A 288,358-nucleotide genomic window follows, 5' to 3' on the forward strand; every position below is an offset into this window, starting at 1 on the left:
TTGTGGTGAGACCTTTTTCCTTAAACAAAACCCTCTATCTCACTGAGAATTCTGATAAACAGCAGTCTATAAAGGTGCCAGTTTTGGGACACGGAATATTTGCATTGCTTAATATTTGGGTCTAGAATTGCAGGGCCATTGTTTTTGATGAGGTGTCAGATGACTGATTAAAACACCCAACTTTTAAAATGTTTTATCCACATATAATTCATTCCCTATATATTGCACCAGAATCTTTTGCAAATGTTAATAGAACTCCCAATTTGTTAGATCCAGTTACAGAAAAAGCTGTTAACTCTACAGAAAAGACGACATTTGTGAAGAAAGAAACTGATGAAAAGTCATTGAGCTCAAATGTTAACTCTTCTCTCTCCAGTGATGTACAGTGTTTCTTAACTTCCAACATCTGCAATATTTTCTTAGAGCTAATTTCTTGGTTACTAGGACCTTTCCGAAAGTTAGAAGCAAGTCCTGGTCTGGAATGCAATGAACAGCAGTTTTTTGGTAAATATATAATTTGTTTTATTCTGTCACTGGGTGTGGATTTGCTAACAAAGATTTGAATGTTTAAAGCCCATTCCCTGATGGTGATTGTTCAGGTGATGGTAAACTGTAGCCTTGAATCCCTGTACTCTGAATCCCTGTACTCTGAATCCCTGTACTCTGAATCCCTGTACTCTGAATCCCTGTACTCTGAATCCCTGTACTCTGAATCCCTGTACTCTGAATCCCTGTACTCTGAATCCCTGTACTCTGAATCCCTGTACTCTGAATCCCTGTACTCTGAATCCCTGTACTCTGAATCCCTGTACTCTGAATCCCTGTACTCTGAATCCCTGTACTCTGAATCCCTGTACTCCTTTTGGCTCCTCGGAATCCACTCATTGTGATTCATAGATTCACGGTACAGAAACGGGCACTGCAGCCCAACTCATCCGTCCCAACCAAGATGTCTAACTACACTAATCCCACTTGCCTGCACTTGGCCCATATCCTTCTAAATACTTGCTATCCTTGTACCTGTCCAAATGCCTTTTAAAAGTTGTAATTATACCTGTCTCTACCACCTCTGGCAGCTTGTTACCTATACCCATCACCTGTGTGTGTGTGTGTGTGTGTGTGTGTGTGTGTGTGAGGGCTTGCTCCTCAAGTCCTCTTCTTCCCCCCACCCCCTCCCCCCAACCACCTAATTTTAGCCTCCCCTACCCTGGGAAAAAGACTATCTACCTTATCTATGCCCCTCATAATTTTATAAACCTCTGCCCCCTCAGCCTCCTTCGCTCCAGGGAAAACAATCCCAGCCCATCTAATCTATAAGATATCTTTATTAGTCACACGTACATCGAAACACACAGTGAAATGCATCTTTTGCGTAGTGTGTTCTGGGGACAGCCCGCAAGTGTCGCCACGCTTCTGGCGCCAACATAGCGTGCCCACAACTTCCTAACCTGTACGTCTTTGGAATGTGGGAGGAAACTGGAGCATCCAGAGGAAACCCACGCAGACACGGGGAGAACGTACAAACTCCTCACAGCAGCCGGAATTGAACCTGGGTCTCCGGCGCTGTAATAGCATTACGCTAACCGCTACACTACTGTGCCTGCCCTCTCATAATTCTTTCATGTAACTTGAGCCCTCCAGTCCAGGCAACATTCCTGTGAAACTTTTCCACCCCTCTTTAGCTTAAAACTCAGTTTGATTCTTTATTATTTGCTCAGTCTACGCCAAACCTAATACTTCTGCCACCAAGAAGGACAAGGTCAAGGGCAAGAGACTTTATCCCATTTCTCAGCTTGTGGTCTGTAGTTTGAATGCTCATCCAGGTACTTTTTTTAAAATGAGATAGAGGATTTCTGTCTCCATCATGCTTTCAGTGAGCGAGTGCCAGAGACTGACGTGATCTGCAAAACAAAAAATTCTTCCGTATCCCCCAAATCCCTGGATTAATAGAGAGGAATAAAAGAATATTAGGTAAGGATTGGTGGAGTCTTGGATGGAGTGTCTGGGGTAGCATGGACTAGATGGCTAGAATGACCTGTTTCTGTGCTTAAACTCTGTGTGGCTCTTGAATCTCAATTACACTTCTGTGGCTAAATAGAGGGCAACATTCAAGAGTCGTGGAAGAAACAAGTTGTAGTTAAACTTGAGCAAAACACCAACTCCAAATACTTTGAACAGGAAGGGGAGGTAAGAGGAATTGATGGGAGTTAATGGGCTTCTTGGGGGTATCTGTTTTACCAGTGAAGCTTGGATATAAGAGATGTGTGATACAACAAGATTTTTCAGGCTTCATTTTGGAATCTGATCTGGGTTGAATTTTCCAATATGCAAGCCTGTTCATCCTAGTGCGTTTCAAACACCGTCCAACCCGGCACCCCCTCCCCTTCCCACCCCACTGCAGTGTTTGGAGCTGGTCTGGAAAGTTCAGGAATCCTTCAAGAGCCTCCGTTGCAGCTGTCCTCGATTATCCACCAAGTACCAATTTCCCTATTTCAACAGCTTGTATAAGTGTTTCATTCATATTTAACACCTTTAAATACCTTAAGGTATCCAACAGAATTTAGAGCCAGTACTTTTGTAAGGTGGATACTATTATTCCATAGAAAACACAGCAGGACTTACTAATTTTCTACCTGAGCTACTATAAACTTTCAGGAGAAGCTACTCTGCAGGTGGTGAGGAGAACTTCACTACCAGAGGTAGTCATTCAGGGGAATTGCACACAAGCGACATAATCCTGTATGGATATAATTATATAAAATATAATTGAAATCAGAAAATGACAGAGTCACAGACCTGCAACATTTATTTCAGATTTCTTATGTTCTTATTTCCAGCATTTGCAGCTTATCCCCAGAGTTAAGGCCTCAATTATGCTCAATTGGGCAGACCATGTCATTTGCATATCTTACAACAGACTTTTTAGATTTTTGTTCAGATATCTTTATTAGTCACCCATACATCGAAACACAGTGAAATGCGTCTTTTTGCATTGCTGAGAATGTGCTGGGGGCAGCCCACAAGTGTTGCCACTCTTCCAGCACCAACATAGCATGCCCACAGCTCCTAGCCTGTATCTCTCTTGGGAGGAAACTGGAGCACCCGGAGGAAACCCACACAGACACATGGGGAGAACATACAAACTCCTTACAGACAGCGGTGGGAATTGAACCTGGGTCATTGGCGCTATAATAGCGTAACGCTAACCGCTACATCACCGTGCCAGCCTCTCAACAGATACTCCTCTGAGCTCTGTCCTGGCAAGAGATTAGCTGACTGGTAGAGGAAAATATTCAATAATGTTTCAAAACCTTAGGGGGAAAAACTTCAGCACTCCTGGGAATCCCTGGCCCACGATGAAGTGGAGAAGGAGCCTTAAGCATAGCATTGAGATCCTTGTCCATGCAATGGGTGCTCACAGAAGCTCAGGGTGACTGGCAGAAGGAGTACACTATCTCGCAAACTAACTGCCCTTCCTGCCCCCATCTGTGGCAGAGTCTGCTGGCCCCATGTTGGCCTCATCAGTCACCTTCCAACCTACCGGACTGGAATGGAAGCAAGTCATCACAATCCTGAGTGACCGCCTATTAGGAAACACGATGGCCACTTTGCACACTGCTGCTCCTTGAGACAAAGCCATGGAAAATATGCCACCCAAGAGAGCAACTGAAGCTTGTAACTCTTGTGCAGGAGCCCTCCACTGCTGTCCTGGAGTATCAGGCTGAAGTTCACACTTCAGAAATTTCATGACCTTGGTACTTACTTCTAACATATCCCTGTTGTTGACTCTACACCGCCGAATGAGCCAGGTTTGGCTTCCAGTTGAAGTAGACCAAAGCAACGACGTGGAACCTGACATCATCCTGGTTGTGCTGCTGAGGACCAAACACAATCTCAGTTGTGTACCAGTTGTGGGTGTTGGTATCCAGGCTGGAAATGCCCTGACCCTCAACTGTAGAGGCACTGGAGAAGGTTGGTCAGACTGATGCAGGGTTTCGACCTGGAATGTCGACAGTTCCTTTCCTCCCACTGATGCTGCTCAAGTGGCTGACTTCCTCTGGCAGATTGTTTGTTGGACAGACTGAGGACTGACTTAACAAGTCTTCTACTTAGGCTACCAGGAAGTTAAGACTCTCTAATACATGCAGTGGTGAACTCAGGAGAAGCTACTTTATCCTGTGTGTGGTGAGGGGGATCTCATTACCAGAGGTGAATTGTACACAAGCAAGATAATCCCATGAGAGAGAAAATATTATAATTAGAACCTAGAACAGTATAGCACAGGAACAGGCCCTTCGGCCCATAATGTCTGTGCCAAACTAAATCTCTTCTGCCTGCACGTGATCCATCTCTCTCCATTCCCCGCATGTTCATGTGTCTAAAAGCCTTTTAATACCACTCTTGTATCTGCTTCCACCACCAGCCCGGCATCCCATTCCAGGCACCCAGCACTCTGTGTTAAAAAAACTTGCCCTGCACATCTTCCTTAAACTTTCACCCTCTCACCTTAAGTGCATGTCCTCTAGTATTTGACATTTCTACCCTGGAAGAAGATTCTATCCATCTATTTCTCCCCTCACCTCCGATGCTCCAGATAAAACAACCCAAGTTTGTCCAACCTCTCCTTATAGCACAAGCCCTCTAATCTGGGCTGTATCCCGATGAACCTCTTCTGTACCCTCTCCAAAGCCTCCACATCCTTCCTGTAATGGGGTGACCAGAACTGCACACAATATTCTAACTTTATGCTGCAACTTTACTCTTGTACTCAGTGCCTTGACTGATGAAGGCTAGCATGCCATATGCCTTCTTTACAACCCTATCTACTTGTGTGGCCACTTCCATGGAGCTATGAACTTGGACCCCAAGACCCCTCTGTACATCAATGCTGTTAAGGCTCCTGCCATTAACTGTATACTTTGTCCTTACATTTGACCTCCCAAAATGTAACATCTCACACTTTCTGGGATTAAACTCCATCTGCCATTTCTCTGCTCATATCTGTAACTGATCTATATTCTGCTGTATCCTTTGAAAACCCTCTACACTGTCCATAACTCCACCGATTTTTGTGTCCACCAATTGAAATCAGAAAATGTTTAAGGTCAGGGTTGGGGAGGCAAGTATAAAGGCAATGTGAGGGGCAAGTGCTTTGCGCAGAGAGTGGGAGGTGCATGTAATGGGTTACCAGGGGTAGCAGTGGAAGCAGGCAGTTTGGTGGAGTTTAAGAGGCTTTTAGATCGACACATGAATATGAAGGGAATGGAGGGATATTGGATGATACACAGGAGGACATTTAGTATAGATTGGTATCAAGATCGGTACAACATCGTGGGCCGAACGGCCTGTCCTGTGCTGCTCTGTTCTATGTTTAAAAATGACAGGGTCATAGACCTGAACCGTTTATTTCATGTGCCTTATATTAGTTCCAGTATTTGCCGTTTATTTTCCCTTCAGAAGGAGTTGCTGATGGGGTTGGAGGTCGGGGAGGCTCGGATGAAGCTCAGAACATTTCAGTTGTAAAACTTTGATCTTCAACCGGAGTCGTGGATCCTTCTCTGCAGACACGACTCAACCAACGCTGGCCTTGGGTGATGGGTGAGTTCATTGCCAAGGCACCGGGCGCAGACGCGAGCTGGTCATTAAACTGCCCAGGCAGCCGGACAGCAGATGAGGGGGAGAGAGAGCCGAACTCGACCCACAGCGCAGGAGGAACTCGGATCCTGTTTGCGGAGCCGTGAATCCGCCCCTCGACTCTCCCATTGGAAGAGGTTGAAGGGATACGTGTACAAAACGGAACCTGCGGGAGGCACCCCTGATGTCAGTCCATTCACACACACCGGATACCTTCCATCTCCATCCTTACCCCGGGTAAGAAAAAAACAATTCTTCTGCTAAAAGTGTTTAAAACTCTGATGCTGGTAATTATTAAGCTGCTTCTACACTTGCCTTATGGCATATTTTGGACCTTTTAAACTCTGTTTAAAACTGTCGCTGTTTTAAATGAAAAGTTACGGGGTTAGTGGAATTGTTCTTCAACTAGTTCAGGCACACTTAATGCAGAGAGGAGCATGCATCTGGAGTAAATACCTTAATGTTAGCGAATGTGGGAGTTAATAAAGGGATACGAGTTAAAATATGACTTTAATAATCAGCGTGTTGGAGATGGTGAGACTGCAACCTGAATCTTCCGCAGGTTATTCCTGTATTTTATCCATATATTTAAAGGTGCTGAACTGGCGGCGATGAATGCACCGTCCGGGAGACTTTGCATGGGTGCAACACTGTGCAGTTTTTATTTTTTTTTTGCAGCCGGTCCCCACGCTTCGGGTAAGATTGAGGAGCGGCGCACGGGCGATGCATCACCGGCGGAGCAGCGGCGCACGGGAGCGAGCACCGAGGGGATGAAGTCGCGGCCGCCCACCTCCCCGGGCTGCTCGCCCACCTCCCCGGGCACGGAGGACGGAGACCGGGACCGCGACGGTCCGGTGGCGGAGCCGCACCTGACGCCCGACTCCACCTGCGGCTGCCGCAGGCGGAGCCGGGGGGCGCGTCCCCGCGGCGGGGGTGGGGCCGGGGCCGGGGGCGCGCGCCGCCGACGCCCCGCCCCCCCTCCCCGCCGGCACGCGCCCAGCGCCCGCGAGCGCAACCGGCGCCGCATCGAGAGCAACGAGCGCGAGCGCCAGCGCATGCACAACCTGAACCGCGCCTTCCAGGCGCTGCGCGAGGCCGTGCCGCACGTGGAGGCGGACCGCAAGCTCTCCAAGATCGAGACCCTCACCCTGGCCAAGAACTACATCGAGTCGCTCACCTCCACCATCCTGGGCATGAGCAAGGAGCAGCCGCCGCCGCCGCCGCCGCCGCCGCCGCCGCGCCTTCCCGCCCGCCTGGCGCAGCCCCCACCCGCTCCGCCGCGCCCTCCCGCCCGCCAGGGGGAGCCCCGACCCGCCCTATCGCGCCCTCCCGCCCGCCAGGGGGAGCCCCGACCCGCTCCGGCGCCGCCTTCCCGCCAAGGACGAGTGCACCGCGGCGTCAAGGATGAGGAGGAGGAGGAGGAGGAGGACGACCCGTCCCGACGCCTCACCTTGCTCCATTGAATCCCCCCCCCCCCATAACTTTCTTGCCAGATCCCCTTTCGGCAAGGGGGGGGGGGGGTCAAGGCATGGCCGAGGATGACGATTCTTCCCCCCACCCCCCGGCCCTGCCTCAGCAGAGGGCCCGGGATCCAGGGGGCAGAGACCGGGGGGGGGGGGTGGGGGGCGGCCGGCTGGGCCTCGCTGCGGAATCTCTCGCCGCGTTGACGCGGGACCTGGACGTGTCCTTGCGGCCGTGGACGTGGTGAGCTCAGTGGCCGCCGCCTCCCTGCATCTGCCATGGAGTCCCTGCTGCCGAACAGCTGGACGGGTCTTTGTGTGAAGCTGCAGAGGAGACCTCCTGCCTTCCTGCTCTGCAGCAGGTGCCTTGGTGACATTACTTGTACAGAGGAGATTGCATGCTTGTGGCTTGGACCCTTCAAAGACCCAGGACTAGAACTGAGCACCTTTGCGTCAGCCTGTGGAGAGGGACATGAAGGGTTTTGTTTATCCAGAATTGAAGCCACAGAGGTACCTGTGCCGACACACACGTGGAAAAACGGGCCACCGAAGTACATGTCTTTTTTCAAAAGGTGTTTTCATATGTATTTTTACCAGAGTTTCGTGTGAATATTTGGGGATATGGTTCGAGTTTGCCAACTTAAATGTGATGCAGTGCCATTTGAGTGTCTCAGATGTTTGGTAAATAGCTTCTCTTGCTTTTGAAGATGGTTAGGGATTTAAAACAACAAATCCCCATAATATATCCCTATAATATATACCCCCTTTCACCCTTGTATGTTTATGGGTTGCCTTGGATCAGGAAGGACATTGGGAGCCTCCACTGGTCAATGAGTCAGACACACACACACACACACACACACACTCTCTATGCTGGAGGAACTCAGCAGGTCAGGCAGCACCTCCATTGATGCTGCCTGACCTGCCGAGTTCCTCCAGCATTTTCTGTGTGCGTTGCTCCAGATTCCAGCATCTACAGAATCTCTTGTGAGGCCAAAAGAAGCTGCCCTTTCTGGTGAAGTCATTCTTGAGGAAGTATCCTGCCTCAATGTTTGGAGGTGGTCTTGTCCTTGGGCTGCTTATTGTATAAGAAGTGCAGGAGGTGAGACCCTAAATCTATTGCCCTGAAACCAAATCAGGGCCTTTGAGATGACTGTGTAAAAAGAAAAGTAATGATTATGAATGTTTTAAGGTCACCTGCTCTTAATTCAGTGGCCTGGAGCATAATATTTCTCAGTTTGGCATGTGAGAGGTTGCCACATGAAGGGGCTGTTCCTGCATTTCTGGTAGCTCTCTTTGGCACAGGGGGCAGATAAGATCTGCTTCAGCCAGTTAGGAAGAAAAGCAGTACATGCTCCCTTACTACAGTGTTACAAATCTCTGTGTGGTGCTGGAGAGGGACCACTTGGTTATTGCCAGTAAGCTTGAGATCATCCTGCAGGACTGGGTGTGGCAGTATCTTTGGATGCAGAATAGGCATTTCACTTAATTTTTGTAAATGTATTAATTGCAAGAGATTATGCAATAATTATTGATGAAAATTTGAAGTGGAAATTTTGTCAGCATCAGGAAGGATGTGGCAGCTTTAGAGAGGGTGCAGAGGAGATTTACCAGGATGTTGCCTGGATTGGAGAGCATGTCTTATGAGGATAGGTTGAGCTAGCTAGGGCTTTTCTTTTTGGAGCGAAGGAGGATGAGAGGTGTACAAGATGATAAGAGGCGCAGATCGAGTGGACAGTCAGAGACTTTTTCCTAGGGCGAAAATGGCTAACACGAGGGGGCATCATTTTAAGGTGATTGGAGGAAGGTATAGGAGGGGATGTCAGAGGTAAGGTTTTTACACAGAGGTGGTGGAGGCAGATACATCGGGGACATTTAAGAGACTCTTAGGTAGCCCTCCATTTTTCTATCATTCATGTGACTGTGGGAGGGAAGGGTTAGCTAGATCTTAGAGCAGGATAAAATGTTGGCACAACATTGTGGGCTGAAGGGCCTGTACTGTGCTGTAATGTTCTATATTAGAATTGTTCTGGCACTCTGCAGAGCTAAATGCCTGATCAGACCTTAGGGTAGAATTAATTGATGGTTCTGAATGTTTGGGTCTTGTCCTATTCTATAAATCCTCTCGGTGCCTCAGTTCTCTGCTAATCAGCAATAGATTACCGATCAGCATTAATGACAGTTGTTAATCCTTTAACTGCTTGGTGTAGTCTGGGCGTTAACACCTATTACAGAGGTATGAAACTGGCAGTTTATACTAGTTTAGATCACTTAAAGTTCCATTGTTTAAGATGATGTCAGGGTCTCCTCCCTCTTGATTGGCCAGTAATTGCAAGTTGCCATGCCACTTGTAATTTGCTTTTGTTAGGAATTGGTTGGTCTAAAACAAGCTATAGGATAATCGCAGTTCCCAGGTACTGTGCAATACAGTTGCTGATCTATCCTTTAACTAGGGATTAGTGAGCAAGTCATTTTGAAGTTAGTTGCACTGCATTTGTTAGACTATTACAACAAACAGAAACCAAAAGGAAAATTGCCACCTTGTTTGACGTAGTATTGGAAAATGACTATGATTCTTTGCTCTGTTTCTGATACCCCAAAGACCGTTGTAATAAATGAATCCTGTACATTTCCATAAAATGCAGCAAGATCAGATTCTCTTAAGTATAGAGTGGTACGCCACCTTAGTTTGTTATATGTGTGCAACGGGTAAAGTGACATTTTTTTAAAAAAAGTGACCTGTTTTAAGGTACAGATACAATATATTTTTAATTAACTCTTTATAAACCAGTCTTTCCCCCCTAAAGAAAAATTATTTAATGGATTTTTGTATCTTGAAACTGAATACATTTTGTTTGCTATTGAAGTAACATTCTTATTTTGGAATGCAATGTAATAATTGTGTCAAACCTGACAGTTTTTAAAGGCTGGATAGTAACATGCTGAAAACCAGCAGCAGGAGCAAGGCAGCTTATTTTCACAAATGTGGGTTTAGCTTTGGGATTTGGTCCTTTGCTTACACTCTATCCAACCTGGAACATTGACCAGTTTGAGACCACCCCCACAGTAATTGGAGAGAAGGAAGTGAATTTTATTTAAAAGCAAAAGAGTTGTTTCTGAATATTATTTTGAGACAGGATGTCACAGATTTCCACACTGTGTCTATAAATTCACTGTGAAGATGGAAATGCTGTGGATTTGCTCCTTCCAGATGAACATTTTTCCACTTGCTGTAACTGGTGTCAGGAGCTCACTGCTCTGCGGAATTTTATCTGCCATTTTCCTGTAAGTGATACCTCACCACAACATTACCAGAGATTGTGGTTCTCATTAGGGTTAAGGGAAAGCTCCCAGTACTCTTTATCTTCCTGCCACAAATTTACTCCCAGCCTCCCATCAGGCTGTACACAGTGTGGTGTTACCTAGTCAAGGTTTTTCTTTGGTCTGGACCTAATTTCTCTATTCATTTGACATGATCCAAAACCCACTGCCCATTTCCTGCTCTGTACCAGTCCATCTCACTCACCAAAGTTCCATCTTCTGAGCATGGAATTTAAGATGCTTATCCTCGCCGTCAAACGCATCTGTGACATTTACTTCATCCAAATAATTCCAATGCTTAAGGCATCAGAATGTGAGGACTGATTCCATTGAGTTAAGTGGATCATTTAATCAAAATATTTAAATGATGAAGAAGTCTGGCAGTGTAGATGGGGAGAAATCTTCCCTTGAACCTTAACATTGAGCCAGAACCTTAACTTTGAACATAGAATCACTTCTTCACACAAAAGAGGTGGAAATCTGGAACTATCTGCTCTTAAAAATTAAGGAAAGCATTAATAGATACAGTATGTGGAAAGGTTGAGTGGATTAAAGAGCCAGCATGGATTTACAGAGGCATTTGATGAAGTCCCACACAGAAGGCTGGTTAGGAAAACTGAGGTAACAGGAGCAACATGGAAAGGAGATTAGCTTAAAGGCAGAATGGAGTGGGTACTGGTATAAGACAGTGACCAGTTTAGGTAAGGTGAATAGAGGGAATCCTTTCCCAATAGCAGATGGTTCAAGGATGAGAGGACACAATTAAAATTGTGGGCAGAAAATACAAAGGGGGTGTGAGGAAAAACACATTGAATGTCTGTAAGAGTGGTGGAAATAGAATCCATGCCTTTGATAGGCACTTGAGAGAGAATAATTTGCACAGCTATGGGGAAAGAGCGGGGCCAATGGGATTATTCTACATGGGGCCAGCACAGGCTTGTTGGGCTGAATGGTCTGATTCTGCACAATTATTCTACATGGACTAAAGCAGGGAATCAATGGGAGCTTTTAATGAAAGGTATTTTTTTGGGTATAAATGGATATGGAGCAAAGATTGGTAAAGGAAGTTGAGCAGATTCAATTGTGTAAATGAATGTTGGCCAATATAAGACGTTTGAGTAAAGGACTTCAGTTATTTAGGTGGGGTGATGTATACAGTGTTATCTTAAAAAAAAATGGATGTACAGTAGTTGTTTTCAGCGATGTACATAGAGTGTAGCAAAGATTCACTGGACTAGTTCCAGAAATGGCGGGTTTGTTTCATGAAAACACTTAGCAGATCAGACTTATGATCTCTAGAGTTTAGACAAATGATGTGATCTAACTGAAAGTTACAAAATTCTTTTGGGGTCCGACACACTAGGTGCAGGGAGTATGTTCCCCAGTCTGAGGAGTCTAGAACCAGAGGTCAGTCTCAGAAGAACGGGTAGGCCATTTAGGACTGATACGAGAGGAAACTTCTTCACACAGAATGGTGAATCTTTGAAATTCTGTACCCTGGAGGCTCAGTCACTTCATTTGTTCAAAACAGAGTGATAGATTTCTTGATAGTAAGTGAATCAAGGGGTATGGGGATAGAGACGAATGATAGAGGAGGCACGAGGGACCAAATGGCTGACCCCTGCTCTTATTTCTTGCAATCCTATGAATGGAGGAACAGTTTAAGGGGCTGAATAGCCTTCTATTAGTACTTGCCTAATTTGTGATGTCTTCTATATTTAAAGTATGCTATGAATGTGTGCTGTTGTTCAAGTACGGTCTGTTAGCAGATCATTCACGTTGGTGATCAGACCTCCCAGGGGAATAGTTGTACCAGATGATGGGAGTAGAGGGAAAAGTGTTAAAATGGTGGCAAAGAAAGTAAAGAACTGGCATTTCTTTAGTGACTTTCATGACCATGGGATGTTGGATAATGCTTTATAGTCAGAGGTATTGTTGAAATGCAGTTCACATTGTTGGATCAGCTAAATTATTATTTTACTTAGCAGCATTATTGAGGAGTACTTGAGAGTTGGCAAGAGTTGAGAATGGCAGCTGATGTCATCTGATGAATTCTGTCTCTCATGGGGATGCATGAGGATTGACAGATTTAAGGAGCACTTCCTTTGCACATCTGATGTTTTAGTTTGATTTGATGAGAAGGTCCTCATTCCAACACCGATTTCCAGTAAGGGAAGGGTTTAGTTGAGGGGAGAGCAGGAACCATGAAGGATGCACAGTCATCTCTTGGGAAGGAGAATAGCTGTCTTTGTTGTTCAAATTAATTTTAAAAAGAAGCTGATGCAAGGGGAGGATTTTCCACCTAGTGTTGCATGCCAAGTTGGAAATATCCAGTTACTGCTTTCATTGACATAGAAGTGCTGAACTAACGCAACTCTTAGAACAGCATGCAAAATATCACTTTAAAGTGTCTATAATAATCAGCTCTGACTGTATGCCCTTGTGCTTAAAAATAGTGAGCACAACAACAAGCGAGGGAAAATTATGTAAGTTGATAGAGACTCCTGGGTGTCAAGTGGCACTGGTGCTAGAGGTTGCATATTTAATCAGTGTTTCTTGGGGGGAAAAAAAAACAACTGTATGTTAGGGTTAATGTGGTGACCATCGGTTAAGGTTGTAGAAACGCGCCCAGTCTGACCTTACCGAAAGGCAGGTTAAAAAAAAATTGTGGCAAAGAATGTGCATTTTTCTAGCACTCTTCGCAATGCAAGAATATCCTTCACAACCAACGAAGTACTTTTGAAGTGTTGTGGTGTAGGAGATGTGGCAACCATTTTGGTAAGTTGCCACACACAGCAGTGTGATCATGGTCAGCTAATCTGTTTTAGTGGTGGTGATTCAGCGATAAGTATTGGGTAGATGAACTTACAGAAATAGCGCTGTAGAATTTTTTCTGTCTACCCTGAGCGCACGGGCCTTTGCTTACTGCCTGACCTGCAGGCTGGAACTGTTGACAGTGCGCCAGTCTCAGTGATCGGAGTGCGTCAATCTGATTTCATTATCAAAATCCCTGGAGTGAGACGTGAATCTAACCTGTTATCTTCGAAGGAAGAGGCAAGAGATGAGCCCACTTACCTACAGCTGACACCTCGTGTCTCTAGGCCAGAGGGAGGAAAACTCCAGGGTGTGGGATGCTGGTGGGAAGACGAGCACAGCCGATGGTGGGAATGGTGCTGATAATCTTCTGAGGTAAGGGCTTGAGCTCGTGGCTTGGGAGATTTGTCCCACAACTTTTATCTTCCTGTTGGTAAGGTCAGTCTAGTCCTGCAACCACTGTGGTCAGGTGCTGCAGCAGTGCTCACCATATCAATCCCAACATGTGCCAGTTATTTGTCTTAGAGAAGCAGTGTTTGACCAGACAGGTTCCAACTTTAGCGCAAAGAGTAAATTGAAGATAGATTGAGCTCTGTGGAAATAGACAACCCTCATACCTACACTGTGCTGCCCGGAGCACTCACTAGTACTCTTTTTTACAGCAGTACATTAGAGTGCAGTGATTTGCTACCTCAAAGTGTAACATTACTATTCAAAACCTGCTTCAAAAGGTCGGGGCCCATGGGAACCAGGGAGAGTTGGTAAACTGGATCCAAAATTGGCTTGGCAATAGGAGACAGACAGTGGTGGGAGAGGGTTGTTTTGGTGATTGGATGCCTGTGACAAGTGTTCTGTAAAGATTGATGCTGGGATCCTTACTGTTTGGGATGTATGTGAATAACTTGGATGTGGGAGACAGGATTGATAAGTTTGTGACTGAGTTGTTGATAGTGTGGAAGATAGTCTTGGGCTACAGAGAGATATCGATGTGTTAGTGAAATGGGCTGAAAAATGGCAGATGGAGTTTAATCCAGACAAATGTGAAGTGATGCATTTTGGGACTAATCATGAGGCTAGGATATACAGCATGAATGGTACGGTCTTGGAGTATTGAGGAACGGGGGGACCTTGGAGTATGTCCATAGATCCTTGAAGGTGGCAACACGGGTAGATAATGTGGTTAGGAAGGCGTATGGGATACTGGCCTTCATTAGTCATGGCATTAAATACGGAAGTAGCAAGGTTACGCTCTGACTTTACAAAACCTTGGTCAGACCTCAGCTGGAGCACTGTGTGCAGTTCTGGTAACCATGCTATAGGAAGGATGTGATAGTGCTGGAGAGGGTGCAGAGGAGATTCACCAGGATGTTGCCTGGATGGAGCAGTTCAGCTATGAACTCTCCGTTCTCCCTTGAAATAGAGATTAAGAAGGGACATGATTGAGGTATGTAAAATTGAGGGGCATAGATAGGGTAGACCGTAGAAAATCTTTCCCCATATCAGAGGTAAATAAAACAAGATTTAGGATAAGGAGGAAGGCATTTAGAAGGGACCTGAGAGGGACCACCTTCACCCAGAGAGTGGCGAGTACCTGGAATGTGCTGCCTGAGAGAGTGGTTGAAGCTGAGTTGCTGACAGCATTTAAGAAGTGTCTAGATGACCACTTGAATTGTACAGGCATAGAAGGCTATGGACCAAGTGCTGGGTTTGGGATTAATATGAAAGTGGTGCCCAGTGGTCGGCATAGACAAGTTGGTCTGAAATGTCTGTTTCCATGCTGTACATTCTATGACTGAAAACTCTTTGAATTTAATGAATAGATACCCAGTTATTTCAAACTGCTGGTAGTTCATTCAAATTCTTGTTCTAATTCAAATCAAATAGTTACAAATGCCTGTTGTTTTGCATAAGTGATAATAATTTTGAGATAAACTACCAAAGTCAGGATGTAAAGGTGATGGAATTTTTGTAACAGAATTTTGCATATTAACTATTTAATAGCTTGTCAGAAATAATCTGACTGGTACTGAGGGCTGGGGTGGAGAGTTGGTTGTTACTGTGTTCTTATGCCTTTCCTAAGGTCAGACATGGAAACGACAGGTTAAGAAGCAGTTGCACTGCAAATTGTGCACAAGTGGTGCAGCTCTCAATCAAAACTGCAGTTCACTGCGGTAGAATTTTTTGCATTTTTCTGCTGGGTCCATAATAGCCAACAGAGTTTGCAGCATAGCTCCAGTTTACTGAAGCCCAGCACTGTCTGACCAACCCTTGATTCATTTCTCCTAGATGAGCCCAGTAACACCCACTGTGTTCTTTTCAATCAGGCTGGCATGGTGGTGCATCACTTCCAGATTCCCAGGTTCAGCCCTGATCTCAGGCGCTATCGGTGTTGATTTCTTCTGGGTGCTCCAGTTTCCTCCCACATTCCAAGGATGTGCTGGTACTGGCTATTGTAACTTACCCCCTAGTGTAGGTCAGTGGCAAAAAGAATCAAAGGGGAGTTGGTGGGCAGGTGAGAAGGGAACTAAGTGGGGAATGGGATTGATGGGGTTGCTCCTCATCAGCCAGCAGTGAGTGGCAGCTCCTGTGAAAAGACACAGGTGAGATATTTTGTGATGTGTGATGTGCAATGTGGCCACCAGGACCAATGTTTCTATTGCTTCAGGATGACTTGAGGCTGTAAAAGCCATTGTATAATTAAACCTGCAACCATAACTTGTATTTATAAACAGCCTTAATAAAGTTTTAAAAAATTCTTTAATATGGGAGTATTATCAAACAAAACCTGATACTAAGTCACATTAGCAGATATTAGAACAGGTGTCGATATTCATGGTGTGAAAGGTAGGTTTAGAGCAGGAAAGATGCAGATTAGTAGGGATGAAATAGGAGCTTTAGTTGGAGGCATGGCTGACATTAGTGGAGTGACGGAAATCAGGGATGTGTTAGAATTGGGGGAGCCACAGCTCTTGGAGGGTGGTAAGCTGGAGAAGGATATGCAGATTTGGAGAGTAGGAGTGTGGAAAGATCCAAAAACAAGGGCAACAAATGTAAAAGTTTAACAGAGCTGGCTGGCTTTTAGCTGGTCAAGCCAACTGCTGTAAGATTAATTGGAGCAAACAAAAACTGCAGATGCCAGAAATCAGAAACAAGAACAACAGTGGAAGAGCTCAGCAGGCAAGGCAGCATCTGTCTTGTCTTCTGAGACAAACAGTTATGTTTTGGGTCAAAGATCCTTCATTAGCACTGAAAAGTGACAAAGCAAGTGTGTTCACCAACATTCCCTCTGTTCTCCCCACCCCACAACTTAATACACTTGTTTTCTCACTTTTGAGTTCTGATGAAGGGTCCTCATCTAATTGTTCTATCAGCTGAATGCTTCAGGCATTTTGTGCTTTTGCTTTAAGATTAAACCCCAGGATCAGCAGTACCATTTGCATCCTTGTTCATGTTGCTACAAGTAAGCCAGCAAAGGGCCCAGTTTTCCATTTGCTGCTGTGACTTTTTTCTCCAGTTTTAGTTCCAAGAAAATCCCATTTGCTGCAGCTTCTATATATTGCATTTGCTTTTGAATAAAGTGTACGTTAGAAAACTGACATAAGAACAGAAATCAGTCAGGAAGCAGCTGTGGTGAGAGAAACGAGTTGGTGTTTTGTGCCAGTGAGCTTTCATCAAAGCTGTTTTTTCTCCACAAATTCTCATTTATTTTTTTAGCATATGTTGAAAGTTCCTATCCAAATTATTATATTTGGGAGGGTAAATTAGTTTTGTGCAAGAGATCTTGTGGCTCCATTAAACAGAGGTTTCCCCATCTTCAGAGAAATAATGTTTGTAAATACAGTAGGGTTAGGTTGCATTTTTAAGATTTCTATAGCTTGATAGGATGACACCTAGCACAATAAACTTTCTTTTACACCATATTATAAACCAAAGCTGAGATTTATAAGTACTTTGCATCTTCAGCAGTCAATTGTGATGTAAAATAACACTTCTCAGACAAGTTTTTTTCCTGTGTTCTTAAAGCTGATTTCTTGAATGTTTAAAAATAAAAGGATTTATCTGTCCGACTGAGTGATTATTTCTGAAACTCAGTTTTTGAGATCCTTACTTCTATGTAGAAAATACCCCATCATTTGAAGGTGCACTTTAAAATTGAAGGGTTATTCAATCTCTCTGCTTTATAGAAAGACCTTCAGACCTATTTCACCCTCCCACATCCTACTGTTTTCTTTTCCCTTCAAGTATTTATTCCTTGGTTTTTTTTGGAAGTTTAACATTGAATGCAATTCCACAGCACTCCACATCATAATTAGTTGCTGCAATACAAGCTCACTGCTTGTTTCTTTTGTCAACCTATGCCTGTGTGTTTTGTGAAACTTACGTTTGTTTTTACGATACCTGCTTATTTGTAGCCTCAATGATCAACAGCAAGAGAAGAGAAATTTGATAATTCATGTTTTGCCAAAACTTGATAAGATATCTTTAGTCACATGTACATCATAACACACAGTGAAATGCATCTTTTGCGTAGTGTTCTGGGGGCAGCCTGCAAGTGTCGCCACGCTTCCGGCACCAATGTAGCATGCCCTCAACTTCCTAACCTGTACGTCTTTGGAATGTGGGAGGAAACCAGAGCACCCGGAGGAAACCCACACAGACACAGCGAGAACATACAAACTCCTTACAGTGGCTGGAATTGAACCCGGGTCACTGGCATCATAATGGCATTTTGCTGAACTTAGCCCTATTGTATTGGTATGTAGTGCAGTGAGACAACTGTGACTAATGGTACTGGAATAGAAAGCAAACTGTTTAATTAAACTCTTAATATCCACTTGTGTTGCAGTGTCATGTCAATATAGTGTATCATGCACCAGCTGAATGCAGGTTTGCCACATGTTCCTCATCTTGGTAAGGGCCAAGTCTTGGTCTTTCCATTAGCAGAAATTAAGGGAGAAGGCATTTCTCTATAGGTATAAAAATAACCAAACTCAACAAAGCAAAAGATCAGTCTTAAAGGAAGCACCTTGTTTTTCTCCATCACAGAATGCATGTGGACAGGGGAGAAATCATTTTCAAATGGGATGAGGGGAGAGGGAAAAGTTGTGCACCACTACCTGTGATGAGCTGAAGCAGAAATTGCACCTGTTCCACCCAATCTCTCCCATGTGAATTGGAGTTAGGATACAATAACTTGCTCCTGGGATCATGAATCTTTTGAATTCTCCACTCCTTGAGATCTGTGGAGGTGGAGTCATTGAATTAATTCATAATATAATAATACAACTCAGTAAATAGGAGCAGGAGTAGGCTGTTCAAGTGTGCCCAGATCAACATCATGGATGATTATATTATTTTCCTGCACTGTACCCACATCCTTTGTTTCCTTTAATACTTGGAAATCCACTGATCTCTGCTGTGAATGAATTTCATGCAAGCATCTACAGCCCTCTAGGACTGAGAACTCCCAAGATTTACCACCCTTGTGTTTTGAAAGAATTCTCCATCCCTCATTCCCAAGTAGCCTCTGAGATTGAGAGATCTGGTTCTACAACATCCTCCCAGCATCCAGCTTGTCCAGCCCTTTTAAGAATTTTGTAAGTTTCAATGAGATCTCATTCTTCTAAACTCAAGAGAGTATCTGTAATCTTGCTTCAGATGGCAAACATGCCATCCCTGGAAACAGTCTAGTGAATCTTTGCTGCACTCCCTCTATGGTGTATAACTTTCTTTCATAGATAAGATGACCAAAACTGTACACATTGCTCCCTTTGCAGTAAGACATCTTTGCCTGTATCATTTAATACAGGGTTAAAGCCATCATTTGCCTTGCTAATCACTTGCAGCAGCTGCATGTTGGGTTTCAGTGACTTGGGTATCAGACACCCAGATCCTTTTGAACATCATCATTTTCCGATGTTATTGCTATTTAAAAAAATACTCAGTTTTTCTCTTCCATGACATTTTCCACTTTATATTCTACCTGCCATGTTCTTGCCCACTCACTCAACTCAACTCATCTATACCCCGATGAAGCCACCTTACAACCTCCCCCTCATTTACAATCACATCAACTGTATCATCAGAACACTTACCCCATTCCATGTGCTCTGCCCTTGTTGGCCAATCTCCTGAGTGGGACCTTTGTCAAAGTCTTCTGGAAATCCAAACACACCACAGCCAATATTTCCCCTTTATCTATACGACTAGTCACATCCTCAAAGAACTCCAGTACATTAATCGAATGTTATCTTTTGCAAATCCATGCTGACTCTGCACAATCCTGTTATTATTTCCAAGGTCTGTAATTACATTATTATAGATTCCAGCACTTCCCCTACCTGTAACACCAATTGAAAAGGGCAGTGGTTCCCTGTTCATTCAATCCCTCCTTTCTTACACAAAATCACAGTCTACAGGAAAAATGTGGAGACTGACAGATATTTGAACAATAAAAGAGTCAAGAAGGAAAAGGAGCATTTGAAGCCAAGATTGGATCTGCATGATCTTATTTGCCCAGCTCTGGACTGTTCATAAAAAGCAGAACAAATCCAATATAACTAATTACCACCCAATCAATCCATTCTCCATCATCAGCAAAGTGAAAGAAGGTATCATCGATAGTGGCATTTCCCACTGAAGCTACTCAGCTTCAGACCTCAACACAGCCTTGGCCCAAACATGGACCACAGAGCCATATTCCAGAGGTGAGGTTGAATTTACTGTCTTTGATGTCAAGGCAGCATTTGATCAAGTGTAGTATCAAGGAGCCCAGGTACAACAAAAGTGAACAAGCACCAAGGGGAATACATTCCAATACTTTGAGTTAGAGCATGCACAAAAAAAGATGGTTTGTGGTTGTTTGAAGTCAGCCATCCCAGAGCATCACTACAAGGAGGTCCTCAGGGCAGTGTCTTAGACCCAGATATCTTCAGCCACTTCATCAACAACTTTCCAACATAAAGCCAGAAGTCGGAATGTTCTCTATGCAATCATCAATGTCAATTCTACTTACAACTCCTCAGAAAATGTTGCAGCCTATGCCTGAATGTAGCAAGACCTACACAACATTCAGGAAAAGATGTGACAGCACTGGAGAGGGTGCAGAGGAGATTCACCAGGATGTTGCCTGGGATGGAGTGTTGTTATGAGGGGAGACTAGGTCTGTTTGCCCTGGAGCAGCAGAGGTTAAGAGGGGACATGATTGAATATATAAAATTATGAGAGAGTAGACTACAGGAAAGTGTGTCCTGTTTCAGAGGTGAATAAAACTAGACACAGATTTAGGGTAAGGGATAAGAGATTTGAGGGGATCCGAGGACCTTTTTCACCCAGAGAGTGGCGAGTACCTGGAATACACTGCTGAAGAAAGTGGTGGAAGCAGAGTTGCTGACAGTGTTTAAGAAGTGTCGAGATGAGTACTTGAATCACCTAGAAAGTCAAGGGTCAAGTGCTGGAAGATGGAATTACACATGTTGGGCTGAATGGCCTGTGCCTTTGATTCCCAGCTGGTAAGAAGCAAGCAGCATCCACACTACAAAAGTACCAGGCAATGACAGAGCTTAACCCTCCCACCCCACCCTTGATAATCAATGGCATTACAATTGCTGAGCCCTAGAACCATCAACTTCCTGGGGGTTAACACTGATCAGAAACTCAACTGAACCAACATGTAAATACTGTGACTGTGTAACCCATGGCAAGTGACTCATCTCATGCCACAGTAAACCCTTTCTACCATCTTCTGGGCACAAGTCAGGAGCACAATGAAATATTTTCTACTTGCATGGCTTCAACAGTACTCAAGAAGCATGACAGCATCCAGTACAAAACAGCCGCTTAATTGCCACTCCATTCACCAACTTAAATATTCATTTCATTCACCACTGTCATCACTGGAGCTGTAGGGTGTACCACCTACAAAATGCACTGCAATTACTCCCCAAGGCTACACTGACAGCATCTCCCAAACCTGGGACCTCTATCACCAAGAAAGAAAAGGGTATCAGGTAAATGGGAATGCCACCACCAGCAGGTTCTTCATAGCTACCGACAGCCCTGCCCTGAAAATACATTGCCTTCCCCTCATAGTTAGTCAGATTGGACTTGTTCTGAATTTTGTTAACAGGACATGTGTTGCCTCTGGCCAATATTCCACTTTGTTGGGTAGACATTAGTGCTGTAACTGTACTAGGACAGTTTGGCTGGAGAACAATAATTGTCCAAAGATCTATTGCTCTCAGTCTTGAATGTACTCAAGCGTCCACAGACTTCTAGGGTAGAAATTTATTCAAACACTTTAATTATTAATCATAAAATATAATTTAAATCAAAATCACACTGTGGACTTCTTAAACCATTGGCAGCAAGTTTTACAATCATCAAAAGACATTCAGAAATAGTAACAACTGGTAGACAGAGATTTCTTTAAGTGATACAGCACAGGAGTTTGGGTAAGTGACCTATTATGTTAAAGTTAATTATTATCAATGCTAAAGTTAGCCAGGACTGCGAGAGGACAAAAAGTCTTCCAAATATTTAGGAGCAGTAGATGAGATTGTGATTACTGTTGTGTAAAGAACCTTTCAGCCCATTAACCCTTTCTTGCCATTCATGAGAAGTTGCCAGTTATGAGAAGTCTGGTGATTTTGAGGCAGATGCCCAAATAACATGGTTCTTCTTTAAATTAGACTAAAAATGTCCATCTTTACTATCAACATAGGGATTGGAGTGGTGTGTTGTTGATGTAACTGTACCAGAATGTGAAACCAACACACAACCTCAATTGTTTTGCACCTTTAAACTAGTAAAAGGTCTGAAGCCGCTTCAGAGCAGCATCGTCAAACAAAAACTGAGACACACATGATCAAAGCTCATTCAGAGATAGGTTCCAGATCTTTGGGCCTTGCCAGCTGAAGGGATTTCTGGTAAAGGTGGAAAGCAAACACCAGAGGTGAAGGAGGAGTGCAAATTTCTTGGATGGCCTTGATTACAGAAGCATTGAGCAAAGAGGCTGTGGAGGGACTTGAAAGGAAAGGAGACTTAAATTAGGGGTTTCAATGAACCAGGAGGCAATATTGGTCAGCAAACTCAGGGTGATGGGTAAAAGCACGAGGTGTGTTAGGCACGTTTAGCGGTGGGAAGAGGAAATTTGCATGGGAAAAGAGGCACTAAAATACATTTTGATATTTAACAGTCCTACCCCCAACACAATTTTCTTAACATGCTTATATTGTGCAAATTATAGGGGGTCCTTAATTTGGCCAATCTGGGGAAGACCTGATGGAGCTGGAGAGCTTGTTCTATAAATGTCTCTCATCTTTAAACAGGAAAGGCTATCGAATTGAGACAAACATTTCAAATCTGCACAGATCCCTACCTTTGATTTCGTGCAAGTTGTTAAATTCTTTAAAATGAGGCAAGGACAGTGTACAAACTCCCAGTGATTTCTAATATGTCTTTCAGTGATATCTTTCATTTCTAGATTTAAATGTACATATACATCAAGGACAACAACTTGTGTTTAAATAGCCTGCTTAATAATGCAAAATGTCTTAAGACATCTCATAGTTAAAATTGACTTTCATAATGTTCCCAACTCAAATGAGATACTAGGGCAAGTAATCAAAAGCCTGGTCACAAGGCAGGAATAATGTTAGGCAGTTGCAGGTATGGCTAGCAGTGGTGGGATGATTAAATTTGGGGACAATCCATGGGCCAGAATGGGAGGAGTTCAGGAGGGTTGTTGGCTGGGAAGAGGTTATGAGGATAGGGAAAGGGGAGGCTATGGAGGGATTTCAAAACAAGGAAAGAATTCCTAAAATAGATACATTTTTAGAATCCTTTAAGGGTCAACAAGTATTGGAGATAGGTGAACCCAGGGGTTGGGTTGGGTTAGGACATAGGCATGAGAGTTTTGCATGAGGATGGAAATAGAGAGCTGATCAGGACAGCTTTGGAATAGTCCTTTCATACGGGCAGTACAAGATCTTTCAGTCCATCAAATCTGCCCCACAGAGACTGGGCTGGATATTGTGACCACACATTTATTTTCCTCCCAATACTCAATGTTTCAACTGTCATCTTCCCTCCCCCCAAAACATTTGTTTGAGAGTTCACTTGAAGGTTTTGGACTCACACCGGTATAGTCATGTAATTACAACCATCTGGGGCAGACTTCTATACTATAACAACCCTCAGGTAACCCATCTATACTATAACAACCCTCAGGTAACCCATCTATACTATAACAACCCTCAGGTAACCCATTAAGTACCTCCTCTGATATACAAGCTAACCATCTTTGAAAGTAACAGATCCTTAGAAACATGTATTTCACAATTTTAAGATGTTCCATAGCCAATTAAGTACTTTTCTGAAGTGTCACCATTGTTGTTTTATAGGGAAAGAGGGTATTGTGATAATGGCTAGATAATTTTTTTTAAATAATGAAAGTTGAGAGGAACTATTGGTCAAAATATCAGGGGACAACCTCTGATTTTCTTCAATAGTGTCAAGAGATCTTTTATGCTCACTTTAGAGGTGGGAATAACTTGCTCTTAAAATGACAAGTAAACTAGAATATATATTTTAATAGGTGAGATTTTATAGAATGAAACAAAGACTATTGTTAGCCTTGACTGTAAATGTAAAATTAAACTTTTGCACATCATGTTGCAATTCCAATATAGTAGCACTCCCACAGTAATACAGCTCTCCCCAGGAATGACAGCACAGAGCTAAATTTTGGTGTATGTGGGAGGGGCTGGAGATGGAAGAGAGAGAGTGGATGTGGCTGCAATTCCTCAGCCCTCCAAGATTGTCCCTGTCAGCGACCAGTGTCTGCAGAATGGAAATTGGCCCACTATATTCTGACTTGAAGGCAAGGCTGCTACCACTGAGTCACTGCACAGGCACCTGCAGGCAAAACAAATGAGTCGAGAACCAAACATGTATTCTACTAACTCTGCCCTTTGGTTGTGCAGCAAGAATCCACCATTTAGCAATTGTCTGATACAAAATTTGCCTACATGCAGGCATCTTACCTGGTTCCAACAAAGTTGGCAAATGCTTTAAGGTTGGCACAGCAAGTATAGTAACAACATGTGCTGTTTTTTTAAACCCACAGTTTTCATGGCTGATTCACCCCCAGCATTATAACCTTTACCACTGTCTGCCGTCAAGAATATTTTAATAAAAGTAGAAAAATAAAATTACATTTTGTCCACAAACAACTGAATTGAACAACTTAGTGCACAGTTGTGACCACCAGATTACGGATCAATCAATTATTCTGGCGGATAAAGCCAGTGTAAGATACACAACCTCCTTGCATTTGCCACCACTATTCAACACATGCCAGACTTAAAGTAGAGGCCTGCAAGTACCTTGGAACACCAGCTTACTAGCTTATAATGTGTGGAACTACAGCAGTGCAGCTTTGGGTTAAATAACATATTCAGGGCTTTGATGGATTCATAGAAAGGCTGAGCTTTCAGAATGACTTAAGAATTCAGAATCTGGGAAAGGCGACTGCTGGACTGTGCCCGATTGAAGGAAAATAGTCACATGAACTTCTGGATTGTGTCACAGCACCAGCCTGCTTTTCTTCTATGTATAACAGTGTTCTATCCTGCATTTTCCTGTTATCAAATGTGAAATGAATAATTTTAATTGAAGATTTAAGTAGTCTGTGAACTTTGGTGTGAAGTGTTTTCCATTTGCCATACTTCACAAGTATGTGACCAAAATTCACATTCCAATGAAGGCTTCAATTACCCTGTGTTAACACATCCATCCAAATTATTAAATGTCCCATAAATCATTAAATAAATTAGTTTCAACCAGATATTTCAGTAGGATTGTGTGCAGGCAGTATTAGGAAAGTCTGAATTTGCTAATAACTTTGATGTGACCAAATTAATCTGTCAGTCAATAAAATCTTCACTAAACTGACCATGCATTTTTCATATGCTATAGCACATTATCCCAAGTAGGTACCTGGGACTTGTAACATGGGTCTTCATCAAGCCGGGATCCCTCAGCAAGAACCCCATTTCCAAATGATGTGTAGGCTCAGTTACAAGGTGCTGGGTTGCTGTTGTCTACAGTACTCAGACAAATTAGCTGCTCAGTGCAGTTTTGTGTGCCATCACAGATGCACTGCAGGACTGATAGAAATGCATTATACATTTACCAGTGAAATTAAGCACTTCTTGGTAATGTATGTGATTGGTCAGCTTTTGTTGTGAGCATGAGTTAAAATATAATCCACGATTAATTACATGTACCATACCATGTCATAGTAAAACAATGTACACTGCATTAACTCTAGTTTGGTGAATAGTGCCTTTGTACAAAGGCTTCTCCAGAAAAAGAGACACTTAAATCAAAAAGGAAATTGAACAAAATCACTTTAAAAAGATGACAAATATAAATTCCACATAAAATTCACAGAACTTTTCAATGTTTCAATCACACCATTTAATACAAATAGTTTGTTAATGTCATGTAAATTCTAGAGAGCCACTGATTTCTGCAACCTTTTGTCTTAGCATTCTTACCTTTTGTAAAGCTCAGGAAAATGAATCTAGTTTTGAAAATCAAAATCCAATAGAATTATGGCTAAGGCCCTACTTAAATTGCTGGATGGACTTCAAAAATACTGCAGCTGAGTTGCAATGAAAACAGACAAAAACTTGAGAAAAGTTGTAATTACTTTAGTGGCAATTAGCAAAGTTCAATAAATATGAACGATAGAGGTCACAGGAACAATCAGGATGGAAGCCACATTGTGTAGGAGTGCTTGGTGACTTTGAGAGGTGGGGTTGAGGGTGGGACAAATCAGGCTCACTGCATTAGAGGCCTGACTTTGTGAGATTCACAATTTCAGCAATATTACAATTTAAGTAGGGCACCAGCTATGGCTGATTTATCTCCATTGAAATCAATCCCATGGGTGAATGGATTCAACAGTCAGAGCACCATTTCTGCTTTGGGGATTTGAGTGTTCATTGTTTATCAGGGATGATTGGTTCACAAATGCTTCCAATTGCTGGCTTCATGTACGTTCCAAATACAGTAACATGACTTCTTAACAAAAACACAGACGATAAAGAAAGCAGCAGCAACAGTCAGCAATACTGGCCCTTCTGTTTCACATTATTTTTAAGAAGACTACCCATCTTTTCCAAAGTGTGGTTAAGATAAAATATTTGTACATCACAAATGAAGTAAGTGATCTAAAAGAGGTGATTTTCAGAGAATGCCTGTACAATAGCTATTAAATGGAGGGTTTTTTCAACCAAACATCTCAGACATCGAAAATAAATCTCCTAACATGATTTTTAAACATCTGGTCCCAAATAATTTATTCCTCCAGTTCTCTAAATTCCCTAAAGTTTGCCTCACACAGAGGTCACAGCACAAAAACATACCATTTTACCCAAAAGGTTTATGACAGTGCTAATATCCCACACCATCACCCTCCCATCCTACAGTGTAGCAATCCTACAGTGCAGTGTTCAGGATAGCAATCAATGGATACCTTCTGAGCAAAAAATCAAAATATAACCATATACAACACATTTGGGTCCAAAGCACAGATGTAGAATATACCTACTATATGATTAGAAGCTAATTTAACTGGTGCAGCTAATTAACTGAGTCCTTCCTTCAAACGCTCCCTATACCATTGAAATCATCAAAGGTCAAGCTCCCCAGGGAAGATTCAACAATTAATGAAGATCGTACTAAGGATAGTGCTTTCAATCTCTTTAGGACTGAAGTCCAACCCGCAAGTGTGTGGCAAGATCCTCTGGCTAGCCCTATGCAGTGGCATCGGAGAAAAGATCATTCAATACCCCACTTGTTCCGGCACCAAAGCAGAGCATTAGGTCTTGCTGTTTGCTTACATTGGCTCCACAACCAGACCACTTGGCTGAATTCTCAGATGTTGGATATCACTTATATCCGTTCCAGTGTGATAGCACTTCTCCCCGGTAATAGGAGTGTGAAGTAACTGACAGAAGAGAGCTATCGAAGAACATCCACAGGAATGAAGGATAACAGCAAGATTAAAAAGTTGATCCAGATCAGCTCTGTGACAGAATGATCTTGCTCACAGACAGGACACTCACATTTGCCAAATGAGTATTTCAGGGGCAAATGTATTCAGGACTGATGCAATACCATCACCAAGTCCACTTGGAACCAAGAGCAAACTTTATCATAGTCAGAAGATCTCTGTAAAAATGACACATAGATCATAGAAAGTACAGCACAATACAGGCCCTTTGGCCCACAATGCCATGGCGACCCTTAAACCTCACCTAAGACTATCTAACCCCTTCCTCCCACATATCCTTCTATTTTAAATTCCTCCAGATGCTGATCTAGCAATCTCTTGAATTTGACCAATGTACCTGCCTCCACCACCACCCCAGGCAGCGTATTCCATGCCCCAACCACTCTCTGGGTAAAAAACCTTCCTCTGATATCTCCCTTGAACTGCCCACCCATTACTTTAAAGCCATGCCCTCTTGTATTGAGCACTGGTGCCCTGGGAAAGAGGCGCTGGCTGTCCACTATCTATTCCTCTTAGCATGCTTTGGATTACTGCTGAAATTAGGATTGAAGAGGAGATTCGATCAATTGTGTAAGAAAGAATAGGTGCAGAGGCGACAAAACCTGTAGAAAATCCTGAGAAAGGTACAGCAAAAGTTCTGGAGCCAAGTGGTTCAATAGGAAGTATTTAACACTGTCTCTTGGAGATGGAGAATTGAGTCATGAACAAGTGATTAAGAATGCGACAAAAAGAGTAGCTTGTTTAAAACCACAGCTTATATGGTTTTTGGGGCATGCTGTCTACTTAGAAGCACTGATCTTCAGACACAGCATCTGTTATAACAGACCCCCTAGTTAACTCTAGGCCTTCAACCAGGGAGAGCAGGACTGTGAAGAAGCCAATGCAGGGTGAAGGGGTAGAGCGAAGTGTGACAATTGTTTAGTTTCTAGCTCCCTACAATTGACTGTAATTTCCACAGCAGTGATTTATTTTGGTAGATAATGTCTTTAAGAGTTTAAAACTAAAACAGGAATATACTTAGTTTCTCTCAAAGCAGTTCAGATTTCCATAAGACCCAACATGAAAATAGAACCAACATTTTTGTAGCATCTTTCATGACCTTGTCACATCCTTCACAATGGAAAAGCATTGCTATTATGATGCAGACAGTCTGTACTCAGCAAACTCCCACAAACAGCAACATGATTATTTATGACCAGGTTTAGCGTTTTTTTGGTTCAGGGATAAATATTGGTCCCAGGAGAACTCCCCAGCTCTCTGTATCGTTAGTGCCCACCCGGGAAAGCAAACAAGGCCTCAGTTTGATCGTTTGTCCAAGCCACTCACGCATCTCATTGTTACCCTGGACTTTTGCCAGAGGTGTGGGATGGATGCAGATTAAGAATCGTAATCTGGTCACGTGTCAAAGCATGGCGAACTGTGAGGCAAACCATTTATCAAAAGACTTGTCATCAGGCCATGGACCTGGCTGGTAAAACCATGACAGACACTCAAATAACAAAGTCACGACTAGAGGCTAGACTTCGGCTTTGAGTTTAACAGTGAGGAGATGTCTTTTCACAAGCAAGGTTTATGAAATAATCTTCAGCACTTAAATCATCGACTCCAGCAACATGTGTGTCAGTTACCAATGCAGCCACTTCCAACTGCTACTACCATACCATTCAAGACATTCAACCTGATGAGGCATAAAAGGTTCAAATATGCTATAGAACAGAATAATGTTTAACACCGGGACAACCTCAAACACTGTTGGGGGGAGGGTACGACCACTAACTGCAAAACTGTTCCCTTTAAAACACACTGAAGCAGTAAAGAGTATTCATTTCTGCGTGAGCTGAAAAGCTCAAAGAAAATATCTTCAAAGCTTCCCAATGAGATTTGAATGGGTGAGTGGTTCAAGAGGACAGTTTGTTCCTACCACATTGCTCTCATCCTCTAACTTGATGTGCTTGGGTATCACAATGCCACAAGGCAATACATGCAAAACAAAAAGACTCAACCATTAATAAAACACAGCCCAAACAGACCTATATCGAATTTAGCTCCCCAGGCTAGTTAACTGGCAATTCACTTCTCCAGTTGTTGCACAGTCTCCTTCTGGGTCATGCTGGAAACACCCTGCCCCAGGAGTTATCCAATTCCCAACTCATGGGCAAAATTCCTGCATAATTCCAAAAAGTGTGGGGGAATCTTAGCACATCGTAGAGTATCAGGAAAAGAAAATCTGTGCAGGTCTGGGTGCCGAGTGAGGGGAGAGGGAGGAGTGTAATCACGGCTGCATTGTAAGTAAACATTAAGCCTCAGCCATGAGAGAAATCTTCAAGGATGGCAACCGACAGAACAAACTGAAGATTTATCTCACCACCAGGGATTGAATTCCCTAGTAATTAGCAACTGGCTACATAGTGGGGAGACCAAAGGCAGGGCCATAAATAAAAAGCAGCCATCAATAAATTCAGGTGGAAGTTTTCTGATCAGATCACAGTGAGTATGTGTAAGTCACTCCCACAAGAATAATAGAGGTTAACGTGGGGGGACGGGGAGAAGGGGAAAATTGGAATAATAAACAGACGGATGTGGAGACGGAGTGAGAGAGAAGTTTCTCTGGAGCATAACCATTGGATAGATCAGTTGGAGCAAGTATTTCTGTGCCAGACATTCGACATGAACACTAAGATAACACTGGTGCAAATATCAATGTAATCTCACAATACAACATTCAGTAGTTAATGCACTGGTCAAGCCTCTTCACTTTTAAAGCTGGCCGGAAGCATGGGCTAGGATTTTGTATCATAACATCCACAACACTGGATGTCCTGGTCTTAAACTGACGCTCTGTCAGAATCCCCAGGAAGCGTTTGCTCCATGGGACACCCTGGGTGCCAATTCTTTGGGGTATAAAACAATGGCCGTGGTGAGAAGGATGCAACTTTAGCCAACCCATCATGGCCAATTAGCTCTCCTTTATTTACAAGATAGTCTGCATATTGAAAGAGAAAATAGTGTTAATGTTTCGGGTCCAACATCTCCATCGGCTTTGATGAAAGGTCATGGACCTGAAACGTTGGCTGTTTCTCTCTCCAGTAATACAGCCTGACCTGCAGAGTTTCCTTTGTCTTTCAGATTTCCAGCATCTTTTGCTTTTACAGACTCAGTACTCAATGGGATCCTATTGTAATTGGCATTTCACTTCTCCAGTTGTTGCACAGTTTCCTTCTGGGTCGTGCTGGAAACACCCTGCCCCAGGAGTTATCCAATTCCCAACTCATGGGCAAAATTCCTGCATAATTCCAAAAAGTTTATACAGGAACATTTGGTCTACATTGACATGCGGAGAGTTTGTACCTGGTTTAACTTCCATTTTGGCCAACATTAACTTTCAAGAGAACAACAAACCATAGAATCTGCTGGATCGTTGTTGCTACATAGATTGTATATCACAGAAACAGGCCGTTTGGCTGTAATGGTTAATTTTAGTTAAGTTCCACCAGATGAAACACACAGCAACATTAAAGCTGGCGCTTCTCTGCACCGAGAACCACCTCAGGGACCCAAGCTGTCCATGTAATACTGCAATCAAAACTACTGACCTTGCACTAAATATATTGCACATGCATTTGGAGTGAATACTTCTGTGACCCAAAGCGGACTGGCCCGTTTTAAAATGCTTCCAGTGCTAGCTATTGTTTCAGCAGAGACATGCATCACTAGAGTGGAACCGGTTCCTCTGTGTCACTCTGCGAAGTGGCTTTGATGGGCTTTAAAAGGTTTAGGCCATACTTGTGAGTTGTCCCATCCTCATTCAGACATGGTAACAGGCACCACCGCAAAATACATTGTGGTTTATTCTGTCTTGCAAGTTGCTGGGATTGATAATATTATTAGGCCTTCAATGCTGAAAACAGACTGAATTACTGATGTATTGCTGTTTGGTTAACATTGCACTGGAATGGAAACCAACACTGTGCTGTCTTAGATATTTCAGTGCCATACAGTCTAACCCAACTGTGCTACATTCTTGTTACTGGAGTTCAGAGTGACAGGCATTTTGGAGCCCAAAGTGCAAAATGACGCTAAACATAGCTAACACAAAAACTCACAGCACTTTTCTACTTACTTAATGCAGTGACTCGTCTCAGAGTTGTTCTGGGAAAGATCAGTCATTGCTTCGACCAATAACAACACCAAACAGAACATGCAACGTTGTGGTACAAACCGTCAGCATCTGGCAGCACTTTGATCAAGTTCATGTTGTTCGATTATTAGACTGTTTTTAGATTTGGTGCCTGCAGTTCCATTCTGAGTAGTCAGCTTCACTGGCTCATTATCAGGTCCTTTGGGAGCACGACTGTGTGAAGGGTCCAAAGAGTTGGCTCTGACAGTGATGTAATCCCAGCCACCCTATAACATAACAATTCCACAATAAAAGTTACCTTGCCAGAAGAGACTCCATAGAATCCTGTTCAATTGAAGTTACAAGCAGCTAAGGATCATTAAAGTTCTTTTAATGGCAATTTAAAGCCCTGGGATTTTCTAAGGTTCTGTGCACTGCACTGGAGGTGGCCAGTCAGTCTATCGTACTGATGTCAGCACTTTGCAAGAACTGTTCATTTACAGAACCACTGAATAGTTACAGCACAGGAGGCCATTCAGCCCATCGAGTCTACACAAGAGCAATCCAGCTAGTTTTATTACCTCAGCCTCTTCCCATAATCCAACAAATTCTTTAACAGCACCCCTTTGAATGATAAAACAGAATTTATCTCCAACGCTATGCCTGGGCAGTACATTCCAAATCCTAATTCATTTGCTGTGTAAATAAAATTTTTCATCATGTCATTTTGCTTCCTTTGACGACCACCTCAATTCTATGTCCCCTGGTTCTCTCCATCTACTCTGCCTGTGCTCTTCATGGTTTTAAATACTTTATCAAATTCCCTCACAGACTCCCTTTTTGTTTTAAAAAAGAACAACCCCAGCTGCTCATTCCTCACCCTTGAAGTTATTGTAATGAAGGTTCTTCTGCATCCTGTCTGAAGCTTTATATCTTTCTCAAAGTGTGGCACCTACAACTGAACACAACTCCCTGGTGGAAGGCCAAACAAGTCTTTATAAAGTTTCATCATGACTTCCTCACTATTATGAGAGCCCCGAATCCTGTATGCTGCGTTATCCATTTTCTCAACTTGCTCTTCTACTTTCAATGAACTATGCAGGATACTCCACTATCTCTCGGCTCTTATAGCCTTTATAGAACCATGCGTTCTATATTGCCTTTGTTCATTCTACCTATCAAAATACAATGCTTTACAGTTCTCAGCGTTAAATTCCATTTGCCACCTATCTGCCCATTGCACCAGCCTGCTCATCTTTCCTTGATGTATATTACTCTCTTCCTCACAGTTCACTTTGTGTCAGCAGCATAAATTAGTCCCATTCTCCTCTCTTTGCTCATTTATCCAATTCACTTTCCAAAGTTACCATTGAAAATATTTCCCTTTCAAACTTTGTTTTGGAAGATTAATTTCTGATGATTTACTGCTGGAGGTCAGGTGTTGGTGAATTTGGGATGAGAACACCAAAGCAAAGGAAAAAAAAATTGGGTGGGGAATAGGTTTAGAAGGAAAATACTGTTTACTAGAAACAATGCTAAGTTTCTGCAAAGCAACAAGGAACAGCCACAATTTTTTTTTTGAGGCTTAATTGAAGTCTGGAAGTTCTGCCAAATTCCTGCTGCACTTACAGGAGCAAGTAAAAAAAATCACAAAAACAATCAGGTGAAGGTGCCTGTTTACAGCACAGGCAGTAGAAGCCATGAACTTTAAAATGTTGCCCACTTTACACCAGAATGAAATAAGGCTGATTGGTTGTATTGCTGTTCTACACTTCGAATTTAAATCAATCCCTTCCACTTAAAATTACTACAAATCACCTTTTTGTTGCGTAGAAGTATTTGGCTAGGACTTGAGCAGTAGCTGCATCTGTGGCATCCATGGGTTATGGGAGTAACGTGCCTGTGCTAGTCCCAATTTTTGTTAGGAAATTTAAGGAGATGGTTGTCTCAATTTATCACCAATTTGCCATTTAGTGAAAAGCAGGCAATTATGGTCACAAAAGGCAAAGAAATAACTTTAATGATCCTCATATATAGTTTAAAGATGCGACATTTTAATTGGGTACTTTCCTAGACCACCAGAAAAAATTAAAACCAATTACATGCTCAAACTCTTGACATTTCCAATATTATTCAGGATTGGACAACAGAAACTTCTGCATTTAATCGCTACAATTCAAAGGAAATGTCCTGGGTAAATGCATAATGTACGACCAGAAGATTATGAATGAGGAGCAGGACTTGGCCATTTGGTCCCGTAGTCCTGCTCCACCATTCCTCAAGGTCAGGGCTGATCCTCTGACGCAACACCATTTTCCTGGACGCTCTCCATATCCCTTTATTCCTTTAATATCCAGAAGTCTATTGATCTCGGTTTTGAATGAACTCGATGACTGAGCTTCCACACCCCTGCAGGGTACAGAATTTCAAAGATTTACCACAGTCTGCGTGAAGAAACTTCTCCGCACCTCAGTCCCAAACAGCCTTACCCTTTATATAATTGTTACTACTCCCGCAGCAACTGCACTTTGCTAACTTACTCCAATGCCATAATCCCAAGAGCTACCAATGGCTTCTTGTGGCCGAACACCCAGCCGATGACACACTGTCCCACAGCTCAAGCTGTGGCTGCCTTGAACCTTATCAGCGACTATCCAAACCTGTATCAAAGGCAAATTTACATTTATTATTAGCTAGAACCATCGGCCTTGTTATCTCATCAGTAGCTTTACAACAACTTGCATTTATAAAACACTTATTTTACAGTATTTGGGCATGCCAAGGTGCCTCACGAGTACATTATCAAACAAAATTTAGCACCAGTTTAAACAAGGGCATATTAAAGCATATGACCAAAACTTGTTCAAGAATGTGGGTTTTAAGAAGTGCCTTAAAGCAGGAATGGGAGAAAGAAAGACAGAGGGGATTTAGGGAGGGAATTCCGGTGCTTAAGGTTTTGACATCTGAAGGCATGGATTTCAAATGGCAGAACGATTACAGATCAGGTTTAAGAAGACAGAATTGGTGGAGCACAGATAGCCCAAAGGACTGCAAAGCCAAGGAAGGTTACAGGAATTGGGAGAGGAGTTAGGTATCAAGACTGTTGGAGGAATTTGGGAACAATGAGAATTTTAAAAATGAGGTGTTGTCAGACCAGAAGCCAGTGTATTGGGTTAATTATGTTCAGAAGAACTCTGTTTACCCATTTTTATAATTATATGTTTGGAGCTGGATTTTAGGTGAGGTTCCATTCATTGATGGCGCAAATAATATTAACATTGAGTTTTAATTTTATAAAACAATACTAACAAATTCAGAAAGATCCAACTGCATGGGATAATAACAAAAACCCTCACAGTTTTCATTTCAAGGAATCAAACATTATTTGCATCATAAATATAATCTTTAAACTAGCAATTAAAATTGCCCATATTTGGGAATGCCATTTATCTTGCAAAACCACTTTTCTTTTTAAATTGTGTGATCCTGATACCCCTTCAATATGTTTTTTCCCTGTAATGCTTTTGCTTACTTTACACAATACCCTGACTAAGGGTGAATGTGGGACTGAGACACAGGACAATGTCAGCCTTGCTCTACAATTACAAGTGTATTCATGGTGCAGGTCAGCATGACCTCTGATTCAAGATCCCTTCCATTCCCTGCCTCCCTAAAAGGTCAGATGCAGTTATTTATTCTGCAACTTAATTCCATGCAAAAGAGGAGGGGGAAGATTTGAAAATGTTCTTTGTAATTTGCATAAATGTGCAGCATTAAAATGAGCATATTAATCAGTTAGAATTTTAACATTAGAATTATGGAACATACTCTCAGGAAGCTACAGTAGATTTGGTTAAAAATAAATAAAATTATGTAGAAAAGGTGGTAGGTTAATGGCTCTCGAATCACAACAAGGCAACAATGGGACATTTGGAAAATCTGGGTGGATAACCCAATGGAATTAATGCTAAAATGTTGATTACAATTAGAACCCATTCAGTAGCATTCCACGATGAAATGTACCTTCTTCAAAGTAACAGACTTGGCTACTCGATCACCCTGAGCCAGCAGTACATTTTTTTTAAATGTCAGTCAACACATACATGAACATGAAATATAGTAAATTAGAACAACTTGCTACTGCACTGGGAGCATCAGCTGGGCACACATATATGAGGGTAGGACTTCTACAGTGAACAGTAGGGTCCTGGGGAGTGTTGTAGAACAGAGGGATCTAGGAGTACAAGTATATGGCTCCCTGAAAGTGGCATCGCAAGTCGACAGGGTGCTGAAAAGGCTTTTAGCACGCTGGCCTTCATCAGTCAGGGCATCGAGTATAGAAGTTGGGATGCTACGTTGCAGCTGTACGAGACATTGGTGAGGCCGCATTTGGAATAGTTGGAATGAGTTCAGTTTTGGTCACCCTGCTATAGGAAAGATGCCATTAAGCTGGAAAGGGTGCAGAGGAGATTTACAAGGAAGTTGCCGGGACTCGAGGGACTGAGTTATGGAGAGAGGTTGAGCAGGTACAAGAGAGGTTGAGGACTGGAGGATAGCCAATGCTGTCCTGTTGTTCAAGAAAAGCTCCAAGAATAAGCCGGGAAATTATAGGCCGGTGAGCCTGACGCCAGTCCTGGGTAAATTATTAGAAGGCATTCCAAGGGACAGAATATATAAAGTATTTGGATAGACTGGGCCTGATTAGGGACAGTCAACATGGCTTTGTGCATGGTAGGTCCTGGCTAACTAATCTTAGAGTTTTTCCAGGAGGTTACCAAAAAGGCCAATGAGGGAAAAGTGGTGGACGTTGCCTACATGGACTTTAGCAAGGCCTTTGACAAAGTCCTGCATGGGAGGCTGACCTAGAAGGTTAAGTTGCTTGGCATTCAGGATGAAGTAGGCAATTGGATTCATCATTGGCTTAGCGGGAGAAGACAGGGTGGTAGTAGATGGTTGTCTCTCTGACTGGAGGCCTGTGTCTAGTGGTATGCCACAGGGATCGGCATTGGGTCCGTTGTTATTTACCATCTATATTAATGATTTAGATGATAATGTGGTAAATTGCATCAGCAAATTAATGAACAGCGAGGAAGTGCGGCTTAATGAACGGCGACGAAGGCTATCAAAGCTTGCAGTGTGATCTTGACCAGCTAGGAAAATAGGCTGAAAAATGGCTAATGGAATTTAATGCAGACAAGTGTGAGGTGTTGCAATTTGGGAGGACAAACCAGGGTAGGACTTGCACAGTGGATGGCAGGGCTCTGAGGTGTGCAGCAGAACAGAGGGACCTGGGAATACAGGTCCATAGTTCCTTGAAAGTGGCATCACAGGTAGATGGGGTTGTAAAGAGAGCTTTAGGCACTTTGGCCTTCATAAACCAAGGCACTGAATACAGGAGTTGGGATGTTATGTTGAAGTTGTACAAGACATTGGTGAGGCCAAATTTAGAGTGTTGTGTGCAGTTCTGGTAACCTACCTACAGGAAAGATATCAACAAGCTTGAAAAAGTGCAGAGAAAATTTACAAGGATGTTGCCAGGACTTGAGGACCTGAGTTATAGGGAAAGATTGAATAGGTTAGGACTTTATTCCCTGGAGCACAGGAGAATGAGGGGAGGTCTTATAGAGGTATACAAAATTATGAGGGATATAGATAGGGTGAATGCATGCAGGCTTCCCACCCCCCCCCCCCCCCCCCAAGGTTGGGTGAGACGTGAAATAAGGAAATCTGAGGAAGAACTTCTTCATTAGAGGGTGGTGCGAATGTGGAACGAGCTGTCAGCGGAAGTGGTGGATGCGAGTTCAATTGTAACATTGACGAGAAGTTTGGATAGGTACATGGATGGGAGGGGATCGGAGGGATATGGTCCAGGTACAGGTAGATGGGACTAGGCAGAAGATCAGGTCGGCATAGACTAGATGGGCCGAAGGGCCTGTTTCTGTGCTGTATGACTCTAGGTTGGGACTTTTTTTTCGTTGGAGAGTAGGAGAATGAAGGGTGATCTTATAGAGGTGTATAAAATTATGAGGGCATACATAGGGTGAATGTGCACAGTCTTTACCCCCAGGGTTGGGGAATCAAGAACTAGAGGGCATGGGGGAAGAGGTTTAATAGGAATCTGAGGGGCAACTTTTTCCACCCAGAGAGTGGTCAGTATATGGAATAAGCTGCTAGAGGAAGTGGTTAAAGGCAGGTACATCAACAACATACAAAAGACACTTGGACAGGTACATGGATAGGAAAGGTTTAGAGGGATATGGGCCAAACACAGGCAAATGGGACTGGCTTAGATGGGAATCTTGGTCGGCATGGACCAGTTGGGCCAAAGGCCGTGTCCATTCTGTATGACTATGACATGCTCTAGCTTCAAGGGTGGGACTTGAACCCAGAACTTAGTGACTCACTGAGTGATAGTTGAATCTCTTAAATCCCTGGGTGCAGGAAACTAGCCATTCCTACCCAGGTCTGGGCTGTATGTGTCTCCAGTCCCATAGTGGTGTGGTTGGCTCTTAACAGCACTCATCATCTTAAAATGAAACACGCAGCACCACCTTCTCTCTGGGACTAGACATGGGTGATAAATGCCAACAACACCTATGGTCTCAAGAATTAATTGAAGAGAACCATTTCTTAAGCAACACTGACAGTGGAAAATAGGTTGTTTCTTTCTTGACCAGGTAAAACTTGCTGAGCCAATCTAATTCAGGAGATGCACTCTAAACTTCCAAACATAAAAGATTCAATAAATTAATTATACATTTCATCAGAGGAGGGACAACTGCTGCAGAAAACAAGACACTGAAAATAGAGAGAGTCACTGCAAGGCTATTCCTTCTGAAATCCATTTGCCACAAACCCAGCAACCAGCTTTCATTTACATGGCATCTTTAATAGAGTAAAAATGTCCCATGAGGCTTCAAAGATGGCCCATAAGGAGATATTGGACAAGTCACCAAAAGCTTGGACAAAGAGATAGGTCATGGTTGGGTAAGAAAAGAGGGAAAGGAGGTTTAAACTAGTAAATCATTTACCAGCCCTGCTTGCATTGTGTTCTGTTGTAGTGAGAAAGCACCGGTGACAAGTTGTAGAGGGCACACACAATGCCAAATCCATCCTCAACAGCTGGTTTAAACTTTGTGCCTATAAAAAACAGGTGCTTATGATTCTGGGAAAACTCAGTCCAACAATCTTCCCACTCTTATTTATGTTCTGCTGTGTAGCTGTGTGTCTTGCAGAGCATTATTGAGCTGGGAAACCCCTCATCATCTGAACACATAAGAGGACAAGCCACAAACATCTACTTCAGTGACATGCCAATGGGACCAGGATAGGTTTATTTTATGGCAGATGTAGAATTCACATCGAATGCACAGGATCGCAAGAGGCTGCAAAGGGTTGTACACTCAGCCAGCTCCATCACAAGCACTCAATGATTCAGAAACAGCTTCTTCCCCTCCGCCATCAGATTTCTGAATGGTCCATGAACCCATGAATACTGCCTTGTCATTCCTTTCTTTTTTGCACCATTTGCTTTTGTAATTTATAGTAATTTTTAATGTCTTTGCACTATACTGCTGCCGTAAAACAACAAACTTCTCGTCATACAAGTCAGTCATAATAAATCTGATTCTGAATTCGAGAGGTACAGAGCAATGATAAAAGTTATCAGGAATTCCAAAATGTGGGTCAAGTTGACCCATTAACCACTAAATTAGGGCAGCACAGTGGCACAGAAGGTAGAGCCACTGCCTCACAGCACCAGTGGCCCAGGTTTAATCCTGACCTCCGGTGCTGTCTGTGTGGAGTTTGCACATTCTCCCTGTTAGAATATGGAGGATGGATTAGGCATTGTGTGTGCCCTCTATAACTTGTCACCGGTGCTTTCTCACCAAACAGAACTCAATTCAAGCAGGGCTGGTAAATGATTTACTGGTTTAAACCTCCTTTCCCTCTTTCCTTACCCAACTACAAGACCTCTCTCTTTGTCCAAGCTTTTGGTGACTTGCTTTTAGAATATGGAATGCAACTTGAATGAACTAACCTAACTGGCATTTACACACCAGGAGGCACTGACCTGATCAAGAGGACCAACAGAAACCTTACGAACGTTTGTAGAAACGTGTTGCCAGACTGATCCTTGAGGATAACTTGGAGAAATACCCTGACGAAACCATAAATTACCTGGGGAAAATAAAAGCATCAATAATCAAAGAAATCTAACATGTTTACTTTGCAGAATCTTACCACTCAAACTCTTTTCTTGTGCGCACTTTAAATTGAAAGAATTCATATTAATTACTTTCCAATTCTCTCTCATTTAAAAATATATTCAGTTCACTGCCTGAAAGGATGGTGGAAGCAGATTCAGTAACATCTCACAAAACTGAATTGGATACACACTTGAAACGGAGAAATTAGTGGAGAAGGGGAACAAGATTAACTATAAAATCAAGAGCTGGCACAACCCAATGGACTGAATGGCCTCCTACTATACTGTATCATTCTATGATGCTACCATTTTATTGAAGGTTGATCTATTCAGTATGAATTCACATCCAAGAGAACCATAGAATTGGAGCACATTGTGTGGCAGCTCATAAGTGAATTATGGTTAAAGTAACAGAGTTGTCCATTTGTTTTAGTTACCAATACATTGCCAAGAAATATAGGTTTTGGGATAACTCCAGTGAACTGTGAGACAGCAGTATGGGATGTACAAAGGAAGTTTTAGCCCCTTTGCCATGCAAGATTTGAGACAATGGTGCTAATGATGAGCAGTTCCTGATAGCTATTGGCACAAAATCAGTGCAAGTTTGGGCTTTGCAGTAAATCAGAAGATGCTGGAAATATTCAGCAAGGCCAGATGACATCTTTGGAGAGAGAAATATAGTTAATGTTTCAAGTTGATGACTTTCATTAACACTTCAAGTATTGACCATTTCCCTGTTGTACAAATACTGCCTAGCATGCTGGATATTTTAAGCATTTTCTGTTATATTTCTAGGGTATGGAACATTTTGCTTTTGGATTAAGGCTATTTTGCTTATACTGTATGGCACACAGAGTCAGTTTTAACATCTTTTTTTAAAAATAACAGAATAATACACCACAGAGGCCATTTCGGCCCATCATACCTCAGAGTTCTTTCAGAGAGAACCTTTTTTTTTCCAGTTATTAATCCAATTTCCTTTTGAAAATTACAATCAAATCTGCTTCTGCCACTCTCTTAGGCAGTTTATTAGTGCAGAGGTATGCAAACACACTTTACAACAGTACAGGAGTTTTTACAGTCATTTTCTAAAGCCCGTTTAATACCGTAATATATCAGCTCAAAGTGAGCTTGAGGAACAGCACTTCATCAGGCAAATGACAATCTTCCAGACTCAATGCCTTGCGTTTAACAATTTCATATCCACTATTTTTCAGGATAATACGAGTTATGTTTCTGCCTCCATTATTAACATTTTAGATACACGTTTTTTGTTTTGCACCATTATCACTGTCATTTAAATTATTCCTATCTTCTCCTCAACGCAGACCTCTTTATGGTTTTTCTTTCTGCTCTGCACCAATTAACTGTTAAAGCTGCAACTTGAAAGCCATGAAATATTGTTAACATTGTTCCCCTCTCCACTGATGCTTTCTGAACAGCCAGATACTGGTTTATATTTCAGATTTCCAACATCCACAGCATTCTGGATGGATAGATAGATAGATATCTTTATTAGTCACATGCACATCGAAACACACAGTAAAATACATCTTTTTGCGTGGAGTGTTCTGAGGGCAGCCGAACAATTCTGGCATAGAGTACATGTCGGAAACTTTAATTCAATTCTTCTCCACATAGATGTTATTTCTAAATCAAACCATGAGGAGGTACTGAGTTACTCTCAAGATTTTTTTTTGTTTGACAACACTAAGTGGCCGTTTTAAGAGGGAGAAGCGTTAATTTTTGCAATAAAGAAATTGTATTATTAAATAACATCAAATAATTACTTTCAGTCCTTGCAGTGTCCTGAGCAGCTGAGCATTTCCCAGCATCTTCTGCTTTAATATTATCATTTTTTTTTGCGAGACCTGAACTCTTGACCTCGAGGTTATTGTGCTGTGATACAACCACTGAGCTATTATGTCCAACACACAAGAGTGTGTTAAGAGTGGACTATCAGACCGTCCAGATAGTTTGCAGATACTATTTTACAAGTTATGTAATTATACAGCAGCTTCACTGTTGGTCTTTCAGTGCTGAATAAATGAAAGCACCAAGTCAGCAACTCACCACTTTCATCCACTGTACACACCGATGTCCTTCCTACGGACACCTGTATCAGCTTTTGTTTGGGAGGTGGAGGAATGTGGTACCAACAGTCACCTATAGTACAAGTGGGGAGAAAATGTAAAGACACGAGCTACATAAGCACTTATACAAGGTCCTTCACAACCACAGTAATAATAGTTCCATAATCCCCAAAAAGTTAACTTTTGAAATATAGTCACAACACAGGAAGCAGGGCAGTCAATCTGTGCAGAGTAGGCTCACAAACTGTAATGTGATTATGTTCTTGTGACAAGGGATAAATTATGTACCAAGACACAGTGAAAAGCTTTTCTTTTGCGTGCCATCCAGGCATACATAATTACATTAAGGTAGTAAAAACAAAACAGAATATAGTGTTACAGTTACAGAAAATGTGCAGTGCAGGTAGACAAATAAAGTGCCGGGGCCACGACAAGGTACATTGGGAGATCAAGAGTTCATCTTTTTGAATACGAGAGGTCCGTTCAATAATGGCCAAGTCATCAGGCTAACTCCTGCTCTTCTTCAAAAAAAACTGTAACGTGAGCTCTTTCACCCCCAAGTTTATTGTCTCATCAGAAAAGTGGCATTCCCTCAGAGGTACAGTGGAAAGTCAGCGTGGACTTTTGTGATTATATCTCTGAAGTCAAACTTAAAGAAACCTAATAGTCAACACAAACGTAAAACAAGGTGGCATACACCATTTCCAACAAGATACAAGCTGTCCCAGGGTTACAAGCGCCCAACTTTTGCACATCCCTACATACAAACAAGCTCCCACAAACAGTATCAAATTCAAATTACAATGTACGTACATAAATTTGTTTAAACGGCGGAACTAGTTTCCTCTCTCTACTTTGAGTAATTGTTCTTTCTCATCAGCCTTATGTGCTTTTGATGCCATTCATTACAGTATTGTGGAGGTATGATTACCATATTGAGTGGTTTTTGTGCACCTTCTGACTTATGGACTAAATTGACTCAAGGACATCTGTAAAAACAGAACCTGTTCATTACCCAGGGATAGCCTGCACATGAGAATTCTGAAGCATCATTTAAGCTACATTCTAAATGCACATTTGGAGAGGCGCAAATTTAAAACAAAATCAGGATACCATTTACGTAACTCTAACTGAATTGGAAGCATGCTATACTTAAAGCTATTAGCTCACATAAAAAACAGTATTGTGTTAGTTACTTAAATATGTCTTTACCTGTAGGGTTTTGTAGGGAAACCGAACCCCGGTAGAAAGCTGATCCATCCCTGGCAATGGCCCAGACCTGGTAATAGCCCCCAATAGAAATCGACACAAATGGCTGATCTGTACCGATGTGCAGCCATGAAACACCCTGCAAGGAAAGTTTGGATGCTATGACATTTTGTTAAGTATTAAAAGCAAAGTCATCTTCATACACATGGTGCTAATTCACTTCAACAACTGCACATCTGGGAGTCTCTTAGGTTCAAGTCGCACCCCAAAAAGAACACAGAAACTAAGTTCAGGGAACAAGGGAGTGCTGTGCTTTTGGGGATTCTCACATCTCAGATGCGATATTATAACAAGGCCCCCACCTCCCCTTTCCCTCTCCCAGGCACATGTAACACATGACACTGATTTGACAAAGCACAAGGTAGCACCTTGAGGGGTCCTAGCCAATATTTATTCCTCAATCAATGCTTTTAAAAAAAATGATTACTTGGTAATTATCACATTACTGTGGATGGGAGCTTGCTAGCCAAAAAATGACTGCAGCATTTCCCATGTTATAAAACATTTCAGAGTGTATTTAATTTTCTGCGAGCTCTTTGGAACCTCCTGACATCATGAAAGTTACTGTACAAATACAAGCTGTTGCTTAATTTGCATAAAATGATCCAAATGGCAGCAAAGTAAAGCCACTGTGGTTTTACAATAGTTGATCTCTGCAACTGTATCTTGGCTGTGAATGCACTCCTTTATATGGCTTTAATAATACCAGCTACAAATGACTTTCATTTCACATGGGCATTTTAATGAGCTGAGTCTCTCTCTCTGCACCAGAGTCTACCGAGAGTGCTGTCCTGGATGGATGGTTAGGTAATGGTACTATGTGCGGAAATCAGACCCGTTTATTAAGAAATTATGGTTAGCTGTAACTGAGACTTGATGCATGTTCTGGGACAATACATGGTTGAAAATGGTTTAAATATATTCTTAAAAATTCAAATAATTTGAAATGACCATACGATGGTGACAAATTAGCCTCATGCTGGTTAGTTAGCTCATCCTTAGTAGTTTCCACTTCTGAAGCCGAACTGCAGGTCCTCCCCAGCTTACAAACGCCCCATACCTAGGGCAAGTACTGGAGAGACTTGGGGGGGGGGGGGGGGGGGTGGGAGGTGGGGTGGATTTGCTGGGTGCTGCGGGGCTGCAGGCATCTTCTGCTGTGGGGGAACTCACTTCGCGTCCACAATTCCGACTTATGAACTGCCCAGGTTACGAACAGTTCACAGGAACGGAACCCTGCTGTAACCTGGAAAGGACCTGTATTTTAAATCCCTAGTGACCACACTCCTCCTGGATGAATACAGTTGTTTAAATAATCTAAAGGCCAAGGCAAAATTTAATAAAAGATGCAAAGGCTGATCACTATATTGATCGGCAAGAACCTGGACTATTCAGAGTGGTGAATTCACCAGGATCCTTGGCACATTAGAGTGTGGAAGGAGGCCATTCAGCCCATTGTGTCTGGACTGGTCGAAAATGGAGATATTTAGATTACTCTTCCCCATTTCAGATTTAGCCCAACAGGTTGCTTCAAGTACTCATCCAGGTACCTTTTAAGTGCGATGAGGTTTGCTGCCTCCACTAGCCTTTCAGGCCATGAGCTCCAGGTCCCCACCAGTCATGAGGTGAAATAGTTTGTCCTTAACCTCCCTCTAATCCTTCTACCACTTAACTTCTGTCTGTTCCTGCCAAGAGAAGAGGCCCATCCTGTTTCCCTTGTCCAGCCCGCTCATCATTTAATGCTTGATACCATGCTTCAGCTTCTGTATGACTGCAACCTTTCCCATTTCCACCAAAAAGATAACCGTTTGGGATTGGAATTGGTTTATTCGTGTCACTTGTACTGAAGTACAGTGAAAAACTTGTCGTGCATACCATTCATACAGATCAATTCATTACACAGTGCATCGAGGTAGTACAAGGTAAAACAATATAGAATGCAGAGTAAAGTGTCACAGCTACAGAGAAAGTGCAGTGTAGGTAGACAATAAGGTGCAAGGTCATAATGAGGTAGATTGCGAGGTCAAGAGTCCATCATTTCATGCTAGAGAACCGTTCAATAGTCTTATAACAGTGGGATAGGAGCTGTCCTTGAACCTAGTGGCATGTGCTTTCAGGGTTTTGTATCTTCTGCCTGAGGGGAGGGGCGAGAAGAGAGAATGTCCAGTGTGGGTGGGGTCTTTGATTATGCTGGCTGCTTTACCAAGGCAGCGGGAAGTATAGACAGAGTCCATGGAGGGGAGGCTGGTTTCCATGATGTGCTGAGCTGCATCCACAACTCTCTGCAGTTTCTTGCAGTCCCAGGCAGAGCAGTTGCCGTACCAAGCTGTGATGCATCCTGATAGGATGCTTTCTGTGGTGCATCAATAAAAGTTGGTGAGTGTCAAAGGGGACATGCCAAATTTCTTTAGCCTCCTGAGGAAGTAGAGGCACTGGTGAGCTTCCTCGGCCGTGGCATCTACGTGGTTGGACCAGGACAGGCAATTGGTAATATTCACTCCTAGGAACTTGAAGCTCTTAACCTTCTCTACCTCAGCACCGTTGACATAGACAGGTGCATGTGCACCGCCCCCCCTTCCTGAAGTCAATGACCAGCTCTTTTGACGAATAGGGATGTGGGTAACATTAGAGATTCCAAAATGTAACTTGTTATCTTTTTGTGAAGGAGATCAGAGACCAGCTTTCCAAACCTTTACTCCTGGAGCTGAACCAGCTTTGTGTAGGCTTTACAGTAACAGGCATGATGGCCTACACACTCTGTATTGCTGCTTCTTTTGAATATACTCAACATAAAGTCTCTATGGAGTTTACACATTCTCCCTGAGACCACGTGGGTTTTCCTGGGTGCTCTGGTTTCCTCCCACATCCAAAGAAACGTACTGGTAGGTGAAATGACTGCTGTAAATTACACTTTATTGTTGGTGGATGGCAGAAGAATCAGGGAGAATTGATGGGCATGTGAGGGAATAGGTTGCAGTGGGAATAGGGAATAGGTGGGGGCAATGGGACTCTTGGGTGTGCTCTCTCAGCTGGCATAGACTTGATAGGCCAAATGGCCTCTTTCTGTGGTAAGGAAATCAAAAAATGTGAAATCAGTTAATTACTCCTCCGTCCTTTAAGTATTCCAATGCGGTTTATTGTTGGGACTGTCACATATACAGATCTGCTTGAAACATGAATCAAAATGTGCCTCCTTACCATTGGATTTTGCTTGGTTACTCCCATCCTGCACAAGACATCCCCTTTGCTGCTAATGGCCCACAAGGCTACTTGGTCATCTGCACCCTGACTCACAGATGGGATCAGTGAGAGGTCCCGCAGAGCTATCGGTGCGACCTCAAACCACGGACCTGTTGTAACAGTTTTACACTTCCTACAGAATTAAAAGAACAAAATTACAATTAATCATCTCAAGTAAAAAAAAATCTGAAATCTATTAAAAAATAGAAAGGAAGCTACTAATTTCTCCTCTTCCTACACCCGTGTTTGATTTCAAACAGTATGTTAATCAAAAGATTGTGACAATAGGTCATCAACCTGAAATATTAACTGTTTCTCTCTCCATAGATGCTCTCAGACCTGTTGAGTATTTCCAGCATTGTCTTTATTAACATAAGCAACACTTTCAGTTTCAGCCTTTACCTAGCCCAGCGCCTCCGCCGCACAAAATCTTTCATCGTCTTGTATCCATGGTAGGACCTGAAACATCAATAACTGTTGTCATAACATGTGTATATATATATTAGCATACTTACATTGAGAGTGCAAAATGGGTTTGAAGCCATCTTCAAAATTGAAATGCATGTTGTCAAAAGAAAATTAGAGGATACATTTGGACATACATTTTAGAAAATATTTGATAATATTTTAACACGGTGAAGATCAAAAAGATCAGCAGCTCGTATTGATCTACATAGTAACCCTGAAGTGCCCTACAGGATGAATTACTAACATCTGGTACTGTCACTTAAGGAGATAACAGAACAATTAATCAAAAAACTTGCTCGAAGTAGTGAAGAGGATCCTAAATTCAAAAGGAGGCCGAGGGGTTTAGGAAGAGAATCCCAAAGCTTGGCACCTGAAGAACTAAGAGGATGAACTTGAGGCGTGCCAAGAATCAAACAGCTGAAGGACCGGTGGAAGTTACAAAGTTAGAGAGGGGCAAGCGTGAGGAGGGATTTGAAAACAACGATGAGAGTTGCTCCTTAACAAATAGCCAACGTCTGTCGGCAAGCACCGGAGTGTTGGAAAAACCCCCCCCATAACCCACTGGAAATTATCCAAACAGTTCAACCAAGTCCGATAAATTACAGATGGTCTGATTAAACAAAATTTCCAATAGTTACATACAGAGAATGAGAAAGGAGTCTCTTTACTGTACTACAACAGGTGGTATTTTGCAAGTTAAGAAATCAACAGTAAATAAAAGGTGTGGTTTAATTCCAATAATTATAACTTTCAGTACTTACGCAGGGAAGTCAGCTGCAAACTGCCACCCATTACGGTCAGTCCCGCCAGGTGCATTAAAATCAATATACCAGTCGGACACCTGGCAAAGAAGTAGCAGAGCATTTCTCCATGGCTTCAGAGAAATATTAACACAAAGCCCTGGGAACAACACTCCTGTAACTTGAAATACTTCTAGAATGCACCAAACACTGTACAATCATTGCATTAGTTGGTTATTCAGTACATTTGTGCGCTTTGGGCTACTCGAGAGATGGCACTTAACCTTTCAGCAGCACGTCTGAACAGGATTAGCTCAAAGTTAGACCCATACAACACAGTTGCACCTTACTGCTGTTTTGATTTCCTGTTCTCTGCTGCCACCATCTGTCAGGAATAATAGAGGAATTATACATTTACAGGGCACAGTACAGATGGGGGCGGGGTGGGGTTGGGCGTTACTGTTCAGTTCCAACACAGGCCACCCATCGGTCACTCAGGCAGCAGAATTCGGAGGCTGGAGACACAAGAGACTGCAGATGCTGGAACCTGGAGCAACAAACAATCTGCTGGAGGAACTCAGTGGGTCAGGCAACATCTGTGGGAGGAAAGGAATTGTTGACATTTCGGGTTGAAACCCTACACCAAGACTGCTGTGACAGGAATTACGAGACTACCAGCTCACCAGAAGGATACGGAGTAGGCAGATTATGACATCAATAGAGTACAAACCAGATAGAAACCTGACTTGCCATTCTCATTGAACTACGTGTGGCTGAGCAGCAGGCTGGATACTCCACCAGTGTGGTTTAAAGGGATCGTTAAAAAATACATCAAACAGTTGTTGATTGATTTCTGTGCAAAATATAAAAGGATAAATGTTTGGCACATTCTGGAGTTGTTTCAAGTTGCACAAGTCTATAGGGTGTCATGTGCTTATCCTGACATTAAGGCTCCAATATATACCAGCTGCTCCCAGACATGGGACACTGTTAGGCATTCCCTTTGCAATACAGCATGAGCTGGATAATGAGTGGGAAGAACACAGAGCGTTTTAAGTTATTGGAAGAGAAAGGATGGGAGGTGGAGGGAGGCGAGGATGCCATATCCATCTAGAGTTTTCAGGGAACAATCCTGCTCCCTGAAATCAGGATGTGTGAGAGAAGCTTGTCTTTCGTAAAGGCAGCTTCACCAAAACCTGCCACCTTCTCACCACAGTAGGTAAATTTGTCATTTTGGGTCTCCAACTCAAGCTTGTAGACATTAACAGTGTAATCAGCACTGACTGTACTTAACAGGCTGAACAAGGCAACAGACACGGGTTAATCCTGCACAGTCACAACTTCCCAGGTCCAGAGTTAGTTCCTGTCCATAGCAACAAAAGCTTGCATTTATATAGCTCTTATAACATGATGTAATGTCCCAAGGCTCATCACAGGAGCTTTATTAATCAAATTTTACATTTAACTACAAATCGGGTATTTAGGACAGGTGATCAATGGTTTAGTCAAAAAGCTGTTTTAATGGGCATTTTTAAAAAGACTAAAGGAGGGAATTCAGAGTTTAGGGCTCAAAACACAGCCAGTGGTGGAATGATAAAAATTAAGGCAGGAGCGGGTCACAGAGATTAAGTTATTTTATGCAATTTTTTTTTTAAAGAACAGAACAACTCTCATCATATTATAGGCAAAGGACGTTAAAAATCCAGCACAGAATGCATTCGTTTTGCCAATCAATGCTTCATGCTACCTGATATTATGTAAATTATCACAGACATAATCAATAAGATTTAAAAACCTGTGCCTCATTTATATTCCATGAAAAATGGTTTATAAATATTGAGGCAGTTACTGACTGCTGCCCTCTCTCAGAGCTCAGATCAGAGCTATACCTTGATTTAAGGGATTCGCAAATTGGTGAACGAGGGTGTGGAAGAAAAATTCTAATTCCTCAAAGCAGTGGGAAGGTGAAGGAAGTCAGACAGTGAGAAAGGATTCTCTACTGCATGTAATATGATTGTTCATAACTACTACAGTATTCTGTAAAAGGGTTCCCACACTGGTTTTCATAAATGTAAACACTCATTACATTTAATTCTGTAAAAATATTATCTGTACAGTTGGCCAGTCAGATTTTGTCCTTAGTTAACCAATGACAGTGTGGATCTACAGGCTTTTCAGCACATAGACTCCATTCAGCTTCATTTTCTCTCCTTTCCTCCCAACGCCACACCAACTTCCTCTGTTTTACTAAAATGTTTGCTTACCTTTCCAAGGAAGAGTTGTATGCTGAAATACATGCACGTTCCCATTTGGGCTTGGCTACACTCTCTACAAATCAGGTTATGTTCTTAGCACTCAGAATCCCTACAGTGCAGTACTGAGAGAGCACTGCATTGTCAGAGCAGCTGCCTTTCATGTGAAATATTAATTCTGAAGTCCTGGATGAAGAAGAACAAGGGAATTCTGCCAGCCAATATTTATTTCTCAACCATTACTAAAACCAGATCATTTGTCATTTACCACATTGTTGTTTCTGGGAGCTAGCTACACAGGCCATCCCTGGGTTATAAATGCCTGACTTATGAACACCCTACATACGAACGAGCTTCCAAAATATCATTAAATACAAAAGTCCGACATACGTACATATGTATATTCCTTCCTACGAACAGCAGAACCAGTGAACTCTCTCTCTTCACTTATAGTAATTGTTCTTTCTTATCAGTCCTATCTGCTTTTGATGCCATTCATTCCAACACTGTGGAGGTACGGTTACCAGAGTGATTTTTGTGTATTTTCCGACTTACGGACAAAATCGACTTATGGGCATCTGTAAACTCAGAACCTGTCATTACCCAGGGATGGCCTATATGCAAATTAATTGCCAACTTTCTTGCAGTAACAAAAGGGGATTTAACTTTAAAAACATAACACTGGCTTTCAGATATCCCAAAGTAAAAGAAGCCAATTAATGCACACCTTTCATTTTATTTCATGGTTCTCATAGATTAACTAGCAGAACTAGTGTCCTCTCTCTCGCCACTTATAGTAACTGTTTTCTCTTATCAGTCTTGTGTGCCGATAGCGGATTCCTAAAGTAGATTTAGGGCTGGAGCAATGACTTTAACAGGGTACTGAGGCAATCTTACCCATGTCCATTGTGAAGGAGGCTTTGTGTGCGCCTTGGTGCACTCCTGAAGACCCGAGGCATCGCTCCACATGTACCTATCAGTCGGCAGCCCCCTGAAAAAGAAGAGCACTTTTACCATGGCAGCTGCTGTAGATTGCCCTAACATTACAGCACCTTATTTGCAACCGGCTTCTCAGGGTTGCTTTCTAAAGTCATGTATCATAGGGAACTGACAGCACAGCGTGGAAATAGACCCTTCAACTCAACTGGCTATAGCATTCCTGCCATTTATGCTCCAAATAAGCCTCCTCCAGGGGTGGCATGGTAGTGTAGCGCTTCGCGTAACGCTATTACAGCGCCCGGATTAGATTCTGCCTCTGTCTGTAAGGAGTTTGTACGTTCTTTCTGTGTCTCCTCCAGGTGCTCTGGTCTCCTCCCACATTCCAAAGACGTACGGATTAGGAGCTGTGGGCATGCTATGTTGGTGCCGGAAGAGTGGCGACACTTGCAGGCTGCCCCCAGCACATTCTCAGTAACGCAAAAAGACGCACTTCACTGTGTGTTTCAATGTACATGTGACTAATAAATAAATATCTCATCTCCCCTTCATCTGACTCGATCAGTGCCCGTCTACTCCTTTCTCACGTACATGCTTATACAACATTCCCTTGAAGGAATCTTTGCCATTCATCTCTAGCACTCTGCAGAAGCAAGTTTTAGGTTCTCGCCACTCTCTGAATAAAGAGGTTTGCCCTGACTTCTACATCTTGTATTTGTGCCTTCCTAGTCTTGGTTACTCTGGCAATAAAGTCAGAGTTTATGAATAAATTGCTGTAACAGCTTTATTCTTCGTGGAGTGCTGATGGGCACAGGATTTAGCTCCTGTTCCTAAATGATCTATGAACTGGATGGTTCATTTTGGAGGGCAGATAAGAGTCAATCACATTGGTGTTGAACAGGTAAGGAAAGCAGATTCCTTTCTACAAAGAGAAGTGAACCACAAGAGGTTTTTTTTTAAAAAAGATAAATCAGGTTGATCCACGGTCACCATTAATGAAACTAGTTTATAAATTACTATTTTTAACCAACATATCATAGTATATTATAATAATCACAAGTTTTATGCAGAATTTAAATAGCATACATTTGCAGAATATAAACTCACTGCTGTGGCAGGATTTGAACTCAAGTCTGGATCTTTAGACCAGATCCTCTGGATTACAAGCTAGTCACGTAACCATTATTCTACTATTCCCATAATAATAATTTCCATGCGGGATTCAGAACAACGATTTGCTGCCCATCAACACACACAAAATGCTGGAGGAACTCAGCAGGTCAGGCAACATCTATGGAGGGAAATGAACAGTTGACGTTTCGGGTCGAGACCCTTCATCAGGACTGGAAAGGAAGAGGGCAGAAGCCAGAATAAGGTCGGGGGAGGGGGGAGGAACACGGGCTGACAGGTGAGTCCAGGTGATAGGGGGAAGGTAGGTGGGTTGGGGGGCAGGGGAATGAAAGGGAGTGGAGTGATGTAAGGTGAGAGGTGATAGGTGGAAGAGGTAAAGGGCCGTAGAAGAAAAATTTACTGCCCATATAGAAACATAGAAACCTACAGCACAATTCAGGCCCTTCGGCCCACAAAGCTGTGCCAAACACGTCCCTACCTTAGAGACCCACAGCCCTCTATTTTACTCAGCTCCATGTACCTATCCAAAAGTCTCTTAAAAGACCCTATCGTATCCGCCTCCACCACCGTTGCCGGCAGCCCATTCCACGCACTCGCCACTCTCTGAGTAAAAAACTTACCTCTGACATCTCCTCTGTACCTACTCCCCAGCACCTTAAACCTGTGTCCTCTTGTGGCAACCATTTCAGCTCTGGGAAAAAGCCTCTGACTATCTACCCAATCAATGCCTCTCATCATCTTATATACCTCTATCAGGTCCCCCCTCATCCTCCGTCGCTCCAAGGAGAAAAGGCCGAGTTCCCTCCACCTGCTTTCATAAGGCATGCTCCCCAATCCAGGCAGCATCCTTGTAAGTCTCCTCTGCACCCTTTCTATGGCTTCCACATCCTTCCTGTAGTGAGGTGACCAGAACTGAGCACAGTATTCCAAGTGGGGTCTCACCAGGGTCCTATATAGCTGCAGCATTACCTCTCGGCTCCTATGTGTTAAGATTGTTTCGCACCTACTACTGTATCCAGTGAGAGGGTTCCAACGCTGGTTTTCATAAATGTAAACGCACATTACATCAGATTGAGTATAAATGTTATCTATACTGCCAGTCAGTCCTGAAAAAAAACAAAATACAAGTTATAAAACAAATCAGCTAAATAAAACAAAACCCTTCAGTTTTTATACTTGATATAAGTGAATTCTGAAGAAATGAGACAGCAGTGATCATCTCTCGGAGTATTGCAAGGTGTAACAAGCTTCTGATGTTTCCACAATTAAATAAAGATCAAGTTAAATGCAAGAACTTTTTTTAAACAGGTAGATGAATTTTCATTCAACAAGAACCTGCATTTTAAAAGCTGCTTTACTGTAACGAAGGGCTGCAAAGTGCTTTACAAAAGCACTGCAGACAAGAAGTGACACCAAAGTAGAGGAGGGGGTATTAAAGTCATCATTTCTAAAATTCTTGTTTTAAGCAGCATTTTGCAGAAGAGTTTTGGTGATAATCTCCTCCAATCCTACATCTCTGAGAACTCCAAGCTCTTCTAACTCCAGTGCTACAATGTCAGAGGTGTCATCTTTTGGATGAGACATTAAACCCAAGCATTGTCCACTCTCTCAGGTGGAGGTAAAGGATGCCAGTACACCACTCTGAAGAACAGCATAGAGTTATCTCTGTATCCTGGTCAACATTAACCCCTTTACCAAAATCTCTTATAAAAGTAGATTATCTGGTCTTCATTGCATCAGTACTTTTGGAATCTTGCTATACACAAATTAACAGCCATGTTTCCTGAACAAAAACAGTAAATGCAGTTTAAAACAGTATTATTGGCTGTAAAAGCTACTGAGTAGATGCAGTTGATATGGAGTATGTGGACTTTAATTCTAGGGATAGACTGAAGAAGCTGGGATTGTTCTTCTTGGTAGAGAGGAGGTTAAAAGGGGATCTGATAGAGTTCCGTAAGATTATGAAAAATCAGATGGAGTAGAAAGAGCGAAAATATTCTTACTGGCAGGGTATGATAGCGTACCGGTTAAGTTACTGGGTGACCAGCGGAATAATGGACCATTTATTCAGGAGTTTAAAATCCAACGTGCAGATGGAAGTTTACATTCAAGTAATTAAATGAATCAAGAGTTTTAAAAAATGCCAGTCTTCACAATTGTAACCATGAAACTACTGGAGCGTTTACGAAGCCTCTTCCAGTTCACTAATGCCCTTCAAGGGAAGGCAACTACCATCATTACCCAGTCTGGCCTGCAAGTGATTCCAGATCCACCAATGGAGTTCATATTGGATTGTCCTCTCCATTCAGGGCCATAAAGGATGGACAACATATACTGGTGTTGTCAGCAGCATCCACATCTTGCGAATGAATAAAAGGGTCAAGAGCCAAAGGGGTGAAGGTAACTGCAAAGCCACCTCAGCCTCCTCATGAAGAAAAACACTTCCTTTAAAAAAAATGCAGGAAATATTTAGAATGCACTGCAAAGGCAAACTGGAGAGGCTGATTCAATTGCAATTTTCAAAGAGGTAGTAAGTAGGAGTAAGTAGTTGAAAGGAAAACATTTTCAGACCATGGTGAGAGGTTGTCGTTGAATTGCTCTTGTCTTATAAGATCCATGTTAGCTGTAAGCTTCTTCTATGCTGTAAAGTGCTTTGGAACATCACAAGGTTGCTAAAAATATTACAATGCAAGAATATTATTCAACACCAGTCTTTCCTATGTTCAGAATCAGATTTATTATCACTGTCATATGACATGAAATTTGTTGTTTTGTGGCAGCAGTACAGTGCAAAGACATAAAAATCTATAATATACAAAAATAAATGAATAGTGCAAAAAAAAAAGGAATAATGAGGCAGTGTTCATGGATCGTTCAGAAATCTGATGGCAGAGGGGAAGAAGTTGTACCTGAAGCGTTAAGTTTGGGTCTTCAGGCTCCTGTACCTCCTCCCTGATGGTAGTAACAAGAAGAGGACATGTCCCAGATGGTGAGGGTCCTTAATGATAGATACTGCCTTCTTGAGGCACTGCCTCTTGAAGATGTCCTCGATGGTGGGGAGGGTTGTGCCCGTGATGGAGCTGGCTGAGCCTATAATCCTCTGCAGCCTCTTGCCTTCCTGTGCTTTGGAGGCTCCATACCAGGCTGTGATGCAACTGGTCAGGATGCTCTCCACTGTACATCTATAGAAATTTGCAAGAGTCTTTGGTGACATGCCAAATCTCCTCAAACTCCTCACAAAGTAGAGCCACTGGTATGCCTTCTTCATGATGGCATCATTATGTTGGGCCCAGGATAGATCCGCTGAGATGTTGACACCCAGGAACTTGAAGCTGCTCACCCTTTCCACCACTGACCCCCAACGAGGACTGGTATGTGTTCTCCCGACTTCCCCGTCCTGAAGTCCACAATCAGTTCCTTGGTCTTGCTGATGTTGAGTGCGAGGTTGTTGTTGTGACACCACTCAACTAGCTGATCTATCTCACTCCTGTACACCTCCTTGTTGCCATCTGAGATTCTGCCAACAAGAGTGGTGTTACCAGCGAATTTTAGATGGCATTTGAGCTGTGCTTAGCCACACAGTCAAGAGTGTAGAGAAAGTCGAGCAGTGGGCTAAGAACACATCCCTGAGGTGCGTCTTTGTTGATCGTCACTGAGGAGATGTTATTGCCGATCCACACCGACTACAGTCTCCCGATTAAGAAGTCCTCACTTCCTTCTCCTCCTCACTGTGTCTTCAGCCATCTACTGGTTGTTAAATTCTGGGATAAGCTACTTGTTAACCTGCACCACAGAACACGGAGCTCACATACAATCTAATGAGTCTTGGTTCCACAGTAAAATTTCTACTTACTCCTTCCTGATATGAACTGTAATAATATGGGGGCTGTGAGGCAGAGACTGTTTGCAGCTGAGTTACATATAGGTACAGAGAATGGGTAGGTACCCTGTGAACACATTGATGGGCCACCTCTACACAGAGGTTCCAAGTTCAGCTGAAAGGGTGTTGCATTTACAAATGAAATAAAATGACAAAGAAAAAACCAAAGAATCACCTTGAAAGAAGCCACCTCCATAGCCACCAGTATAAACCCAGGCGGTGTGATCATATCCAATGCCCCATACAATTCCTTGACTGTTGCACTCAACCAAGCGGAGATGTCCTCCAATTTGGCGCCAATATCTACAGGAAACAATTATATAATCATGGAATTGTGCTGCACAGGAGGTCACAGCTTATTTTGTAATGCTCATTCTTTGAAAGAACTACACTCCCCTCCCCCCACCTTGCTCCATCTGTTTTCTTTCCCTTTTTCCTCTCACTTACTCTGCATCCATCTATCATTCACCTGCCACGGTCTTCCAACTCCGCCCCCGCTCACCTCCCCTACCTGGCACTACCTGCCTGTCATTTTACACACCTCCTCAGTCCACCAATCGCCTTAGACTCCTTTCTCACCACTTCCCTTCTCCTCTCTGTACTGGCCATCTCCCCTCTCAATCCTGAAGCAGGGTTTCAACCCAAAATGTCGACAATTCCTTTCCTCCCACAGATGCTGCTCGACCCGCTGAGTTCCTCCAGCAGATTGTTTGTTGCTCCAGATTCCAGCATCTGTAGTCTTGTGTACCCAATTCGTTTACTCCCTATACTCCCTTCCAATAGCTCTGTAAAATTTTTTTTATTGTCCTTCACAGTCAGGAGACAGAACAGGAACCTAAAGTTTGATTAGCCAAGCATACAATTCAGCAGAGTTGACATTTAGCAGATTTATGAAAGAGAAATCATACTTGATAATTTTATTTAATTTCTTGGAGGATATATCACCAAGGTGGATAAAGGAGAACAGAAAGATGCAGTTTATTTGGATTTCCAAATAGTGCCATACAGAACATCACTGTACAACATAAGACCTAATGGAGAAGGGTGTAACATATGGAAATAGGATTAACCAACTAAAAGAGAATTGGGCCATAATGAAGTCTGTAATCTGTAGCTAGTGGGTGCAACGGGTTAGTGCCTCAACTAGAGAAATAAAGGACTGCAGATGCCGGAATCTAGATGAAAAAAACAACAAAGATGCTGGAGGAACTCAGCAGGCCAGGCAGCGTCTGTGGAGAAAAACAGAGAGTCAATGTTTCGGGTCAGGACCCTTCTTCAGGACTGAAGATAGGAAAAGGGGGAAGCCCAATATATAGGGGGAAAACAGAGCAGTGATAGATGGACAAAACAGGGGAGGCAGGGTGGGCACAAGGTGGTGGTAGGTAGATGCAGGTAAGAGATAGTGATAGGCAGGTGCGGGTTGGGGCGGGGGGAGGAGACCAGATCCACCAGGGGATGGGTCAAAGGTATGGAGGCAGGCGGCATGGGGGGAGGAGAGGAGAGGGAAAAAAGTAGGCGAGGGGAAAAAAAAATGGTGGGGAGGTTGGTGGTGGTTTTGGTTTACTTAAAATGGGAGAATTTGATGTTCATGCTATTAGGCTGCGAGGTCCCAAGATGGAAATGAGGTGGTTGTTCCTCCAGTTTGTGTTTGGACTTCTCCTGGAAATGGAGGAGGTGGGGGAGTTGAAGTGACTGGCAATGGAGAGATGCAGATCATGTTACAGGACAGAGCGCAGGTGTTCTACAAAATGGTCACCTAATCTGTGTTTGGTCTCACCAGTGTAGAGGAGGCCACACTTGGAGCACCGAATGCAGTAGATGATAGCAGAGGAGGTGCAGGTAAATCTCTGCCTCACCTGTAAAGGACTGTTTGGGTCCTTGGATGGAGGTGGTGTAGGGACAGGGGTTACACCTATGGCGGGGGCAGTGGAAAGTCCCCGGGGTGGGAGCGGGATGGGTGGGGAGGGAGGAGTGAACTAGGGAGTCACAGACAGAACGGTCCCTGCGAAAGGCAGAAAGGGGTGGGGAGGGGAAGATATTCTTGGTGGTGGAGTCCCACTGGAGATGGCGGAAGTGGCGGAGAATGATGCATTGGATACGTAGGCTGGTGAGATGAAATGTGAGGACAAGGGGGACCCTATCCCTGTTGGATCTGGGAGGGGTGGGGGTTGAGAGCAGAGGTGTGGGAAATAGCAGAGATGCAGGTGCGAGCTCTCTCGACCACAGTAGGGGGGAAGCCCCGGTTAGTAAAGAAGTTAGACATCTCGGATGCCCTGGAGTGGAAAGCCTCATTGTGGGAGCAGATGCAGCGGAATTGAGAGAAAGGCATAGTGTCCTTGCAAGAGACAGGGTGAGAAGAGCTGTAATCAAGGTCGCTGTGGTTGTTAGTGGGTTTGCAGAAGATGTCGGTGGATAAAGTATCTCCCGAGATGGAGAGATCGAGAAAGGTATCAGAGACAGTCCAAGTGAATTGGAGAGCCAGGTGAATATTAGTGGCAAAATTTATGAAACTGTTGAGTTCCACACAGGTGTAGGAGGTTGTACAAAGCAGTCGTCAATATAGTGGAGTAACAGTTGAGGGATGGGGTCAGAGTAGGCTTGGAACAGACACTGTTCAACATAGCCAACGAAAAGACAGGCATAGCTGAGGCCCATGTGAATACCCAAGGCTACACCCTTGGTCTGTAGAAAGCGAGAGGAATCGAAAGTGAAGTTGTTTAGAGTGAGGACAAGTTCAGCCAGGCGGAGGAGAGTGTTCGTGGAAGGGGACTGGTTGTGTCTCTGGTCAAGAAGGAAGCAGAGGGCGGTGAGGCCGTCATGATGGGGAATGGAGATGTATCGGGACTGGATGTCCATGGTGAAGATAAGGTAGTGCGTGCTAGACAACTTAAGTTATGGAGGAGTTGGAGAGTGTGAGTGTTCAGGTGATAGTGCCTCAGCTATCCACATTAATTATTTAGATGAAGGAACTGAATATATTGTAACCAAATTTATTGATGTCACAAAGATAGTTGGGTTGGCAAGTTGTGCAAGTCTGCAAAGGTTATGTAAAAAAAAGCAAATGGGGTATTATGAGAAAAGCAGAATATTGTTTAACTGGACAGAGATGACAGCTGTACAGATTGTGTGATCTCAGACAGACATGAAACACTGAAACTTAGCTTCCTTTTACTGTCTTGAATGCAAGTATATCCCTTCTTCAATAAGGAGACCAAAACTGTACACAGTATTCCAGGTATGATCGCGACAAAGACCTGCAGAGTTTCAGCAGGATTTTGGGAAGATACAGCAAGGAATTAGAAAGGCAAGTAGAATGGTGGGCTTTGTTACAAGAGCAATGAAATACAAAAATAAGGAGGTCTTTCTCCAACTGTACAAGATGTTGGTCAGATGATAGCTGGAGTACTGCACACAGATTTGCTCTCCTGGAACATTTGTTGTTAAGTAAACTTTTGTAGCTGCTTTGAAATGTTTTGTAGTGCAAAATGGCAAATATTTCATGGCATACTTCACATTTGAATTTGCAATGTCCAGAATTTAACAAAAAGGAAATTCATGCAAAACAACCAGTCTCGTGGGTGCAGAACAGGAGTCATAATCAGAGCCAGAGCAAGGCAGGGATGACATGCTTCCTTCTCTGAAGGACATTAGTGAACTAGTTTTTAATGACAATCTGATAACTTAACATTCTCTATTTTCACCTCAAGCTAGGCTGCATCATTGAAACAGACAGTCTCTGTATTGCTCTTCATATCTGGAAACTCTGAAGAGAGGAGCTGTAGCATAAATAAAGACTTACAATTGGTCACTTGGCATAGGATGTGGTGTTGCTTCCAGATTTGGGCTTGGCTCACTGACAAAGACATCACCTTTGCACGTGACAGACCAAAGGGCCTGATGAGACGGGGGTCCCTGGATTCCCCTACTGTCACAGCATGCTAGACTCAAGACAGCAAGCTGTAACACAATGCATAGTACCAGGTAACAGTACAGAACAAAACAAATATAAAACAAGTAATAGCTGCAAAAGGAATTAAACTTTGCCTGCTGATTTCCTGTAGTTCACATCAACAGTAACTACAAATTGTTCTTACAGAAATTCTTTCAACACAGTAAAAATGCACCAAGGAATTTCATGAGAATTTTATCAGACAAGAAATTGGATACTAGGCAATAAAAGGAGATAATAGGACAGGCAACAAAAAACTTGGCCAATGACATGGGCTTTAAGCAGCATCTTAAAAGGACGGGAGGTTAGTAGGTTTGGAGAAGACTTCCATTGGATCAAGGGTGACGTGCTTCCATCCCACTTCTTTGCTTCTGAGGAGGCTAATATGGGATCTGCAGACTCTGCCACAGGTGGGACAGGGAATGTTTGATGAGGCAGGCAGGTGGATGGTTGATTGGGAGGTGGTATATTCTTTTTTCTATCTATATAGGGCTTCTGTGAGCTCTGGACACATGGATGCAAGGTTCTCAATATCATCCTTCTTCATTTAGAGCAGTCATGATGCAGGGATTCCTACAAGTCGATGGAGATATTACAGGAGGCTTTGAGAATTTCCTTCAATTTATTACCTCTGTCCACATGGTAATATTTTCTTACGACAGATCTGATGTCAGACTTGCAAATGAATTGGTTCATATTTGAGAGCAAGCCCAGTCTAATTATGGCCTCAATGGTGGTGATGTTGGTATGAAAGAGGGCACCGATGCTGGTTCACTTATCCTTTCAATGAACTTGGATGATATAGCTGAGATAGCATTAGTATTATCTCCTCATTGCTTTGAGGTGCCTGCTGTAGATAGACAATGTCTCGGAAGCAGCCATTTCTGCCCGACAAATCATGGGCTTTGTGCTGGGTTTGAGGTTCAACGTTCATACACTTTCCCTCACATGGATAGAGGTTATGCTGGTGCACTGAAGGCGATGATGAATTTCATTACTGATGTCAGCTCAAGAACAGCTTCTATCCCGCTGCTGTCAGACTTTAGAATGGACCTCGTGTACACTAAAAGACGAACTCTTGATCTCCCAATTTATCTCGTTGTGACCCTTGCACTTTATTTGTCTATCTTGCATTCTGTTTTCAATTTTACTACCCCAATGTACTTATGTATGGAATGATCTATCTGGAAAACAAAAGCTTTTCACTGTATTCAGGTACATGTGACAATAATAAACCAATTCCAATTCACTACACTATAACAGCAGCTGCACTAGAATAGCATTTCAGTGGCTTTAAAGTGCTTTGGGACATCCAGCGGTTGAGCAATACAAGCCCTTTTATTCCCCCAATCTATATTAAATCGGAAAGTAAATTACATTATCTACAAATTTTCCTGATCTGTTGATTCATTCCGAGGGTTCACGTTGTACTTTGTTGAGAAGCATCAGCTCTCAGGCTCACAGCCCAGACAACGAGGTTGATACATGGGGTGAGAAAGCTGTTACATTGTCAGGCAGTGGTAATGTGAATTACGTGGTAATCCTCACAGATGACCCAGCTTGATTTATTGAACACGACCACTACACAATGACTTGCTTCTTGTTTACATTAGTTCTACTCCACCGGAGAATTTGCAAAATTTAAAGTTAATAATCAGCTGCACCATGGACCATTTCCTTGGCTCACATCTAAAAACTGCAGCAAGGACTCTCACATCAGATCAAGATCCACGAGTTGAGCTGAGTAGGAATCTCCAAGCTTCAATCTCTGATCCCTTAGCAGCAGATTTCCACAATTAGACAATGGGGATCACAGAACTCACCACTCCCAGGGCAAGGAAGAGAAAATAAGAACAGAAGGTCTAAGCCATTCACCTCCTTATTTCTGCTTCCCTATTCAATATAATCCTGGCTGATCTTTTACCATTAGCACCTCCTTCATGGACCGACCCCATATTCTTCAAATCTCTTGACATCTAGAAATCTATCAAGCCCCATCTTCAATAAGCTCAGAGACTGAGCCTCCACTGCACTCTTGGGCAGTGATTTCTAAAGATCCACCACCTTCTGGGTGAAAAATTCCTTCTCATCTCTGCCCTTATTTTGAGATTGCAACCCCTGGTTCTAGACATCCCAACTAGGGAAAATATCAACTCTGCACGTACCCGGTTAAGCCCCTTAAAAATTTTATTTGTTGTTTCAACTGGATCACCACTTATTCCTCTAAATAAGTGTACATGCCTAGTCTGCTTAAATCTCTCCTCATCTAACAAACCTGCCATTCCAGGAATCAATCTGGTGAGTTTTTCCTGCACTCTCTCTACTGATGGATAGGAGAGGTTTAAAAGTCTATGGACCAAACACAGGCAGATGGAACTAACTCGCTGGGCAACACAGTCGGCATGGACGAGTTGGGCGGAAGGGCCTGTTTCTATGCTGTATGACTCTATAACTAATTAGAATTTTTATTCAGACCAGTTTACTACAAACTCTTACTACAGTTTGTATTTTCATGGACTGGATCCGACATTACAGATACACACAAAGTCTAACCTGATGCTCCTAGCGCAGTACTGAGGGAGTGCAATATCGTCAGTGGGACAACATTGCAGGAAAACTGGAGACGTCTGTCTTTTGGATAAAATGTTAAACCATAACCCCTCCCGTCTCCATTTTCCATAGGATGTAAGTATCAAACTGTGCCAAGGAAATGGGGGGGGGGGGGGGGGGGGAGGGGGCAATTTTGCCCCAGTACCCTGCCCAACATTTATACCTCAAGTAACATTCCTAAAACACTAACAGGTTACTTATCATGCTCTGAAATCTTACATAGAACACTACAGCACAGTACTGGCCCTCCGGCCCCCGATGTTGTGCCGACATTTTATCCTGCTCTAATAATGCTTTGTGCAAATTTTCTGGTGCGTTTCTCTTCACAACAAATTCAAATTTACTCTCCTTGGTTGTGAGGGGCTTTGGGATATCCTGAGATTGTGATGCTATATAAATGCAAGTTCTTTCCTTACAATCAGCACAGATATTTTTATTCAATCTTTGTATTGCTCCCTTTACACATAACCCCAAGACTTAGCACAGTGTCCCGTTTCGTTGATCTCTCATTCACTTACCCAGTCGTACATTTCTTGCTCAGTAACTGTTGCCAACCTGATCGGCCACCTCTGTTTTGTCCTTTCTGGAGTGTAAATTGCAAAGGAGTGTTTTGTTTCATTTGCAATCGGGACTAAAATTGTAACTTCATTTAAGAAGAGGTGAAGATACTGTAAAAAAATTAAGGAAAGGTAAGATAAGATAAAATAAGACTTCTTTATTAGTCACATGTACATGGAAACACACAATGAAATGCATCTTTTGCGTAGAGTGTTCTGGGGGCAGCCCGCAAGTGTCACCATGCTTCTGGCACCGATATAGCATGCCCACAACGTCCTAACCCATACGTCTCTGGAGTGTGGGAGGAGCACCCTGGAGGAAACCCACGCAGACACATGGGGAGAACGTACAAACTCCTTACAGACAGCGGCCGGGATTGAACCAACATACGGATATAATTAAACAAATTTATCTAGGTTATGGTTCAAAGACCAATTACTGCAGCACAAAAGCAATGTCTAGGAATGGAAATGGTGTGCAGTTGCACACTAGTTAGGTAACTGGACTAGCAACCAGAGTTCTGCACTGTTGCTGCAGAGGCGAGAATTCTACAATGGCAGCTGGGGAACTAAACTCATAATAATTAACCAAATATGGATTTCTTTAAAAAAACAAGCTAGTATCAGTTGCGGTAACCAGGATGCTACCAAATTGTCATAAAACCCATCTTGTACACCAGTCCTTCAGGGAAGGAAACCTGCCATCCTTAACTGGTCTGGCCTATGTATGACTTCAGACCTACCAATGTAGTTGAATCATAAATGCCTCCTCTGTTCAGGAGCAATTACAAGTGGATATAAATGCTGGTATGGCCAGCAACATCCACATCTTATGAATGAACATTTTAAAAAAAAACTTATTATGCTTTATTACTTCCAGTTTTCATAAACAGCAGTTTGTTAAATAATTCAGGGATTAGCATCTCTCCTTCTCCCCCACTTCTGCACTTGGGTTTAGTCAGTGCAATGAATAATAAAACATTGTGCCTTTAACTGTGCTGGCAAAACACAAAACTGCAGCCTAGATACTCAGAAAATAGCAAGATGGATCTTTTAAATTACTTCTGGAGCTTTTCTTGATAGGTTACACATTTTTTTTCTTTTCATTGCAGTGATCCTGGCAACCAGAGGATAAGCCCTTGCACCCTTGCTGTGCCAAGTCAGGTGAGGAACAATGTGCGATTGTGCCTTGTATAGATAACTGGCATCTAATTCCAACACTGGATACCCAAGACTGACAACTCAGCATCTTGTGTTGGATTTGGGAATTGTCCTACAATCACCTATTTTTACTTGTCACTTGCTGAAACGTAGTAACGGCAGGGGATTATTCGGCCCCTCAAAGCTGTTCCACCACTCAATTAGATCAGGGCCGACCCGAATCATCACTCCATCTACCCATCTTGCTTTCATAGCCTTAACACCCATTGAGTGAAAATCTGTCAATAATAATGCAAGAAGTGCCAGAAAGTACAGCAGCATCTGTGGAGGGAGAAAACACAAAATCAACCTTTCAAGTTGATAAATTCAACAGCAGGACTGAAAAAGTCACTGACCTGGAACTTGAGTTTATTTCTCTCTGCAGATCCTGCTGACCTCTTTCTGTTTTATCTCAGATTTTTAGCATCTATAGTTTTTTTGCTTCTGGAAAACTACCAACTTAAATTTTGAAATTTTCAACTGAACCCAGTCTGAACAGCAACAAACAAATAAACAAACAATCTGCTGGAGGAACTCAGCAGGTCAAGCAGCATTCGTGGGAGGAAAGGAATTGTCGACGTTTTGGGTCGAAACCCTTGTTGTTGCTCCAGGTCCCAGCATCTGCAGTCTCTTGTGTCTCCAGTCTCAATAGCCTTCTTTAAGAGGAGAGTGCTCATATTTCAATTATCCTTTGTGTGAGAAAGGGATTCTAGATTTCACGCATGAATAGCACAGCTTTAACTTTAAGGTTTCAAAATTAAGATTATAATTTTAAGGTTTTCCAAATTTTATTGGTACAAAAAACTATGTACCAAGAATGCACCATTCTCTCAAGGTCCTATTTGTTATAGATAGATTTTTGGAATATAGGGGAGTCATGGGTTATGAGGACCAAACAGGAACATAACATTGAGGTCATGATCAAATCAGAAATAATCTTATTGAACTGAGGAGCAGGTTTGAGGGCTGTAGGACCCAATCCCACTCTTATTATATATGTACACATATACAAACAACAAATTGAGAGCTGGAACAAGCCTCCTAGACCCTTGAAACTGCTCCTTCATGGAATAAGATCATGCTTCCCACAGTTTTTCCACCATCTGCAAGGCACAAGTCAGCTGCCTGACAGAACACCATCCACATGCCCGGAAGGGCATAGCTGCAATTACACTCTAGAAGCCTGACACCATCCAGGACAAAGCAGCCCACTTGAATGGAACGCCATCTAAAGACTTACAACCTTCGCCACAGGGGCACCATGTTGCAATGGGAATCATCTACAAAATAAACAACAGTTACTCAGCTAGGCTATATTCTGATGCCCCCTTCCAAACTCTCCAGCTCTACCAACAAGGAGGACAGGGGTGGCAACCCCATCACCCGAAGGCTCCACTCCAAGCCACTCACCATCCTGACTTCAAAATTTATTACCATTCCTTCGTCGTCATAGGGTTGAAGTCCTGGAACCCACTGTTCACCAACACTGCAGGAGTACCTTTCCAAAAGGAGTGCAGCTGTTCAAGAAAATTGCTCACCACCAACTTCTCAAGGGCATTTATGGATGGCTATTAACTGCCAGCGATACCCACATCCCATAAATTAAATAAAAACTGTTTTGATCGTTTTTCCATTTCTCAATTGCTTTCAATTTTCTATTGATCATTTTTCCTTTCATCTCTGTCTACTTGCTAACTCATCTTTAATTTCAAATCCCGCTCTAATAATTCCACCAATCGCAGTTTCCCTTAGCTACCAAGACCCTATGAATTTCCTCCATAACTCTCTCCACCTATCTTCATTTCCTATTTTATTTGCAGGTGCAGTAGCACAGTATTACTCGACAATGTGTGGACCATCAATCTGGAAACCTTAAATTCTCCAGCTGCCTTGAAATAATTCAACTTAAATGGTGAATTATATCTGGAATAAAAAAAAACTAGTATCATTGATGTTGATCACAAAACCACTGGAATTTCCCCCCAAAAAAACCACAATTCAGGCTGCCATCCCTGCCTGATTTGTCCCATTTGTGACTGTAGACTGTTAACTATCCTCTAAAATGGCCTAGCAATCTACTCACTTCCAACACAATTAGGGGTTGACAATAAATGTCAATTCTGCTGGCATGCCCACAACTGAGGAAGAATTAAGAAATAAATGTTTCTTGAAAGGTACCTTTTTGATCAAGCCTTTGTTCACCTGCCTTGTCAAATAAAGTTTATCAGTGTCAACTTTTATTTGGTAACTCAGGTGAACTGCCTTGGGACAGTTTCCACATTAAGTGTGCTGCTATGCTAACAGAAGTTGCTACTTTGCCTGATTTTTCCCACCAGTCACCTGGTGAGGGTGGTAGAAGGTACACTTACTCAGTCAAGCTCCTTTGGAAAAGCAGTGAAGTGCAGTTAAAAAGAAAAAAAATGGAAAAAGTGTACAGATGACAACTGACAACTGACTGTGATTGCAAATGGGCACGGTTCCAACAGTAACAAAAACAGTCGGAGTTTCTACAATTAGGTCTTTCCCTCTTTTTCAATAATTGAAAAATACCAGAAAACCAAACTGCAGCAATTATGCTAACACTAATAATCATATTTGAAAATAATATTACACATCTATGAATCTATAGGTTTGGAGGCATACAGGCCAAACACAGGCAAATGGGATTAGGTTAGATAGGTATCTTGGTTAGCATGGATGAGTTGGGCTGAAGGGCTTAGTTCCGTGCTGTATAACTCTATGAATTTACATAAGTACTACAGTCTGATTTAACTAACAGTTAACGACATATAAAAATGGAGTTCCACATCCTAGTATTTTTTTTAAATGAAGGAAATGCAAACCACTAAAGGTCAATGGGATCCAGATTAAGATACAATACAGATCAACCATGAATTACAGAACAGATTCAAGGCACTGGATGGTCACCTCCTGTTCCTATACTTGACCTTCCAAAATCCTAGGCTGAGGCTTTCTACACAACTTCTCTTAATGTCTCAGATACTAATGGGTAGCCATACCAAGACACCAACTGAAGTGGCAACCACAAATTAACGCTTTTGGGCTTCTGTAGATAGACTTTTATTTTACCATGCCAGACAAGTAATTGGCAGACCACTCAGCTGAGAAGTTGAACAAATATTGCATGGGCTTCACAAACGGCCAAAACTGTGAATAAAACATGTTGGAGCTTTGGCTCATGAGGAACTTTCTTGATGATTCAGCAATTAAAAGTTAACAAGGTCTGCCAACAGGCAGATAAGGCAAATTTGTGCATGTTAACATCAGGACGGTAATTCCTGTAGTAATCTACAAATACATCCAGTGCATCCTCTCACCGACCCTGACCTCGTCACCCAGTCTTCATCTCTCACTGGAGCAGCAGATATTTCCAGACACAATTTTTTTTTTACAAAAAACACAATTAAAAAACACAATTAGAACAAAAAAAAAGTCCACAATGTGCAAAGTGATCATACTGTTGCTAAACTGAGGCAGTGATTACGGTTGTGCAGGTTGGTTTAAGAACTGAATGGTTGAAGGGAAGTAGCTGTTCTTGAACCTGGTGGTGTGGGACTACAGGCTTCTGTACCTCCTGCCCGATGGTAGTTGCTTGAAGATGGCATGGCCTGGATGGTAGGGATCTTTGATGATGGATGTTTAATTTATGTTTTTCTTGTGAATGCTGCTTATATGATGCTATGTGCCTGTGATGCTGCTGCAAGTAAGTTTTTCATTACACCTGTGCCTACGACAATAAACTCAACTTTGACAATATAAAGAATCCGTCCTCAAATAAAAGGCAACTTTTGGCTGACCACGATGTTTCACCACTGAGCACCTACAGGGGAGCCCTGCACAAATGCTGCACTGCCTGGTGTGAAGTTACAATGCAGAGCAAGTATTCTCTTTCTATTATAGGAAGCCAATTATTTACATTATGGAAACAGATATCAATGAAAATACTCAATGGGTTAAGAGCGAGAGCGAGAGCGAGCGAGCGAGCGAGAAAAGGAGTTAACATTTCAAGTTGATGACACCCCCCTTCATCAGCAAAGTATTTGCAGCACTTTGTTTATATTTCAGATTTTCAGCATCTGCAGTTTTTACTTTTCACTTTACATTACATTATTCTAGCTATGAATGTGGAAAAAAAAGTTATTTACGATTTTGTTCTTTTCTATCTGAAACATCAGGGAAGGGCTGTTTCAAATGTATTGTGCTCTGCAAGTCAGAATCTGTGGCCTGGAGCTGGTCTCGGACTCTGATCTCCCTCAGTGCAAGAGGGCACGACTTCAGGATTGAAGGGCGCCCATTCAGAACAGAGATGAGAAGAAATTTCTTTAGTCAGAGAGTGGTGAATCTGCGGAATTTGTTGCCACGGGCGGCTGTGGAGGCAAAGTCATTGGATGTATTTAAGGCAGAGATTGCTAGGTATCTGAGTAGCCAGGGCATCAAAGGTTATGGTGAGAAGGCGGGGGAGTGGGGCTAAATGGGAGAATGGATCAGCTCATGATAGAAGGGCGGAGCAGACTCGATTGGCCGAATGGCTGACTTCTGCTCCTTTGTCTTATGGTCTAATATGCTTCACTGGAGTAGGTAGACACCACTGCACCCAAGCAGAAGAATTATGGATGAGCAACAGTCTTCATCATGACACTGTTGATCAAGATAAATCTACTTTATTTTAAAACAAAGCCTTTGTATATATTGATGGTTTTATGTCATCGGGAGGTTTGAGTTTGGGAAATAAACATCTCCCTATATTTTGAATCATCTGCAGCTACACTAGATCACACTGTGAATACAACACTTCTGAATCTTGAGGCTATAAATATTTAAACATTATTTATTCTAACCAAAGCAGATTTCAAATTTGATTTGAGACTAATATGAATAGCCCTCAAAAGATTTTATTTTAAAAAGCCACAAAAATGTATGTGTAAGCAAGGACAATGCCTGCAAAGAAAAAAAATTTATTTCATAACCAAATCATTCACCAGGGATAAAAATTGCCACCGCACAGATAATTGAACGAATGAAAAGCCTGCACTTGCTGTAAATTTTTAAAAAATAACTAGGCTGAGCAGGATTCGATTTTAATCAGTTATTGTCAATTTCACCTCACACAAGTTTACCTTGTTAATAACCAGGAATTTATTAATATTCACACTTCAGTAATTAACAAAAGACCAGGAATTTTTCAGTATTTTTTCTAATTTTCTTTTTGCAAAGGTGACGCTACAACCAAATTAATATAATCATTTAAAAAATGCTGTAATGATTTACAATTATTTTGTTTTATATTGTCACAGAAGATAGTATAAAATATTTAATGGTATGCTGTCTTACATGTTATCACCCTCCCCCTCCCCCCACTAATTTCATTCAATCCTGAAAATACAACTTAATAAAAATCAAAATAAATATCGATTTTACTTGTCACCATTAACAAAAAGAAATCTGGTAACTCTATCAATAATTAATGCTTAGCAAGTCAGGCAACAGGTGTGATGAGAGGAACTTAATTTGACTGACCCAAAACATTAGAGTCAGAGTAATACAGCATGGAAACAGGCCCTTCGGCCCAACTTGTCTGTGCTGACCGAGATGCTTTGCTCTCTACAGATGCTGCCTGACCAGCATATCCTAGTTGAACTGAAATAAACAATTGTTTTTCCAACAACGACTTGCAAAATACTTTCAGTATCGCAAAATGTTCCATCGTACTTCACAGGCATGGAGTCAGACAAAATTAAAACGTCATCACAGGAAATTATATCAGGGCAGATGACCAAAAACTTGGACCGAACATTTGGGTTTTAAGACACATCTTAGATGAGAGGTGGAGAAGTTTAAGGATGGAATTCAAAATTGCCACCAATGGCATAGCTGCCAATGGCAAGAATCAATAATGGAGGAACATTGATTTATTGCAGGGTTGTTAGGCTAGAGGAGATTGTAGAGATATAGAAAGGCAAAACTATGGAGGGAACTAAAAACAAGGATGAGAATTTTAACTAGAAGACAGTATTGCTCAACAAGCACAGATGTAATGGATGAGTGGGATTTAAGACAAGTTAGGGCATGAGCAGTGGAATTTTGGATGACCTGAAGGTCATGGAAAGTAGAACAACAAGGTCACTGAAATCGTCAGGTGTGGAAGTAACATGGACATGAAAGGGATTCAGCAGCCAATGGAAGTGGAAGTATTCTGACAGTGTACATAAGCACACAAGAAAAAGGAGGGATAGGCCATTCAGCCCCTCAAGCCTGCTCTGCCATTCAACAAGATCATTTTCCTGCCCTATCCCTTGATATCCAGAAATCTATCAATCTCCATTTTGAATGCAATTAACCATTGAGCTTCCACAGTGCTCCAGGATACAGAACTCCAAAGATTCAGAAAGCTCTACCTGAAGAAATTTCTCCTCATTTCAGTTCTAAATGGTTTATTTTTCAAGACTGTGACTCCTTACTCCTGGAATTCTCAGCGAGGGGAAACCCTGTCAAGTCCATTAATATTTAACGATTTATCAATAACAATACATCAAATGTAGGAGGCCTTTACTACAACTATATAGAACTTTGGTAGTGGTGCATCTGGAATACTACATATAGTTTTGGTTGTCCTGTTTTAGGAAGGGCACATTTGCCTTGGAAACAGTACCAAGAAAGTTCATTAGATAGATAAATTATGTCATCCCATGAATCAATGAGGAAAGATTGAGTGCAATGGGCCTATACTCTCTAAAGTTTAGAAGATGAATGGCAATTTTAACATATACAAGATTCGAAGAGGCTTGGTAGGGGATATTCAGAGAGGGTGGTTCCTCTTATGGGGAAATCTAGAACTAGGAGCTAAGGTCTCAGGTTAATTGAAGAATATTTTTCCTCTCTCAGAAGGGTTGAGAATCTTTGGAATTCTCTGAAGGCTGAGATTAATATGTGTTAAACCAAGGAGTATGGGGATCAGGCAGGAAATTTCTGTGGCCTGGATCAGATCAGATATTGAATGGCACATCTGGCGTGAATATCCATATGTCTTCCTCTTACTCCTCTTTCTTACGATCTGATATCTTAGTGATCGCATAGATATTCTGCCCATAGCTCACATAATCTTTTGAATCACCTTCTTATTTAATTACAACAATTAAAACTTCCCGTAATACCTTTAGTTCCATTCCTCAACACAGATCTACATAGAGGAATATGTGAATTAATGGTGAGTCAATCAGGTACAATTAACAAGGAACACAGTCTTGTTTACCCCATAGCATACAACCCAGATTCCAGAGCTGCAGGGAGAAATCAGACAGAACTCACCTTTTTCTCATCGTTGTATGTGTAGTATATGAAAAATATTCCATCCCGCTTCCCATCGTTGCCTGTGAACTGTTCCAGTGCTACTTTGACATCTGCCCATTTGTGTGGCTTCCCATCTCTCCACCACTTCATTGTTCCCTTCTTTATCCACACAGACTGGTATGACAGAGATGTAGCAAGAAAACAAAGAATCAGAATCATGCAGTATGGAAAAAGGCCCTTCAGCCCATCATGTCTGTGCTGGCCATCATGTCAAATATCTATACTAATTCCATTACAAATTGATCCAGTTAAAGTTTAACCTTCTAAAAAACATTGGCAACTGCATTTTTGAAAAATAGGGATCTATCTCACAAGGAACAGTCACTCAGGAACTGGACTGAAATATTCAGCTCTTCAGGTTGAAGTAATGAGATGGCCATTAACTCATTACTGGAAACATAACCATGGGAATCCAACTTTAAGAATTTCCTGCTTCTCAGAATAGCACTGTTTGACTTTATTGTCTGATTAAGACCCTTGCATCCAAATGACAAAAAAACACAGAACATTATGAGATATCAGTGGATTCTTGGCCTCTTGTGTAAAAATACAGGAAAACCCCCGACTTCCTTAAAAACACACAACATTCCCACCAGTTCTACAAATAAGAGATGCAGATCATGTAACGTCACATGTGAATCTGATTGAAATATTCAGCTCCTCAGATAATAGTTTAATGCAATAGCATTTATACCACAACAAAAATCCCCTGGGAAAACAATTTTTTTTAAAAACTAACCATGTAACAAGCACACTAATCTAAAAGCAGCAATAAAGTAAATGCTCGATATGTTTCAGTGGCTCTCCGAGTCAGAAAGTTGTGAGTTGAAGTCCCACTTTAGATATATAAAAAAAAGAAAATGCTGGAGGAATTCATCGGGTCAGGCAGCATCCATGGAGGGAAAATGGACAGTCAATAGAATGGTCTCGACCAGAAATGTCGACCATTCATTTCCCTCCACAGATGCTGCCTGATCCATTGAGTTCCTCCAGCAGTTTCTTTTTTTGCTCCAGATTCCAGTATCTGCAGCCTCATGTCCCCACTTTAGATAATTGAGCTCAGGAGTCCAAGTCCATACTCGCTATGCTAGTATTGAAGCAGAAGGGCACTCATGGAGGTACATTTCAGAAGAGAGGTTAAACTGAAACCCAAATGTTTCTCTTTTTCAGATGTGAAGTATCACATGGCCACTATCTTGAAGACGAGGGGGGATTCTATCTCGTGCCTTGGGCTAAGGTTTATCCCCAAAAACCATCAATAAAACCAGATTATCTGAGTCATTGATGCTGCTTGACCTGCCGAGTTCCTCCAGTATTTTGTGTACTTTATTCCAGATTCCAGCATCTACAGAATCTCTTGTCTCAGATTATCTGATCATTGTTGTCTGTGAGATGTCACTATACTCAGATTTGTGCCCTACATTGCATTAGTGATTACACTTCAAAGCACGTACTTAATTGGCTGCAAAGAGCTCCGTGACGTCAAGGGGGCTGAGCAAGTTCACAGAGTCACAGAGGACAGAAGCAGGCCCTTTGGTCCACAATGTCCATGGTGGTTGTCATATAACTATCTATACTAATTCCATTTTCCTGCATTTGGCTGATAGTCTTTTAGACCTTGGTGATTCAAGTTCTCATCTAGAACCTTCTCAAAGGTTATGAAACTACTTACCTCCATCATCCCCTCAGGCAGCAGAGTCTAGATTCTAACCACCTTCTGGGTGGAAAAAAAAATTCTTCATAAGATGCCCTCTAAACCTTCTACCCCATATCTTAAACCAATGGCTTCTAGTTTTATACAGCTCTGCTACAGGAAAATGTTTCTTACGGCTTACCCTATCTTTGCCCCTCATAATTATATACAATCATATTCAAGTTCCCCTTTGGCCTTCTCCACTGCAAAGAAAACAACACAGGCTATCCAGTCTCTTCGTATAATGAAGATGTTCCATCCCAGGCAGTAACCTGTATATCTTCTCAGCACCCTCTCCAGTGCAATTACATCCTTTCTATAGTGTGACGACTAGAAGCGTACACAGTACTCCAGCTGTGGCCGAACCATTGTTTTATATAGTTGCTCCACAATGTTTCTGCTCTCATATTCCTGGCCTGGCTGATGAAGGCATGTATTCTGTAAGCATTCTTAACTGTGTTCAGTGATTGTTGAACTTGTACATCAAAGTCCCCTTGTTCCTCAATACTCCCAAGTTGGTATCTCCTAGTGTTATTAGTCCTCCCAAAATGCATCACCTCACACTTATCAGAATTAAATTCCATCTGCCATTGCTCTGACCATCACACCAACTCATCAATACTGTCCTGTAGCCCAAGACTACTTGCCTCATTATTAACAACACTTTTCGTGTCATCTGCAAACTTATTACAGTAAAACTCCATTAACCTGAGCCTTTGGCAATGCTGAACTAACAGTCTTGCTGGACTATTAGGTGTTCTTTTCTTAGCATTGCAATACAACTTTAATGCATTTTAAGATATTATACAGTAACATTTCTGTGAACCTAGTAAGTCTAAAAGGAGTGCAGGAACCAGGGCTCAGGTGAGTGGACAGGGAGCAGGGGAACCAGGGCCCAGGCAAGCCAGATGCCAAACCAATGGCAATTTCCAAACAGTCATATAGTGGAATATCGGACTTCAACTGCAATCATACCTCCTATATTCACATCCAAACCATTGATGTATATAAACAGCGAGGGTACCAGCACCAATCCCAGTGGTACATCACTGATCACAAGCTTCCAATTACAAAAACAACCCTCCACCATTCCCCTCCACTTCCTATTACCAGGTCAAATTTGGATCCAATTTGGCAATGCCCTAGATTCCATGGTTTCTGACATTCTAAATCAGTCTTTCCTACTCTTTTCAGGTTACTCTCAACGTACATAAAATGCTTCAGGATTTTCCTTAATTTTTTTTCCTCCAGTGTTATTTTGTGCCTCTGCTTTGACCTCCTAATTTCTTCTTTAAGTACCTCCTTACAATTTCTGTACTCTCATTGGGCCTCCCCCATTGTCAGTTCTCTATGTACCTCTCATTTTGTTATTAAAAGATTTGATAATCAGCCTACCTGCTCCACAGCCTGCTCGTAATGTTTAAAATCATCCACTTCTCGTTTGGACCGCTCAATTAACTGCTGAACAATCTGCTTCCGCCAAACCGTCTGCTGTGGACAACTACTGGGCATAGAGAACGATTGTATGGAGAATGGCTGCACTGCAAAATCACAAAAATATAAGGTAGGGTATTTTGTCTTTTTAAGTACTTAAGCAGCACAGACATATACATTCTGCTACTATTCTATCTGAACCCAGATGTACAGAATATAACAAAAGAAATGTTTTTGAAGAGGGATTGTGAAAAGTACTTTCAGCATTAGAGCAGAAGCAGAGAAATAGAGTTCATGCAACACCCGCTCTGGAACCAAAGCTGAGCTTTGAACTACCAGTTTTGCGGTGCAGATAATTTGTCCTGACATTTTGGATGAGAGTGACGGCAGGTGGATTATTAGGTGTGGGAATTAAGTTAAAGAAAAGCTGCACTCCTTTTTAGTTCATATCTTTCAGAAAACTATGAACTAAAAATTCTGTTAGAAAGCGCATGTTTTTAAATATGCTATGTTACAATTATAAGTTTAAATGCTTCAACATTTCTGTCACAAAGGGGAAATTCCAAGTGGCCCCATTGTGCTTGTGTTGCATTTAAGCAGAGATGTCTGTACGATGTTAACTGCAGTGTAGCACCCTTGATGCTAGTGCTTCAACATTTAAGCATGCATACGCACTTCAGATTGTGGGCTTCAACTGAATGAGCAGGTCTTAATGGAAGGAAAAAGGCCTGCTCAAATGCAAGTTAAAAGAGTCATCCTCACCCAAGCCATCATTGGAGAGTCACCACTGAAGATGCCCATGGAATCATCTGCGATGAGCCAGATGTCTCCTGTGCTTGTGATAAGCTCTTCTACTTTCTTTTGGGACCCCAACTCACAACGTCTCATCGTGCGTCAGATACACGCGGTGCCCTCTCCCACCTCCACCTGCCAATCAAGCAAACACTAGCCCAAATCTGAACCAGTATCTGAAACAGTGGCTCCCATTGTGGACTAACACTGGAGATGCTTCTGCCATGGCAGATCATCATTCTTTGATGTTCACACCTCTCATTCAATTTTGGGAACAATGCAGAGTTTTCCCATGTAACCAGTCCTGCAGAGAACTATCACAGATCCCCTGTGCAGTTCCATTTTAAAGCTCATTTCTATGCAAGTTAGAATTTCTAGGCCAGTAACCCACATTGTGGTACCTAACCATTTCTTAAATGACTCTATTACTACACCAGTTACCTGCTTGCTTTTCCCCCCCAAAAGGAGTCACCATCTCCATTTTCCTTCCTTAGGTTTGAAATCCTTTTTTTTTAGAATTTTTGCAGACCAGGAGCTAGTATTGGACAGTAAGCATCAGGGCAATGGGTGAACAGGACTTGGGGCAAGTAATGATAGGGGGCTGTAGAGTTCTCAAGCTTAATTTTAAAGGGAATCCAAGACAGGAGGTTATCCTGGAATACCATGATCAGGTTTAGAGGTAACAAAGCACACAAAAAGGTTTTCAGCAGAAAATAAGCCTAGGCAAATTTGGAGATCTACTGTACTACTCATTCAATGAATAAAACACATGTTATTGTCAAGTTGGAGAAAGATGTAATTAACATTATTGCATTACACCTAAATTGATTATCATTACTGGTTATTACTGGTCAGAAGCAGTATAAACAATGATAAACAAGCACAAGATAAGGAAGTTGACTACCTGACTGGACATTGAACCAGTTCAGCTGGGTGTGAGCCTCTACGTCACATCCTCCTCCACTGAGCCAGGCCCAGAGTGGGCGCTCATCAGACACATAATGCTCCTCAATTCCGAAAGGATAGATTGCCGCTGATGAAACGCTGGATGTTTCAGCCAAGTCCAAGCTCACTGGGCTTGAATCAGAGTGAGCAATATCCAATTCAGCATCATCCTGCAGAGACTGCCTTTGGTCTGCCAACCAGGACTGGGCAGCAGTTGGTTCAAAACCAGGCTCAGTGCACTTTTCTGAAGATTCTTCATTTAATGAGATGTTCTCAAATACACTCGCCACAGCATCACATTTTGACTCGATGGGAGGACAGGAAGAAGCAACATCACAGTCTCCATCTGGATTGTTGTGGGAACACCTCACTCTCTCAACTGTTTCAAGAATGTTTTCAGTTCCTTTTGCTACACCCTCCATTTCCAAGGAAAAATCAACATCGTTGGTGATGGAGGATTGGGATGGTAAACCTAACTTCATCACCAAAGAAGCACCCAGCACTGAAATGAAACCAAAAGGGAACACAAAAAAAAAGTTCAAAGTAGTTAAGATTTTCAGCAAACAAGTCAGAATTGAATGCTTTTTATTGTGATCTGGAAAGCAAAGCTCGAGGACAATGGAAGCAGATTCAATACTAACTTTCAAAAACAAAAAAATGGATAATGCTTAAGTAGAAAAATGTTAGTAAAAGATCAGGAGAGAATGGGTTTAATTGGACAGGCAGGCACGGTGGTGTAGTGGTTAGCATATGCTATTACAGTGCCAGAGACCCAGGTTCAATTCCCCCACTGTCTGTAAGGATTTGTACGCTCTCCTCCCATGTCTGTGTGGGTTTCCTCCGGGTGCTCTGGTTTCCATCCCACATTCCAAAGACTATACGAGTTAGGAGTTGTGGGCATGTTATGTTGGCGCCGGAAGCGTGGCGACACTTGCGGGCTGCCCCCAGAACCCCTACGCAAAAGATGCATTTCACTATGTGTTTTGATGTACATGTGAGTAATAAAGAAATCTTATCTTATCTAGATTTTTAAAGAGTCTGCACTGCAAAATGACCTTCCTTTAAGGAATGATTAATGCACTGTGAGCAGTTCAGAGAAAGTTTACTAATTAGTACCTAAATGTGTGGGTTTGTCTAAATGAGGAAAGGCTAAGTTTTGGAGCAACAAACACCTGCTGGAAGAACTTAGCAGGTTGAACACATCTGTGGGAGGAAAGGAATTGTCGACCTTTCAGGTTCCAGCATCTGCAGTCTCTTGTGTCTGAGGCCCAGTTTGTATTACTGATTTAAGAAGAGGGAGAAGGGACTGGATTGAAACACTTAAGATCCTGAAGGGTTTAACAGGATGGATATGAAGAATACATTTCCTCATGGGAGAATCTAGAACTAGGGGGTATTGCTTAAAAATAAAGGTCACTTATTGAAACCAGAAATAAAGTTGAAACTCCACCACACCCCCCTCCCCCCCCCCCCACCCCAACAGGGTTGTGTGCCTTTTGAAAAATCTGCTTCCCACTGCCCTTGGAGGAAGCGAGTCTTTGAATATTTTTAACGAGAGGTTAGAAGAAAACTTGATAAGCAAGAGGATGATAGACACTGTGGGTAGATACGACAACTGTGGGCAGAGTTGAGACTACAACCAGATCAGCCATGGTCTTAGTAATTGGCAGAGCAGGCTTGAGAGGCCAAGTCCTGCTCCTATTTTGTATGTTCTTGGCATGGCCTTGCTGTGACATTATGTAGCACAACATCTAAGGTCCAAAAATACTCAAGTCCATGAAGGGGTTTTCACTATAGAAATATGGCATTCTCAATTTAAATGTTATGGCAAAAGAAGTGGGGAAATTTACTTCATTATTTAAAATACCTAAGATTTAAAAGAGCTGTCACTATAGAACAGCACTGATTCTCATACCTGGTGAGAGTCATCCTAGAAGACTCTATGATCCCACATGTTAAGAGTCATCAGCCTAACAAAGCCAGATGGATAAGACAAGGGACAGCTTTTGCTTTATCAGTAAACTGTAACCGATGGAGGGACAAGAAGCATTTTAGTAGACAGCACCTTCTCAGATCAAACCGAAATTAGGGTATATTGCTCCGGTTTATCCAGAGATACAGCTGATCATTATAAAATGCGATCAGTGCTAAAACCCAAGTGATCTGGAAGATCATCCCAATAGTATAACGGCAAAACAACACCCATTATTAATCAACTCCTCATAATGGTGGGAATAAATACTGTAGTTTCATGCTGATCAGAAGTAAACCATTCGTAACCTCAAGGATAGACTACAGGAATCCTTACAAAAAGCTCTCAGTGGGTGCCTGTTCAGTGCTGATATTGTGTTGCACCTTGAGTGAGGTTCTTAGAATTGAGATCTAAGCCATGCAATACGTTTAATGGATTTGATAAACTAGATACATAGAGTAACAATTTCCTCTGATGGGTGGCAGTGGCGGGGGGGGGGTGAGTAGAATGGTAAGGAGGAGGCCAAAATAAAGTTGGTGGGAGAAGGGGCATTAGCTTAAACCAAGTGTCAGAGCTAGACACTTCAGGTGTGAGGTGAGGAAGAACTTTTTCACACAAAGTTGTGTTCTTCCCCAAAGAGTTGTGAAGGGGGTGGGGGGCAAAAACTGAGATTGAGGTTTTGTCAGGCAAGGGTATAAAGGATTGCAGAGTCATGGGGGATGGGAGTTGTCCATGGGAGTTAACGTATAGGTCAGCTGTAACCTGACTGAATGGTAGAATAGGCTTTAGGGGCTCAATAGACTTGAGTGGCACAGCCAGTGGAGCGGCTGCCTCACAGCTCCAGTAACCCAGGTTCAGTGCTGACCTCTGGAGTTTATGCATTCTCCCTATGACCACATGGATTTCCTCTGGGTGCTCTGGTTTCTTCCACATCCCAAAGGTTGGTAGGTTAATTGGCCACTGTAAATTCCCCTATTGGGTAGAAGCTGGATGGATTTGATGAAAGTGTGGGGAGAATAAATTGGGATTAGTGTAAGTGGATGCTGGATGGTCACACAGAGGGTTGAAGGGTGTGTTTCCATGTAATCAGTGGCCTTCCCATGTTCCTTCCATTAAGGGAGAGTCATTTTTCATGCAGCACTTAAGTTTCAAGTGTGAAGTACAAGTACAATGCACAGTGTAAGTATTTTACTGGGTTGCTGTACCTTGCAAGACTGGTGGCACTGCCTGCGCAGGAAGATCGGTCCTGATCTCGGTTTGCTGCTATTACTTTCCAAGCCTTTCCACTGTATTCAGTCGGTGTTACACCTTGCCGAAAATAGATACTGCGGTCTTCAGAACTAATTCCCCAAACCTGGGGTGACGACAGAAACAGGGCATAAGTAGCCCACATTACAGATTGTTAGGAGTTGCAGATCAGTCCAAAGTTTTATTATTTATTTAACATGATACATAATACATAATTTATTATTACCATGTGTACTGTTTACACTGCGAGCTTCATTGAGTAAGGAATTTCATTGCACCCTGGTGTATATGACAATAAACTAATCTGAATCAAAGTTAAAATGGACAATACTTTACTAGGGTATTGGTACTGGCAGGCAAAATTCAAAGCTAAATTTAGTTAATAGAATTACAAACTTGAGTACCATTTATAACAAGTCTCCCACCAAAAGGAGCTGATCAAAGCTGTTTTGAAGATCATTTTAAATGGATTTAGGAACATGATGGTGCTAACTCAAAAGCACTCTAATTGAAAAGGAGGAAGATTATAAATAAATTAAAACTGCATTATTACAATGCATTTGCTGTCTGAAGTAGCGGAAAATGGTCTTGTAATGGTTTGGAAACAACTCTTTTACTACCTCATCAATGAACACATCTTGCTCTGCCACCCCTTTCTAGCATTCCATTCACTCAATGTCATTCTTCAATCACCACCAACACATTCTTCTTCCTAAACAAGTGAAGCAGATGCAAGCCGCCCTTCTATTTCCTCCTTTCCCACTCTCAGGAGCCTCACTCTGTCCAGGTGAACCAACGATTCACTTTTATTTCAGTAAATGTTTGCTTCTCAGGATGCAGTATCCTCTCCAATGGGGAGTCCAAATGCAGATTGCTTTGTGGAGCACCTTCATTCAGTCTGCAATTATGACTATGAGCTGCCAGCTCCTGTCACTTATTTGCAATGAAACTTGGTATAAACTCAAGGAACAGCTTCTCATCCTTCGCCTGTTCATATTATTACCTCCCAGACTCGCTGACTTAAACAATTTCAGATAATAGTCCTGCTGTTTCTATTTATACCTCCTCTAGTCCCACCTTGCACCGTTTCCTTACTTGTTGTATTCCTACCATATTTCATTTCTTTTTAGATCATCAAATCTATTGCCCTTTTAATCCCCCCCCCCCACTGCTTCTTTCCTGCATCTTAAACTTGTTTTATCTTCAACTTTTTTCAGCTCTGATGCAAGTTGATTGATCTGACACATTTCCCTCTCCACTGATGCTGCCTGACATGCTGAGCATTTGGATTTCCTGCTTTTGTTTAAGATTTCCTGTACATTGCTTTAGCCAAAATAACCAGATTGTGGGTCTTGGTGAAACTATTATCTGGTCTTAAAACAAGAGCAGTCAAAATACAAAAAAAATCCAGCATTATTCTTACCTGGTCATTTAATCCTACATTCACCATTATCATCTCTATATTCATGCAAATCCAACCCGTTCCAACAGGATTCTCAGAACAGACACCTCTTCTAAACCAAACCTGGCAACAGGAAAATACACCTCAAAAGACTTGCATATTCACCGGTAAGGTATTCAAGATTCTGAAGGGAGAAGAGGGGGAAATCAGTGGAATAAATGGGGGTAAATAGGGGGAAAGGTTAGTAAAGGAGGATATAGATTTTATCATAATTGGCAAAAAAAACCTGACAGGGAGGATTTTTTCCCCCCCACTCGGCATGTTGTAATGAACTGGAATAAATCGAAAATGCTGGAAATACTCAGCAGGTCAGTCAGCATCTGTGGAGGGAGAGCAAACATTGTTTTTTTTCTTTCCACAGATGTTCCATGACCTGCTGAGCATTTCAAATTTCCTGAATCAGTAGCATTTCGCTTTGGTAATGTGATCTGGAATTCACTGCCTGTTACAGCGGGAGAAAGCAGACTCAATAATAACTTTCGGAGAAGGAATTGATACTTGAAAAGGAAAACTTAGCAGGACTGTGTGCAAGAAATGGGGGAAAATAGAATTAATTCAGCTGCTCTTCTTTACAGCAGAGACACTATGAAGATTGTCCTTCTTTAAGATTATGGAATCACACTTCCTGAAGAACATAGTAAAGGAAAGAGACAGAGAGATTTAGGGATAGAACTACAGAAACCCTGCGCCCAGATAGCAAAAGTACGGTCATGTATTATGAAACTTAAAATTAGGGATGAAGAAGGAGCTGGAATTACAATTGCATAATGGATGAGCTTTAGAGGGCTGGAGGAGATTGCAAAAATAGGGAGGAGGCAAGCCATGGACAGATCTGCAAACAACAATGAGAATTTTGAAATCAGGGTGCTGCCAGACCAGGAGTTAGTCCAGGTCAACAAGTACATAAAACTGGACTTGCAAGTTGGAATCGGGCTGCAACAGTAATGCTAGAGTATAATAAGCTACACTTAGGAACAAGTGTACTGTCTGAAAGTGTGGTTGAAATAAATTCATTGATAGTAAGAGGGGAAACCTTGAGCTTAACCAAGTTAAAACACTTTGTGCCATCTCATGGTCTTTGATAGGGGCTATACTATTGTTTTGGCTTTGTACTCTATTGCCTTTTATTGATTTTTTTCATATTTATGTTGAAAAATAAGTTTTTAAATCAAATTTATTATGAGATGTAGAAGTTCAATAAAGTGAAGTTGGTAAATGATTAAACCCAAGGTCGATTCCAAGAGAAACTAGAGAGGCAGTCTTGCATCTCAAATCTCATCTTTCCTTATGACAAAGGAGGCCATTCAGCCGATCGAACTTATGCCAGGCTCCCATAGGAATCCCATTACCCCACTTATTTCCCAGTAACCTATTCCCTCTGACAAATCTGTCAACACCACCACCCCCCACCCTTCTGCTATGCACTCACATTAGGGATTATTTATAGTAGCCAATTTACCTGCATATCATTGAGATGTGGGAGGGAAACCCAAGTGGTCATAGAGAGAACATGCAAACTCCACACCCCCAGCACCAGAGGTCAGACTCAAACTCAGGTCACTGGAGTTGTGATACAGCAGCACCACTGTTTTGAAAACAGAGTGGAAACCAAACAGAGCTGATAAATCATAAAGAAAGATATTCCAAAAGAACAGAGGCTGATGGAGGGGAAAATGAAACAAGAGACAAAAAGAGTGCTATAAGTGCTTTATTTCAGAGCTGCAAGTGAAAGTTATTGGGGATTGCTATTTTCTGGAAAAACTAGTGAGAACAGGTCAAGGAGGTGGCAATGAAGAAAGAGGCACGACAATCTGATTAATCAGCAGGTTTAATATCTGAGGCTGGTACGATTCATAAAAAGATACCACATTTAAAGATTAGATAAAACAAGGGCTCTAGATAATATATCAATACATCCTCATGGATATATTCATGTTCAAGAACATCTATTTCCCTTCAACTATTCTGTTCTGGAACCAACTGGCAAAACCCTAATCACTACAGTTTAGCAACACTATGACCATTTTGATCACTGCACTAAAATGGACTTTGTTCTTTCTTGTAAAAATTGTGTTTTATTTACGTTTATGTTTTTCTCGTGAATGCTGCTTATTTGATGATATGTGCCTGTGATGCTGTGAAGTTTTTCAATGCATCTGTACATACGACAATAAACTCGACTTTGACTTTGTTAGGTGGATTGGTTAAAGGAGAGAAAACCAAAAGGAACTAACTGGTCTGTCCCAGGTTGTCAGGTTGCTCTTTGGTGGTGTGGCACAGGGATCATAGTGGGTTCTTAGCTAATCACTGCTTGTATTATTGACTTAGACATAAAGAATGTATCAAAGTTCAGTAACATGAAGCTAGTTGTGAAAGCAGGTTAAGTGAGTGAATAAGGAAGAGGTAGATGGAAGGAGCTGGGAGAATCCTAATCTAATACAACCATTTACGATATTATGGTTTGAAAGATTCACGGTGCATGTACCTACCTTTCTGTCCCGTGTTACAGCCCACAGCACGTTGACACCCACTGAGACCTGGACAAAACCATTTCCAGAGTTTTGTGGTTCAACAATCTGCCAAGAATTCCCTATGGACCAAATGACAGAGAACTCATATCATTGATGCTGTGACCTCACCACACATTGTCATTAAGGCACCTTAATAACACATGTGCACCTCCACCACACCTCTGCTCCCACCAGCACCTCAGGGGTCATTGATTTTAAAAAAGGTAAACAACTCAACCATTAATGCTAGACCTAGTCAGAGAGTAGTTAGACTGTGGAACACACTACTGCAGGGAATGGTTGAGGCGAATAGCATTAATGTATTTCAGAGGCAGCTGGATACAATTGATAAAGAAATGGAGAAAATTGCCGATAAAGTTTGACGAAATAAAATGAGAGAAAGCAATGGCACAAACCAGTTGGGCTGAACCTACAGTCACGACATCTTTTGGTCAACAATACATTCAGTACATATCTGTTGATGTACTAACATTAAACCATCAAGGCCGATAAACCATAGGAGTCCAATCATGCTGATTCACAAATTAAACTGTATACCTTTAGGGTTCTCCCGGTTTATTCCTTTTCTCATCATTAGCTGACCTTCCCATAGTACAGCACACACAAGGTCACCCGGTCCACAGGCAATCTGAACTACTTCCCCGAGGCTCTGGATTTCAGTCCATGATGAACCCTCAGGATTCTGATCATTTACGTCTTCTCTGTAAAATACCTTAAAGAAACCAAATGCCAAATTAACAACAATTTGCTTTAACAACTAGTTACATCTGCAGCACAAGACTTGAATCTATTATCCACCATAAACAAGTTTTGAAGGTTTTCCTGATTGCAATAATTTTCACCAATGCGCTGCATGCGTGAAACTTATGTAACTGACAAATGCAGAGAAAAGATTGACGAGTATACAGATCTTTCATAAATAATAAGTTAGGCCGGAAGTTTGATCCATGATGTGTGGAGACGTCCTCAACAATGGCTTCAACATCTTCAACATGTTCAACAACAAAACCTGCAGTGTCATAGAGTTATACAGCACGGAAACATGCCCTTCAGCCCAACTCATCCATACCGGTCAAGATGTTTATCCAAGCTAGTCCCATTTGCCTGCATTTGGCCCAAATCCCTCTATTCTGCTTTTCTTGTGAATGTTGCTTGTCTGATGCTATGTGCCTGTGATGTTGCTGCAAGCAAGTTTTTCATTGCACTTGTGCATACCTGTACTTATGCATTTGACAACAAACTAGACTTTGACCTTAACCTTTTCTATCATGTACCTGTCTAAGTGCAAGGCAGAGAGAGATCCGTACTTTTAATTTTTTGCCACACCTGTTGAAATTGAATACACATTAACATTGAATGCTAACAATCAGGTTTGGCTGCATATTGGTATTGGTTTATTATTGTCACTTGTACCGAGGTACAGTGAAAAACTTGTCTTGCATACCATTCGTACAGATCAAATCATTACACAGTGTATTGAGGTAGTACAAGGTAAAAACAATAACGGAATAGAGAGTAAAGAGTCACAGCTACAGGGAATTGCATTGCAGGTAGACAATAAGGTGCAAGGTCATATCAAGGTACTTTCAGGTCAGAACTCTGGGTGCTTGGCCAGTTTTACAGGCATGAGGGTGAATGGAAATCTGTATCAATCTAAAAGATGCCAGCAATTCATCCGTTTGGGTTTTAGTTTTAAATTGGAATGTGGGCACCACTGGCCAGGTCACTGCTTATTGTCCATCCCTGAATGTCCTGTAGGTGGTGGGTGTGCTACTTTCTTGAACCATTGTAATTTGGGAATTCCAGGACTTGACTTGGCAATGATGAAGGAACAGTGATATCTCTCCAAGTCAGGATGGTGTGCAACTTGGAGGGAAACCCACAAGTGCATTCCCAGATATCTGCAGTCCTTGCCCTTTTAGGTGGCAGCACTAAGCATAGAAGATAGTGCTGCTGCCTGGCTCCAGCAGCCCAAGTCCCATGCTGACTTTTGTTGCTGTCTGTGCAGAGTTTGCACATTCTCTGTGATTGGATTCCCCCAAGGTGCTCCCTTTTCCTCCTACATAGGTCTGGTTCTTGAACCAACCTGCACAACCCTAGTCACTACCTCAGTATAGTAACACTAAGACCACTTTGCATTACAAAGGACTTTGGTTTTTTTGTTCTAATTGTGTTCCTTTTAGTATAAATTTATTGTATAATTTGTGTTTATGTTTTTCTTTTGGATGTTGTGACTCTAATACTATGTGCCTGTGATGCTGCTGTGAGTAAGTTAGGAAGAGTCAGGGTAGAGCTGATGGGCAGGTGAGGGAGAATTGGTTGCTGGGTTACAATAAATGGGGGAATAAGATTAATGGGATTGCTCCAAGAGCTGGCATAAACTCGTCAGGTCAAATGGCCTCCTTTCATCTCATATGAGAATACAAGGATGCTACTTGCTGCTTTGGGAAGTGCAGTTAAAGCAGCCTTGGCAAGATATCATGGTGCATTTAGTAAATGGTATGCATTAGGGTTAGGTTGGATGTGCTGGAGGTGGAGGGGTGCACGTTCAGTGTGATGAATGGCATGCTAATCTAGCAACAATTATCTATCAGGTTTCTTGAGCATAGTTGGAGTAGCTTTTGTCCAGGGATGGATGCACCTCACCAACATTTCAAGCACCATGCTTTTGCTCAACGTTAGTTAATTCTGCCCAATTTGTGCTGGTATCCAAATAGAAAATGTAAATTCTGAGCAGTCTTATTTTATATTGAGATTCTTGGCCCAAGAATATTTCTAAATCAATGCTCCACCAAACTTAATTCATTGTACCTTCCCTTGCACAGTCACTGCCCAGACTGAAAGATGTCCTAAAGGCTCATCAGTGATTTCCCATCCTCCTACAGCAATGTCATGAAAAGGATCTGGTAGCGGTCCGGTATTTTGTGAAGGAATCTGGAAAACAAAGACCCCACTTAAGGACTGCATGTAATAAGGTTTCATTAAACTCTTCCAATTCAATCAGTTTAAAAGTAGATAAGTCTAGATTTAGCAGAAGTTACCCATGCAACTAATCTACCAGAAGGAGGATTAGTTAAAATAAATTACCTCAGTAGCATATTTCAAAAGGCATATTTTTAGCTGCAAACTACTTTGGAATGACCCAATGCTATGAAAGGTAATACACAAATACAAGTCCTTTACTGTTGATAAAGCTCAAAAGGAGACCATTTGACCCAAAAATCAGTCTGTATTTACTATGTTAGTTCCAAGTCTACACTCCTATTGATGATACTGGAAAAGCTTATCTGTGGAATCTATGTTTCACAAGACCTTGGTGCAATATTTTTCAGCTTTGAGTCTCAAATGTTTCCCATAATCAAATAGGGATATTCAAATTAGCAAAAGCTGTTAGTAACTAAATGGATAATGAATGTGTGCCAGACTGGTTTGACACAAAAAAAAACATGAGATATTAATACTGCCTCATGGTCCTGCTCAATGGCAGTCTACTTTGTGCAAGTGTACATCCACAGAGTCAAGCAACAGCTTTTGCCCAATTCCTTGTTTGACTGCCCTTCAGCTTGGTGACAGATTAATCCCCAACAATAAGGCAACACTGCCTGAATCTCACCACAGCTACAAGAAGGGTTGTACTGACTGTACAGTATGCTTGGCCTGTTCTAAATGGAATTAGTAGGGCCAACTTGACACGGTAGTTCAAACCTAGTGTCACTGTATTTTATTCACAATCACGATTCAGAATGGTGCCTCTGGCTAAGCAGATGGATGGTTTGGATTAGTGTTTTACAGTAACCCACTATTTCATTCTGTTTTAATTTGCTCCTGCTTACTCTAATACACAAAATATCACTACACAACATTTGAAACTGTCCCACTCATTGTAACATGCCATGGTACATTTCTCCACCCTTCTGTGAAGGATAGAAGAAATCCTTTTGCCTGTTAGAAGTAGATTTTGCTCGTTCACGGCATAGTTGCTGTGAAAGATTGTCCGTTTATAATGTTCTTTTTGTTGAATTCAATAGGAAATACTCAAAGTCCTGCACAATATTTCTCTCTCAAACAACATCATGAAAACTGATTATCTATTCATTATCACATTGCTCAATGCTGCTGTGTTTCCTCCATTACAACAGAGAATACACTTCAAAACCTACACCACAGACTGTACAGAGTTTCAGGGTGACCTGCTGCTGCAAAAGGTATCGTAGCACGTAGGTAAGAGTTTCTTCTTTGATACAGTTTAGGATGCCAACATTCTGCCATAAATCTTGTACAATTTAGTGCATGATGAATGTCTTATGCCAGGCATACCATAACTAACACGTCACAAATGTCTTAGAATGGGATTCAGACTTTGCCCTATTGTTGATCTGTTTGCTTTAGCCTATTTGAAGAAAAGTTAGCAATGATTTAATCTGTTGGAAAATAAGTTATTGTTGCCAGAACTGACAAATATGGAGTTTATAGAGCCATACAGCACATAAACAGGCCCTTCAGCCCATCGTGTCCATGCCAATCTATTGACACATCCTTATGTGGGGTTTCAACCCAAAATGTCAAGAATTCCTTTCCTCCCACAGATGCTGTTCAACCCACTGAGCTCCTCCAACAAATTGTTTGTTGCTATTGACACATCCTACTGATAAGGTAATACCACAACTTTATTGTGCTACATGCCATCCCCTGGGTTACGAACACCTGACTTACACACACCCCTATATACAAGCGACCTCCCATAATATTATTAAATTCAGAAATCTGACTTACATACATTCATTCCTATGAATGACAGAAATAGTTTCCCCTCTCTCTCTCCACTTTCAGAAATTGTTCTTTCTTACTAGTCTTGTGTTCCCTTGATGTCAATCATTACAAAACCGTGGAAGTACGGTGACCATACCAAGTGGTTTTTGTGTATTTTCCAATTTATGGACAAAAACCATTTGTTACCTGGGGACGCCCTATGTTTTTTAACATTTAGATTTATTATTTAAAAAGAAATAAAAAAAATGAGCACTTGCATACAGTAAGCTATAAGAGGACCAACTCATCTCATTTACAATCAAACTGCTCATTCACAAGTCAGTTCAATACACCTGTCACATGCCTCCACGTAGAAGGCTTGCTGAGCAAGTTCAGTCAGTAGTGCATTTTAAATTATCATAGGATTCTTAAAAACAACCAGAGGACGGACTGGACTACGAACCTTCGCCCATGTGTTGCACGACTTATACCTTCTGTATCGGATCCATCGGCGCCGACGCACACAAGAGTTCCACCGTTTGTTTTTGGTATAAGTGGCAGGAAAATCGATAGCGTAAGTCCAACCCTGAAATGGCAAACAAATGGGTTTGGGTGTTAAGTTACAAGTTTTCAAATTAGTACCAATATAATCAACAGCCCTCTGGAGCAAGGCGAATGGCATGCCTCTGTCTACAAACACAGATCTGGCAAAAATTATTTCCAAAGCACCCCTGAAAGCAGAGAGACAATTCAACAAATAGTTCGTGCCTTGGGAAAACTCAAAATGTGCTATTCAAATGTAAGCTGTTGTAATAAATTTACAATTTGCCAGAATAAGGAGTGACAAAATGAGCTCAAATTGTACAAATACATTGGATTGTAACTTTGCTACAGTTAGTATGCAAAATAGTTCTGTTGCATGCAAGGTTATAGATTATAATAGTTACCAAGTAAAAGAATGCCTAAGTAATGCAAGATACAAATGAGCTTTTAAAAATAATGAAGACTATCATGTTACCTGAGAGTAAATGATCACAAAAGAAAACAGAAAAAATATCAAGGGGATGGAGGCAGCTACAACAGGACATATTAGTCTGTTTGATTTGGACTTAATGCATTAATCTTGAAGTACGTACACTTACACGATGCATAGCAGCCACTTTCCGAGGCTTTTATGAGAACATGTTCCAAACCAGTGCCACAACACTCAGAAGGGCAACAGATGCATGGGAATACCATCATTTGCAAGTTCTACTCCAAGTCATACACCAATACAAAATGACATTTCTTCATTACTGTTCAATCAAAATGCTGGAACTTGCAACTAAAAAAGCAAACTTGGAGGACGTTTACCACAGAAACAGCAGCTGTTCAAGAAAGTGGGGATCACCATCTACTCAAGGAGAATTAGACATGGGTCATAAGTCCTGGCCTTGCAGGAAGCCCTATGATTTTTAAACTTTTGTATGCATTTTTGAGGAATAGTTACATCTATATTTTACTATTTGATTGTCTACTTATGGTTAAGAAACAGAATTTGTTACCACTTAAGTCATGTGCTGAAAGAAGTGGTTAGTCTAACTGTTTCTGAAGTCACTAGGGTCTGTGATGGACTGCATAGCACAAGATTATTGGTCAATCCTTAGTTTTTTTATTAGAGAATGAAACCACAGTTTGCTCTGAAAGGAGGTAAGAAATGGTCTTTGGATTTGACCAGATTCATTTAAAAAAAGGAAAGCAAACAATTATCCAATCAGCAAGATGGATGCCTTGATTATCTTTGCCTGCACCTATATCACTACCAAGTAAACACAATGTACACAGTTATTCATTATAATCTCTTACCCCTTTCTCTGTAGGCTCTCCTCCAATATTTTCATCCACATACCAGTTGGATTCCCACTCCCAGTGCTGTGATGCAAGCTTAAATTCAGTGAGCGGTTGATGCTTCAATCCCGTAATATCACTCCACTGCCAGCGGTCACTGGGTAGCAGGTGGTCACTGAAACCATCCACGGGATTCCAGCGCTACATAAAATGGACCAAACAAATCCGAGGCATAAAACACAGAGAAGCTACAATTGTTTTTGAAAAAAGGTCTTGTTGCCTGAATTGTAACACAGCACAACCACAAATATAAACATTCACCTTCTTGCACCAGGGTAAGAAATTTATATCTGTTCAGGGAGCACAATGTTGAATTTCAACCTCACTGGTATTTATATGTGAAGGTATTTTTTTCAATATATACTGAAAGTGCAGTCAAACCTACATGTCTAGATGTTATGCAGTCAAACACCACTCTGGTTGGGTTCTAGAGGACAGAGCTAAAATAAAGGAATCCAGCAGAGTCCTGGCAATTTTTTTCTTATCGCACTGAGCACAAGAACTATTCACTCATCACATTTCATTGTGGGGGGAAAAGATTGGCTGCTTATTTACCCAAATCACTGCACTTCAGAGCAATTAATCGTATGTTTTTCTGTTTAATTCATGAGATGTAGACTTCTCCATCCCTAACTGGAGTTAGCTGCATTGCTTGGATTTAGAGTCTAGCAATAGGCAAGACTGTGCAGGAGCAGCAGATTTCCTTCCATAAAGAACAAGAATGAACCAGAGGGTTCTTAAGACCATCTGACAATTTCATGGTCATCCTTACTATTACTATCTTTTTCTTCCAGACTTATTCAATGAGTTAAGTTTTAAATTTCTTCAGGATTTGAACTCATGTCCCTGGATCATGAGTTCAGGTCACCCAATCACTGGCTCAGTAACACAATGTTTCCACGTTCCAAGAGTGCCTTGGAGTATTACAAAAATCTACACCATACTGCACCTCAATTAATGAGATCCTTAAAGAATAGTGGCCACATAGCAATAAAAACCCTTTACACCATCAGTCCTAGGCCAGGGAGGATGGCAGAGTAGCTAATTATATACAGAAAACAATGATGACAGGAAATTATCAGCAGGTATATCAAGTTATCTCATTTGAAGAATGACACCAGTTATCTAATTTGAAAAAAGTCCATACCTGATTTTCATAGGTCTCTTCTTGGTATCGGATTGGAACCTCGTTCAAATGGACATAGAGGTAGATTTGTTGGTCGCATGCAATTCCCCAACAGCACTGCTTGACAGCTGCCAGTCTCTTAAATTCTAAACTTGCATCTTTGCACAACTCCCAGTACTGGCTGGCCGTAGAAAGAGTATACACTCTGCCATGTACATCTACAGCCCACAGAAGGGAGCTGGGCATGGCTGCCTCTAACAAGAAAAAAAGCAAGATCCGTTAGTAATCCAGATTTAGACCATAAGATATGGGAGCAGAATTAGGCAATTCAGCTTATTGAGTCTGCTCCGCCATTCAATCATGGCTTATGTTTACAATCCCATTCTCCCACCTTCTCCCTGTAACCCTTAACCCCCTTACCAATCAAGAACCCATTAATCCCTGCCTTAAATACACCCAATGACTTGGTCTCCACTGCCCTCTATGGCAACAAATTCCACAAATTCACCACCCTCTGGCTGAAGAAATTCCTCCTCATCTCAGTTCTAAAGGATTCTGAGCCTGTGCCCTCAGATCCTAGACTCTCCTACTAATGGAAACATCCTCTCCATGTCCACTCTATCCAGGTCTTTCAGTATCCAGTAGGTTTCAATGAGATCCCCCCTCAGCACTGAAAACCTCCCAGTAGTACGTTCCAATGTCATCCTTTGACTGTGTCAACTTTGGAAGATGTATGGGAGGCTGATTCACCATGTTACTCTCGGCAATCATTCACTGTCAGAAATGACGACCAAATGTCTTATAAAAGTGATACAAAGTCATAGTGGAACATCTAGAACCAAGGCATCACAACTGGTTCTGAACTTTCCAGCTTGGAATTCTAGAGTCCCTCTTCTGATCCGAGTAGGGGGTAAACCAAAATGCATCTTCCCAATACGAGGCTATCTCATAGTGCAGACCAATATGAATGCTAAGCTTGGCTGAACATTTGTCTGCAAGATAAAAGTGATGAGAAGTTGCAAATTGGTTCCGTTTCTAATGTCAAATTTCTGGCACTAGTAACATTTTTGTTTTGGCTTAATGTATGCCATCATTTCAGTTAAATCTGAACTATTCACCACTGTAATAAAATTTTTAGCATATAAATTAATCTTTGGATGTGCATTTTAATCCAATAGGATGGAAAATTACATGAAAATTAACCATTGGCAGAAAGGTCATCAACACAAATTTTAGATCATCAGCAAAAGAATCAGACTTGAGAAGAATAGAAATTTTATTTAAAAAAAATACCCCATAAGTTGTACTCTGGAACATGCTGCCTGAAAGAGCAATGAAAACAGATTTAACAGGAACCTTCAAAAGAGGTCCACATTAAAATATTAGCAGGGCTGTGGGGAAAGCACAGGGGAATCATTGAAAGATAGGCTGGATGCACTCCTTCTATATTGTATCATTCTATGAAACGAGATCGTCACCTGCTAATTTTCATGATCTATTTGCAATTTAAATTGCCTTAAATATCAAGGATTAAAACTCAGAAACCCTATATGCACAATGCAGGCATCATTTTATCCTGTGATACTCATAAGGTAACCATTCAACAGCTACAAGTTTATAAACAGCACAATAACCACATTTAACCAGCATCCATCATTCCTTGTACAAGCCGATTTGAATCAACAACATACCAGCAAGAGTGAGCCACCTATCCCCTTAAGCCCGTCCCACCATTCAATATGATAATGTCCGATCAACTATTCTTCTGTGCCAGTTCTCCACAGCCCTTAATTTCCTGATCTTTCAAAAATTTATCTCCCTCCTCCTTAAATACCTCTGATGATCCAGCCTCCACAACTCTCCAGGGTAGAGAATTCCAGAGATTTGCCACTCTCTGCAAGAAGAAATTCCTACGCACCTCAGTCTTAACTAATGCTGCCTCCTTATCTTACAAATATATCTCCTTCTTGGAGACTCTCCCACTAGTGCAGTGTTCCCTGGTTAAATGCGACTTCTAATTTTGAACAGTTGTGTACGATCTGTAGATTCACCCCAAAGCTGGTTAATGGGACCTTGAAATCTTCCAATCAAGACAGCTAGTGAAATGACAATCCTGCTATCAAAGTGAAAATACACCAGTTAGACTCTTGAATAATTTCCTTTTTCAGATTTATTCAGAGTTGGCCAACTTCTTGTTTGGTTTCTAAATCTTAACTAAACATCAGCTACTTTCTATAATGTTTTTTTATTGTGGCTGATGAAAAGATAAGCACAACACTTATACCTGTCTTAATCTTAGTAATCATACTTTATCCAATTAATTGTATTGGAGATCAGTATCGATCTGGCTTGGTGCAAGGAGTCAGAGGGTGCTAGTGGAGAGTTGTTTTTCTAGATTGGAGGCCTCTGACCAGTGGTGTGCTGCAGGGATCAGTGCTGGGTCCACTGTTGTTTTTCAATTAACGATTTGGATGAAAATGTAGTTGATATGGTTAGTAAGTTTGCAACTGACACAAAATTGGTGGTGTAGTGGAAGGAAAGAGGGTTATCTAAGATTACAAAAGGATATAGATCATCTGGGGAACTGGACCAAAGAATGGCAGGTGGAATTTAACTTGGATAAGTGTGAGGTGTTGCACTTTGGTAAGGTAAACCAGGGCAAGACCTACACGGACCTATGTGACTCTTTAAACCATCGCTATGCCCAAGGGCTTGCGGGAACTGATGGGGAGATGTTTAGGATACCCTGGAACGAGCTGCCAGATGAAACTGTAGAAGCAGGTACAATAACAACATTTAAAAGGCATTTAGACAGGTACATGGATAGGAAAAGTTTAGAGGGATATGGGCCAAATGTAGGCAAATGGGACTAGCTCAGGTAGACAACTTGGTCGGCATAGACGAGTTGGGCCAAAGGGCCTGTTTCCGTGCTGTTTAACTCTGTGAGGTGCTGCCATGAAACTGCTGCCTAAGTATCCATACATACACTGGAATTTTGAACAATGAACATTTTGAAAGGACTGATAGGGGAGATGCTAAGAACATGTTTTCCTCTAACTAGAGATTCCAAAGTTGGAAGGCAGTGTCAGAATAAAGGGCAAGTCATTTAAGATTGAGACAACAAAATCATCTTGGAAATCCAGACCCTTTAGAGTTCTATGCCATAGAGGTCTGTGGATGTTCAGAAACTGAAGGTGAATTTTGGACACTCAAGGATTTAAAGAGTTATAGGGACTTTATGAGATTATGTACTAGAAGCATAGGATAACCTTTGATCCTACTGAATGGTGGTGGAGCAAGCTTGAGGAACCACGTGGTCAATTCCTACTTCTGTTTCTGAAGTTCTTAGAGCACGACTTCCACTTTCAGAAGGTGTATGAAAAGCTGCCTCTTCACCTGAGCTTCAGCCACCCTCAAACATCCTCCCCATCCCAAAGGGTTTCACGCAAGTTCAGTTTGCTACAAAACCACTCTATATTTTCCAAAAATGTGTGTTTTAGTAAGTGAATATTTGGTTTCTTTACATAGTAAAGGTGTGCTGAGCTACAACACAGCAGTTCTCAATGTTCCTAGAAGTCCAAAAACTCAGACTAACACATCAGCTCTCACTCCACTGTCAAATTCTATTGATATTTAACTACTTTGACTGCCTTTCAAATGAACAGTGAACCACTCAACAAAGAAAATCTAAAGAACTTCTCATGAGAAAATGAAATAAACCTAATCAGACTTCTTTGATGGACCCATGCACTGCAATATTTATTCAGCAATATCACGCAATGTGCTTTTTCTGTGATGAAGTTGCACTGGTTGTTTACTGGACTGCTACTGACTGCATGTTTCACATCCCTCCAATGGGGTTGTGATAACATTTAACAAACTGTCTTCGCAAACATGGACCACTATTCTAAGATCCCAACACCGGCCTCCAAATTTGTTTGGATCATCGAGTAACTGCTACCTTCCATTTCATCAGTCACAGTCTACTTTTGGGAACAAAGTTATTCAATACCTCAGCAAGTCCATGGACAGGGGTGTGGGCTATCACAGGCTATTCTTCCATTCCTGGGGTGGAGCTGGAAAGTGGGGGCATCACGGTGCTCACTCCTGAGAGGAACAGTTCCAAAATGGAGCACTAGCCATTCTTGAAGGAACTGTTTCTAAATCAAATTGTCTGCTCATAAGGTCTATCTCCATAGGGTAGTACTTTACTGTCTATAAATAAGTGACTTAGAGATGATCTTTCATAGGCTAACTTCAAATAGGTCAGTGCCTGCTATTGGAGGTTCCATTTATAAATCTATCCATGAAGTCAGCTTACACTCTTAAGATTCTCAAAGGCTCTAAATTGCTCGGTGCCCTCACATGGAGGGGTGTGGGGAGAAAGTAACAGCACAGAGCCTTGTAAGAACCACCTCCAAATAGATCAGAGGCTATGGTGTCACAAGAGTCATACAGCACGGAAACAGGCCATTCAGCCCACCACGTCCACGCTGACTAGTGGGCACCCATCCGTATTAATCACATCCTGCAACACTTGGCAGGTAGCCTTCGATACCCAGGTGATTCAAGTGCTCATCCAGACACTTCTTAAATGGTGTCATTGACTCTGCTTCCACCACTGTCTCAGGCAGTGTATTCCAGGCACTCACCACTCTCTGGGTGAAAAAGGTCCCCTTCAGATCCCTTCTAAATCTCTTACCCCTTACCCTAAATCTAGTTTTATCTACCATCTCTGTAAAAAAAAATGACAGCACATTACTAAGGGAACTCACTCTAAATCATAGTTTGTTTGGGGGGGGGGGGGGGGGAGGGGGAAATACTCTAAATCAGTACCTCCACTGAAAAGGACCATCTCCAAATCATAGTTCCCACACAAAGGGACAATTATAAAAACCAGCCAGTGCCCACTTCTGGGGAGACCGTCTCCAAACCAGCCAGTGCCCACTGGGGGGAACCATCTCCAAACCAGTGCCCACCTCGGGGGGGGACCATCTCCAAACCAGCCAGTGCCCGCCTCTGGAGGGGGACCATCTCCAAACCAGCCAGTGCCCGCCTCTGGGAGGGGGGGGGGACTGTCTCCAAACCAGCCAGTGCCCGCTGGGGGGAACCATCTCCAAACCAGCCAGTGCCCGCTGGGGGGAACCATCTCCAAACCAGTGCCCACCTCTGGGGGGGACCATCTCCAAACCAGCCAGTGCCCGCCTCTGGAGGGGGACCATCTCCAAACCAGTCAGTCCTGCCTCTGGGGGGGGGGGGTGGACCGTCTCCAAACCAGCCAGTGCCTGCCCCTGGGGGGACCATCTCCAAACCAGCCAGTGCCCGCCTCTGGAGGGGGACCATCTCCAAACCAGTCAGTCCTGCCTCTGGGGGGGGGGGGGGGTGGACCGTCTCCAAACCAGCCAGTGCCCGCCTCTGGGGGGGGGGGGGGAGACCATCTCCAAACCAGTCAGTCCCGCCTTTGGGGGGCGGGACCGTCTCCAAACCAGTCAGTGCCCGCCTCTGGGGGGGGACCGTCTCCAAACCAGCCAGTGCCCACCCCTGGGGACCGTCTCCAAATTAGCCAGTGCCCACCCCTGGGGACCGTCTACAAATTAGTCAGTGCCCACCCCTGGAGGGAGCGTCTCCAAACGTCAGTGCCCACACCTGGAGGGAGCGTCGCCAAACGTCAGTGCCCACACCTGGAGGGAGCGTCGCCAAACGTCAGTGCCCACACCTGGAGGGAGCGTCGCCAAACGTCAGTGCCCACATGGTTCACAAATAGGTGAAAGAGAACACACGGAGGAACACCCTCTGTACATTACCGCCACCTCCGGGACAGCCACCTGCCTCTCTCGGCTTGGCTCCGAGCACCCACCCGGTAAATATTCACCATTCGAACCGGACGCAGCTTCCGGAACCTTCTCTCTTGACAACCGGCGATGCTCCATGGAAGTCCCGCCCCGCGACGTGCGATTGGGTCTCTGTCCCAACTCTAAATATTGATTGGCCAGTGGCCCGTCAATCGCGCTGCGGCCATGACGTACCGGCCATGGGCATGAGGCCCAGCGCCGTGACAGCTCGGGGTGAAGGGCGGCTGGAAGGAAGGTGCCTTGTTGTTGGGTTCAGGTAAAGAAAGATCCCAGGCTGTCTCACCGACGTCCGAGCCACTGATGGGGAGGGGAGACCTGACTGAAATCTTGGTCAAAGACATAGGTCTGGGTGGCATAAGTTCAAGTGCAGTGGTACCATAATACACAGGGAAACATTGAATGAAAGCAAAAGTCATAGTTCAGCTTTAACCTGCTCCCTGAATAGGAAGCACTTCTGCTTTTGTCTCATTATGCAACCACTGGAGGGAGTTAAACAGCAAAATCACCTCTTATTAAGTCACCCCTTCCTCCTTAATTTAGATGAACATTACAGCACAGTACAGACCCTTCAGCCCACAATGTTGTGCTGACATTTTATCCTGCTCTAAGATCTATCTAACCCTTCCCTCCCACAGAAATAGCCCTCCATTTCTCTATCATCCATGTGCCTGTCTTAAATGTCCCTAATGTATCTGCCCCCACCACCTCTCCCGGCAGTGCGTTCCACGCACCCACCACCCTCTGTGTAAAAAAAAAAACTTGCCTCTGTCATCCCTCCTATACCTTCCTCCAGTCACCTTAAAATTATGCCCCCTTGTGTGAGTCATTTTCACCCTAGAAAAAAGTCTCTGACTGTCCACTCAATCTATGCCTCTTATCATCTTGTACACCTCGATCAAGTTACCTTCCTTCACTCCAAAGAGAAAAGGCCTAGCTCGCTCAACCTATCCTCATAAGATATGCTCTCTAAATCCAGGCAGCATCCTGGTAAATCTCCTCTGCACCCTCTCTAAAGCTTCCACATCCTTCCTATAATGAAGTGACCAGAACTGAACACAATACTCCAAGTGTGGTTTAACCAGAGTTTTATAAAGCTGCAATATTACCTCGTGGCTCTTGAACTCAATACCCCAAATAACGAAGGCCAACACACCATACAACTTCTTAACAACTCTATCAACCTGCGCGGCAACCTTGAGGATCTATGAACATGGACCAAGATAGATATAGATTCAAGAGACAGTTTAAAAAGTACCAAACTACAACATAACTATTTAACTAACCTTTACATTTTAACTAATATTTACAAAGGCAATTGTGTTGTAAATGACACTGCTTAATTTCTGTTGGAAGCAGTAGGTGATAGCATCTCTTGAGGTGTGTCCTGATCTACCTTAGTTTAAAGCAGGTGAGCAATCTTCTGGCAAATTCTCATCTGGTTCATATAATCACTGCAACATATGATGTTGTAAGTGGTCTTGAAGACATTTCATCATGTAACTATCATCTGGCCAAACCTCAAATGAAACCAGTGCAGTGCAATCAATGATCAGTCCCGATAACCAATGTGTATCAGAATCAGATCTATTATCACTATTAATTGACGTGAAATTTGTTTTGCCACAGCAGTACAGCAAAAAGATATAAAAATTACTATAAATTACAAAGTAAATAAATAGTGCAAAAGAGGAATATCAAGGTAGTGTTCATGGGTTCATGGACCATTCAGAAATCTGATGGCAGAGGGGAAGAAGCTGTTTTTAAATCGTTGAGTGTGGGTCTTGAGGCTCTTGTACCTCCTCCTCAATGGTAATAACAAGAAGAGGGCATGTCCCAGATGGTGAGGGTCCTTGGTGAGGGATGCTGCCTTTTTGAGGCACTGCCTCTTGAAGATGTCATCAATGGTGGGGAGGGGTGTGCCCATGATGGAGCTGGCTGAGTCTACAACCCTCTGCAGCCTCTTGCAATCCTGTGCATTGGAACCGCCATACCAGGCTGTGATGCAACCAGCCAGAATGCTCTCCACCGTACATCTACAGAAATTTGCAAGATTCTTTGGTGACATACCAAATCTCCTCAAACTCCTAACAAAGCAGAGGTGCCGGCATGCTTTCTTCAGGATTGCATCAATGTGTTGGGCCCAGGATAGATCCTCCAAGATGTTGATGCCCAGGAACTTGAAGCTGCTTTGACCAAGGGGTTGAGAGGAGCTACTGGTGGATTTTTGCAGTGCTCTTGATATTGTGTACAGTCCCTCACAGTACCATCCCATTGCTTATCTATTCTTGCCCAACAGATAAAACTTTTACTTGATACAAGAAATACCTGGACTTCCTTCATTCAGCTGTTTTAGAATGGGATGTGCAATGCTTCTTCCAACATTTTCAATGGGCTTCTGCATGCTCTCCATTGAGGTTCTCCATACCATCCTGAATGCTGCTTCTCTGTTTTGAGTGGTCACATGCCAGAGGTTCTCCCAAGTTGATGGGGATGTTACATTTTGAGAACATCCTTGAAGGATTTGCTCTGTCCTCCTGGTCATATTTTGCCAAGTTGGAGCTTGGGGCAGAATGACTAAGTTGAGAGTCTGGTGTCACAAACAATGCAACCTGTCCATTGGAGCTGATGGAGTATAATTGGAATGTAAATGCTGGGGGTGTTGGCCTGGGACAGACACCAACATTAGTTCACTTGCCAATGATTTGGAGAATTTTGCAGAGGTGGAGTTGATGGTATCTCTCCAATGCATAGAGGTGCCTGTTGTAGGAAGCTGAAATCTCCAAAATGTACGGGAGAATGGGAATCATAGAAAAATAGGAGCAGAAGTAGGCTAATTAGTTTCTCAAGCTTGCTCCACCATTCAACATGATCATGGTTGATTCTTTATCTCATTCTGTATTCCCATTCTCTCCCCATATCCCTTGATGTCTTTATTGTATGGATATATCTATCTCCTAACTATATCTAAGTGACTTGGCCTCCACAGCTTTGTGGGAGAGAATTGCACAAGTTCACCACCCTCTGAGTGCACAAATTTCTCCTCATTCTCAATCCCAAATGTCTTACTGCATATACTGAGAATGTGAGACCTGATTTTAGGCCATTTTAGTGGAAACTAAAATGATAAAACTAAGATATCCTTGCTTCTGTACTCAAAACCTCTTGCAATGAAGTCCAACATACAATTTGCCTTTATAACTGTTTTCTATACCTGCATGTTTACTTTCACTGACTGGTGTACAATGACACCCTTTGTACATAAACATTTCCCAGTCTATCACCACTTAAGTAATACTCCACCTATGTGTACCATGAGATCTTGATCTTTGCAAACTCTTTGCTCAGATGGCCAAAGGGTGTGCTGGCACACTTGAGGTGCTGCTGAATATCATCATCAATGAGAGGTGGCTACTGAAATATGGAAAGTGGTCCATGTTTTTCAGAGTCTTGTTATGGATATTTACTGTTGGGATAAATGTAATGCAGTGTAGATAGGTTGGTAGACTTATGGACATTTAGTTTAAGACCCATTCTCTAATGTGCTTAAGTGAAGACACCAATTATGACTTGGAGCTCATATCTCCAAGTATGCATATTTGCTAGTGTTATGTACCTACTGCAGCGCAGTGACTAACTTTGCCGTGACCCTGGTGTTTGAGTGAAGCAGTGGGTTTGGGTCCATGGTGGATCCATTGGTTAGAAACATTACCTTTGTGCCATTGTGTAGCAGACGTAGAATAAAGTTAGGTTTCTGAGGAGAGCCACATTTGAGAAGATTTCTCCACAGTCCCTCTCATTTTGCTGAGTTAAAGGCTTTTGTAAAGTTGAGAAAGGCCCTGCATAATGGTTGTTATTGCTCCCTGCATTTTTCTCCCTGCATTTTTCTCAACTAAAGGACTATGTTGTCTATGAAGTTCCATCTAGACTAGTACCCACTCCAGCGAGGGGAGCTAACCCTTCTTCATCTAGCTGTGACTATCACTTTTCCCTTTGAGAAAGGTACCTTGATGCAAAACCTGTCAGTCACTCAGTTCCATTCCCCATGCAAAGTGACACACCTACACCAAGGTGGTAATAAGATGATGCACCACAGGACAACTTCAATGACTTTGGTGTGTTCTAATAAACAAGAGCTTGTGAACTCAACTGCAATGCCTCGTACACTTACAGCAAAGCCACTTTTGGAACACAGCTTCCTGTTTCTTTGTCCACTTCCACTTTGTCTTGTGACTCAGAAACTCATGTAGTGATCCAAAAACTTCATTTAAATATGGCAGGAAAGATCCACAATGGTAGAGAAGTTAAAGTAGACCTTCAACTCTGTTGAATTGGTCTGACTGTATGCCTCCAACACTGTCTCAGCATAGTGGAGGCCTGCAGCATCCATTTTATAACCAAGATAAACTACTACTGAGGCAGCAAAGACACACTTTTTTCTTCTCAGTTCCACTCCTACCTCAGTGTGAATATACACCTTCTAGATAGGAGAATCTTGCTCTGTATTTCCAGACAGTAAAATACCTACAAAACCTATAAAATATGGCAGATCTTAGATCAAGATATCCATTGTCCTTCTGAATCTATGATAATTGGACAGATGAAGGGTCTCAACCCCAAATGGCGACTGTCCACTTCCCTCCATAGATGCTACCTGACCTGCTGAGTTCCTCCAGCATCTTGTGTGTTGCTCCACATTCCAGCATCTGCAGTTGCTCGTATCTCTATTAGACTTGTACTGCTGGACAAAAGAACTGGGGGTAGGACACATATTATTTAACTAGTTCAACAAGTTCTTTAAACAGCAAATCTTTTACCAACTGGTAATTTTTAACATCTGCAGATAGACCAGAATGGACATTTACTCAATATCATTTGTAACCAAACAGTGTTCCATCCTTTCAATGTATCCAGTCCATGATTCGACTGAATTATTGAAAGAGTTCGAAGTACCACTTGTGTTCATAGAGTCATCGAGAGATACAGCACAGAAATAGGCCCTTCAGTCCACTGACTCCACACCGAACATCAACCACCCATTTGCACTATTCCTACATTAATCCCATATTCTCATCAATTCCATCCAGATTCTACCACTCACCTACATACTGAGGGTAATTTACAGTGGCCAATTAACCTACCAATCAGTGCATCTTTGAGATGTGAGAGGAAACCGGAGCACCCGGAGGAAACCAAAGTGGTCACAGGGAGAATGTGCAAACTCCACACAGACAGCATCCAAGGTCGAGATTGAACCTGGGTCTCTGGTGCTGTGAGACAGCAGCTCTACTCACTGTGCTACCCTATTGTACTAAGAATCAATACAACTAAAGAAAGCACAAAAAAAACCTGAATCATGAAATGTAACTCAGTCTCAGTAAAGTACTCTTCCTCTTGTAACTCTCTTGTTTAATCTTTCCTCCTCTGTTCCCAATTATCACAACAACATTGGTACGCAATATTTGCAATGTTGCTCTCTTACTGCAAATCTATTTATGTGTTATCGTTCAATTACTGAATCATACAATCATAACTTTCCTTAGAGTCTCATGGGCAAATGGGATGAGCTTAGATGGGGATCTTGGTTGGCATGGATGAGTTGGGCCGAAGGGCCTGTTTCCATTCTGTATGACTCCATGACTCTTATAGTTATCTTCAGGAATATTACTAGACTACTACATTGGAACAGGAAGGGGGCATTTTGCTTTTCAAACCTTTTGCACAACAACAATCCTTCAAACTTGTTTCACAAAAAAAGAAAGCCATTCAGTCCCTCAAATTGGATTTGTCATTCACTTAGATCTGTATTTTGACTCCATTCACTTTGGTTCCATTGCTTTTCATACCCTTCCTTCCCAAAAATCTATTAATCCCAGTAATGAAATTATCATTCAATCCCAGACTCAAATCATGAGTGTTCTCAGTTTCCAGGAGATTGAAGTAGGTTGACATATTCTTTATTTCTTTCATGTCATATTTATTTCCTACTTCTCTTATTGGACTAAAATGGTCTGTCACATTACCTAGCCATCAGCCATTGATCCCATTTCCTATTACCTAGATAAGATATCTTTATTAGTCACACGTACATCGAAACACACAGTGAAATGCATCTTCTGCACAGAGTGTTCTGGGGGCAGCCCGCAAGTGTCGCCATGCTTCCAGCGCCAACATAGCATGCCCACAACTTCCTAACCCGTATGTCTTTGGAATGTGGGTGGAAACCGGAGCACCCGGAGGAAACCCACACAGACATGGGGAGAACGTACAAACTCCTTACAGACAGCGGCCAGAATTGAACCCGGGTTGCTGGTGCTATAATAGCGTTACGCTAACTGCTACACTACCACGCTAATCTCTTTTTCTTTCTTTCTGTATTATTAAAAATTATATTAATATAATTGCTTGTCACCGAAGATGTATGCAAGCACTAGGTGTCCAATTCTGCTCTCCCCAGTAGATCCAGTGAGGGAGCAGGGGTTGGCTGGGACAGATTGGGAGGTGAACATTCTTATTACAAGTGAAGATTAATCTGGCTTGGTGGGAAGGTTGGGAATTTACAAATGCTAGCATGCCTAGTCTGAAAGCTTAATTAGTCCAAGTGTGGAGGGTGAAGCTGGGAGTCTAAAATTCTTGGAAGCAAAACGAAGACAGATCCTCCAAAGTCATGAGTGCTGACATCAGAATGATTCAGGTGTTCTGCCACATGACTGACCTGGACCTCCAGCTTTCTTGGTTTTAGTTTTGTATTTCCAGCAATTACAACATTTATTTCACTTCCTTTCTTTGAACAGAATTGTTTTTTATTCTGTTTTCTGTTCCTCCTCTCTCCCATTGATATGCTATTTCCTGTAAGGGATTCAGTTAACAACATAACATCAGGCACCTGCTAATGCTGTTTTGCAGGTAGCTACTAGAAATGAGTGCAAGACCAGGCTAGTGGCTAGATCTACAGGTCTAACATGCCCCTTTTGTCACATTGCAAGCTGGAGAGCATAAGAACATAAGAAAGAGAAGCAGGAGTCAGCATATGATCCTTCAAATATGCTTTGTCATTCAAAACTAATCTGGTCTGGCATAAACCCCATTCTCCTACTTGGGCAGCATAATCTTCATTTCCCATCAATCTCAGCCTTGAATATACTTAACATCTTTCCCTCTACTGCTGTCTTGGATAGTGACTTTGAGAAAAGAAATGCTTCCTCATCGTAATCTTAAAAGAGCAACATCCTCTTCTGAAGTTATGTCCCCTAGTTCCAGATTTTCCCTTCAGGAGAAACGTCCTCACAGCATCAACCCTGTCAAGCCTCCATGTTTTGAGGATCTTTAAATGAGAACACCTCTCATTCTTCTAAACCCTAGAGAGCATATGCCCAATATGCTTAAGCTTGACTTTGACAGAGGGGGAAAGGTTACCTCAAATTGGAGCTGGCAGAAATTTCAAAGAGCGATGTGCTGGATATGTAGGTTGGTGGGATGTAAGGCAAGGACCAAGGGAACTCCATACCTGTTCTGCCTGAGGGAGGAGATGGGATAAGAGCAGAAGTGTGGGAAATAGAAGAGATGTAGTTGAGGACTCCGTCAACCACAGCGGGGGAGAAGCCTTGTTTTCTGAAAATGGAGGACATCTCAGACGTCCTGGAGTGGAAGGCCTCATCTTGAGAACATTGGTTATGCCATTTGTACAATTTCAGTCCACTAACCCCCCCCAATCACCTCCCCAAATTAAATAAGTATTCACAGGTCAAAATTATTTGCTGATTAATAAACTGCAGGATTTTAGTTTTTGATAGTCCGAATCTATCTCCCCAAATTTCTGCTTTGTTGCTGCAGACGCTTGGTCTGTGATCAGTCTTCAACTGAGCTTCCTGACCTCTGCTGTCATGCTTAATAAATAAACAGCTGAATTAAGTTACTATCCTTTGCAGCTACGTAATGCATAAATTAATCCTTATACAGAGTGACTAAACTTCATGGATGTGGACGTCACAGGCAAGGAAATCATTCACTGGCCTTTTCTTGTTGATGTCGAGCGGAGTGACTTGCTAGGCCATTTCCTAGAGCAATTAAGAATCACCCACAGTATTATAGGGGGTTAAAAATAGGGGGCTAAAAATAGGGGGCGATGTGAGAGGGAAGGGTTAGATAGATCTTAGAGCAGGATAACATGTTAGCACAACATTGTGGGCCGAAGGGCCTGTACTGTGCTGTAATGTTCTATATTAGAATAGTTCTGGCACTCTGTGGAGCTAAATGCCTGATCAGACCTTAGGTTGATGGTTCTGAATGTTTGGGTCTTGTCCCATTCTATAAATCCTCTCTGTGCCTCAGTTGTTCTCTGCTAATCAGCAAATAGATTACCGATCAGCATTAATGACAGTTGTTAATCCTTTAAACTGGTTGGTGTAGTTTGGGCGTTATCAAGTTTTTTTTTGTTTTTACACAGAGAGTGGCGGGTGCGTGGAACGCACTGCCGGCAGAGGTTGTGGGGGCAGATACATTAGGGACATTTAAGAGACTCTTAGATAGACACATGAATGATAGAAAAATAGGGGGCTATGTGAGAGGGAAGGGTTAGATAGATCTTAGAAGCAGGATAAAATGTCGGCACAACATTGTGGGCCAAAGGGCCTGTACTGTGCTGTAGTGTTCTATGTTCTATATAGGTTTGGAGAAACACATATGCCCAGACTGGGAAAGGGTGGCAGATTTATCCGCTTTAGGCTATTAATTAATGAGGTGGGTTTTTACAATAATTCAGTAGTTTTACAATCACAATTATTGATAGGTTTTGTTTTATTTTAGATTTACTGAATTTAAATATGCTATCTACCAGGAAAGAATATACATGCTGGGGATGGGACTAGCTAACGTATTCTTACATAGAGCAGGTGTGGACTCAGTGAGATGAATGGTCTTCTTATGTGCTCAACCATTCTGTGATCCTGTGAACTACTGTAGTGGGATTTGATCTCTCCGGTCATTAGTCCAAGCTTTTCAGCTATTAGTCCAATAACATACCCACAATTTGCACCATTACCCTGAGCTTTACTACAAAAAGTTTTGTAAATTATATAATTAAAGTGAAGACAAAACAAGATAAAAATAAGAACCAGTCATTAAGATCAGGGTGAAGTGAAACAGTTTGCAAATAGCCATGTCTAGATATTGTGTGTAATAAGGCACATGGGGTGTGTTTACTCTCCATGGTCTTGACCCCTCTCCAATTCTACCTTCTTCAGTCCTTTGAGATCTCTAGATTTCTCCAATTTTGGCCTCACGAGCTTTCCTCAATTTAATCATTCCACCATATCTTGGCTGTAACTTGTAATTCATTCCTCAGCATCTCTACATCCCCCTCTCTCTGTACCACTAAAATACTCTTCAAAATTCACCCCTTTAACCAAAGTTTTGGGTCACCCGCAATTAATATCTCATTAGATAAGATAATATATTTACTTATTGGTCACATGTACATTGAAACACACAGTGAAATACGTCTTTGTGCGTTACTGGGGGCAGCACGCAAGTGTCACCACTCTTCCCGCACCAATACAGCATGCCCACAGCTCCTAATCCGTACGTCTTTGGAATGTGGGAGGAAACTGGAGAACCCAGAGGAAACCCACGCAGACACAGGGAGAACGTACAAGCTCCTTACAGACAGCAGCAGGAAATGAACCCGGGTCGCTGGCACTGTAATAGCGTTACGCTAACTGCTACACTACTGTCTCAGTGTCAAATTTTGTTTTATTATCCTCTTTTGAATAACATAATAACACTTTATTATGTTAAAGGTGCTAAATGAATGCAATTTTTCTTTACTCATTTTTGGGATGTGGTCACCGCTGACAAGGCCAGGATTTGTTGATTATTCCTAATTGAGAAGATGGCGGTAAAAATGCCTGCTTAAGTTGCTGCACAGTGAAAGATATAATGAGAACTTGCTGGGCTGTTTTCAGTGAAAGATTAAGAATAAAACACATTGCTGTGAATCTGGAGTCACACCTAGTCCAATCTGGCAGATTTTGTTCTCCAAAGGGCACAGTGGTGAAGCTAGAAGAACTGCTGCCTCATAGCTCTGGCAACCTGGGTTCAATCCTGGCTTCTGATGCTGACTGTGTGGAGTTTGCACGTTCTTCCTGTGACTGTGTGAATTTCCTCTGGCTTCGATTTCCTCCCACATTAGATTTGGAATTGGTTTATTATTGTCACATGTACCGAGGTACAGTGAAAAACATCCCAAAGGCGTGCAGGTTGATGGGTTAATTAGCCACTGTATGTTGTCCCTAATGTGTAGGTGCATGGTAGAATCTGGCAGGAGCTGACAGGAAAGTGGGGAGAATAAAGCAATGGATGGTCATGTTTTATGATTCTAATACTGATCCAGATGTTTGCTCTTTAACAGCCTGCCAATTTCAGGTCACTATCATTTTGTTCCATTTGCTTAATTCAGTTTTAATTTCCCTACTGCCATGGTGGGATTTGAATTCATGTCATTGGATCAATTGTCTGGGTCACTGGATAACTAGCCCTGTAACTTAACTAAGTTAGAAAATACTAGAAATACTCAGCAGGTCAGACAGCATCTGTGGAGAGAGAAACAATTTCAGCTGGGTGACCTTTCATTAAAGCATCATGTTTTTGCTCTGACTTTTCCTATTTCTGATTAATATATATCAGCCCGAAGCTCTGTATCTCTCCAAAGATGTGGCCTGACCTGCTGAGTATTTTTAGCACTCTCTGTTTTATTTAAGATTCCCAGCACCTGCAGTGCTTTTTTAAAAAAAATCATAAATTTCTTCTTCATAGGCAGTCTCTTGGGATCAAGATGACTTGCTCCCATTCCAGTTCTGATTAGTGGAAGATGCTTGTGTGTGGCAAACATACGAATGACAGGGTGAAGCAAAGAGGTCTCAGCCATTGGAGATGAGGTTCTTCTTCACAGATTTTGCTGACGCATGTATAGGAAGGGTTTAGAGGGATATGGGCCACAAACGGGCAAATGGGACTAGCTTAGATGGATATCTTGGTCAGCATGGATGAATTGGGCCCAAGGGCCTGTTCCTGTGCTGTATGACTCTATGTATGTGGACACAATGCACACTCTGAGCACACAGATACATGCTGACCCCACACCCTTTCCCTAAGTCAGCCCACCGTCGCACTACCCCCACCCTGATTCCCTCCTTCCTTCACTCTTACCCTCCCTCAGTATCCCTCCCCCTGACCCTCTCCCTAACTCCCTCCCTCAGTTTCCTCCATCTTCCTACCCCTTCACATCATTTTTAGCCCCAGAACCATTACTGTAACCAAATGCTTTGAGCTATTTGGAAATCAGATGTTCTTTTAACTACCCATGATAGGCAGGACTAGAATTTGTTACACTTTGAGGGGGGGGGCGCGGGCCCTTTAAGGCGGGAGGGGGGGCCCGGCGGCGATCACGTGGCACTGATCTTGTGACTTTGTATCGAATTGGGGGAGTCCCGGGAAGCGGGCAGGCACTGTAACAATTTGTGTATCAACCGTGGGGCGCACGCCTTGGCTTGCTGCCGACTCTCGGAGTCTTGCCGTGCGCCTCCAGCGGCGTCGGGACTCTCCCAGCCCCAACCCCAGAGCAATTCCCTCCCCTTACCCGCTCTATTCCAAGGCGGGGGGGAAAGCTCAGTCGCCGCCGATCTCCGCTACCCTCACCCTCCCTCTCTCTCTCTCTCTTGTTCCCCTCCCTCGCCCCGGGAAGAACGATGGACAACAAGCCGCTGCTGCAGGAAAGGCCACCCGCGTACGCACCCAGCTCGACGGGCTACGAGTACGGTCAGACTTACGGTACCATCCCGCCGCCTGGATACCAGCAGCAGCCTCCCCCGTACTCCTACCCAGCTTCAGGTGAGATCTCTTCTCGCCCCATCCTTCTGTTGCTTTCCCTGGCCACCCGGCTCTACACGGGCCTTTTGTTTTAATCTCCGGCCCCGCAGCTGCAGGGGAACGAAGCTGGATATAATTACATTAAAACTTCAATTCATCCGGAAGAAATACACTGGGTGTTGCTTTCACCTTCTGTTTGTTAGTTCCAGTTAAAAAACAGGGAGAGATAAATTCCTATTTAAGTTGCGTTATTGGCTAAATCCTTTCCAATTTGTGGATTGGGCAAAGTACAGCAAATCTACACTTCTGGGTGGCTTCAGTGTAGGAGGCATCGTTGTTAGTTTCGTGTTTGATGTGTTGATCTTATTTTTTTTGCACTTTTGATTAATGTCAGTAGCAACTGTGCTTTACACTGAATTATTGTTTGAATCTATATTTGCAGCCAATTTTCTTTCAAACACAAAGGTCATTCCTATCCTTGATATACTGGGGTAATTTTAAGTATTTTGTTAGTGTTTGGAGTCTAATTATTTTAAAACAATTACCTTTTGTTTTTGTAGGGTATGTGCCTCCTGTCTCAGTAAGTGTTCAACCTCCCGTGTGCCCAGGGCCTAACTATTCAAGCACTTATACCATCATCCAGCAACCTACTGCAGCTTCTGTTGTAGTGGTGGGTGGGTGCCCAGCCTGCAGGTAAAATGTTTCTTTCTGATCATGGATATGAACAAAAAAATTGATTTTAATTTGCTGTGAATGTTTTGAGGAAAATGCAAGTCCCTTGTTGAGATTTGATGGAGAAATACAGAAATTAGGAATGAGTAAATTGTTTTCAACTAACGGGAGAATCTCAAGCGAGGGGGGGTATGGTTACAAGATTAGGGGGTGGTCAATTTTTTTAAAAAAAAGTGTAGGAACTTGTTGCAGAGGTTGGTGAATCTTTGGAATTCTACACTGGAGGGTTGTGGAGGTTGGCTCATTGGGGGTATTTAAAGAAGTGGATACACTTTTGAAAGATTGGGGGAATTGAGGGCAATGGGGAACCGGCACAGAAGAGGTCAAAGTCTAGTTTATTATCATGCACATGTGCAATGAAAAACTTAGAGCAACATTTCAGACAGCATAGGGGATGCAACATTTGCAAGAAAAAAACAAACACAAATTGTACAAGAAAAAACACAATTGGAACAAAGTCCATTGTAGTGCAAAGTGGTCATAGTGTTGCTGTACTGAGGTAGTGATTAGTATCATGTAGGTTGGTTCAAGAACTGAATGGTTGAAGGGAAGTAACTGTTCTTGAACCTGGTGGTGTGGGACTTCAGGCTTCTGTACCTCCTGCCCAATGGCAGCTGTGGTTTCAGTTGTAATCACCAGGTAATACAGCAGCCAGTTTGCTTTTCTTGTGGTTCTGTGGTATAATCTAGTGAAGCGCATGTGACCTAGAGTTCAGTGACTATGGTGTTACATCAAGTCCCTGCTCAAGAAATATTTATTTTTCTTGAGCAATATTCTGTCAGTGGAGAGGTTAGATAAACTTGGATTGTTTTTTCTGGAGTGTTGGAGGTTGAGAGGTGAACTGATAGTTCACATAATTATGAGAGGCATAGAGTAGATGATCAAAGTCTTCTTCCCAGGGTGGAAATGTCAAATACTAGAGGGCAGAAGTTTAAGGTGAGAGGGAAGGTTTAAAGGATATCTGAGGCATTTTTTTTTCTTTTACATAGTAGTAAGTGCCTGGAATGTGCTGTCAGGGGAGGTGTTGGAAGCAGATATGATAGCAATGCTTAAGAGGCATTTAGACACACAAACAGGAAGGGCATGGAGGGATATGGATGATGTGCAGGCAGCTGGGGTTAGTTTAAATTAGCTTCGTGGTTGGCACAGACATAATGAGCTGAAGGACCTGTTCCTCTGCTGTTCTGTTGTATGGATATCCTTCCTTGGATCCCTTCTGGTTCATTAATATCCTTTCCTGGGAACAATCTGCCATCTTTGCCCAGTTGGATCTGTGATTCCAGATTCACCAGTGTGGTAGATTCTTGTATGTCATCTAAAGCAGTCTAGCTTACCACTTGGTTCATTGAGCAATAAATCCTGCCCTCGCTACCCTTTGAACAACTTTGTTTTAAAAGTAGATTTGAAGCTTTTTAGATGTCTGGAGTTCATTTTCCCAAATACAAACACGGGGACTCCCAACATTCCCGTTCTTCAAAACAGTTGCTGGACTGGGATTAACGCTTTGGTGGGAAAAAAAACAGGGAAAAGGGAAGTGGTCCAACTAGATTTCAATTGGCGGTGGGAATCTGGGCTGCTTTCAATGTTCCTCTTGCACCTTGCCTGGGATCTTTCTGTGCTGTATGAGCAAGCTATCCCATTTGCAGTCTGACCTGACACTTGTTTGGCTTGGTCCAGGAAAATCTTAACAAGTTTTTCCATGGTATATCATCCCAGATTGTCTCCTGGCCAGAGAAAGCAATAACATGTGAAGCCCTTCTGTGCTGGAGTGGAAATTATTTAACCTTCTCTACAGGAAGTGGCATTTCATTTACCATTTTCTATGATAAAGTGGTCTAGACTGGGATTCTTTTCTTTTCAGTAGAAGGTCCACTTTTATGTGCACATGTTGAAAGTTATTCACATTTGTCATCAAAGATTATCCAATGCAAGTGCAGATTTATAAATAGAGATATAGGGCATACATTGCTCCCACTGTAGTGAGAATGTAGTACAGTGTCATACATGCACAGATACTAAAGTGGTATCTGTAGAAGTCCCCTGAACTCTTTCTGGTTAAAACTTTAAGTCTGACTAGTGTGCTGATGTGTCTGGGAATTAATGATTTGTTACATTCTCCTTCATGGTGATGCTCAAGTACATGCTGGTGCAAAACATTCAGTGGCAATTGCCTAATCTGATTTCCTCTATTATTAATCTGTTGAGCATCTTGCTAAATCTGCAAATATGCAACTGCTCTAACCACACTTTCATTTACACTGTTTGGGCTGTGTCAATGAGGAAACAGACACCAATTAGTCTGTACTCCCTTGTTGGGGAAATTGCTGAAATCCATTAACGACTTGGTAACCGGGCACTTAGAGTCTGCCCAATTGCCTGACTTTTTTCTCTGCCAAAGGAAAACAGCAAATCAAAAATTAATGTTAATGGCAAGGTGCAAGGAAAACCAGTGGTTGCAACACAACTGGATTTTTTGGAAGCTACTTGATGTAGCCTACAAGTTTGATTAAAATAAAGGTTGGGAGTATAATTAGTTAAAGGACAAATCAATAGGGCTAAATGGGTCTTTTATGTTAGAAGGTTCTTTGTGGGTGCTGTGAAGTTTCTTAGTGAGCCCTCAGCCATTCACTTGATTACAGACAGTAATGACTTTGAAGAAGAGAACACCAGTTTTGATTCAAAGCTGAAGAGGGCTGCGCTGGAGGATGCAAAGGATTGGTCAGGTTATGCAAGAAGAAATGCAGATTATAAAGTGAGGGGAAAATGAGCCTCTGTTTTGTTTCTATTCTTTTAACCAAAATGTTCTTGCATGAGAAGCTTGGATGTTGAAGTGGTTTTGGGGTGCCAGTCCATGAAACAATTTAATACTAGTGCAGCAAGCAATTCAGAAGGCAAATGGTATACTGGCTTTGGTAGTCATACAGCACAGAAACTGGCCCTTCAGCCCAACTCGTCCATGCTGACCAGATGCCCATTTAAGCTAGTCCCATTTGCCCATGTTTGACCCATATCCCTCTAAACCTTGTACCTGTCCAAAAGTCTTTTGAATGTTACTACTGTACCTGCCTCAATCACTTCTTCTGGTAGTTCATTCTATCCATGTACCACCCTCTGTGCAAAAAGTTGCCCCTCATCTTTCCACTCTCACCTTAAATCTATGCCCTCAAGTTCTTGATTCTTCTAGCCTGGGAGGGGAAAAGACCATGTGCATTCACCCTATCTATGCCCCGTAGTAAGGAGTGGGGAGTGTTGGCAGCAATTATATAGGGGTTTGGTAAGTTTGCACCCACATTGTGCACAGTTTTGATTTGTTCATCCAAGTAAGGTTGTGTTGTGCAGTGCAGCTTGGTTCTCTATGCTGAGGTGGTCAATCCATGAGAGTGAATTTGATGACTTGGGAGTTTAGAAGGAAGTGGTCTCTGATGGAAGACTGAGGGTGACTAATGGGGTAGATGCTGAGGAGCTGTTTTCTCAGCCATGAAATCTGAAGCTTGTAGCCATTGTCACAGAATGGGGGGGGGGGGGGGGAAGAGGAGGGGGTGCCACCTAGGAGCAAAATGGAGTGGTTTTTTTCCCCAGACGGTGGTGAATCTTTGGAATTTCTTACCTTGGTTGGGCTGTGTATGTGGAATTCTTGAGTATATTCAAAGCACTGGCGCTGATCAAAGGATCTTGGATACCAGGAATAAAAAGAAATGGGGAATGGGTTGGAAAATGAATTTGATCTACAGATCAGCCACAACCTTATTGAATAGTGAAGTGTGCTCCACGGCCTTGTCTATTTTTTTATGTTTTACATGTTTTTGTATGTTTTTTATATACCTTTTATATGTTCTTGTGTCTGCAGTTCAGTGGTACTAAATCCTTGCTGCTTCCAGTAGACCTGAGATTTTTCTCCACCTTGGTCAAGAAACTACACTCAATTTTCAGGTCCAAGTTCAATTTTTTTTTTCTGGTTTTAAACTATTAGGGACTTGAATCCCTCGGTTGCTCAATGAATTGTGGCACGATTTCAAGGCGGGTGTGGGGAGAACGAGGTGGTCCAGATCTGCTCCTGGTCTGGTGCTCGGTTTGTTTCTGGAGTGTAATTATCCCAATGCATTTCACTTCTGGAGACATGAAATGCTGGAATCTGGAGCAAAGAAACAAACTGCTGGAGGAACTCTGGTTGAGCAGGATCTGTGAGGGAATAGATGCTGCTTGACCTGCTGAGATCCTCTAGCAGTTTGTTGCTCCACTTCACTTTTGAGTAGTGTTAAACAGAGGGGCTTGTGCTATTTTTCAACAGTTGCCGTGCTCTTTACAAACCATATTTGTAACTCGTGAACTACCTTTGACACAAGTCAAGCTTTAAAGATTTGCCAGGTTCTTTTCTCCAGTCTCATTCAAAGCAGTTAAAAGACTTTGCAAGTTTTATGAATTAACCTTTTTAAAGCAGAAAATTGATCTGTTAGTCTTAGTGAAAGTTTGTAAGTTACCTGCTAATGTGCTCTCTCCTGCCAATGAGAAGCCAAACAATGTTGACCATCCAGCCTTGGTTTAATTCTGGCCAGAGCATGTAACTGCTCCGTTGGGGAGTGTGATTATAGTTGGGGGTTCTACTTCTGTGCCAGGGTTGGAGGGGGGAACAGAAGGCATTTTTGCTTTGAATGGGCAGAGGACACTTTGGATTCTGGCCATAATCAAGTAGGTTAATGGACTTCACAGTATCCACTGATGGAATTGGGTAGAATTGGCCAGAAAACCTGTTGGGTGGAAGGACTTGGATCAATGGACAGGTACTTGAATTGTCAGTATGTGATCAGGAGTGCTTTATAAAGATTTGTGGGTTTTTGATTGTTTTGTGTTTCTAAATAACAGGGTAGAATATTGCAACTCCAAGTTTGCCAGTGTCAGTTAAACAGTGTAGATAGAAGCACTAAATTTAACATTTTGTATCCTTAGAGGGCAGCTTAATGTGTGGCTAATGACCCTCAGGGTAGGGAAAATCTAAAGTCATCCATCATGGGTCTAAAGGACAGAACTGCTTCCTTTTTAAAAGTCAGTGTTGGAGCTCAGACCTGAGCTCCAAGTACATTGTTAACCTGTCACAGCAGGAAACATTAAAAGGTAGAAGGAATGTTGTCCTTTATTTCTAGGGTGCAGGGGTATGAGAGATTAGAAGTTGCTCAAGCTTGGAAGCAGATTGGATCTGGGCACCACCATGCCTTGGGATGTAGTGGACTTGAAGGGAGAGTGGTGTGAACTAGCTGGGATTATACCTAAACTCTCTCAAAAAAAAACCTGTGCAGATGCTGAAAATCTGAAATAAAACAGAAAATGTAAGAATTAGTTAAGTTTTTCCATAGATTTACAGTATTGGTTTATTGTCACTTATACTGTGGAACAGTGGAAAAATTTGTCTTGCATTCTGATTGTACAGGTTAATTCATTACACAGTGCAGTTACATTAAGTTAGTACAGTGCATTGATGTCGTACAAGTAAAAACAATAACAGTACAGAGTAAAGTGTCACAGCTACAGAGAAAGTGCAAGGTCACAAGGTAGGTCGTGAGGTCACAGTCCATCTCATCGTATAAGGGAACTGTTCAATAGTCTTATCAGTGGGGTAGAAGCTGTCCTTAAGTCTGGTGGTATGTGCCCTCAGGCTCCTGTATCTTCTACCCAATAGGAGAGAAGAGAGAATGTTCTGGGTGGGTGGGGTCTTTGATTATGCTGGCTGCTTCAAGTCTTGAATTGTAGGGCTGAATTTTGAAGATTGGGCATGTAACCCTTGGAGTGTAGATGGTTGGAGGGTGAATTGAAGTTTAAGGTTATCAAGAGAAACTAGAAATGGTGCATTTGTGTTTGGGAAGTTTAGGACTCAGGATTGGGTATCTTTTAAAAATGAGCCAGGTGCTACAAGAGTGAAGCTAGCAAACTACTTCATGCAGAGGGTGCTAGTAACTTAGAATTCATCTGCAGATGGCAATTGGTGCTAGGTCAGTTGATCTGACCTAGCTTTAGTTCCCCAAAATCAAGGGGAAAGTATCGAATTAGATACTAGTGGTCCTACTAGTAGACAAGACTGAGTTGATTGGTCTCCCCCTGCATGATGAATTAAAGGCCCAGTTCATGTAACCAACCAAGTACCTCGTATGCTGTCATTTGCATTTGGGTAGCACCTTTTCATGTGTTCAGGCCATCCCCAAAACACCTTAGTCAATTAGTAATTCATCGAAGAGTGATGAAGCCAGGCACCAAGTTTGCCTCCAGTCAACAACATGTGAAATGACTGGATATTGGTTTATTATTGTCACATGTACTGAGATACAGTGAAAAGCTTTGTTTGCGTGCCATCCAGACAGATCATTCTAAATACATTGAGGTAGTACAAAAGGAAAAACAGTAACAATGCAGAACATAGTGTGAGTTACAGAGAGATTGCAGGTAGGCATTTAAGGTGCAAGGGCCATGTTGAGGTAGATTAAGAGATCAGGACTTTGTCTTTATCATACAAGAGGTCTGTTTAAGAGTCTGGCAACAGTGGGATAGCTGTCCTGGAACATTAGGACAAACTTCCCTGTCCTTTGAAATGGTGCTATGGGGATCTTTGAGCATGCAAGTGATTACTCGATGCTTTGAAAGCTCCTCCAGCAGTGCTCCCTTGGGACTGCAACCCTGGATCTTGTACCAATGGAGTGATGCTTGAATCCACAACCTCCTGACCCAGAGGTGAATCTGCCACAGACATGGTTGACATTTGAACTGTATTTGGAGCGAAGGGTGTGTTAGAAGTTAACTAGTCTATTATAATAGTGAAACTTAAGATTTCCACTTGTCAAGAGTTGGAGGTTTTAAATATACAAACAGAAGGATTTCTGTAAACTTTAAAAACAGTATGTTAACTTCAGCTCCATCATGGACACAACCCTCCCCACATCGAGGATGTCTTCAAGATGCAGTGCCTCAAGGAGGCGGCATCCATCACTAACAACCCCCTCCACCCGGGACGTGCCCTCTTCTCATTACTACAATCGGGGAGGAGGTACAGGAGCCTGAAGACCCACACTCAATGATTTAGGAACAGCTTCTTCCCCTCCGCCATCAGACTTCTGAACAGTCCATAAGCACTACCATTTTTTGCACTCTTTTTATTTTTGTAACTTAGTGATTTTTGTCTTTGCTACTGCAAAACAACAAATTTCACGTCTTATGTCAGTGATAATAAACCTGTTTCTGAATTTCTGCAATGGATGAGCCATATACAGTTAGTGGGTTCAGGTTTGAGCTCTTAATTTCTCCCTGGATTATTTCCAAACACCCAAAGTTTCTTAAAATATTACTATTTTTCCAGCTTAGTCTAAATCACTGTTTCTGTCTGTGCTATTATCCTGCTTTAACCTCTGACTACCTCCAACAATTGTTCTCATGGGGTTTATTGAATTGAGATCCCGAGCTATTTTGGACTTCCACAGTGTGACTCACTGTCATGTGTTCCAGATGCCATTGTAGGCACTGTTTCACTTTCTCCCCAGAGCCATCATAAGTTCTTGAAAATAACCTTCCCTCTTCCTCTCGACCTCCCTTTCAGTGTCTGTCTCCTCCCCTTTGCAACAGAACTGAGTGCCTTTTGATCACATTATCTTGTGCCAGAGCAGTTTCCTTGCTGATGACTTCTTGGAAATCAGGGTGTTTCAAGCTAAAACTTGACATCACATGGCAGACTATTGTATACTCTCCTTATGCCTCACCCAATGATCCTCTGGCTGCTTTTACTGAACCCTTTAAAAGGAACATTTTAATTGTAATTTGGTTTTAAATTTCTTTATAAAAGCTGTTTACCACATTAAAAAAAGTACTGATTTTTGAGGTTCTTTAAGTTTTTTTTCCACTGAAAATCCTGAATAGTTGACCATTTGCTTCTGAAATTCAAGCCTGATGTAAACAACTGAGGTTTTTGACCTAAAAGTACGATCTTCCCCTCTGCAGGTGCTGCCTTGTCTGAGTATTTTCAGCACTTTTTCAGATTTCCTGAATTCAGTTTTGCTGTTAATACATTTTACTTCCCTGCCAACTCCTTCAGAAACTGGGGGCTGGAGACTTTATCCCTTCTCCCTCTTGCTTCCCCCCTCAACTAACCATAGAAGTAGCCCTGCTTTGTTGGTTTAGTCAGATGGAGTAAGTGTGTGGTTCTCATTCTCCCTCAACTGTCCTTCCCAAAGTGCTTGATTCCTGTAGTCAAAATGGCTTCTGCAGCTGCTTCCCACAGCTATAGTGCTAGAAATTCTGATCACCACACCTGAGAGATGATGCTGTGGAGGGTCTAGAAAAGACTTACTACGATCGCTCTAAGACTGCAGCTGCAAAATTAGACTGGAGCAAAAGGGAAGGCAACATTTGATAGTTGAACATGATTATGATGGACTTAAATAGGGTGAATAGCTTCCATTAGTGGAAGGTTTGACCACCAGGAGCTAATTTAGGGATTTAAACTCTGGGTGGTGGGTATGAGGGAGAACCTTGTGCTGAGTTGTTTCTGATGTGAGAAGTGATGAAATGGTTAACTGGGAGATTTGGGAGGTAATTGGATAGGATTTGCAGAGCTGCAGGAGAAGAGTAGGGGAATAGAATTGAATAGATTGTTTTGAGGAAGTGGCGTTGGTAGGCTACAGACAACTGTTGTAGTAATTCTGATTCTACTTTTTTTGTCTGCTGTATTCATTTTAGGGGGAGAAATTTAAAGACAGCTAAACTTTGCTTTTAACCTTTCTTCCTGCATTGTCCATTGTGCAGTGTTGGTGCCTTGGATGGATCTACTGAAACAATGGATCACAACCCATTAATTTATTGTGTGAGGGGGACGGAAGAGCTTCTGTTCTATAATTGTCTGCAGGACTGCTTTAATTTCAATAAATCATTTACTTCAATGTTCAGCTGTTTCCCATTTTTCTGTCCAGAAGCCTAAGGTCAATAGCTATTTTAACATAGCAAGACTGAACCCTTTCAATAGCCAACATCTGTTCTAGAAAAGAAAAATTCAACCACCTTCAGTCCTTGGAGGTGAAACTGATCCAGGTCTGTCTTGCTCCCAGTTAGGGAGCCTGTTCTCAAGGGTTGTTGTCTTGAGCCCCAGTACAGATCTTGGGGTCAATATACCAGGCCTATTCCAAAGGACAGGAGCAGTATTGGACTTGACTGTGACTTCATGCATGTACAGGGGATGCACATGAGTGGAATTTTGTAACTCGGTTTCTTGGATGTAGGTATCATTGTCAAAGCCGGCATTTAATGCCTGGAGAGACACGAGGCTGCAGGTATTAAAATCTGGAGCAAAAAAACTAACTGCTGGAAGAACTCAGCAGGTCAGGCAGCATCTGTGGCAGCAAAGGGGCAGTTGACGTGTCAGGTTGAGAACCTGCATCAGGACTGTGTGGGTATGGAGAGGATAGCTGGTATATAGAAGTGAGAGGGAGGGGTGAGATGAGTGGAAATATTAGAAAGGTTTATTGTTGCATGTACTGAAGTACAGTGGAAAACTTTTGCATGCCTTACAGATCATTTCATCACATCAGTGCATTGAGGTAGTCCAAGGGCAAAGCAATAACAATGCAGAAAAATGTGTTACAGTTAGAGAAAGTGCAGGCAGACAATAAGGTACAATTGCAGTGCAGGCAGACAGTAACTAGGCAGGTGGAGCTGGGTTGGGAAGGCGGAGGGTTTAATGACTGTATCTCAATTCATTTTCCTGCTCAATTCTAACATTCTCCCACCTGAGGGAAATTGACTGCTTTGAGTATACCGATTGACTGGGCATCCATAAGCACTATTCAATTGGATCATTCTGATCTGCATCTTAAACTGAATTTATTTGTCCTTGTTCCACTATCCATTATGGCCTTAACTATAGAGGTCTCTTGAAATTTCCTGTGGATTCTTAAACCTTGGCAGTTAGTTTTGGGAATATGGCTACGGGGGAAAAGAGGACAACGAGTTCTAGATCTTCACCATCTTCAATCCTTAAAGGGCGTACTTGCTAGTTGATGTGACCAGGGCTAAACTTAATCCAGTTGGTTCCCTAGTATGATAAGATGGACTCCTGACCTCTCAATCTACCTTGTTATGACCTTGCACCTTATTGTCTACCTGCACTACACTTTCTCTGTAGTTGTGACACTTTATTCTGCATTCTGTATTGTTTTTACCTTGGTACTACCTCAATGCACTGTGTAATGAATGGATCTGTATGAACAGTATGCAAGACAAGTTTTTCACTGTACCTCAGTACAAGTGACAATACTAAACCAATATTGTATCCACACCCATTTTTCTTGCTGTGGTTTGGTTCCTGTGGCCAAAATAAAATGAGTAGGTTGCATTTCTAACTTGCATTTTATTTTGTTTTACAGAGTTGGTGTTCTGGAAGATGACTTCACTTGCCTTGGTGTGCTATGTGCAATATTATTCTTCCCCATTGGGATCCTCTTTTGCTTAGCACTGCGACAGCGGAGATGCCCAAATTGTGGGGCCAGTTTTGGTTGATGGGATCGATGAGCAGGCTACCTGTGGCCAAATTTTTTTTTTACTGTAAATTCTCCCCTATTGTGTATAAATTACCATGAATGAATTGTCTTCATTCTGTACTATTTAGTTTGATAGAAATTGAGGTGATCTTTAAAGAAGCATGATAATTGAAATGTCTGAACAAGAAGTAATTTTTGGTTTTGAATGTTAAAATATACAAGTGAGAAATTGGCTCTGTACCCTACTGTTCCATGAATGCAACTGAAAAGCTACAATTAAATTTGCATCCTTGTATCACTGATTTTTAACAACAGCTGCTTGTCAGATGATTAAAATATCTTGCCACTGAGCAGAAGTGTTTTTAATGCATTGGAAGTATGCAGCCTTTACGTCTGAGCTAAAATGTTCTTTGTCTGCATGTTTCAAGCCAGCAGGTACTAACCAATCAGAACCTTGCAGAACAGGGCATTCTGTGCAATGGGATCAAAGTGGTTCCTTTATTACCCTGCACACTGCTTTCCCCAGAGAACTTGCTATTCCTTCTCTGCTCTCAGATAGTGAACTCCAGATAACTTGCTGTTTTAAGCAAATTCCCATGGCTTTTCTTGTTAGTTATCTTCACTGTTCTCTAGTAACTGACGTAGCTTAAGAATATGGGAGCAAGAGTAGGCCGAACAACCTTGTCAGCCCTGCTGTGCCATGGCTGATCACGTTTTGGTGTTGGCTGCACTTGCCCTTCACAATCCTTGACTTCCCCCATCTGTCAATCTCCAGGTCTGGCATGGAGAATTCCAAAAGCTCATGACCCTCCTGAGAAGAAATTCCTCACCTGTAAGGAAGGAATTACACCCTGTAAGTGGGTGATAATCAAAGTTTTCTCAGTTTACCAAAGCTGACCTTTTTTTAGAAAGCAGTGGTGGTCTTGCTAGGATGTTAATCTTTAGGGCAGCAGTGTCAAGAACAAGCCTTTCCAAACTCTTGACAAAAATTCAAAGGAAAAAAAAATGGCATGTTGGAAATGCATGAATTAGATTACACTGCCTAGGTTCTGCAATGTTGTGTGAAATGATAGGGAAGTGGTGAAGCATTACCTCGTGCTAATGTTCATCATTCACTGCATAGTTCCTCTGCAGTCAGTTCTGCCTTGGGGCCTGAACCCATGGGGACTTATTTTCTCGCCAGATAATCTGTAATGGAAATGTTTTTTTTTGGGCTTTGCTGATTGACAGATGCTTTGAGTTGCTTCCTTGTTCAATGTGCCACACTTTGATTTGATAGTTCAGTTGGGGATGTGCTGGTAGCTTGAACTCTTGACTGATTGGACACCAGCTTCTCAAATCAGGTGATTTCTAAGCATAAACTCAAACAACCTAAGAACTTCATGATGAACCCTTCCATGATTAAAATATTTCAAAACCTATTTAAAAATGAGGTGTCTTAAATTCATTAGCATCACTTTAAAGGGAAGTGCAAGGCACGTGTGAAGATTTTGTTTTCTGTAGTTCTCTACTCCTGACTGAATCTCGGCTGCTCTTACCATGTTTCTCAATGTTAAATTTAATCTATTTGTGTTCAGTTTATTATATTTTGGTGAGAAAACAAGCTCTGCAGTCATGGGCAATTCTGAGATACAACTTCGACTATCTTCATTGGGTCATTGTGGTTATTTAAACAGCCACTATGGACTTTCTTATAGCTGCATTTCAAAAGTATTCATTAATGTAAAATTGCCAAATTTGTGCAATATGATGATCATATGTGCTGGTTGATTAAAAATGGTGGCCAGGTCACCTTAACTCCTGCAATAGTTGGACCAGTACCATGATCTGAGTGCTGATGGAGTGTGGATTTAACTTATCAAGGAACACCACCTAACAAAGTAGCATTTCCTTGATGCTGCATTTTGTGTGTTAAACTGTTCTGTACTCAAGTTTCTAGAATGGAACTCAAGTCTACAATTTGATATGGCAGAATGATATCCACTGTGGTTATAGCCAACCAGCTGCATGAGTAGGTTTTGAATGGAAAGTGCTGCTGTCTGTATCGAATTTGCATGTTCTCCCTGTGACCACATGGCTTTCCCCCAGGTGCTCTTTCTTCCCGCATGGACTGAGATAAAATGGAAAAACATTGTTTTGCATGCTATCTATACAGATCATTTCATTACTACAGTGCATTGAGATAGTACAAGGGAAAATAATAACAATGCAGTACTAAGTGTTACAGAAAGTGCAGTGCAGGTGGACAGTAATGTGCAAGGCCATAATGAGGTAGATTGAGGTCAAGAGTACATCTTATCATACTAGGAAACCATTTAATAGTTGTATAACAGCAGTATCAATGCTGTCCTTGAGCCTGGTGGTATGTGCCTTCAGGCTTTTGTATCTTCTGCCCGATGGGAGAGGGAAGAGAGAATGTCTGGGGTGGCTGCTTTACCAAGGCAGCAAGAAATGTAGACGGAGTCCATGGAGGGGAGGCTGGTTTCTGTGATGTACTGAGCTGTGTCCACAACTATGATGGCTAGGTCAAAGGGAGTATCAGTGAGGGTGACCCCAGGTTAGCTGTGAGGATGAATTTTAGAGGCACCTGGTCGATAGAAACAGAGGGGGGGGAGAGAAAATGAGTGAAAGCTATGGAATGAGTACAAATAAAGGAGTGTAAAAGTTGTAAAATGCAGGACCATAGGACAAGTCCAGCAGGTCAGATTGTGTTAATGGGGAGAGGAAAAATCGGTATCAGAGGTGGATGACTTGCAGAAATAGCCAGTTCTGATACAGGCAACAAGTCACCTGAAGCTGTAGAATTCAATGTCAAGTTCAAAAAGCTGCAATGTGAAGTGAGGTGCTGTTCCTCAAGCTTACATTGGAGCCTGTAACAAAGCAGGAGTCGCAGATGGACAGGCCAAAGTGGGATGGAGAATTAGTGGCAGGCAACCAGGAACTCTATTACCCCTGCAGCCTGAACACGATGCGGTCACCCGATCTGCCTTGGTTTCTCCAGCGTAGGGAAGTCTATGTTATGAACACCAAATGCAGTACACTAGAATGGAAGAAGTGCAAGTGAATCGTTGCTTGGGTACACATTATTCACTTAATATTTCATGCAATAAGCTCTCTACAATCTTGTTATACCAGGAATCATTGTCTGATTTGATGGTGAGATAGCTGAGTTTCTGTTTCCAGCCAGTTCCTGAAATATAAACTTTGGGCTGCAACTTTGTACATTTTCCAAGAATTTAAAGGAAACTTAATTCTTTACTGAATTGTACAGCTAGAATGCAACGTTACAGTTCCAGCACCCTCCACCCTAACACACACTTAAAGACCAGACCATTTCAAAACCTCAGAAGTTGTAAATGCATGGGATAAGCTGTCAACTGAACTTTTATTGCTGGTTCAATAGAGGTGGTTGACAAATAAAACCAGGGTTGGGTGATTCTCATTGAAACCTACCAAATACTGAAACGACATGGAGAAGATGTTTCAATTAGGAGAGTCTAGGATCCAAGAACACAGCCTCTGAATAAAGGGATGTCCCTTTAAAACTGTGATGGGGAGGAATTTCTTCAGCCAGAGGGCAGTGAATCTGTGGAAGTCATTGCCACAGACGGCTGTGGAGGCTAAGCCATTAGGTGTATTTAAGGCAGAGATTGATTCTTGATTGGTAAGGGGGTTAAGGGTTATGGGGAGAATGGGGTTGATAAACATATCAGCTATGATTGAAAGGTAAAGCAGACTCACTGGGCTGAATTGCCTAATTCTATATTTTATGGTTGAGGCTGATGATAATACAGATCAAGGTAACTGAATGCTGTTCCTAGCTCTGGGATCAGTGTCTACCAATGCCAGCAAGTTAAACTGTTGTGTAAGTCTACGTGGCTGTTAACTAGGCTTTGGGAAGAAACAGAAACTGCAGAATTATCTTGACAGAAAATGCTGGAAAAACTCAGCAAGTCAGGCATCATCTGTGGAAAGAGAAACTAATGTTTTGGGTCTGCAACCCTTCATCAGAAATGGGAAGGTCTCACCACCTTACCATTGCCAACATATTACACAGACAAAAGTCATTATTTATTAAAAGACAGGGAGAAAGAATTGGCAATAGAATTACATGCTTTCTGTCACTAAATTGGACTAATTACCCTCTGCACAGATATGAATCATTGATAATGGATCTAATCTTGAAGTCAGGCAATTATACCCTTATTTCTTCTGAAGCAGAGAACAGTTACTGGACTAGCAATATATTGCTGGTTGCTCCAGAGGGCACAGTCATAATCATTCATCTCAGTTGCTCCACCTGATTAGTTCACAGCGGTTTTGGTCTTTATGGGACAGCTGAAGGAGTGCTTTATGTTCATTGGCGCACCCACTGTGAAACACGGAGAAGTTGAACTACATAAACAAAAAAACATTTAAGTAGTAAACTTTAAGTCTTAAAATATTATTACATTTATGTGTTGAAGTACACAAGTTAAATTATAAATAGTTCTCCAAATGGGAACCAGTGGTGGGGGGGTGGGGAGGAATTTTAAACTGCTGCTGGGAGATTTCCAATGTTCTAAATGAACTTCAGTACAAAATACACATTTAAAATTATAGTTTTATTCAAAATAAACTGGTTTGTAATGATACAGATTATTGCACTTAAGACCATGGCTACATTTACAATACATTCTTCAGCTTTATGCCATTTTAATCTATACAATTAGGCAATAACTTTGTAGTATCAGAACCTGTAATATTATCAGAATGCTTCCCAAATGAGAAAATATAAAATGTTAGATCATAGTGTTTCAAATTTCTCTCTTCTACCATAACAGAAGTCAATTTAGCCAGGTGGACTCGTCTTCAGGCATTTCTGCATCCTCAAAGAAGTGTGGTCAATAGATCGTCATATGGAATAGAAAATGCCATCATGGGAGAGGAGAAAACAAATGCTTCATCTTCGTTCATTTAAAAACAATCAGCTAATCATTGAGCATCGTCAATGCTGGTCATGGAATTATATACCATAGTAAAAGGAACTGTACACTTTTAATTAGGTCAGTCTCTCTTAGAAACATCAAAGTACTTTTTTTAAAAAAATAAAAGCTTTCACTTTTTCTTTTAGACCACAGTGGCATCCTTGTAAATGCACTGGATCAATTTTAACCTAACCCACACGTTGTGAAACTGGCAGAATTCAACAAGGTCAGTTTTACACCCCAAAGACATTGGGTTTCCACTCAGTGAATAAAAGTGCAACTACCTCATCATTTCTATTTCAGGGTTTTAATTTAGAAACTTCTAGCAGAGAACTTAAAGTAATTGTCTGAGACACTAATCTAATTTTTCCCCTTCTGTAGCATCTCCCTCGAAAGAATTATGTCAAAATTTATTTTATCCATATTGTTTCAAAGGTAGCAGTCAATTCTGATAATTAGACCATTGTACCTTTAGAAGGCGCAGTGCCTAGAGGCAGCAATAATAGTGTTAGGAAACTACTAAGTACTTCACTAGTTTCCTCCAAGCAGTCTGGACGGTGATTTTGCATAAGATTACTGCTTATAACTATGCTAATACTGCACCAGCCTTAAACATTTAAATCTGCATGCACATTCAGATCTGATTTAATATTTATGAACACACCAATCTAAAAATACACAAATATTCATATGTGCATAAAACAGATGTTATGTGGTTGTGATAACATTTTTTAAATGTTAAGGAGCATCTGTTCACTAATTAGTGCAGCAATCAAATGAAATATTTTGAAAGAATATTTTTAATATATAACCATTATTTACGCAGCAGTTAGTCTTAAGAGTGTAGAAAATGAAGAGTTGAGTTTGGAAATGGAAGCAGGTTTGATTCAGCATTGTGTCCTGGATGTCACTTTGACCTGTATAATCTGTTTAAATAAGCAATCTCATTTTTTAAAAGCAGATTTCCTTTCATGCCAACTTAAAAACTAAAACTTAAAAAAGCCTACTCATACCCTGCTCCCCCTTTATGAACTTGCAAAACTCAAAATTTAAACTCTTTCAGCTTTCTTGTGTAAATGTTTCAACTCATTGGTGTGTATTCCTTGGAGTTTAGAACGAGGGGTGGCCTTATTCAAATAGATAGATCCTAAGGGGGCTTGACCGGGTAGACGTTGAGGTGTTTTCATTAGTGGGAGAGTCACAAACAAGGGAACATAGCTGCAGGTTAAGGGGCCAGTCATTTAAAACCGAGATGCATAGAAATTTCTTCTCTCCGAGGGTAGTGGATTTCTGGAATTCTCTGCCCGTGGGTGGTGGGGGCCACATCATTAGATATATTTAAGGTGGGGATAGGTAAATATTTAAAAGATCGAGGAATTGAAGGTCGTGGGGAATTGGCCTGGAAGAGGAGTTGAAGCCAGCATAGATCAGCCATGATCATATTGAATGGTGGGGCACGCTCCTATTTTCTTGTAGGATTGTCTGATAATTAGTTTTATCTAAGCTTTAACTGTTCTGTATTAAGGAGGCTTTCTGGAAATGCAAGTCTGATACCACATCTGGTTTGTACTGGTGGCAGGTGTTTGTCACCATCTTAGTGCATAAACAGTAGTTATTGGGATAACCAGTTTTCAATGGACAGATATTTCAGCTCTACTTGGAGCCAGAGCAAAGTCAGGGTAGTGTTTGCAATATAAAAATCTGACTTAGCAGATGTTAGACAGCTTTACCTTCCAACACCAGGTTTGTCTTAATTGGACATCAAGACAAAAGGCTAAAATCTGAACCCAGGCCTCAACTGCCTTCAATAAGCACAATTCAAAAAAACACAGAGCTTGTCCAACAGTCTCCTGCCCCAAACACCCAGTAGGGATAAAGCTATATTTCACTTGCAGACTTTACACTGATCCCTGCATACCTGGTGACTAGTCAAGAGAAAGTATGTATTGTCAGAGTTGTACAGCACAGAAACAGGCCCTTTGGCCCACCACGTCTATGCTGACCTTTTTACGTATACACTAATCCCATTTGCCTGCACTAGGTCTGTATCCTACTAGGCCTTGCCTAATAAGTGTCTGTCTAAGTGCATCTTTAACATAATGATTGTACCTCATTCCATCACCTCCTCTGGCAGCATTTCATTTAGCAACCTCTGTAAAAAAAAACTTCCCCCTTAAGTTCCCTTTAAAACTTTTTCCTTAAAACCATGCCCCCTTGTTTTTGATACCCCTACCCTGAAACAGGTTCTATCTAACCTATCTATGCCTCATAATTTTATACACCTCTAACAGGTCACCCCTCAGCCTCCTTCACTCCAGGGAAAAGAAGCCCAATCTATCCGGTCTCTGTATCTCAGCCACACTATCATTGACAAAAATGAGAACATACATTCATTTATCAACTTCATCACTGGACGAGTGTTTTTTTTTTGAAGAGTGATTATTGCAATTATCTGGACAAATATGCAAGTAATTTGTATATAGCAGTCCTACAGACATGATGAGAAGATTAGTTATTCCATTTAGCTGTGCCTGTAAATCCCAGACATTTGTTCAACTATGGTCCAGTGATATTCAAAAGGAACTCAAGAGTCATGTATTATTAACTATAGCTCTGCACACTAAGCAACATTGAAATATTAAAGCTCCTGGATAAACACAACCTCTAAAAAGATTTCAGAGTCTTGGCAAGTGCAATTTGAAATAAAAAGTTAGGAATATGTACCAGCCATGTATTGCAGTTGTTGTAAATGATTGCATAGACTTCCATGGTGGCATTCACAATATTTGTATTTTACAAAGCTTGGTTCGCAGAAAACCCTGAGGGATCATCAGCCAGGGTATTCTTCAGCTCTGCCCAGCCAGTGTACAAACAAGTTAAATGGGTTTATTAAATACCAACAATTAATTGCCAGAGTTATAATGCTGCTTCACAAACATTGCTGTGCTGGCACTGGAATGTCAGAAAAACGAGATGCTGAAAATTTTGACATGTGTGCCTACTTGTACTGTGAAATACCCAGAGGACAATTACAAATCTGGTCTCCCCAAACACTATACAAGTGAGGGTATTTTCAGTCAGGTAATTCACTCGGTCTTGTTAAGGTTGTTGGTAGTAGATTAAAAGGCAGCACACACATAGTTGTTCAACATTAAATCATATTGCTTAACTGAGATCCTCCCTATAAAATACACCATCATACAGTAAATGTTGTCTCTTGACAATGTATGTTACACATTTTATTGCATTTTCACTGGAGAGAGATAGATATTTGAAATCTTATTGCTAATCTCGTCATGGACAAACTCTCCTACATAAATTATATCCCTTCAGTGGGAAGCTTAATTCTAATACAGATTCTTCAGTAATGTAATGCTAAATATTTAGAATTAACTTTACCTCATCAATTTAATCACATTACATATTAAACAAATACTTTGGTTCTTCATCTGCATCTCTTCTACTTTGCAGAGTGTAGTGCTATTTTTCCCACTTATTCTACAAATTGCAGTTTCGAGGCAGGACAGAGACCTGAGACAGAATTAATCTAATATTGCTCTTAATAGAATAATTCAGAGATGAATATGACATTAACTATGTTTATGCTAAATATCATCAATAAATGCATGGGTTTATTGTGGAAACTACTGACAGAAACTGGAGAAAAGGAATGCTAAGTGACAACAGTTTAAAAAAAAATCACTGAAATGCAGCAACTAATCTACCATTCAAATATTAAACTTGCAATGGATTCTGGTCTCTTCCCTGCATCTGAGTCAAATCTTTGGGTTAAATACTTAAAGTAGAAATAGGAGCTGAGGGGGCAGTTACACTTGATGTGTGGTTACAGTCGAGCAACCAAAGGAAGAAAAAGATACTGATCGAGTCTGATTAGGTCAATTGAATGCAAGTCAGAGGCAGATGTACAGTAGAAATAAAAACAGAAAATGTTGGGGGCTTTCAGCAGAGCATGTAGCATTGGTGGAAAGGATAACTGATGTAATATTTTAGGTCAAAGATCCTGCAACCTGGTCTTTGATGTGAAACATTAACGGTTTCTTTCCACCAATGCTACCTGGCCTGCTGACTCTTTCCAGAATTTTGTTTTTATTTCATATTTCAAGCATCTGTAGTCTTTTTATTTACATATTCATAGGCTGATTAAACTTCACATGGCAATAACAGCCTTAAATCTTACTTCCAACATCAGCAGGATGAACAAGTCTTCAACAACTTAATGCAGTGTCAGCCTTGTGGAAAAGTGAACGGTGGAATTATTAAACCAATAAATACCAAACTCCACAGCAAGGTTATACGAAAATGTACAGGTCTCAAGTTCAAAATGGTGAAAGGCAAAGTCAAATTTGAGTTGCCACATTTGGAAAAGGCTTTTTAGATAGGAACTCTTTTTAGAGCCCTTTAAGAGTTGGATGGATGCAGATTTTCTTTCTTAATTGAATTGGCCTTCTGAATCTTATACACCTTGAAAAATGCACTACCACATGTTAAGATTTTGAATTTACATATATGGGTCTCATATTTCCCCATCTTTAGAAAGGCCCTGCAGAAAAATGCCTGCAACAGAAATGACATGCTATTTTAATTGCTCCATTGGCCATAGGAGTTGCATTTTGGTCCTAACACACAACTGTATTCAGATCTTTGCCATATTCACTGTTCATTTCTAAAGTATTGTCACCAGTCTCAGTAGGTTACATAAAGCAAAATACTCCCAAAGTCAAAGTGACAAATGCCTGAAGAGGTGACACAGAGGGTGATTAAAATAAAACAGACCTGATACTTCTCCATGCAGAAGGGAAAACCCCCACAAATTCAGAGAAAATATGCCTGAAGATGTGAATTGATAGGAATTGTTGCAATGGATTGAAGTGTAGGCAGGAGGTAAAAAAAAGCCACTGTGTTCAGACTCGCTTATTGGAATTTTGCTGTTTGCTACCTAGAGTCTATTCGACTATAACTGTGAAGCCCTCAGACCGAGAGGTAAAAGCACAAAGCATTTCTGCACACACAAATCATTTTAAAAGGGGATCATCTCTATGGCACAACTCAAAAGAACAAATGGACAGCACTAACCTTACTAAATATGCTTTCTTTAAATCAATTAATCTTTGGCTGATACATTTAGAATGCATTTCAAGTGGCTCTGCTGCAGCATTTAGGTTTCAGGAAGCATGCTGATCAGGCTACTGTAGGGCTGCGCATTTACTTACAGCAGCGATGGAAAAAAGGTGCAACTCAAATGCAAACGTTGGAAAAGTGCAGCAGTCCATCAGTATCCGTAATGGAAAAAGACAGTTTGAAATTCTAGCTGTGGCGTGGGTCACCATCAATTTAGACTGGGTTTGACGTGCAAAATGTCAAGTTCAAGTCAAAATTACCATGATATACAAAATATTAATCCATCTTTTCCTCGGTCAGGCTCATCTGTAAAATGTTTCACACATACACAAATTAAAATGCAAAATTAAATAGAAGAGGAAAGGAGGGAGAATATCTTTTGGATTCTCTCTTTTATGTCAAAATATGGCAATTAATACCCATCACCTTCAAACTGACTCCAATTAGGTCTAAATATAAAAAGGTCAGGGAAGAAGGGGGAGATGGGAAAGAAAGGTTCATAAATGGAACAGAAAATAGGAAAGAAAGATTAAAAGAAAACATACATCCCTGAGAGAAAAAAAAAATCAATAGATACAGCTGGTTAACATGTCTATGGCTTCCCTCACTGATGCCAAAACAAAATATGTTCTAGCCTATCACTAGTTTCATAAACAATGAGCCTGCATCTGGTTGTTGCGTGAGCACTCAAAGCCGGCACACGCAGCCTTTAGAACCTTATTCCTCAACAAACAATGAGTAATACATTTACAAGACTTTTTGAACAATATTTTTCACTAGATATTAAACATCAAATGTAATAAATTCCTGCTTAAATAGTACACAAGCTGGTACATGAGAATGTCTGATGCATTGGGATTTTGGAAGGCAACAACATTTTCAAACAGTGAATAAATCCTAACAAAAAAACTTCTTCCCCCTCCCCCCCCATGTAAATGTTTAGTAACAAGAGCCACTGTAAATGCTGTATTCTTTCATAACTAATAGCAACTGTCCCTCCATTATCTATATAAAATAGGAGTGATTTTACAATTAATTTGAATAATAGCATAAATAACTGATATTACAAGGATAAATGTAAAGACAGCAGCTTGTGTGGAAGGCATGATTGTATATATAATGTCAATTTAGAATAGCATCTGTTGGTTTCCATTTCACATCTGGTACAGGAGCTACATTTGTTACCCGCACACTAAATAACGGGTGCCGATCTGTCATTTGTGACCGTTGGTCGGAGTTTTACTGTAGCAAAAGGATTTCCCCCGCTGCAACAAGAGAGAAAGAATTACAGTTTAACTGGGGTGTCAATGAAATAACTTAAGCATTATTTTTCTACCATCACCATACAAGACTGAAAACATATACAAGATACGGTAGGGTGCGAAAAATTAATTGTATTATTTGGCCCCAAAATGATGCCATATACCAAAAAAGGACTTTGCAAATATAAGACGTCTGGATTTTAGTGCGATTTTGTTATTTATGTCTGCATTTTTTGGCAGCTGTGTTCATGCAAGCAAAGGGAATTGCTTATAAGTACAATTTTCTGTTGAAATCCTGTTTAAGAGTTTTCTCATATCAGAGTGGATGCTTCTTGCTGTTTTATTAATATTTATGAGAAAACTTGAAGAGGAGCAAAAGTTTGGGGGAGGAATTGTTTCAAAATATTAAACAATGTACACTGGGGAAAATATAATTGCCAGTTATCTCCAAAAAGGTGGTGATAGTATTCCCAGTTCTGTTGCTTTGAGGCTTTCAGGATGGAGACCCAGTAATGATTGAAGACCAATGATACATTTCCAAATCAGGATTGAGAGAGATTTGGAGAGGAGCTTGCAGGAATTGGTGTTCCCATGAACTAGATGTCTCTGTTCTTCAAGATGATAGAGACTGCATGTTTGGGAGGCATGAGTGATGCTTTGGCATGCTACAGTATATTTTGTAGATCGTAAATTGGTTTATTATTGTCACATGTACCAAGGTACAGTAGAAAAACTTGTCTTACATACTGTCCATACAGATCAATTCATTACACAGTGCATTGAGGTAGTACAAGGAAAAACAATAACAGAATGCAGAATAAAGTGTTACAGTTACAGAGAAAGTGCAGCGCAGGTAGATAAGGTGCAAGGTCATAATGAGGTAGATTGAGGTCAAGTCTCCATCTTATCGTGCTAGGGGACCATTCTTATAACTGCGGGATAGAACTGTCCACATTCATAGATCCCTCAAGGTAGCCATGCAGATCGATAGGGTTGTTAAGAAGGTGTATGGTGTGTTGACCTTCATTAGTCGGGGTATTGAGTTCAAGAGCTGCCAGGTAATGTTGCAGCTTTGTAGAACTCTGGTTAGACCACACTTGGTGTATTGTGTTCAGTTCTGGTCACCTCATTATAGGAAGGATGTAGAAGCTTTAGAGAGGGTGCCGAGGAGATTTACCAGGATACTGCCTGGATTGCAGAGGATAGGTTGAGTGAGCTAGGGCTTTTCTCTTTGGAGAGGAGGAGGATGAGAGGTGACTTGATAGAGGTCTACAAGAGGCATAGGTCGAGTGGACAGTCAGGGCAGGCACAGTAGTGTAGCAGTTAGCGTAACACTATTACAGCACCAGTGACCTGGGTTCAATTCCAGCCACTGTCTGTAAGGAGTTTGTACGTTCTCCCTGTGTCTGCTTGGGTTTCCTCTAGGTGCTCTGGTTTCCTCCCACATTCCAAAGTTAGGAAGTTGTGGGCATGCTATGTTGGCGCCAGAAGCATGACAACACTTGCGGGCTGCCCCCAGAATGCTATGCAAAAGATGTATTTCACTTTGTGTTTCGATGTACATGTGACTAATCAAGAAATCTTACATCTTACTTTTTCCCAGGGTGGAAATGGCTAACACAAGGGGGCATAATTTTAAGGTGAATGGAGGAAGGTATTGGGGGGGGGGGGGTGATAAGTGTTTTTTTTTTACACAAAGAGTGGTGGGTGTGTGGAACACACTGCCTGCAGAGGTTGTGGGGGCAGATACATTAGGGACATTTAAGAGACTCTTAGATAGACACATAAAGGACAGAGAAATGGAGGGCTATGTGGGAGGGAAGGGTTAGATATATATCATAGCAGAATGTTGGCACAACATTGTGGGCCAAAAGGCCTGTACTGTGCTGTAATGTTTTTGAGCTTGGTGGTACCTGCTTTCAGGCTTCTGAATCTTCTGCCCAGTTGGGGGGGGGGGGGGGGGGGGGGAAGGAGAAAGAAAGAATAGAATAGAGAATGTTCAGGGTGGGTGGCCTCTTTGATTACGTTTGCTGCTTTACTGAGGCAGCAAGATGGTACACACTGCAGCCACAGAGCACTGGTGGTGGAACAACTGAATATTTAAATGAGTGATCATGAAGCAGGTTGCTTTGTACTGGATAACAAACTTGAACGTACATTCATACAGGTATGTGGAGAGTATTCCCTCACATACTTGATTTATGGCTTGTAGATGGTGGAAGGGGTTTGAGGTGTTTGGAGGCAAGTAACTCATTGCAGGACAACCAGCCTCTGATTTACTTTTGCAGCCAATGTTTGTAATGACTGCTCCAGGTACGATTCTGGTCCCAGGATGTTGATGGTAGGGGATAAGTAATGGTAAAGCTGTTTGAATGTCAGTATCAAGGCAGGTAGTAAGACTCTCTCTAGTGGGAACGTGCCTTTGTGGCATGAAATGCTACTTGCCATTCTTCAGGTCCTGCCTCAACATTGAGCTGGCACACAGCAAGACCTCCTCAGACTGCTTCATTATCTGAGGAGCTGCAAATAGACCCTAACATCCCACTTCTGACCTTATGACAGGGAGGAAGTCACTGGTGAAGCAGTGCAAGATAGTTGTGCTTGGAACTCCTGCAGCAACAAACAATAAAACTATTGAATACTATTGTTACTTCCATGTGGGTGTGACCCACAACACTTTCTTTCTACTCAGATGAACAGGGAGATGCTCAAGTGGTAAGCAACGTTGGCACTGTATTTAAACCAGCTGGAGAGCTGATTCAAAGCAAATCAAAATATGCTATCAACACTCAGCAGGTCAGGCATATCTGGAAAGGGAAATAGTGTTTCAAGTTGAATACTCCTTCATCAGAACTGGAAAGGAGAGAAACTTGGTAGTTTTAAGTTGCATAGAAGGTGGGAGGAGAGACAGAGAGGACAATGGGAACATGTGTGTTACTTTTGGGCTAGGGGTGCTGTAGGGATTGGATTCCATGCACCTTCATCTTCTGGATCAGCCGATTAGGAGCGATCTTGTCAAATGCATTACTGAAGTCCATGTATACAACATCCACTGCCCCACCCTCCAATCATCTTTGTCACCTCCTCAAAAAAACTCAACCATTCATAAGACACGACCTCCCCCACACAAAGCTATGCTGACCATCCCTAACAAGTCCACACCTTTCCATATGTGAGTAAATCCTATCACTAAGAATCTTCTCCAATAATTTCTCTACCACTGATGTATGGCTCACTGGCCTATTATTTGCTACATTACCCATATTGCCCTTTTTATCCTTGGACAACCTGCTTCACTGTCCACTAAACCACCAACTTTGGTGTCATATGCAAACTTACTAATCATAGCCCAACACATTTTTAATTCACTTTTATTTTAAGATGTTACACAGCATTATGATAAATTTCCCAGTGAAACCAGGCAAGTAACATGGGAACCAGGACCTAGTGAGCTGGAAGGAGCATGGTCACTACAGCGCCAGTGAGCCGGAAGGAAGGGAGTGCAGGAACAGAGGCCTCGCGAGTCAGGAGCACGGCAAACATTAACTGGTGAGCCAGATCCCAAACCATTAAAATTTCCGAATGGTGGGATAACAAATTAATCAGAGTTTTACTGCACTGCACAAAGCCAAATCACTCAATCTGTATTTGTTTACTCCAAAGCAGAGATGACCACATTGTGCAGATCAAATGCAGTAAGCCTGATTCAGCCCGTAGAAGTGATTGAGCTTTTTGTTACCTGCCACTTTAATTCTCCATCCCACTCTGATCCATGTCTGTGACCTCCTGCACTGCCCAATGCAAGCTCGAGGAACAGCACCTCATCTTCTGCCTGGGCACCTTGCAATCTTCGGGACACAGTACAGAATTCTCCAGCTTCTGATAACTTACTTTCTGTGTCTACATCAGAACTGAATATTTTTGCTCCAAGTCATCTGTCAGTGACATTGGCTCAGATTCTTTCCCCTCTCCATTACCATAGCTTGACCTGCCAGGGTTGCCAAGGGAATGAGTTGTCAATGGAAGAAGTTAGAGGGTGTCGAAGCTGTCCAACATATTAACAACTCATTACCACAGCAACCCTGACCTCAATCTATCACAGGTACTACCCTTAAAAGAGTCAGAGCACTTAAAGCGGGCTCTTCAGCCCACCATGTTCACACTGACCTTTGTGACAATCTACACCAATACCACTCATCTATCCATCTCAACCCACAGTCTCTCTGCAACACAACCTTCCCCCCCCTTTCCCAGTTCTAATGAATGGTCTTTTGGTTTGAAATGTTAACTATTTCTTTTTCCACAGTGACTGCCTGACCTGCTCAGTATTTTCAGCATTTTGTTTTTGTACTACATTTCCAACAAATGCAGTTTTGATGATTTTCAAAATATGCTGCTGTTGAGCACACACGTGGGAAGATTATAAAGTTGTGGCGATATCTCTTACCTGAGGAAAGGTGGTTTCATAGTGCCATTCACCTCTGAACTCTAAAAGGAGGAAACAAATTTGATAATGCACAGGGAATAAAATGATATTTAAAAAAAGCCAACCTTAACTACATTAAATTTACCATTCATGTTCTGACAATGCATTGTAGACCTTGTATTGTGTTTTTCACTGGACAAAGATGGATAATAGAATTAACTTTGCATAAAAAAACACTTGAAATTTGTGCTGCAATTTCAATGGGAAAAATGGGAGTGCTTGATATGCTACAGAGCAAGGAGGTTTGTGCTGACCAAGGCCAGGGTAGGAAAAGAAGTGCTGCGTTGTCCTTGGGTGTCTGGAGCATACAGGAGTGATCCTTGCTGGAAAGCCTGCATCAGTATAACTCAAGTGTCCACAACGTTCTTTGTCAAGGCACCTTAGGAGTAGTCACAATTATGTTCCTGAGGACTGTCAATCCTTTGGATTTTTTTTTGTTGAGTATACTTTAGTACAAGAGGCAATTTGGTGACGGGTTGGTGGTGGCAGAATATGAAAGAACAGGTTGACCTTTGAAATGTGTAAAATTCTTCTGGGCTTGGCAGGGTAGACATAGAAATTGTGTTTCCACTGGCTAGGGTATCTACAACCCAGCTTCAGTCTCAGAACAGATGGTAAACCACTCAGTACAAGGATGCAAAGGTAGCCTCTGCTGAATTCCAAGAAGTAGTAATCATTCAAAAATGTTATGTCTGGTAAAACATGAATTACAATATGACCATCATTGCCCTGAACCAACTGATAACTAACTTTGATTTAATTGTGGTTAATCACCAAGCAGCTCTAATCTAACAGAAATCATCAACCAAATGTCAAATGTTTCTCTCTCATCAGGAGCTACCAGGCTTGCTGACTGTAGCTTTTTCTGTTTTTATTTCAGATTTTTAGCATCTGCAGATTTTGTTTCCTAATCTAACAGAGCAGGGATAAGTAAACTCAAAGTTCAATTGGTGAAATACAGTGAATTGCTGTAAAAATAAACTGAGTTTTGTCCCCATCAGTACTTTTAAAAGACTGTTACAACGGGACCATATTCTGAAGCTGACTTGGTGGTGGTGGTGGTGGTTTTTTTTTGAGGGGTGGGGAAGCAGGTTGAGGAGGTGGATCCATGGGAACAGGCATATTAAAATTGAACACTTCTGGATTTGGAGCTTTTTCCTCCAGCAATGCTTTAGTTTGTTCCATTGACTCAAACCGAGTGATTATCAGTATTTTCTCTTTAAGTACAGAATGATTCTTTTAAAATAAACACAATTATTACCAAATTATATGATCAGCTTTTAAAAACATTTTTTGGATAAATATTAAGCCCTACTGGGGACTACACTTTATTGGTGAAAAGGGATAATTTCATTCCTATGCCACATGCTCCAGTTATATAGAGGCTTAAGGTTCCCTTCTTGCAGTACAGACCTCACATCACAGGATGGCAGTATTTAATCAGGAAGCTGGCACATAGGATCATCAGCTTTTCCCAACAAACCAACTCATTAGCTATTAAAACACGTTTTTTTTAATGGCAGCATTCTCTAAGTTCCATGTATGCACACTAATGTAAAACATGCTCAAGTGCAAAACAAAAGAAAATTAATCTAATACTTTGAAAAATGCATAAACTTGTGAGAGAAACTGACAGACAATAGATCTCAAAACAAAATGAAGTTTTCCCAGAACAAAAACTGAAAAAGGATCCAGTTGTGATCATCAACATTGGCACTAACAACATAGGTAGGACTGGGAAGGACATTTAGCAAAGAGACTATGAGTGGCTTGGGGCAAAGTTGAAAAGCAGAACCACGAAGGTCATTACCTAGCCACATGCAAATTGGCAGAGGGCAAGTAAGATCAAAGAAGTAAACATACAGCTCAAAAGGTTGGTGTGGGAGAAATGAGCTCTGATTCATGTGGCAATGACACCAGTACTGGAGCGGGGGAAGAGCTGCCCTGTTGAGATGGACTTCATTTGAACTATACTGGGAGCAACGCTACGGCAAATCACATAACTAGGATCATAGACATGACTTTAGCTTAAATGGTCAGAGGGGTTGAAATTGGTTTATTATTGTCACTTGTACTGAGGTACAGTGGAAAAACTTGTCTTGCATACCGTTCATACAGATCAATTCATTTTACAGTGCATTGAGGTAGTGCATGGTAAAACAATACAGAACGCAGAATAAAGTATCACAGCTACACAGAAAGTGCAGTGCAGGTAGACAATAAGGTGCAAGGTCATAAGGAGGTAGATTGTGAAGTTGAATCTCCATCTTAATGTACTAGGGAACCATTCAATAGTCTGATAACAGCGGGATAGAAGCTGTCCTTCAGCCTGGTGGTACGTGCTTTCAGGCTTTTGTATCTTCTGCCCGATGGGAGGGGGGAGAAGAGGGAATGTCTGAGGTGGGTGGGGTCTTTAATTATGTTCAAGTTATGGGAAGTTTATTGAATTGAAGATTGAAGAGGTGAATTAAAATCAGAGGGTGACAGCAAGGGGCAGAAAATTTAAGCAAGTGTGTGACAGAAATTAACCCAAATAAATGAAAATTGTGAAAAGTCAAAGCTTAAGATTCTTTATCTGAATGCACGCAACATTTGTTACAAGGTAGATGTATTGGCAGCACAAAAATAAATAAATTTAATAGGTGTTATAGGACTTGGTTGTGGGGTGACCAGGACCTCAATGTTTCAGAATATTCAATGTCCCAAAACAGAATGGAGGTGAATGGTGTTGTTAATCAAGGAGGGTGTCAGGGCAGTGCTGAGTAGTGATATAGATGCAGTGGATTGTTATGTGGAATCAGTTGAGTGGAAATAAGGAATAGCAGGTAAAAGGATCAACCTGTGGTTTATAGGACCCCGCCCCCCAAAATGTTGCCTCACAATAGGAAAAAGCATAAATGGGACAATACCAAAGGCATGTCAGAAGGGAAATGCAATTATCATGCACAATTTTAATCTGCATATTAATTGGACTATCAATCAACTGGAATGCACCAAGGATCATTTCTTACAGTGATACGTTATGGAACCTACTCAGGAACAGGCTATTTTAGAGTTTATCATGTGCAATGAGGTAGGATTAATAAGAGACTTTGAAGTTAAGGATTCTTTAGAGAGAAGTGATCACATGATAGAATTGCAGATACAGCGCAAGGGCAAACAGCTCAGGTCCAAAACCATACAGTCATACAGCACAAGAACAGGCCCTTCGGCCCAACTGGTCCATGCAGACCAAGATTCCCATTTGCTCACGTTTGGCCCATAGCCCTCTAAACCTTTCCTATCCATGTACCTGTCCAAGTACCTTCTAAATGTTGTTACTGTACCTGCTTCAGTCACTTCTTCTGGCAGCTTGTTCATATACTGACCACCCTCAAGGTGAAAAGATGTTTTTACCTGCTATTCTTTATTTCAACTCAATTGATTCCACATAACAATCCACTGCATCTATATCACTATTCAGCACTGCCCTGATACCTTCCTTGATTAACACATCAAGGTACGCACTGACACCTTCCTTGATTAACAGCACTCCCAAAGTTGCCCCTCAGATTCCTATTAAATCTCTTCCCTCTCACCTTAAACCTATGCCCTCTAGTTCTTGATTCCCCAACTCTGGGAAAAAGACTGTGCACATTCACCCTATCTATGCCCCTCATGATTTTATACCAGTGTCATCAACTTTAAATAAAAAGCAACTACAAAAGGTATGAAGGAAGAACTGTCTACAACGTAATGGGTAAAAAGGTTAAAGGAAATGTCAGGAGGTGAGCAGTGGGAGACATCTCATCATGCTCAGCAGATATTGCTCCCAATCAAAGAGAGGAATTCAGTTAGAGAGATAATTAGTAAAGGTGGCCAAAGTAAAATATTAAAAAAAAATTAAAGCAAAGTAGCAAACATTAGTGATAAACTAGAGGACTGAGAACCTTTCAGGAACCAGTAGTTAATGAGGGGGAGAAAAGGATCGAAAGTAACCAGTCCAATAATATCAAAACAAACAGCAAGAGCTCCCATGGATATATAAAAGTGAGGATAGGTTAGGTAAATGTGGAATCCCTTGGGGAAATAATAACAGGAAATGGCAGATAATTTAAACCAATACTTTGCATTAGTAATCTTGGTAGATGACACTGCATATTTCGAAAAGAACAGCAGATGGGCTAGGTTTAAATAGGAGGAAAACTTGTAACAATTCACATCATGAGGAACAAAATATTGTGAAAAACTAATGGGTCTAAAGACAAACAACTCACAGAAGCAGAGAGCCTGCATCCAATGGTTTTAAAGGATATTGCTGTCAAAATGGTAGAACCATACGTTGTAATTTATCAAAACTTGCTCAGTTCTGGGAGAGTACCAGTGGATTGGAAAACCAAATTTGTGATGCCCTTGTTCAAGATGGTTAGGAGACAGAAACTATAGGCTAGTTAGCAAATAAGTGGAATACAGAGAGATTGAGGTGTTCTTGTACGTGAAACACAAGATGTTAGAATGCAGATGCAGCAAGTAATTAAGAAGCATTTTGATTTTAATTGCTAGTGGGTAGAGTTTAAAAAAAGTATTGCTACAATTGTACAGGGTGTCGGTGAGACCACACCAAGTGTATGTGTACAGTTTTGGTCCCTTATTTAAGAAAATAGCGGCGTTAGAGGCAACCCACTCAGCTAATTCCTGGGATGAGAGGGTTGTCCTATTACAAAAGGCCAAAAAAAATTAGATCTGTATTCTTGGAATTTAGAAGGTGTTGTCTTATTGAAACATCTGAGATCCTAAGGGGGCATGACAAGGTAGATGAGAGGTTTCCACTCACAGAAGAGTCCTGAACAAGAGGATGTAGTTACAAGAATACAGTCATTCAAAACTAAGAGGCAGAGGAAGTTCTTGTAGAGGGTGGTGAATCTCTGGAATTTTCTATCCCAGAGGGTTGTGGAGGCCAGATTACTGGAGATATTTAGAGGAAGATACATTTTGAAAGATTGGGAAATTGAGGGCTATGTGGCATAGAAGAGAACCTGAAGCCTAGAGTAATATCAGCCATGGTAATATTGAATGGAAACGGGTTTGAGGGGCCAAGTGGTTTATTTCTGCTCCTATTTTCTTGTGAGAAATAAAAGTGAAACTTCTATAACTGGTAATTTTGTCCAACTCAGCAAAACCTTAACAATAGCGATCCACCTTAAAAAAGAGCCAGATGCTGGACAAATTTTTGGAAGAACAATATGGACTCCTAAGTACCAGTAGCATGGCTGAATTGCACCCTCACTTTCAACAGCAAGGTAAAAGTGAAGACACAAACTAGTCTTCAGAATGGAGCATAGACCCTCTTAGCAGTTACTATAGCCATAACCCTAACCCATCAGAGTTCTGTGTTTCTGTTGGACCTTCAGTCACCACACCAAGGCATTGGATGTGCAGCTAAACATGGCCCTTTTCACCATAACTGGAGCACTGAAGTCAACAGTTCCCAACACTGATGAAAATTGTGCTCCTTGACATTCAAGGGGAATTTGATGTTATCCACTCTTCTCTGTGAGCAAGTTGTACCTGATCCATAGCAGGACAGAAGACAATGACAAGATCACACCTCATATTAAGGAATCCACAGTGGAAGACTACACTGATTCACCTCATTTAAAGCAAGCAAAAAAAGAGATCATAATGGAACAAATTTTCTGTACCGAGAACTGTGACTATTGCTACCAGCCTCTTGATAGCTTTGACCACTGGTGATTCGTCCAAGGTATTCGAGGCTGAAACCAGCCACTAACAATCACAAAGGTTCTGGAGTAAACAGCATGGTCTAAGGGCAGATAATTGGCAAACTTGGGTGGCTTGTCACTCACAAGATCCAACACTGCTTTGGGGCTAAAATTCTGGCTATCTAACAACACCTCTCTAAACTGGCAGCTGTAGTTCAACATGAACTTCTGCATTGGGAAATGGCAATAAATGTCAATAACCACAACAGTTATGTCCCAAGAATGAATCAGAACAATTCTTATGCACTATGCATTACTTTACACATTTACCCATGGGACAAATACTTGTTTTAAAGGGGTTTAATTAATATTTGATATAGCTGGTTTTAAAAAAAAGTCCAAGTAAATATTCCTCCATATATTTAGAAAGTAAAATGTTTAAATTAAAACATTGTAAGTACAGAATAAAATTGTGGTGGGTCAGGTCAATGAGAAATGTTTACACAGGCTGTGTAAATCTTTATCCTGTGCCTTTCAAGATAATTGCCTCAATATCTAGATTCAGAAAATGAGCTTAAAAGAAGTGGCCTGAGGTTTGGGAACATAATGAATTAGCTGCACTGTCCAAAGATGAATCAGTTAGAGAACTGAGGCGAGAAAGAATATTAAGCTTGCAGACTTGTCTTTATTCCTCCAGCTGGAACGATACTCCACACAACAACAAACTTGATGTTCAATTGTTCTGTGGATAGCACACACTGAGTTGGCATCTATAGTGATATCTTCAATGTCTCCAGTGGGTTGCAACCAAGTCTATAGGAGTTTGTGGTGAGAGATTCTCTGGTCTGGTCTGTGGTCAGCTACATACAAAGCAGTAGCGCATCTCAAGAACAATACTATAATATTGATGGTCCCCAGCTCAGCCTGGAATGGCTCCTGTCTGAGTGCCATTTCCTTCTGGAATAGATAGTGTTGCATTGTCAAATAGGAATGCAGAGATACACAGCCGAAGCAAGCCAGTGGAATAAAATTCCGAGTCATGGCCTATGACACTAGTGGCATAGTGATCCAGCTAGTAGAGCCATTGCCTGACAGTGCCAGAGAGTTGGGTTCAATCCTGAACTTGGCTGCCGTCTACGTGGAGCTTGCAAGTTCTTCCAGTGACTGTGTAATTTCCTCCAGTTGCTCTGGTTTCCTTCTGCATCCCAGTGACGTGTGGGCTGATGGGGCAATTTACAGTGGCCAATTAATCTTAGTGTGCGGGTGAGCGGTAGGTAGAATCTGGGGGGAGTTGATGAAAACGGAGAGAGTAAAATGGGATTAATGTAGGATTAATGCAAACAAAAAAAATAAAAAAAGGGTGGTTGATGGTTGGGTGTGAACTCAGTGGGCTAAAAGGGCCTGTTTCCATAATGTATGTTTCTGTGTGGAGGAGATAGATCAGAATGTTTCTGGGGTGGAGCATTTCAGCTACAAGGGGAGACTGGATATGTTTTTTTATGGAGTGGAGAGGCTAAGGGGTCATCTGAATGAGGTGTAAATAGGGGCAGAGATAGGATGGAAAGTGACAAACTTGTCTCTTTAGCACAGTTTGAGGAAAAAGCTTTTTTTTACCCCAAGGGCAGCTGAAATCTGGAACATGCTGCCTGAGGGAATGATGGAGGCAGGTACTCTCAACACGGTAGCATAGCGGTTCAATTCTAGCTGCTGTCTGTAAGGAGTTTGTACATTCTCCCCAGACTATGTGGGTTTCCTCCGGGTGCTCCGGTTTCCTCCCACATTCCAAAGATGTACAGGTTAGGAGTTGTGGGCATGCTATGTTGGTGCTGGAAGCGTGGCAACACTTGCGGGCTGCCCCAGAACACTCTACGCAAAAGATGTATTTCACTGTTTCGATGTACATGTGACTAATAAAGAAATCTTATCTTAGATGAGAATGTGAAACACCATAGTATAGAAAGCGCCAGCTGAAATGTAGAGATTAGTATAGACTGGTATTTGATGGCCAGCATGAAGGGTCTGTTTTCTTCCTTAATGACTCAATGACTACGTGCCCAGGATGATAACCTTACATCTGAACTGTCGAGCCAAGACATGAACGTTCATCTGAAATTGCCAAATTCATTGTTGACAGTTGAGGCTGTAGTGTTCCCAGATGGAACAAAAGAAGCTACTCCTCCAGCTTATGTTGTACTTTGTTGGAACAGTGCAAGAGACTGAGGATGGATATCGCATTGGGACTCGTAGGAAGACTTAAAGTGAGAGGGAACTGGAAGTTCAGGGTCACGCCTGCAGATTGAATGCAGGCTTTCTGCAAAGCAATCAACTGATCTGCATTTGGTTTCTCCAGTGTAAAGGAGAGCAGCAAACAGAATATAAGGAGGAAGTGCAAGTGAATTGCTGCTTAATCTGGAAGCTGCCTTTGAGTCTCTGAATAGTGGGAAGGGAAGTAAGAACGTAGGTGTTGCATCTCCTACGACTGCATGGGAAAGTGCTGTGGGAAGGGGAGTGACTGTTCATGGAAATAAAAGAATGAACCAAGGAGTAAACTGAAGGGGACTGGGAGGGAAGGGATGTCCTGTTGAAACTGGTGGAAATAACAGTGAACATGGAGGCTGGTGGGGTGGAAGAGGACAGAGGGAACTCCTGTTTTGCAGGTAAGGAACCTACTCTTTGGGCCCCTGGGTGCAGTAGGAATTGCACAAGGGGTACAAGTAGGAGATGGTCCAGTGTTACTGGTTGGGTGAAAGACAATGATTTACAGTATAATCAAAGAAAATTCATATTACACAGCATTTTTAAAAAGTAGAATTCCCAGAATGGAGAGCTGATGCAAAAAAAAAAACAAATCGGAACAATATTTCAATTTAAAAAAATCCCCAACCACAATAGCTTCGATTTTGTAAGCTGGGAACAGGAAGAGAAAACAGGTTTCCTTTGAAAGAGAGAAACAAAGGACTGCAGATGCTGGAATCTAGATGAAAAACAGTAGGATGCCGGAGGAAATCAGCAGGCCAGGCAGCATTCACGGAGAAAAGCAGGTAGTCAACGTTTCGGGTCAGGACCCTTCTTCAGGACCTCAAAAGGTTTCAAAGGTTTCTTTTGCTCTTGAATGTTAAGTATAAGCTTTAGGTGAGGGTGTGGTGAATTGACTCCATATTCAAATAGCCCGTCAACAAGCTCACAAACTAAAAATCGCTAACCAGAGGTGGTCTGAGAAGGTGAGCTGTACTTATGGAGCTATACACCAATTTGAGCGACCTCCAGAAAGATCCTCATTAATATAACAAAATTAATGTCGGTAGTAATATCCCATCCTTGCTGACAATCAACACCGGCACACCTCAAGGATACGTGCTTAGCCCACTGCGCTACTCTCTCTACACTCATGACTGTGTGGCTAGGCACAGCTCAAACGCCATCCATAAATTTGCTGATGACACCACTGTTGTTGGCGGAACCTCAGATGGTGATGAGGCGGCGTACAGGAATGAGACAGATTGGCTGGTTGAGTGGTGTTGCAACACCAACCTCGCACTCAACATCAGCAAGACCAAGGAGTTGATTGTGGACTTCAGGAAGGGGAAGTCAGGAGAACACACACCAGTCTTCACTGATGGGTCAGCTGTGAAAAGGATGAGTAGCTTCAAGTTCCTGGACGTCAACATCTCAGAGGATCCATCTTAGGCCCAACTCATTGATGCAATCAAGGCGGCGGCACGCCAGTGGCTCTACTTCATTGGGAGTTTGAGGAGATTTGGTATATCAAAGACTCTTGCAAATTTCTACAAATGTACAGTGGAGAGCATTTTGACTGGTTGCATCGCTGCCTGATATGGAGGCTCCAATGTGCAGGATCGAAAGAGGCTGCAGAGGGTTGTAGACTCAGCCAGCTCCATCATGGGCACCATCCCCACCATCGAGGACATCTTAGAGTCAGTGCCTCAAGAAGGCAGTATCCATCATTAAGGACCGTCAGCACCAAGGACATGCCCTCTTCACATTACTACCATCAGGGAGGAGGTACAGGAGCCTGAAGACCCACACTTATCGTTTCAGGAACAGCTTCTTCCCCTCCGCCATCAGATTTCTGAATGGTCCATGAACACTACCTCATTATTCCCCTTTTGCACTACTTATTTATTTTTGTAACTTATAGTAATTTTTATGTCTTTATGTCTTGCACTGTACTGCTGCCGCAAAACAAATTTCACGACATATGTAAGTGATAATAAATCCAATTCTGAATGTCTTCAATACACAAGTCTTTAAATCAAATACTACAAAAATGTAATCGATATATTTTTGGAAGGTACACAAGGTCAAAAAGTTTGTGTAAATGTGCATATTAGATAGATCTAGGTTGTGTATGTGTTTCTTTTCCCCAATAACTCTCATGCAACACCAAGATAATGCAGCAAATGATTTCAAATGACGGAAACACAATTTAATGCTTGGGGTGATGAGCTACTAAGTACTTTGCTCATATTGCATGCCTTTCTACATTAAACATTAACTAGTAGCTTTATAATATTGAAGAAATTGGTTCTCATTTCAGACAGAATCACCTGTTCACGTCACATGAATCTTCTGTGGAGCTGCAAGCAAGCTGCTGTGCCAAGTACTTCTTTCAATTGCAATAAATCCTTAGATTGATAAAACAATTACAGGCAAAGGACATGCTGATCCAAATATCAAGACTAACTTCCCAGCCTAATTTATCACTACCACTTAATGCACTAGTTGCAGTTTTTACACATTGGCTTTTAATAACTTCACAAGTATTGATTTTTCTTTTGTTTTGATCAAACTAGAATTTATAGTTATTATTATAAGGAATGCATCTGAAAACTCTTGCACTATCCAAAGATAGCTCACAGATGTACAGTGAAGCTTGTAAATGTTTTAAAATATGTAAATTTTAATTTTTGCTAAAGTTCTATGCTCAGGGCAAGTAAAGCTGCTACTCTTGGGGATCCTACTATTTTTGGCAATGTTACCAAAAAACATTTCTAGGTCATACACAGCGCAAAGTAATTCTCTACACCCTTTCCTCCTAAATGTGTCTCTGCTCAAACCCCAACAAAACACCTCCTGTTTCAATGAAGAATTCCAAATTTCATATACTGTTCATCCTTACGGCTTAATGCATTTTGTCATTTGCACTCCTGAATCAACTAATCCCCAAGACTATTTATTCATTACACCAAACTGAAAACATGGGCATAATTTTATCTATATCACATGCTAAAATAATGTATATGGCTAAATAAACATGAATTAGTATAGGGCAACTTTTCCAGCGACCAGAGAGCAGAGAGTGCCGGAAATTAACGAGGAGCGATTTTTTTTTCTTTCTAGCGTTCGGGATAGCGGCGAGTGACTGCGCAGGCGCGTGACGTCACTAGGCAGCGCGCGGGCGATTTAAATAGCAGACCAACATATCTAGTGGGCAGCGTCGGAGCGGGCAGCTGAGTGAGAGGGAGCAGAGTGGGTTAGGCTTTGGCTCAACGGGCTTCGGCGAGAGCGGGAAAGAGGCGAGACTAATAGAGAGGGGGTAAGTTATTAGTTTATTTGTCGAACTCAGTGGTATTCAGCAAGATGCATCTGGGGTTGGTCTTATGTTTGGAGTGTCAGATGTTGGGACCCTGGGAGACTACCAGACTCCCCGATAACTACATCTGCGCAAAGTGCACCGAGATGCGGCTCCTCAAGGAACGGATTGAGAGTCTGGAGCTGCAGCTCAATGACCTTCGGTTGGTTAGGGAGAGCGAGCAGGAAATAGATAGGAGTTATAAAGAGTTTGTAGACAGCACCTCTGTGGCGGTCCCCCTCAAAAACCGATATCTCATTTTAGATTCGGTTGGAGAGGATGACCTGATAGAGGAAGACCTCAGCAACCGGGACCTTGGCACCGTGCCTGGTACTGTGGTCCAGTGGAGGAAGCAAAATGCAGTGGTTATTGGGGATTCTATAGTAAGGGGTACGGATAGCAGATTCTGTGATAGCGACAATGAGTCTCGGATGGTGTGTTGCCTCCCTGGTGCCAGGGTACGGGATATCACGGACCGGGTCCAGAATATTCTGAGGGGAGAGGGTGAGCAGCCAGAAGTCTTGGTACATGTAGGTACCAATGACATAGGTAGAAAAAGAGAAGAGGTCCTGAAGGAGGAATACAAGGCATTGGGGAGAAGGTTGAGAAGTAGGACCTCAAGGGTAGTAATCTCAGGATTACTACCTGTGCCACGTGTCAATGATAGGAAGAATAGAAAGCTCTGGCAGATGAATGCGTGGCTGAGTGACTGGTGCAGGGGGCAGGGCTTCAGATTTTTGGATAATTGGGACCTTTTTTGGGGGAGGCATGACCTATTCGCTAAGGATGGGTTGCACCTAAACTCCAGAGGTTCCAATATCTTGGCGGGAATGTTTGATTTAGTTGTAGGGGAGGGTTTAAACTGATCTGGCAGGGGGATGGAAACCAGGATGTTAGGTTACAAGATGCTAAGGTAAAGGAGGGAGTTTATAGAAACAAGTCCAATGAGGATGGCAAGAAGGACAGGCAAGTGAGAAGTCAGGATAATTTGCTGAATAATAGAAGTACAACAAGTCAGGATGTTAGGATACAGAATGTTAGGATAGGGGATGAGGTATATAGGAACATGTCTAAGGTAGTATGTAGTGAAGATGGTAAAAAGGATAGACAGGTGGAAAGCCAGGATAATCTGCTGAACAATAGAAGTACAACAAAATTAATAGCAGATACCGGACTAAACGTACTGCTGAACAATAGAAGTACAACAAAATTAATAGCAGATACCGGACTAAACGTACAGTATTTAAATGCACGTAGCATTAGGAATAAGGTAGATGACCTAGTGGCACAACTACAGGTTAATAAATACGACATTGTGGCAATCACCGAGTCATGGCTTTATGACGGATGTAATTGGGAACTGAATGTCCAGGGGTACACAGTGTATAGGAAGGATAGGCGGGTAGGCAGAGGGGGAGGTGTGGCCATGATGGTTAGTAGTGATATAAAATCGATAGAAAGGAAGGATATTGGGTCAGAGGAGGTGGAATCCTTGTGGGTGGAGCTAAGGAATAGCAAGGGTAAAAGGACAATGGTAGCAGTCATATATAGGCCCCCTAATAGCAGTCAGCAAGTGGATGGTTAGTTGCAGTTTGAGATAGAAAAAGCATGCCAGAGTGACAATATGAAGATAATTATGGGGGATTTTAACGTGAAGGTGGACTGGGAAATCCAGAATGGCGATAGTACTCAGGAGAGGGAGTTTGTGGAATGTCTAAGGGACGTTTTTCTAGAGCAACTTGTTGAAGAGCCCACCAGGGGATCGGCTGTTTTGGATTGGGTGCTGTGTAATGAACCGGAGGTGATTAGGGAACTAAAGGTAAAGGAACCACTGGGAACCAGTGATCACAATATGATTGAGTTCAGTTTCAAGTTTGAGAAGGAGAAACTGGTAACTGGTGTATCGATATTTCAGTGGAACAAAGGAAATTACAATGGTATGAGAGAGGAGTTGGCCCTAATTGATTGGAAGAGTAAGCTGGCTGGAGGGACGGCAGAGGAGAAATGGAAGGAATTTCTACAGGAAATAAGGAAATTGCAGGATAGATATATTCCAAGAAAAAAGGTTTTTAATGGAAAAAAGGCACAAATGTGGATAACGAGAGAGGTGAAGGCTAAAATAAAAGCAAAAGGGGCGGCGTACAAAGAAGCAAAAATTAGTGGCAAAACAGAGGACTGGGAAGCTTTTAAAAACCTGCAGAGAGAAACTAAGAAGGTCATTAGGAAAGAAAAGAGGAATTATGAAAGGAAGTTGGCGGATAACATTCGAAAGGATACTAAGAGTTTTTTTTAAATACATAAGGTGTAAAAGAGAGACACGGGTTGATATAGGACCAATTGATAACGGTGCAGGAGCTATTATAATGGACGATAGAGAGATGGCAGAGGAATTGAATGAATATTTTGCATCGGTCTTCACCGTGGAGGACATCAGCAATGTGCCAGTTAGTCAGGAGTCTCACGAAATGGAATTGAGTTCAGTTAAGATTACTAGGGAGAAGGTGCTAGGAAAACTAAATGGACTAAAGACTGATAAGTCTCCAGGACCGGATGAGGTGCATCCCCGGGTTCTGAAGGAGGTGGCTTTAGAGATAGCGGAGGCATTGGCGATTATTTTCCAGAAATCGATAGATTCAGGCGTGGTTCCGGAGGACTGGAGGGTCGCAAATGTAGTTCCGTTGTATAAGAAAGGAGGGAGGCAGCATAAAGGAAATTACAGACCTATTAGTCTGACGTCAGTGGTGGGAAAGTTATTGGAATCTATCCTCAAAGACGGGGTTACGGAATACCTAGAGGCGCAGGGCAGGATAGGTCCTAGCCAACGTGGTTTTGTGAAGGGAAGATCCTGCCTGACCAACCTATTGGAGTTTTTTGAAGAAATCACAGGCAAGGTGGATAAGGGAGAGGCGGTAGATGTTGTGTATTTAGACTTTCAAAAGGCCTTTGATAAGGTGCCTCACAAGATACTGACTAATAAGATGAGAGGTCATGGAATTACGGGTAGGATAACAGAATGGGTGGAGCATTGGCTGGTTGACAGGAAGCAAAGAGTGGAAATAAAAGGATCTCGTTCTGGTTGGTTACCGGTTACTAGTGGTGTGCCGTAGGGGTCGGTGTTGGGACCGCTCCTTTTTACCTTGTACATTAACGATTTGGATGATGGAATAAATGGTTTCGTGGCTAAGTTTGCGGATGACACCAAGATAGGGGGAGGAGTAGGGAGTATTGAAGAGATAGGAAGGTTGCAGAGGGACCTAGACAGTTTAGGAGAATGGGCAAGGAAATGGCAGATGAGATTTAATGTAGGGAAATGTGCAGTTGTACACTTTGGAAGCAGAAATAAGCGGGCAGATTATTATCTAGGAGGAGAGAAAATCCAAAGCACGGAAGTACAAAGGGACTTGGGGGTACTCGTGCAGGATACCTTAAAGGTTAACCACCAGGTCGGATCGGTGGTAAAGAAAGCGAATGCTATGTTGGCATTCATTTCGAGAGGTATAGTGTATAAAAGTAAGGAAGTGTTCATGAGGCTCTACGGGGCACTAGTGAGGCCTCATTTGGAATATTGTGCGCCGTTTTGGGCCCCACATCTTAGGAGGGATGTGTTGACGTTGGAGAGGGTTCAGAGGAGATTTACGAGGATGATTCCAGGAATGAAAGGGCTTAAGTATGAGAAGCGTTTGTCGGCTCTTGGACTGTACTCGCTGGAGTACAGAAGAATGAGAGGGGACCTCATAGCAACATTTAAAATATTGATAGGAAAGGACAGAGTAAATGTGGCTAGGCTGTTTCCCTTGGTGGGTGAGTCCAGGACCAGAGGGCACAATCTTAGAATTAGAGGGTACAGTTTCAAAACAGAGATGAGGAAAAATTTCTTTAGCCAGAGGGTGGTGAATTTGTGGAACTCCTTGCCACATACAGCAGTGGAAGCCACATCAGTGGGGGCATTCAAGGAGGAGATAGATAGATATCTAAATAGTCAGGATATCAAGGGATATGGGGATAAGGCCGGTAATTGGGATTAGAATAGTTTTTTTTTCTTCTTCTTCTTCCCCCATTCCCCATTTCTCATTTCTATTTCCCTTTCCTTGGAGCAGACTCGATGGGCCGAATGGCCTGCTTCTGCTCCCTTGTCTTGTGATCTTGGGATCTTGTGAACTTGTGCAAATCAATTGAGATTTTACACAGAAGTATATTTTGTCAATATTTTCTGATTAATATTTAAAATAAAGAAAAATGTCTCCACCTCCACTTTCCCCACCAGCCCTGATCCCAAAATGAATACCCATTGTCATACAGTTTTACAGCCCACTTATTTTTAATTTCATGTGCAATGGATATGAATAAGAAACCAAACTGTTTTCAAAACATTATAAAGCTGGTCATTCTCCCCTCTCAAAATTCTAAATTCATACCATTTTATACACTGTTGCTTTTACAACATTAAGGGATTGTTCTCAACTATTAATTCACCCATTCTTAATTTGGCCTTTTTAATATAGCTAAATCTAAGGATGACCATCTGTCCCACTTCAAATTAGTGTTTTAAGTCTGCCCCTTGTTAATGGAGAAATTGTATGTAAACTACTGATCGTAAATATGCAAGATTTTATGACTGCTGGTTTATTGCAGTTTGAAATAGCAATGCTTGTAAAACTCAGGAGTTTTGGGTTTTAACAGAAAATTCTATATAAACTGCACAGAGTTGTGGACATAGCCCAGCACGTCACGGAAACCAGCTTCCCCTCCATGGACTCTGTCTTTACCTCTCGCTGCCTTGGTGAAGCAGCCAGCATAATCAAAGACCCCACCCACCCAGGGGATTCTCTCTTTTCCCCTCGCCCTTCAGGCAGAAGATACAGAAGCCGGAGGGCACATACCACCAGGCTCAAGGACAGCTTCTATCCCGCTGTTATAAGACTATTGAATGGTTTCCCTTATACGATGAGATGGACTCTTGACCTCACAATCTACCTTGTTATGACCTGGCACCTTATTGTCTACCTGCATTGCACTTCCTCTGTAGCTGTGACACTTTACTCTGTATTCTGTTATTGTTTTTATATCTTTATTAGTCACATGTACATCGAAACACACAGTGAAATGCATCTTTTGCGTAGAATGTTCTGGGGGCAGCCCGCAAGTGTCACCACATTTCCAGCACCAACACAGCATGCCCACAACTTCCTAACCCGTATGTCTTTGGAATGTGGGAGGAAACCCGAGAACCTGGAGGAAACCCACGCAGACACAGGGAGAACGTACAAACTCCTTACAGACAGCGGCCGGAATTGAACCCAGGTTGTTGGCACTGCAATAACTTTACGCTAACTGCTACACTACTGTGCCTGCCCCCTACACTACCTCAATGTGTAATGAATTGATCTGTACGAACGGTATGCACGACAAGTTTTTCACTGTACCTCAGTATAAGTGACAATAATAAACCAATACCAGTATTGCTGCCAGCTGTTGTTCATTGGCAATATCCAAATTAAGTATATTTTAGGTCTCTGTTATTGTGAAAGTCGGCAGTAGCAAGAAAAATACACTTTAATCATCCATCAAAAGAACAAAGATATCATTGGCTTTCTGCGTTTATTCTATGCTTTGGTACAAAACAGAAAAAAAAATCATGTTTTGAACAAATCAAAGCATTCAATAATTCTCTGTATTTCTTCAATTTTGTCTGCTGCATTTCACATTTTTCATGCTATTGACAGAACAATGGAGAAGATGAAAGCTGCAGATTTGGAATGAATTGGTGACAATGAAGACGGACGTGGAACTTGGTAACCTCTCATTCTAAAGTTGACATAAACTCCCTTTCTGTAGCTGGATTCTACTTCTACAAAATAATTGAAACACTTCAAGCTTCTACTTTGATATTTTTGCTTTCATTAATTTGCAATCTGTAGTTTGAAAATAGCACAGATAATCATCACCTGCTGCTACTAGTTATGACCACACAAGGGTAAAAGTTTTTAAGAAGACCTCAAATGTTGCTGCTTTCACATTGTTTAGTGCACTCTTTAAAAGCACCTCAAAGAAAAGCATGCAGTAAAAGCAGTGTTGTCCAGGAAAAGGTCTGCCAACCATCCGGGCAAGTGCATGGTGCATGCCGACCTGAAGGAAGGGAAAAAAAAATAGCAATCCTTTTAGCTGCAAGACTCAATCAATAAGAATTCAGCCATACTAATGAGAATTAATGGAGAATTATTTTGGCCTAATGAAATCAACTCTAAGCAAAATCATTCTCCATTGACTCTCACAAATTAATGTGGCTGAATTCTCATGATTCCAAGTCTTGAATTAAAAGGATTAGGTTTTTTTCCCCCTGCTTTCTTCAAGTCAAGATTGCTGGTTCAGTGTGTTGGTCTTAGATTACAACTATTCACCAAGTACAAGGGGAAGAGAATAACAAAGGCCTAACTGATTACAAATACATCATCAGTGACATCACTAAACAGGGCACAAGCTTAATGGGCTGAGTGGCCTAATTCTGCTCTGATTTTATGCTCTGCATCTGCATTTACATCAGCATTACTCCAGTGGAAATAATCCCTGTATCTCTTGACTTCCGCGGTTGTGAACTTACTTTCTACCAATGCTGTCGTAACTCCCTACCTCACCCTGGAGTGGTCCCACACACCATTTGTGATGTGACCACACAAGGGTATATAAATCACTGAACAAAACCCAAACATGGTTCTGTGTACACCAATTCTTCTTTTACTTTGTGTCCCATCTTCTGCCAGGGCAGGTCATTTAAAACAGAGGTGCATAAAAATTTCTTGTCAGAAGGTCATGAATCTTTGAAATTAGTGTAGGCTAGTTCATTATGAAGGTGGAGGCAGATAAACTTTTGAAAGATCGGGGAAATTGAGGGGTATGGGGAACTGGCACAGAAGAGTTGAGGTCAGCACAGATGAGCCATGATCATAATGGCAGGTTTAAGGTGCCAGGTGGCCTCACTCTGTTCTTGTGTTCTTTTATTAACCCTTTCACATCTTAATATATTTGTTAACATTCCCCGTGATTTGTGTTTAATATTTTAGTCCCAATTTTGTCAGATTCCTCCATTTGAAGCTACCATTTGGTTTCAATTTCACTGTTCCCTCTTCATTGTAATGGAATATATGGATTCTGTATTCTAGCCAGATTTATTTTGAAAATGTTACACCAGAGATCTGTACATCCTTTGTGTAAAGTAGGTTTTACGGGTACCAGTAAATAAGAACCAATGGAGGGAGAAAAGCAATTCCTCATAACTGGTACCTGGTTAGATCACAACATTCTTTGTACTTGGCCATGCCTTGAAGTTCCCAAAATTGATTTTATCTTTGTTTATACTTGGATTACTGGGAACCAGGTGGTGTGCTAAGGGTTTTAAGAGCTCCCCAAAATGTAAACTATGCATTTAACTCAAACCTTGGTTCGTAAGAACATAGACCAGAAGGTCATTTGGCAACTCTTGCCTGCCCTACCATTCAGTAACAGCTGATCTTTTACCTCAGCACCACTTTCCTGCAGTGACCCCACAATATCCAAGCCTCTGCAGTTTTGTCTTGAATATATTCAGTATCCAAAAACCCTCCTGAGTATCACTAAATTTCAAAGATTCACTACCCTGTAGATGAAGAATTTTGTCATATGCATGCTGAATGGCTGACCCCCTTATTTGATCTTGATTCTAGACACTCCAGCCAGAGGAAACAACAACTTCACAAGTAGCTTGTCAAGCTCCATAAGAATTTTCTACATTTAACAAGATCATCTCTCATTGTCTAAATTCTTGACCTTAGAACAGTCCGTTTAATCTTTCCTCATAAAAACAAACACCATCCAAGAAATAAATCTGGTGAACTTTTACTCCATTCTCTCTATTACAAGTATATCCCTCCTTGAATAAGGAGGCAAGACCTGTATACAATATTCAAGAAATCATTTTATCAATATAATGTACTCTTATCCTCCTGGAATACTATTGGCCTTTCTAATTCATTGCTATACCTGCATGTTAACTTGTAGCGATTCATGCACAAGGACACCCAGGTCCTTTGGTTTATTTGGGAAAGTCAATAATTCATGCATATTTAATGTTGATCATTATATCTCACAATGAGAAATATGTTGAAAGAGTGGTATTCTGATCAGAGGAGTGTCAACCAAACTCAAGACTTGAGGTGAGAGCTCTAACATTTGAGCCAAAACACAATAAATTTATCTCCCTTTATCTCCAGCAGTGGGACAGTAGATTATCTAGTTTTGTATTTGCTTAACTAAAACACATACATAAAGAACTTACAATAATCCTACAACCAGAAACAAGAACATTGTGGATAAAATCGTTGACATTTAAATAAATATGTTACTACTGGCCTCTGATAGGTACTTACTGAATTTGTATTGTCTGGTTGAGGTAGAATTCCTCTGTTTGGGGCACTGCTGTAAGAGTGGAATGTCATTTCCTTGTGATGTCTAACTGGCATTGATTCGTAATCTGGAGGAGGTAGGGCAACATTTGACCTCTCTGCAAGATTCAGGATGCTCATACTCCGTGCAGGAGCTGTGCTAAACCAAAGACAATAAAAGAAAATCACAAGGTGCTTATTTCCATTATCACAGATGCACAACACTAAAAATATTTCAACTGGAAAATCTTAAATCACTTGCTTTTTAATTTGCTATTGCTGTAACAGCCCAGTATAACAGAAGTTATGCTGAAATATTAATTTCTGAACCAACTCCAGATTGTTTTTTTTGTTGATTTTGCCAGCAGCTTTTTGTCTATTATTATCTTTTAAGTTTCAGTACAAAAGATACCAGTCAGGCTAAAACTTTGTCTGAACCAATTTTGATTTTATTTTTAGTTTATCTTTAGTTCCTCTGTAGGACTCTGGAGAAATTTCAATGGAATGTTACTTCTACCAATTAAATTGCTTCACAACCTTTTGATGGAATTTTGTTCAACATCACAATCATTCTGTATTGCGAAGATGATAAGTACAGAGATCCATTGTGTGTGTAAAAAGGGAAGTACATGAGGACAAAAATCTTCAAAGACTAATCATATTTAGATCACTTAAATTAACAAACTTTGAGGAAAAATTAACTCCCAGGTAGCCAAACAACCCAATGTTGTCATTTTGCTTCACCACATCACTTTCATTTTTGACAGTGTCAAACTAATATGGCAGGTTAACACTCTCCTTATTTGTTCCCAAGGGTGATCACGGAAATTAGGGGAAAAAGAGACAAACGATTAACACAGTAGCAGAAAGAAATGTAGTTCAGAAGTTGAGAAGGTAATTTAGCCAGAAGTACCTGTGCCAGTTCCTTTGTAAGAAATCTCCTATAACCCTTCAACTTTGTTTTTTCAAATAGTTTCATTAGTAACTTTCGAAGGGAACCTTAGTAACAACTCCCTCCTTTACTCCAGAACAGCTCTAACTGGATATTAAATTACTGAACAAACTAAAACACACCCACCAGGGAACTAATGGGAAAATCTCCCTTCTCTGCACATGACTTTAGGCTGCATGACTTACATAGCCAGTGGAGAAGCTATTACACTCATGCAATGTGCAGTGGTTGCTCTTCAGAAATGGAGGCTGAGGTATGGTGTTAGAACTTCTGTATTTGGCTGTGCTACTGCAGAGATAGTGCAAAGCAGTCTCTGTATCAAGCAATCTATTTCTAACCTTGAGCACAGATATACTTAAACAAGAAAACACTTCCATTTTATGCAGAGTTACAAAATAAATCATTCACATAATTGATTGATTTCTCAGAAAAATTGCCAATTGAAAGAGGAAACTGTCATGCTGTATATTTCCTGCCTGCTGCAACATCATAGAAACCTGTAACTTGGTTTACCAAAACCACAAATTAAAACTTTCTTGATAGTTGATGTGAAGTTTCATTGTACAGCATTCAAATTCTCCACATGGCCTCTCTTAAACAAGTTTGATTTTTCCAGATGTCATTAAATGGTAGGTTCCTAGCTCAGAGTGGATTTCATAGTTATTGGAACTCAAGTGCATCATGGTACAATCTTAAAAATGTGGTACTTTTCTCCTCTCTGCTGGCCCAGAATTTTCAGTCCTTTAATTATAGATTGTATCACCCATGACACCAAATAAAGTCAACTAATAATTACCAACATCTCTGTGAAATTATAGCTAGGAAAGTGGAGCACAACTGTGTTACTGTATTGATTAAGCCAAAGACAAACAGGCAAGCCAAAGTCCAGCTAAAATCAAACTGGAAAAGGGTTAAGGCTTTTAAACTGAAGAGAAGTATTTCTTTAAAGCCATGCCTTCATTAAACAGTACAAATTGTAATATAATCTGATATTTGTCTCCCCAGGAGATTAAAACAGAGAGACAACTAAATATGTCCTTGACATGATTCCCACACCATCTCAATCAAGCACAACTACCATGGCTTACTATTTTGGTTTGTGCAGTAATTTTCAAACTGAAACCCTGGAATGATACTTCCGTTTTGTGCACTGATTAAACAAAATATTTTTGCATAATTTAACAGCAGTTTCCTTAGGATAGTTGACTCTACCCGTCAATAGAAAGGAAAACTGGGCAGGGCACGCAACAGCCCTACAGCCCTGTTTTGCACTGCTGTTGAAGATGCATATATTCTAGTATCCCATAATAAATCAAGTGCAGATATTTAAAGGCCTAATCTGAGTGATGAACATCAAAAAATGTAGTTGATTTGCAGGTAACGTAACGTTACAGAAAACTAATAGTTACTTCATTAGTTATGGTAATTGGCCAGGAGGGATAATAGAGACCCCAGGAGTAGCTGAGAGGGAGGCCAGAAACCTGGGCAGCAAGAGCCTTACAAAACACAGCATCACTAGGTCAGGAGACTGGCTCATTGCAGTAGAGGCTTGATATTGTGGGGTCTACAATATTGCATTTTGGGCAGAGCAATACAGATACTCACTATTTTCATCACTACAGTAGCAAAAACCATATGTTATAATGATTGGATCAGCACTGAGCTCTCTTACTGTTCTGTCCCAATGTATCTTAACCGAGTCTCATTCCTCACTGCAGCAGATATTCTCATATCTGCCACCTACGTAGCCTCTCAAAAAGGCAAGGGGAAATCAGTTAGTGATGCTTTCTCAACTGTTGGGGGGGGGGGGGGGGGTGATGGTGTGAAGAAGATGCACAACTCCAGTTCTTTTCACCTGCTATACAGTATCTCTCCAATTAACTAACTCAATGTGTGGGCATACATTTAAAACTAACCTCCAAAATTATTCATCAGGTCTATTATCCTAATAGTATTAGGTGACAGTAAAAAGCTCTGAAGATTAGGATGCAAAGTTATCTGGTGCATTAAACTTTGCTTAACCGACAAGGGTTATCCACAATTACATATTAGTACAGCAGAAACGAAAAGACATGAAATATTCAGACAGCTATTTTTAACATTATATGCATCATTTCACTCATATTTAAATGATACATGTAATATTGAATTACATGTCATTTAAATGTGTGAATTGTGAGGAGGTATGCTTCCTACAATGCTTCCAAGACCTACTGTGTGATTGTCAACCACATGGCAACCATAATAAATGCAAGATATTTATGAACTCTAATGCCCAGAGTGAAATGAAAAACAGTAACCTCAACAATTATGCAGCACTTCCGTCAAATCCCAAGTCTAAGCTTACAGTACAAACGTTACTCATTGAATATAGATGGTTTACAAAATGAAACTTGTGTCATCTACAAATCCCCAAGGTAGCTTAATGCCTCATGAAAATAAAGTGCTGTTTCCTCCTGTATAATGAAACTTCCCCTATAGAGTGGAATATACCTAGAAAATATTACAAGTCCTAGACATGTGTTCGGTTGTACTGGAAGTTTAACAGCTTAAAGGGCACTCCATTACAATTATAAAGCATATTTCACAATTTTAATGGAAGTCCCAAAGCAAAAGACACAGAGCTGACCATGGTGACAACTACACAGCAACTATTGTACTTCCATAACTGTCTCAAACAGAGAATAATTGCGATGAGGGACTTCAGTGGAGAAATGAAAGAAGCTGGCATTGTTGTTATTGAAGTGTTTAAAGTTGTGAGGAGCTTTGATAAGATAGAAGGGGAGACATGACTAGGATAAGTAACTTGGGGGCAGGGGCAGGGGCAGGGAGAGAAAGATGAAGAATTTTTTTTTGGTGTTGTGTTCTGGAATATACTACTTAAAAAGGATAGAGGAAGCAGGTTCAACATTCAACAGGATTGAAATAAATACTTGAAAAGGGAAAAGATTGCGGAGCTATGAGGCAAAAACCATAGGAGTCGAACTAATAGCAGAGATTTTTCAAAAGAGCTACACAATAGCTAAATGGTCTCTATGTTGTCTGAATTATACTCGTGCTCAGCAGAATGCCAAAGGAACACGGTGGACACCAGCAGTCTCTCTTTACTCAAGTTTGTACATCACGTCCACCAAAATAAAATGTTTTCCGTTCCTCGCTATATTACAGAAAATACTCAGGGGCTCTGAAAGCCTACATGAAGCTGGGCCTACTGTAGGAATAAAAGATTCTGTAAAGAGACAGACCAATTTTCCAGTAGCATCAACTTCCTGTTTAACACCAGATTGTCCAATTTCAGGTAACACTCACATCCAATGATTCCCACCCACCCAACCTCCTTTTCCCTCCTTCCAATCCTTCTTTGGTCCTCCCACTTTAGTCCCCTTTTCCATACCCTCCTCCAGCCCCCCATCACCCATTTTCATTCACCTCCCCCTCCTGGTTCCATCCACCTACTACCCACACATTTCACCAACCAGCTCCCCACCTCCCCATCAGGTTCTGGTCCCATCTGCCTTTCACCTCTCCCCTAATGGTCCCCATTATCACCTTCCTTACTTTTCAGATTCCAGCATTGGTAGCCTTTTGTGTTCCTGCTCATCACCTGTCTCCACCTTCAACCCTCCCCTTCCCACACCTGGCTCCATCTGCCATTTTTTGGTCTGACTCTATCCACCTGACTCTGCCTCCCAACATCACCCTCCTCCCCGCTCCCCTACTTGATTCAAGCTGCCAGTCATCCTTCACCCCTCATTGGTCCACCAATCACCCACTGGGCCTGACTCATCACTCCTCCTCTTTATACTGGGCCCTGTCTCACCATTCCCCCTCTCTTTATACTGGCCATCTTCCCTCTCCACCGTTAGTCCTGATGCAGGGTTCCAACCCAAATTCAATGCTTTAGTGTTCAAACACTGCTTTCAAAAATTCCGACATTGTTTATACATTGCAAGTTTTCCTTATCCAGTTTATTTATCAAAGTTTCCTTGAAGAGTTGTAATCAGTTTAACTGGAATGCACAATTGAAAGCAGACAGGAAGTTAGACAATTTGTTCAGTATGATGGTATGTCTAAACTCTTTGCAAATTGTTTCAGAGAACTTGATGTAGAATTTTCATTTTAACACATGACTAGAAGATCCGGAAGTCGTTAGATTCAATTGCTGTTCTTTGCCCTACTTTCCATTTGAAGTATAATTATACTTGCTTAATAAAGTTACCAGAGTACTATGATAGCAGTAGTACTTCTTCAAATGAAGAAGCTACCAAAGATATATGAAATGATGCCAATTTGCTCGAACAAAATTAGAAAATCCAGAAACCAGTATATGGTTGCATGCCACCTGTATGATAATTTCCCTGCTTTCTGGCACCATTCTAATTTGCCTATGGTTGGTTGAGTTATGATTATTTTACATAGAGATATGAATATAATTGTTGAAAATAATGCATATTAATACTCCTGCCTTATCAAGCTCAGAAAGCATACATATATGTAATGCAGTTGCCCCACAGACTGCCTTACATATATCCTTTCATATGGAAATACTGCACAAGCTTCATAGCTCTGCCTCTGGGGATGGGCGGCACTCGCAGAGCTGCTGCCTCACAGCTCAAGTTCAATGGGATTAATGTAAAAGGGGACTCGATGGCTCGCATGGACTTGGTGGGTTGAAGGACCTGTTTCCATGCTGCATCCGTGACCCCATGACATAACCCATGCGAATGTAATAGCAACCATGACTGGGTTGGTGTCTTACTCTTATCAGCAAGATAGGGGTCATGTGCCTTACTCTTCTCCATATAAACACGTTTGAAAGAAATTCTGTAAACTCTTTCAAAATAAAGTGACTAAATTAAAAGCGATGCAACAGTAGTGAAGCTAAAACCACAATAGAAGTACAGCATTGTTGGCAATTGCAACAGATGTAAAATTATTATATTCCTGGCTGAAATTGTTAACATTAATTACACATACCTAGTCATCATTGATGGGATACAGTTTTCAGCAGCTGTTTGTTTGGCAGCATTCTCAGGGGTCTGAGTTTCATTCCAGCTGATGTCAGTGCAGTATGAAAGAGTGCTGCACTACTGGAGATGCCACCCTTTAGATGCATTATTAAACCGAGGTCCAACTAGCCCCTCAGGTGGATATAAAAGATCATATGGCACTATTCAGAACAACAGGGGAGCTCTCCTTGGCACCCTGGAGAGTAACCCTCAGTTCACATCTAGAAAACAGATTTGGCGAATATCACTACTGTCTGTGGAAATTTGTGATATAAATTGGCTGCTACATTCTAATATTACAAGAATGAAACCACTTCAAAAACATAGTTTGTTAGCTGTAAAGCACTTTGAACCATTTGGAAAGGGACCAGAATGACAATAGAAATAAATGTCTTTCTTTCTTTACATGATGAAAGTTTCAATAACCAGACTGCATAGATTTAAACTGGAGCAACACACAAAGGAGCTGGAGGAACTCAGTGGGTCAAGCAACATCCATGGAGGGAAATGGACTGTCAATGTTTCAGGTCAAGACCCTTCATCAGGACTGGAAGAAAAGAGGGGAGGTAGCCAGTATAAAGGGGGGGGGGGGGGGGGAGGAAGAAGGGGTGGAGCAAGAGCTGGCAGGTGAGAGGTGGATCCAGGTGAGGGGGCTGATAGGCAGGTAAGGGTGGGGGTGGAAAGAGTGGGAGTGATGCAAGAAGCTGGGAGGTTATAGGTGGAAGTAACAAAGGGCTGAAGATAGAATCTGAAAGGAGAGGTCAGTGGAACATGGAATAAAAGGGAAGGTGGGGAAGGGAACCGGAGGAAGGAATGAGAGGGTGATGGGCAGATCAAGAAGGCGGGGGAAGGGGGACAGTGGGGAATGGTTACCGTAAGTTAGAGAAATTGATGTTCATGTTGTCAGGTTCGAGACTATCAAGGCAGAATACGAGGTGCTGTTCCTCTAATCTGCATCTAGCCTCACTTGGCAGTACAGGCGGCCGTGGACAGACATGTCGCTGTGGTAATGGGAAGTGGAATTAAAATGGCTGGCCACCAGGAGATCCCGGCTGGTACAGTGGACGGAGTGAAAGTGCTCGACCTCTTGTGTCTCCATAGTGTTAAACTGGTTAGGAAAAGAACCAGAAGCAATATGATGATTTTTCTGTAAACATCTGGTTGGGGTCTGTAATATACTGCAATTCAAAAACAATTAAAATATCCATCTAAACACAAAACAAAACTGCTAGCAAACATCCTCCACTGCCCATGGATCAATGGGTGCTTGTCCTTGAGCAATGTTAGTCTTCCAAGTGAGAAGCCTACCCAAATTTCTCAACTTAAGTTCCAGTATAGGCACTACTGGTCTCAGGGAAGTAATAGTTTTGTAGATCTCTTCAAATTTGAGATTAGGTAACAATTAGGATTTTTTTCACCCAAAAAAGGCATAAATTGACAAAGAGTGACACATTATGCACAACCATGTCAATCGTTCTTGGAACTTCAGATACCCTTAAAATCTATTACCTGTACTTAATTTCTTGCAGAAGAATTCTACACTAGTGATCTTGAATTCATTATTTACATGCTGCAAAATGGCAGTGCTAGATTTGCCACAATTAATCATAAGAGGTGTTTACTTAAACATAAACCAATAGGTGTGACATCATTTCAGGAACAAGTTTAACAAGATAGACCTCAAATGTGACAGGAAGAATCTATACACAGTAACTTATACACGTATCAAAGTTTTATATTGATTGAATTAAGATGAAAATTGCAAGTTTATACTAAACAGGACCTTTCTTCAAGGATAATACACTTAACTCATGTTTTTTTAATTGTTATGAATTAGAAGCCTCAGGAGGAGCAGGATCTATAGGCTTTAGCAGCAACGCCAATTCTATCCTTAAAATCAAACAGGGTGGTGCCAATGAGAGAGTGCACTATCAAGAAACAATACTTGCTTACTTTGTGATAGCTTGCTCATTTTGTGTAAACATCTGGTATCAATGGCATTCTTTTTTTGGTAGGGATAAATTAAGCACTTGCATATGGATAGATCAGCCCAGTGAGACATTTAGCAGTTTTACTCTCAGCCGCTTATAGGTATCAACTTTCAGAGCAACAACTCTGCATGTTGCTAATTATTAAGTTGTTTGTATACGAGGCTGATGTTGTACAAAATCAGCCAGCAATATAAACATGCCAATTTCTACACACGGATTAGAATTGTTCCACAACAGACATTTAAACTCTATAGAACAAGACTTGGTTTATAAAGTAAGATAATTCCAGACCACATGCAGCAAGCTAGCAAATGGAAGGTCATTTATCTTCACTGGATCCTCCTTTTTTAGTTCAGTCTTTGCTTCTGATACACAACACTTTGTGAGAACAATAGTCACAGCAGAGTTTAGCATTTGCAAAATCAGTGGTAAGATGTAGCCAACACCCATTATAATTCTTCCCACTATTGTATAGATTGTGGTAATATATTGTCGTTTGAAATGTGTGACTGCAATTGTTGCTTTAGAACTTTAAAGCAGCACAAATACTGTTCGCCTTTCCCATCCCCTCTCTCCCACACTTCCATCTGCCCATCGTCCCTTTTCCCCTCCCCATCTGGTTCCACCCATCACCTACCACCCTCTGCCCCACCTCTCCCTTATACTGCTATATACCGCCAACCTTTCCTCTTCCCTCTCATGTACATTCTCAACCTCAATATCCCCTTTGCCTCCACAGATCCTGCTTGACCTGTTGAGTTCTTCCACTATTGTTTTTTTTGTCCCAGATTCCAGCATTGGCAGTCTCTTTTGTTTCCAAAAACTGTACTACTGTTCTTCAGGCTAGTTCTTCAATCTAACTGAAAAGATAATAAACTCCCATGGCTCACATCATCTGATGCAGGATACACAGCTCCTTTGAAATCATCAATTATTCATAAGGCTTCAAATTACTTTCCAATGCAGTTTCCTATGCAAAGGTGAGGAAGATACTATACAAGTCATTTTGGATATCTGGTGCAGGAACCTCTACAACTTCCCATTATTAGTGAGCGCTAAAACTCCACCAGCATGAATGTTAGCAGGGCTTCAGAGGGGCACCGCCAATTGATCAGATCAAGTTTACCTATTAAGTAAGAATTGGTGCACTGCACTGTGTGCAAAGAATGCTTGTCCTCCTTGATAGAAATAGAGTATACATACAGCTGCTTCTCTGGTGCCTATTTTCTAGGCCAAAGTACATCTGGTTTCTTCACTGGGCATAGCAGCCTCAAACATATTCCAAACTCCCCCTGAAATGGGAAAATAGAAACTCCCTACATAAGAGAGCCTTGCCCTTACCAGGTTGTCTGACAACCTCCACTGTAGGTTGGGATTGTGAATCCAGATGGAGGCTCACTTCTCTGCTCCAACTGTAATTACTGTGTTAGATTCTCATAGCAGCAAGTTATAGTCAAACTCTTCAATTCCTTTTTAAGTATACTTGTCAATACACATAATGAAAAGAATACCAATCCTACTTCAGGGGATGATTGATTGCTAGCTGGAGACAGATCTGTTGGATGTGTTTTCTGAGCCAGAAGACCCACAATGATAAAGCTTCAGTACAATATTTTGAGATCTGGATATGCTATATTTTTCCTTCAAAAAGGTAGTTCCATCTTCATATTAATCAAGGCCCAAAACTTAACCATACATTTATGCTCTCCACTTCGGTAAGGTATGTTTACATTCTGCCTTAAAGTATATTTATTACGAAGTGCTGTTCCATGATTGTGAACCGGAGTTTGGAACAGCAAGAAATCACAGAATTAAAACAGTATCAGAACTGTTAATTCAGGAGAAGGCATTCTATATTCAATTACAATTAAAGTTATTGTAGCTAGAACAAAAATTCTACAGAAAAATAAACAGTGTAAATTTCCCATTTCCTGCAAGCTTGGGACTTGACAAAGTACTACAGTTGTACCACATATGTCAGTTTTCACAGAAGATGTGGTGAAGAGCTGCTAAGAAATATCATAATTTTTGGCAACTCAATGACCGAGTCCCAAGGACTGAGACGAAGAGGTTTCTTTCCCCCACACAGAGAGTAGTGAATTTTTGTGATTCTCCAGCACCTTTGGCTATGGAGGTTCAGTTGACTGAGTTCATTCAAAACACAATACATTTTTGGATATTGAGGAAATCAAGGGATACTGGGATAGTGCAGGAAAATGGCAATGAACCAGAAGATCAGACATGGTGAATGGCAGAGCAGGCTGGAAGGGCCAAAAGGCCTACTCCCGTTTCTTATGTTCTTATCAGCCACTCTACAGAGAAAAAGGGAAATTGTTTAACCCGTGTTACCCCCACCAAGAACCAAGGCTGCCCCAACCTTAACTATTGAGCTGCAGTAGGCGGATTACTTTTGCATAAGCACAATCCCAGGCTGAGATCCAAGATATTGTTGACTCACTTGCTGAAGCATACAAGAGGAAGGATCTTGCACTTAACATCTAAGGAGGTTCTCTACTAACCTGCCCCCACATCAATAACAGTCTATGATATTCAAATCATTAAGTGACTAACAAGCTGTGAAATAAATACTTTTTGCACATTCACTTGAAACCAGAAGTAGAAACTTAAACTTTAAATATTGAACAGATTCATAACAATTTGTTACTAACACGAAAGGTTTTTAATACTACATTTGCTTCAAAATGTGTTACCTGAGTCCGGGCGACATATCTGGACCTTGTTCTATTGGCCTGGTGTAGGAAGTTGGAAACCAACCTCTCCTGTTCAGGAGGCAAAATATGTGTTGTAATTAAACCAGGATAACAATACTTTGCAAACATTCTTCTGAACAGTCTTAAAAATTTGAAATTGTTGGCAATTCCACATATTTATAATGTTCGAAGTCTGTACTTGTCTCAAAATTTGGCCTACAATAAATCTTCACACTTCCCTTTCAGTGAATGTAGATCTAAAATTGCCTATCATCATTAAAATAGTTCAATGGATTTACAGAGATATAGTTTACTAGATTTATTCCCTCCTGTGCATGGGAATATTTGAATTGCACTAAGAGTGTCCTTTTGGGTGACAAAATTACATTTTTGGCTGGGAGCAACTCCAGAAATTTTTATACTTCAGATTCAGTAAACTCTAATGTCAATGAAGACCTTTCGATGTCTTCCCACATGTGTAACAAGCCAACCTGATTTTCATAATCTGACTTTCACAACATTTGGAGAATGCAAACACACAAAATAAACTAAGTGCTCTCTCCTACTAATCCAATCCATTTTAAATAAAGACTATTTTGTAGCTTAAAGTTACATCTAAGGGGAGGATTGCAGCAAATTTGGAAACATGGGGAATTTGAATTCTTGCCAAATTGAAGACTGGGGATATCATCCAGAGTAGATGAGCCTGATTACGTTGTAGGACAGGAAGAACTGGTTAAGTTATCCACCAAGGAACACAAGGGAGGAAGACAGATTACTCATTTTCCAACCCCGACCCACAAACTTCACTAAGGTACTTAACTGCTGTACCCAACTGTTCTCATCTCCCTTGAGCTGCCCAGTTTCCTGAGCTCCGTCCACTTAAACTATGCTCATATGAGGCCCTCAGCCTCACTAAAAAGGTAGATGCACCTCTAGAGAGCAATTTTGACTGCTTTTGTTAAAACTGAAAGTGGTACTAAGGTTGAATTTCACATTGACCACCACCTGACTGAACAGGGGGCTATAAAATTCTTCCCAGAAATTTGATTGCCATGATCCCTTTGGTGGTGCAGCAAGCAATCATTAATTGTAAGATGATTCTCAGAGCATAAACACAATACTCTGGATTTCTACAAACATAAATGCAACAGGAGATAACAAAAGACAGTGAATTTCAAATCAGTTCAAATAACATGAGAAACAACAAGAGCATGCTTGAACAGTTATGCCATCTGTGATTTAAGGATTAGGTTAATGTTCAGCATGCTAGAATGCCATCCAGGAACATATACAATATTAAGATCACATTCAGTATCCATTATACAAGTTTGACAGCAATGCTTTTTACATTCAAACATTTGCAAAATCATTCAATGACATCCTAAAAGATGATTTTGAACAGTGTATTACAGAAAACTCAAAATTTATCTTTTATATTGTACAATTATTTTAGCACACTCAATAAGAGCTACAAATATTATATAAAATCACTGAAGTCCAAAATTCAACCAGAATCAAATTTTTAAATATCAGTTCTTTATTCAAGTGATCTGTGCCAGAGCTTTTTTTTTTAAAATCAAGGATGATATTCTGTGCTAAGTATTCAGTGCTGCTGCTTTAAGGAAACAAATTTATCATTGACATTGGGTCAAATTTTCATTCCCTAGCAGCATACAGGGACTAACTTCAAAGGGAGTGCAGTGATTCAAGAAAATGGCCCATCACTGGCTTTAAGGCAATTATAGATATACAATAAAAACCACCTATTCTAGCAACTCAACTCTCAGAATAAATAATTTTAAAAGCCCAATTCCTTTTATTACATTTGGTAAATACCATAATACCATCCAAGTCATGGTTGACATTTGCTTGAAGCAAAATGGATTTAATTAGGTTATACAATAATGGTATTCTATAAAAAGACACAATCAGTAAAGACAACATTTAGTGGTGCAGAATTTTTTTTAGAAAACTAAACATTATAGGTTTTTAACTGGAATACGACTTTTACTCAAGTCTAGTGGACATCATGCATAATAAATCATGCTTTCTCTCATTAAGCACAAGTCATCATAGTTGTATATTATTCATGAACGTCTTGTTCATATTTTATCACAGTACGTTAATGACCAAGTCAATCTAAAGAGAAAACTGTTGCAGAGTTGGTTGCTAAGCTACAGTGAGGTCTTTACGCAGTTTTCTAACTCCTGCTGAAGAAGTTACGGGAACATTTTCTAATGACAATGTATGTGGAAAAATTCCATTTTTATTTTACAGCCTGCAGACATTTAAGTAACCTTGTTGATGCAGATCATCTGCTTTTACATTAAAATACACAAAAAATTGTAAACAAGTGATTAAACTGTGCATTGTGAACTATAAAGCTAGTGCATCTTGAACAACAGCTGAAAATTAACAAAAAGCTGCAGATGCTGCAAACCTGAAATAAAAGCAGAAAATTGCTGTAAGTACTCAGGAGCTTCGGCAGAGCTGTGGAGAAAGAAACTGTTAAAATTTCAGATCAACAACCTTTCCATCACAACCAGGAAGAAATATAAAGCAAACATATTTTAAAGTTGTAGAGAATGAGAAGGGGTGAAGAGAAAAAAAAAGTTTTGTGATAGCATGTAGAACAAAAAACTGAATGATGCAAAAGTGATGCCAGTTGAGAGAAGGTGGTGAACACTTGTTAATTGTGGTTGATCAGTCCAGAGATGAACAGAAGGACTTGAATGAGGACAAAGGAGAAAGAAACAAAATCTGTGCTGAAACTGAGATACAAAACTCTGCAGTTGCCAGAAATCTGAAATCATGAAAAATGCTTGAATGCAGGTCAAGCAGCATCTGTAGAGAGAGAAACTGGGTTAATGTTACATTACAGAGTTAACATGAACTGGTCATTTCAGACACAAACTTGAATACTCAGTTTCTGTGATTGTTGAATTCAATGGTGAATCCTAGACAGGAGATGCTATTGTTCAAGCTTACACTGTTCCAACAAAGCCCAAAGTAAGAAACCAAAGACAGAGGTCAGAGTGGGAAATGTAAGGGAGAATTAAAGGGATAGGCAACTGAAAGCTCAGTGGACTAAATGTAGATACTTTAAATGTATATTTACTCAGGATAATTTATCACTTTATTAACTAAGCAAATTAGAATAATTGTAACTCAGACCAGGGTATTAGACAACATAATTCCTTCTTTTATCCTATTTATACTATGTTGATTTTTGCTTTAAATTTGAATTAATCGCAGTAGAACTAAAATATCAGCATGATCAAGAGGCAACAGCAATTCTGACAATCTGCATCTACAGGCTTTCCACCCCATCTCCAGTACATTTTAGATTCTTTGGTCATCCGTGGAACTCGGAGTTCCTTTACTCAAGTCACTGGGTGGTACTAAGTATGGCAGACACTTCTCAAGTACCACATGCCTGTGTGGAAATTTGAGATACGAGAGGGGGCCAACTTCAATCAGTCACAATTTCTCTCTGATTTGAGACTGTTAGACTGGGAGTTGGATTGAAGTTGAAAAATGGCCTCGGCATAGTTTCAATAGTAAAAAGTGAGACGACAGGCTAGAAAATACCAGCATGAGCTCATTGAGTAGTGAATCAACATCCAATGGTTGAACATTCTATTATATTGTTTTTAAGGTATTACCAATAATAATATTTATGTTGTAATGATTTTGAGGACAAATGGAAACTCACATTTTGGTCATGTCATGTTCTCCATACAGCCAGCCATCCTTTTCTTCTGGTATCAGAAGTGTTAGCACATCCCCTTCTGCAAAGCTCAACATATTCTTGTTATTTCCTGCAGTGTGTGGAAAAATGCTTTTCACCTTTGGCCTTTGAACCATATTCAGTCCAGTTGCAACAGAAATGGATCTTGATAGACTGACATCCTCTGCAGAAAAAGTACATCAAATTCGTTACTACAAAATTATGTTGCCATTACTCATAATCGGTATCTGAACACAAAGGCAACAAATTCAATTATTCAACTATAATTCAATTAAGTGGCGTTGCGAACTCTAAACATCACAAGTTAGTTAAAGGCAGCCAAGTGAATTCTGTACGTGTTCAATTAGCTTGTAAATAAAGGTTTATAATACTTAAAACACAAGGAAAATGTAAAGTGCAGATTTACGATCCAAATGTTATACCATAAACTTCTTTGTTAAATCACTATGTAGAATGAAAGAAATAAGTTAAATTTCATTTCAGATATTTCAAGAGTTTGAAGGTGTCGTATTAAGCAGCAGAGCACACTTCAACTTTATTTTCCAGCATAAGGAAGTTTTTATCTTACACATTCTTCAACTAATAATTATGCTCTCTAGAAGTCTGTGGGCTGATTTCCTGCAAATGAAATTACGCTGCCTCCAGTATCATAAAACAAAACTACTCCATCCAGCAGAGAATTAACATCTCCAGTTATGTAAAACTGCAAAGTTTTCTTAAAGTATCAGATTTAATCACAAAACAGATGTTAAGCACATGATCACCCCCAAGAGGTAATCTCATTTTACTTCATACCAGTTGAAATACACAAACTGCAAAGTATATTCAAAGCCATTATGTTCATTGAACCAGCACATAATCAATCCTTCAAGATCAATCAACACTTTTGAAATCACTAAATATCTCACTGGTAGTTAGAGACTGGTAAATAGTGGTTGATATACAGGTTTGAATACAAATGCATGGAACTTTTTTTCTTCTCTTCCCTTGCAACACTGACTTGTTACCTTCCTTGCATCACTTAAAGAAACCACAATGCCCAGGTCACATTAAGGAAGGATCAAATCAGGCAAGCTTGCTTGGATTTTACTGATACTTAGTGAGCACTATTAAATTCTACTCCTTACCTGTAGTATCAATATTTCTCTCAATAGGGGCCATGCGTTGTGCATTCGGGTTGTTGAACATATCTGGCAAAGGACTTTTCTGAATTTTTCCAGGAGGAGCTGGTGGTATTTTTAAATTATTCTGTAATCCAGCATCATGCACCTAGGAAACCATTTTATTATCATTATCTACTTGTTCACATGAAATGGTTTGATACATCTTAAAATATTTCTGGTCGCACGTTCTTTTTCCTCTATACACCTGTATTAAGGAACAAGGACCTCGTTAAAAGATAAGAACCTGGTCACATTTTCTCGGACATCAGAAGGGAAACATGCTAATGTGTACTTTATTAGAACGACAAATCTAACCACGATAACATTAGATCCATCAGTATTGCATTAGTAACTGGAAAAATAATGGAATTACTAGAAACAAATGAGTGCATGATAATATGGTATTAACCAGATAACGCCACTCCTTGGGGTCAGATGCTGCCTCACTAGCATCCTGTTTTGAAGTCTTCCTTAAATTTAACCAAAGTTTAAAAGTGAAGGATGAGCATAATTGGTTCCACAATAAATAAACCAATTAGTTACACCAAATGCACATACAAAAATACATTTTTTGCATACACAAATTCTCCTCCTGATGGCCCTGCTACTTTCCAACAGTTCCAATTCCCATTGTTTTAAAATACTGTAGAATTCCAGGGAAATAAAATTTTCACATAAAATTGTTTTAAACAAACCGCAAATAATTGCTTAAGGATCAATCTTCTGTTCCATCTATACTCCCACCCTTTTTAAGCAAGTCTTGCATCATAATACACCATTATGTGACTTCTAACATCAACTAGAAATGTTTGCTCAAAAATTTTCCCATGACAATTTGACAAGTTATTGAACTCAATAACTAGCCATAATTACAGGAAAGTCATTAACCAGGCATGTGCGCCTAAACATTTTCTTTACATGTTTCTTTAAAAAAAGCAAAAGTTAATTTGAATGATCACATTAGTATAGGGATCTATTTCAAATTCTGCATGGCATAGTTTTGTACTTGGAATTGCTTAGCACTCAGAGAATTCGGAACCTATTTCTATTAACCTCATCCTAATCCAAATCTCATTTAGAAATCAAGCAATTGAGTATTCCTTAAGGTATGTGCTCCAAATTGTACTTTTACAAAATTCCAGGAGATTAAAAGAATGTGGTGTTAAACTTTTCCCTCTTTATTACAACATTATTTGTAAATGGAAATAAAATGTCACTCTTGCTTTATGCAGTCAGAGTACTATACGAGGGAAGCAAAAAGGTAATTTTGATCCCCTTGCTAATATCCATCCTGGAAAGTATGTGTGTGTGGATACTGGACTAGCTGGTCTATAAAGTTCACTTTGCTCACTCGCTGACGACTATAATTTACAATAATGCAGGAAGAAAGGTCACAGCCTCAGTATCAGCAAGTTGCATTTATGGAAATTATACTCCAGCTTCTTCGGGAAGAAAGGGGAGAAATACGTAGGGGATTTATAACTTGACCATACCATCACTGCATCTGTTACTATCAAAATCCTGGGCCCCTTTTGGACCATAAGGTCAAATGGACTAGCCATATAAATACTGTAGTCAGTCAAAAGGTCAGATCAAGTCAAAGGCTGAGTATTCTACGCTGAGCAACTCATCTTCTGTCAACTGAAAGCCTTTATACCAGGCACAAGTCAGGACTGTGACAGAACACTCTTCACTTGCCAAAAATGAGTGCAGCTCCAGTAACTCAAGCAGCTCAACACCACTCAGGCAAAAGCACTTCACTGGACTGGTACTCCATGCACTACTTACCTTAAATATTCATTCCCACCACCACAGGTGCATAGTGGCTGTAAGATGAGGCAGAGGTCAGAATCAAATCCAGGTCAGCTAGGCAGCTACACCATCTGCAGTGCCACTGTGCTGCCCAGGACATGGATGGCGCACGCACTGCAATCACTATGTGCTGGTGTTGGGGGCAATGAATGATTAGGGTGAACAGAGTACTGATCAAGTGGACCCTTTTGTCCTGGATGATGTAACACCAAGGAGGACGATGGCAGCAGGTATATGCCATCCTGATTTGAAAATACATTGCTGTTCTTTCACTGCTGAATCTAAATATTGGAGCTCCCTCAACAGCAATGTGGGAATACCTTCATTTACAAGGACTGCTGTGGTTTAAGGAGGCAGCTCATCACCTTCTCAAGGGCAATTAGAGAGAAGTAATAAAGCGATGGTCTTGTCAGCTATGTCCAGATCCCCAAAAAAATGATTAAAAAATTCATTAACACATACTAGCTAACTGTACTTTTTTTCAATAGATTGTTTTGAGTAGTCTTAACATTTTTTGTTATAGAAGCCTACATACCAATAATAATACTTTGCTAGTCTCCATTACAAGTATTTTTAATAATAAAGGCTATAATGATTCTTACTTGGTATTCTTTACTGATTGCTAACTGTATGGAAACACAAGCCAGAAATACCAGACAAGAATAAATATTTAAATCACACTGCCTTCCCAGATACCTCACTTTCATGTACACGGACAAGTCAGTGAACTGTTTCTGCACTCTGGACCAAGATCAATTTAGTTAACTCCTCTCTCCCAGCTCTTAGGGTTTTAATGTGTTAATCTGAGCAATTTAAACTTGTCTTAAGAGTAAGCCAAGACAAATCGAAGCTCAGCTGGCTCAAAAATAAAATCTCAGACATACATGTGACTAATAAAGATCTCTTATCTTATATAATTAATACTGGTGCAATATTCAAACTTGGGTTCTTTTGAACAGATTTAGTGGTCCCCTCCAGCTACAATCTGCCTCACTCACATACCATCCTGGTTTGCCAGCCCTTGCTTGAGAGACATGCTAATGCATAGGGCACCCCCCCCCCCCTACACTGGTTATCTCCTCTCAGCACTTCCATCTTTTATGTACTCCAACTCCACCCCTTCCCTTCCCCTACCTGGCTCAATCTGCCGATCATTCTTCAACACACTTTCCCGCTGCCCCCCCCCCCCCCCCGCCCCTTCAGTTCACCAATCATCTCTGACCTCTATCTCACCACCTCCCCTCTCCTCTTTATACTGGCCATCTCCCTCCTAGTCCTGATGCAGGGTTTTGACCCAAAACATCAGAATCTTCCCCCTCCACAGACATTGCTCGAGCCACCAAGTTCCTCCAGCAGATTGTTGCTCCACATTTCAGCATCTGCAGTCTCTCATGACTCCCGGTTAAACATGATTTTCCTTCCACTAAAGCATGCTGACTTTTCCCAAATATTTAACTTTTCTAAGTGCCGAACTATAATGTCTTCAGTAGCTGCTTCTAACATTTCTCTATGCCCCTAAATTTTAATTTAAAAAATAGAAAATGTACCGCTGAATGGAATTTTCTAAGTACATGTATAACATAGAAAAGATTTTAAATAAGCATTTCCCTCCTGCCCATGCCAAAAATCAGCTACTCACAGAGTATCTTCCTATCATTGGAGAAGGTTGAGGAGTTTTGGATAGATATGATGGGAGGCCACCATCATCTTCATTCAAAAAGTCCGGCACCTTTGTGGCTTCCAAGCACTTGTCCTGCCAATTAATTATTTTGGCACGAAGGAGCCCATTAGCCTAAGTGAAAACAAAATTATATAATGGTTATTAAATGGAAATTATAATTGCTTTCTTTAAGAAAATTCTCAGAGCACGTAGCTTAGGATTCATGCTGTGCAAACATCTACATCTATGCATTTTAATTATTGCCTTTTCTCAGCCACAGTCTTTTACTTTCCCTAGTCACCATTTCTAACACTGGTAATGTTCTGAAGCGGAACCAGATTGCTGGCAAATTGGGGTGTTGTGTTTGACCCAGAGATGTGCTTTCAACCACTCACTTGCTTCATTACCAGTCTTCCACCTCCATAATGTTTGCAACTGATTTTATCTCGGATCATCTGCTGCTAAAACGCAATCATTTTGTTTTCCAAAACAATTCCAAAGCTCTCCAGGTCAACCTCTAGCCTTCCATAATGAACATGCAAAGCACTATTATACCATTATCTCATCTTGCTACAAATCTCATTTCTCACCATATATATTGGCTCTCAATCTAACAATGCAATATTAACATCTTGTTCGCTTTCAAATCACTCCTTGGCCATGGCCTTCCTCATTTTTGCAACATCCAAAAGCCTTACACAAGTCTGGTGTCTCTGCATCTCTAGCCTCTTACGCAATTCCGATTTTATTTCCTCCAGCACTGGCCAGAGCACCTTCAGCTGCAGGCTCTTGAACCCCCACGACCTCTTTCCCCCTCTACCTTGCTGTCCTCCTTTAAAATCTACATCCTTGACCACTCTTTTGATCATGTGTCAGTATCTCCTTCCATGGTTCTGTGTCAAAAAGTTTTATTTTTATTGATAATGCTCTTTATATAACACCTCAGAACATGTGCCCCATGAAGACCGTCATAAACATGTAAATTGTTGCTGGGTGCTCACATTTGGACAAGAAAGTAGAGCTGGAACTGTAGTTGGGAGATTTTCTAACTTCCTCTCCTGCTGTGGGAACTGCACAAGTACAGTGCAAAATATGAAGTGCAGCTACTTCCAGTTCCTTACAATAACAATGCTTCAAATTTTGATCATAATTTTAATGCCTTCCAATACATGTTAAGAAAAGATAATTAGTTTCAGTTCTTTATACGGACCTTTTCATGATAATTGCTTAGATCTTGGGAAAAACTGCAGTGCTTGTCTGCCAGGAAGCAGAACCGTCTTTTTTCTTCAAGTAAAGCCTCCTTGCAGCCATCAGTGATGAACCTCTGAATGTCATTTTCTCTTGTACTGATAGTTGCTAGAAACTGGAAAAGAACATGCAAATGTCAATTTTTTTCCTTTTCAAAATCTATATTAATTTCTACCAGATCACAATTACTGGTTCTTCGTTTCTTCTAAAATCAAATTTCTGGATATTTTTGCCATGTTATCATAGCTATGCACATTTACTTCTTTAGAAGGCAGTGTATTCTGGACAGTTTAATAAGGAGTATTTCCATTATGAAAGGCTACATTTCAGAAGCCAAAGATTTTAAATACCCCAAAACTGGTTATTCAAAATTGAAATATGTGAAAATATGAAAGTTCATTGTAGACAATTTATGGCCAATGTAATATTAAAATATTGTTCTCTCGAGCTTAGGAATTTACTATATATAAAGGCAATTTGATTTGCAGTTATGAACAGAACAATAATTTAGTGGCTTTGCTCAATTCTTACTTTGTTATCAATGTATGAAAGATCATCAATGTGGAGCATTGGTAAATACATATTATAAAAATAAACTCTTCTGGTTATCAGTGGTACATTCTCCCCGTATATTCACACATTAATCTGTATATAATTTCTAGGTTGTTATTCCTACTCCAAAATCTATTAATAGAACGAACTTGTAGGCAAGGTGCACACTTTCCAGTTCCTGGTTTCACTTCAAGGACAAATAAATGACAGTCACGTAAATCTGCACCCTCTTTATAAAATGGGCACGTTTCCAGGACTACACATAGAACTTTAAAGTTATACGGCATCTTTTCACCAAAATGCAAGCTATGTGTCGAGTAATAAACTTTAAAATTCTAAAAGAGAAAGGGATAAGATTGTGCTCAAGTATCATAAACTTTACCAAAGCAAGGTGCAAGATTGCATAACAATAAACTAATCATTCACCATGGATTCCCAAATGAACTACATGATCTGTTGCTCTAGACATGGTTAACTGCTACAGCTCAGCAGCATTCAATAATAATCAATAACCAATTTGTATTGGTTATCAACGTCTTGGCAAAACAGAAGAGCTTCTATCTGGGGATAATGTCATCCTTCTATTGTAAAATGCTTTAGTATCAATATTACAGCCAAGAAAATGGTAAAAATTGCAATTTGGTTGATAGAAATGGTTCTCTGAAAGAAAACAGCTTGAAATTTAAGGAATTGAAAACTTGAGCATTCACCCTTTGTAGCAACAAAACAATCTTAATAAAGTTGCCTTATAAATGGTTTATTGAACAATGGGATATACAAATTTGATAATGATGAGCAACCATCACACTATCTTGACAGGAAGTAGCTATACTTGGTATCCTTTTGTGTTGTTCTATTTATTCTTGTGACATGGGTGTTACTGGTATTTATCACCCATCCTTAGTTGCGTTCGAGAAAGTGTCAATCACAAACTAAATAGCCACCTTCAATATCATCCCTACTCCGCCCTTGCATTTCATCATAATTGCGGTTTTCATGGGTGGGGAAATAAAAATATTAAAATTGACCTTGCATAGTTGGCAAGCATATCCATAGATAAAAATGTAAACTGATGCCAAATAAAATTGCATTCAATGCAGTCATAAACAATATTCAAAAACATTAGGTAGAAGGAAGTAAACTGAATGCATAGCTTAAAAAGGAATTCTGAAAAATTTAAAAAAGAATCTCCACTGTAACATATATTGGAGACTCAAAATTCCTTTTTAAATAAGATATTTTCACGCATTGTTGCTATTTATAAAATATCCCATTTTCACAATGATCATTTGCAATACGTAATTTAAATGTTCCACATAAAAATATAGAACTATGAACATAATTACAGAATCGGAAACTTGCAGACCAGGAGGATGACATTTGGCCCATTGTGCTGTGCCAGCTCTTTGAAAGAGTTAATCATTTATCATTTTAATCCCATATACTAGCTTTTCCCCAAACCCTGCAAATTAGTTCTTTTCAAGTACATTTCTGAATTGCATTTATCAATTGCATTTGTCTATTGCCCAATCAATAAGTCCTCAATTAAACTCCCCATAGCCATCCCTACTTTAAGAACATTCCCAATTTCTCTGTCTCGCAATGTAACTGAAGTCCCTCATTCCTACTACCATCTACTTTGCATCCTATCCAAGGCTTTGACACATTCAGGTTGATCAGGCAAGCAGGCACTGTAGTGTAGCGGTTAGCATAAGGCTATTACAGTGCCAGCGACCCGGGTTTGATTCTGACCACTGTCTATAAGGAGTTTGTACGTTCTCCCCGTGTCTGCGTGGGTTTCTTCCGGGTGCTCCGGCTTCCTCCCACATTCCAAAGATGTACGGGTTAGGAAGTTGTGGGCATGCTATGTTAGCACCAGAAGTGTGGCGACACTTGCGGGATCCCCCCAGAACACTCTACGCGAAAGGTGCATTTCACTGTGTGTTTCGGTGTATATGTGACTAATAAAGACATCTCATCTTACTTATCAGGGATAGTCAGCACAGCTTTGCTCGAGGGAAATCCTGTCTCACTAATTTGATCGAGGTTTTTGAGGAGGTAACTAAGACTGATGAAAGCAGAATTGAAAATTGGCTTGTGATAGGAGGCAGAGAGCAATAGTGGAAGGTGCTTTTCAGATTAGAAGTCTGTGACTAGTGATGTATCACAGGGATCAGTGCTCAGACCCTTGCTGTTTGTGATCTACATTAATGACCTGAATATAGGAGGAATGATTAGCAAGTCTGCAGATGATACAAAAATTGTTGGTGTTGTGGGCAGTGAGAAAGGTTGTGCAAGGCTACAGCAGGATATAGATCAGACTGAAATTTGGGAGGAGTGTTGGCAGATGGAATTTAATCCCCACAAGTATGAGATGATATACTTTTAGAGGTCATATAGGGCTAGGACAAACAGTAAATAGTAGGTCGCAAAGGAATGTTGAGGAAGAGGGACTTTGGAGTTCATGTCCATGGTTCCCTGAAATTGGCAGCACAGGCAGATAGGGAGTGAAAAAAGACACGGCATGTTTGCCTTCACAGGTCAGGGCATCGAATATAAAATTTGGGATGTTATGTTGCAACTTTACAAACCACACTTGAAGCCTTAGCACACTGGCCTTTATCAGTCGGGGCATTGAGTCTAGGAGTTGGGATACTATGTTGCAGTTGTACAAGTCGCTGGTGAGGCCGCACTTGGAGTACTACGTACAGTTTTGGTCACCCTATTATAGAAATGACATGGTTAAACTGGAAAGAATACAGAGAAGATTTATGAGGATGTTGTCAGGACTAGAAGGCCCAAGTTATAGGGAAAGGTTGGCCAGGCCTTGGTCTTTGTTCCTTGGAGCATAGGAGAATGACGGGCGACCTTACAGAAGTGTTTAAAATTATGAGAGGCATAAGGTGGATGGTAACAGTCTTTTCACTAAGGGGAGTCCAAAACTAAGGGGGCATAGGTTTAGGGTGAGGGGGGAAAGATTTAAAAGGGACCTGAGGAGCAACTTTTCATGCAGAGGCTGCTGAGTATATGAAATGAGCTGCCAGAGGAAGTGGTTGAGGCAGGTACAATAGTATCATTCAAGAAGCACTTGGATAGGTACATGGAAGGGTGGAGCTTGGAGGGATATGGGCCGAATGCAGGAAATTGGGACGAGCTGGGCGGGCACTGTAGTTGGCATGGACTGGTTGGGCCAAAGGGTCTGTATCCACGCTGTATTGCTCTATAATTCTATTGTGTGCATTTCTGGTTGCCACATTATGTTGTTTCATTGGAGAGAATGCACAGGAGATTCACCAGGATGTTGCCTGGATTGGAGGTCTTTAGTTATGGGGAGAGATTGGACAGGCTGGGCTTGTTTCCCTGGAGCGAAGGAGGCTGAAGGATGACTCGATAAAAGGGATATAAAAATTATAAGAGGCATAGACAGGATAGAGTGTCAGAATCCTTTTCTCATGGTAGGGGTATCAAAAACAAAAGGGCATAGGATTAAGGTGAGAGGAATAAGTCTTAGAGGATTTGAGGGGAATTCTTTTTTTTAAAAAAAGTGGTTGATATTTGAAATTCACTGCCAGAGGGTGGTGGAGGAATCTGATACAATCACTAAGTTTAACAGGCACTTGAAAGAGTGAGGCATCTAATTGCGAACAAATGGGAATTTGTGTGGATGGGCAAAAAAGGTTGACGTGGATGCAGTGGGCTGATGAGCCTGTTCTGTGCTGTACAACTGTGATGGTGCACAGTATTAGTGTAGAGGTTAAGCGTGACTATCTTGTTTAGTTTAGATTCATTGCCCCCATTTACAAAGCCAAGTATCTCAAACTTTAACTGCCTTATCAACTTACCCTGGTACTTCAAACAATGAAGCTGCAACTCCAGATCCCTCTATTTTTTTTAAACCCCCAGCAGCAGTTTGTTTGGAAAGATTCTCATCCAAATGAAAAGGCTGTGGATCCAAGCTCAAATCCAGAGAACTACTACCTTAAATTTCTTGGCATTAAGGAAATCAAAGGATACGAGTTTGGTGCTGGAAAATGGCACTGAGGTAGATCAGCCGTGATCTTAATGAATGGTGGAGCAGGCTCGAAGGGTGGAATGGTTACTCACAACATAAGAAAATGGGAGTAGATGTATTATATTATAGATAGAACAGAGCCATCCAATATGATTATGGTTGATCTGCCCCAAGCCTCAGCTGCTCTTCTGTGCCAGTTCGTAACAGCCCTTAGTTGCCTAACTTTAAATAATCTGTTTAAATTGTGGCGGCTTTATCATTAGTAACCAATGATCCAGCCTCCACAACCCTCCAGGTTAGAGAATTCCAGAGATTCACTACCCTCTGCAAGAAGTTCTTATGTATTTCAATTTTACATGACCACCCGGTAATTTTATAACTATTCCCCCGGTTCAAGATTCTCCCACTGGTGAAAACATCTTGACATCTACCCTATCGTATCCTGCCATCCCCTCTAATGATCTTGTACGCTGCGATAAGATCACTCCTGCTCCCATTTCTTACGGGTCTATACATCGAGATGCATTGACGTTAGTATCAATGGAGGCAGTGGGAGAACAAGACACCACTGCGCACTTCTCCCCACTAAAGTAAAAATAACTGTACATTACAACTCTTTGGCAGCTAACCCTTATATATCAACATTACCAACAAGCTTTTAGTGCCACATACTTCCACTTTCTGAAATCCTTCCAATGATTATAATCCACCCTTTTTCTCTCCACAGCGGTGGCTATTCCTTCCCATTTCAATGTTTCTTTCTCTTCTGTCTCGAACCACTGGTTTTTAAAGCGATTGTTACCTTGACAACTGTTCTATTATCACCACTCACCTTGTTCTTACCACCCCTCCCTGCACCTTAGACTAGTTTCCTTACTTTTCTAGTTCTGATGAAGGGTTCTTGACCTGAAATGCCAACTCTATTCCTCTGCGTGGATGCTGCCCGACCTGCCGAGTGCTTCCAGCATTTTCTGCTTACGTTGCAGATTTCCAGCACCTGCAGTTTTATGCTCTAATTGCTTTTCATGGTTTATTGGGTTCAGGTAAAAAGTCATCAACCTGAAACATTAATCCTATTTTCCTCAATGGTTGCTGCCTGACCTGAGAATTTCCAATATTTCTGTTTAGAGTTGTAGTATTTTGCTTAATGTTATAACTCAGAAAGCAACATGGAGTGGCCACTGAAGTGATTACAATAAACAATTGCAATACTATGGTGTCAGGTGCTTTGTGGTTTCAGAAAGCAGATTTAGTGTTAAAATCACCACAGATGGTTAATGGTTAACCACCACAGCACAAACCATATCCATCTCACTACAACAGATTTTTATTTTATTCAGTGTATGAGAAATACTGGTTTGTTCGTCAATATTCCACAGCCACAAGAAATTTATGTTAGTTTTAGTTTAAAACACAAACCAGTCCTATACCACCCTAACCCTGATGCCCATACACTTCTTTATCTGAGGCACGCTTAATTTTAATGTTCACTCTGACTGAAAATCATGTGTAATTCATATTTACAGATTGTACAATGGCAAAGTGCACCCTAGGAAAAAAAAACGGTATTAGTTATGTCCCAAAGGAGCAAATCATAGAAAAGTTAACACTTTAGACTCTAAATAATCTTGGACGAAGATGAAAGATAGAAGCAATCCTGATTTTAGACACAGAATGATAAGCTTAACACCTACCTCCATTTCTTTATTTTCATATTTGTATGCATTTTTTGTTCCTTGACTTTTTCTTCGAAGTTTTTTGAGTTCTGCTTGAGACTTTTCCAGGGAATCTAATTTAGTTCTGTGTTCTGTTTGATACTTCTTAAGAGTTGCCTGCAGGAAATTATTTCAACATATTAATCTGCATGCCAAAAATGGCCAATTTATTTTAACATCTTGCAGAGCATAAGCAGAGAATTTTTAAATAGCACAAGTTCTTATAGCAATTCTAACCTCTACTTTGGCCTAATTCACCAACAATACTTAAATTCAGTTAAGTACTTATTTCATCACCAGATTTATAGTTATTGCTAATATACATGTTTAACCTTCCCTTTCTATACAAGACTAATACATCTGAAAATCAAATTGCGTAGCACTCCAATAACCAGGGAGAAGCCCATCATTTTTTGATTGAGGATATCCTGAGATATGAACATGGGCTGAAGGCTTATAATATTATGAAAAATTACATTTTAGATTTTTTCCTGTCATAGTTATAAAAATATGAAGGAATATAGGAGAAAGGAACATGCTATTTAGCCCTTCCAGTATATTTCACCATTAAGATCATGGCTGACCCATGACTTTCCTCTATATCTGTAAATAACAAAATTAAATAAAACTCTTCCTCATCCTGAGTTCACACAGCTTAGTACTTACAAACCAACCCCCAAACCCCTCAAATTATGGACAAACCCAAGTTTACATTTGTCTAATGATCAAGTCCAGTTTCTAATTTTTTTTTCCCCCTTGTGAGAAAGTGAAAGGCTCTGCATCAAGCTATACAATGACATATTTGGCTCTCTGTTTGGTATAATTGAACTTTATTATCCATAAATTATTTAGTTATTGGCTTGTTGAAATGGTTAATTTCATGTTCAGTTAAACAACTTTTACCAGCTCTAACTTTATTGTCTGTAAAATGGCTTCCTGCTTACATCGCAACAACATTCCATAAATATTTCAAACTTAAATTGTTGGGTGGGATTTAGAGAAGATACCTTTTAGTTGTACAAGATCCCAAGTATTCACAATAAGTTACGTTTATTTTCATAGATTCATAGAACAGTACAGCACAATACAGGCCCTTCAGCCCACAATGTTGTGCCGACCTTTAAACCTCGCCTAAGACTACCTAACCCCTTCCTCCCACATATCCCTCTATTTTAAATTCCTCCATATGCTTATCTAGTAATCTCTTGAATCTGACCAATGTACCTGCCTCCACCACCACCCCAGGCAGCGTATTCCATGCCCCAACCACTCTCTGGGTAAAAAACCTCCCTCTGATATCTCCCTTGAACTTCCCACCCATTACTTTAAAGCCATGCCCTCTTGTATTAAGCATTTAATTACTTAACTTGCATTGGTGTTTAACTAACAATAAATCAGCTGTTGGATAACTTGTAATTGAATAGAGTAGGTACCTACATTCATGTATTTCACATCTTGATCCGTTTTTTTTTCCAGTTCACTTATTATGTCTTTGTGAAATTTCCTAAACTTCAGATGAAAAAAAGCTTTTAATTAGAAACCAAATCAACAGCAAAAATAAAAACTTAAAATAATGCCTAAATTTATTTTGGCCTACAAATTCTAGTGCAGTCAATTTGTACGAGAGGTGGGGAGAAACAATGGGGACCAACATTGAGAAAGGTAAGAGGTTGGTGTGAGGAATCATCTTCATGGAAAGGAAAGGAAGGAAAAAGGAAACAGGAAAACAGGAAAAGAATTTGAGGCAACTGGATTGAGGGACCAGGGCTGATAACAATAGGTTAAGGTGGCTGTGGTTGGAGGGGCTGTCAAAAAGATGAAAAATAAGCAATGATGGATACTCTTGGAGCATTGTAGAGAAAATTATCCCAAATGTAAAGGAAATTATCACACTGGATTCAAAACCATTTTTCAAATACAATACTTGATAACAAGTTATGTGATTGAATTTTCAGGCATTTAACACATTATTTGATTATCTTTATGCACGATTTATTTCCTGGCCTATAAATGGCTTTTCTTTATCTCTTGTGCAGATGAACATAAATTTATCGTGTAGCTTGATTTGCGGTTTAAGTATTGAAATTCTGTGGATGTCCAAAAACTGTTTTCCCTTCTACTTTTGAGATCCACTGTTGTATGACAGTTTTCTAATGAAAGGGAAGATGAGCATCCTGCTGTCAGGGATGTTTTGAAATTAGTTTACAACCAGACGAAAGGGTTATTCGTGACTTAACCTGACTCAAATTTTTTTTTCCCCCCAAGTTCCAGGGAAATAACTTACAAACAAAACAGCCTTTCTGATTAAGACTCTGAGATCAGGATTTCAAAATGTGAAAAATGATCACTGGAAGTCAATCATGCCAACCACATGATAATGATCTGTAGGAGTTCCTCAGGGCAACGTCCTAGAGCCAATCAGCTTCAGCTCCTCTATTGCTGACTTCCCATCACACACTTGTTGATGAGTGCACAATGTTCAATTCCATTCACAACCGCTCAGCAAAGGAAGCAATCCATGCCTGCATGCAACAAGATCTAATCATTCAGGCATGGGTTGATGACTAGCAAGTAACATCTGCACCACAGAGGTGCTGGGTAATGACCTTGTCTGACAAGAGCGAGTCTAACCACCTAACATTGACATTCAATGACTTTACCAATGCCCTGTCCCCCGTACGTCAAAATCGAGGGGGGGGGGGATGGTGGAGGGAAATGGAATGGGCACTATTCACAGATACCCAACCAGATCAGCCACATAAAAACCATGGCTAAAAGAACAGGTCTGAGGCTTGGCATCCTCAGTGAGTGACTTGTCTGATATCCCAAAGCCTTTCCATCATCTTCGAGGCACAAGTCAGAGGCATGATCGAACACTCTGGATTTGCCTGGATGAATGCAACTCTAAAAACTTTGAAGCAGCACAATACCACCCAGGGCAAAGCCACTCACTTGATTGGTACCCCAATCCACCATCTTAAGTATTAATTTCCTCCACCACTGGCACATGCAAATGCAGTGTAAGCAATCTACAAAATGCACTTCAGTTACTCATCTAAGCTTTTAGGACAGCACCTCCCAAACCCATGTTCTTCTGCCACCAAGAGCACAGGCAATGGGTGCTTGGGAACACCATGACCTGCAGCTTCCCCAGGTAAATTCTTGAACTCCCTCCCAAACAGCACTGCGGGAGTTCTTCATTAGAAGTACTGCAGAGGCTCAGATAAGTCAATTAGAAAGGACTCATTTCCCTTGGAGGAATAGATTTAAGTTAATTTGTGAAATTAGGGAGAAGATGAGGAAGAATACTTTTATAGTGCTGGTGGTCTGGAACTTGCTGTTCGAAGAGTAGTAACTGACAAGAGTATGCATGGAGAGCTGGGAAGAATGGGTAACCTAAATGACCAGTGTGGTCACAATGCACTAAAAAGCATATTTTATGCCATTTTGTGTTATGATTAAATTATTATTTTAAATTTTATCCTTCAAGTGTATAATCTTGAACAAAATTAAAATGAAAAAAATCAATTTAAAACTTTTTGAAAGAAAGCACGATGTCCAACTTATACATACATTATCTTCCATTTCAAAGTTGAGTTTCTTGTGAACTTCTGAAATCTCCATTAGGACTTGCCCTATGGGAATAAATAGAAAATAGGGTTACATAGCTGCTTCATTTGTATTTATAAAAAGACATCAGTTGTTTTCCCTATTGTAAATGTTGCTGTATTCAAATCTGTCTGAAGTCATGCTTTTGTTTCTCAAAAGAGAAACTGCTACTTCCAGGCTCCAGTCACTCAGGCCAATCAACAGCAACTCCACGTCACTGCAACACCATCAACATTTGACCTTCTCAATGCCCACCTTTCCCCCATTAGAAAGCAGCTACAGTTTATGCTTTCTCTAGCCAAGACTGGGATCTGAACAGAGCAGTCAATATTGAACTGTCCCGTCTACCCAAATATTTACACACATTGCAATTTAAAAGGATAGTCACATTTGGGAAAAAGCGATTTTATTCCTGAAGTTTCATTTTAGACAAGGCTGTGTGTTGTCCTTGAATCTTGAGGCATATAGGAAAATGTTGAAAAAAATCACCTCAAGTAGCAACCGTTTTGCACTTGGGAATTCATGATTGGGCAGGCACGGTAGTGTAGTGATTAGCGTAATGCCAGCGACCCAGGTTCAATTCTGGCCAGTCTGTAAGGAGTTGTACGTTCTCCCCGTTCTGAGTGGGTTTCCTCCGGGTCCTCTGGTTTCCTCCCACTTTCCAAAAGATGTACAGGTTAGGAAGTTGTGGGCACGCTACGTTGGCACCGGAAATGTGGCGACACTTTGTGGGCTGCCCCCAGAACACTACGCAAAAGATGCATTTCACTGTGTTTCGATGTACATGTGACTAATAAAGATATCTTGTCTTATCTTAATAGTTCCTTGGCTAGGCACAAGTTATTATCAGTGCTGGTTAGAAGCACTCCCATCCAAGGCAAGTGCAAGAACCAGTACAAAAAGCAGAAAAAACTGCAAATGCTAGAAATCTGAAATAAAAATAGAAAATGCTGGAAATACTCAGAAGAACTGATTAGTTCTGATGAAAAGGTCCATTGACCTGAAACATTAACTCCGTCCACAGATGCTGCCTGACCTGCTGTTTTTCTTTCAGGTTTCCACCTTTTGCAGAACTCACAACACTACAGACAGACAGACAGACAGACATTCTCTTTGTTCACTCAACCCCTCCCCTCACTGCAAATTAAAACATGCTTATTTTCTCATTTTGTCAGTTCTGATGACCCAAAATGTTAGCTCCATTGCTCCTGCCGCCAATTATGCTCGACCTGCTGTGTATTACAATCATTTCCTCTTTTTAATCGCAGTGCAAATATTTGTGGTGCATGGACATTAACTTGGCTGGAGTAATTTCCTTAAGTATTTTATCTGGCCCAGAAAACCTTCTCACAGTTCTAGATCACTCATTCCAAAGTAGTAAACAACCACGTTAAAGAGCAAAAAACAAACTGCTGGAGGAACTCAGCGGGTCAAGCAGCATCTGTGGAAGCAAAGGGATAGTCGATGTTTCAGGTCGAGACACTACATCTGTCCTGATGCATGGTGTCTATCCAAAACATTGACTATCTGTCTCCACAGATGCTGCTTGACCTGCTGAGTTTTTACAGCAGTTTTTTCCTCTCAGATTACAGCTATTTGCAGTGTCTTGTGCCTCCAAGCTAAAGAATTTTCCTAAAGCTCCACAGAGGGGAGAAAAACAATCTTGCCAGATGTCCTACTTTAATAGGTAGAATTCTAAATATTAATTCAAGATCCTAGCAAGCTGGCCTAACATCCCAGGAGGGCTTGTCACTCCCAGCACTTATTCAATGCTGAGGGCTTAAACATGCCATTATATTTGCCAATAAGTAGTGTGGAACTAAACAATTACTTCAATATTGTGTCGAAAGAATTTTTTCCTGACCAGTGTACAATCTTCTGCAATTATAATACGCATAGGTAAGATGTTATAAGTTCTTAAGACACACCCTAATGCAATCTTACCTGCCTAGCAACCAAAAAATATTTAATAAACATCAATATTTATCCAATGAGCATCAATGAAAGGAGCCAGCAAAAGGTGGGTAGATTTTAGCAGTGGAGCATAATGATAGTATGCTTTTGTGATTGCTTGTAAATTATTAGTATAGGCTGAAGAGAAGCATTGTTTAAATAATTTTATTACTCTTCCCAGAGAGAAAAAAAAATACAAAATATTCATTAACTTTTGAGCAATAAAATTGAGTCACTTTTGCTGGGATCTGCCAAGTCAGGATCTCTTGCTTCCAGACGTATCATGTTGCGATTTACCTGGCATTAACTGTTCTTACATCACAGCTGTTACTGCAACCTGTGAAGAAGCTTAAGAATATGTGGGTTGCCACCCTTTGGTGACAAGTCAAGGTCAGGCTTGGTGGGTCTCAATTCAGACAAGAATACCAACTTCTTTTTCAGCAAAAGAGTTCCGTGAACATTTCTATACTATTTCTTGTTCAAGGAAGGAAGGAAGGAAGGAAGGAAGGAAGGAAGGAAGGAAGGAAGGAAGGAAGGAAGGAATTTTTTTGTGTCACGTTAACTCTTGATAGATTGATTGCAGTAATTTGCAAATCTGATTGTAATACTAGAAATTCCATCAATATTTTTTATTAATAAACCATAGTTTATTAGGGTAAGAAGATGTTTCACATTTAATATAATTGGAAACTTTGGGGAAAATAAAGGAATCTCCCAATAATGCCTTAGTTGCTCCTTCTAACCTGTCATTACTAATGTTACTATTAAACACTTAAAAAGGCAAGGTTACCATTAAATCTTTTGACCAGTGCTAATGTTCTATTTAATAAACTTTGCAAGATTATGTTGCATGCTGCTTGCCCAGCTTCATAAATATTTTCCCTTCTGAACAGGTTTAAAAATACAACAGCACACAAGCCTAGGCTTCAAGAGCTTGTCACCCCCAACAAGCAAATAATATTGAGGCAAATGTCTTTTTTCAAAAGAAGGCTTTGTTATATCAAATAGGAGTTACCAGTGAAGCTCAACATCATTATTTCTGATGTTTATGGTCTTTTCTGAAGCCAGGTCCCCACGATACACTATTACTCCCACCACGAAAAGTGTTTTACTAGTTATTCTTTTAATGAGTGGAGGCTAAAGAGGGATATGGTAATACAGCGGTTATGGTCTGTATTAACTAGAGGTCTAGACTATTGATCTGGAGACAAGTTTGAATTAAATGTACGTACAAACAAATGAATTAGCAGGAGTAGGCCACCCAGCCCTCAACATTTCTATTGATTTCTGGAATCCTCCATCCCATAACATCAATATCTCTGCTTTAAAAATATTCAAAGACTCTGCTTCCTCCATCCTTTGAGGTAACAAATTCCAAAAACTTATGAACCTCAAAGAAAAAATTGGCTCCTTAAGTAGGCAACCTTATTTTAAACAGTGGTCTTTTGCCAGAGAATCCTGCTATTACAGTAAGCCTGGAATTTATCAGAGTATTAACACCAGTAAGCACGAAACTCCTGGATTGTCATAAAAATCTATGCTGTTCACCAACATCCTTCAAGGAAGGAAATCTGCTAACCTTATCTGGTCCGAAGTACAGGCAACCCCACATTCATAAGCAATTTGCTTGACTTAACTGCCTAACAAGCCATGCAGTTCTGAGGCAATTAAGGATCGGCAATAAACACCAGTCTTGCTAGAGACCGCTACATTTTATAAGCAAATTAAATTAAACAATTTACATAGGTCACTGGCACAAAACTACATCAGAGAATAGAATACTTCTTTACACATTGATGAGAAGAATTTTCAATTAAAAAGCAAATATTTAGCAATATCAAAAGGTCTCCATTGTTTTAATGTCTTTGTTATGGTATTAGATTTACTTTTAAAAAGATCATTCTGAACAAGGTTGCAACACTGAAAGTTCAGCTTTAGGTTTCCAAGTGCTGGATTGTATACTCTTAAAAAGGTGCTACTTAAAGATGTTTAGCAGATAAACAGGGGAGCTAGTAGTTTTCAAAGCCTAGTATTTGTTTCATTATACCATAAATATAAGAAAACCAAATCATTTTGCCTGCTTGACTACAAAGCTAGCTAAGAAACTGGATTGGAGTACCTTACTTTGCCATTTCTATAAATAAATAGCGATTTCAATAACTTTCCAATTTTTTTTGTGGGTGAAAATCTGAGGGCAATCAGAACAATACTTGAGTAGACATTATAATCCCCATTCACAGATAGGTGCTCAAGCTCAGCACAGGGTTTCACCCATATCTGGATGACTACACACAAAAATAGAAAATGCTAGGTATACTCACAGATCAGGCCACGTCTGTGCAAAGAGAAACTGAGTTAACATTTCAGGATCAAGACCCTTCTCTCAACTGGGAAGAAGGGAATAGAATAAAAAAAAGGCTGCTGGAGGGTGGGTCAGGCAACATCTGTGGAGGCAAAGGGATAGTCGATGTTTCAGGTCAAGACCCTGCATCAGGAGAGAAAAGAAGTCTGTTAAGCTACAGGAGGGTTAGAGGAGGGGTGATGTCTCTGATGGTGTAAAACCAAGGTGACCATGGGGATAAGCTGTACACAAGGTTATATGGTCAATGAGTGAATGAGAACAATTAGTGAGTGAGAACATAGACATAAGAATGTAGGAGTTGCAAAATGCAAAGCAAGACAACATGACCAACAGGTCAGGCTGGGCATGCCTTCCACTCCCAGAGAGAAATAAAAATTCTAACACATTAAGAAATAAAACAGTTTTACAATCACCCTTACCAACGCATTGAAGTTGGTTCAAACAGGAAGTAATCTAGGGAAAGATGGAGTGGGAGTACTTTATGTACACTCAAGATTAGAGCAGAAAAGGCAGGCATTCCACCCACCAAGGCCATGCCAGCAGAGCAATCCAGCTGTTCTCATTCCCTCACCCAGTCTGCAAAGCCCAGCAAACTTTATCTTTTCAAGTATTTATTCAGTCCTTTTTGAAAGAAATGGATTTACTGAAAAAAGAATTTTGCCTCAACTTTTGGTTTAAATCTCATTCGGAACCATAGAAATCAAGTCCATATGAACTCACCTACACTCCCATACAGTCCTGGAAGTCCTTTCCTTTTAAATAATCCAGTTCCCACTTGAATACCACAATTGAATCTGTCTTCATAATGTTGTTTAGCATAATAACTTGCCACATAAAAGAAAATTGTCACACTCTTGGTTCTTTTGTTAATTACCTTCATTGTACATCTTAGTTCTGAACTCACCAATAGGAAACAGTTTTTCTTAATTTGATCTAAACCATTCATAATTTTAAATACCTATAACCAGATTCCTTATCAACCTCCTCTGTACCAAGCAGACCTATAGTCTATCCATGTAACTGAAGTCCATTTATCACTGGAATTATTCTTGCAAGTCGCTTCCACACCTTTCCTGAAATGTTGACCTCAGAACTGGACACAATATGTCAGATATGGCTGAATCAGTCTTTATAAAAGATTCACCACAACATTATCTATGCCTTGATTAATAGTCTTGGACCCTGTATGCTTTGTTGTTTTTTCCAACCTGTCCTGTCACTTTCAACTTTGCTGTCAGACGTTTCTCATACTCTTTGACCCTTGTATTTCCTTTATTTACTGTCCCTCTGAATGTTCTATAATGGTTTTCACATGTATTATCAACCTGACATTGGCCATGTACTTTTTTCTTGCTTTACCCACTCATTCTCTCGTCACAGAGAGAATTCCAGCTTTAATTGACCTACCTTCCTCCCTCATGGAAATGTATCTCGACTTACCGTAAGCAAGTCTTTCTTAAAGGTTGCTCATTGTTCCATTATAGTTTGGCTTACCAAGTTTTGATTCAAAATTTCCTGGACCAGATTAGTTTCATCCCAATAGAATTGCTCAAATGACTTAATCTCAGAGTACTCCATACCCTTCTCACAAGATCACAAGACAAGGGAGCAGAAGTAGGCCATTCGGCCCATTGATTCTGCTCCAAAGAAAAGGAAAAAAAGAAAAAGAAATGAGAAATTGGGCGGGGGGGGGGGGAGGGGAAGAAAACCTAACCCCAATTTCCGGCCTTATCCCCATATCCCTTGATACCCCGACTATTTAGATATCTATCTATCTCTTCCTTAAATGCCTCCAATGACCTGGCCTCCACTGCTATACGTGGCAAGGAACTCCACAAATTCACCACCCTCTGGCTAAAGAAATTTCTCCTCATCTGTTTTAAACCTGTACCCTCTAATTCTAAGATTGTGCCCTCTGGTCCTGGACTCACCCACCAAGGGAAACAGCTTGACCACATCTACTCTGTCCAGTCCTTTCAACATTTTAAATGTCTCTAATGAGGTCCCCTCTCATTCTCCTGTGCTCCAGTGAGTACAGTCCAAGAGCCGACAAACGCTCATCATACGTAAGCCCTTTCATTCCGGGAATCATCCTCGTAAATCTCCTCTGAACCCTCTCCAACATCAGCACATCTTTCCTAAGATATAGGACCCAAAACTGTGCACAGTATTCCAAATGAGGCCTCACTAGTGCCCCGTAAAGCCTCATCAACACTTCCTTACTTTTATACACTATACCTCTCGAAATGAATGCCAACATAGCATTCGCTTTCTTTACCACCGATCCGACCTGGTGATTAACCTTTAAGGTATCCTGCACGAGTACCCCTAAGTCCCATTGTACTTTTGTACTTTGAATTTCCTCTCCTTCTAGATAATAATCTGCCCATTTATTTCTGTTTCCAAAGTGTACAACTGCACATTTCTCAACATTGAATCTCATCTGCCATTTCCTTGCCCATTCTCCTAAACCGTCTAGGTCTCTCTGCAACCTTCTTGTCTCCTCGATACTCTCTACTCCTCCACCTATCTTGGTGTCATCTGCAAACTTAACCACAAAACCATTTACTCCATCATCCAAATCGTTAAAGTACAAGGTAAAAAGAAGCGGCCCCAACATCGACCCCTGCGGAATACCACTAGTAACCGGTAGCCAACCAGAACCAGATCCTTTTATTCCTACCCTTTGCTTCCTGCCAACCAGCCAACGCTCCACCCATTCTGTTATCCTACCTGTAATTCCATGACCTCTCATCTTATCAATCAGCCTCTTATGCGGCACCTTGTCGAAGGCCTTTTGAAAGTCTAAATACACAACATCTACCGCCTCTCCCTTATCCACCCTACCTGTGATTTCTTCAAAAAACTCCAATAGGTTGGTCAGGCAGGATCTTCCCTTCACAAAACCATGATGGCTAGGACCTATCTTGCCTTGCACCTCTAGGTATTCCATAACCCCATCCTTGAGGATAGATTCCAATAACTTTCCCACCACTGATATCAGACTAATAGGTCTGTAATTTCCTTTATGCTGCCTCCCACCTTTCTTATACAGCAGAACTACATTTGCAACCCTCCAGTCCTCCGGAACCATGCTGGAGTCTATCGATTCCTGGAAAATTATCACAAATGCCTCCACTATCTCTAAAGCCACCTCCTTCAGAACCCGGGGATGCACCTCATTCGGTCCTGGAGACTTATCAGTCTTTAGCCCATTTAGTTTTCCTAGCACCTTCTCTCTAGTAATCTTAACTGAACTCAGTTCCATTCCATGAAACCCCTAACTGGTATATTGCTGATGTCCTCCACAGTGAAAACCGATGCAAAATACTCATTTAGTTCTTCTGCCATCTCTTTATCATTCATTATAATCTCTCCCACACCGTTATTGATTGGTCCTATATCAACCCGTGTCTGTCTTTTACTCCTTACATATTTTTTTAAAAAACTAAGTATCCTTTCGAACGTTATCTCCCAACTTCCTTTCACAATTCATCTTTTCTTTCCTAACAACCCTCTTAGTTTCTTTCTGCAGGTTTTTAAAAGTTTCCCAGTCTTCCGTTTTCCCACTAATTTTTGCTTCCTTGTATGCCCTCCCTTTTGCTTTTATTTTAGCCTTCACCTCTCTCGTTATCCACATTTGTGCATTTTTTCCATTCAAAACCTTTTTTCTTTTAATATATCTATCCTGCATTTTCCTTATTACTTGTAGAAATTCCTTCCATTTCTGCTCCGCCGTCCCTCCAGCTAGCTTACTCTTCCAATCAATTTGGGCCAACTTCTCTCTCATACCACTGTAATTTCCTTTGTTCCACTGAAATATCGATACACCAGTTATCAGCTTCTCCTTCTCAAATTTGAAACTGAACTCAATCATATTGTGATCACTAGTTCCCAATGGTTCCTTTACCTCCAGCTCCCTAAATGTTTGAGAGAAACAAAGGACTGCAGATGCTGGAATCATGAAAAACCATGATGATGCTGGAGGAACTCAGCAGGCCAGGCAGCATCCATGGAGAAAAGCAGGCAGTCAACGTTTCGGGTCAGGACCCTTCAAGTCCTGAAGAAGGGTCCTGAACCAAGATGTTGACCACCTGCTTTTCTCCACAGATGCTGCCTTGCCTGCTGAGTTCCTCCAGCATCAGTGTTTTCCCCTAAATGTTCCTGCACTGATTACTGCTCCACTTGGCCAGTCTCATTCCCAGAACCAACTCCAGTAATATCTCCTTCATATGGCTGGAAACATACTTGCAAGAAAATTCTCCTGAATACTTCAAATATTCTCTTTGCCCCTTGTTGCTATCCAAGCCTACATTAGGAAAGTTGACCCCCTGCCCATCATTCTATGGCTTCCATACATTTTTAACTTCCCCACAAATATGATTCTCTATAATCTCTCCAATAAATTGACAGCCGATAGAATACTCTCAAGAGTGCAAGAGCTCCTTTGTTTTTAAATTTCAACCAAATGTATTCTGTCCTGACCGTTCCAGCACATCCTCTCTTCAGCACAGCAAAATTCTCAATGTTGTCCTCCTGGTGCATTTTTCTGCACCATCTTACTTTTATACTCATTGGCATGTAGTGATCTGCAACGTTACTATCTTGGAAGTCTACCTGGACGAAGTGGCATCAAAGGAGACAATCCTTTTTTTATTTCCCCTCATAGCAGAGGAATAATAAATGAGAAGCAATAACATATTGTTTGAAAACAAATGATGTAACCGAGAGATTTCATTGGAGCACTATTCTAGGATTGCACAACTAATTCAACCCCAAATGCTCAATGACAAGAGTTGTTTGATTGTCTGATACCTTGCAGAAATCAAAGGGCACAGATTTTATTTTAAACAAGGGTTTCCTGGTTGGGTAATTATTCAAAAAGGCTGAGCTGTATTTTTTTTAATTATATGGAACAGACTTTGATTGTACAATTTTATGGATTGGCCATATTAAATGTGCATCACCTCTTGTGAGATTACACATTGGTGATCTAGCTGATTAGCAAAACCTTAAATGTTACAGGACAATAGCAACACCACACTGAACATCAAACAACTTTAGCAAGATTCAGGAATACGCAGAGGCGAGCCGTAGGAAAATTTGTCAACAATTTAAGTCTTCAACAGAAAAATAAATATCCTTGTGGCTATTACCAGGCTTTTTGCTATTTACTAATAAAATACTTTGCAAATGAATATTTGATGGATGAATGAATGCATGCATGCAGAGTAATTAACCCTCCCTTCTAAATTTGAAACAAACGAAAACTAATGTCACCTTGCTGCAAGCAAGCAGTCCAATCAGCTCCCCGAAAAGAAATCATTAGAGGTCTAATCCTGGAATCCACCCAAAGTCTGGACATACTCCTTAACCAACATGCAATGCCACATGAGACTTGATGGTAGTGAGAAGAACTATACATACTGACAGACCTGCTGTGAATTTCCAATGATTTCTAAACAAATTTATTCTTGACCTACTTCATACTAGAGGTTGACCAATCGTGTGGGTAGTTCAGGGACTGCTTTCTTCCAATGAGTATTTAATTATCCTTGTCAGTCAGTATGTACAAAGAGAAAAAGTTGACTTTAAACTTTATTTACAGCATGGTAACAGGCCCTTCCAGCCCAACGAGTTCGTGCCGCTCATTTAAACCAAGGTTAACCTACTCGTACGTCTTTGGAATGTGGGAGGAAACTGGAGCACCTGGTGGAAACCCACGCAGACATGGGGAGAACGTACAAACTCCTTATAGACAGCGACGGGAATTGAACCCCGATCACTGGCACTGTAATAGCATCACGCTAACCATGTTGCCTGACAATTTGGACTTTTCCTTCAAAAAAAATTTTTTTTTTAAATAAATGTATAGTTTGAACATTTTGCAGTTTGTATCTTTAAAAGTCAAATATGAAATAATTTTTCTACAATTTAGAAATCTGATTTTAGAAGTCAAAAGAACAAAAAATGGCAGTTGTACTGATTGCACTCACATTTGTTGTTTTGTCCTGGATAGTAATGAACACACTGCTAAATGTTTGCATATTAAATTCAAATTTGTTTTAAGATACATCTGAGATACTAACGCAGTCTCATGAGGGAAATAGTTTACAGTAAATAACAAGCTACCTACCAAAAATTTTGCATTTAGTAGTTTGAAATAAAACTTATCCATTCTGTTAAGAGTTTAAACAGCTATAGATGGTGGTAAAATTTGATTGTGTTTTTTTAAAAAGAAAAAGTTCAAAAATTCATCCATACTTTGTTGGTTCTGTCATTTTAAACAAGAAAATAAAATCTAGGTTAAAAAGGGACTGAAGGCAGACATAACTGACAAGGATGATTAAGTACTCACTGGAAGAAAGCAGTCCCTGAACTACCAGCACACTCGGTCAATATCTAGAATTAAATAGGTCAGGGATAAACTTGTTTAGAAATCATCGGAAATTCACAGCAGGTCAGTCGGTATGTACAAAGAGAAAGGTTGACAATTTGGGTTTTTCCTTCAAAATGTAATTTTTAAAAAATGTATAGTTTGGACATTTTGCAGTTTGTATCTTTAAAATAACTACAGTTATAATATTTATTATGCTATGAGGAGTTAGATATAAAAAACAAAACAACCCTAATTATTCAGTTCTTTCAGCAGATTACATAAAGTGGGTTAGGTCTATAAATAGTATATGTAGATGTTCTATGGCAGGAACACGTTCCGTGCTTTCCTATGTAAATGCACTCAATATTTTCATACATAAATCAAGCTCTCGAGGTACAAATAGATTTTCCATCTCCAACATTTCTCTGCTCTATTCAAGATTAAGCCAAGATCTCCCACATAGGAATTCCTTTACTCTCTTTATAGCAGCATGAATTTAAGCTTTGTGGCCTGGGATGTCATAGCATACAATTAAAACTTCGCCTATATTCCTTAATTGGAAATTTCCAATTACTTAACATCTTAAGTTTTATTTTATGCAGTCATATTTTGCTCCAAACTGCCAAAAAGGTTCAACAGGAAAGGGAAATTCCTGCTCTGATCTACTGTTTTCTGGACAGACTTAGTATTAGGGATTTCTTGTAATTGAATGTGATTGGTGTAATTCTTTTCAAAGATAACATTTGAAATCACATTGTTGTTTATTACTTCTGTACATTACTGATTTTTCCACATGCAACATACATTTTATTTTAAATGTTACTGTGGAGTAAGAATTTCATTATCTGTCTGAAAGCAAATTGTGGATTTGGAAGAGAAATACACATACAGTATATTGTTACAAGTCTAGCAATCTACTCAAGAAGCTCAAATGACGCAAATGCTGAGACAAATTCAGTTTATTAGTGCCATATGAAATTAAGATTAAATCATTACTATGACACTTCCAGTTATCATCTAAGTTTTGATAACTTTTTCCTCCCCCCCCCGTCAGTTTCCTCCAAGTACCAATGACTATCAGTGTCTGCTTTGTCCTTGCAGCGCAATGAAACTCACGCAAGATTAATAAATGAGACATTAGCACTGAAAGCTTGAAAGTCATCTGCAGTGGATTACTCGGCAATTCTACGATCAGATAGTAATAAGAAGTCAATTGCATTCAAGGCTGAGAAAGCATTATGCATTAATAAAGGAAAAATGATTTGCAACCAGGACAAGAAAATTCATTACTTAGTGAATCATAAAATTGCAGAAGAAAAACCTTCCTGTAGCAAGTCTTCCAAAGAGATAATATCAGTCCTATTGCAAACCCCACTAGACCAACTTACATAGAATACACAGCACAGATTAAAACTAACTTTATAAACAGTGTGCATTTATAATCAGTATGTCACTTTCTCATCCCGAATACCTCAACTCAGCCTTTAAGTTTATCCTTCTATTCCTTTCTCTCATGTAATTCTCTAGTTTCCTTCCGAAACCATCCAAATTACATGCCCCAACTTTGTGGCATTTGGCATCCCATTCTAACCTCCTTCTGCCAAAGAAAGACTTTGTATGGTTCTCATGATTCCTCCTCAAAACTGCATACACTAGCACCCAACAAGACTCTCGAATAATTCCAGATTTATATAATTCTTTATATTCTGTTATTCATCCTTTAGGTGATTGCCTTTAGGGATACTTTCCATAACTTGATTAAGGAATCACGATCCACACATCCTTTCACGTAACCACACCAAAGCAGGACTAGCTTGGCAGAGGTATATTTCTCCAAGAACCATTCAATTTGAGTACTCCTAATGACCATTAATTGTTTCACTTTTTTGGACAACTTAATTGTTGTTTAAAATCAAACAAGCACCTTGATTCATATATACCACTGCCGCCACTCAACGAGTTAACTGTCTGCTTTTTCTTTTGGCTTTCAATTGTGTTTGAGATCACCTTAAAACTGAATAGCTGTTAAACATACAAATCAAGCAAAATCAAAAGCACAACACCATTGGTAATTAGACATTACTAACAAACCAGGTAATAACTACCACTAAAAAACTTTCAAAATTCAGATACTTTTTCTGAAGGTACAATAAAATCTTCCATTCTGTTTCATTTGTTCTGTTTAATCCATTGTAGTTTACAGAACACAAAAGCTGCAACAGGTGCATAATCAGTACTGTTTGATACACGATTTAATAAGGCACAACATAAATTTTACAGAATAAACAGTTGATTTAACCTAATCTTTTCTTCAAATATTCTCAGAAGTATTTCATCAGGAATTGCTTGGATTGAAAAAAAAAAGCAGCTCCACTGAATGAATTATACTTTTGTACCACAAAATGCACACGTGCACTGAAAAATTCAAGTTTAAATAACATTATCACGGTTTTGAACAAGTGGAGAAATACTTATGACAAAAGTTGTAAGTTAGACCATGGTACTCTGACCTTCAGAGATAAATTCATGCCTCAAAAATTAGAATTAAATGATAAAAACAGAATTCTGGAGACACCAAGCTGCACAGGCAGACAGTTGAAAGAGAAACAAACAATGTTTCAGGTCCAAGACCCTACAGACGCCTTCAACAATGTTTCACCCTCTGGACTGTTTATTTTTCCCACAGATGCCACCCAACCTGCTGAGTGTTTCCAGCATTTTTTTTTAGAAAATTTATTTCAGATTTCCAGCTTCTACAGTTTAGCAGTCTCTCAGATCTCAGACAGTGTGGAGCCAATAGATATCACAGCAATGCAATCTCTCCCAAAACAGTTCACCTTCAAAGATAACTCAATTTTAATATCATTGTCAATCTGAAATAATTACATTGAATTGGAAAAACAAAGTTAAATTCTTCACTAAAGATTCTTTACAAATTGTTCTTGTGTCACTCCATCAGTATCTTGTGAGATTTCATTTTTAAATGAAGCAATGTAGATCAATGGAACAGATAAATCAGTGGATGTCATATAATGTGATAGAGAACTTTCTTGGGGGTAAAACTACATCTGTCCACAATAATTGCTAAATGTAGGAAATTAATAGTGCCAGACGAAGGCACTGCCTTGTTGCTCTTTATCAACTATTTAAAAGCCTGAAAGCACATACCACCAGGCACAAGGACAGCTTCTATTCCACTGTTATAAGACTATTAAATGGTCCCCAGTACGGTAAGATGGACTCTTGACCTCACAATTTACATCATTATGGCCATGCACCTTACTGTCTGCCTATACTGCACTCTGTAACTGTGACACTTTATTCTGCACAGTTATTGTTTTCCTTTGTACTATCTCAATGCACTGATGTGATGAATTGATATGTATGGATGGCATGCAAAACAAAGTTTTTCACTGTACCTCAGTACATGTGACAATAATAAACCAATACCAAAATTGGACTCATCTATTGCGAAGGACAAGCTTCCAAAGTGCAATCTGTTCTTACAGCCAAAGTTGGAAAGGAATAGTGTAAATAAAATGCAACACATTTAAACTGCAAATTTAAAACAACTTTCCCAATTCTAATTGGCAGTGCACAAGAAATGTCACCCCCAGAATAGCACATCATATTCCACCTGGGTAGTCTACAACCAAATAGCATGAGCACTGAATTCTCCAACATCAGGTAACCTATACTCCTTCTGTTTCTTTCTCTCATCCTGATCCACACTCTCACACTCCCTTCTTTCCAACCCATCCCCCAGCCCCGTTACCCAGTTTCTTTTCCCTCCCTCTCCTGATTCCATCAGCCTATCACCCACACACTTAACCCACTGGGTCCCCTATTCCCTCCCACCCACCATCCCTCACTTACCTAGTTCCACTTATCACCTTTTATCATCAGGTTCCACTATCTGCAGCTCTTTGTCTCCATTTATCTTCTCACAGCCTCTGTCACCCTTCCCTCCTCCACCTGACTCCATCTGCCTCCATCTGCCCACTGGACCCCTCTTCACCTGGATCCACCTATAACTTGTCAGCTCCTGCCTCACCCCTCACCTCTTTTCACTGGCCATCTTTCCTCTACACTGAAGCCTGATACAGGATCTCAACCTACAACGTCGACTATCCCTTTGCCTCCACAGATGCTGCCTGACCCACTGAGTTCCTCCAGCAGTTTGTTTTTTCACTCCAGATTATAGTATATGCAGTCTCATGTCACCCTGACCTGGGATGGATTATACAAAAAGACATTCCAGATGAGCTCTTTCAAACATGAATCGATACAAACTACAGTTAACATGATTTTATTTTGTCAAACCTTCTGTAGTGGAATGTAACTGATCATCTTTGTTCACCAGTTCTCTGAGTACATGTATAGCTGCAGCAGTTGCAGCACCCAACTTAAAAACAGGTTTATCCATCTCAATTGTATGCATTTTAAAATTCAAATAATTATTTACACAAGGATGGGAAAAATTATGTAAATAAGCATAACGAGCCCCAGTACCATTCATTAATGGTCTAAGTGACAATAGAAATCACACTAAATTCAACAAAAAAAATCTCACCAATGATTTTTAAATGGGAAGTGGAATTGCTTCTCAATTCCTTTTGTCAGTAATCTGTAAAACTCCACAAAATTTCCAGCAAATTAAAGCACACCATATGTAGAGGCATAAACTATTCATCATTTCCTGGAAATTTTGCATTGTATTAATGGTGTGTCATAGATACACTGTTACTATGAAGCAATTTTACAGCAAATTCAGGCTCAGGAGTCCAAGCCGTTGAAATGTTGAAATAAAAGAAATTCAACAGATGACCAAATCACATTATGGTGAAGTACACATTGTTGTTTCTTGTTAAATCAATTTTGAGCATTTGAACCTTCAAGAAATAGGTAGGTGACAAAAAAAAAGTGACTTTTAAATGATTGTCAAATGCTAACATTTTTGATCAGAATCCAAAATCAGAAAGTCTTTTTGGAGAAGGGGTGGTGTCTTGCATATGTTGACACTTGGAAAGGGAAGAACAAACTTGCCCATCACTGCCACTCAAGCAACATGATATCATTTTCAAGACTCAAAACTGGAAATTAGACAATCAGCAATGAATTAAAACAGCTGCCCAAGACATTCATGTCTCAGTCTTGGAAAGACAAAGGGAAACCTGAAAAAATATAATACAAAACCAAAGTATTTTTATGGATTAAATCTAAGTTCACAAAACCAGCAAGCTATAGTACTGTAAAATTTCAATTTTCACAGGAAACCTTCACAAAGAATTCAATGCAATCGCTAACTCACAACATCAGCACTATGACTAGTTAAACTGCTCCTATTGCTAGAATTCCCAATAGCTCCCTCTCGATGAATGTGCCCTATTGTATAACTATTTTAGAAGCAATGTTATAAAGCATTACATCTAATTTTCCAAAACAGCTTTCCATACATCAAAATTTAAACAGATGTTGAAAACAATTGACATTTAACTATTAGTTAATCCCAAGATTATATGCCATTCAAAATTTATATTGCATTTCAACACAACCCTTCTTGTGCATTCAAGAGACCTTCTTTAGATTGATATCTTAATGTTCAATTTCCTGTTAATATATGTGCACATGATGTAATGTTTTTAGAATCCTTCAACCAAAAAGATTATGGAACTGTAGCGAGAGCATCATCTTAACAATGGTGCATTATCATCAAGTAAACCAAAGTCTGGCTGCCCAAATCTGTTTCCGGTAGAAAGTTTCCAGAGTCAAGTGTTTCTGCTTCTAACTGTAGCATCTCTAATTCAAATATTTGTATTCAGCAACACACACAATGTTGGAGGAACTCAGGTGAGGCAGCATCTATGGAGGGAAATAAACAGTTGACATTTTGGGTCAAGATCCTTCATCAGGATTGGAAAGGAAGAGGGCAGAAGCCAGAATAAGAAAATCAGGGGAAGGGGGAGGAGCACAGGCTGGCAGGTGATAGGTGAGTCCAGGTGAGAGGGGAAAGGTAGGTGGGTGGGGGAGGGGGAACGAAAGGGAGTGATGCAAGAAGCGTAGAGGTGATAGGTAGAAGAGGCAAAGGGCTGAAGGATGAAGAATCCAGTCAGAGAGGACAGTAGACCATGGAATAAAGGGAAGGAGGTGGGGAATAGCTGGGCAGGTCACGTGGGCAGAGGAGGGGAAGAGAAGGGGGAGGGGGCCACAGGAATGAGAGAAAACAAAGAGGGTGGAAAGGGAGGGAAAAAATCAAAGGGATGGGGTTACCGGAAGTTAAAGAAATCTATGTTGAAACCATCAGGCTGGAGACTACCAAGGCAGAATACATTGTACCTTCAACCTGTAGCCAGCATTAACGTGGCAGTAGAGGCTGTGGATAGTCAAGTCAGTATGGAAGAGGGACGTGGAATTGAAGTGGCTGGTCACTGGGAAATCCTAGCGGACAGAATGAAGGTGCTCGACGAAGCAGTCACCTAATCTGCATTGGGTCTCACCAATGTAGAGGAGGCCGCACCAAGAGCGCCAGATGCAATAAATGACACCCATGGATTCACAGGTGAAGAGGTGCCTCACCTGGAAGGGCTGTCTAGGGCCCTGAATGGTGGTGAGGGAGGTGTAGGGACAGGTGTAGCACTTTGTACGATTGCAGGGATAAGTGCCAGGAGGGATGAATGGACAAGGGGGTTGCGGAGAGCGCGATCCCTGCGGAAAGCCAGATTTTGGGAAGGGGGGGGGGCAGCAGAGGAGAAAACGTGCCTGGAGGTGAGATCCCGTTGGAGGTGGCAGAAGTTGCAGAGAATGATGTGTTGGATGCAGAGGCTCGTGGGGTGGTAGGTGAGGACAAGGGAAACCCTGTCCGTTATGTTGGGGTGGGGAGGGGATGGCGTGAGGACAGACGTAAGGGAAATGGAGGAGATACAAGTGAGGGCTGCATTGGTGGTGGTGGTGGAGGTGGAAGGGAAACCCTGTTTGCTGAAAAAGAGAGAACATCTCTGATGTCCTGGAATGGAAAGCCTCGCCATGGGAACAGATGCAGTGGAGGCAGAGGAACTGGCAGAAGAGGATAGCATCCTTGCAAGTGAGAGGGTGGGAAGAGGTGTAGTCAAGGTAATTGTGGGAGTCATTTTTATTCGACATCCTGTGAGCCACCACTGACCAGAATTAAACTGGGCCAGCCTCATAACTACAATGGCTACAAGAGCGAGTCAGAAGCTGGGTATCTTGCAGTGGTGGACATAGTATGGTAATATCATTGATGTCATGAGCAAGTGATTCACTTGTCTCATTTTGTGGACATTCATTGTGTCACAAATACAAGTGTGAAGTGATACACTTTGGGAGATTGAATTCGAAGGCAGAATACAAGGTTAATGGCAGGAGTCTTAGCAGTGTGGAGGAACAGAGGGATTTTGGGAGTCCACGTCCATAGATCCCTCAAGGTTACCATGCAGGTCGATAGGGTTGTTAAGGCGGCATATGGAGTGTTGCTCTTCATTAGTTGAAGTATTGAGTTCAAGAGCCGTAAGGTGATGTTGCAGCTCTATAGGACTCTGGTCAGACCACACTTGGAGTATTGTGTTCAGTTCTGGTCACCTTATTATAGGACGGAGGTGGAAGCTTTAGAGAGGGTGCAGAGGAGATTTACCAGGATGTTGTCTGGACTGGAGAGCATGTCTTATGAAGATAGGTTGAGCGAGCTAGGTCTTTTCTCTTTGGAGAGGAGAAGGATGAGAGGTGACTTGATAGTGGTGTACAAGATAAGAGGCATAGATCAAGTGGACAGTCAGAGACTTTTTCCCCAGTGCGACAATGGCTAACTCAAGGGGCCATAATTTTAAGGTGATTGGAGGAAGGTATAAGGGGGAATGTCAGGTGTGTTTTTTTTTGAAAACACAGTGGTGGGTATGTGGAACACACTGCCTGCAGAGGTTCTGGGGGCAGTGACGTTAGGGACATTTAAGAGACTCTTAGATAGCCACATGAATGATAGAAAAATAGGGGGCTATGTGGGAGGGAAGGGTTAGATAGATCTTAGAGCAGGGTAAAATGTCGGCACAACATTGTGGGCCGAAGGGCCTGTACTGTGCTGTTCTATGTTGTATTACTTGCAATAGTATCTGTGATCATCTTTTCTGCATGACTGCTATATGTTGGAATAGCTGCCTCTTTTTAAGATCAATTCATTATTTATAAAATCATTGTGAGGACAGTACAAATGAAATAGAATAATCTCCTGTTCATATATCGAGTGCCTCATCACCCCTCAGTGAAAAAGTTAATGTTGGCCCATTTTTCTTGTACCGCTATCTCAGTTAGCAGTGTAAAACAGATGATCACTGACGAAAGATTTTAAATTCGGAGCATGCTTGCCATTCAATGCAGTATTAACTTTTTCCAACAGTAAATTTTCTACGAAAAAGTTAAATTAAGGCCATGTTTACTTAGATAGACATAAAAGATCTTACGGTATAATTTCTCTGGTGTACTGCCCTTAAATTGTCAATTTAGGGTCAAATAATTTCAGAAAAATGTCTTTTGTATGTAGTTGCTGCTTTTGAAACATTGTGTGCAAATTAACTGGCAAATTTATAACAGTAACTATGCTTCACAGGTACTTAACTGGTAGTAAAGTGCATTGAAAAGTTATAAAGTTACGGGTGCAGTGCAAACACAAGTTAATTCTTCTTGGCTGCAGGCAATTTTACCTCTTAAGACAAGTCTCTAAACCTGCTCTTAAACTTTAGTGGTTGCTTTGTACAATTACCAATTATTTATTTGAAGTTTCAAATAGACATGAAATTGGTACAGATTTCTTTCTCCAAATCATACTTGAGAATCCATCCCAATACGTCATAGTAGATGGATTCCATGGTAACATCTGCCCTGTAGACTTGCTTTCTCCAGTGTTAAGAAAGTTTGCGCGGGAGTATTTACATTGTATACAAACAGACTACTGTGAGAGAGAAAAAAAATCACATTTTGTCTGTTCCTCGTCTGAAATACTGAAGTTAACAAAACAAAAAGGCAAATGGTTAGTTCTCCCTGAAATTGCAAAAAGCCTGGAGTTTGCAAAGCAACGGTGCTCATTGCTGACCATAGAGAGCTGCACACACAAAAAAAATCAACTGCTTCCATGCTTTTGATAATGGTGGCAAACTAGAAAGTAAAAAAAAATTCCATGAATATTTTAAGCACTTTACAGAATACAAAATAAAGATCGATAGAGATGCAAGAATGATAGAATGAAAGAGAATTGATAAAGATGCATTGAATGGCAAGATAGAGAAATTGAATTTTAAACTTAAAAATGGATTTAAAAATATTTTGAAATGTTGAATGAGTTAGAATCCATATTCAAGATTTTCTTGTTAGGCAGCCACAGGTTGCTAAAAAAAATTTATAGTTAAAAAAAATCATTGAAGATTCACTTGAACCATATGCAATATGTTTAGAGTATTTTACAGTTAATACTAGTTCATAAATACCTAATTTCCCTCATTTTGGAGGCAGATGCTAAAGGTAGCTGGAAAAGTGGTTCTTGCGGAAGAACACACAAATTACTGATAGTTGCTCTTCGATTCGATAATTGACCATGCATGTACACAATCTATAGTTGCTGTTTGTTTTAATAGTGACACCGATACGGTTGCCATTGTTAAAAATCGCAAGTGTTCAGGTCAAAATTATGGAGTCCTTAAATGAGAGGAAAAGGCATTAAATACTTGTTTTTAAAAAAGATTCATAGTACTGTTGCTATATTATATAATCAGAAGCAAGTTCTGTCATAATATTTACAATTATCCTTTGTAATTGACACTAAAAAAAATGCCAAGTATAGAAATGCTGTAATAAATGAGTTAAAATGAGTATATGCATGGAGCTACCATCTTAAAAATGTAGTCAGCAAACTGAGATAAACGGAAAGGAAATAAAGATCCAATTCCCTGTGGATATTTACATTCATTGGCAAGGAAGGTCTGGCTAATGGCAGTCCTGGAACGAGCTAAAGAGGAAAATTCCATTCATTACAGTGAATGAACAAGCCTCTGTCTAGTTTTGCCACCATACTGCCAGATTTCACACAGTAGGGGAAGATGAAAAGGAAAGCAGTACAGAAATAATGTAAGAAAAAAAATAAGGGGCTGTGAGAAAGATGTATATACCTTTCATAAACTCAGGATTTACCAAAGTACTTCTTAGCCAAGGAAGTATGCATGACGTGTAATCACTGCCGTATAGTGGGAATACAAGAAGTGAAAATACAAGGTAAATACAAAAGAAGCTACAAAAAGCAGGGAGGATTTCAGAAGGATGAAATGGACAAAGGGAATCTCACTGACAGGGTGGTATCATGGTTGCCCTGGGGAGTTGATGTCTACAATGGAGCAGGAGAGCTCCCTCACAGCTCCAGAAGCCTAGGTTCATTCCTGATCTCTGGTGCTGTCTGTGTGAAGTTTGCACATTCTCCCTGTAACTGCATGGGTTTCTTCTGGATTTTCTGGTTTCCTCCAATATCCCACAGACGCCAGGGTCTATAGGCTAATTAGCCACTGTAAAATTGTACATAGTGCATGGGTGAGTGGTAGAATCATGGGGTAGGGTTGGGAGGTTGATAAGAAAGTGGGGAGAATACAAATATTGGATTTGTATTGTAAAAATGTGTCATTGATGGTTGGGAGAACTCAGTAGGCTAAAGGCCTCTTTCTGTGCTATATCTCTCTATGACTTTATGTTCTGTGATCTGTGAATCTTTCCTAGTTCTGATGAAGTCTGTCCTGAGGAGTGTTTCCAGCATTTTCAACTTCAGATTTTCAGAATCTGCTGTTTTTTCATTTTCAAGTGAGAATGAGACTGATTTTAATCTTGCATTAATCTGCACCCAAAGCCTGCATTTGCACACTGGTGAATTTCATCACTGATGTCTGCCTTTGCTGAGTGTGGGTTCCAAGAAATGGGGAGCAGGCTACAATTTCCAGTTTGGGGGGGGGTAGAAAACAAGTCATTGTCCAAACCAAGGCATTTGATAAGGTTCCTCACAGAAAGCTTATTCAGAAAGTCAGTAGGCATGGGATCCAGGGAAACTTGGCTGCGTGGATTCAGAATTGGCTCGCTCATAGAAGACAGAGGGTGATGGTAGATAGAGCGTATTCTGCCTGGAGGTTGGTGACCAGTGGTGTTCTGCAGGGATCTGTTCTGAGACCCCTGCTCTTTGTGATTTTTATAGATGACTTGGATGAGGATGTGGAGGGGTGGGTTAGTAAGTTTGCTGATGACAAAGGTTGGTGGTGTTGTGGAGAGTGTAGAAGGTTGCTGTAGATTACAACAATTGATAGATTGCAGAGCTGGGCTGAGAAGTGGCAGATGGAGTTCAACCCATATAAGTGTGAAGTGATACACTTTGGGAGATGAATTTGAAGGCAGTATACAAAGTTAATGGCAGGACTCTTAGCAGTGTGGAGGAACAGAGGGATCTTGGTGTCCACATCCATAGATCCATCAAGGTTGCCACGCAGGTCGATAGGGTTGTTAAGAAGGCATATGGTGTGTTGGCCTTCATTAGTTAGGATATTGAGTTCAAGAGCAGCAAGGTGATGTTGAAGCTCTATAGAACTCTAGTCAGACCACACTTGGAGAATTGTGTTCAGTTCTGGTCACCTCATTATAGGAAGGATGTGGAAGCTTTAAAGAGGGTGCAGAGATTTACCAGGATGCTGCCTGGATTGGAGAGCATGTCTAATGAACGAGCTAGGACTTCTCTTTGGAGAGGAGGAGGATGAGAGGTGACTTGATAGTGTACAAGAGGCAATAGAGCAAGTGGACAGTCAGAGACTTTTTCCCAGGGTGACAATGGCTAACACAAGGGGGCACAATTTTAAGGTGACTGGAGGAAGATACAAGGCAGATGTCAGGGGTAATTTGTTTGTTTGTTTTTTTTACACAAAAGAGTGGTAGGTGCATGGAATGCACTGCCAGCAGGGGTTGTGGGGGCAGATACATTAGGTACATTTAAGAGACTCTTAGATAGCCACATGAATGATAGAGAAATAGGGGGCTATGTGGGAGGGAAGGGTTAGAGAGATCTTAGAGCAGGATAAAATGTCGGCACAACATTGTGGGCCAAAGGGTCTGTACCGTGCTGTAATGTTCTACGTTCTATGTTCTAAGTATCATGAGCAGATTGATGATCAAGTGTCATTTGAGAGGACACTTCTATCAAGACATTCCGTAATTAGCTAGGTTGAATTTATTATGTCATGTGTCATCTGGACATTCCAAGTTGTTGAGTGGAGGCTAGTTTTTATTTTTGTAATTTATTTGTTTATGGAATCCAAGCATCCCTGGCAAGGCCAACTATCTCTTGTTCACTTCTAATTGCTTCAAAAACTAAGTGGCTTTCCAGGTCTTTTCAGAGTAGCTAAGAGCCAACCACATTGGTGGGTCTGGTGTCATAAATGGGCCAAACCAGAAGGACTGTCATTAGTAAAACAAAATTGGCCTTTCACCAAAACTAGGAATCTCTCTCCATAGATATGCTTGACACTGAGTATTTCTACAATTATGTGCTTTCAAATTATCAGTCATTAATGAATTTCATCAGTAAACCAGTTTTTTTTTAAATTGAGAATCCTTATCGGCACCATTACTGAAATTGGCTCTACATTCTAGAACTAGTTGAAATTAAATTCCTCAGCTGCTCTAGTGACAGTTGAAACCTCTGCATGCAAGTTCCATAAATACATCACTATGCTCCCTATACCCAGAAGTTGTAGCTTCACAGAATAGCTAGAAATGTTATTAGCTCCAGAGCAGAAGTCTTCAGTGTGAATATTGTTTGCAGCATTAGCATCAACCACTGCTCTCTTATATCATCTGGCAAGTTTCAATCTGGCTGAAGCATGGCTTTGCATTTGGCAGGACATCACAAAGCGGCAGAGATGGATCATGTGCTTGATGTTCCTGGCCGAAGATGGTTGCAAATATTTCAGATTTGCCTTTGGCTCTCATATGCTGGGCTTTGCCATCACTGAGGATAGCAATGTTCATGGACCTAGCTTCTCCAATGACCTGACGGGCCAACTGGCCTCCTTTGTGCCATTACAAGACAAGACTGAATTCCATTTACCTCAACCTCTGGCAAGTTTGTTCTGTCAGTGATACAGGGCATATCTTGGCAATGTGATGGAGATGTGGCTTAAAATTTTGGTTAAAAAATACAATACTATAAGTAGGACTACATTAGGTTGCGACCTGAATAGTCTGAGACAGCTCTCTCAATTTAAGTACATCAGATGTTTATGAAGGAAAATGCAAAGTTGGCTGTGGCAAATGTGCCCTTTGCTGGAATCTAGTGCAAAGTTGATGCAGTCTTATTTTATTCTTATGTTTTCAAGACGGGATTTGATACAATTCAGTGGCCTCCTAGGTCAATTCAGAGGGCAATTAAGAGCAAACTTTATGATTTTGGGTTTGCAGTCAGAGCTAGGTCAGATAAGGGCAGTCAATATCCCTTATAGGTTAGATGCAGGTTATTAGTGAACCAGATGAGTTAAAATATGACAACCTAGCAGTCTTAAGGGTATTAGCTTTAAATTCCAATTTATTCACAGAACACAGTCAATAAATGGGTCAACATTTCTCTAACAAACACCGCAAAATATGGTCATTAATCAAAATTTTGTTTGAACGATGTGGCAATACTTCTTTCAATTTAGCCTCTGTCACTGTTTTTGCTACAAATTCAATTATATGAAACATTGAGATGTGCCTGAGGGGATAAGGCACTTCATATATGCAGCTCATTCAAGGCAAAGAAAGTAAATACATCAGCTGAGATACAAAATGCAACTGTTAGTTCATGTGTTCTTACCCAACTCTCTGGAGACCGGTGATTGGGAACTCAGCTCTCCTAACTTTGAAATGGCATCAAAGTACGTCTTGCTTGCAGCCACCATAGCTGTTAAAATCAACAGGAAGAAAAATATTTTGATAAATGGCATTTTTTGTTTAGACACACTTCACAGAGAGTACTAGAGAAGACACCAAACAGAGCAAGCCTGATATCTTTATTGTAACTTCTGTGAATTATTATAACATTTTATGGCTATAGATCATATAACAACTATGTAAAACTGCACTCGAGTGCTACATCCCAACTGAAATGAAACTGGTTGGGTTGGTCAAAAACAAGACAGGACTTTTTTTTATATATGGCACCCATCACACCCAAAGTTGTCACTAATGATTTGAAGCCAATTTAGTAATGTCTAAATGTAGTCACTGATGTAATGTAGGAAATATAGCAACCAATTTTGCATACCACATGGTCCCAAACAGCAACACACTATTATCCAAATAATCATTGGTATTGGTATATTATTGTCACTTGTACCAAGGTACAGCGAAAAACTTGTCTTGTATACCGATCGTACAGGTCAATTCATTACACAGTGCAATTACATTGAGTTAGTACAGAGTGCATTGAGGTAGTACAGGTAAAAACAATAACAGTACAGAGTAAAGTGTATAGTTAGTGACAGAGTTTAAATTTAAAAGTGTAGAACGATTATAGTAAGGGCAATGAATAGATCTGTAGAGAGCAGCTTGCAACGTGTCGCCACGCTCCGGCACCTTGATTAAGTGATAAATACTGGACAGAACTTCAGGGAAACTCCCCTCCTCTTCAATATAGTGTCACTGGATCATTTGCATCCACTAGAGAGTAGGCAAGGCTTCATCTGACCATCTCATCCAAAAGCAACAGCTTGGACAATGTAGCACTCCTTGGTAATGCAATGGAGTACAATGGTGAGGCAGCGCTTCACCTGTGAGTCCGAGGGTGTCATTTATTGCATCCGATGTGGCCTCCTGTACATCGGCAACACCTCATATTCCACCTTGGGAGTCTCCAACCTGATGGCCTCAGCGTCGATTTCTCTAACTTTCGGTAACCCCACCCCTTCTTTTTCTTCCCCCTCGCCCCCACTCCTTTATCTTTCCTTATTCCTGTGGCTCCCTTCTCCCACCTTGATGACCTGCCCATCTCCTCTCCTCCATCCTTTATTCAATGGTCCACTGCCCTCTCCTACCAGATCCCTCCTCCTCCAGCTCTTTGCCCCTTCTACCTATTACCTCTCAGCTTATCACCTCTCCCCCTCCCACCTACCTCCCCTCTCTCACCTGGACTCATCCATCACCTGAACTATCCCCTGCCTGTATGTGCTCGTCCCCCTACCACCACCTTCTGGCTTCTGCCCTTTTTCTTTCCAGTCCTGATAAAGGGTCTTGGCCCGAAACGTCGACTGTTTATTTCCCTCCATAGATGCTGCCTGACCTGCTGAGTTCCTCCAGCACTTTTTGTGTATTGCTCCAGATTCCAGCATCTGCAGAATTTTGTGCATCTCCAGAATACATTCTACGTTTTGAGCTCAGGGACTTTCATAATCTTCCAAAGTCAAGGAGATAGCAGTGCTGACACACAGCTGACACCCATATATTTTAATATCAAGTTAAATAAAGAAAAATGCAAGCACTGCAAACCCATTACAAAAGCTGAAAATATATGTAGCTAATCCATCTTTTTTAAAAGAAAATACAGAGCAGAATCGAATTTTTCTGACAGGGATGCTTCTGGCTGCTTTACAACATTATATCCTAAAAGGAATCTTGGGTAAAAGTGAGCTTCAAGTCCATTTCATGCCAAATGAAAATAATTTTTTTCTTTGATGTTTCTGTTTACACCCAAGTATTTTGTCAATTTAAAGTCGGATTTTCAAGGGCTTTTGAGGAGATTCAAGACAAAGTTTAATTGCTTTCTTGTAGACATAAGAGACTGCAGATGCTGAAATCTGGAGAAAAAATACAAACTGCTGGAGGAATTTAGTGGGCAGGGCAGCATCTGTGACCCAGAGAGATAGTCAACATTTTGCGTCGAAACCCTGCATCAGGACAGAGTAGTGGGAAGAATGTAAATTATACTGGTTATCTCCCCTCTAGCAGTTTATTTGTTTTGCCTTTAATTGCTTTCTTGACTAACTGCAGCTCAGTACTAAAGTGAAAATTTGAAATTCTGTCCTTCGTATTCAAAACAAAAGATTTTAGTCAAATATATAAAATGGTCTCAAGTTTATAAATACACCCATTAGACCAGCTGGGACTAAATCCAAAGCATGAATTGATAAACATCAGTACACATTCCTTTGATCAAAGCAAATTAAGTTTTTCTTATTCTATTAAGCTCATTCAGCAAACTACTCTCAACATAATGAGAAGAAAGGAAGTGTCCATTTTTATGGGCTGGGTCTCCTTTTGAGCCAACTGGGTATAGAACCATATTTTTCTACAGAGTACTTACTGAACTCAAAGCATGATTTCATAATTGTGTGGTGTAAACCACAACCTGCAGATTTAATTGATTCATTCCTCATGGAATAAGTCAAAAGCTATGAAAAAAAATGTTTAAATTAAATTCTCCTAAAAATTCCAGCTCAGGTTTGCAAAAAATGTCAGCTGCTCTTTTTTTTGAGTATTAACTGCAAAGTTTCTAATTTTGTCTTAAAAAGGGGCTATTAGTATAACACCTGGTTAGAAAGCCTTTCAGAATTTTTTTCTTTTAGGTCTCCATTGCAGCTCAATTATAATTGGGAAGGGACCTTTCAACAATTAAAATAAACTCCTGAGAATAATTACAATTAAAATTTCTCCCTTAAATGACAACAACCAGACCAAAATTAGCTTACACCTCTTTTAATCAGAGAATGATGGCTTTTTTTAAAAAAAAATGTCCTACACAACTAACCAGAAGTACTTTTTGAAACAAGGACATAGCGATGAAAGCTGGGTATAAACCCATTTCTGTTGTGGATAACATGGCATCTTGTACTTCTTGTAGAACAAGAAAATGAAACAATACTGCCCCTTGGACCTTTCTGTAAGGAATTTGAATTAGCCCACAGTCATTCTACTTACACCAGCATTATGTGATTCTGTGATGAGAAATAGGACATTGACTTCATCCACCTTCTTTGCCCATTATATAGTTTCAGATCCTGAAGGTTTTTCTTGATTTACGCACAACGATTTACAAATTTTCACTGGAATGGTACTGATGCTTTATGCCACGTGTCTTCAATTTATGAAATTAATTTGTGCTATAACAATTAGTGCTCAGGAATATATTGTATCACAATTTCCATAATGTGTTCCACTCAGCATTTGCAATTTACAAAACCTCGCTTAAGGAAATATTTTGCAGGATTGCAGGCTTTTTCAAATTGAGTAATAACTATACCCTCACTTAGCATAAGGGCCTGGACTAACAAAACAATCCCTATTATTTTCCAGATGCAATTACTCCTTTCATTTTCATACAAAGTTGTTTCATGTTTGTATCAACACTAAACTGACAGAGTGCAAATTAAGTGTTTAAGGCATGCTCTAACACTGAAGTCAACTCTGTTTGAAACCATACACCAGCTCCAGAATCACGCTATATTTATGATGTAATTTTAAAATGGATGCAGAGCAAAAATCACTACAGTTGCAGTTACAACCGCATTTTTACAATGCAATACTAAAATAAAAATCTTGGTCAATTGAACCAGATTATGAAAAGGTTTCCATAACCATTCCATTTACCCAAGTATAATTCAACTTAATTTGAATTGTCTACTGCTTAATAAATTTTCATAATTCTGTCAAATTTCACAAGACCAAGTACAATCCTACGTAATTCACTGGATTAAAATTAAAATCATAGTAATAGGTTTCAATTAAACTCGATTTATTAGATCTGAAGACAGCTGTACATTAACTGATTCACCATGCCACCTTCCAGAGGCAGTCTTCTCAAGCAGCACATTATTTTGTCCTTGCACTAAGTCTGGTCAAACCTCAGAATACCATGTCCAGTTTTGGTTTCCTTAAAGCCTGACTTTGGAAGGAAGGGAAGGAAGACGACCACATTAATTCCCAGTTTGTAGGATTATAGGTCATCAAGGCTGACTAAAGAAAATGGGACACTAATTTTAGGAAAGCAAACCAAGGATATGACAAAGGGAATATCTCAGAGGGCGAGGCCAGGATTGCCATGGTGATTTCACTGTCACAGAGCCAGCTGGTTAATAAGTTAATGAGGCCAGTTAGAGAAAGAAAAAGCAAGGTGTTAAAGCTATGAACAAGAGACCAAGAAATATAGAAAGATTTATATAATACTCTTTAAATAACCACAGGATGTAACAAAGTGCTTTATAGTCAATAAAGAACTTATGAATGTAATCACTGTTGTAATGCAGTAAGGCAAAACCAAGTACACAAGGAGGCAAGTGACAGAAACAAAAACGTGGTAAACAGCAGAAATGAATGGGGGAGGAATGGATAAGACAAATGGGAATATCTGACAGTGCGAGGTCCTGGTTGATGAGGTGATGCCAATGTTTACAGAGCTGTCTGATTAACAAATTAATGTGGGCAGCCAGCGAGAGGGCGGTTCAGAAGTGGAAATGCCCAGATGAATAACTCTACAGTAGAACTGACCAGTTCTGATACAAACATTTCAGAAAATGCAAGTTATCTGAAATTCTTGACAAGTTCCCAAGGCTGCAACATGCCCAGATAGAAGATGAGGTGCTATCCCTCAAGCTTTCACTGTGCTTCATTGGAACAGTTCAGGATGCCACAGACAGATAGGTCAGGGTGGGAGTGGGAGGGGGAAGAATTAAAGTAACAGGCAACTAGAAGCTCCATGGACAGAACTGAAGTGCTCTGCAAAGCAGTCAGTTAGTTTACTTTTGAGTTCCCCCCCAGTGTAAAGGGAGACTATACTCTGAGCACCTAAATGCAGATTGGAAGTGAATTACTGCTTCACCTTAAAGGACTGTTTGCATAGCTAGATGATGTGAAAGGACGAGTAGGTTTGGCATCTCCTGAGGTTGCATGGAAAAGTACTTAAGAAAGGAAATTGCTGGCAGAGGTGGGACAGCAGACTAGGGAGTCACGAAGGGAAAGGTCACTTTGAAATGCTGAAGGGGAGAGGATGATGAGTCTGCTGGTGGAAACTCATTCAAGGTGGTGGAAATTGTGAAGAATGATCCTTTAAATGCACAGGCTGATACAGTGGAAGCTGAACACCAGGGAGCACTATCCTTGCTCTGACCTTGAGGAGCAGGAGTGACCACAGAGATGAAGGAAACAATTGATGCCTATGTCAGCAATGGTATAGGAGAAGCCATGGTTCTGGAAGAGGCTGTGTGGAAAGGCTCATCTTTGGAGCAAGTGCAACAGAGACCAAGAACTTGGAGAATGGAATGGAGTCCTTATAGGAGGCAGGGAAAGAGGAATTATAGTCAAGATACCTATGGGCTTGTAATGGGTATTGGTTTACTAACCATCCCAAGAATGGAAACAGAAATCCAGAAAGGGAAGGAGTAGAGATGAACCGTTTGAAAATAATAGCCGGGTGGAATTTGACAGCAAAAGCAATGAAATTTTCCAGTTCAGTATCAGTGCAGGAAGTAAATTAGATTGTGTTTTATTAGATGGCTTGTTCTAACCATGCAGACCAGGGAGATTCTGAAGTCACGATATTTTAAATTGTACAAAGCCCATTTTAAGTTGTATTGATGCAAGATGGTGTTTCTTTTTCCAGAGAATAGCAGAACTTTGGGGCAGGCTGACCACTTGTGCAGCAGGGAACAATTTCACTTCCTCCAAAATGTTAGACCTGTTGCATTCTGGGGAAAAGACAATTCAAAAGGTTGATAATAAACAAATTATGTGGAGCATCTACAGATGCTACCCGATGTGCTGAGTATTGGTATTGGTTCATTATTGTCACCTGTACCGAGGTACAGTAAAAAACTTGTCTTGCATACCGATCATACAGGTCAATTCATTACACAGTGCCGTTATATTGAGTTAGTACAGAGTGCATTGATGTAGTACCAGGTAAAAACAATTACAGTACAGAGTAAAGTGTCACAGCTACAGAGAAAGTGCAGTGCAATAAGGTGCAAGGTCACAACAAGGTAGATCGTGAGGTCAGAGTCCATTCATTGTATAAGGGAACCGTTCAATAGTCTCATCACAGTGGGGTAGAAGCTGTCCTTAAGCCTGGTGCTACGTGCCCTCTGGCTCCTGTATTTTCAGAATGTGTTTTACTTTGAGTTTCAGCATTTACAGTACCTAGTGAGTTTGGGAGCACAGGAAATATCACTTGGTGAGCCAGATTCAGAACCATCGGGAATTCCAAATAGTCAGATATTGGATTATCACTTTTTTTTATTGTACCTTGGCAAAATTGACTCTATTGGGTTTGATTTCTAAGGATCAGACAGAAATTTCTGATTCTCTTGTGCCCCACCATATACGAAACAGAGCAGAATCTTACCATGTATCTGAATTTGCATTTTATAAAAGCAAAAGTAGGAACACACCACATATTGCCTTAAATATTTAAAACAATGCACACCAAACTAGAAGAATAAGCACTCAGAGAAATAAGGATTTTCCAACTTGATCAATAGAACACAAGACAATCCAGATGGATATAAACAGGATAATGGATCGTGATGGATAAACTAAAAAGAACATAGAACATTTGTACTCCTTTGGTTTCTGCATCAGCTGTACAGAAAAAAAGTACATCAGCTAAAAGCAACTCTCACAACCTGCATCATCTGAATGTATAAATTTTATTACATTCTGGGCGTAGCAAAGATCCATCAAACATAGTATTGTCATCACAGCAGCTGCAAACATTATTGTGGACATTAGACTGGTGATGCAAATTACCAGGAAAAAGAGGATGCTTTGCATATACAAGGATATGCAAGGGCAGGAGTGACAAAATGAGCTAATCAACCAGATAAGAATATAGCTTAAGTGGTAATCATTTAATTGATCTTATGTGACAAATTCCATTTTCAACATGCAAAAATTGTTCTTTACAATGATGAGTTAGGTTCAGATACAATTAGTGTCACTGAGCCCCACTGAACTGTTTTTTTCCCCCCCAAAAATGGTGCTGCGATTATTATTCGGATTAACTTGGGCAAATACTACAAGCATAAAATTAGTAAAATTTAAGGTCCAATATAGTCACATCACTTGGATTTTGATATATTTCAAGCTTTCTGCTACATTTTAAACTTTTATATTTAAAAAAACAATAGAGTGAAAATTAACACGTACAAAAGACAATCCAGACATTGTTTTTAAAAAAGGTAAACGTTACCATTTTTGGGATAATGAATTCTCCCTGTGGAGTCGCGGAATGCATATTGGCAAACTTGCTTTACTGTTGGAAACATTTTTAGTTCTTTTGTCATCAGCCACAAAATTAAAAGCAATGTATTGACGCAGAATTTAATAGCAAATATCACATGGATGCAATGTAGTTCAGAACATTTCTCTCTTTATCAGATCTACACGCAGACTTAATTTACATGTAAACAAAAAAACTTGCGTAAACATCGTTTGCGACAAGGCAAGTATTTTACTGTAATCATACCAACAGGATATAGAGACTTAAATTGTACAGCATGTGACACCATTGTTTAATTTGGGTACAATACCATAATTCACAAGGGACTGATGTTCACAAGTTGCCAGGCTCGACAAAAAAAGACATTGCATGTAATAATTTAACATTTTGTTTATACAATAAAATGAATAAACTAAAGTAGAAATCTATGCAAGGATGGGCTAGTGATATTGAACAAAAGAATGCTCATGCTAATTATTTGTAATACTAGTTAATGACTTTCAAACTTGTTTCTCTGGGTGAGATGACCTCTTAACATTAATTTCATTGTAATTCAAATTCCATTAAGTAGTAATTAATTGCTGTTTTTAGGAAGGTGCAAGAAACTTGGCTGCTTTGTTGCTATATCAGTATAAGCAGTCTCTATCTCTGTCCATTCCACTGTGCATACTGACTGATGTTGGGGTCCAGCTTTATTGATACCAGCACCTCCAAGGACATCCTTCATATACAAGAGCATTTTAGGACTATCCCTACCATGCACACATTAATTAGTATTAAATTTATCACATCTGATAGTCTATTGGGGAGGCTTTTGGACTACTTTCCAAAGGCCACAGGCAACAATAAACAAGGAACACAAGTTTGAATCCAACCATGTAGGGAATGCAAGTTCAATTAAGAAATAAAAGAGCTGCCGCCAGTAATGGTGCATTGTAAAAAAAGAAGCTATCTAGCACACTAACGCCCTTCAAGTTGCCATTGTTATCAGGTCTGGTTTACGCAACTCCAGAGCCATAGCAAAGTGGTCTTAAATACCCTCTGCAATCAGGAGCAGAGTTTCAGTAAGCAGTTTCATTCGTGACAATCCTAACAAAATGGAATTCCCCAGTACAATTCTCAATTTTTAAAAAGCAATATACTGAAAAGGTAGCATTTTAGTTTTTCTCTAAACCTTGGAACTAGGGGGGAAAAAAAATCAAACAGAAAAGAAAATGGAAGACAAGAGAGACTGCAGATGCTGGAAAACTGGAGCAACACACAAAACTGCTGGAGGAACTTTGTGGGATAGGCAGCATCTATGGAGGGAAATGGTCAGTCGATATTTCAAGTCGAGACCCTTCATAGTACGTCTGAAGAATCAAATGGTATACAAAAATAGAGTGAATTCTGCAAAACCTGAAATATCTGAGCTCGTTTCCTCTGTACTGCTTCCTCCATTAACATCTTCTTGATCCTTTCTTTTTACTGTAACCATCTCCTTTTGTCTCATTCTACCATCACTTTTTATTATTTAATGACTTAATCCTTCCATCGCACATCAAAACATTCCCATTTGCAGTTCCTTTACTACATCTTTTTTCTGCAGCTGAAAACATTTACAACTTTTCCCACCTTAAACATTAACTTTTCCTTGGATGCTGCCTGACCTGCTGAGTATTTCCATTTTATAGGAAAAATTAAGCTATATAATAGCTTCTTTTTAAAACTTTTCAAAAACCCACAAAACCATTCACCTGTTTCAGAGCATTCATTGAGTTTTAATATAAATTTGTTGCCATCTACATGAATTTTATCAAGGCTTATAATATTTCACATAGTGGCCTGGTTACAATCCAAAAGCCCGAGATTCCAAAAGTGGCAAATGGTCTCAGTGGTACAGCAGAGGGTTGATGGGCATTTTTGCAACTGTAACCTATTACCAGTGAGACTCCACACAGCCCAGTATCCAGCCTCTCTTTTCTGTAGTATATATTAATGATTTATACATAAACGCAGACGGCATGATAATGAAATTTGCAGATGACAAAAATTGACCCTGTGGTTAGCAAAGAGGAACAAAACAGACCACAGAAACATATAGTCTAGTCAGATGGGCAGAAAAGTGACAAATGAAATCCAATCCAGAGGTGATACAATTGGGGAGGTGCATGTAATCAATGAACAATAAATGGATAGATACACAGAAGTGTGGAAAACAGATGGAGCTTTGAGTGCATATCCACAGACCCTTAAAAGTTAGCAGCATAGATTGATAAAGTGGTCAAAAAGGAATTCCTTTATTACTGAGACAAATAATAAAGCAGTAATGCTCCAATTGCATGGAACATCAGCTAGACCCTGGGTTGAGTACCGCATTCAGTTTTGGACACCACTTCACAGGAAAGATGTGATTGCGGTAGAGAGGGAGCAAAGGAGATTTACAAGGATGTTTCCAGGACTGGCAAATTTTAGCTCCAAGGAATGATTGGATAAGCTGGGGTTGTTCTGTTTGGAACAAAGACTGAAGTGAGATCTAATTGAGATGTACTAAATCATGAAGGGCCGAGATATAGTAAATAGAAAGGATCCAGTTCCTACAGTAGGAATAGTATCACAAGTTAGGGATCTTGGGTTTAAAGTAATCGGTAGAAGAATTAGAGGGAAGATGAAGAAATACATTTCACTTAGATGACAGGGATTGGAAATTTAATCCCTGAAATAGTGATAGAGACAGAATCCCTCATCACAATTTAAAAAAGAACTTTGATGTGGATAATGCTACTTGGTGAGATCTGGTTGAATAGCTTTCTTTGAACAGACAATTGGTTTCCTTCTTTGTTGGAACTTCTTGTTTTACAATTCTATGATCTTCATTATATTTATTGTTATATATATATATATATATATGTGAGTGTGAGTGTGAGTGTGAGTGTGTCTGTGTGTAAAAAAGATTCACATTAAAATTTGGTTTCATAAAAGCATGCAAGTTCGGCTTTGAGTACACACTGATGTCAATCAGATTAAAGGCTTAGTACCAAACTTAGAGGTTCTCAAGCAAGTTCTATACACCCCTTTTCTGGACTTCATTTTCTAGTTGGTAAGCAATTTTCCTTCAGCTTATCTTACTTTTAACAAGATCCAGGAAAAAAGCAAATGGGAATTAAGAAAATTTTAAATTTATCTTATATGATACTGCAGCAATAAAAGTGTGTCATGGGTGAAAGAACACAAGAACAAAAGATTCATCATTTGAAAGCAATTTATTAAGATCAACAATAGAGCAATACTCCAAAATGCACTCAATTAAATTAGAGTTTATCTTTCAAATGCTCGCATTGTTGGACAATATCTGCAATTATCCTATTCCTATTTAGTGAACAACAGGAAAGATTAAACCATTCAACATTGTTTTAATTTTATCCATAGACTGTGGTCGATCTTGAAATGCAAACCTCTTTGCACTACAGTCAGGAAGAACATAAAGGCTCATCAATAAGTAGAACAGCATAGAAAGAATGGTACCAAATTGAACAAAGAAAATTAACACAATTCAAGAGATTAGTAAAGACAAGGAACAAACTGAATGTATATGGACATCATAGTCAGAGTCATACAGCATAGAAACAGGCCCTTCGGCCCACCGTGTCTATGCTGACCATCGTGCTCATCTATACTAATCCCAATTGCCTGCATTAATTCCATATCCCTCTATACCCTGTTCATTCAAGTACCTGTGCAGATGCCTCCTAAATGTTGTTACTGTTCCTGCTTCCACCACCACCTCTGGCAGCTCATTCCAGATGCCAGCTACTGTGTGAAAAATTTACCTCTCATATTCCCTATAAATCTGCTGCCTAAACTCATGCCCTCTAGTTTTAGAAACCCTTGCCATAGAAAACAGACACTGGCTATCTATCCACCTCTGCCTCATAATTTTATGTACATCTATTATGCCACTTCTCAATCTCCTTTTCTCCAGAGAAAACAGACCTAGTCTGTCCAATCTCCTACGATAAACTCAAGCCTGCCAATCTGGGCAACATCCTTGTGAATCTTTTCTGCACCCCCTCTAGCCCATTTCAGGAAACCATACACTTGTATCCCAAAGTCTCAAACAACACTCCCCAAACCTTGCCATTCACTGTGCATGTCCTACCATGGTTTAACTTCCCAAAATGGACCACTCTGCACTTGACTGCATTAAATTCTATCTGCTATTCCTTTACCTACTTTCCTAGTTGATCTATACCCTGCTATAACCTTAAACAACCTTCTTCACTGCCCAGTACACCACCAATTTTGGTGCCATCTGCAAACTTACTAATCATGCCACCTATATTATCAAACTTATTAGTATAGATGACAAGCAACAAAGGATCCAGCACTGCTGGTCATAGGTCTTCAATCTGAAAAAACCATCCTCCATTACCACCGTGTCTTCTATCACCAAGCCAATTTTGTATCCAGTTTGCTAACTTATCTTGAGTCCCATGCGTTCTAACCTTCCAGACCAGCATACCACTTGAGACCTTGTCAAAGACCTTGCTGAAGTTCATGTAGACAACATCTACCACCCTACTCTGGTCAGTCCACTTTGTCACCTCTTCAAAAATCTCAGTCAAGTTCATGAGACACAATTTCCCACGCATAAAGCCTTGTTGACTATCCATAGTCAGTCTTTGCCTTTCTAAATGCTAATAAATCCTGTCCCTCAGAATTTCCTTCCAATAATTTTCCCACCACTCACACAAGTCTCACCAGTTTGTAGTTCCCTAGCTTCCTGTCTTCTAACATCTCAAAATTCCACACATGCTGCCTGATCTGCCAACAATTTCCAGCATCTTCTATTTATTTCTGTTCAAAGACCATCTACTTTGACCATCACTCAGACTTCTGTGCCATTTTTCTCTCTAACTTACCACTCCAAGTGGAGTCTTCCTCTTAATGTGTAGCACACTTATTACATTACTAAGAGTCCTGGAGCACTTTATACATGTAGGAACACTGAACATTGAACAACAGGGAGAGACTAAAAGAGCTTGAACATCCATCTGAGGAAGAGTCAGAAATATTGAGGAATATAGAAAATGTCTTAAAAAAAAACAGACAAGAGGAATAAACAAACTAACTTGTTATTAAATGACCAAGTGAAAATGTGGCATTGAAGCTCTTCAAAAAGTGATAATCCACAGCAAAGTGTAAGATACTGTTTACTGAAAAAGATTAATCAATAAGTAACAATTAAACACCACCAGATGTGCACCCCCTTAAGGTAAAAGTCTATGAAAGCTGCAAGGATTGCACCAAAAGACCTTGGTTTCAACATGGTAAGGACAAGGCAAGACCATATGTAGAATTGTACCTTTCCAATTTGAGAGAAACAGAAAAAAGTTCAATAGTGCAATGACAACATTAAGTAGTGGAATGTGTGTTGTGCCTTTTCACCTGAAAGATGTCAAGCTATCAAGAATTTCTAAATTAATGATTTTAAAATTAGATAATGAGAAGCCAAATAACCGGGAGTGAGAGACTTTGGACCTCATGAAACTGACTAATCTTCTCCCCCAAATTTTAAACAAACGATTGAAAATGTAGATGAATAATTTTAATGTGGAGAAACCCAACAAATTCTTCAAACCATAGAAGAAAATTAGCATCAACATACAAAACACTGGAGGAACTCAGGGGGTCAGGCAGCATCTATGAAGGGAAATGGACAGTCAACGTTTCAGGTCAAGATCCTTCATCTTGACTGCTAGGGTTAGCAGGATTGTTTAGGTCCACAGAAGGCCATGGCATTCAATACAAACTAGCCTGGGCATACAAGTTATTAAACTAAATGACAAGCATTTGTATCACACCTTTAACACAAGAGACATCAAAATCACTGAACTACAAAAGGTGAGGATCAAAAACTTGGTCAAAAGTCATATTTTAAGCATCACAAAAGGACTGAGAGAAAGTGAAAAGGTGGGTTTCAGTAGAGTGTTTTTGGATGGGGTTAGGGAGGAGTTGCAGAATTTTAGTTCCAAATAAACTGAAGGGACTGCAGCCCTGGTGGAACAATTAAGTTTAGGGATGATTAAAAGGCCAGAAATTAAGGGGCAGACATCTTATGGAGCTGGAGGTGATCCCACATCATGATATGGGGTTGGAAGTGATTACAGATACATGGAACTTGGCCCAGGTGGGGCTTGAAAACAAGATGAAGATTTTAAAATTGAGGCCGTTTTTATTTCAGGGTCAGTAAATATAAAGGACAGACAAAAAGATTTAGACCAAATTAAAATAGCAGAGTTTTAGATGAACACAAGATGAATTCAAGTCTGAGGCTGAAGTTTTCAATCAATAATTTGAAGCAGGTTCTAAGTTAGAAGTACAGTAGATAGTGCAAATAATGGAGTGGATATGTGGTTAGAAGCTCACCTTGGGGTCAAATATAACACCAAGGTTATGAATGGTCAGGCTCAACCTCAGCTGCCAGGATTGTAAACACTGAATGGAAATCAGATTTTGCAGAGGTAGGAGGAAGTCGGGGGAACCAACGATATCACTATATAGCATCATCAACATCCTGGGGAGTACCCATTGGCCTAAAAGTCAATTGGAGCTGTCACTTGAATACTGCAGCTACAAGAGCAAGCTAGTGACTTGCCTCCTAATAACCTAAAGCCTTTCTACTATCTACAAGCCAGGAGTATGTTGCTCTCCACTTGCCCAGATGAATGTAGTTTCAACAATGCTCAGTGAACTCAACACCATCCAGTTCAACACAGCCCACTAGAAAAACACTCCATCCACCAATCCAAAACATTACCTCCACCACAACATAGCTGCAGTGCATACTGTCTACAAGAAGCATTGCAGTTGCTCACCTAGATTACTCCGATCGCACCTCCCAAATTCATGACCTCTACTACTAAATGCTAGGACAGCAGGCATATGGAACCACCATCACCTGCAGGATTCCCTTCAAGTTACAAACAATCCTGACTTGGAACTGTATTAGCATCCCTTAATCATAATTGTATCTACATTTGGAACACCCTTTCTTAAGAACATAGTGCTACACCTTTATCACAAAAAGCAGCAATTCAAGGTGGTAGCTCACCACCTTCAAGGGTAATTAGAAATAGGGAATATATACTGGACCAGAGAATGCTAAATTATGAGGTTTGTGAGGCTGTTCCAGTACAATGGCAAGCTAGAAATTCTAATAAAGATATTTAAACACAATCACACAAAAGACTGGCATGGCTTAGACAGGGAGGAACACATTCAAAGATTTTGGAGAGGAAAACGATTTTGGAGATGGGGATGTAAGATGCAAAGGCAGAATGATCAAGGGTTGGTTACTTTGAGAGGGATGAGGAAAGCAGGTACGAGGTAGTTGGTGGTTGTGCATGGGAGTGGGAAAGGAAGTATGCACGTGGAGGAATCTTAACAATATCAACTAAAATGGGCAAGGGAAGTTGGGTGACTACTGAATACTATTGGGAAAGCAAGTAGTGGGTATCATGGACAAAATAAATTCAAAGCGAGGGAAACAATGATAGAATCAAGAGAAATTTTGCAAATTCGCCTCTGGGACAGAGGGGAACATTCAAAGGGAAGTTTAACCCAATGGGATCAGATCAGGTGTCAGAGACAGCTGAAGGGACCTTAGTCTTAGCAATATTATTGGTTCAAGCTGAATACTGAAAAGGTACAAGTGACATTCAAATCTAAGTCTTAAAACACATGCAAATTATAACAGAAGCAATTCAACTATTGCTCACAGATTGTCCCTGCAAAGACAGATGTCTGCAAAAATATACAAAATATGAAATAACAAATGTTTGTTAATATATCCATTAACATACAAAAGGTAAATTACTACAGAAATCAAACTCAAAGCTTATCCAGGTAATTCAAAGTTCATACAGACTAGTTCTTCAGGAAAAACACCCTGAATTTCTGAACAAGCTAACGTTGTTCTGAAGTGTACCGTCGTCCATAACAAAGCAATAGTGCTAAAGTATTCATATAGCAGTGTTTTATGAAAATGTTTATTTTAATGCATGCTTCATCTTAGCTTCTACGCTTTTTCTATCGCTCTTACTTCAAAAATCATTTTTCTAATACATTTCTACAATTTCTTGCAACCAACTACCTTCTTTGTCCCACTGGAATATTTTGCTTATTTGCTGTTTATTCAGGGTTACAATTGTTTAGTTAGAAATGTTGGCTTTGGGAATGCATCTTCTTCGCATGTTTATTATTGAACCTTTAAAAAGGTGCTCTATGTATCTTGTACTGAAGCACCGAACAAGTTCTCCCAAGTTATTTGCTTTAGGTCCCTTATTTAATCAAATTTAATTCTAATGTACTTCATGGCCTGACTCCTATAATGTTATCAACTTTATCACTTTGATGTCACTCTTTCCAACAGATTATATAACTTGTGAGAGTACCCGCCTCCATCACCCACTCAGGCATGGCATTGCAGACTTCAACCACCTTTTGGACCAAAAAATTCTTCAAGTCCCCTCTAAATCTCCTTCTCTTTACTTAAACCTACACTCTATTTTTAGACACCTCAGTTAAGAGGAAAGTTTCTCACCATCTACCTTTATCTATGCTCCTTCACGATTTTGTCTATCATGGGCTTCCCCTCAGTCTGTCTGCTCCAAAGATAACCTGTTCTCATATTCTACACCTTGGCTAATGAAGACAAGCACCCTGTAAATCTCCTTCACCACCTTAACTACCAGTGTTGCTGCCTTCAGGGATTCTTGGACATATACAAGATTTCTCTGTTCTTTGGGTCCTACCTTTATAGTGTAGATCCTAGTCTTATTGTAACACCACACATTTTCATGATTAAATTCCATCTGCAATGTCTCTGCCCATTTACCAATTCATTAATATCATTCTGTGATTAAAGACTACCTATCAACATTTTAATCTCATCTGCAAACTTGCTAATCGTGCCTCTTACATTGTCCTAAATCTGATTTACATTATTGTAAGATGAATGCTCGCATGAAATTCTGTTGATATATTGCCTCCTTCCTTAATACTGGTTTCTGTTTTGCATCCATTATTGTGCCCTTTACTCTTTTCTTGTCTGGAACTGTTTTCTGTCTGCTGAATCCACTTCTTTTCACTCAGCCCTGATCCAATATAATTAATTTCTACTGCAATGTGAATGTCCCTTTGGTCTAATGATGTGATTTAAGACCATTTCCCTTTTAGAAGCCCATTCTGTTCCCTGAAAACATTGTTAATCTACATCATGTTGCTAACCACATTAATTTTCTCAATCTTTTCACTTCTCTTTTCCTTAACAATGGAAAGGGCAATTTGGTGCCCCCTAACCTCTGGTTTTGAACCATACATGGCTATTATTTCTCCTTCTCATACAATTAAGTTGTACATTTCCAAAGTGGATGCATTATTTGATGGTTCACGAAGAATATCAGTTACAACATATATGCATCTTTCTCAAAACGGAATCAAAGATCAAGGTCTTACCAGACATAATTGGTGATTTACTTACTTCAAGGGATCAATAGCCCAAAAACATATCCCAATTTACAAACAAGTCAAAAAAGTATCTGATACTGCATGAGCTCATATACCTGAGATTGTAATAGTTTTGAAAATCCAGTCGGGACTGATGGGAAGTTAAACACTACACAAACAGGTCAGAATTCCTTGCCACCTGCAGTGCATGTAAAACATTAAGTATCTATAGGAAGATCATTATCTGTAATCAAGTGCAGTTCCTGGAGTTACAGGTTCCTCCTTGTGGTGCCAGGAACCTACCAAAGTGCAGTAGACAGCACACCTAAATGAACCATCACACATTTAAATTGAACACTTACCACTAACAGCTTTTTCATAATTTTTGCCTAGATTTACGAGATTCCGTAATCCTGGATTAAACTGTTCCAATACAGTCTGAAGGAAAACAGAAAAATCTATTGTAATATTTATTATTATTTTTATTATTATAACAACAGAGCTTACTGGAATAGTGGGTGACATTTGCATGGCTTTGATTGCAATGAATTTGAATCCAAAATGAAAGTTTATAAATGGGAACAATTCTACAGTATTTTGAAATGATAAGCATATACAAAAATGCACACTTGTGTTAAGCATCTGCATTTCAGCTACAAGCACACTTGATGATTTGCAGTTTTCTGTATTGATAGCCATAATTGAACCCCAGCATTTGATTACCAAAGTAAAATGACACCACAATATATTAGTTACAAAGCTTAAACATTTCTTGAAGACTTGTTACAAGAATTTTTAAAATGTTTGACCCATTGTAATACAAAACCCAAATTTAAAACCCCCAAATTATCCAATGAAAGAGCAATTATACCACAGACTTACAATGCTTTCAACAAAAGAAAGTCATTCATATATAAAAAAAGGTAATCTTAATCAATTCAATAGTGGCAATGCTGTTTTATTGGGACCCCAGGTATAATAAGTGTATTATAAAGGAGAGATCAATGTTCAAAACTTTACACTCCAAAATTAAAAATTCCTTTGATATCTATTGAATCTACACCCACAGAATGTTTCAGCCAAAAACAATTCACAAGTTCCATGCTGCAGCACTACTTGAGCAATAAAAAACCAGGAAGCAATTCAACCAAGATTGCAGCAGTCCCTCAATTCCCTTAAGCTTCAATCCAATTAGACAACTTCCAAAATGCCATTTCTTGAAACTGGGTTGGTTTTGGCAGATGGGAAGTAAATGTACTTTTTAACTAATATAATTCTTCCACCAATAGTATTCTGGACAAAGTGCTAAGCACAAATTGTGTCATGGAGTAGAGTTGCCTCTAGAAAAACACTATGTTCTAATTAACTGAAGTTTGGAGGAACTTCTATACCGGTACAATGTACAAGTACCTTTCCTGGATTACCATCCATCTGCCTAACCCACCAATTTATACCACATGGAGACACAAGAGAGTGGAGGTGCTGATCAAGCAGCATCTGTGGAGGCAAAGGAATGGATGATGTTTCAGATCAAGACCCCGCATCAGGGTTGAGAATGTAGAGGGAAGATAGACATTATAAAGAGGTGAGAAGGAGGGGTGATATAGGAGCTGGTAAGTGATAGGTGGAAGCAGGTGAGGTTGGGGATGATGGCCAGATGGAGCCAGGTGAAGGAGGAGGAATAGATAAAGGCTGGTGGGTGAGAAGTGGAAAAAAATTGGGCAGGTGGAGCCAGGAGGGGAGGGGGAGAGACAAGACAGAGGGTGGAAGGTGATGTGGAACCAGATAAGGGAAGGATGATGGGCAGATGGAGCAAGTAGAACCAAGGAAGAAGAAATCAGTGTTTGTGTGGGTGATGGGCAGATGAGACCAGGTGGGGGAAGGTAACAAATCTGGACAGGGGGGGCGGGGGGCGGGGGGCGGTGGTGGTGTGGGAGGGAGGAAAAATTGGAAAAAGTGAACAAAGGCAGAGGGAGAATCTAGGTAGACCAGTAGGAACAGGAAAGGAACACAGGGGGTGTGGGTTACCTGCATCTTCCTGTGTCTGCATGGGATTCCTCCATGTGCTCTGGTTTCTCCCCACATTCCAAAGACATACAGGTTAGGAACTGTGGGCATGCTACGTTGGCACTGGAAGAGTGGTGACACTTGCAGGCTGCCCCCAACACATTCTCAGTAATGCAAAAAGACGCATTTCACTGTGTTTCGATGTACATGTGACTAATAAATAAATATCTTAAATTGGAAAATTTAATGTTCATACCATTGGATTGCAGGTGGCCCAAGTGGAATCAAGGTGTTGTTCTTCTAGTTTGCATTCGGCCTTACCGTGGCAGTGAAGGCAGAGGACAGACAGGTCGTGTGGGAATGGGAAGGGGAGTTGAAATGTGTAACTGGAAGTTCAGAACAGCCATTGGAGTGCACATGCTCCACAAAAGTCATTTACACTTAATCTCTCCACATTTAGAACACTGAATGCAATACACAAGTTCCAGGGTGGTTCATGAGAATCACTATCTCACCTAGAAGGACTGTTTAGGTCCTGGATGGCAGTGAGGAAGGAGGTGTAGGGGCAAGTGTTGCACCTTCTACAGTAGCAGGGGAAAGGAAGAGTGGGTGTGGAGGGATGAACAGATCAAAGAGTCACAGAGACAATGATCACTGTATAAAGCAGAAGGGGGAGGGGTTGGTGGGGAAAGGGGAAGATGTGACTGGGTGGGATCCTGTTGCAACCATTTTTCCACATTTTTCCCAAATCATCATAAATTTAATGAGAAATAAACAACTGGTTTCAAAACTCAACATTCACTTCTGAAGTATCTACATTGTTAATCATGGCATTTGCATTCAGACTGCAAACATCTTCAACCACAGTCACTGTCCTTCCAACACTCTCAACACATGCCTCAATTCGGCACACACTAACTGGTACTGGGACTATACATCATAAAGCAATTTTTAAAATAGCTTAGCTTCCCACAATGCCCTTTTGATATACTGGACAGCTCTAGTATGTTGTGTCAATATACTACAGAGCACTATTTACAAAGCAGGCTGCTGATATCAATTCAGTCAATTGCAAAACTTCACCCCCACCGTATAAAATAATGGAATAGGCAGATCTCCATGTCCTTGGAGAGATAATCTCTATAAATATATGACCCGTTTATGGTTCAAACCAGAATACAGTGACTTGGAAAATGTAAAATATTCACAAAAAAAGTACATAGCACAATGGCTACTCGAATCCATCAGGTCGACTGTCACTTTTCTCATAATGGGGCCAAAGTAACTTCAAACTAATTGGCTAAGACTGCAGGTGTGAGTTTTAAAGCATGAACAATATAATTTTGTCTTAAATAGGCAAGTATCAGGGCATAAACAGTGGTAGTCATGTCTAAATGGATAGCCCTCTTACTTGGTTTCAAGTTCCACTAAACTTCAGTACTGAAATATCAGCCTAGATTTTATGCATTTTTGAAGGATATACAGTCTGTTAAACAGAAGCCCCATATGCAAGAGGAACTTTGGTACAGTTTTTGTGAAAGAGTAGGGGAGTTATTCCTGGTACAAACAATATCTGCTGGTGTAACTCAGCAGGTCGAGCAGCATCTGTGGGGGCAGCTGGGTGGGTGGGTGGGGGGGGGGAAGGGAGGAGGAATTGTCAACGTTTCAGGTCGAAACCCTGCATCAATTATCCATGGTGTCTGGTTAATATTTAACCCTCAACCAGCAAGATTAAAAATAGATTAACTAAACACAATCATATTGTGGAACCTTGCTTGTGTATATTTTACATGACGAAAGAACTTCACTGGGTGTGAAGCACTCGGGGACATCAAGGTGTGAAATGCACTATAGACACCCAAAGCAACAAACAAATCTGCTGGAGGAACTCAGTCAAGCAGAATAAACAGACATCCAAATCTCTTAAATCTAAGCACAAATTTCCAATTCAGATTTCCAAGGGACAGCCTTAACTACCAATTACAGATCTTAAAAGGCACTTCGAAATCACTTTTGATTTAAGCAAATCTGCCTAAAATATAGGAACTAATGAATTACCCAAACCAATATGTGACATAACTTTTTTTATGGAGGGGAGGGATATTTTTATTGAAATAAAATTGTTATAGATTACACAGACCCAGGGCTTTCCAAAACCTAAGTTACAGCTTTTATACGCTCCATACAGTTACAAAAGAGACACTTCAGAAAATTCCCTTTGGCAAACTGAAAGAAAACATTATCTGCTACATAAGTCACACTTGCTGCCTCTCCACGTCCGCAAACACACCCAGCTTAAAAGGTGACTAAACAGGTAGGTGCAGTGTACAGAGTGGAAGCGATGCCCAGCCCTTTTATGACCTGTCATCAGTTTCATCACCCCCACCCCGAAAGACAACGATTTTAAATTAGCCGATCCACTTTCTGCGAGGCTAATATGATGTTTCAGGTGAGTTTACCGCAGGCTGGACCTTGCCCAGCAGCCCCCTCACCTTCCCCAGGTGAGCCCTTACCTGCAGCAACTCACCTGTGCCACCATCCAAAGTGATGAACTAGAAACAGCACCAGCCATTTGCAAATAATTAATAATGCAATCTTTAAAATAAGTATACTTTAATTTAAAAGCATTTTGGGGGGGGGGTCCTCACCTTGTAGGTGTTCTCCGTGAGCCTGTTGATATCCTCGGGCTTGCGAGACATAGTTTCCCCTGGCAACGTAGCCCCTCACACAAAATTCAACCAGAAACAAAATAAAGCGCCCAGAAAAACAGGCAGGGTGTCGTCTGTGGAGGACGGCCCGGGTTTAAGGCGAGAGAAGGGCCCGGTTTACCCGCGGGTGCTGAGGGAGATCCGCCGCTCGTCCGTCCGTCCGACCGACCAACCGCCCCGCCGCCGCCGCCGCTCGAGCTCCTGTCAAACTTCTGCCCCGCGCCAGCTCCCCGTGACGTGTACCCGCTGGCTCCGCCCCCGCCCTCCCCCAGCGCGCAGGCGTCGATGCCCACCACCAACCCCCGACGCACGCCGTTCGCCCTGGCCGCAATGCCGCCCGGGAATTGTAGTTTCACAACCTCCTCGGGCAGACCTTCCAGGCCGTAGCCCCTGAGAGGAAAAGAAAATTGCAGCACAGAAGGAGGGCGTTCGGCCCATCGCGTGTGTGCTGGTCAAAAAAGGGCTATCCAGTCTAATCCCACTTCGTCCTGCAAGTCATGGACTCTCTCAGTGCACATCCAAGTACACTTGAAATCTGCTTCACCATTCTGGATGACAATGATCCTCTGTCTCAGTGCCATCTTCCCATTCTTTCCCTATCCTGTTTTGATGCCTTCTTGAGCAAAAAAAATCCATATATCTCCTTCTCAAATATATTCAGAGACTTGCCCTCCACAGCTTTCTGTTCAGAAGCCTCCCCCTTCTGCTTTATACAGTGATCATTGTCTCTGTGACTCTTTGATCTGTTCATCCCTCCACACCCACTCCTCCTTTCCCCTGCTACTGTAGAAGGTGCAACACTTGCCCCTACACCTCCTTCCTCACTGCCATCCAGGACCTAAACAGTCCTTCTAGGTGAGATAGTGATTCTCATGAACCACCCCCGAACTTGTGTATTGCATTCAGTGTTCTAAATGTGGAGAGATTAAGTGTAAATGACTTTTGTGGAGCATGTGCACTCCAATGGCAGAAGGTACTCCAGGAGAAGAAATGTTTCCTCATCTTAGTGTTAAACACCTTATCCAGGATTTTTAAACCATCACCCCTGACTCTATACCTACTAGCCAGGGGAATAACGTGCCTTTGCCCCTATCAGAATTTTGAATGTTTCAGATATCATTTTTGTCATTTCTTTATTTATCATTGTACTGTTGCAACAACAACACAACGAGATTACGATGGCACTCCCTTGCCTAATAAAAACCAAAACAGTAAATTAATAAGAGCAATTATAACTATAAAATAAAACAAACATACTTACACAAATATAAAGTATATAAAAAATATAAAAAGGCAGTGTGCAAATGAACCATGATAATAATAATGATAATCAGCAGCATATCAATATCAATATACTAAATAACACCATGATGAGTCCAGCCAGTAAAGGGGGGAAGACATAGTATGTGTATGTATAGGAGGTGTCAGTCCATGTTCAACAATTTAACAGCTTTGGGAAAAAAGCTGTGTTTCAGTCTTGTAGTGTGTGCATGTATTGTCCTGTATCGCCTACCAGAGGGGAGTAGTTTAAAAAGGTAGTGAGCAGGGTGAGCTGGTTCTCGAATGATGTTTAAAGCCCTGCTCCGACATCGAACCTGATAGATGTCCTCCATTACCGGTAACTGAGTACCAATGATGTTTTGGTCCGTCTTGATGACCCTCTGCAGAGCCTTCTGCTCCTTCCTAGCGCAGCTGGCATACTAAGCAGTAATGCTGTATGTCAGGATGCTCTCCACCGCACACCGGTAGAAGTTCACCAGAATGTTCTGAGATGGTCTGGCTCTCCTCAATTTCCTCAAAAAATAGAGGCATTGCTGTGCCTTCCTAATGACAGCTCTCACATTCTTCCAAACTCCAGTCGACCACATCTCCCCCTAGAATCCCAGGAACCAATCTGGTCAGCCTCCCTCAATAGCAAGTTAATCCTTTCTTAGTTGAGGAGAATCAAAATCACACGTGATACTTCAGTTGTGTTTTCTATTTATGCATCTTCCATCACCCACTCAGGCAGTGAGTTCCTGGGCCTACAACCCTCTAGGTGAAAAAACACTTTCTTTGACTCCTCTCTTATCTGACTAACAAATACTTTTAATTCCATGCACTCTGCTTTTTTAAGAGAAAAAAGGGTCCTTTCTATTTAGATCTAGATTGGTCCCTCATAACTTGAGAAGATTTGCTTCCATTCCAGTTTTGAGGTGGTTGAAGAATCCAGTGTGGACTCCTCAGCCTGTGGCAAAGGTGGGGTCAAGTGGTGCTTGACAGGAGGATGGGTGGGTTGTTTGACATGTTATGTGCTCCTTCTGCTGTTGGCATAAGTCCTTCACACCCTCTGGTCCGAGAGACACTACAACTCCTTGGATGCTCCTCAGTGGTCATGAGTTGATGATTTCCATGCGTCGGGGAAGAATATTGAGAATGTCCTTGAAGCTTTTTCTCCATCTTCCTGAAAACTTCTTGCTGTAATGGATCTCACACCAGGATTCCTGTTTCAAGAATCTGGTCTTGGGTATGTGAATTATGCAACCTGCCCAAGGGCTTAACTGAATGTAATTAGAGCCTTGACGTTGGCTTGAAAGAAAATACTAACATTTTTTTTAACATCAATGCCAACGGATTTGGAAGATTTTGAGGAGGCAGCATTGACTGTAATTCTCTAGTGCTTGGAAGTCCTGACATAGTCCATCCATGTCTCTAAAGCATACAAAAGGGCAGCATCATGCTGCTAAGACCATGAGCACAGTTTGAGGTCAAGGTCTTGAAACAATCTGTTGACCAAAGGCTGTGCTGGCTCTCTGGAGACAGTGATGAATTTCATTATCAGTATAAAAACAGATGATGCTGGAAATACTCAACAGGTCAGGCTTCATCTGTGGGAAGTGAAACAGAGTTAATGTTTCAGGTCAAAGACCCTTCATCAGAACTGGGAAGGAGACAAAAGAAGCTGCAGGGAGGGTGGAGGAGGGGGGATGTACAGGGTAAAACTGGGGTGACCATGGGGATAGACATTGGCTAAAGAAGGAGATGCGGCGGTGGAAAAGGGGTTTGGTCAAAACTTATCAAAGACAAGAAGGAAAGAGGCACCACTGAGGGTGAACGAGGTAAGAGACAGACAGAAATTCTGATGGAGAGCAGAGTAGATTTTCTTCAGGTTAGACATTTCTGAAAGAGAAGTGGCAGTGAATTCAACAAGTGAAAATCAAAAAAAGACTACAGATGCTGGAAATCTAAAATAAAAATGCTGGAAATACCCTTGGGTCAGGCTACATCTGAAATACTCAGCAGGTCAGACCACATTGATTTTCTTTATCAATATCTGCCTTCTCTGAGAGGTGGCTCCTGATATATGGTAAATGTTCATAATTTCAGATTCTTTTTGTGGATCTGGGTTATTGGTATGTGGTGGGAGCAGATTGTCTTGTGGGTATTTAGTGTGAGTCCTATCCTGGAACATGCTTCAGTCAAGGAGTCAATAATGACTTGGTTCTAGGCTCTGAATGGTACATCTGCAAGTGTGTTGTAATGACAGCATTCCCACCATCCTTTCCTCCCACCCCAACCCCCACTATGCAGATGCCACTCCCTGCCCACTGTGCACACCTGAACTGCTCACCTTGGCCACAATGATGCCTGGGAATTGTAGCTTTACCTGGCTCCATGATCAAACTATTCTCAGCCAGAGTGAAATTATTGGGTAACTCCCCTTACAAGAAAGCCACTTACAAGTGACTGAGATTGATGTAATGTGCGTGATTTTTATGTAATTCTCCTCACTGCATTTTTCTGAAGTGGTTACCCTGCTTTTACTGGGATAAGTTATTGTAGATTTTATTTCCTCTGGTCTGTTTCCTGACTAATCTGATTTTATTGTACAATAACCCATTTGCCGTGAGTTATATGGCCAAACCCACTTTTGTCAATAAACACTTTGTATTTTTCTAATCCTTCATTTTTCTTAAATTACCAAAAGAAAAGTACTAAGGATACTGGAGGTGAACAACAGAAATATAGAACCATTATGGTGCTGGAGGAAATTACTCGTGTGCATGTCATTGAGTTCATTCTGGTTCTCTGTAGAGGAGTACATTCAGGCTGATTCACACTCTTTCGTGACAGCCGTAAGAACTATTTTTCCACTGACATCTCTTCTATATCTTTTTCATCACATACCTTCTGTATCTTTTGTCCTTCACCTTCAGTTTCTTTCCACTGGTCCTTAAACTATTAATAGGCACAGCTTCTCTCCATGTACCCCATCCATTTGAAATTAAAAATAGAAACGCTGGAAATACTCAGCAGGTCAGGCAGCGTCGGCAGAAAGAAAAACGCAATTAACATTTCTGGCTGAGACCTTGCTGAGCATTTCAAACATTTTCTACTTTTAGAGTCATAGAGCACTACAGCACAGAAACAGGCCCTTCGGCCCATCTAGGCTATGCCGGCCTGGTTTTCTGCCTATTCCAATCTACCTGCACCCGGACCATAGCCCTCCATACCTCTCTCATTCATGTACCTATCCAAACTTCTCTTAAACATTACGATTGAATCCGTTGGCAGCTCATTCCACACTCGCACCACCCTCTGAGTGAAGAAGTTTCCCCTCAGATTTCCCTTAAATAATTCACCTTTCGCCCTAAACCTGTGACCTCTAGTTCTAGTCTCACCCAACCTGAAGGGAAAAAGCCTGCATGCATTCACCCTACCTATACCCCTCATCATTTTGAATACCTCTACAAGATCTCTCCTCATTATCATGCGCTCCAGGGAATAAAGTCCTAACCTATTCAACCCTTCCCTGTAACTCAAGTCCTCAAGTCCCAGCAACATCTGTGTAAATTTTCTCTGCTTTAACTCTTTCAAGCTTATTGATATCTTTCCTGTAGGTAGGTGACCAGAACTGCACACAATCCTCTAAGTCTGGCCTCACCAACGTCTTATTTCAGATTTCCAGCTACAGAGTTGTTTGATTTTTCTTTCTTTCTATCTACCTATCTATTCATCCAAATACCCATCTATCTATCTATTCATCCAAACACCACCCATCTATCTATCTATCTATCTATCTATCTATCTATCTATCTATCTATCTATCTATCTATCTATCTATCTATCTATCTTTTATCTATCTATCTATCTATCTATCTATCTATCTATCTATCTATCTATCTATCTATCTATCTATCTATCTATCTATCTATCTATCTATCTATCTAAATATAAACTTACCAACTAACAAGTCAGTGAGCCTCTGTGAAGTGGAAAATTTACCTTCTAGGTCCATGACCTTCATCAGAAATTATTTTACTTAATATTCACATTCCATGAATGTAAATGAATGTAACATTTTTAAAAAACGTCAAATTATTTTAGGCAAGACTAGTATGTATTGCCCATAAGAAAATGGGTGGTAAGTAAACTTCTTAAAACAGGAAACAACAAACACGGCAGTTCCTTCTTACTGGGCAATTCCCTTGGGATCTTCGGCCAGAGATTCCCAAGAATCAGTGCGGAGTTTGCATTTCTTCAAGAAGGTTTAGACCATACTCTTGAATTTTTTCTATCTGTCTGCCTGGTTATCTCAAAGTCAAAGTCGAGTTTATTGTCATTTGCACAAGTACATGTATGCACAGGTGCAATGAAAAACTTACTTGCAGCAGCACCACAGCATTAGAGACACAACATTCACAAGGAAAACAAATTATACAAAAATATACAAGAAAGAACACAAATAGAACAAAAAAGTGCACTGCAGTGCAAAGTAGTCTCCTGCCTTGACAGAGCTTGAATGGAGTGAAAATCAAAAATAATGTGCAGATGCTGTAAATCTGAAATAAAAGTAGAAGGCCTCCTTCCTACCACTTCAACTCTCCACCCGCTCCCACTCTGACTGTGGCCTCCTGCACTGTTACACTGAGACTCAACACAAGGTTGAAACACAACAGTTCAGGGCAGGCATTGGTAGTGTAGCAGTTAGCGTAACGCTTTACAGCGCCAGCGACCCGGGTTCAATTCCTACCGCTGTCTGTAAGGATTTTGTACGTTCTCCCCGTGTCTGCGCGGGTTTCCTCTGGGTGCTCCGATTTCCTCCCATATTCCAACGACATACAGGTTAGGAAGTTGTGGGCATGCTATGTTGGTGCTGGAAGCGTGGCGACACTTCTTGGCTGCCCCCAGAACACTCTACGCAAAAGTGGCATTTCACTGTGTGTTTCGATGTACATGTGACTAATAAAGAAATCTTATATCTTATATATCATCTTCAGTTTGGGCATGTGAGAATGTGGGGAGAAAAGGGATTAATGTAGGATTGGTTTAAAATGAACGGTTAATGGTCAATGCGGACTCAGTGTGCCGAAGGGTCTATTTCCATGCTGTATTTCTTTATGTCTCTGTGAAGCATAAGACGGAATTGAATTATTGTGTTTCACAGCTCCTCCCAAATGATGGAGTCAAAGGCTTTGCTGAGGTTGAAATGGGTTATCCACACTGCTACAATTTTTCTTGCAGTTGTCACATGGTGGAGATCATGTCTACTGTGCCTCTGGATGGATGGAATCCATGCCGCGATTCAGGGAGCAGCTCTTTGGCCTTGGGAGATGGCATCTGAGGAGGACCTTAGTCACAGAACCGTAGCAAGATACAGATGACTTTCTCTGTGGTATTAGTGAATCAGATAAGTTTATCAAAAACCGTGGTCACTGGGCAAGATCTTATTAAAACAAATAAGACTCCAAGGGGTGGATGCTGAGAGGGGGAATGTACAACTAATGGGCAGAGGTCCCTAATAAGGGGTCAGCCATTTAATAGAGGGGTGAAGAAGAATATCTTCTCTCAATGAGACATAAACCTTTGGAACAATCTACCTCAAAGAGTTCTGAGCACTGAGTCATTCAATCTTTTCAAAATAGACAGATTTTTGATCGACAGGGAACCAAAGATTATGGAGGACTGGCAAGGAAGGTAGAACTAAGGCCAAGGTCAGATCAGTTATGATCTTATAAAACGGCAGAACAGTCTGGAGGGACTGAGTGGCCAACTCCTCTTTCTATTTCTTATACTGATGCCATTTTTTTTTATTGTGATCTCTGGGCTACTAATCACAAAGGAATTTGAACTCGTCTCCAAATGATTAACTCAGACTGTTGAATTGGAAGCCCTCAAACATAAACACTAGGTTATCACACACCCATGGATACGGGAGGTCTGGCTGAAGTAAAGAATTCTGGCATTCATGTTTAACCTGAGCCAGCTCACTTTCTTCCTCATTTCACTTTATTTCCTCATCCTTCTGCATCTTAATCAGTTTAATCCGGGCAAATGTGAGGTGTTGCACTTTGGGAGATCAAATGTAAAGGGACAGTACACAGTTAATAGCAGGACCCTTAACAGTGTTGACTTACAGAGGGATCTTGGGGTCCAAGTCCACAGCTTCCTGAAAATGGCCACACAAGTTGATAGGGTGGTAAAGAAGGCGTATGGCATGCCTGCCTTTATTAGTCAAGGCATTGAGTTCAAGAGTCAGGAAGTTATGTTTCAGCTTTATAAAACTCTGGTTAGGCCTCATTTGGAGTATTGCATTCAGTTCTGGTTGTCCCATTACAGGAAGGATGTGGAGGCTTTGGAGAGGATGCAGAAGGGGTTCACCAGGATGTTGCCTGGATTAGAGGGCAGGTGCTCTAAGGAGAGGTTGGACAAACTATGGTCGTTGTCTCTGGAGCGGCGGAGGCTGAGGGGAGACCTGAAAGAAATTAATAAGATTATGAGAGGCATAGATAGAATATACAGCCAATATCTTTTTCCCAGGGTGGAAATGTCTAATACTAGAGGGCATCTATTTAAGGTGAGAGGGGGAAAGTTCAAAGGAAATGTGTGGGGCAAGTTTTTTACACAGAGAGTGGTGGGTGCCTGGAATGTGCTGCCAGGGGTGGTAGTGGAGGCAGATACGATAGGGGTGTTTAAGAGGATCTTAGATAGGCACATGAATGAGCAGAGAATGGAGGGATACAGACCATGTGCAGGCAGAAGGGATTAGGTTGTGGGCCGAAGGGCCTGTTCCTGTGCTGCACTGTTCTTTGTTCAATGCTTTCCCCTCGTGTATCTGTGATTCACTCAACCACTCCCATGTTACGAACTTCACATCCTTACTGCTCACTGCGTAAAGAATTTTCTTTGAACTCCTTTCTTGATTTTTTTTACCGACTATATTGTATTGGAAAATAGAGATGTGGGAGGCTTAGGGATAGAATTCAAGAACTTAGAACTCAGGCAGCTGAAGATGTGGCTGGCAAACAGGGAACAGGTTAAATTCAAGGAGGCCAGAAATGGAAGGCGTTTCCAAGAAGCATGAATACTTTCCTTCAATCTACTCTGCCAGTTCCCCTTATAATTATAAAGAGGGAGAAAGAAGTGAAGAGATTTCGGCAGGAGATTCCAGAGATTAGGAATTTGGCAACCGAAAGCACAACTAACAATGGCAAAGAGAGGAAATCCTGGGATGTGTAAGGAGTGGCGATGGTTATAGGTCTGGGGAAGGCCCTAGTGATTAAAAACAAAAGACTTGAATTTACTGAATTCCTTTCAGAAGCATTTTCTAGCCAATGAACGAGTTTCAAGTGTAACCATTGTTGAAAAACACGATGATGCTGGAGGAACTCAGCAGGCCAGGCATCATCCGTGGAGAAAAGCAGGCGGTCAACGTTTTGGGTCGGGACCCTTCTTCAGGACTGAAGATAGGAAAAGAGGAAGCCCAATAAATAAGAGGAAAAAGCAGAGCAGTGATAGGTGGACAAAAGAGGGGAGGTGGGGTGGGTAAAAGGTGGTGATGACTAGATGCAGGTTCTATCTCTTGTCTGCATCTACCTACGACCACCTTGTGCCCAGTCCGCCTCCCCTCTTTTGTCCACCTATCACTGCTCTGCTTTGTCCCTCTTATATATTGGGCTTCCCCTTTTCCTATCTTCAGTCCTGAAGAAGGGTCCCGACCCAAAACGTTGACCGCCTGCTTTTCTCCACAGATGCTGCCTGGCCTGCTGAGTTCCTCCAGCATCATCGTGTTTTTCATCTAGATTCCAGCATCTGCAGTCCTTTGTTTCTCTAACCATTGTTGTAATATGGGGAATACAGCAGCCAACTATAAACGTGGCAGGCTGCTACCAATAGGATGTCATAATAACATGTTATCTGTTTCAATGATATTAGTTGAGATGAACACCAATGGTCTTCTTTGAAATAGTGTCACAGGATTACTGACATACAAGGGTTGAGGAGGCAGACGAGGCTTGTTAATTCCACACTGCAGCACTCTCTTGGAACTGCCCTGCCCATCTGCACTCTAGTCCCTGCAGGGGGAATGGACGCACAACCTACTGACTCAGAGACAAATTCCTGGGTGTTAGTATCTTGCATAGTCTGTGACATAGGTGCAATCATGAAGAAGACATGCCATCATCTCTACTTTCTTAGAAGCTTAAGGAGATTCAGCTTGTCACCAAATACTCCAACAAACTTCTACAGATACACTGTTGAAGGTATCCTGACTGGTTGCATCACGGACTGGCACGGCAATTCAAACGCATGGGAATGCAAGGGGCTGCTGAGTAGTGGACACAGCCCGGTCCGTCACAAGCACAGCCCTCCCCACCATTGACAGCATCTACAGGAGGTGCTGCCTCAAGAAGGCGGCATCTATCGTCAAGGACTCCCACCATCTGGGTCTCTGGGTCAAGCCTTGTTCTCACTGCTACCATCAGGCAGGAGGTACAGAAGCCCGAAGTCCCACACCACCAGGTTCAGGGACAGCTACTTTCCTACAACCATCAGGTTCTTGAACCGACCTGCACAACCCTAACCCTACCTCGGCAACGGGACACTACGGACCACCTCTTGCACTGCCATGGACGTGTCTCTGATTGTGTCTTTTTTTTTGCACTAAGGTCTTGTCTTTGCACACCTCTTTTTCCTTTCTCTCTCTTTTCACTGTCTTGTATAATTTATGTATCATTTATATTATGAGTGTTGTTCTACGTGGCAATGATGCTGATGCAAGCAGTCTTTCATTGTATCTGTATCTCACCGTACTTGTGCACATGACAATAACATCAACTTGACTTGACTTGAGAGTGCTACCGCTAATCCCCAGATCGGGAGACCATAGCACCAGAAGATGTAGGAGCAGAGTTAGGCAATTCGGCCCATTGAGTCTGCTCCACCATTCAGTCATGGCTGATTTGTTTTTCCTCACCCCTTTCTCCCATCTTTTCCCCATGACCCTTAACCCCCTTATCAATCAAGAACCTGTCAATCTCTGCTAAGGAGAGCTAAAGATTTAGGAACAAAACCAGCAAAGTTAAGGCCGAAGATGTGCATTTTTTTTTACTGACTAACAATCTACTTGTAAATTGCCAGCTTATCTGTTCTGTTTGCACAGATTGGTTTAACTGCTGAACCTTTGCAACATGTTTTTTGTTTCTGTTTCAGATTCCTGTCACTTACAGCAACAAGATCAGCAGCTTGGGCCGCTTCACATAGCAAAACCTCCCGTGACATTTCCCAGCAGCGACAGCAGCAAAGTTTGGTATTCAGCCCCGGATAAAGATGTGAGGGCAGTGGATCAAAATCTCACACAAAAAGGTGGGTTTTAAGTAGCATCTTAAAGGCTAGAGAAAGAGCGGGAGAAATTTAGGAAGGAAATTCCAGAGTTTTTGGGCAGGCCCAGCTGCCAATGCTGGAATGTTTGGAATTCATACACTTTAGATGAGTTTATATATTTTCCTCCCCATTCTTCTATGGAGATTTACACACTACATACACTACTAATATAGAAAGAGGCGATTCAGATCACTGGGTCTCGACAGAACAAACCCATCAGTTCCATTCCCTTCTCCCTATTTCCCTGTATCCCTGCAACCTATTCTTTATGACATTCCCATCAACTCCCCTTTGAGTCTATGACACCACTGTTTCTGGCAGAGTCACGGATGGTGACGAGGGGGTGCTCAGGAGTGAGGTGGGTCAGCTGGTTGAGTGGTATTGTAACAATAAGCCCGCACTCAGCGTCAGCGAGATCAAGGGACTGATTGTGGACTTCAGGAAGGGAAAGTCAGGAGAACACACACCAGTCCTCATTGAAGAGCCTGGGGTGGAAAGTGTGAGCAGCTTTATGTTCCTGGGTGTCAACATCTCAGAGGACCTATCCTGGGCCCATCATATGGATGCAACATGAAGAATGCCCACAAGTGTCTCTACTTTCTTTTGAAGCTTAAGGAGATTCCGCATCACCGAAGACTCTGACAAACTTGTACAGATGTACAGTGGAAAGTATTCTGACTGGTTGCATCACGGCCTGGTGTGGAAACTTCAATGCACAGGAATGCAAGAGGCTACAGAGAGTGGTGCAGCTCTCCCCACCATCGAGGACATCTACAAGAGGCAACATCTCAGGAAGGCGACATCCATCATCGGGGACACCCACTGTCCAGGCCGTGCCCTCTTCTCGATGCTGCCATCAGGCAGGAGGTACAGGATCCTGAAGACCCACACCTCAAGGTTCAACAACAGCTCCTTCCCCACTGCCCTCAGGTTCTTGAACTGATCTGAGAAACTCTAACACTAGCTCGGACTATATTTCTTTTCCTCTCTCTCAATCTTGCACTAGTGTCGTTTATTTTGTTGTTTATTTCTGCACACATATAAGTTATGCATCGCTTATGTTAATTTAAGTTTATGTTAACATATGTTTGTCACGTCTGTAACGCCCTGTGCTGCTGCTGCAAACAGCTAATTTTCATGGCATTTATACCCTGGGTATGTGTGCCTATGACAACAATAAACTTGAACTTATTTCTTTTACCATTTACCTACACTAATTAGAGCAGCTCATTAACTTTGTGGTGTGGGAGGAAACACGAGGAAATCCATTGGGTTGCAGGGAGAATGTGCAAACTTCACACAGACAGCGCCAGAGGTCAGGATCGAACCTGGATATTCATAACTAAAACCTCTGTGTCACTGATAGCTTCACAGAACAATAGGAGGCCATGCAACCCATTAACCCCATTTCACCACTCAATCAAACTGAGTCATGTCCATATATCCTCCTTTCCTTCACATCACTTAATACCTTTACTTTAATATGTTAATATATACGATATACATTCACGATTTGGAAGAGGGGGCCGAGTGTAGCGTATCTAAGTTTGCTGATGACACTAAATTGAGTGGAAAAGCAAATTGTGCAGAGGATGCGGAGAGTCTGCGGAGAGATATAGATAGGTTAAGTGAGTGGGCAAGGGTCTGGCAGATGGAGTACAACGTTGGTAAATGCAAGATCATCCATATTGGAAGGGAAAATAGAGGATCAGATTATTATTTAAATGGTGAAAGATTGCAGCATGCTGTTGTGCAGAGGGAGTTGGGAGTGCTTGTGCATGAATCACAAAAGGTTGGTTTGCAGGTGCAACAGGTTTTCAAGAAGGCAAATGCAATGTTGGCCTTCATTGCTGGAGGGATTGAATTTAAGAGCAGGGAGGTTATGTTGCAACTGTACAGGATACTGGTGAGGCCACACCTGGAGTAATGTGTGCAGTTCTGGTCTCCTTACTTGAGGAAAGATATACTGGCTTTAGAGACGGTGCAGAGGAGGTTCACCAGATTGATTCCGGAGATGAGGGGGTTAGCCTATGAGGAGAGGTTGAGTTGCCTGGGGCTATACTCGCTGGAATTCAGAAGAATGATAAGATAAGATAAGACAAGGTATCTTTATTAGTCACATGTACATAGAAACACACAGTGAAATGCATCTTTTGCGTAGTGTTCTGGGGGCAGCCCGCAAGTGTCGCAATGCTTCCGGCACCACAACTTCCTAACTGCCCACAACTTCCTAACCCGTACGTCTTTTGGAATATGGGAGCAAACCGGAGCACCTGGAGGAAACCCATGCAGACACGGGGAGAACATACAAACTCCTTACAGACAGCAGCGGGAATTGAATCCGGGTCGCTGGCTCTATAATAGTGTTATGCTAACCGCTACACTAAACATAAAATTATGAAAGGGATAGATGAGATAGAGGCAGGAAGGCTGTTTCCATTGGTAGGTGAGACTAGAACTAGGGGACATAGCCTCAAGATTCAGGGGAATAGATTTAGGATGGAGATGAGGAGAAACTGCTTTTCCCAGAGAGTAGTGAATCTGTTGAATTCTCTGCTCAGGGAAGCAGTAGAAGCTACCTCATTAAGTATATTTAAGACACAGTTAGCTAGATTTTTGCATAGTAGGGGAATTAAGGGTTATGAGGAAAAGACAGGTAGGAGGATCTGAGTCCACTGCCAGGTCAGCCATGATCTTATTGAATGGCAGAGCAGGCTCGACGGGCCAGATGGTCGACTCCTGCTTCTATTTCTTATGTTCTTATGTTTGGTTATCAAACATCTATCAGTACCTCACAGTGCCTGTAACGCGGTTCAATCCGGACCTCGGGTGCTGACTGTGTGGAGCTTGCATGTTCTCCCAGTCAACGTGGATTTCCCTGCGTGCTCTGGTTTCCTCCCACATCCCAAAGGTGGGCAAGTCTGTAATCTAATTGCCCACTGTAAATTGCTTCTAGTGTGTAGATGAATGGTAGAACATGGGGGAATTGATGGGAATGTGGAAAGAATAAAATGGGTTAGGGTCGGATTAATGTAGAAATGGTTGCTTGATGGTTGGCGTGGACTCGATGGGCCAAAGGGCCTGTTTCCATGCTGTATCTCTGCACAAATTAAGTATTAACACAGATTGTCATTTGTAGGAAGGAGTTCCAAAGCTCTTCCACCTGTGTGTATAGGCATTTCCAAACTGCTGTTTAGAAGAATCTGGCTTTAATTTGCCCCTGATCTTGAGTTTCCCACTGGTGGCAATGTTCTCTCAATCCAGTTGATCAGTCCACCCAAAATGTTGATGAGTCCAGATGAAGGGTCTTACCCAAAATATCCATTGTCCATTTCCCTCCATAGATGCTGCCTGACCCGCTGAGTTCCTCTAGCAATTTGTGTATTAGTCCACCTTAATGTCTGGAAGGCTTTAATTAAATAACCTGCAATGGTGACCTTTAAAATGTTATATCTGACATTATTAGGGAGCTAATTTCCCATGTAAAAAGAGCTGCAGGGGGTTGTAGACTCAGCCAGCTCCATCACGGGCACAACCTTCCCCACCACTGAGGACATCTTCAAGAAGCGGTGCCTCAAGAAGGTGGCATCCATCACTAAGGACCCTCACCATCCGGGACATGCCCTCTTCTCATTACCACCATCGGGGAGGAGGTACAGGAGCCTGAAGACCTACACTCAACGATTCAGAAACAGCTTCTTCCCCTCCACCATCAGATTTCTGAACGGTCCATGAACCCATGAACACTACCTCGTTATATCTTTTATTTGTACTGTTTATTTATTTTTGTAATTTCTAGTAATTTTGATGTCTTTGCACTGTACTGCTGCCGCAAAACAAATTTCACATCATATAAGGCAGTGATAATAAATCTGACTCTTCTGATTCTCAAATTCATATATTAAGTTTAGTTAATGTTTTTAAACAAGCCAATCATTTTACGTAGAGACTGTGCAAAGATGGGTCTAAATTTGCCCAGTATCCTTACCGAGAGAACCAGGGTTGACAGGTTTTTGATGGCTAGTGGGTGTAAAACAATATGGACTAAAGCCAGGTAAGTGCTGGGGAAGTCATTGGGCCCATCATTTCTCTGCTAGCTCATTGAAAGAACTATCTAAGTTTTTCCAGAACTCACTGGTATTTAGGTAGAGATTGTCCAAGAGTGATTGGTTAGTCACTCACTATAAATCAAAGTCAAAGTCAAAATCGAGTTTATTGTCATATGCACAAGTACATGTGTGCACAGGTGCAATGAAAAACTTGCTTGCAGCAGCATCACAGGCACATAGCATCAGATAAGCAGCATTCACAAGAAGAACATAAATTAAGCATAAATTATACACAATCTTTACAAGAAAGAAACACAATTAGAACAAAAAAAAACAAAGTCCATTTTAGTGCAAAGTGATCAAAGTGGTCACAGTGTTGCTATACTGAGGTAGTGATTAGGGTTGTGCAGGTTGGTTCACGAACTGAATGGCTGAAGGGAAGCAGCTGTTCCTGAACCTGGTGGTGTGGGACTTCAGGCTTCCGTACCTCCTGCCCGATGGGAGCTGTGAGAAGATGGCATGGCCCGGATGGTGGGGATCTTTGATGATGGCTGTTGTCTTTTGAGGCAGCGGCTTCTGTAGATACTACCGATGATGGAGAGGGATGTGCCCGTGATGTATTGTGCAGCGTGTAGGTGAATGGTAGAATCTAGTGCAATTGATGAGAAAGTGGGGAAAATAAAAAGGGGATCAGTGATTAATGGGATTAGTACAGAGGTTTATACAAGAGGGGCATAGATAAGGTGGATGATCACAGTCTTTTTCCCAGGGTAGGAGAGTCTAAAACTAAAGGGCAGAGGTTTAAGGGGAGATAGGAAAGATTTAAAGGCGACCTGAGGGGCAACTTTTCCATACAGAAGGTGGTGGGTATGGGGAACGAGCTGCTAGAGGAAGTGGTAGAGGCGGGTACAGTTACGATGTTTAAAAGACGTTTGGACAGGTAAGGTTTGGAGGGATATGGGTCAAACATGGGGAAACGGGACTTGCTCAAGTAGACAACTTGGTTGGCATGGATGAGTTGGGCTGAAGGGCCTGTTTCTGGGCTGTATAATTCTATTACTGTAGTGTAAGTAGGTGCTTTTGTAAGTAGAGGCCGTGGAGACCAAGTCTGTGGGTGTACTTAAGGCAGAAATTGATTGATAAAGGGGTTAAGGGCTATCGGGAAAAGGTGGGGGAATGGGGCTGAAAAAAAAATCAGCCCTGATTGAATGGCAGAGCAGACTCGATGGTCTGAATGGCCTAATTCTGCTCCTATATCTTATGGTCTTCTGGATCAGTGTAGATGTGGTGGGCTGAAGGGCCTGTTTCCATCCAGTGCGATTCTTTGACTCCGGTGGACAACACTCACAGGAGCGGACTCCCTCCTGTTATGGTTGCTGACACAGCCCAGTGCGTCACAGACACCAGCCTCCCCTCCTTGGACTCTGTCTTTACCTCTTGCTGTCTTGATGAAGCAGCCGGCATAATCAAAGACCCCACCCACCCGGGTCATTCTCTCTTCTCTCCTCTTCCATCAGGTAGAAGATACAGGAGCCTGAGGGCACGTACCACCAGACTTAAGGACAGCTTCTACCCCACTGTGATAAGACTATTGAACGGTTCCCTTATATGATGAGAAGGACTCTGACCTCACAATCTACCTTGTGGTGACCTTGCACCTTATTGCACTGCACTTCCTCTGTAGCTGTGACACTTTGCTCTGTACTGTTATTGTTTTTACCTGTACTACATTAACGCACTCTGTACTAACTCAATGTAACTGCACTGTGTAATGAATTGATCTGTACGATCGGTATGCAAGACAAGTTTTTCACTGTACCTCGGTACAACTGACAATAATAAACCAATACCAATATCCTGAGGCCAACTTCCAACAACTTTGGCCTTGGCATTCTGAACTGCCACACCAAACACAAATGCCACCACATTGGAATGGCTGGAATGAGAAGAAGGAATAAATCCAGGCATGGCGTAGCCTTCGGGAGGCCTCCACACAGAAGTTGCCTTGTGTTCTCTCTAAGGAGAGTCTGCCTGTTCAGCTGTGTTTCCAGAAATGACTGCTCTCATTGCTAAACATTATTGTTGGCCCGGTTCCTGGGGATAGGCGTTCCCTAGGCAGTTTGCTGGGACCTCACAGAAGACACACCAAAGACAGTTTCCTCTAATCTCCTGTTAATCCCACCACCTTCAGCGGCGGAAGGAAGTCCTCATTTTTTTCACACAGCAGTTGACGATCACTGCGTATCGCATAGCAGTTAGTGCTACAGCCTCACAGCTCCTGTGACCCAGGCTCCATCCTGACCTTGGGTGCTGTCTGTGTGGAGTTTGCAGATTCTCCCTATGGCTGTATGGGCTTCCTCAGGGTGCTCCGGTTTCCTCCCACATCCCAGAGATGTGCTGGTAAGTCACTCCTTGGATGGTAAAAGAATCAAAAGGGAGTTGATGGGCAAGTGAGAGAGAATAGAATCAGAATCAGGTTTATTATCACTGACTTAGATGATGTGAAATTTGTTGTTTTGTGGCAGCAGTACAGTGCAAAGACATAAAACTATTATAAATTACAAAAATAAACATATAGTACAAGTAAAAAAGGAAATAACAAGGTAGTGTTCATGGGTTCATGGACTATTCAGAAATCTGATGGCGGAGGGGAAGAAGCTGTTCCTGAATCATTGAGAGCAGGTCTTCAGGCTCCTGTACCTCCTCCCTGATGGGGGTAACGAGAAGGGGGCATGTCCCAAATGGTGAGGGTCCTTAGTGATGGATGCTGCCTTCTTGAGGCACCGCCTCTTGAAGATGTCCTCGATGGCAGGGAGGGTTGTGCCCGTGATGGAGCTGGCTGAGTCTACAACCCTCTGCAGCCTCTTGCGATCCTGCGCATTGGAGACTCCGTACCAGGCGGTGATGTAACCAGTCAGAATGCTCTCCACCGTACATCTGTAGAAATTAGGTGCATGACTACAAGGAAATAAAACAGGAAATGGGGGTGATGGGATATCTCTATTGGGATCTGGCATGGATATGATGGGTAGAATGGCCTCCTGTGTTGTAGAAAGAAACATACAGTGCTGGCAGATCCACTTATCCTAGCACGCTTATGCCAGCTTGTTACAAGAGCTATGTAAGTGGTTCTACCACCTTACAAATGGATTCTTTCCTTAATTTTTATCCAACCTTCTCTCTTCCCATTTGGGAGCTGTGGACATCACAGGTAAGGTCGGCATTATGGGCTTGTAGAGCAGCTGCCTCACAGCTCCAGAGACCCACGTTTGGTCCTGACCTCCAGGGTTCTCTGTGTGGATGGTGACGAGGCAGTTGAGTGGTGTCATAACAACAACCCTGCATTCAATGTCAGCAAGACCAAGGAACTGACTGTGGACTTTAGAAAGGTGAAGTTGGGAGAACACACATCAGTCCTCAGGGGTTGGTGCTGGAAAGGGTGAGCAGCTTCAAGTTCCTGAGTATCAACATCTCAAAGTACCTATCCTGGGCCCAGCATATAAATGCAACCACAAAGATGGTGTGCCAGGTCTCTGCGTTCTTAGAAGTTTAGGGAAATTTGGCATAAGGTCGAAGAGTCTGACAATCTTCTACAGATGCACAGTGGGAAGTATTCTGACTGGTTGCATCACGGCCTAGTGTGGGAAATCCAATGCACAGGAAGACAAGAAGCTACAGAGAACGGTGGACTCAGCCAGTTCCATCATGGGTACAGCTCTCCCCACCATCAAGGACATCTTCAAGAGGCAATGTCTCAGGAAGGCGACGTCCATCATCAGGGACCCCCACCATCCGGGCCATGCCCTCTTCTCGATGCTGCCATCAGGCAGGAGGTACAGGATCCTGAAGACCCACACCTCAAGATTCAACAACAGCTTCTTCCCCACTGCCGTTAGGTTCTTGAACCCACCTGAAAAACTCGAATTCTACCTCGGACCATATTTTTTTCTCTCTCTCAATCATGCACTTGTGTCGTTGTTTATTCTGCATACGTGTAAGTTATATGTAATTTATATTAATTTAAGTTTATGTTAACTTATGTTTGTCCTCATCTTGTAATGTTCTATGCTGCTGCCGCAAAAAGCTAATTTTCATGGCATTTACACCCTGTGTACATATGACAACAACAAACTTGAACTTGCATGTTCTCCCTGTGACCACATGGGTTTGTTCTGGATGCTCCGGTTTCCTACCACATTGGTATTGGTATTGGTTTATTATTGTCACTTGTACTGAGGTACAGTGAAAAACTTGTCTTGCATACCGATCGTACAGGTCAATTCATTACACAGTGCAGTTACATTGAGTTAGTACAGAGTGCATTGAGGTAGTACAGGTAAAAACAATAACAGTACAGAGTAAAGTGTCGCAGCTACAGAGAAAGTGCAGTGCAATAAGGCGCAAGGTCACAACAAGGTAGATCATGAGGTCAGAGTCCATCTCATTGTATAAGGGAACCGTTCAATAGTCTTATCACAGTGGGGTAGAAGCTGTTCTTAAGCCTAGTGGTACGTGCCCTCAGGCTCCTGTATCTTCTACCTGATGGAAGAGGAGAGAAGAGAGAACATCCCAAAAACATGCAGGTTGGAAGGTTAATTGGCCACTGTAATTTGCCCCTAGTGTGTAGCTGAGGGGTAGAATCTGGGGGGAATTGATGGGGATGCAGGCAGAATAAAATGTGATTAGTGTAGGGCTGCTATAAATGGGTGGTCAGCACAGACGTGGTGGGCCAAAGGGCCTGTTTCCATGCTAAAGCCATGGAGTGAAACAGCTCAGAAACTGCCCAATGTCCATGCTGACCAAGGTGCCTTCCTGAGGTGTCTGCATTTGGCCCATATCCCTCCAAACCTTTCCTATTCATGTACCTGTCCAAGTGCCTTTTAAATGTTGTAACATTATCTCTTGAGCAGCCACTCTCTATTGAACTGATTATTCATTCCCAAAGTTGCTTGAATTGAGTGTTTTCCAGAGTCATTGCAAAGGGCAGTTAGGAGTCAAGCACCTCTGTGGACTGGAATCACATCTAGGCCAGACCAGTTAAGGACAAGAGGATTCCTCCTTTGAAGAACATTAATGAACCAGACAGGTTTTTACAACAATCTGACAGTTTCACATTCACCATTACCGATGGGACTCAGGCAGCTTTCTCACAAGCAATAGTACTGGCCTGAGGTCTCTCATCCACTGATGTAACTATTGTTCTACAGTTACCTCTGAAAATACTGCTGATTCTGTTCCAAATCCCGGTGAGGCGGAATAGTTCAGATCACAATAACTTGCTGGGTTAAAATAAAAACTCTTATTGCCTCTGGCAGTAATTCTAGATTTTATGTAAGGTGACAGCATGAAGAGCAGATGATTTGGCCATTGCTGACCAAAGAGGTTCACAGTGTGGAAACTTGCTGTGCAGCTTATAGTGACTCGACCCCAGAAAGTATTTCATTGGCTGTAAAGTGCTTAGGGATGAGGAAATGCAAGCTCTTTCTCTACATTGGAAGTTGCCTTAAACCCAATCTTAATAATATCAATGACTTGCATTTATAAAGTCAAAGTTGAGCTTATTGTCACATGCACAAGTCCATGTGTGCACAGGCGCAATGAAAAACTTACTTGCAGCAGCATCACAGGCACTTAGCATCAGGTAAGCAGCCTTCACAAGAAAAACATAAACACAATTTTAACAAGAAAGAATACAAAGTCTAAGCCCTAGACAGACCTTCCCGGTGAGGCAGTGCTTCACCTGTGAATCCGAGGGTGTCATCTATTGCATCCAGTGCTCCCGGTGCGGCCTCCTCCACGTCGGTGAGACCCGACGCAGATTGGGTGACCGCTTCGTCGAGCACCTTCGTTCTGTCCGCCGCAAAAGCCAGGACCTCTCGGTGGCCGCCCACTTCAATTCCACATCCCACTCCCATACCGACATGTCTATCCACGGCCTCCTCTATTGCCACGTTGAGGCCAGATGTAGGTTGGAGGAACAACACCTCATATTTCACCTTGGTAGTCTCCAACCTGATGGCCTCATCATCGATTTCCCTAACTTCTGGTAACCCCTTCCCTCTCCTCCCCCCCACTTTTTCCCTCCTTTGTTTTCCCTCATTCCTGTGGCCCCCTGCCTCTCTTCTTTCCCCTTCCCCCACCCTCATGACCTGCCCTTCTATTCCCCACCTCCCTCCCTTTATTCCATGGTCCACTGCCCTCTCCGACCAGATTCCTTCTTCTTCAGCCCTTTGCCTCTTCTACCTGTCACCTCTCAGCTTCTTACATCTCCCCCACCCACCTACCTACCTTCCCCCCTCATCTGAACTCACCTGTCACCTGCCTGCATGTTCTCCTCCCCCTACCCTGACCTTCTTATTCTGGCTTCTGCCCTCTTCCTTTCCAGTCCCGATGAAGGGTCTCGGCCCGAAACGTCGACTGTTTATTTCCCTCCATAGATGCTGCCTGACCTGCTGAGTTCCTCCAGCATCGTGTGTGTGTTACAAAGTCTTTTTCTCAGGGATCAAGAGCTAGAGGGCATAGATTTAAGGTGAGAGGGGAAAGATTTAATAGGAACCTGAGGGGCAACTTTTTCACCCAGAGGGGGTCAGTGCATGGAACGAGCTGCCAGAGGAAGTGATTGAGGCAGGTACACTAACAACATTTAAAAGGTTCGTGGACGGGTACATGGATTGGAAAGGTTTAGAGGGATATGGTCCAAAGGTGGTCAAATGGAACTAGCTTAGATGGGAATCTTGGTTGGCATGGAGCAGTTGGACTGAAGGGCCTGTTTCCATGCTGGATGACTCTAAGACGCTGATTAGAACAAAAAAAAAACAAAGTCCATTGTAGTGCAAAGTGGTCATAGTGTTGCTATACTGAAGCGGTGATTAGGGTTGTGCAGGTTGGTTCAAGAACCGAATGGTTGAAGGGAAGTAGCTGTTCTTGAACCTGGCGATGTGGGACTTCAGGTGTCTACATCTACAATGACAAAATAACCCAGGGTGCCTTAAGGGAGCATTATCAAACAAATTTGACATCAAACTGCACATCAGATCAGGAGACCAAAAGGAGCAGATTTAAGTCGAGAGGTGGAGATGTTTAGGGAGGGAATTCTAAGGTCAAGCCCCAAGAAGCAGAAGGCATGGCTGCCAATGGTGGGATGATTAAACCCTGGACTCTTAAGAGACCCAGCTTTAAGGGAGCGCAGAGACACCTCAGAGGGTTATGAGCAGGTGGCAAGAGAAAAGCAGGGACAGGCATCCACCGAGGGATTTAGGAACCAGGATCTAGGGGTTCATATTCACAGTTCACTGAAAGTTGCCTCACAGGTGGATAGAGCAGTTAAGAAGTCCTATGGGATGTTAGCTTTCATAAGTCGTGGGATTGAGTTTAAGAGCCGCGAAGTGATGATGCAGCTTTACAAAACTCTAGTTAGACCACACTTAGAGTACTGTGTTCAGTCTTGGTCGCCACATTATAGGAAGGATGTGGAGGCGTTGGAGAGGGTGCAGAGGACATTTACCAGGATGCTGCCTGGATTAGAGTGTATGGAATATGAGGAGAGGCTTACGGTGCTAGGGCTTTATTCACTGGAAAGGAGGAGGATGAGGGGAGACTTGATAGAGGTATATAAAATATTGAGAGGCATAGATAGAGTAGACAGTCAGCGCCTCCTTCCCAGGGCACCAATGCTCAAGACGAGAGGTCATGGCTTTAAGGTTATGGGTGGGAGGTTTTTCACCCAGAGAGTGGTTGGTGCATGGAATGCACTGCCTGGGGTGGTGGTGGAGGCAGATACATTGGACAGGTTCAGGAGTTTGTTGGATAGGCACATGGAGAAATGTGAGATAGAGGGATATGCGGGAGGAAGGGGTTAGGTAGTGTGAGGGTGGTCTGATGGACGGCACAACATGGTGGGCCGAAGGGCCTGTTATGTGCTGTATGGTTCTATGGTTCTATGGTCATTGTAGGTCAGCGAGGGCAGGGGTGATGCACGGCTGGACCTTGGTGTAAGTTAGGATGTGGGTCACAAGGTTTAGGATGGCCCAGGTCACCGGAGGAACTCAGCGGGTCAGACAGTATCTGTGAGGGAAATGTGACAGTTGACATTTAGGTCAAGACCCTTCATCTGGAATGAGAAGTATGAGGGGAGAAGCCGTTGTAAAGAGGTGAGGGGGAGTGGTGGAGCAGAGCAGGTGGTGATAGGGTGGATCCAGGTGAGGGGGGGGGTGATAGGCAGATGGAGGAGGGAGAGTGGGAATAGCGACAGAGCATGGGAGGTGGAAGGTGGAGGCAGCAAAGGGCTGCAGATGATGGAATCTCACCTCTTCCAGTCCAAGTGAAGGGTCTCGACCTGGAACGTCGACTGTCCATTTCCCTCCACAGATGCCGCCTGACCTGCTGGGTTCCTCCAGCATTTTGCTTTTTGCTCCATATTCCAGCATCTGCAAACCCTTGTGCCTCCTTGTTATGGCCTCAGGTGTATTTTACATCTTGTTGCAAAGCAGAGTCAACAATCAAATCTTAGGTGGCGGATGACTGCAAAAGGTGAGAGTTGAGGCAAGTCAGGAAACGCTGCTGCTCAGTTTGACTTTAACAGATTGCAGGAGGATTATAGCTCCTCTTGTATTCCACGTAGCAGACTGTATGGAACAAATGCCACGGCAAAAGGAAAATCCACATTAGTTTGGAACACAATAGAGGCCAAGATGGCACAACTCTTCAGCCACCAGCTACAGAAGTTACACCTTCTCATGAAGAAAGTAGCTGAGGTCTATTTCCACACAAGCTGCTCTGATCATATCCAGATGCGGTTGCGTTTGAATTTGTTTAACTTCACCCAAAGCTGATATGGCTGATTGCCACAACATTGCTGACTTATTGCGTGTTGTGTGAATTCCATACCCAGACAGAGTGTGCAGGGCAAAAATATCTTAACAAAATCACGTCTGGTGCATTTCCATCGCAAGGCACACTTGGTTAAGGGCGCAAAAATAATCTTTGAAAGGAGGGTGAGGAATAAAGACTGCTTCTCATTCCATGACATCTTCTCGGGCAGGAGGTACAGAAGCCTGAAGTCCCACACCACCAGGTTCAAGAACAGCTACTTCCCTTCAACCATTTGGTTCTTGAACCAACCGACAAAACCCTAATCACCTACAGGTTAGCAACACTATGAGGGCAGGCATGGGAGTGTAGTGGTTAGCATCAACGTTATTGCAGCCCCAGCGACCTGAGTTCAATTCCGGCCGCTGTCGGTAAGGAGTTTGTTACGTTCTCCCTGTGTCTGCGTGGGTTTCCTCCTGGTGCTCTGGTCTCCTCCCACATTCCAAAGACGTACGGGTTAGGAAGTTGTGGGCATGCTATGTTGATGCCAGAAGCGTGGCGACACTTGTGGGCTGCCCCCAGAACACTCTATGCAAAAGATGCATTTCACTCTGTGTTTCAATGTACATGTGACTAATAAAGATATCATCACTTTGCACTAAAATTGACTTTTTTTTGTTCTAGTTGTGCTCTTTCTTGTAAAAATTGTGTATAATTTATGTTTAATTTATGTTTTTCTTGTGAATGCTGCTTATCTGATGCCATGTGCCTGTGATGCTGCTGCAAGTAAGTTTTTCATTGCACCTGTGCACACATGTACTTGTGCATTATGACAACAAACTCGACTTTGACTTTGACCTTGAACCTGGAAATTATAATTAATTTACTGAGCTGTAATTGATTCCAACCACTCATAAGAAATAAAAGAAGGAATAGACCATTCAGCCCTTCAAGTTTTGTCTACCATTCAATATGACCATGGCAGAGTTTGTGCCTTGATCCACTTTCTCACCTGATCCCCACGTCCCCTCATTCCCCTGAATCTATCTACAAAAGTCTTGAAAATATTCAATGACTAATGACCCACGGTTTTTAGACAATTTCAAAAATTCACAGAGAAATTCCTCCTTGCGTCAACCCATTACACTTGGCAAACCCATAACCCAAGACCATCCCTCTGCCTCCACAGATGCTGCTTGACCCATTGAGTTCCCCAGCAGATTGTGTTTTTTGCTACATTAACTTGAATCTGCTTTCAAGTGTACATTGTTGTACCAGTCAGGTGGCATCCATGAAGGGAGAAGCAGTGTCAACGTTTTAGGCTGCTGACCCTTCATTAGAAGGAGTTAGCTATGTAGCAGGATTTTTTAAAATCAAGAGCAGAAGCAGAGAAAGGATCTGGGAAGGATAGGACATAAAGAAAGTTTAATTTGATCTTAAAGGACAGATTAAGTCATTAATCACAGAAAAGATTACAAGGGTGGATGCCAGCACTTGAGGGACTGAGTTATAGGGAAAGGTTGGACAGGCTAGGACTTTATTTCTTGGAGAGTAGGAGATTGAGCAGTGTATAAAATCATGAGGGGCATAGATAGGGTGAATGCACTCAAGTCTTTTTCCCAGAGCTAAAGGTTTAAGGTGAGAGGGGAAAGATAAGAGGAACTTGAGGGGCAACTTTTTTATGCAAAGGGTGGTATCTATGTGGAATGAGCTGCCAGAGGGAGTGGTTGAGGCAGCGACAAAAACAAGCTTTAAAAGACATTTGGCCAGGTACATGGATTGGAAAGGTTTAGAAGGCCAAACGCTGACAAGTGGGACTAGCTCGGATGGGGCATCTTGGTCGGCATGGACCAGTTGGGCCGAAGGGCCTGTTTCTATGCTGTATGACTCTATGACTCATCTGGTTTCACCCTATCAGAGATATTGCCTTTGTTCTACCTGTCTCTCACCCTACTTCTCTGTCCTTTCTCTTTCCTGGTTCCGATAAAGTATCCTGGACCTGAAGCATTACCTGTCTCTCTCTCTCTCCACAGATGCTGCCTGACCTGCTGAGTAGTTTCCGCATTTTGTGTTGTTAGGGGCAGGGGAGAAGGAAAGACCGAAAAGACTATAGGGCAAGGGTGAAGGGAGGTGGGAAAGGAACAAGTGAGGGAAGAAAAGAAGGGTCAGGAAGGGGTGTAACCAGGAATTCCAGCCACCGGCCATGGCACCGCTCAGCACTGAATCTGGAAGGCTGTGAGATTATCAGTCGAAAGATTGGTATTGGTATTGGTTTATTATTGTCACTTGTACTGAGGTACGGTGAAAAACTTGTCTTGCATACTGATCGTACAGGTCAATTCATCACGCAGTGCATTGAGGTAGTACAGGGTAAAAGCAATAACAAAGTACAGTTGGGGATGGGCATGTCCTCTATTGGTATTGGTTTATTATTGTCACTTGTACCGAGGTACAGTGAAAAACTTGTCTTGCAAACCGGTCGTACAGGTCAATTCATTACGCAGTGCAGTTACATTGAGTTAGTACAGAGTGCATTGATGTAGTACAGGTAAAAACAATAACAGTACAGAGTAAAGTGTCACAGCTACAGAGAGAGTGCAGTGCAATAAGGTGCAAGATCACAACAAGGTAGATCGTGAGGTCAGAGTCCATCTCATCGTATAAGGGAACTGTTCAAAAGTCTTATCACTGTGGGATAGAAGCTGTCCTTGAGCCTGGTGGTACGTGCCCCCAGGCTCCTGTATCTTCTACCCGATGGAAGAGGAGAGAAGAGAGAATGACCCGGGTGGTGGGGTCTTTGATTATGCTGGCTGCTTCACCAAGGCAGTGAGAGGTATAGACAGAGTCCGAGGAGGGGAGGCTGGTTTCCATGACGTGCTGGGCTGTGTCCACAACTCTTTGCAGTTTCTTGCAGTCACGGGCAGAGCAGGTGCACACCAAGCTGTGATGCATCTGGATAGGATGCTTTCAGAGATAGATGACGCACTGATCCTTGAACTTCCTTGCTCATTGGAACAGGAGTCTGAGGATGACGAATTCCGAGTGGGAGTGTGATGGGGAATTAAAAGGACAAGGGACTGGGCTGTGGTGTTGAACAGGAACTGCAACGGTTAAATTCTGTGGCGTGACCTTGGCCATGAGAGCATAAACAGAAGAATCTGAGTATGCTTGTGCACCCAGGTTCAATCGCAGCCACAAGTACTTCCTCCTATTTATTAATTTTTAATCTATAGCGTGTTTCACTGATAGCGTAGCATCTTTATCACACAAGGATGTGGGCAGGGCTGGAAGATTTCAGCTGGGAGGAATGGCTGGGCAGACTTGGGGGGGTTTGTAGAGAACCAGTGATAAGGCACATAAAGTATCAAAGAGGCTTGGATGACCTAGAAAGGACCATTTCCCTGAGCGAAGGAGTCAAAAACCAGGAGGCAGAGGTTTTCAGTAATCAGTGGGAGGAGCAGAGGGTAGGTGTTTGGTGGTGGGTCTGTTGCTCACAGCCCCAAACCGTGGGAGAATCAGAAACCTTCATCACATTGAAACATGTGCACAGCGGCCAGGAAGAGTTGGAAGGTGGCATTAGGCTGGGGACCTCTTTGTCACCTGGCATGGATACGATGGGCTGAATGGCTTTACCCTGCTTTGTGGCACAGCTGGTGGCGCCCCTGCCTTGGAGCTCCAGTGACCCCGGGTTCCATCCTGACCTCTGGTGCTTTCTGTGTGTGGAGCTTCCCCCGGGTGCTCTGGTTTCCTCCCACATCCCAAAGACATGTGGGTTGGGAGGTTAGTTGGCCGACGTAAGTTGCCCCTGGTGTGTAGGTTACTGGTAGAATCTGGGGGAGAATTGATTACAGGGAAAATTAGTGGAGGAATGGGATAGTTCTGAGAGCAGGCATAGACTCAATGGACTAAATGGCCCCCTACGTTGGATGCCTGGGATATCTACAAGAGGGGATGTCTCAGGAAGGCGACATCCATCATCAGGGACCCCCAGTATCTGGGCCATGCCCTCTGCTGCCATCAGGCAGGAGGTACAGGAGCCTGAAGACCCACACCTCAAGGTTCAACAACAGCTTCTTCCCCACTGCCGTCAGGTTCTTGAACCCACCTGAAAACCCGAATTCTACCACAGACTATATTTCCCTCAACAATGTTGTTCTGCTTGTTTTGTCATGTACTAGTTAAACTTTATTACTAGTTTAACTAGTTTGACACAACATTGTGGGCTGAAAGGCCTGTTTCTATGTTCTATGTGTAAGTTAAGTATAATTTATGTTCATTTAATTTCATGTTAATTTAATTTTATGTTAATTTATGTTTGTAATGTACTGTGCTGCTACTGCATAAAGCTAATTTTCATGGCATTTATACCCTGGGTATGTATGCCCCTGACAATAAACTTGAAGGGAACTATGGAAATGTGAGCGATTATTCTTTTTAAACTACTGGTTTCCAGTCACTCTCCTTCCAATCAGAAAAATTATTTCCCTTCCTTATCCGCAGACCAACCTTGTTTTCCAGCAGGACAAGATCTGTTTTGTCATGATATGTTTCTAGGTCAAAGTCCCGCAACGTAGGCAAATGAATGACTTATGCAATAACCAGTGAGTCAGTGCAGTGAATTGGAGAAAGACTGCCACTAGCACTTTAAGGGGCATTATGTAGGCACACCCTAGGTATTCTTGGGCCTGGCTAGAGTGGAATCCCTAAAATGATGAGTAAGAAATTAATCAGAGAGCAAATCATTGAGTTTTATATTCTCATCAAAGTTTTGTGGAATTTCTGAATCACTCGTTATAAGTCAGTAGTTTGTACGTCAACAGACTCCAGTGCCCGACATTGATAATTATAACTGACTGAAGGAGTGCTGCTCTGCCACCAGTGGTGAAGTAAATAAAATCAGGAGGATTGAGAGTCCATAGTTGGAGGAGTTCGGAGATCTTGGAAGGGTGTTGGACGGGATGGGAGAGATTCATAAACACTGAAGAGGACCTGAAAATCAACTCAGTAGCGGCATCCAGGAAAAATGTTAGATGGAGTCCTTGGGTTTCACTGTACTAAATCCTGGGTGTGCTGTTTAACAGAGTAAGGGGAAGTTTAAATCCCACTTTCTCTGAGGTGAGTGCAGTCGGGAGAATGAATTGTGAACATTGCTGCTATCTGGTGGCCAATATAATTTACTGCAAAGGTTATATTTCTATCTGCAACAAACAATCTCTTGGAGGAATCAGAATCAAGCTCATTACCACATATAACGTGAAATGTGTTGTTTTGTGGCAGCAGTACAGTGCAGAGACATAAAATTACTGTAAATTACAAAATAAATAAATAGTGCAAAAATAAAAGCAACGTTTCAGAAATCTGATGGCGGAGGGGAAGAAGCTGTTCCTGAATCGCTGAGTGTGGGTCTTCAGGCTCCTGTACCTCCTCACCGATGGTAGTAACGAGAAGAGGGTATGTCCTGGGTGGTGAGGGTCCTTAGTGATGGATGCCGCCTTCTTGAGGCACTGCCTCGTGAAGATGTCCTCAATGGTGGAGAGGGTTCTGCCCATGATGGAACTGGCTGAGTTTACAACCCTCTGCAGCCTCTTGCGATCCTGTGCATTGGAGCCTCCATACCAGGCTGTGATGCAACCAGTCAGAAAGCTCTCCACTGTACATCTGTAGAAATTTGTAAGAGCCTTTGGTGACATACCAAATCTCCTCAAACTCCTAATGAAGTAGAGCCACTGGCATGCCTTCTTCATGATTGCATCAATGTGTTGAGCCCAGGACAGATTGTTGGAGACGTTTACACCCAGGAACATGATGCTGCTCACCCTTCTCACCGCTGACTGGTGTGTGTGTTTTCCTGATTTCCCTTTCCTGAAGTCCACAATCAGTTCCTTGGTCTTGCCGAAGTTGAGTGCGAGGTTGTTGTTGCAACACCACTCAACCAGCCAATCTGTCTCACTCCTGTACGCTTCCTCATCGCCATCTGAGATTCTGCCAACAGCAGTGGTGTCAGCGGCGAGTTTATAGATGGTGTTTGAGGTGTGCCTAGCCACACAGTCATGAGCGTAGAGAGAGTGGAGCAGTGGGCTAAGCACACATCCTTGAGGTGTGCCTGTGTTGATAGTCAACGAGGAGGAGATATTATTGCTGATCCATATTGACTATTGTCTCCTAGTAAGGAAGTCGAGGATCCAGTTGCAGAGGGAGGTACAGAGGCCCAGGTTTAGATGCTTGGTGATTAATATTGAGGGGATGATGATGTTGAACACCAAGCTGTAATCTTTTTTTAAATTCCAAAATAAACTTTATTCATCATAAAAAACAAACTATATACAACAATAAAACAGTGCAAACCTTTACGTTCGTGTACGGATTAATCATTAGTGTTACTTTTTTATATAAAGAACACAGCACCGATCATGTGGCTCCCTGGGGTACTACCCCAATCCTATATTTACAATATTTAAGGGGCTTCCTCGCCTGACCCAGCCCCTCCCTCTCTAGTGGCCGGAAAGCCCTAAACTGTAGTCCTTCCCCACCGAGCCCTTGCGCTGGCTGCACCCAGCTCCAGTGCGTCCCTCAGCACGTACTCCTGCAGCCTGGAATGTGTCAGTCGGCAGCATTCCCCTACAGACATCTCGCTGTGCTGGGAGACCAACAAGTTTCGGGCAGACCAAAGGGCGTCTTTCACCGAGTTGATGACCTTCCAGCAGCAGTTGATGTCCGTCTCCGTGTCCGTCCCCGGGAACAGCCCGTAGATCAGAGAATCCTCTGTTACGCAGCTGCTGGGGATGGAACGTGACGAGGACCCTTGCGTCTTTCACCACACCCTCCTCGCAAACCCACAGCCCGCAAAGAAGTGGGCGACTGTCTCATCCCCAGCGCAGTCCTCCCGGGGCAGCACACACTGGGAGTGATGTTCTGACCATGCAGGAAGGATCTGACTGGGAGAGCCCCTCTCACCGCCAGCCAAGCAAGGTCTTGGTGCTTGTTGGTGAGTTCTGGAGATGAGGCATTCTGCCAGATGTTCTGGACAGTCTGCTCAGGGAACCACCCCACAGTATCCATTGAGTCCTTCTCCTGCAGTGTCTGCAGGATGTTCCGTGCTGACCACTGCCTGATGGACTTGTGGTCAAAGGTGTTGGTCCTGAAGAACTTTTTTACGAAGAACAGGTAGTTGGGCAATGATAAACAGCAGCCTGACGTATGTTTTGCTGTTGTCTAGGTTCTCCAAAGCAGAGTGGAGAGTCAGTGAGATTGTGTCTGCTGTAGACCTGTTGTGGCGGTAGGCAAATTGCAGCAGGTCCAGGTCTTTGCTCAGGCAGGAGTTAATTCTAGCCATAACCAACCTCTCAAAGCACTTCATTATGGTAGATGTGAGTGCTATTGGGAGATAGTCATTGAGGTAGCTCACCCTGCTGGGCACTGGTATGATTGCTGCCCCTTTGAAGCAGGTGGGAACCTCAGACCGTCGACAACTCCTTTCCCCCCACAGATGCTGTTCGACCCGCTGAGCTCCTCCAGCAGATTGCTTGTAGCTCCAGATTCCGGCATCTGCAGTCTCCTGTGTCTCCACTGAATTTCTATTGCGCCTGCCGCAGCTTCAAGGCGCCTTCCAGCCAATAGAGGGTGGTTGATCTCTTCCTCAAAAGGCAATGGAAGAAAAGCCTTTGTATTTTTTTAAGGGAGAGGTGTGGTAAGTGGGTGGTTGAGGTCATAATGAGGTGAGCCTTGCTCTTATCAAATGGAGCATCAGGCTTGATGGGCTGGGTGGTCTAATTTGTATCTTCATGTGTGGGTCTTCTGGAGGAGCCTCCCGGCTCGAAGTACCACAAAGGACTTTTAAAAATGTTGCCCAAGGGGTAAACAGAGTCTCAGATCAACGCTGAGACCGACAGGGTTGGACACATTTAACACCTCAAGCACCTACAATGGCTGCCCTTACCCCACCCCATTCCTTGCCCCCCCCAAAGAGGAACATTTGACCCAATGGTCAGAGAGTCACAAAGCAGGGAAGCAGGCCCTTTGGCCCACAGAGTCCATACTAACCATCAACCATCCATTTACACTGATTTTATTCCCCCCACATTCCACCATCAACTCTCCCCAGATTCTACCCCTCACCTACATACCAGGGGGGAATTGACAGCGGCCAATGAACCCACCAACCGGCATGTCGTCGGGATGTGGGAGGAGACCGGAGCACCCGGGGGGAAACCCACGCAGTCGCAGGGAGAACGTGCAAGCTCCACACAGACAGCACCCGAGGTTGGGAACGAACCTGGATCTCTGGCGCTGTGAGGGAGCGGCTTTACTGTTACGGACTAGGTTACTATTGGTGAATGTCCCTTTAAAATAGAGCATAGTGTGTGTGTGTGTGTGTGTGTGTGTGTGTGTGTGTGTGTGTGTGTGTGTGTGTGTGTGTGTGTGTGGTGTGTGTGTGTGTGTGTGTGTGTGTGTGTGTGAGTGTGTGTGTGGGGCGTGCTAACGACAACAGAAGATAAGGACGTAATGACATTTTTGGAGCAGACAGTCGGATTCAGTCAGAGGAGAGGGGGGGGAGAGAGAGAGAGAGAGAGAGAGAGAGAGAGACAGCAGCCTGCTAGTCTCTATCAATGGATGAAAAACAGTAACTGTGTCTGTCACTACAGTCCACGTATGGATTTTTGGAATAATCCAGTGGAATCCACTTTGTCGTTAACCGGTAGTGGGAAACGGGTGTTTGTGTGGACAGCCATGTCTCGGATGCCTTTCGGGGTGGCAGATGCCTTGGAAGAAATCAGTGGAGTAGTCGCTGCTGAGTAGACACTGAGGTGTTGTATGAGGTCCAAAGTGGAACATTTGGATTTCGTAATATCTCTTTTTTCTCTCTACATTTTGTCTTCAGTCAACGGTGGTTGTTGAAGAAGCCTTTGCTCACGTTTCCCCTTACGGCTTGCTGAACTGAACTTGGAAAACTATTCCTGGGCTTGGAGTTTGGGAATTTGTCACACACACACTTCGAGTTTAGTTTTTGGGGTTAATGTTTAATATTTAACATTTTTACTTCTAACATTCTAACATTTTTACTTTTATTTTTCTTATTATCATAGGTAGTTATTAATAAAATAGTTTTTAACACTTATACATGACTTGGTGTGTTTCTTTTGTTGCTGGTTCGTAACACTACTGACTGCATCACTGTGTTGTCCTAAGTACTGAATCCAAAAGCAAAATTCTGTGCAGTCCAGGGATCTGAATACTGCCAACCTGCAGAGGACTTGTAGGATTTTCTGTTTTGATTCCAGTGGTAATATGGGAATGTGAACTGCAGTCGGGATACAATCAATGTTGCCCGATGACCATCAGTTACACACTGCCTCTTCCAATTCAGCAACTCCCATTATAAAGCACCTTAATGCTATAAAGGACATAATTTTAAGGTCATTGGAGGAAGGTATAAGGGAGATGTCAGGGGTAAGTTTTTTCACACAGAGAGTGGTGGGTGCATGGAACGCACTGCCTGCAGTGGTTGTGGGGGCAGATACATTAGGGACATTTAAGAGACTCTTAGATAGACACATGAATGATAGAGAAATGGAGGGCTATGTGGGAGAGAAGGGTTAGATAGATCCTAGAGCAGGATAAAATGTCAGCACAAAATTGTGGGCCAAAGGGCCTGTACTGTGCTGTAGTGTTCTATGTTCTATGTTTTTTAAATTTAATGAGAGGATTACCATTGAACTAGAGTAGCCACACACACAATGTGGCTACAAGAGCAGGTCAGAGGCTAGGGTCCTGTGGTGAGTAGCTCACCCCCTCACTCCCCAAAGCCTGTCCCCCATCTACAAGACTCAAGTCAGGCGTCTAATGGAACACCCTCCACTTGCCTGGTTGAGTGCACCTTCAACTATAGTCAAGAAGCTCGACACCACACAGGACATGGCAGCCTTCTTGACAGGCACCCCATCCACAAACCATCACTCACTTCCACCACCGACACACAGTAGCAGCAGTGTGTACCATCTACAGGATGCACTGCAGCAACTCACTGACAGTCATCAGACAGCACCTTCCAAACCCACCACCTCTCCCAGCTGGGCAGCAAAATCATGAGGAACACCACTCCCTGGAAGTTGTCCTCCGAGCCACACACCATCCTGACTTGGAAATACATTGCAGTTCCTTCACCGTCTCCAGTTCAAATCCTGGAACTCCCTCCCTAACGGCACTGTGGGTACACCCACACCTCAGGGACTGCAGCGGTTCCAGAAGGCAGCTCACCGCCACTTTCTCAAGGGCACCTAGGGATAGGTAATTAAATGCTGGCTTAGCCTGCGAAGCCCACATTCCTTATAAAGTAAAAAAACGTCCCAAACCGTGGGATTATCAAATTCAACAGTGGGAAATTTATAAAGAGGGATTAGGATTGATGAAGAAAGGTTGGATAAACAGATAAGCTTTAAGGAGAACCTTTGAGGAGGAAAGAGAAGTGGAGCGGTTTCAGGAGGTTTTGGTCTCGGTAGCTGAAGACACGGTTGGTGTGGGGGAGCGATTAAATTCCAGAATGAGCTGAAGCTGGATCAGTGGAGTGGAGAGACCTTGAGGGTGGTGGGGTGGGAGAAGGTTACAGAGATACAGAGGGGGTAAAGTCACAGAGGGACCTCCTTTACCGGTTCTGGCGAGGGGTCGTAGACCCGAAACATTGACTGTTCCTCTCTCCACAGACACTGCCTGACCTGCTGAGTGTTTCCAGCATTTTCTGTTTTTGAGAATTTTAATGACATACAACATAGAACAGTACGGCACAGGAACAGGCCCTTCGGCCCACAATGTTGTGCAGAACTAATTAGACCTGTAATTAAAATCCCAACTAAATTAATCTCTTCTGCCTACGCAATGTCCATATCCCCCAATTCTCTGCACATCCATGTGCCTAGTTAAGACCTGCTTAAACACCATTATCGTATCTGCCTCCACCACCACCCCTGGCAGCACATTCCAGACACCCACCACTCTCTGTGTAAAAAAAACCTGTCCCGCACATCTCCTTTGAACTTCTCCCCTCTCATCATAAATGCATGCCCTCTAGTATTAGACATTTCGACCCTGGGAAAAAGATACCGGCTGTCTACTCTATCTATGCCTTTCATAATCTTATAAACCTCTATCTGGTCTCCCCTCAGCCTCTGCCGCTCCAGAGAAAACAGCCCAAGTTTGTTCAACTTCTCCTTATATCTCATACCCTCTAATCCAGGCAGCGTCCTGGTGAACCTCTCCTGCACCCTCTCCAAAGCTCGAGCTTTTTGCCCAACCGAGTGTCAACAAAGACAGGGATGCTGGGGGAAGGGGAGGTGGTACAGGTCAAGTCAGGGTACAGGCAGGGACTGCCAGCTGACTGTCAGTTTACAGAGCAGAGGACGGCCAGCCACTCAGGGGAGCATTAGAGCAGTCACGTGGCACTCGGTGCCTGTATTCCCTGCACTGGGGCTGGACTGGGGCAAGAGACCAGGGACGATTGGAAGGGACCCTTCCTCAACCTTCCTCCCCACCCGTTGTTTCTGACTGGGCACCGCACTGAGGACAGAAGCCAAAAGCCTTGAGCCATCTTTGTTTTGTTGAATGGGGTCAAGGCTGACCGTGGATGAGCAGTAGAAAGTGCTGAGGTATATCATCGGTATTGGTATTGGTTTATTATTGTCACTTGTACCGGGGTACAGTGAAAAACTTGTCTTGCATACTGATCATACAGGTCAATTCATTACACAGTGCAGTTACATTGAGTTAGTACAGAGTGCATTGAGTAGTACAGGTAAAACAATAACAGTACAGAGTAAAGTATCACAGCTACAGAGAAAGTGCAGTGCAGTAAGGTGCAAGGTCACAACAAGGTAGTTCACCACAGCTGTCCATGGGAATAGTAATTGTGTGTGTGTGTGTGTGTGTGTGTGTGTGTGTGTGTGTGTGTGTATGTGTGGGGTGTGTGTGTGTGTCTGTGTGTCTGTGTAAGTGTGTGTGTGTGTGTGTGTGTGTGTGTATGTGTGGGGTGTGTGTGTGTCTGTGTGTCTGTGTAAGTGTGTGTGTGTATGTGTGAGTGTGTGTCTCTGTGTATGTGTATGTGTGTGTCTGTGTGTGTAAGTGTGTGTCTGTGTACATGTGAGTGTGTTTGTGTGTGTGTGTATTTGTGCATGTGAGTGTTTGTGTGTGCACACATGTGCATCTGTGTGTGGCTGTATCATGTGCGAATGTATGTGTACATGCGTTGGGGTACGTGAAGATGTTTTATGGATGTGTGTGTTATGTATGTGGCTGTTTGTGTGTGATATACGTGTGTTGTGTATATGTGTGTGTCTTTTGTGCATTGGGTGTATCTGTATTTCTGTGTGTTTGTGCTCCAGTGAGTATTGACATGTGTGTTGGGCTACATGTGTTTGTGTGTTGTGTGTGGATGGGTATTGGTTTGTGCAGGGGTATGTGTTGTGTGTGTGTGTGTGTGCACGTGTGTGTGTGTGTGTGTGTGTTTTCTTGCCAGTCTCACATTGTGAAACTGTTGGACCTGCACCGTCTAATGGGAAAATATTGGATATCTTGATCTGATCACTATTTTGTTATCAGGAGTTTGTTTATTTTGAATGACTATCAGAACTGTTAAAATGATCGGCAGGAGTCGGCATTATACAAAAGTTGACATACCAAAGTTAAGTGTTTAATGCAACAAACAGTCTGCTGGAGGAACTCAGCGGGTCGAATAGCATCTGTGGGAGGAAAGGAATTGCTGACGTTTCGGGTCAAAACCTTGCATGTGCCTTCTGTATCTCTGGAGCCTTTTGATTCATTCAGCATTAATGGTTACTAATTGAATGCAGTTTATGATTGTGCCACCAGAGGGCAGCTGACTTCCATCTGAAGTTTGTACATCGAACATAGAACATAGAACATAGAACAGTGCAGCACAGAACAGGCCCCTCGGCCCACAATGTTGTGCCGACATAGTTATTCCCTCCTACCTACAATATGCCCATAGCCCTCCATTTTCCTCTCATTCATGTGCCCATCCAAGCCCCTCTTAAAAGCCCCCAATGAATTTGCCTCCACCACCCTATCAGGCAATGCATTCCAGGCATCCACCACTCTCTCAGTAAAAAACTTACCCCTCATGTCTGTTCTGAACCTACCCCCTCTCACCTTAAATGCATGCCCTCTGGTATTGGATCGATCAGTAATGGGAAAAAGATATTGCTTGTCCACCCTATCTAATCCCTGCACCCTCTCTAAAGCCTTGACATCCTTCCTATAGTGAGGTGACCAGAACTGCACGCAATACTCTAAATGCAGCCTAACCAGAGTTCTATAGAGATGCATCAGAACTTCTTGACTCCTGTACTCAATACCCCAATTAACAAATGCAAGCATTCCATAAGCCTTCTTAACCACCCTGTCTATCTGTGTACATGATTTGCCTTTCATAAGACCACGTCGACTAGATTTGATTATATTCAGCTTTCCTAAATGATTAGTTATTTCTTCTTTGATCATTGACTCTAGCATCTTCCCAACAGTAGACATTAAACTATCTGGCCTATACTTCTCAGCCTTCTGCCTTTGTCCCTTTTTGAACAATGGAGTCCCATTGACTGTTTTCCAATCTTTTGGTAACCTCCTGGAATTTAGCCAGTTCTGAAAAGTTTCAGCTAATGGGTCAAAACATGATTTGCCATTGCTCAGATGAAAGATGCAGCTTCACAATCAGAGTCACAGAGTTGTACAGGACGGGAGCAGGCCCTTCAGCCCAACTCACCCATACAGGCCAAGGGGTCTACCTGAGCTGGTCCCATTTGCCTGCGTTTGGCCCCCCCACTCCCTCTAAACCTTTCCTGTCTATGTACCTGTCTAAATGTTTTTTAAACGTTGCAGTGATGTCTCTGGGCCTGTACTGGATGGAGTTCAGAAGGATGAAGGGGGGATCTCATTGAAACCTACCGGATACTGAAAGGCCTGGATAGAGCGGACGTGGAGAGGATGTTTCCATCAGTAGGAGAGTCTAGGATCCGAGGGCACAGCCTCAGAATAAAGAGACGTCCCTTTAAAACTGAGATGAGGAGGAATTTCTTCAGCCAGAGGGCGGTGAATCTGTGGAATTCATTGCCACAGAGGGCGGTGGAGGCCAAGTCATTGGGTGTATTGAAGGCAGAGATTGATAGGTTCTTGGTTGGTAAGGGGGGGGTTAAGGGTTACGGGGAGAAGGCAGGAGAATGGGGTTGCAAAAGAAATCAGCCCATGATTGAATGGTGGAGCGGACTCGATGGGCCGAATGGCCGAACTCTGCTCCTATATCTTATGGTCTTTCACCTGAAATATTAATCGTTCCTCTCTCCGCAGACGCTGCCTGACCTGCTGAGTGTTTCCAGCATTTTCTGTTTTTATTTCATTTCCAAAACTAATAGTTGCCTGGCGATTATTGTCCAGTTTCATTACTTAGGAATCGCAGCCCTTTTATGAATATCTTATCTGCTCTATGTAACCTTGTCAGCCACTTGTTGGCTTTGAGAGGAGGAGAGTCCCTCTCCCTGAAGTTGCCGTGGTGACTGGACGTGCTCCGCAGCCCTTGGATTCCAAGGTTAATGATCTCACAGTTGCCTGGGACTGAGGCCCTGCTGGGGAGTAATTACAACACAGCAGTGGAGGTAACCATCAAACATCTGAGAAAGGTCAGTGTGAAGCAGTCAGACTCACCTCAGCCCTGGATAGGAGTTTAGTCCTCTCCCCATCTCTTTGTCTGGTTTACTCCCTCCTTCTCTCTTCTCTCCTTCCTATCTTGCTCTCACATTCTTGCTCTCTTTCTTCATTCCTCCTTCTCATTCTCTCTCTCTCCATCTCTCTCTCTCTCTCTCCCTCTATCTCTTCCTCAGGGCACCGATGCTCAATACAAGAGGGCATGGCTTTAAAGTAATGGGTGGGAAGTTCAAGGGAGATATCAGAGTAACGTTTTTACCCAGAGAGTGGTTGGGGCATGGAATGCGCTGCCTGGGGTGGTGGTGGAGGCAGGTACATTGGTCAAATTCAAGAGATTGCTAGATAAGCATATGGAGGAATTTAAAATAGAGGGATATGTGGGAGGAAGGGGTTAGATAGTCTTAGGTGAGATTTAAAGGTCGGCACAACATTGTGGGCCGAAGGGCCTGTATTGTGCTGTACCGTTCTACGTTCTATGATTTTCTTTCTCTCTCTTTCTCCTCTCTCGCTCTTTCCCCCTCCCACCCCAGACATTCTCTCTTCTGCCCCCTCCCATCAGGCAGAAGATACAAAAGCCTGAAAGCACGTACCACCAGGCTCAAGGACAGCTTCTGCCCTGCTGTTTTAAGACTAATTGAACGGTTCCCTAGTACAATAAGATGGACTCTTGACCTCACAATCTACCTTGTTATGGCCCTGCACCTTATTGTCTACCTGCACTGCACTTTCTCTGTGGCTGTTACACTTTACTCTGTATTCTGTTATTGTTTTTACCCTGTACTACCTCAATGCACTGTGTAATGAATTGACCTGTACGATCGGTATGCAAGACAAGTTTTTCACTGTACCTCAGTACGAGTGACAATAATAAACCAATACCAATTCTCCATCTCTCTCTCTCTCTCCATCTCTCTCTCTCTCTCCATCTCTCTCTCTCTCTCCATTTCTCTCTCTCTCTCTCCATCTCTCTCTCTCCATCTCTCTCTCTCTGCATCTCTCTCTCTCCCTCCATCTCTCTCTCTCCATCTCTCTCTCCATCTCTCTCTCTCTCTCCATATCTCTCTCTCTCCATCTCTCTCTCTCTCTCTCCATCTCTCTCTCTCTCCATCTCTCTCTCCATCTCTCTCTCTCTCTCTCCATCTCTCTCTCTCTCTCCATCTCTCTCTCTCTCTCCATCTCTCTCTCTCTCTCCATCTCTCTCTCTCTTCATCTCTCTCTTTCTATCTTTTCATACATTTTCTTCTCATCTCTCCCCTCCCTTCATCGATCTATCCCCCTCCCCCATTCTTTCAGTCAATCTCTCTCTCTCTTTCTCTCACATACCCATCTCACTGTGACCCAACGTGAAGACAATGCGGTTCCCACACCATTGTTGACCTTGGTGTTCCTTTCCTATGAGGCCAAGTGGCCCCAGCAAAACTGCTCTCCCATTGTGCTAGCTGCATCAGCTCCGTCTCTCAGCAATGTCCCTCTCCAGGGAGTTGAGCAGAAGATGCAGTCGCAAGGGTGAGTTGGACAGTTGGAAGATACATAAAGCCAAGTCTCACCCAGGGTATGAAAGGTCCCATGTTCTTTAGAATAAAGAGCCGTAAAACTGCTAAACTAGAGATGAATATTGTTTGGACACTCAGCAGGTCAGGCAGAAACAGAAGAAACATCTCAGGTCATGGAAAATTGAAGAATAGAGCACAGGAACAGGCCCTTCGGCCCACAATGTCACGCCGACCTTGATGCCAATTTAAAATAATCCCATCTGCCCGCACGTGGTCTGTATCCCTCCATTGCCTGCCTGTTCATGTGTCTGTCTAAACGTGTCCTAAACACTGCTATCAAATCTGCTTCCACCACCACCCCTGGCAGCCTGTTCCAGGCACCCACCACTCTCTGTGTAAAAAACCAGCCCCACACATCTCCTTCAAACTTTCCCCCTCTCACCTTAAAGCCATGTCCTCCAGTATTTGACATTTCGACCCTGGAAAGAAAACACCGACTATCTACTCTATCTATGCCTCTCATAATATTATAAACCTCTGTCAGGTCTCCCCTCAGTCTCCGACGCTCCAGAGAAAACAGTCCAAGTTTGTCCAACCTCTCCTTGTAGTTGATACTCTCCAATCCAGGCAGCATCCTGGTGAACCTCTTCTGCACCCTATCCAAAGTCTCCACATCCTTCCTGTAATGGGGCTACCAGAACTACACACAACACTCCAGATGTAGCCGAACCAAAATTTTATACAGTTGCAACATGACTGCCTGACTTTTGTACTCAGTGCTCTGACTGGTGAAGGCAAGCATGCCGTATGCCTTCTCTACCACCCTGCCCTCTTGTTATACCCATTTCAAGGAGCGAAGAACCTGCATCCCAAGTGCAGCAAAGCTCATTAAGGTCCTGCCATTCACTGAAATGGAGTCACACGGAAGCTGTCGCTGGGAGGTATAGAAGTCACAGTAGTGCAGCGGTTAGCATAACACCATTACAGCGCCAGAGACTCAGGTTCAATTTCGGCCACTGTCTGTGAGGAGTTTGTACGTTCTCCCCGTGTCTGCATGGGTTTCCTCCGGGTGCTCCCACATTCCAAAGACGTACGGGTTAGGAAGTTGTGGGCATGCTATGTTGGCGCCGGAAGTGTGACGACACTTGTGGGCTGACCCCAGAACACTCTTACGCAAAAGATGCATTTCACTGTGTGTTTGGATGTACATGTGACTAATAAAGAAATCTTATTTTATCTTATCTTAAGTCTTTATTCACACAGCAGATCTTCTGGAGAGAGATCTAAGAGAATCTCACTCTCCTGACACGGTTTTGTACCATTTGAACGCAAAGATAATAATAAACGATTAACTTCAGTTTCAATGGCCATAATCACCTACTTAAATTCAACATTTTGAATATAGTCAAGTAACTTTGCAGAATTACATACTTACAATGGGAGCACATCCCAACTGGCAGAACCCCTTTGGATATTCAATACTGGTGTATGTTCCGAAAGCTTCTGAGGTCAAACTCTAACACCTAAAATATACCCCTTTTGTCACTGTGTTGAAGGATGGCTCCATGAATATGCAACTGGCCAGAATTTAGCTGAATGATCCATGAACCCATGAACTCTACCTCGTTATTCCTCTTTTGCACTACTTATTTATTTCTGTAACTTTTATGTCTTTATGTCTTGCACTGTACTGCTGCCACAAAACAACAAATTTCACGACATACGTCAATGATAATAAGGCTGATTCAGATTCTGTATTCTGTACACTTGCATTTGACTTCCCAAAGTGCAACCCCTCACACTTGTCCAGATTAAACTGCATCTGCCACTTCTCTGCCCAAATTCCCAACTGATCGATATCCTGCTGTATTCTTTGACAACCTTCCACATTGTCCACAGCTGCACCAATTTTCCAAATCAGTGATATATGTTAGGGACAACAGAGATCCCAGCAGTGATCCTTGTGGAACACCAGGTGAATTCTGCTCTTGCTCTGTCCAGGAGGAGAAGGGGTGAAAACAAAGGAGCAGAAAATGAGATGCAGTCAAGGGTTCTGTCCACAACGGAAGAGGGGAAGTCACCGTCCAGGAAAAACCATGATCAATGTTTCAGATTAATGCATTTCCATTACACAGAACATAGAACATAAAGGGACAGATAAGATAGAGGCAGGAAAGTTGTTTCCACTGGTAAGTGAGACGAGAACTAGGGGACATTAGGGGTTATGGGGAGAAGGCAGGTAGGTGGATCTGAGTCCACGGCCAGATCAGCCATGATCTTATTGAATGGCGGAGCAGGCTCGACGGGCCGGATGGCCTCCTCTTTCTCCTTTTTCTTATGTTTTTATTTTCTTATAAGATTATGAGAGGCACAGATAGGGTAGACAGTCAGTCTTTTTCCCGGGGTAGCAATGTCAAATACTAGAGGGAATACATTTAAGGTGAGAGGGGGAAAGTTTAAAGGAGATGTGCGGGGCAAGTTTTTTACACAGAGAGTGGTGGGTGCCTGGAACAGGCTGCCAGGGATGGTGGTGGAAGCAGATATGATGGTAGTATTTAAGAGGCTGTTATACAGACACGTGAACGTGCAGGGAACGGAGGGATGTGGATCACGTGCAGGCAGAATGGATTTAGTTTAATTCAGCACTGTGTTTGGCACAGACATCCTGTGCTGTACTGTTCTATGTTCTATGTATGTAAGGACACTAAGAGTTAATTGCCCTGACTGCTTTTGACCATCCACTGCGGCTTATTAACCACGAGTCCTCTCCTCGAGGACTCTTGAGGAGCCCTGTCAGAAGGGAGACAAGTATCTTATCACTGTGGCGTGGAGCTAACTTCATGAATCATCCACCCGCTCCTTCAATCTTGCATGTGCGTCAAAATTAATATGTTGTGGCTAAATCTTATATAATCACCTCCTCTTCGCAATTGAAAGGACAAGGTAGTCCGCTGGCCAATGAGCAAGACTTTTCCAGACAAAAGAGCTCTTTCAATTCTGTTTTCGATAGTAAAATGTCTTTCTGACCTGATAAACTTCCGCATTGTGAAGACAGCCTGCCCAGAGAGATAGCAACACCTCTGGCTGTCAGTATGTTATCACGCGATAATTACTAATAGTTTGAGGCATTTCAGAATGTGTTTTAATTCAATCAGATTACACACTGCTACGTCACTAGTAAGAACTCAGAATCGATAGTCAGGCCTGGATTGGAAAATGTCAAACACAGATTGTTCTACAAGTTGTGTGGGGTAGCAACAATCTTCTAAGTTTTGTTGATTTCCTGTTGATTTATTTAACTAGTTTTACAAAGGTAGAGAATGATTAATTTTTCATAAATTGGAAGGGGAATAGGGTTGACGTTTCCCTGATGTGTTAGGAGTAAACTAACGTTTAAGATGCAGGTAATGTTACCGTCTCGCAGCTCCAGCAACCCCGGTTCGATTCTGACCTCCGGTGTTACCCGTGTGGAGTTTGCACGTTCTCCCTGTGACCGCGTGGGTTTCCCCCGGGTGCTCCGGTTTCCTCCCACATCCCAAAGACGGTTTGATCGGTAGGTCGATTGGCCGTTGTAAATCGTCCCTTAATCTAGTAGCTGGTTGGAGAATCGTGGGGGTGTGAGAGAGGATGGGTTACAGGGGAATGTGAAGGGGACGGGATTGGAAGGAGGCGGCATGGATTTAATGGATCAGATGTCAAAGGGAAATATAAGTACGAATTGGAGTCCATACAAACCCTCCAACCTCTCCGACTTTTCCTAGTCAGCACCCAAGCTCTAGCCAAGCACCTTTGATCCAATTCCCTTGGTATCCTAACCCAGCAAACGTCCGCTCATCCCAATTTTGTCATTTTCACTGGCATCCCAATATCCACAGCTAATGAAGGCGGGCATCCCGTGCGCCTTCTCCAACGCCTTGTCTACCTGCGCCGCCACCTTCAGGGATCCTTGGACTTGTGCGCCAAGGTCCCTTTGTTCCTTCCCAGGGATCGACCATTCATGGCATTTGTCCTCCTCTTATTAATGCATCTCTTCCCACTTATGGGGATTAAATTTGATGTGCCATTGCCCAGAGAAAACATACCAACTGAAGCAGAAAGTCCCTGGAAGAGCACATTATTATGGGCTGTACCTACTAACTGAGGGCTCAGAAGTGGTATTGACATAAATAGCAATTATTTTGACTAGAACAGATACAATGAGCTGAATCAGACCGTAAGATATACGAGCAGAATTAGGCCATTTGGCCGATCGAGTCTGCTCCGCCATTCAGTCATGGCTGTTTTATTTTATCTCAACCCCATTCTCCTGCCTTCTCCCCGTAACCCTTAACCCCCTCACCAATCAAGAACCTATCAACCTCTGCCTTAAATACACCCAATGACTTGGCCTCCACAGCCCTCTGTGGCAACAAATTCCACAGATTCACCGCCCTCTGGCTGAAGAAATTCCACCTCATCTCAGTTCTAGAGGGATGTCCCTTTATTCTGAGGCCATGCCCTTGGATTCTGGACTCTCCCACTGATGGAAACATCCCCTCCACATCCCCTCTATCCAGGCCTTTCGGTATCCGGTAGGATTCAATGAGATCCCCCTGCCCCCCCCATCCTTCTGAACTCCATTGAGTACAGGCCCAGAGACATCAAACGCTCCTCATGTGTTAACCCTTTCATTCCTGGGATCATTCTTGTGAACCTCCTCTGGACCCTCCAGAATAGCTTCTTCCCTGCACTAAATTTCAATGCCTCCTTTTTATCTCAAGCTTTTTGCACGGCAATTACATCTCAAATCAATTTGCAGTCGATGGTGTACTTATGGTGAATTATAATGTAATACTGCCTCGAAGCATCAGCCAAGGATTGTCCTCAAGCCTCTGGTGTAGGTCTTCAAACCCTCAATCTCAGAGGCAGGAGAGTTACCTGCTGAGACAGTGAGAACTCTGGAAATTACGGGTGTTTGTAGAATGCATTGGATGTGAGGAAAGTAGTTGTGTAAAGCTGGATCTGACATTAAGGTGGCTCTCTCCCAACCAGTTCCTCCCGCCAACTGTTATAAGACTATTGAACCATTCCCTAGTAGGATAAGATGGACTCTTGACCTCACAATCTACCTTGTTATGACCTTGCACCTTATTGTCTACCTGCACTGCACTTTCTCTGTAACTATAACACTTTATTCTGAGTTCTGTTATTGTTTTCCCTTGTACTACCTCAATGCACTGTTGTAATGAAATGATCTGTATGGACGGCAGGCAAAACAAAGTTTTTCACTGTACCTCGGTACATGTGACAATAATAAACTAATTTACCAATTCACTTTTGGCAAGAATTCTAATGATCAGTGAGGATTAAATTGATTGCTGTAGTCTGTGAATAGCAGTGTCAGTTATAGAGTCATAGAGCATACAGCAAGGAAACAGGCCCTTCGGCCCAACTGGTCCATGCTGACCAAGATGCCCCATCCAAGACAGTCCCATTTGCCAGCGTTTGGCCATAACCTTCTAAACCTTTCCGATCTATGTACCTGTCCAACTGTCTTTTAACAGTTGGAACAGAATGATATAAAATCAGTGCACCAGCAGTAAAGGGTGAGGATGAAATAGCACCAGTTACTTTACTGCCGCTTCTTTCTTCCCCTCTACTCCTCCTATCCCATTCGTTAATCTCCTCAACCTTCTAAATCCAAGGGACACAAACCAAATTTGTCTACTTTCTACCAGTTTTTTTAAGTATTCTCTATTTCATCCATTAATGCAGCACAGGAGACCACTCAGCTCATTGACCTTATTCCATCTCTTTTAAAGAGCGATCCAATCTGTCCCATTCGCTATAATCCTGCCGAATTTTCCCCTTTATCCAACTCCCTTTGGAGAGTTCCCGTTGAATCTGCTTCCACTGTCCTATCAGGCAGTGTGTCCCAGATCATAGCAACTCACGGCACTAGCGAAAAACTTTCCTCATGTTGTCTCTTACGCCTGTCGCACTTTGATCTCTGTCCTGTGGCAAGCGACTCTTTCGTTCTCCCTGTTCATTCCACCTAATGACAATGTGATGGTGAATGCCTTGATCAAACTCCTCTCATCCCCAGAGCTATTTCAGCTTTTTCACTCTCTCCACACAGTCAAACGGAACGGAAGCAGGCCCTTCAGCCCATCGAATCCACCCTGGCCGTCATACACCCATTTAGACTAGCCCTACACTAAGCCCATTTTAATTCCCTCCACATTCCCATCAACTCCCCCGAGATTCCACCATTCACCGACACACTAGGGGCAATTTACAGCGGGCAGTTGACCTACCAACCTGCACATCTTTGGGATGTGGGAGGAAACCGGAGCACCCGGAGAACTTGCCAACTCCACACAGACAGCACCTGAGGACAGGATTGAACCCGGGTCTCTGGCGCTGTGAGGCAGCGGCTCTACCTGCTGTGCCACTGTGCTGCCCAGTACAAAAACGATAAGACAAGATTTCTTTATTAGTCACACGTACATCGAAACACACAGTGAAATGCATCTTTTGTGTAGTGTCTGGGGGACAGCCTGCAAGCGTTGCCACGCTTCCGGCACCAACATAGCATGCCCACAGTTCCTAACCCATACGTCTTTGGAATGTGGGAGGAAACTGGAGCACCCGGAGGAAACCCACACAGACACGGGGAGAACGTACAAACTCCTTACAGACAGCGGCGGGAATTGAACCCGGGTCGCTGGCGCTGCCAATTCTTGTATTACAACGGCAACTGCACTTTAGTGGATACTTTTTTCACTGTAAAGACGTCACAGAAAGCAAATCATTCTTTATCAATAAATTCTCACAGCTCCCGTTGGCCAAACGTGAACCCTCAACAACTGTGTCCCTGAAAATTAATGGTTGTACGCAACTCAGTGCTTGATTGGTGAGAAGGAAGAATATGTTTCTCATTGACTTCCTGACAGCTCCTCACAATGTGCAAGTGCAGGAGGACCTGTGTTGTAGGGTCATTATTGCAAAGGGCAATCAGCAAAGCTGACACATCTGTACACCTCACACCCTGTTCTACTCATGTCCCGCACCATAAGAGAAATTACAGGTGCTGAGATCTCCCTCTATCCCAGCCAGAGCCAATTTAACCAGCCGGCAGGAAGTGTCAAAATTTAATAAGCTTTGCTCGAGTTGAAATTAGATTTGTTGTCATGGCACACACAGACTTTGGAACAGTTTGCACTTTTGCACTCAAATGTGAGACTTCAATGGATAGATGACAACCATCATGTATTTCTCTTCTCAAGTAATCATTTGGCGGTTCCTCAGATTGACAGCCTATTTACCTTTGAACAAGTTTGCTTCATTTCTTTGCCTTACAGATGGTTCAGCTGCGATTAACAAGCCTGTATGACCCTCTCTCAGCCAGTTCTACCATCATGCGTCATTCAATCTCTCTTGGTCTCCACCCTATCACGGACATTCTCTTTGTCCTCCTTACCTCCACAGTTTAAAACTTCCTAACTTTTCCCAGTTCTGGTAAGGCTACATCTGGAGCATTGCATTCAATTCTGGCCGCCCCATTACAGGAAGGATGTGGAGGCTTTGGAGAGGGTGCAGAAGAGGTTCACCAGGACGCTGCCTGGATTAGAGGGCATGAGCTATAAGGAGAGATTGGACACACTAGGGTTGTTTTCTCTGGAGCGGCAGAGGCTGAGGGGAGACCTGATAAGAGGTTTATAAGATTATGAGAGGCATAGATGGAGTAGACAGTCGGTATCTTTTTCCCAGGGTCGAAATGTCTAATACTAGAGGACATGCATTTATGATGAGAGGGGATACGTGGGGCAGGTTTTTTAACAGAGAGCGATGGGTGCCTGGAATGCACTGCCAGGGGTGGTGGTGGAGGCAGATACGATAGAGGCTTTTAAGAGTCTCTTAGGTAGGCACATGGATGTGCAGAGAATGGAGGGATATAGACCATGTGCAGGCAGAAGGGATTAGGTGTCAATTAGTTTGGCACAACATCGTGGGCTGAAGGGCCTGTTCCTGTGCTGTACTGTTCTATGTCCTATATTCTATAAGAACATAAGAAGATAAGAAATAGGAGCAGGAGGAGGCCATCTGGCCCGTCGAGCCTGCTCCGCCATTCAATAGATCATGGCTGATCTGGCCGCGGACTCAGCTCCATCTACCTGTCTTTTCCCCATAACCCTTAACTCCACTACTATGCGAAAATCTATTTAACTGTGTCTTAAATATATTTAATGAGGAAGCCTCTACTGCTTCCCTGGGCAGAGAATTCCATAGATTCACTACTCTCTGGGAAAAGCAGATTCTCCTCATCTCCGTCCTAAATCTATTCCCCCGAATCTTGAGGCCATGTCCCCTAGTTCTAGTCTCACCTACCAGTGAAAACAACCTTCCTGCCTCTATCTTATCTGTCCCTTTCATAATTTTATATGTTTCTATAAGATCCCCTCTCATTCTTCTGTATTCCAGTGAGTATAATCCCAGGTGACTCAACCTCTCCTCATAGGCTAACCCCCTCATCTCCGGAATCAACCTGGTGAACCTCCTCTGCACTGTCTCCAAAGCCAGTATATCTTTCCTTAAGTAAAGAGACCAGAACTGCACGCAGTACTCCAGGTGTGGCCTCACCAGTACCCTGTACAGTTGCAGCATAACCTCCCTGCTCTTAAATTCAATCCCTCTAGCAATGAAGGCCAACATTGCATTTGCCTTCTTGATAACCTGTTGCACCTGCAAACCAACCTTTTGCGATCCATGCACAAGCACTCCCAACTCCCTCTGCACAACAGCATGCTGCAATCTTTCACCACTTAAATAATAATCTGACCTTCTATTTTTCTTTCCAAAGTGGACGACCTCACATTTACCAACATTGTACTCCATCTGTCGGACCCTTGCCCATTCACTTACTTACCTATATCTCTCTGCAGACTCTCTGAATCCTCTGCACAATATAAAGTTTTACCAGGTCTCCCCTCAGCCTCCTACACTCCAGAGAAAACAACTCAGGTTTGTCCAACCTCTCTTTATAGCTCATACCCTCTATTCCAGGCAGCATCCTGGTGAGCCTTTTCTGCACCCTTTCTGCAGTCTCCACATCCTTCCTGTACTATCCCAGAGTGATAAGACAAATGAATGGTTCCCTTATACGATGAGATGGACTCTTGACCTCACAGTCTACCTTGTTATGACTTGCACCTTATTGTCTACCTGCAATGCACTTCCCTGTAGCTGTGACATTTTACTCTGTATTCTGTTACTGTCTTTACCCTGTACTACCTCAATGCACTCTGTACTAACTCAATGTATCTGCACTGTGTAATGAATTGATCTGTATGAATGGTATGCAAGACAAGTTTTTCACTGTACCTCAGTACAAGTGACAATAATAAACCAATACCAATACTGATAGTAATGTGGGTGACCAGAACTGCACACAAACTGGTCCAGCTTCACAGGAACTGATAGGGTGGAAGGTGAGGCTGGAGAGGGTAGGAGACAAAGTGTCAGGAAGAGGGGTTGGACATTTAGGACACAGGTGAAGAGAAATATTGTTATTCAGATAGTTGTGAACCTCCAAAATTCTCCACCTCTGCATTTAGTGGATCCAATGTTGTTGTACACTGAAGTCTGAGATCAGTAGGTTTTAGGCAAGTTATTGTAACGATTTCTCAACCAGAGGAAAAGTTCTGTGCATTTTGGAGGCAACGAATGGGTCGCTTTCTTCTTTCTATTGCACAAAGTATCCAGGATCGAAGGAAAGTATGTTGCCATTGACATTCACGGAGGAATATTGATCAGAGCAGAAGTGGCTTAGACTGCAGCTCCTGACTTTGAAATCTCTTCAAAGTGTCCACTTAACAGTTTTTTTTGGAGCAAATATTGTGTGATGGTTGAGAGATGAATACTGAGAGATAAACATTGAGCAGGACAGCACTGTTCTGTACTGAAGTATCGTCATGAGATCCTCTGTAGTGGTTAGCGTAACACTATTACAGCGCCAGCGACCTGGGTTCAATTGTGGCCGCTGTCTGTAAGGAGTTTGTACGTTCTCCCCGTGTCTGCATGGGTTTCCTCCGGGTGCTCTGGTTTCCTCCCACATTCCAAAGACGTACAGGTTAGGAAGTTGTGGGCGTGCTATGTTGGCGCCGGACGCATGGCGACACTTTCGGGCTGCCCCCAGAACACTCTACGCAAAAGCTGCATTTCACTGTGTGTTTCGATGTACATGTGACTAATAAAGATATCTTACACACACCAAGAAAGTAGACAGGAGCTTGGTCTCAAGTTCCCATCTGAAAGGCCCTGGATCCAACGGCCTGGAGATCCTATTGGTGGAGGATTGGGTTGGAGAGTGAACGGGGTACAGGATCAGCCAATGACATCGAATGGTGGAGCAACTCACCGAGACACAGGATCTATCTCTGCTTTCACTTTTTATGTGCTTAGCCTCTTTTTTGATCTGCAGCTGTAAAAACAGCATCAGCTTGGACTTGTTCGATGTCTTTAGTGAGGGGGTGGACACCAAGCCATGAGCGAGTGCAAGAGGTGGTTTTTAAGAAGGTTTTTTGGTAGATCCACAAGTGGGAACTCACTGAGCGGAAGAAAAGTGGTTCTGGGCATTGGATCCAGTTACTTTCAAATCCGCAGATTTTTTCAGGAGTCCAAGAATGAGTTGAAAACAATTCGGTGCTTCAGGAAGTTTTATTGGAAAAGTTTAAAACAAAGAAACAGTCACAGAGCACATGGCACTAGCTTTACTACTAGGAGATGAGCTGAGACAAAGGAACTAAAATGAGCTAGTATACCTGATATAAGAGGTGATCCTTAGCTAACAGAAGTCCAATCAGAAAATCTGTTGGATACCAGTGGCAAAACCAACCATTGAGAAAACACATATTCACCTGATGGATGAACCAATAAGCTAAGAAGCGGTTATACCTTGTGCAGCCACTTGAGGTGTATTAAACACTATACATGTGAAAAAAAAACTGCTTAAAACAGTCGAATCCAACATGGGCCTCAGTGTGACAGAGTGAGGGAGCAGGGAGAGCGGAAAGAGGGAATGCAGAAAGATGGATTGCCTCTGTGGATCAGTAGGTCCCAGCAGGATGAGGAGTTTAAATCTATGTTGTTGTGGGAATGGATCCGTCTCTGTCACTAAGCCACAGAACTAATGGGAGAGCAGGACCCAGCGAAGGGCAGTGGACAGCAGAACTTTATGGTCCTGATGCAGGGTTTTGAACCAAAACGTTGATATTACCTTTTGTCCCACAGATGCTGCTCGACCCGTTGAGTTCCTCCAGCAGATTGTTTGTTGCGCCAGAACATTTTGGACAATCTGTGGTCCATGGATATAGAAGAATGGGAAGGCAGTTGATGACAGGACTGGTCTGTTGGCTAAAATATACATATAATCACCACACCATCAACCCGGATATTATGTGGATTTGGAGCATCTTTGTAGGATAGAACACAACTATCGTCTCCTTGAGAACACTGCCTGAAAAATACTCTGGGGCAAATGATTGTCATTGTGGGTTGTGGGTTCACCATTGGGACCTGGCCAATTTTCCAAAGAATTGATTTTTGATTTTGGGTATTTAGGGTTGCCAAGAAAGTAAGATGGAGTGAGAGGGGTTGAGGGAGTTGGGATCTTCCCAGCCATAAGACCATCAGATATAGGAGCAGAATTAGGCCATTCAGCCCATCGAGTCTGCTCTGCCATTCAATCATGGCTGATTTCTTTTCAACCCCATTCTCCCGCCTCCTCCCCGTAACCCTTAACCCCCCCCTTACCAACCAAGAACCTGTCAATCTCTGCCTTATACCCAGTGACGTGGCCTCCACAGCCGTCTGTGGCAATGAATTCCACAGATTCACCGCCCTCTGACTGAAGAAATTCCTCCTCATCTTAGTTCTAAAGGGACGTCCTTTTATTCTGAGGCCGTGCCCTCGGATCCTAGACTCTCCTTCTGATGGAAACATCCTCTCCACGTCCGCTCTATCCAGGCCTTTCAGTACTTGGTAGGTTTCAATAAGATCCCCCCTTCATCCTTCTGAACTCCATCCAGTACAGGCCCAGATCATACATTAAGCAATGTATTTGGACATTTGAACATTGTCTTTCAGATGAGACATTAGTCCAAGACCCTGAGGAGATGTAGAAGATCTCATGACAACATTTTGATACAGAGCCAGGAAGCTCTTCCTTATGTCCCGGTCAATAGACTCATAGAGTGGTACAGCACAGAAACAGGCCCTTTGGCCCACCATGTCCATGCTGACCTTTTTGCCCATTGACACTAATCCCATTTGCCTGCATTAGGACCGTATCCTTCTATGCCTTGCCTATTTTAGTGTCTGTCTAAATGCTTCTTAAACACACCCATTGTATCTGATTCCACTACCTCTGGCAGTGAGTTTCAGATGTCAACCACTTTCTGTGTAAAAAAACTTACCCTTCAAATCCCCTTCCTCTCATCTTTTGAATACCCCTATCTATGCCTCTCATAATCTTCTATACTTCTATCAGGGTCATCCCTCAGCCTTCTTCATCCCAGGGAGAAGAAGCCCAGCCTCTCCAATCTCTCCCCAGAACCAAAGTCCACCAATCCAGGCAACACCCCAGTGAATCCCCTCTGCACTCTCTCCAGCACAATCACATCTCTCAACCATCACACAATATTTCCTCAAAATAAAGACTGTTAAATGGAGTCTTTGAAGAGATTTCAAAGTCAAGAACTGCAGTCCAAGCTGCTTCCATGCTGATCAAGACTCCTCCGTGGGTCTCGGAAGCAATATACTTTCCTTTGATCCTGGATGCTCTGTGGGGTAGAAAGAAGAGTCTGAGCCATGTGATCATTCATTGCCTCTAAAATGCACAGAACATTTCTTCTGGTTGAGAAACTGTCGCAATATCTTCCCACATTAAAAGTGACGCCTGTCTCCATCTCTGCACGCATTAACCCACACAAGATACACGTGTTTTAATTCTGAAACCTTTGCTGTGAGACTAAGGTTGCTCCAGGGTGTAGAATCCTAATGTTAAATTGGTAAATTGGTTTATTATTGTTACATGTACCGAGGTACAGTGAAAAACTTTGTTTTGCATGCCATCCATACAGATCATTTCATCACATTGGTGCACTGAGGTAGTACAAGGGAAAACAATAACAGAATAAAGTGTTACAGTTACAGAGAAGGTGCAGTGCAGGCAGACAATAAGGTGCAAGGTCACAATGTGGTAGATTGTGAGGTCAAGAGTCCATCTTATCGTACTAGTTCAATAGTCTTATAACAGTAGGATAGAAGTTGTCCTGGAGCCTGGTAGTACGTGCTTTCAGACTTTTGTATCTTCTGCCTGATGGGAGAGGGGAGAAGGGAGAATGTCCAGGGTGGGTGGGGTTTTTGATTATGTTGGCTGCTTTTCCAAGGCAGCAAGAAGTGTAGACACAAGAGATTCTGCAGGTGCTGGAATCTGGAATCTAGTCCTGACGAAGGGTCTCGACCCAAAACGTCGACTGTTTATTTCCCTCCATTGATGCTGCCTGACCCGTTGAGTTCCTCCAGCATTTGAGAAGTGTAGACAGAATGTTGCATTAGTGTCAGTCCCCTAGCCAGGCCGTTAGGTAGGATTCCACAGTCATAGAGTCATACAGCACAGAAACTGGCCTTTCGGCCCTACTTGTCAGTGCTGGACAGAATGTCCATCTCAGCCAGTCCCATTTGCCCGCATTTGACCCATATCCCTTTTGAACCTTTCCTATCATGTTTCAGTCCAAACGTCTTTTAAATATTGTTATTCTACCTGCCTCAACCATTTTCTCTGGCAGCTCGTTCCATATACTCACCACCCTCTGTATGAGTAATAGGAGTTCCTATTAAATCTGTCCCCTCTCACCTTAAGCCTCTAACTCTTGATTCCCCAACCCAGGGACAAAGACTGAGTGCATTCACCCTATCTGTGCCCCTCATGATTTTATACACCTCTATAACATCACCTCTCAGTCTCTTAGGCTCCAGGGAATAAAGTCCTAACCTGCTCAACCTCTTCCTATAACCCAGGCCCTCGAGTCCATTGCCCGGAATTCCCAGGGTTGGGCCTTTGTTCCGGGTAATGGTAAGGGGGAGAGGTGGATGGGGTACGACTCGTGGCCGGGCAGTGGGGTGCTGATGTTTTCTGACTGACTGTGTGGAGTCCTGTCGATAATTCCTGCTCCCCCTGAATCCCCAAATAAACGTGACTTACCTGGGTTCCGACCCTGGACCCTCCTCTGCTGCCGAACTGTTTTTACCAGCCGTCCACGTTCTTCACCCTTGCCTTTGTCCAACATTGATTGGTACCCCATCCCTCGAACACCCCATCCCTCGACCACCCCATCCCTCGACCACCCCATCCCTCGACCACCCCATCCCTCGACCATCCCATCTCTCGACCACCCCATCCCTCGATCACCCCATCCCTCGATCACCCCATCCCTCGACCATCCCATCTCTCGACCATCCCATCTCTCGACCACCCCATCCCTCGATCACCCCATCCCTCGATCACCCCATCCCTCGACCATCCCATCCCTCGACCATCCCATCCCTCGACCATCCCGTCCCTCGACCACCCCATCCCTCGACCACCCCATCCCTCGACCATCCCATCCCTCGACCATCCCGTCCCTCGACCACCCCGTCCCTCGACCATCCCATCCCTCGACCATCCCGTCCCTCGACCATCCCATCCCTCGACCATCCCATCCCTCGACCACCCCATCTCTCGACCATCCCATCCCTCGAACACCCCATCCCTCGACCACCCCATCCCTCTCCATCTCTTGTCTCCCTCCATCACATCTGCATTCCCCTCCTAATCTACCTTTCCGACCTCCCATCTTTTCCCTCATCTCACCTGCCCTCCCCACTTTAATTCGTGCATTTTTCTGCACCCCCCCCCACTCACACTGCCCTGCCCTATAACACATCTACCTCACTCCTGCCAATTCTGTTCCTCACCCACTTCCTCTGGCAGCTCGTTCCATATACTCACCACCCTCTGTGTGAAAATTTCTCCATCTCTGTCTCTCTACCTTTCCTCCCTGCCAGTCCTCCCTCCTGCTCCCCTCCTTCCCTTTCCCACATTTCCTTCATTTTCCTCTTTCATCCCTTCCTCTCCTCTTTAGTCCCTCCCCTCTCCTCCTCCTGTCCCTCCTCCCCATCCACTCCCTCCTCCATGAAGGCATGTTGGCCTTCATTAGTCGGGGGATTGAGTTGAAGAGCTGTGAGGTAACGTTGCAGCTCTATAAAACCCTGCTTAGACCACACATAGAATATTGTGCTCAGTTCTGGTCGCCTCATTATAGGACGGATGTGGAAGCTTTAGAGAGGGTGCAGAGGAGATTTACCAGGATGCTGCCTGGATTGGAGAGCATGTCTTATGAGGATAGAGTGAGTGAGCTAGGGCTTTTCTCTTTGGAGAGGAGGAGGATGAGAGGTGACCTGATAGAGCTGTACGAGATGATAAGAGGCATAGATCGAGTGGACAGCCAGGGACTTTTTCCCAGGGTGGAAATGGCTAACACGAGGGGGGCATAATTTTAAGGTGATTGGAGGAAAGTACAGGGGGGATATCAGAGGTTAGTTTTTTACACAGAGAGTGGTGGGTGCCTGGAATGCACTGCCAGGGCTGCTGGCAGAGGCAGATAGACTAGGGACATTTAAGAGACTCTTAGATAGGCACATGAAAAATAGAGGGCTATGTGGGAGGGAAGGGTTAGATTGATCTTAGAGCAGGTTAAAAGGTCGGCACAACATTGTGGGCCGAATGGCCTGCACTGTGCTGTAGTGTTCTATGTCCTCCCTCTCCGATCTGTCTCCTTCCATCTCCCTCTCCCCTCCAACCTCTCTTCCCATTGCCCCTCTTCCCCCCTCTGCTCGCCTTGCCCTTCCCCCCTCTACCCCCTTCCTCCTGCATCCCGAGGAGAGGTTCGAACCTCCCCCATCCCCTCCCGGCACCTCTCACAGCGCTGGTCACAGATGCCCTCATCAAAGCCGAAGGACTCATTGCTTTTTCAAAACAAGCGTCGTCGGTGAAAGCAAGAAATGAAAGACGGAGCAGTGTGCCGAGTTTCCTGTTTGCTTGGTAGTTCAATAGCTCTGGATGAATAATTTATGAAGGAGCCTTTTCATCGTTGTGCAGTCCGAATCCCACACTTTGCTTTCAGCAGGCAAGGGAAGCATTTGTAACCTTTCCCGTTACATGGGGCATGAATGCCAAAACACGCACTGTGGGGCCCGGCACTGACCTTCGGAGGTAGAGCATTTTGTTCATGAAATAAGCTGGAGTGAAGTGTCCCCGATCATTTGTGCACCATTATTTATCCTGCATTGAAAAGCATAATGGAATAAAAAAGATGCACAGAGGGATGTAGTAAAAGCCACAGAGGGAGATAAGTGGTTATAAAATGTAATTAGGTTCTCTTAACGCCCATGGTGCTGGGTATCTGGAATTAGTCAGGAGCTTCGAGTAAGTCACAAGGAAAGAGAACTGCTTTAATTCCCCATCCCACTCTGACCTCCTGCAGTGTTCAAGAAAGCCAAAGCAAGCTCGAGAAACTGCCCCTGATCTTCCGACAGGAGCCATAGGGT

At 41.9% G+C, this 288,358-nt stretch overlaps 4 protein-coding genes across 4 annotated transcripts; 2 read left to right on the top strand and 2 right to left on the bottom strand.

Moving 5' to 3' along the window:
• The first annotated feature begins 5,853 nt into the window (after positions 1-5,853).
• bhlha15 (basic helix-loop-helix family, member a15) lies at positions 5,854-7,097 on the top strand. Its single transcript, XM_052021234.1, has 2 exons — positions 5,854-5,871; positions 6,313-7,097. Exon 2 carries the CDS (start codon positions 6,405-6,407, stop codon positions 7,095-7,097), a length of 693 nt encoding a protein of 230 aa, XP_051877194.1. The 5' UTR covers positions 5,854-5,871; positions 6,313-6,404.
• An 18,528-nt stretch (positions 7,098-25,625) lies between these two features.
• tecpr1a (tectonin beta-propeller repeat containing 1a) lies at positions 25,626-97,099 on the bottom strand. The gene is made up of 26 exons (XM_052021235.1): positions 97,043-97,099; positions 91,192-91,422; positions 90,003-90,185; positions 88,621-88,743; positions 86,220-86,342; positions 83,946-84,120; positions 83,367-83,467; positions 80,839-80,940; positions 79,373-79,521; positions 76,673-76,697; positions 76,155-76,611; positions 74,420-74,565; positions 71,290-71,445; positions 62,725-62,874; positions 59,447-59,604; positions 55,823-55,950; positions 52,771-52,873; positions 50,598-50,691; positions 47,470-47,549; positions 46,643-46,699; positions 46,199-46,373; positions 42,947-43,082; positions 41,715-41,807; positions 39,507-39,613; positions 33,973-34,092; positions 25,626-31,719 (listed from the first exon to the last, which is right to left on the bottom strand). The coding sequence occupies exons 1-26, from the start codon at positions 97,043-97,045 to the stop codon at positions 31,537-31,539; spliced, it is 3,558 nt and encodes a 1,185-aa protein (XP_051877195.1). The 5' UTR covers positions 97,046-97,099; the 3' UTR covers positions 25,626-31,536.
• A 96-nt stretch (positions 97,100-97,195) lies between these two features.
• Positions 97,196-120,468, top strand: bri3 (brain protein I3). The gene is made up of 4 exons (XM_052020973.1): positions 97,196-97,278; positions 108,760-108,905; positions 109,445-109,577; positions 120,005-120,468. Exons 1-4 carry the CDS (start codon positions 97,202-97,204, stop codon positions 120,135-120,137), a joined length of 489 nt encoding a protein of 162 aa, XP_051876933.1. The 5' UTR covers positions 97,196-97,201; the 3' UTR covers positions 120,138-120,468.
• Positions 120,469-124,703: 4,235 nt separating this feature from the next.
• On the bottom strand, positions 124,704-232,274 carry baiap2l1a (BAR/IMD domain containing adaptor protein 2 like 1a). The gene is made up of 14 exons (XM_052021898.1): positions 231,970-232,274; positions 227,677-227,752; positions 210,434-210,520; positions 185,834-185,895; positions 183,698-183,769; positions 182,240-182,377; positions 175,944-176,096; positions 174,713-174,865; positions 171,226-171,367; positions 170,063-170,261; positions 166,345-166,413; positions 155,667-155,841; positions 135,934-135,974; positions 124,704-131,489 (listed from the first exon to the last, which is right to left on the bottom strand). The coding sequence occupies exons 1-14, from the start codon at positions 232,018-232,020 to the stop codon at positions 131,417-131,419; spliced, it is 1,491 nt and encodes a 496-aa protein (XP_051877858.1). The 5' UTR covers positions 232,021-232,274; the 3' UTR covers positions 124,704-131,416.
• Between the last annotated feature and the right edge of the window lie 56,084 nt (positions 232,275-288,358).

This window comes from Pristis pectinata, chromosome 8 (assembly GCF_009764475.1).
Source record: "Pristis pectinata isolate sPriPec2 chromosome 8, sPriPec2.1.pri, whole genome shotgun sequence".
Taxonomy (NCBI): Eukaryota; Metazoa; Chordata; class Chondrichthyes; order Rhinopristiformes; family Pristidae; genus Pristis; species Pristis pectinata.

Excerpts from the sequence above, each read along its gene's own strand:
- bhlha15 (XM_052021234.1), top strand. The coding sequence starts at position 6,405 with ATGAAGTCGCGGCCGCCCACCTCCCCGGGCTGCTCGCCCACCTCCCCG.
- tecpr1a (XM_052021235.1), bottom strand. Across the intron at positions 80,941-83,366 it reads CTGTAACACGGGACAGAAAG|GTTTGGTTTAGAAGAGGTGT; the intron begins GTAGGTACATGC and ends TCCTGTTGCCAG. Across the intron at positions 46,700-47,469 it reads TTTGCAGCTGACTTCCCTGC|GTCCTACCATGGATACAAGA; the intron begins GTAAGTACTGAA and ends TTGATGTTTCAG.
- bri3 (XM_052020973.1), top strand. The coding sequence starts at position 97,202 with ATGGGCATGAGGCCCAGCGCCGTGACAGCTCGGGGTGAAGGGCGGCTG. Across the intron at positions 108,906-109,444 it reads GTACTCCTACCCAGCTTCAG|GGTATGTGCCTCCTGTCTCA; the intron begins GTGAGATCTCTT and ends TTGTTTTTGTAG. Across the intron at positions 109,578-120,004 it reads GGTGGGTGCCCAGCCTGCAG|AGTTGGTGTTCTGGAAGATG; the intron begins GTAAAATGTTTC and ends TTTGTTTTACAG.
- baiap2l1a (XM_052021898.1), bottom strand. The coding sequence starts at position 232,020 with ATGTCTCGCAAGCCCGAGGATATCAACAGGCTCACGGAGAACACCTAC. Across the intron at positions 210,521-227,676 it reads TTATGAAAAAGCTGTTAGTG|CTATGGTGGCTGCAAGCAAG; the intron begins GTAAGTGTTCAA and ends TGATTTTAACAG. Across the intron at positions 182,378-183,697 it reads AAGATGTGAAATACATGAAT|GCAACTCTTAAGAAGTATCA; the intron begins GTAGGTACCTAC and ends AATTTCCTGCAG.